This window comes from Macaca mulatta, chromosome 17, assembly GCF_049350105.2.
Source record: "Macaca mulatta isolate MMU2019108-1 chromosome 17, T2T-MMU8v2.0, whole genome shotgun sequence".
Classification (NCBI taxonomy): Eukaryota; Metazoa; Chordata; class Mammalia; order Primates; family Cercopithecidae; genus Macaca; species Macaca mulatta.
Genome location: NC_133422.1, coordinates 54,573,575 through 54,861,932, shown reverse-complemented (window position 1 = coordinate 54,861,932; position 288,358 = coordinate 54,573,575).

Genomic DNA, 288,358 nt, shown 5'->3' with positions numbered 1-288,358 from the left:
AGACAGTTCTTGTGGAATTGGCAAAGTGATATTTGGAAGCCCATAGAGGGCTATGGTGAAAAAGGAAATATCCTCAGATGAAAATTTGAAAGAAGCTTTCTGAGAAACTGCTTAGTGTTCTGTTAATTCATCTCACAGAGTTACATCTGTATTTCGTGGATCTCTTTGCTAACCTTATTTCTGTGGAATCTGAGAAGAGATATTTCGGATCCCTTTGAAGACTATAGGGCCACAGGAAATATCCTCCGATAACAAAGAGAAAGAAGCTTTCTGAGAAACTTCTTTGTGTTCTGTGAAGGTATCTCACAGAGTTACAGCTTTCCCCTCAAGAAGCCTTTCGCTAAGACAGTTCTTGTGGAATTGGCAAAGTGATATTTGGAAGCCCATAGAAGGCCCTGGTAAAAAAGGAAATATCCTCAGATGAAATCTGGCAAGAAGCTTTCTGAGAAACTGCTTAGTGTTCTGTCAATTCATGTCAGAGAGTTACATCTGTATTTCGTGGATCTCTTTGCTAGCCTTATTTCTGTGGAATTTGAGAACAGATATTTCGGATCCCTTTGAAGACTATAGGGCCAAATGAAATATCCTCTGATAAAAAAAAGAGAGAAGCTTTCTGAGAAACTACTTTGTGTTCTGTGAAATCATCTCACAGAGTTACAGCTTTCCCCTCAAGAAGCCTTTCGCTAAGACAGTTCTTGTGGAATTGGCAAAGTGATATTTGGAAGCCCATAGACTGCTATGTTGAAAAAGGAAATATCCTCAGATGAAATCTGGAAAGAAGCTTTCTGAGAAACTTCTCTGTGGTGTGTGACTTCCACACACAGAGTTACATCTGTATTTCGTGGATCTCTTTGCTAGCCTTATTTCTGTGGAATCTGAGAACAGATATTTCGGATCCCTTTGAAGACTATTGGGCCAAAGGAAATATCCTCCGATAACAAAGAGAAAGAAGCTTTCTGAGAAACTTCTTTTTGTTCTGTGAAATCATCTCACAGAGTTACAGCTTTCCCCTCAAGAAGCCTTTCGTTAAGACAGTTCTTGTGGAATTGGCAAAGTGATATTTGGAAGCCAATAGAGGGCTATGGTGAAAAAGGAAATATCCTAAGATGAAATCTGGAAAGAAGCTTTCTGAGAAACTGCTTAGTGTTCTGTTAATTCATCTCACACAGTTGCATCTGTATTTCGTGGATCTCTTTGCTAGCCTTATTTCTGTGGAATCTGAGAACAGATATTTCGGATCCTTTGAAGACTATAGTGCCAAAGGAAATATCCTCCGATAGCAAGGAGAAAGAAGCTTACTGAAAAACTTCTTTGTGTTCTGTGAAATCATCTCACAGAGTTACAGCTTTCCCCTCAAGAAGCCTTTCGCTAAGACAGTTCTTGTGGAATTGGCAAAGTGATATTTGGAAGCCCATAGATGGCCCTGGTGAAAAAGTAAATATCCTCAGATGAAATCTGGAAAGAAGCTTTATGAGAAACTGCTCTGTGATGTGTGACTTCCAGTCACAGAGTTACATCTGTATTTCGTGGATCTCTTTGCTAGCCTTATTTCTGTGGAATCTGAGAACAGATATTTCTGATTACTTTGACGACTATCGTGCCAAAGGAAATATCCTCCGATAACAAAGAGAAAGAAGCTTTCTGAGAAACTTCTTTGCCTTCTGTGAAATCATCTCACAGAGTTACAGCTTTCTCCTGAAGACGTCTTTCGCTAAGACAGTTCTTGTGGAATTGGCAAAGTGATATTTGGAAGCCCATAGAGGGCTATGGTGAAAAAGGAAATATCCTCAGATGAAATCTGGAAAGAAGCTTTCTGAGAAACTGCTCTGTGATGTGTGACTTCCACTCACAGAGTTACATCTGTATTTCGTGGATCTCTTTGCTAGCCTTATTTCTGTGGAATCTGAGAACAGATATTTCGGATCCCTTTGAAGACTATAGGGCCAAAGGAAATATCCTCCGAGAACAAAGAGAAAGAAGCTGTCTGAGAAACTTCTTTGTGTTCTGTGAAATCATCTCACAGAGTTACAGCTTTCCACTCAAGAAACCTTTCGCTAAGACAGTTCTTGTGGAATTCGCATAGTGATATTTGGAAGCCCATAGAGGGCTATGGTGAAAAAGGAAATATCCTCAGATGAAACCTGGAAAGAAGCTTTCTGAGAAACTGCTTAGTATTCTGTTAATTCATCTCACAGAGTTACATCTGTATTTCGTGGATCTCTTTGCTAGCCTTATTTCTGTCGCATCTGAGAACAGATATTTCGGATCCCTTTGAGACTATAGGGCCAAAGGAAATATCCTACGATAACAAAGAGAAAGAAGCTTTCTGAGAAACTTCTTTGGGTTCTGTGAAATCATCTCACAGAGTTACAGCTTTCCCCTCAAGAAGCCTTTCGCTAAGACAGTTCTTGTGGAATTGGCAAAGTGATATTTGGAAGCCCATAGAGGGCAATGGTGAAAAAGGAAATATCCTCAGATGAAATCTGGAAAGAAGCTTTCTGAGAAACTGCTTAGTGTTCTGTCAATTCATCTCAGAGAGTTACATCTGTATTTCGTGGATCTCTTTGCTAGCCTTATTTCTGTGGAATCTGAGAACAGATATTTCGGATCCCTTTGAAGACTATAGGGCCAAAGGAAATATCCTCCGATATCAAAGAGAAAGAAGCTTTCTGAGAAACTTCTTTGTGTTCTCTGTAATCATCTCACAGAGTTACAGCTTTCCCCTCAAGAAGCCTTTCGCTAAGACAGTTCTTGTGGAATTGGCAAAGTGATATTTGGAAGCCCTTAGAGGACTATGGTGAAAAAGGAAATATCCTCAGATGAAATCTGGAAAGAAGCTTTCTGAGAAACTGCTCTGTGAAGTGTGACTTCCACTCACAGAGTTACATCTGTATTTCGTGGATCTCTTTGCTAGCCTTATTTCTGTGGAATCTGAGAACAGATATTTCGGATCCCTTTGAAGACTATAGGGCCAAAGGAAATATCCTCCGAGAACAAAGAGAAAGAAGCTTTCTGAGAAACTTCTTTGTGTTCTGTGAAATCATCTCACAGAGTTACAGCTTTCCCCTCAAGAAGCCTTTCGCTAAGACAGTTCTTGTGTAATTGGCAAAGTGATATTTGGAAGCCCATTGAGGGCTATGGTGAAAAAGGAAATATCCTCAGATGAAATCTGGAAAGAAGCTTTCTGAGAAACTGCTTTGTGTTCTGTTAATTCATCTCACAGAGTTACATCTGTATTTCTTGGATCTCTTTGCTAGCCTTATTTCTGTGGAATCTGAGAACAGATATTTCGGATCCCTTTGAAGACTACAGGGCCAAAGGAAATATCCTCCGATAACAAAGAGAAAGAAGCTTTCTGAGAAACTTCTTTGTGTTCTGTGAAATCATCTCACAGAGTTTCAGCTTTCCACTCTAGAAGCCTTTCGCTAAGACAGTTCTTGTGGAATTGGCAAAGTGATATTTGGAAGCCCTTAGAGGACTATGGTGAAAAAGGAAATATCGTCAGATGAAATCTGGAAAGAAGCTTTCTGAGAAACTGCTCTGTGATGTGTGACTTCCACTCACAGAGTTACATCTGTATTTCGTGGATCTCTTTGCTAGCCTTATTTCTGTGGAATCTGAGAACAGATATTTCGGATCCCTTTGAAGACAATAGGGCCAAAGGAAATATCCTCCGAGAACAAAGAGAAAGAAGCTTTCTGAGAAACTTCTTTGTCTTCTGTGAAATCATCTCACAGAGTTACAGCTTTCCCCTCAAGAAGCCTTTCGCTAAGACAGTTCTTGTGGAATTGGCAAAGTGATATTTTGAAGCCCATTGAGGGCTATGGTGAAAAAGGAAATATCCTCAGATGAAATCTGGAAAGAAGCTTTCTGAGAAACTGCTTAGTGTTCTGTTAATTCATCTCACAGAGTTACATCTGTATTTTGTGGATCTCTTTGCTAGCCTTATTTCTGTGGAATCTGAGAACAGATATTTCGGATCCCTTTGAAGACTATAGGGCCAAAGGAAATATCCTCCGATAACAAAGAGAAAGAAGCTTTCTGAAAAACTTCTTTGTGTTCTGTGAAATCATCTCACAGAGTTTCGGCTTTCCCCTCAAGAAACCTTTCGCTAAGACAGTTATGTGAAATTGGCAAAGTGATATTTTGAAGCCCATAGAGTGCTATGGTGAAAAAGGAAATATCCTCAGATGAAATCTGGAAAGAAGCTTTCTGAGAAACTACTTAGTGTTCTGTTAATTCATCTCACATAGTTGCATCTGTATTTCGTGGATCTCTTTGCTTGCCTTATTTCTGTGGAATCTGAGAACAGATATTTCGGATCCCTTTGAAGACTATAGGGCCAAAGGAAATATCCTCCGATAACAAAGAGAAAGAAGCTTTCTGAGAAACTTCTTTGTGTTCTGTGAAATCATCTCACAGAGTTACAGCTATCCCCTCAAGAAGCCTTTCGCTAAGACAGTTCTTGTGGAATTGGCAAAGTGATATTTGGAAGCCCATAGAGGGCTATGGTGAAAAAGGAAATATCCTCAGATGAAATCTGGAAAGAAGCTTTCTGAGAAACTGCTCTGTGATGTGTGACTTCCACTCACAGAGTTACATCTGTATTTCGTGGATCTCTTTGCTAGCCTTATTTCTGTGGAATCTGAGAACAGATATTTCGGATCCCTTTGAAGGCTATCGTGCCAAAGGAAATATCCTCCGATAACAAAGAGAAAGAAGCTTTCTGAGAAACTTCTTTGTGTTCTGTGAAATCATTTCACAGAGTTACAGCTTTAAACTCAAGACGCCTTTCGCTAAGACAGTTCTTGTGGAATTGGCAAGTGATATTTGGAAGCCCATAGAGAGCTATGGTGCAAAAGGAAATATCCTCAAATGAAATCTGGAAAGAAGCTTTCTGAGAAACTGCTTAGTGTTCTGTTAATTCATCTCACAGAGTTACATCTGTATTTCGTGGATCTCTTTGCTAGCCTTATTTCTGTGGAATCTGAGAAAAGATATTTCGGATCCCTTTGAAGACTATAGGGCAAAAGGAAATATCCTCCGATAACATAGAAAAAGAAGCTTTCTGAGAAACTTCTTTGTGTTCTGTGAAAGCATCTCACAGAGTTACAGCTTTCCCCTCAAGAAGCCTTTCGCTAAGACAGTTCTTGTGGAATTGGCAAAGTGATATTTGGAATCCCATAGAGGGCTGTGCTGAAAAAGGAATTATCCTCTGATGAAATCTGGAAGAAGATTTCTGAGAAACTGCTCTGTGATGTGTGACTTCCACTCACAGATTTACATCTGTATTTCGTGGATCTCTTTGCTAGCCTTATTTCTGTGGAATCTGAGAACAGATATTTCGGATCCCTTTGAAGACTATAGGGCCAAAGGCAATATCCTCCGATAACAAAGAGAAAGAAGCTTTCTGAGAAACTTCTTTGTGTTCTGTGAAATCATCACACTGAGTTACAGCTTTCCCTTCAAGAAGCCTTTCGCTAAGACAGTTCTTGTTGAATTGTCAAAGTGAGATTTGGAAGCCCAACGAGTGCTATGGTGAAAAAGGAAATATCCTCAGATGAAATCTGGAAAGAAGCTTTCTGAGAAACTGCTCTGTGATGTCTGACTTCCACTCACAGAGTTACATCTGTATTTCGTGGATCTCTTTGCTAGCCTTATTTCTGTGGAATCTGAGAACAGATATTTCGGATCCCTTTGAAGACTATAGGGAAAAAGGAAATATCCTCCGAGAACAAAGAGAAAGAAGCTTTCTGAGAAACTTCTTTGTGTTCTGTGAAATCATCTCAAAGAGTTACAGCTTTCCCTTCAAGAAGCCTTTCGCTAAGACAGTTCTTGTGGAATTGGCAAAGTGATATTTGGAAGCCCAACGAGGGCTATGGTGAAAAAGGAAATATCCTCAGATGAAATCTGGAAAGAAGCTTTCTGAGAAACTGCTCTGTGATGTGCGACTTCCACTCACAGAGTTACATCTGTATTTCGTGGATCTCTTTGCTAGCCTTATTTCTGTGGAATCTGAGAATAGATATTTCGGATCCCTTTGAAGACTATAGGGCCAAAGTAAATAGCCTCCGATAACTAAGAGAAAGAAGCTTTCTGAGAAGCTTCTTCGTGTTTTGTGAAATCATCTCACAGAGTTACAGCTTTCCCCTCAGGAAGCCTTTCGCTAAGACAGTTCTTGTGGAATAGGAAAAGTGATATTTGGAAGCCCATAGAGGGCTGTGGTGAAAAAGGAAATATCCTCAGATGAAATCTGGAAATAAGCTTTCTGAGAAACTTCTCTATGATGTGTGACTTCCACTCACAGAGTTACATCTGTATTTCGTGTATCTCTTTGCTAGCCTTATTTCTGTGGAATCTGAGAACAGATATTTCGTATCCCTTTGAAGACTATAAGGCCAAAGGAAATATCCTCCGAGAACAAGGAGAAAAAAGCTTTCTGTGAAACTGCTTTGTGTTCTGTGAAATCATCTCACAGAGTTACAGCTTTCTCTTAAAGAAGCCATTCGCTAAGACAGTTCTTGTGGAATAGGCAAAGTGATATTTGGAAGCCCATAGAGGGCTATGGTGAAAAAGGAAATATCCTCTGATGAAAATTTGAAAGAAGCTTTCTGAGAAACTGCTTAGTGTTCTGTTAATTCATCTCACAGAGTTACATCTGTATTTCGTGGATCTCTTTGCTAACCTTATTTCTGTGGAATCTGAGAAGAGATATTTCGGATCCCTTTGAAGACTATAGGGCCACAGGAAATATCCTCCGATAACAAAGAGAAAGAAGCTTTCTGAGAAACTTCTTTGTGTTCTGTGAAGGTATCTCACAGAGTTACAGCTTTCCCCTCAAGAAGCCTTTCGCTAAGACAGTTCTTGTGGAATTGGCAAAGTGATATTTGGAAGCCCATAGAAGGCCCTGATAAGAAAGGAAATATCCTCAGATGAAATCTGGAAAGAAGCTTTCTGAGAAACTGCTTAGTGTTCTGTCAATTCATGTCAGAGAGTTACATCTGTATTTCGTGGATCTCTTTGCTAGCCTTATTTCTGTGGAATCTGAGAACAGATATTTGGGATCCCTTTGAAGACTATAGGGCCAAATGAAATATCCTCCGATAATAAAAAGAGAGAAGCTTTCTGAGAAACTACTTTGTGTTCTGTGAAATCATCTCACGGAGTTACAGCTTTCCCCTCAAGAAGCCTTTCGCTAAGACAGTTCTTGTGGAATTGGCAAAGTGATATTTGGAAGCCCATAGACTGCTATGTTGAAAAAGGAAATATCCTCAGATGAAATCTGGAAAGAAGCTTTCTGAGAAACTTCTCTGTGGTGTGTGACTTCCACACACAGAGTTACATCTGTATTTCGTGGATCTCTTTGCTAGCCTTATTTCTGTGGAATCTGAGAACAGATATTTCGGATCCCTTTGGAGACTATAGGGCCAAAGGAAATATCCTCCGATAAAAAAGAGAAAGAAGCTTTCTGAGAAACTTCTTTTTGTTCTGTGAAATCATCTCACAGAGTTACAGCTTTCCCCTCAAGAAGACTTTCGTTAAGACATTTCTTGTGGAATTGGCAAAGTGATATTTGGAAGCCAATAGAGGGCTATGGTGAAAAAGGAAATATCCTAAGATGAAATCTGGAAAGAAGCTTTCTGAGAAACTGCTTAGTGTTCTGTTAATTCATCTCACAGAGTTGCATCTTTATTTCGTGGATCTCTTTGCTAGCCTTATTTCTGTGGAATCTGAGAACAGATATTTCGGATCCTTTGAAGACTATAGTGCCAAAGGAAATATCCTCCGATAGCAAGGAGAAAGAAGCTTACTGAAAAACTTCTTTGTGTTCTGTGAAATCATCTCACAGAGTTACAGCTTTCCCCTCGAGAAGCCTTTCGCTAAGACAGTTCTTGTGGAATTGGCAAAGTGATATTTGGAAGCCCATAGAGGGCCCTGGTGAAAAAGGAAATATCCTCAGATGAAATCTGGAAAGAAGCTTTCTGAGAAACTGCTCTGTGATGTGTGACTTCCAGTCACAGAGTTACATCTATATTTCGTGGATCTCTTTGCTAGCCTTATTTCTGTGGAATCTGAGAACAGATATTTCTGATTACTTTGACGACTATCGTGCCAAAGGAAATATCCTCCGATAACAAAGAGAAAGAAGCTTTCTGAGAAACTTCTTTGCCTTCTGTGAAATCATCTCACAGAGTTACAGCTTTCTCCTGAAGACCTCTTTCGCTAAGACAGTTCTTGTGGAATTGGCAAAGTGATATTTGGAACCCTGGGAGGGCCCTGGTAAAAAAGGAAATATCCTCAGATGAAATCTGGAAAGAAGCTTTCTGAGAAACTGCTTAGTGTTCTGTCAATTCACCTCAGACAGTTACATCTGTATTTCGTGGATTTCTTTGCTAGCCTTATTTCTGTGGAATCTGAGAACAGATATTTCGGATCCCTTTGAAGACTATAGGGCCAGAGGAAATATCCACCGATAACAAAGAGAAAGAAGCTTTCTGAGAAACTTCTTTGTGTTCTCAGAAATCATCTCACAGAGTTACAGCTTTCCCCTCAAGAAGCCTTTCGTTAAGACAGTTCTTGTGGAATTGGCAAAGTGATATTTGGAACCCAGGGAGGGCCCTGGTAAAAAAGGAAATATCCTCAGATGAAATCTGGAAAGAAGCTTTCTGAGAAACTGCTTAGTGTTCTGTCAATTCACCTCAGACAGTTACATCTGTATTTCGTGGATTTCTTTGCTAGCCTTATTTCTGTGGAATCTGAGAACAGATATTTCGGATCCCTTTGAAGACTATAGGGCCAGAGGAAATATCCTCCGATAACAAAGAGAAAGAAGCTTTCTGAGAAACTTCTTTGTGTTCTGTGAAATCATCTCACAGAGTTACAGCTTTCCCCTCAAGAAGCCTTTCGCTAAGACAGTTCTTGTGGAATTGGGAAAGTGATATTTGGAAGCCCATAGAGGGCTATGGTGAAAAAGGAAATATCCTCAGATGAAATCTGGAAAGAAGCTTTCTGAGAAACTGCTTAGTGTTCTGTTAATTCATCTCACAGAGTTGCATCTTTATTTCGTGGATCTCTTTGCTAGCCTTATTTCTGTGGAATCTGAGAACAGATATTTCGGATCCTTTGAAGACTATTGGGCCAAAGGAAATATCCTCCGATAACAAAGAGAAAGAAGCTTCCTGATAAACTTCTTTGTGTTCTATGAAATCATCTCACAGAGTTACACCTTTCCCCTCAAGAAGCCTTTCGCTAAGACAGTTCTTGTGGAATTGGCAAAGTGATATTTGGAAGCCCATAGACTGCTATGTTGAAAAAGGAAATATCCTCAGATGAAATCTGGAAAGAAACTTTCTGAGAAACATCTCTGTGGTGTGTGACTTCCACACACAGAGTTATATCTGTATTTCGTGGATCTCTTTGCTAGCCTTATTTCTGTGGAAACTGAAAACAGATATTTCGGATCCATTTGAAGACTATAGGGCCAAAGGAAATATCCTCCGATAACAAAGAGAAAGAAGCTTTCTGAGAAACTTCTTTTTGTTCTCTGAAATCATCTCACAGAGTTACAGCTTTCCCCTCAAGAAGCCTTTCGTTAAGACAGTTCTTGTGGAATTGGCAAAGTGATATTTGGAAGCCCATAGAGGGCTATGGTGAAAAAGGAAATATCCTAAGATGAAATCTGGAAAGAAGCTTTCTGAGAAACTGCTTAGTGTTCTGTTAATTCATCTCACAGAGTTGCATATTTATTTCGTGGATCTCTTTGCTAGCCTTATTTCTGTGGAATCTGAGAACAGATATTTCGGATCCTTTGAAGACTATAGTGCCAAAGGAAATATCCTCCGATAGCAAAGAGAAAGAAGCTTACTGAAAAACTTCTTTGTGTTCTGTGAAATCATCTCACAGAGTTACAGCTTTCCCCTCAAGAAGCCTTTCGCTAAGACAGTTCTTGGGGAATTGGCAAAGTGATATTTCGAAACCCATAGAGGGCTATGGTGAAAAAGGAAATATGCTCAGATGAAATCTGGAAAGAAGCTTTCTGAGAAACTGCTCTGTGATGTGTGACTTCCAGTCACAGAGTTACATCTGTATTTCGTGGATCTCTTTGCTAGCCTTATTTCTGTGGAATCTGAGAACAGATATTTCTGATTACTTTGACGACTATCGTGCCAAAGGAAATATCCTCCGATAACAAAGAGAAAGAAGCTTTCTGAGAAACTTCTTTGCCTTCTGTGAAATCATCTCACAGAGTTACAGCTTTCTCCTGAAGACGTCTTTCGCTAAGACAGTTCTTGTGGAATTGGCAAAGTGATATTTGGAAGCCCATAGAGGGCTATGGTGAAAAAGGATATATCCTCAGATGAAAATTTGAAAGAAGCTTTCTGAGAAACTGCTTAGTGATCTGTTAATTCATCTCACAGAGTTACATCTGTATTTCGTGGATCTCTTTGCTAGCCTTATTTCTGTGGAATCTGAGAAGAGATATTTCGGATCCCTTTGAAGACTATAGGGCGAAAGGAAATATCCTCCGATAACAAAGAGAAAGAAGCTTTCTGAGAAACTTCTTTGTGTTCTGTGAAATCATCTCACAGAGTTACACCTTTCCCCTCAAGAAGCCTTTCGCTAAGATAGTTCTTGTGGAATTGGCAAAGTGATATTTGGAAGCCCATAGAGGGCTATGGTGAAAAAGGAAATATCCTCAGATGAAATCTGGACAGAAGCTTTCTGAGAAACTGCTTAGTGTTCTGTTAATTCATCTCACAGAGTTACATCTGTATTTCGTGGATCTCTTTGCTAACCTTATTTCTGTGGAATCTGAGAACAGATATTTCGGATCCCTTTGAAGACTATAGGGCCAAAGGAAATATCCTCCGATAACAAAGAGAAAGAATCTTTCTGAGAAACTTCTTTGTGTTCTGTGAAATCATCTCACAGAGTTACAGCTTTCCCCTCAAGAAGCCTTTCGTTAAGACAGTTCTTGTGGAATTGGCAAGGTGATATTTGGAAGCCCATAGACTGCTATGTTGAAAAAGGAAATGTCCTCAGATGAAATCTGGAAAGAAGCTTTCTGAGAAACTTCTCTGTGGTGTGTGACTTCCACTCACAGAGTTACATCTGTATTTCGTGGATCTCTTTGCTAGCCTTATTTCTGTGGAATCTGAGAACAGATATTTCGGATCCCTTTGGAGACAATACGGCCAAAGAAAATATCCTCAGATAACAAAGAGAAAGAAGCGTTCTGAGAAACTTCTTTGTGTTCTGTGAAATCATCTGACAGAGTTACAGCTTTCCCCTCAAGACGCCTTTCGCTAAGACAGTTCTTGTGGAATTGGCAAAGTGATGTTTGGAAGCCCATAGAGGGCTATGGTGAAAAAGGAAATATCCTCAGATGAAAACTGGAAAGAATCTTTCTGAGAAACTGCTTAGTGTTCTGTTAATTCGTCTCACAGAGTTACATCTGTATTTCGTGGATCTCTTTGCTAACCTTATTTCTGTGGAATCTGAGAACAGATATTTCGGATCCCTTTGAAGACTATAGGGCCAAAGGAAATATCCACCGATAACAAAGAGAAAGAAGCTTTCTGAGAAACTTCTTTGTGTTCTCTGAAATCATCTCACAGAGTTACAGCTTTCCCCTCAAGAAGCCTTTCGCTAAGACAGTTCTTGTGGAATTGGCAAAGTGATATTTGGAAGCACATAGAGGGCCCTGGTGAAAAAGGAAATATCCTCAGATGAAATCTGGAAAGAAGCTTTCTGAGAAACTGCTCTGTGATGTGTGACTTCCACTCACAGAGTTACATCTGTATTTGGTGGATCTCTTTGCTAGCCTTATTTCTGTGGAATCTGAGAACAGATATTTCGGATCCCTTTGAAGACTATAGGGCGAAAGGAAATATCCTCCGATAACAAAGAGAAAGAAGCTTTCTGAGAAACTTCTTTGTGTTCTGTGAAATCATCTCACAGAGTTACAGCTTTCCCCTCAAGAGGCCTTTCGCTAAGACAGTTCTTGTGGAATTGGCAAAGTGATATTTGGAAGCCCATAGAGGGCTATGGTGAAAAAGGAAATATGCTCAGATGAAATCTGGAAAGAAGCTTTCTGAGAAACTGCTCTGCGATGTGTGACTTCCAGTCACAGAGTTACATCTGTATTTCGTGCATCTCTTTGCTAGCCTTATTTCTGTGGAATCTGAGAACAGATATTTCGGATCCCTTTGAAGACTATAGGGCCAAAGGAAATATCCACCTATAACAAAGAGAAAGAAGCTTTCTGAGAAACTTCTTTGTGTTCTCAGAAATCATCTCACAGAGTTACAGCTTTCCCCTCAAGAAGCCTTTCGTTAAGACAGTTCTTGTGGAATTGGCAAAGTGACATTTGGAACCCAGGGAGGGCCCTGGTAAAAAAGGAAATATCCTCAGATGAAATCTGGAAAGAAGCTTTCTGAGAAACTGCTTAGTGTTCTGTCAATTCATCTCAGACAGTTACATCTGTATTTCGTGGATTTCTTTGCTAGCCTTATTTCTGTGGAATCTGAGAACAGATATTTCGGATCCCTTTGAAGACTATAGGGCCATAGGAAATATCCTCCGATAACAAAGAGAAAGAAGCTTTCTGAGAAACTTCTTTATGTTCTGTGAAATCATCTCACAGAGTTACAGCTTTCCCCTCAAGAAGCCTTTCGCTAAGACAGTTCTTGTGGAATTGGCAAAGTGATATTTGGAAGCCCATAGAGGGCTATGGTGAAAAAGGAAATATCCTCAGATGAAATCTGGAAAGAAGCTTTCTGAGAAACTGCTTAGTGTTCTGTTAATTCATCTCACAGAGTTGCATCTTTATTTCGTGGATCTCTTTGCTAGCCTTATTTCTGTGGAATCTGAGAACAGATATTTCGGATCCTTTGAAGACTATTGGGCCAAAGGAAACATCCTCCGATAACAAAGAGAAAGAAGCTTCCTGATAAACTTCTTTGTGTTCTATGAAATCGTCTCACAGAGTTACACCTTTCCCCTCAAGAAGCCTTTCGCTAAGACAGTTCTTGTGGAATTGGCAAAGTGATATTTGGAAGCCCACAGAGGGCTATGGTGAAAAAGGAAATATCCTCAGATGAAATCTGGAAAGAAGCTTTCTGAGAAACTGCTCTGTGATGTGTGACTTCCACTCACAGAGTTACATCTGTATTTCGTGGATCTCTTTGCTAGCCTTATTTCTGTGGAATCTGACAACAGATATTTCGGATCCCTTTGAAGACTATAGGGCCATAGGAAATATCCTCCGAGAACAAAGAGAAAGAAGCTTTCTGAGAAACTTCTTTGTCTTCTGTGAAATCATCTCACAGAGTTACAGCTTTCCCCTCAAGAAGACTTTCGCTAAGACAGTTCTTGTGGAATTGGCAAAGTGATATTTGGAAGCCCATAGAGGGCTATGGTGAAAAAGGAAATATCCTCAGATGAAATCTGGAAAGAAGCTTTCTGAGAAACTGCTTAGTGTTCTGTTAATTCATCTCACAGAGTTACATCTGTATTTCGTGGATCTCTTTGCTAGCCTTATTTCTGTGGAATCTGAGAACCGATATTTCGGATCCCTTTGAAGACTATAGGGCCAAAGGAAGTATCCTCCGATAACAAAGAGAAAGAAGCCTTCTGAGAAACTTCTTTGTGTTCTGTGAAATCATCTCACAGAGTTTCGGCTTTCCCCTCAAGAAACCTTTCGCTAAGACAGTTCTTGTGAAATTGGCAAAGTGATATTTGGAAGGCCATAGAGTGCTATGGTGAAAAAGGAAATATCCTCAGATGAAATCTGGAAAGAAGCTTTCTGAGAAACTGCTTAGTGTTCTGTTAATTCACCTCACAGAGTTGCATCTGTATTTCGTGGATCTCTTTGCTTGCCTTATTTCTGTGGAATCTGAGAACAGATATTTCGGATCCCTTTGAAGACTATAGGGCCAAAGGAAATATCCTCCGATAACAAAGAGAAAGAAGCTTTCTGAGAAACTTCTTTGTGTTCTGTGAAATCATCTCACAGAGTTACAGCTTTCCCCTCAAGAAGCCTTTCGCTAAGAGAGTTCTTGTGGAATTGGCAAAGTGATATTTGGAAGCCCATAGAGGGCTATGGTGAAAAAGGAAATATCCTCAGATGAAATCTGGAAACAAGCTTTCTGAGAAACTGCTCTGTGATGTGTGACTTCCACTCACAGAGTTACATCTGTATTTCGTGGATCTCTTTGCTAGCCTTATTTCTGTGGAATCTGAGAACAGATATTTCGGATCCCTTTGAAGACTATCGTGCCAAAGGAAATATCCTCCGATAACAAAGAGAAAGAAGCTTTCTGAGAAACTTCTTTGTGTTCTGTGAAATGATTTCACAGAGTTACTGCTTTCCACTCAAGAAGCCTTTCGCTAAGACAGTTCTTGTGGAATTGGCAAAGTGATATTTGGAAGCCCATAGAGGGCTATGGTGAAAAAGGAAATATCCTGAAATGAAATCTGGAAAGAAGCTTTCTGAGAAAATGCTCTGTGATGTCTGACTTCCACTCACAGAGTTACATCTGTATTTCGTGGATCTCTTTGCTAGCCTTATTTCTGTGGAATCTGAGAACAGATATTTCGGATTCCTTTGAAGACTATAGGGCCAAAGTAAATAGCCTCCCATAACTAAGAGAAAGAAGCTTTCTGAGAAGCTTCTTCGTGTTTTGTGAAATCATCTCACAGAGTTACAGCTTTCCCCTCAGGAAGCCTTTCGCTAAGACAGTTCTTGTGGAATAGGAAAAGTGATATTTGGAAGCCCATAGAGGGCTGTGGTGAAAAAGGAAATATCCTCAGATGAAATCTGGAAATAAGCTTTCTGAGAAACTTCTCTATGATGTGTGACTTCCACTCACAGAGTTACATCTGTATTTCGTGGATCTCTTTGCTTGCCTTATTTCTGTGGAATCTGAGAACAGATATTTCGTATCCCTTTGAAGACTATAAGGCCAAAGGAAATATCCTCCGAGAACAAAGAGAAAAAAGCTTTCTGAGAAACTGCTTTGTGTTCTGTGAAATCATCTCACAGAGTTACAGCTTTCTCTTAAAGAAGCCATTCGCTAAGACAGTTCTTGTGGAATTGGCAAAGTGATATTTGGAAGCCCATAGAGGGCTATGGTGAAAAAGGAAATATCCTCAGATGAAAACTTGAAAGAAGCTTTCTGAGAAACTGCTTAGTGTTCTGTTAATTCATCTCACAGAGTTACATCTGTATTTCGTGGATCTCTTTGCTAACCTTATGTCTGTGGAATCTGAGAAGAGATATTTCGGATCCCTTTGAAGACTATAGGGCCACAGGAAATATCCTCCGATAACAAAGAGAAAGAAGCTTTCTGAGAAATTTCTTTGTGTTCTGTGACGGTATCTCACAGAGTTTCAGCTTTCCCCTCAAGAAGCCTTTCGCTAAGACAGTTCTTGTGGAATTGGCAAAGTGATATTTGGAAGCCCATAGAGGGCTATGGTGAAAAAGGAATTATCCTCAGATGAAATCTGGAAAGAAGCTTTCTGAGAAACTGCTTAGTGTTCTGTTAATTCATCGCACAGAGTTACATCTGTATTTCGTGGATCTCTTTGCTAACCTTATTTCTGTGGAATCTGAGAACAGATATTTCGGATCCCTTTGAAGACTATAGGGCCAAAGGAAATATCCTCCGATAACAAAGAGAAAGAAGCTTTCTGAGAAACTTCTTTGTGGTCTGTGAAATCATCTCACAGAGTTACAGCTTTCCCTTCAAGAAGCCTTTCGCTAAGACAGTTCTTGTGGAATTGGCAAAGTGATATTTGGAAGCCCATAGAAGGCCCTGGTAAAAAAGGAAATATCCTCAGATGAAATCTGGAAAGAAGCTTTCTGAGAAACTGCTTAGTGTTCTGTCAATTCATGTCAGAGAGTTACATCTGTATTTCTTGGATCTCTTTGCTAGCCTTATTTCTGTGGAATCTGAGAACAGATATTTCGGATCCCTTTGAAGACTATAGGTCCAAATGAAATATCCTCCGATAAAAAAAAGAGAGAAGCTTTCTGAGAAACTTCTTTGTGTTCTGTGAAATCATCTCACAGAGTTACAGCTTTCCCCTCAAGAAGCCTTTCGCTAAGACAGTTCTTGTGGAATTGGCAAAGTGATATTTGGAAGCCCATAGACTGCTATGTTGAAAAAGGAAATATCCTCAGATGAAATCTGGAAAGAAGCTTTCTGAGAAACTTCTCTGTGGTGTGTGACTTCCACACACAGAGTTACATCTGTATTTCGTGGATCTCTTTGCTAGCCTTATTTCTGTGGAATCTGAAAACAGATATTTCGGATCCATTTGAAGACTATAGGGCCAAAGGAAATATCCTCCGATAACAAAGAGAAAGAAGCTTTCTGAGAAACTTCTTTTTGTTCTCTGAAATCATCTCACAGAGTTACAGCTTTCCCCTCAAGAAGCCTTTCGTTAAGACAGTTCTTGTGGAATTGGCAAAGTGATATTTGGAAGCCAATAGAGGGCTATGGTGAAAAAGGAAATATCCTAAGATGAAATCTGGAAAGAAGCTTTCTGAGAAACTGCTTAGTGTTCTGTTAATTCATCTCACAGAGTTGCATATTTATTTCGTGGATCTCTTTGCTAGCCTTATTTCTGTGGAATCTGAGAACAGATATTTCGGATCCTTTGAAGACTATAGTGCCAAAGGAAATATCCTCCGATAGCAAAGAGAAAGAAGCTTACTGAAAAACTTCTTTGTGTTCTGTGAAATCATCTCACAGAGTTACAGCTTTCCCCTCAAGAAGCCTTTCGCTAAGACAGTTCTTGGGGAATTGGCAAAGTGATATTTCGAAACCCATAGAGGGCTATGGTGAAAAAGGAAATATCCTCAGATGAAATCTGGAAAGAAGCTTTCTGAGAAACTGCTTAGTGTTCTGTTAATTCATCTCACAGAGTTACATCTGTATTTCGTGGATCTCTTTGCTTGCCTTATTTCTGTGGAATCTGAGAACAGATATTTCGGATCCCTTTGAAGACTATAGGGCCAAAGGAAATATCCATCGATAACAAAGAGAAAGAAGCTTTCTGAGAAACTTCTTTGTGTTCTGTGAAATCATCTCACAGAGTTACAGCTTTCCCCTCAAGAAGCCTTTCGCTAAGACAGTTCTTGTGGAATTGGCAAAGTGATATTTGGAAGCCCATAGAGGGCCCTGGTGAAAAAGGAAATATCCTCATATGAAATCTGGAAAGAAGATTTCTGAGAAACTGCTTAGTGTTCTCTCAATTCATCTCAGAGAGTTACATCTGTGTTTCGTGGATCTCTTTGCTTGCCTTATTTCTGTGGAATCTGAGAACAGATATTTCGGATACCTTTGAAGACTATAGGGCCAAATGAAATATCCTCCGATAACAAAGAGAAAGAATCTTTCTGAGAAACTTCTTTGTGTTCTGTGAAATCATCTCACAGAGTTACAGCTTTCCCCTCAAGAAGCCTTTCGTTAAGACAGTTCTTGTGGAATTGGCAAGGTTATATTTGGAAGCCCATAGACTGCTATGTTGAAAAAGGAAATGTCCTCAGCTGAAATCTGGAAAGAAGCTTTCTGAGAAACTTCTCTGTGGTGTGTGACTTCCACTCACAGAGTTACATCTGTATTTCGTGGATCTCTTTGCTAGCCTTATTTCTGTGGAATCTGAGAACAGATATTTCGGATCCCTTTGGAGACTATAGGGCCAAAGGAAATATCCTCCGATAACAAAGAGAAAGAAGCTTTCTGAGAAACTTCTTTGTGTTCTGTGAAATCATCTCACAGAGTTAGAGCTTTCCCCTCCAGAAGCCTTTCGCTAAGACAGTTCTTGTGGAATTGGCAAAGTGATATTTGGAAGCCCATAGAGGGCTATGGTGAAAAAGGAAATATCCTCAGATGAAAATTTGAAAGAAGATTTCTGAGAAACTGCTTAGTGTTCTGTTAATTCATCACACAGAGTTACATCTGTATTTCGTAGATCTCTTTGCTAACCTGATTTCTGTGGAATCTGAGAAGAGATAATTCGGATCCCTTTGAAGACTATAGGGCCAAAGGAAATATCCTCCGATAACAAAGAGAAAGAAGCGTTCTGAGAAACTTCTTTGTGTTCTGTGAAATCATCTGACAGAGTTACAGCTTTCCCCTCAAGAAGCCTTTCGCTAAGACAGTTCTTGTGGAAATGGCAAAGTGATGTTTGGAAGCCCATAGAGGGCTACGGTGAAAAAGTTAATATCCTCAGAAGAAATCTGGAAAGAAGCTTTCTGAGAAACTGCTTAGTGTTCTGTTAATTCATCTCACAGAGTTACATCTGTATTTCGTGGATCTCTTTGCTAGCCTTATTTCTGTGGAATCTGAGAACAGATATTTCGGATCTCTTTGAAGACTATAGGGCCAAAGGAAATATCCTCCGATAACAAAGAGAAAGAAGCTTTCTGAGAAACTTCTTTGCGTTCTGTGAAATCAACTGACAGAGTTACAGCTTTCCCCTCAAGAAGCCTTTCGCTAAGACAGTTCTTGTGGAATTGGCAAAGTGATATTTGGAAGCCAAGAGAGGGCTATGGTAAAAAAAGAAATATATTCAGATGAAATCTGGAAAGAAGCTTTCTGAGAAACTGCTCTGTGATGTGTGACTTCCACTCACAGAGTTACATCTGTATTTCGTGGATCTCTTTGCTAGCCTTATTTCTGTGGAATCTGAGAACAGATATTTCGGATCTTTTTGAAGACTATAGGGCCAAAGGAAATATCCTCCGATAACAAAGAGCAAGAAGCTTTGTGAGAAACTTCTTTGTGTTCTGTGAAATCATCTCACAGAGTTACAGCTTTCCTCTCAAGAAGACTTTCGCTAAGACAGTTCTTCTGGAATTTGCAAAGTGATATTTGGAAGCCCATAGAGGGCTACGGTGAAAAAGGAAATATCCTCAGATGAAACCTGGAAAGAAGTTTTCTGAGAAACTGCTTAGTGTACTGTTAATTCATTTCACAGAGTTACATCTGTATTTCCTGGATCTCTTTGCTTGCCTTATTTCTGTGGAATCTGAGAACAGATATTTCGGATCCCGTTGAAGAATATAGGGCCAAAGGAAATATCCTCCGATAACAAAGAGAAAGAAGCTTTCTGAGAAACTTCTTTGTGTTCTGTGAAATCATCTCACAGAGTTACAGCTTTCCCTTCAAGAGGCCTTTCAATAAGACTGTTCTTGTGGAATTGGCAAAGTGATATTTGGAAGCCCAGAGAGGGCTATGGTGAAAAAGGAAATATCTTCAGATGAAATCAGGAAAGAAGCTTTCTGAGAAACTGCTTAGTGTTCTGTAAATTCATCTCAGAGAGTTACATCTGTATTTCGTGAATCTCTTTGCTAGCCTTATTACTGTGGCATCTGAGAACAGATATATCGGATCCCTTTGAAGACTATAGGGCCAAAGGAAATATCCTCCGATAACAAAGAGAAAGAAGCTTTCTGAGAAACTTATTTGTGTTCTGTGAAATCATCTCACAGAGTTACAGCTTTCCGCTCAAGAAGCCTTTCGCTAAGGCGGTTCTTGTGGAATTGGCAAAGTGATATTTGGAAGCCCATAGAGGGCTAGGTTGAAAAAGGAAATACCCTCACATGAAATCTGGAAAGAAGCCTTCTGAGAAACTGCTCTGTGATGTGTGACTTCCACTCACAGAGTTACATATGCATTTCTTGGATCTCTTTGCTAGCCTTATTTTTGTGGAATCTGAGAAGAGATATTTCGGATCCCTTTGAAGTCTATTGGGCAAAAGGAAATATCCTCCGATAACAAAGAGAAAGAAGCTTTCTGAGAAACTTCTTTGTGTTCCGTGAAATCATCTCAGAGAGTTACAGCTTTCCCCTCAAGAAGCCTTTCGCTAAGACAGTTCTTCTGGAATTGGCAAAGTGATATTTGGAAGCCCAAAGAGGGCTATGGTGAAAAAGGAAATATCCTCAGATGAAATCTGGAAAGAAGCTTTCTGAGAAACTGCTTAGGGTTCTGTTCATTCATCTCACAGAGTTACATCTGTATTTCGTGGAGCTCTTTGCTAGCCTTATTTCTGTGGAATCTGAGAACAGATATTTCGGATCCCTTTGAAGACTACAGGGCCAAAGGAAATATCCTCCGATAACAAAGAGAAGGAAGCTTTCTGAGAAACTTCTTTGTGTTCTGTGAAGTCATCTCACAGAGTTACAGCTTCCCCCTCAAGAAGCCTTTCGCTAAGAAAGTTCTTCTGGAATTGGCAAAGTGATATTTGGAAGCCCATAGGGGGCTATGGTGAAAAAGGAAATATCCTCAGATGAAATCTGGAAAGAAGCTTTCTGAGAAACTACTCTGTGGTGTGTGACTTCCACTCACAGAGTTACATCTGTATTTCGTGGATCTCTATGCTAGCCGTATTTCTGTGGAATCGGAGAACAGATCTTTCGGATCCCTTGGAATATTATAGGGCCCAAGGAAATATCCTCCGAAAACAAAGAGAAAGAAGCTTTGTGAGAAACTTCTTTGTGTTCTGTTAAATAATCTCACAGAGTTACAGCTTCCCCTCAAGAAGCCTTTCGCTAAGACACTTCTTGTGGAATTGGCAAAGGGATATTTGGAAGCCCAAAGAGGGCTATGGTGAAAAAGGAAATATCCTCAGATGAAATCTGGAAAGAAGCTTTCTGAGAAACTTCTCTGTGGTGTTTGACTTCCACTCACAGAGTTACATCTGTATTTCGTGGATCTCTTTGCTAGCCTTATTTCTGTGGAATCTGAGAACAGATATTTCGCATCCCTTTGAAGACTATAGGGCCAAAGGAAATATCCTCCGATAAAAAAGAGAAAGAAGCTTTCTGAGAAACTTCTTTGTGTTCTGTGAAATCATCTCACAGAGTTACAGCTTTCCCCTCAAGAAGCCTTTCGCTAAGACAGTTCTTGTGGAATTGGCAAAGTGATTTTCGGAAGCCCATAGACGGCTAAGGTGTAAAAGGAAATATCCTTAGATGAAATCTGGAAAGAAGATTTCTGAGAAACTGCTCTGTGATATGTGACTTCCACTCACAGAGTTACTTCTGTATTTCGTGGATCTCTTTGCTAGCCTTATTTCTGTGGAATCTGAGAACAGATTTTTCGGACCCTTTTGAAGAATAAGGGTCAAAGGAAATATCCTCCGATAACAAAGAGAAAGAAGCTTTCTGAGAAACTTCTTTGTGTTCTGTGAAATCATCTCACAGAGTGACAGCTTTCCCCTCAAGAAGCCTTTCTCTAAGACAGTTCTAGTGGAAATGGCAAAGTGATATTTGGAAGCCCATACAGGGCTATGGTGAAAAAGGAAATATCCTCAGATGAAATCTGGAAAGCAGGTTTCTGAGAAAGTGCTTAGTGTTCTGTTAACTCATCTAACAGAGTTCCATCTGTACTTCGTGGATCTCTTTGCTAGTCTTATTTCTGTCGAATCTGAGAACAGATATTTCGGATCCCTTTGAAGACTATAGGGCCAAAGGAAATATCCTCCGATAACAAAGAGAAAGAAGCTTTCTGAGAAACTTGTTTGTGTTCTGTGAAATCATCTCACAGAGTTACAGCTTCCCCCTCAAGAAGGCTTTCGCTAAGAAAGTTCTTGTGGAATTGGCAAAGTGATATTTGGAAGCCCATAGAGGGCTACTGTGAAAAAGGAAATATCCTCAGAAAAAATCAGGAAAGAGGCTTTCTGAGAAACTGCTTAGTGTTCTGTTAATTCATCTCACAGAGTTACCCCTGTATTTCGTGGATCTCTTTGCTAGCCTTATTTCTGTGGAATCTGAGAACAGATATTTCGGATCTCTTTGAAGACTATAGGGCCAAAGGAAATATCCTCCGATAACAAAGAGAAAGAAGCTTTCTAAGAAACTTCTTTGTGTTCTGTGAAATCATCTCACAGAGTTACAGCTTTCCCTTCAAGAAGCCTTTCGCTAAGACGGTTCTTGTGGAATTGGCAAAGTGATATTTGGAAGCCCTTAGAGGGCTACGGTGAAAAAGGAAATATCCTCAGATGAAATCTGGAAAGAAGCTTTCTGAGAAACTGCTCTGTGATGTGTCACTTCCACTCACAGGGTTACACCTCTATTTCGTGGATCTCTTTGCTAGCCTTATTTCGGTGGAATCTGAGAACAGATATTTCGGATCCCTTTGAAGACAATAGGGCCAAAGGAAATATCCTCCGATAACAAAGAGAAAGAAGCTTTCTGAGAAATTTCTTTGTGTTCTGTGAAATCATCACACAAAGTTACAGCTTTCCCCTGAAGAAGCCTTTCGCTAAGACAGTTCTTGTTTAATTGGAAAGTGATATTTGGAAGCCCATAGAGTGCTATGGTGAAAAAGGAAATATCCTCAGATGAAATCTGGAAAGAAGCTTTCTGAGAAACTGCTTAGTGTTCTGTTAATTCATCTCAGAGAGTTACATCTGTATTTCGTGGATCTCTTTGCTAGCCATATTTCTGTGGAATCTGAGAACAGATATTTCGGATCCCTTTGAAGACTATAGGGCCCAAGGAAATATCCTCCGATAACAAAGAGAAAGAAGCTTTGTGAGAAACTTCTTTGTGCTCTGTGAAATCATCTCACAGAGTTACAGCTTTCCCCTCAAGAAGCCTTTCGCTAAGACAGTTCTTTTGGAATTGGCAAAGTGATATTTGAAAGCCCATAGAGGGCTATGGTGAAAAAGGAAATATCCTCAGATGAAATCTGGAAAGCAGCTTTTTGAGAAACTGCTTAGTGGTCTGTTAACTCATCTAACAGAGTTACATCTGTACTTCGTGCATCTCTTTGCTAGCCTTATTTCTGTGGAATCTGAGAACAGATATTTCGGATCCCTTTGAAGACTATACGGCCAAAGGAAATATCCTCCGATAACAAAGAGAAAGACGCTTTGTGAGAAACTTCTTTGTGTTCTGTGAAATCATCTCACAGAGTTACAGCTTTCCCCTCAAGAAGTCTTTCCCTAAGACAGTTCTTGTGGAATTGGCAAAGTGATATTTGGAAGCCCATAAAGGGCTATGGTGAAAAAGGAAATATCCTCAGACGAAATCTGGAAAGAAGCTTTCGTAGAAACTGCTTAGTGTTCTTTAAATTCATCTCTGAGTATTACATCTGTATTTCGTGGATCTCTTTGCTAGCCTTATTTCTGTGGAATCTGAGAACAGATATTTCGGATCCCTTTGAAGATTATAGGGCCAAAGTTAATATCCTCCGATAACAAAGAGAAAGAAGCTTTCTGAGAAACTTCTTTGTGTTCTGTGAAATCATCTCACAGAGTTACCGCTTTCCCCTGAAGAAGCCCTTCGCTAAGAGGGTTCTTGTGGAAATGGCAAAGTGATATTTGGAAGCCAACAGAGGGCTATGGTGAAAAAGGAAATATCCTCAGATGAAATCTGGAAAGAAGCTTTCTGAGAAACTGCTTAGTTTTCTGTAAATTCAACTCAGAGAGTTACATCTGTATTTCGTGGATCTCTTTGATATTCTTATTTCTGTGGAATCTGAGAACAGATATTTCCGATCCCTTTGAAGACTCTAGTGCCAAAGGAAATATCCTCCGATAACAAAGAGAAAGATGCTTTCTGAGAAACTTCTTTGTGTTCTGTGAAATCATCTCACAGAGTTACAGCTTTCCCTCAAGAAGCCTTTCGCTAATACAGTCCTTTTGGAATTGGCAAAGTGATATTTGGAAGCCCATAGAGGGCTATGGTGAAAAAGGAAATATCCTCAGATGAAATCTGGAAAGAAGCTTTCTGAGAAACTGCTTAGTGTTCTTTAAATTCATCTCAGAGAGTGACATCTGTATTTCGTGGATCTCTTTGCTAGCCTTATTTCGGTGGAATCTGAGAACAGATATTTCGGATCCCTTTGAAGACTATAGGGCCCAAGGAAAGATCCTTCGATAACAAAGAGAAAGAAGCTTTCTGAGAAACTTCTTTGTGTTCTGTGAAATCATCTCACAGAGTTACAGCTTTCCCCTCAAGAAGCCTTTCGCTAATACAGTCCTTTTGGAATTGGCAAAGTGATATTTGGAAGCCCATAGAGGGCTACGGTGAAAAAGGAAATATCCTCAGATGAAATCTGGAAAGAAGCTTTCTGAGAAACTGCTCTGTGATGTGTCACTTCCACTCACAGAGGTACACCTGTATTTCGTGGATCTCTTTGCTTGCCTTATTTCTTTGGAATCTGAGAACAGATATTTCGGATCCCTTTGAAGACTATAGGGCCAAAGGAAATATTCTGTGATAACAAAGAGAAAGAAGCTTTCTGAGAAACTTCTTTGTGTTCTGTGAAATCATCTCACAGAGTTACAGCTTTCCCCTCAAGAAGCCTTTCGCTGAGACAGTTCTGGTGGAATTGGCATAGTGATATTCAGAAGTCCATAGAGGGCTATGGTGAAAAAGGAAATATCCTCAGATGAAATCTGGAAAGAAGCTTTCTGAGAAACTGCTTAGTGTTCTCCTAACTCATCTCACAGAGTTACATCTGTATTTCGTGGATCTCTTTGCTAGCCTTATTTCTGTGGAATCTGAGAACAGATATTTCGGATCCCTTTGAAGACTATAGGGCCAAAGGAAATATCCTCCGATAACAAAGAGAAAGAAGCTTTCTGAGAAACTTCTTTGTGTTCTGTGAAATCATCTCACAGAGTTACCACTTCCCCCTCAAGAAGGCTTTCGCTAAGAAAGTTCTTGTGGAATTGGCAAAGTGATATTTGGAAGCCCATAGAGGGCTATTGTGAAAAAGGAAATATCCTCAGATGAAAACAGGAGAGAAGCTTCCTGAGAAACTGCTTAGTGTTCTGTTAATTCTTCTCACAGAGTTACATCTGTATTTCGTGGATCTCGTTGCTAGCCTTATTTCTGTGGAATCTGAGAACAGATATTTCGGATCCCTTTGAAGACTATAGGGCCAAAGGAAATATCCTCCGATAACAAAGAGAAAGAAGCTTTCTGAGAAACTTCTTTGTGTTCAGTGAAATCATCTCACAGAGTTACAGCTTTCCCCTCAAGACGCCTTTCGCTAAGGCACTTCTTGTGGAAATGGCAAAGTGATATTGGAAGCCCATAGAGGGCTATGGTGAAAAAGGAAATATCCTCAGATGAAATCTGGAAAGAAGCTTTCTGAGAAACTGCTCTGTGATGTGTCACTTCCAGTCACAGAGTTACATCTGTATTTCGTGGATCTCTTTGCTAGCCTTATTTCTGTGGAATCTGAGAAGAGATATTTCGGATCCCTTTGAAGACTATAGGGCCAAAGGAAATATCCTCCGATAACAAAGAGAAAGATGCTTTCTGAGAAACTTCTTTGTGTTCTGTGAAATCATCTCAAAGAGTTACAGCTTTGCCCACAAGAAACCTTTCGCTAAGACACGTCTTGTGGAATTGGCAAGGTGATATTTGGAAGCCTATAGAGGGCCATGGTGAGAAAGGAAATATCCTCAGATGAAATCTGGAAAGAAGCTTTCTGTGAAACTGTTCTGTGATGTGTCACTTCCACTGACAGAGTTACACCTCTATTTCGTGGATCTCTTTGCTAGCCTTATTTCTGTGGAATCTGAGAACAGATACTTCGCATCCCTTTGAAGACTATAGGGCCAAAGGAAATATCCTCTGATAACCAAGAGAAAGCAGCTTTCTGAGAAACTTCTTTGTGTTCTGTGAAATGATCTCACAGAGTTACAGCTTTCCCCTCAAGACGCCTTTCGCTAAGGCACTTCTTGTGGAAATGGCAAAGTGATATTGGAAGCCCATAGAGGGCTATGGTGAATAAGGAAATATCCTCAGATGAAATCTGGAAAGAAGCTTTCTGAGAAACTGCTCTGTGATGTGTCACTTCCACTCACAGAGTTACATCTGTATTTCGTGGATCTCTTTGCTAGCCTTATTTCTGTGGAATCTGAGAACAGATATTTCGGATCCCTTTGAAGACTATAGGGCCAAAGGAAATATCCTCCGATAACAAAGAGAAAGAAGCTTTCTGAGAAACTTCTTTGTGTTCTGTGAAATCATCTCACAGAGTTACAGCTTTGCCCACAAGAAACCTTTCGCTAAGACAGGTCTTGTGGAATTGGCAAAGTGATATTTGGAAGCCCATAGAGGGCTATGGTGAAGAAGGAAATATCCTCAGATGAAATCTGGAAAGAAGATTTCTGAGAAACTGCTCTGCGATGTGTGACTTCCACTCACAGAGTTACATCTGTATTTCGTGGATCTCTTTGCTAGCCTTATTTCTGTGGAATCAGAGAACAGATATTTCGGATCCCTTTGAAGACTATAGGGCCAAAGGAAATATCCTCCGATAACAAAGAGAAAGAAGCTTTCTGAGAAACTTCTTTGTGTTCTGTGAAATCATCTCACAGAATTACAGCTTTCCCCTCAAGAAGCCTTTGGCTAAGACAGTTCTTGTAGAATTGGCAAAGTGATACTTGGAAGCCCATAGAGGGCTAGGGTGAAAAAGGAAGTATCCTCAGATGAAATCTGGAAAGCAGCTTTCTGAGAAACTTCTCTGTGGTGTGTGACTTCCACTCACAGAGTTACATCTGTATTTCGTGGATCTCTTTGCTAGCCTTATTTCTGTGGAATCTTAGAACAGATATTTCGGATCCCTTTGAAGACTATAGGGCCAAAGGAAATATCCTCCGATAACCAAGAGAAAGCAGCTTTCTGAGAAACTTCTTTGTATTCTGTGATATCATCTCACAGAGTTACAGATTTCCCCTCCAGAAGCCTTTCGCTTAGACACCTCTTGTGGAATTGGCAAAGTGATATTTGGAAGCCCATAGATTGATATGGTGAAGAAGGAAATATCCTCAGATGAAATCTGGAAAGAAGCTTTCTGAGAAACTGCTTAGTGTTCTGTTAATTCATCTCACAGAGTTACATCGGTATTTCGTTGATCTCTTTGCTAGCCTTATTTCTGTGGAATCTGAGAACAGATATTTCGGATCCCCTTGAAGACTATAGGGCCAAAGGAAATATCCTCCGATAACAAAGAGAAAGAAGCTTTCTGAGAAACTTCTTTGTGTTTTGTGAAATCATCACACAAAGTTACAGCTTTCCCCTGAAGAAGCCTTTCGCTAAGACAGTTCTTGTTTAATCGGCAAAGTGATATTTGGAAGCCCATAGAGGGCTATGGTGAAAAAGGAAATATCCTCAGATGAAATCTGGAAAGAAGTTTTCTGAGAAACTGCTCTGTGATGTGTCATTTCCACTCACAGAGTTACACCTGTATTTCGTGGATCTCTTTGCTTGCCTTATTTCTTTGGAATCTGAGAACAGATATTTCGGATCCCTTTGAAGACTATAGGGCCAAAGGAAATATTCTGTGATAACAAAGAGAAAGAATCTTTCTGAGAAACTTCTTTGTGTTCTGTGAAATCATCTCACAGAGTTACAGCTTTCCCCTCAAGAAGCCTTTCGCTGAGACAGTACTTGTGGAAACGGCATAGTGATATTCAGAAGTCCATAGAGGGCTATGGTGAAAAAGGAAATATCCTCAGATGAAATCTGGAAGGAAGCTTTCGGAGAAACTGCTTAGTGTTCTCTTAACTCATCTCACAGAGTTACATCTGTTTTTCGTGGATCTCTTTGCTAGCCTTATTTCTGTGGAATCTGAGAACAGATATTTCGGATCCCTTTGAAGACTATATGGCCAAAGGAAATATCCTCCGATAACAAAGAGAAAGAAGCTTTCTTAGAAACTTCTTTGTGTTCTGTGAAATCATCTCACAGAGTTGCAAATTCCCCCTCAAGAAGGCTTTCGCTAAGAAAGTTCTTGTGGAATTGGCAAAGTGATATTTGGAAGCCCATAGAGGGCTATTGTGAAAAAGGAAATATCCTCAGATGAAATCAGGAAAGAAGCTTCCTGAGAAACTGCTTAGTGTTCTGCTAATTCTTCTCACAGAGTTACATCTGTATTTCGTGGATCTCTTTGCTAGCCTTATTTCTGTGGAATCTGAGAACAGATATTTCGGATCCCTTTGAAGACTCTAGGGCCAAAGGAAATATTCTCCGATAACAAAGAAAGAAGCTTTCTGAGAAACTTCTTTGTGTTCAGTGAAATCATCTCACAGAGTTACAGCTTTCCCCTCAAGACGCCTTTCGCTAAGGCACTTCTTGTGGAAATGCCAAAGTGATATTGGAAGCCCATAGAGGGCTATGGTGAAAAAGGAAATATCCTCAGATGATATCTGGAAAGAAGCTTTCTGAGAAACTGCTCTGTGATGTGTCACTTCCACTCACAGAGTTACATCTGTATTTCGTGGATCTCTTTGCTAGCCTTATTTCTGTGGAATCTGAGAACAGATATTTCGGATCCCTTTGAAGACTATAGGGCCAAAGGAAATATCCTCCGATAACAAAGAGAAAGAAGCTTTCTGAGAAACTTCTTTGTGTTCTGTGAAATCATCTCACAGAGTTACAGCTTTGCCCACAAGAAACCTTTCGCTAAGACAGGTCTTGTGGAATTGGCAAAGTGATATTTGGAAGCCCATAGAGGGCTATGGTGAAGAAGGAAATATCCTCAGATGAAATCTGGAAAGAAGATTTCTGAGAAACTGCTCTGTGATGTGTGACTTCCACTCACAGAGTAACATCTGTATTTCGTGGATCTCTTTGCTAGCCTTATTTCTGTGGAATCTGAGAACAGATATTTCGGATCCCTTTGAAGACTATAGGGCCAAAGGAAATATCCTAAGATAACAAAGAGAAAGAGGCTTCCTGAGAAACTTCTTTGTGTTCAGTGAAATCATCTCACAAAGTTACAGCTTTCCCCTCAAGAGGACTTTCGCTAAGACAGTTCTTGTGCAATTGACAAAGTGATACTTGGAAGCCCATAGAGGGCTATGGTGAAAAAGGAAGTATCCTCAGATGAAATCTGGAAAACAGCTTTCTGAGAAACTGCTTAGTGTTCTGTTAATTCAACTCACATAGTTACATCTGTATTTCGTGGATCTCTTTGCTAGCCTTATTTCTGTGGAATCTGAGAACAGATATTTCGGATCCCTTTGAAGACTAAAGGGCCAAAGGAAATATCTTCCGATAACAAAGAGAAAGAATCTTTCTGAGAAACATCTTCGTGTTCTGTGAAATCATCTTACAGAGTTACAGCTTTACCCTCAAGAGGCCGTTCGCTAAGACAGTTCTTGTGGAAATGGCAAAGTGATATTTGGAAGCCCATAGATGGCTACGGTGAAAAAGGAAATATCCAGAGATGAAATCTGGAAAGAAGCTTTCTGAGAAACTGCTCTGTGATGTGTCACTTCCACTCACAGAGTTACATCTGTATTTCGTGGATCTCTTTGCTAGCCTTATTTCTGTGGAATCTGAGAACAGATATTTCGGATCCCTTTGAAGACTATAGGGCCAAAGGAAATATCCTCCGATAACAAAGAGAAAGAAGCTTTCTGAGAAACTTCTTTGTGTTCTGTGAAATCATCTCACAGAGTTACAGCTTTGCACACAAGAAACCTTTCGCTAAGACAGGTCTTGTGGAATTGGCAAAGTGATATTTGGACTCCCATAGAGGGCTATGGTGAAGAAGGAAATATCCTCAGATGAAATCTGGAAAGAAGCTTTCTGAGAAACTGCTCTGTGATGTGTGACTTCCACTCACAGAGTAACATCTGTATTTCGTGGATCTCTTTGCTAGCCTTATTTCTGTGGAATCTGAGAACAGATATTTCGGATCCCTTTGAAGACTATAGGGCCAAAGGAAATATCCTAAGATAACAAAGAGAAAAAAGCTTCCTGAGAAACTTCTTTGTGTTCAGTGAAATCATCTCACAGAGTTACAGCTTTCCCCTCAAGAAGACTTTCGCTAAGACAGTTCTTGTGCAATTGACAAAGTGATACTTGGAAGCCCATAGAGGGCTATGGTGAAAAAGGAAGTATCCTCAGATGAAATCTGGAAAACAGCTTTCTGAGAAACTGCTTAGTGTTCTGTTAATTCAACTCACATAGTTACATCTGTATTTCGTGGATCTCTTTGCTAGCCTTATTTCTGTGGAATCTGAGAACAGATATTTCGGATCCCTTTGAAGACTATAGGGCCAAAGGAAATATCTTCCGATAACAAAGAGAAAGAATCTTTCTGAGAAACATCTTCGTGTTCTGTGAAATCATCTCACAGAGTTACAGCTTTACCCTCAAGAGGCCGTTCGCTAAGACAGTTCTTGTGGAAATGGCAAAGTGATATTTGGAAGCCCATAGTGGGCTATGGTGAAAAAGGAAATATCCTCAGATGAAATCTCGAAAGCAGCTTTCCGAGAATCTGTTTAGTGTCCTGTTAATTCATCTAACAGAGGTACATCTGTAATTCGTGGATCTCTTGCTAGCCTTATTTCTGTGGAATCTGAGAACAGATATTTCGGATCCCTTTGAAGACTATGGGGCCAAAAGAAATATACTCCGATAACAAAGAGAAAGAAGCTTTCTGAGAAACTTATTTGTGTTCTGTGAAATCATCTCAGAGTTACAGTTTTTCCCTCAAGAAGCCTTTCGCTAAGACAGTTCTTGTTTAATTGGCAAAGTGATATTTGGAAACCCATAGAGGGCTATGGTGAAAAATGAAATATCCTCAGATGAAATCTGGAAAGAAGCTTTCTGAGAAACTGCTCTGCGATGTGTGACTTCCACTCACAGAGTTACATCTGTATTTCGTGGATCTCTTTGCTAGCCTTATTTCTGTGGAATCAGAGAACAGATATTTCGGATCCCTTTGAAGACTATAGGGCCAAAGGAAATATCCTCCGATAACAAAGAGAAAGAAGCTTTCTGAGAAACTTCTTTGTGTTCTGTGAAATCATCTCACAGAATTACAGCTTTCCCCTCAAGAAGCCTTTGGCTAAGACAGTTCTTGTAGAATTGGCAAAGTGATACTTGGAAGCCCATAGAGGTCTAGGGTGAAAAAGGAAGTATCCTCAGATGAAATCTGGAAAGCAGCTTTCTGAGAAACTTCTCTGTGGTGTGTGACTTCCAGTCACAGAGTTACATCTGTATTTCGTGGATCTCTTTGCTAGCCTTATTTCTGTGGAATCTTAGAACAGATATTTCGGATCCCTTTGAAGACTATAGGGCCAAAGGAAATATCCTCCGATAACCAAGAGAAAGCAGCTTTCTGAGAAACTTCTTTGTGTTCTGTGAAATGATCTCACAGAGTTACAGCTTTCCCCTCAAGAAGCCTTTCGCTTAGACACCTCTTGTGGAATTGGCAAAGTGATATTTGGAAGCCCATAGATTGATATGGTGAAGAAGGAAATATCCTCAGATGAAATCTGGAAAGAAGCTTTCTGAGAAACTGCTTAGTGTTCTGTTAATTCATCTCACAGAGTTACATCGGTATTTCGTTGATCTCTTTGCTAGCCTTATTTCTGTGGAATCTGAGAACAGATATTTCGTATCCCCTTGAAGACTAGAGGGCCAAAGGAAATATCCTCCGATAACAAAGAGAAAGAAGCTTTCTGAGAAACTTCTTTGTGTTTTGTGAAATCATCACACAAAGTTACAGCTTTCCCCTGAAGAAGCCTTTCGCTAAGACAGTTCTTGTTTAATCGGCAAAGTGATATTTGGAAGCCCATAGAGGGCTATGGTGAAAAAGGAAATATCCTCAGATGAAATCTGGCAAGAAGCTTTCTGAGAAACTGCTCTGTGATGTGTCATTTCCACTCACAGAGTTACACCTGTATTTCGTGGATCTCTTTGCTTGCCTTATTTCTTTGGAATCTGAGAACAGATATTTCGGATCCCTTTGAAGACTATAGGGCCAAAGGAAATATTCTGTGATAACAAAGAGAAAGAATCTTTCTGAGAAACTTCTTTGTGTTCTGTGAAATCATCTCACAGAGTTACAGCTTTCCCCTCAAGAAGCCTTTCGCTGAGACAGTACTTGTGGAAACGGCATAGTGATATTCAGAAGTCCATAGAGGGCTATGGTGAAAAAGGAAATATCCTCAGATGAAATCTGGAAGGAAGCTTTCGGAGAAACTGCTTAGTGTTCTCTTAACTCATCTCACAGAGTTACATCTGTATTTCGTGGATCTCTTTGCTAGCCTTATTTCTGTGGAATCTGAGAACAGATATTTCGGATCCCTTTGAAGACTATAGGGCCAAAGGAAATATCCTCCGATAACAAAGAGAAAGAAGCTTTCTTAGAAACTTCTTTGTGTTCTGTGAAATCATCTCACAGAGTTACAAATTCCCCCTCAAGAAGGCTTTCGCTAAGAAATTTCTTGTGGAATTGGCAAAGTGATATTTGGAAGCCCATAGAGGGCTATTGTGAAAAAGGAAATATCCTCAGATGAAATCAGGAAAGAAGCTTCCTGAGAAACTGCTTAGTGTTCTGTTAATTCTTCTCACAGAGTTACATCTGCATTTCGTGGATCTCTTTGCTAGCCTTATTTCTGTGGAATCTGAGAACAGATATTTCGGATCCCTTTGAAGACTATAGGGCCAAAGGAAATATCCTCCGATAACAAAGAGAAAGAAGCTTTCTGAGAAACTTCTTTGTGTTCAGTGAAATCATCTCACAGAGTTACAGCTTTCCCCTCAAGACGCCTTTCGCTAAGGCACTTCTTGTGGAAATGCCAAAGTGATATTGGAAGCCCATAGAGGGCTATGGTGAAAAAGGAAATATCCTCAGATGAAATCTGGAAAGAAGCTTTCTGAGAAACTGCTCTGTGATGTGTCACTTCCACTCACAGAGTTACATCTGTATTTCGTGGATCTCTTTGCTAGCCTTATTTCTGTGGAATCTGAGAACAGATATTTCGGATCCCTTTGAAGACTATAGGGCCAAAGGAAATATCCTCCGATAACAAAGAGAAAGAAGCTTTCTCAGAAACTTCTTTGTGTTTTTTGAAATCATCACACAAAGTTACAGCTTTCCCCTGAAGAAGCCTTTCGCTAAGACATTTCTTGTTTAATCGGCAAAGTGATATTTGGAAGCCCATAGATGGCTATGGTGAAAAAGGAAATATCCTCAGATGAAATCTGGCAAGAAGCTTTCTGAGAAACTGCTTAGTGTTCTGTAAATTCATCTCAGAGAGCTACAACTGTATTTCGTGGATCTCTTTGCTATTCTTATTTCTGTGGAATCTGAGAACAGATATTTCCGATCCCTTTGAAGACTCTAGTGCCAAACGAAATATCCTCCGATAACAAAGAGAAAGATGCTTTCTGAGAAACTTCTTTGTGTTCTGTGAAATCATCTCACAGAGTTACAGCTTTCCCTCAAGAAGAATTTCTCTAAGACAGTTCCTGTGGAATTGGCAAAGTGATATTTGGAAGTCCATTGAGGGCTATGTTGAAAAAGGAAATATCCTCAGATGAAATCTGGAAAGAAGCTTTCTGAGAAACTACTCTGTGATGTGTGACTTCCACTCACAGAGTAACATCTGTATTTCGTGGATCTCTTTGCTAGCCTTATTTCTGTGGAATCTGAGAACAGATATTTCGGATCCCTTTGAAGACTATAGGGCCATAGGAATTATCCTCCGACAACAAGGAGAAAGAAGCTTCCTGAGAAACTTCTTTGTGTTCTGTGAAATCATCTCACAGAGTTACAGCTTTCCCCTCAAGAAGACTTTCGCTAAGACAGTTCTTGTGCAATTGGCAAAGTGATACTTGGAAGCCCATAGAGGTCTATGGTGAAAAAGGAAGTATCCTCAGATGAAATCTGGAAAACAGCTTTCTGAGAAACTGCTTAGTGTTCTGTTAATTCATCTCACATAGTTACATCTGTATTTCGTGGATCTATTTGCTAGCCTTATTTCTGTGGAATCTGAGAACAGATATTTCGGATCCCTTTGAAGACTATAGGGCCAAAGGAAATATCTTCCGATAACAAAGAGAAAGAAGCTTTCTGAGAAACTTCTTTGTGTTCTGTGAAATCATCTCACAGAGTTACAGCTTTCCCCTCAAGAAGCCTTTCGCTAAGACAGTTCTTGTGCAATTGCCAAAGTGATATTTGGAAGCCCATAGAGGGCTATGGTGAAAAAGGAAATATCCTCAGATGAAATCTGGAAAGAAGCTTTCTGAGAAACTGCTTAGTGTTCTGTAAATTCATCTCAGAGAGTTACATCTGTATTTCGTGGATCTCTTTGCTAGCCATATTTCTGTGGAATCTGAGAACAGATATTTCGGATCCCTTTGAAGACTATAGGACCCAAGGAAATATCCTCCGATAACAAAGAGAAAGAAGCTTTGTGAGAAACTTCTTTGTGTTCTGTGAAATCATCTCACACAGTTACAGCTTTCCCCTCAAGAAGCCTTTCGCTAAGACAGTTCTTTTGGAATTGGCAAAGTGATATTTCGACGCCCATAGAGGGCTATGGTGAAAAAGGAAATATCCTCAGATGAAATCTGGAAAGCAGCTTTCTGAGAAACTGCTTAGTGTTCTGTTAACTCATCTAACAGAGTTACATCTGTACTTCGTGGATCTCTTTGCTAGCCTTATTTCTGTGGAATCTGAGAACAGATATTTCGGATCCCTTTGAAGACTATAGGGCCAAAGGAAATAACCTCCGATAACCAAGAGAAAGCAGCTTTCTGAGAAACTTCTTTGTGTTCTATGAAATGATCTCACAGAGTTACAGCTTTCGCCTCAGGAAGCCTTTCGCTAAGACACCTCTTGTGGAATTGGCAAAGTGATATTTGGAAGCCCATAGAGGGATATGGTGAAGAAGGAAATATCCTCAGATGAAATCTGGAAAGAAGCTTTCTGAGAAACTGCTCTGTGATGTGTGACTTCCACTCACAGAGTAACATCTGTATTTCGTGGATCTCTTTGCTAGCCTTATTTCTGTGGAATCTGAGAACAGATATTTCGCATCCCTTTGAAGACTATAGGGCCAAAGGAAAAATCCTCCGGTAACAAAGAGAAAGAAGATTTCTGAGAAACTTCTTTCTGTTCTGTTAAATCATCTCACACAGTTACAGCTTTCCCCTCAAGAAGCCTTTCGCTAAGACAGTTCTTGTGGAATTGGCAAACTGATATTTGGAAGCCCTAGAGGGCTATGGTGAAAAAGGAACTATCCTCAGATGAAATCTAGAAAGAAGCTTTCTGAGAAACTTCTCTGTGGTGTGTGACTTCCACTCACAGAGTTACATCTGTATTTCGTGGATCTCTTTGCTAGCCTTATTTCTGAGGAATCTGACAACAGATATTTCGGATTCCTTTGAAGACTATAGGGCCAAAGGAAATATCCTCCGATAACAAAGAGAAAGAAGCTTTCTGAGAAACTTCTTTGTGTTCTGTGAAATCATCTCACAGAGTTATAGCTTTCCCTCAAGAAGCCTTTCCCTAAGACAGTTCTTGTGGAATTGCCAAAGTGATATTCGGAAGCCCATAGAGGGCTATGGTGAAAAAGGAAATATCCTCAGATGAAATCTGGAAAGAAGCTTTCTGAGAAACTGCTAAGTGTCCTGTAAATTCATCTCAGAGAGTTACATCTGTATTTCGTGGATCTCTTTGCTAGCCTTATGTCTGTGGTATCTGAGAACCGATATTTCGGATCCCTTTGAAGACTATGGGGCCAAAGGAAATATCCTCCGATAACAAAGAGAAAGAAGCTTTCTGAGAAACTTCTTTGTGTTCTGTGAAATCATCTGACAGAGTTACACCTTTCCCGTCCAGAAGCCTTTCGCTTAGACACCTCTTGTGGAATTGGCAAAGTGATAATTGGAAGCCCATAGAGGGATATGGTGAAGAAGGAAATATCCTCAGAGGAAATCTGGAAAGAAGCTTTCTGAGAAACTGCTTAGTGTTCTGTTAATTCATCTCACAGAGTTACATCTGTATTTCGTTGATCTCTTTGCTAGCCTTATTTCTGTGGAATCTGAGAACAGATATTTCGGATCCCCTTGAAGACTATAGGGCCAAAGGAAATATCCTCCGATAACAAAGAGAAAGAAGCTTTCTGAGAAAATTCTTTGTGTTTTGTGAAATCATCACACACAGTTACAGCTTTCCCCTGAAGAAGCCTTTCGCTATGACAGTTCTTCTTTAATAGGCAAAGTGATATTTGGAAGCACATAGAGGGCTATGGTGAAAAAGGAAATATCCTCAGATGAAACCTGGAAAGAAGCTTTCTGAGAAACTGCTTAGTTTTCTGTAAATTCATCTCAGAGAGTTACATCTGTATTTCGTGGATCTCTTTGATATTCTTATTTCTGTGGAATCTGAGAACAGATATTTCCGATCCCTTTGAAGACTCTAGTGCCAAAGGAAATATCCTCCGATAACAAAGAGAAAGATGCTTTCTGAGAAACTTCTTTGTGTTCTGTGAAATCATCTCACAGAGTTACAGCTTTCCCTCAAGAAGCCTTTCGCTAAGACAGTTCTTGTGGAATTGCCAAAGTGATATTTGGAAGCCCTTAGAGGGCTATTGTGAAAAAGGAAATATCCTCAGATGAAATCAGGAAAGAAGCTTCCTGAGAAACTGCTTAGTGTTCTGTTAATTCTTCTCACAGAGTTACATCTGTATTTCGTGGATCTCTTTGCTAGCCTTATTTCTGTGGAATCTGAGAACAGATATTTCGGATCCCTTTGAAGACTCTAGGGCCAAAGGAAATATCCTCCGATAACAAAGAGAAAGAAGCTTTCTGAGAAACTTCTTTGTGTTCAGTGAAATCATCTCACAGAGTTACAGCTTTCCCCTCAAGACGCCTTTCGCTAAGGCACTTCTTGTGGAAATGCCAAAGTGATATTGGAAGCCCATAGAGGGCTATGGTGAAAAAGGAAATATCCTCAGATGAAATCTGGAAAGAAGCTTTCTGAGAAACTGCTCTGTGATGTGTCACTTCCACTCACAGAGTTACATCTGTATTTCGTGGATCTCTTTGCTAGCCTTATTTCTGTGGAATCTGAGAACAGATATTTCGGATCCCTTTGAAGACTATAGGGCCAAAGGAAATATCCTCCGATAACAAAGAGAAAGAAGCTTTCTGAGAAACTTCTTTGTGTTCTGTGAAATCATCTCACAGAGTTACAGCTTTGCCCACAAGAAACCTTTCGCTAAGACACGTCTTCTGGAATTGGCAAGGTGATATTTGGAAGCCCATAGAGGGCCATGGTGAAAAAGGAAATATCCTCAGATGAAATCTGGAAAGAAGCTTTCTGAGAAACTGTTCTGTGATATGTCACTTCCACTGACAGAGTTACACCTCTATTTCGTGGATCTCTTTGCTAGCCTTATTTCTTTGGAATCTGAGAACAGATACTTCGCATCCCTTTGAAGACTATAGGGCCAAAGGAACTATCCTCCGATAACCAAGAGAAAGCAGCTTTCTGAGAAACTTCTTTGTGTTCTGTGAAATGATCTCACAGAGTTACAGCTTTCCCCTCAAGAAGCCTTTCGCTAAGACACCTCTTGTGGAATTGGCAAAGTGATATTTGGAAGCCCATAGAGGGATATGGTGAAGAAGGAAATATCCTCAGATGAAATCTGGAAAGAAGCTTTCTGAGAAACTGCATAGTGTTCTGTTAATTCATCATACAGAGTTACATCTGTATTTCGTGGATCTCTTTGCTAGCCTTATTTCTGTGGAATCTGAGAACAGATATTTCGGATCCCTTTGAAGACTATAGGGCCAAAGGAAATATCCTCCGATAACAAAGAGAAAGAAGCTTTCTCAGAAACTTCTTTGTGTTTTGTGAAATCATCACACAAAGTTACAGCTTTCCCCTGAAGAAGCCTTTCGCTAAGACATTTCTTGTTTAATCGGCAAAGTGATATTTGGAAGCCCATAGATGGCTACGGTGAAAAAGGAAATATCCTCAGATGAAATCTGGCAAGAAGCTTTCTGAGAAACTGCTTAGTGTTCTGTAAATTCATCTCAGAGAGTTACAACTGTATTTCGTGGATCTCTTTGCTATTCTTATTTCTGTGGAATCTGAGAACAGATATTTCCGATCCCTTTGAAGACTCTAGTGCCAAACGAAATATCCTCCGATAACAAAGAGAAAGATGCTTTCTGAGAAACTTCTTTGTGTTCTGTGAAATCATCTCACAGAGTTACAGCTTTCCCTCAAGAAGCCTTTCTCTAAGACAGTTCTTGTGGAATTGGCAAAGTGATATTTGGAAGTCCATTGAGGGCTATGGTGAAAAAGGAAATATACTCAGATGAAATCTGGAAAGAAGCTTTCTGAGAAACTGCTCTGTGATGTGTGACTTCCACTCACAGAGTAACATCTGTATTTCGTGGATCTCTTTGCTAGCCTTATTTCTGTGGAATCTGAGAACAGATATTTCGGATCCCTTTGAAGACTATAGGGCCATAGGAATTATCCTCCGACAACAAGGAGAAAGAAGCTTCCTGAGAAACTTCTTTGTGTTCAGTGAAATCATCTCACAGAGTTACAGCTTTCCCCTCAAGAAGACTTTCGCTAAGACAGTTCTTGTGCAATTGGCAAAGTGATACTTGGAAGCCCATAGAGGTCTATGGTGAAAAAGGAAGTATCCTCAGATGAAATCTGGAAAACAGCTTTCTGAGAAACTGCTTAGTCTTCTGTTAATTCATCTCACATAGTTACATCTGTATTTCGTGGATCTATTTGCTAGCCTTATTTCTGTGGAATCTGAGAACAGATATTTCGGATCCCTTTGAAGACTATAGGGCCAAAGGAAATATCTTCCGATAACAAAGAGAAAGAAGCTTTCTGAGAAACTTCTTTGTGTTCTGTGAAATGATCTCACAGAGTTACAGCTTTCCCCTCAAGAAGCCCTTCGCTAAGACAGTTCTTGTGCAATTGCCAAAGTGATATTTGGAAGCCCATAGAGGGCTATGGTGAAAAAGGAAATATCCTCAGATGAAATCTGGAAAGAAGCTTTCTGAGAAACTGCTTAGTGTTCTGTAAATTCATCTCAGAGAGTTACATCTGTATTTCGTGGATCTCTTTGCTAGCCATATTTCTGTGGAATCTGAGAACAGATATTTCGGATCCCTTTGAAGACTATAGGGCCCAAGGAAATATCCTCCGATAACAAAGAGAAAGAAGCTTTGTGAGAAACTTCTTTGTGTTCTGTGAAATCATCTCACACAGTTACAGCTTTCCCCTCAAGAAGCCTTTCGCTAAGACAGTTCTTTTGGAATTGGCAAAGTGATATTTGGAAGCCCATAGAGGGCTATGGTGAAAAAGGAAATATCCTCAGATGAAATCTGGAAAGCAGCTTTCTGAGAAACTGCTTAGTGTTCTGTTAACTCATCTAACAGAGTTACATCTGTACTTCGTGGATCTCTTTGCTAGCCTTATTTCTGTGGAATCTGAGAACAGATATTTCGGATCCCTTTGAAGACTATAGGGCCAAAGGAAATAACCTCCGATAACCAAGAGAAAGAAGCTTTCTGAGAAACTTCTTTGTGTTCTATGAAATGATCTCACAGAGTTACAGCTTTCCCCTCAAGAAGCCTTTCGCTAAGACACCTCTTGTGGAATTGGCAAAGTGATATTTGGAAGCCCATAGAGGGATATGGTGAAGAAGGAAATATCCTCAGATGAAATCTGGAAAGAAGCTTTCTGAGAAACTGCTCTGTGATGTGTGACTTCCACTCACAGAGTAACATCTGTATTTCGTGGATCTCTTTGCTAGCCTTATTTCTGTGGAATCTGAGAACAGATATTTCGCATCCCTTTGAAGACTATAGGGCCAAAGGAAAAATCCTCCGGTAACAAAGAGAAAGAAGATTTCTGAGAAACTTCTTTCTGTTCTGTTAAATCATCTCACACAGTTACAGCTTTCCCCTCAAGAAGCCTTTCGCTAAGACAGTTCTTGTGGAATTGGCAAACTGATATTTGGAAGCCCTAGAGGGCTATGGTGAAAAAGGAACTATCCTCAGATGAAATCTAGAAAGAAGCTTTCTGAGAAACTTCTCTGTGGTGTGTGACTTCCACTCACAGAGTTACATCTGTATTTCGTGGATCTCTTTGCTAGCCTTATTTCTGAGGAATCTGACAACAGATAATTCGGATTCCTTTGAAGACTATAGGGCCAAAGGAAATATCCTCCGATAACAAAGAGAAAGAAGCTTTCTGAGAAACTTCTTTGTGTTCTGTGAAATCATCTGACAGAGTTACACCTTTCCCGTCAAGAAGCCTTTCGCTTAGACACCTCTTGTGGAATTGGTAAAGTGATAATTGGAAGCCCATAGAGGGATATGGTGAAGAAGGAAATATCCTCAGAGGAAATCTGGAAAGAAGCTTTCTGAGAAACTGCTTAGTGTTCTGTTAATTCATCTCACAGAGTTACATCTGTATTTCGTTGATCTCTATGCTAGCCTTATTTCTGTGGAATCTGAGAACAGATATTTCCGATCCCCTTGAAGACTATAGGGCCAAAGGAAATATCCTCCGATAACAAAGAGAAAGAAGCTTTTTGAGAAAATTCTTTGTGTTTTGTGAAATCATCACACACAGTTACAGCTTTCCCCTGAAGAAGCCTTTCGCTATGACAGTTCTTCTTTAATAGGCAAAGTGATATTTGGAAGCACATAGAGGGCTATGGTGAAAAAGGAAATATCCTCAGATGAAATCTGGAAAGAAGCTTTCTGAGAAACTGCTTAGTTTTCTGTAAATTCATCTCAGAGAGTTACATCTGTATTTCGTGGATCTCTTTGATATTCTTATTTCTGTGGAATCTGAGAACAGATATTTCCGATCCCTTTGAAGACTCTAGTGCCAAAGGAAATATCCTCCGATAACAAAGAGAAAGATGCTTTCTGAGAAACTTCTTTGTGTTCTGTGAAATCATCTCACAGAGTTACAGCTTTCCCTCAAGAAGCCTTTCGCTAAGACAGTTCTTGTGGAATTGCCAAAGTGATATTTGGAAGCCCTTAGAGGGCTATTGTGAAAAAGGAAATATCCTCAGATGAAATCAGGGAAGAAGCTTCCTGAGAAACTGCTTAGTGTTCTGTTAATTCTTCTCACAGAGTTACATCTGTATTTCGTGGATCTCTTTGCTAGCCTTATTTCTGTGGAATCTGAGAACAGATATTTCGGATCCCTTTGAAGACTATAGGGCCAAAGGAAATATCCTCCGATAACAAAGAGAAAGAAGCTTTCTGAGAAACTTCTTTGTGTTCAGTGAAATCATCTCACAGAGTTACAGCTTTCCCCTCAAGACGCCTTTCGCTAAGGCACTTCTTGTGGAAATGGCAAAGTGATATTGGAAGCCCATAGAGGGCTATGGTGAAAAAGGAAATATCCTCAGATGAAATCTGGAAAGAAGCTTTCTGAGAAACTGCTCTGTGATGTGTCACTTCCACTCACAGAGTTACATCTGTATTTCGTGGATCTCTTTGCTAGCCTTATTTCTGTGGAATCTGAGAACAGATATTTCGGATCCCTTTGAAGACTATAGGGCCAAAGGAAATATCCTCCGATAACAAAGAGAAAGAAGCTTTCTGAGAAACTTCTTTGTGTTCTGTGAAATCATCTCAAAGAGTTACAGCTTTGCCCACAAGAAACCTTTCGCTAAGACACGTCTTCTGGAATTGGCAAGGTGATATTTGGAAGCCCATAGAGGGCCATGGTGAAAAAGGAAATATCCTCAGATGAAATCTGGAAAGAAGCTTTCTGAGAAACTGTTCTGTTATGTGTCACTTCCACTGACAGAGTTACACCTCTATTTCGTGGATCTCTTTGCTTGCCTTATTTCTGTGGAATCTGAGAACAGATACTTCGCATCCCTTTGAAGACTATAGGGCCAAAGGAAATATCCTCCGATAACCAAGAGAAAGCAGCTTTCTGAGAAACTTCTTCGTGTTCTGTGAAATGATCTCACAGAGTTACAGCTTTCCCCTCAAGAAGCCTTTCGCTAAGACACCTCTTGTGGAATTGGCAAAGTGATATTTGGAAGCCCATAGAGGGCTATGGTGAAGAAGGAAATATCCTCAGATGAAATCTGGAAAGAAGCTTTCTGAGAAACTGCTTAGTGTTCTGTTAATTCATCTCACAGAGTTACAGCTGTATTTCGTTGATCTCTTTGCTAGCCTTATTTCTGTGGAATCTGAGAACAGATATTTCGGATCCCTTTGAAGACTATAGGGCCAAAGGAAATATCCTCCGATAACAAAGAGAAAGAAGCTTTCTGAGAAACTTCTTTGTGTTCTGTGAAATCATCTCACAGAGTTACAGCTTTGCCCACAAGAAACCTTTCGCTAAGACAGGTCTTGTGGAATTGGCAAAGTGATATTTGGAAGCCCATAGAGGGCTATGGTGAAGAAGGAAATATCCTCAGATGAAATCTGGAAAGAAGCTTTCTGAGAAACTGCTCTGTGATGTGTGACTTCCACTCACAGAGTAACATCTGTATTTCGTGGATCTCTTTGCTAGCCTTATTTCTGTGGAATCTGAGAACAGATATTTCGGATCCCTTTGAAGACTATAGGGCCAAAGGAATTATCCTCCGATAACAAAGAGAAAGAAGCTTCCTGAGAAACTTCTTTGTGTTCAGTGAAATCATCTCACAGAGTTACAGCTTTCCCCTCAAGAAGACTTTCGCTAAGACAGTTCTTGTGCAATTGACAAAGTGATACTTGGAAGCCCATAGAGGGCTATGGTGAAAAAGGAAGTATCCTCAGATGAAATCTGGAAAACAGCTTTCTGAGAAACTGCTTAGTGTTCTGTTAATTCAACTCACATAGTTACATCTGTATTTCGTGGATCTCTTTGCTAGCCTTATTTCTGTGGAATCTGAGAACAGATATTTCGGATCCCTTTGAAGACTATAGGGCCAAAGGAAATATCTTCCGATAACAAAGAGAAAGAATCTTTCTGAGAAACTTCTTTGTGTTCTCTGAAATCATCTCACAGAGTTACAGCTTTACCCTCAAGAGGCCGTTCGCTAAGACAGTTCTTGTGGAAATGGCAAAGTGATATTTGGAAGCCCATAGTGGGCTATGTTGAAAAAGGAAATATCCTCAGATGAAATCTCGAAAGCAGCTTTCCGAGAATCTGTTTAGTGTCCTGTTAATTCATCTAACAGAGGTACATCTGTAATTCGTGGATCTCTTGCTAGCCTTATTTCTGTGGAATCTGAGAACAGATATTTCGGATGCCTTTGAAGACTATGGGGCCAAAGGAAATATCCTCCGATAACAAAGAGAAAGAAGCTTTCTGAGAAACTTATTTGTGTTCTGTGAAATCATCTCAGAGTTACAGTTTTTCCCTCAAGAAGCCTTTCACTAAGACAGTTCTTGTTTAATTGGCAAAGTGATATTTGGAAACCCATAGAGGGCTATGGAGAAAAAGGAAATATCCTCAGATGAAATGTGGAAAGAAGCTTTCTGAGAAAGTGCTCTTCGATGTGTGACTTCCACTCACAGAGTTACATCTGTATTTCGTGGATCTCTTTGCTAGCCTTATTTCTGTGGAATCTGAGAACAGATATTTCGGATCCCTTTGAAGACTATAGGGCCAAAGGAAATATCCTCCGATAACAAAGAGAAAGAAGCTTTCTGAGAAACTTCTTTGTGTTCTGTGAAATCATCTCACAGAATTTCAGCTTTCCCCTCAAGAAGCCTTTGGCTAAGACAGTTCTTGTAGAATTGGCAAAGTGATACTTGGAAGCCCATAGAGGGCTAGGGTGAAAAAGGAAGTATCCTCAGATGAAATCTGGAAAGCAGCTTTCTGAGAAACTTCTCTTTGGTGTGTGACTTCTAGTCACAGAGTTACAAATGTATTTCGTGGATCTCTTTGCTAGCCTTATTTCTGTGGAATCTTAGAACAGATATTTCGGATCCCTTTGAAGATTATAGGGCCAAAGGAAATATCCTCCGATAACCAAGAGAAAGCAGCTTTCTGAGAAACTTCCTTGTGTTCTGTGAAATGATCTCACAGAGTTACAGCTTTCCCCTCAAGAAGCCTTTCGCTTAGACACCTCTTGTGGAATTGGCAAAGTGATATTTGGAAGCCCATAGATTGATATGGTGAAGAAGGAAATATCCTCAGATGAAATCTGGAAAGAAGCTTTCTGAGAAACTGCTTAGTGTTCTGTTAATTCATCTCACAGAGTTACATCTGTATTTCGTTGATCTCTTTGCTAGCCTTATTTCTGTGGAATCTGAGAACAGATATTTCGGATCCCCTTGAAGACTATAGGGCCAAAGGAAATATCCTCCGATAACAAAGAGAAAGAAGCTTTCTTAGAAACTTCTTTGTGTTTTATGAAATCATCACACAAAGTTACAGCTTTCCCCTGAAGAAGCCTTTCGCTAAGACAGTTCTTGTTTAATCGGCAAAGTGATATTTGGAAGCCCATAGAGGGCTATGGCGAAAAAGGAAATATCCTCAGATGAAATCTGGAAAGAAGGTTTCTGAGAAACTGCTCTGTGATGTGTCATTTCCACTCACAGAGTTACACCTGTATTTCGTGGATCTCTTTGCTAGCCTTATTTCTTTGGATCTGAGAACAGATATTTCGGATCCCTTTGAAGACTATAGGGTCAAAGGAAATATTCTGTGATAACAAAGAGAAAGAATCTTTCTGAGAAACTGCTTTGTGTTCTGTGAAATCAACTCACAGAGTTACAGCTTTCCCCTCAAGAAGCCTTTCGCTGACACAGTACTTGTGGAAATGGCATAGTGATATTCAGAAGTCCATAGAGGGCTATGGTGAAAAAGGAAATATCCTCAGATGAAATCTGGAAGGAAGCTTTCCGAGAAACTGCTTAGTGTTCTCTTAACTCATCTCACAGAGTTACATCTGTATTTCCTGGATCTCTTTGCTAGCCTTATTTCTGTGGAATCTGAGAACAGATATTTCGGATCCCTTTGAAGACTATAGGGCCAAAGGAAATATCCTCCGATAACAAAGAGAAAGATGCTTTCTGAGAAACTTCTTTGTGTTCTGTGAAATCATCTCACAGAGTTACCACTTCCCCCTCAAGAAGGCTTTCGCTAAGAAAGTACTTGTGGAATTGGCAAAGTGATATTTGGAAGCCCATAGAGGGCTATTGTGAAAAAGGAAATATCCTCAGATGAAATCAGGAAAGAAGCTTCCTGAGAAACTGCTTAGTGTTCTGTTAATTCTTCTCACAGAGTTACATCTGTATTTCGTGGATCTCTTTGCTAGCCTTATTTCTGTGGAATCTGAGAACAGATATTTCGGATCCCTTTGAAGACTATAGGGCCAAAGGAAATATACTCCGATAACAAAGAGAAAGAAGCTTTCTGAGAAACTTCTTTGTGTTCAGTGAAATCATCTCACAGAGTTACAGCTTTCCCCTCAAGACGCCTTTCGCTAAGGCACTTCTTGTGGAAATGCCAAAGTGATATTGGAAGCCCATAGAGGGCTATGGTGAAAAAGGAAATATCCTCAGATGAAATCTGGAAAGAAGCTTTCTGAGAAACTGCTCTGTGATGTGTCACTTCCACTCACAGAGTTACATCTGTATTTCGTGGATCTCTTTGCTAGCCTTATTTCTGTGGAATCTGAGAACAGATATTTCGGATCCCTTTGAAGACTATAGGGCCAAAGGAAATATCCTCCGATAACAAAGAGAAAGAAGCTTTCTGAGAAACTTCTTTGTGTTCTGTGAAATCATCTCAAAGAGTTACAGCTTTGCCCACAAGAAACCTTTCGCTAAGACACGTCTTCTGGAATTGGCAAGGTGATATTTGGAAGCCCATAGAGGGCCATGGTGAAAAAGGAAATATCCTCAGATGAAATCTGGAAAGAAGCTTTCTGAGAAACTGTTCTGTGATGTGTCACTTCCACTGACAGAGTTACACCTCTATTTCGTGGATCTCTTTGCTAGCCTTATTTCTGTGGAATCTGAGAACAGATACTTCGCATCCCTTTGAAGACTATAGGGCCAAAGGAAATATCCTCCGATAACCAAGAGAAAGAATCTTTCTGAGAAACTTCTTTGTGTTCTGTGAAATCATCTCAGAGTTACAGTTTTTCCCTCAAGAAGCCTTTCGCTAAGACAGTTCTTGTTTAATTGGCAAAGTGATATTTGGAAACCCATAGAGGGCTATGGTGAAAAAGGAAATATCCTCAGATGAAATCTGGAAAGAAGCTTTCTGAGAAACTGCTCTGCGATGTGTGACTTCCACTCACAGAGTTACATCTGTATTTCGTTGATCTCTTTGCTAGCCTTATTTCTGTGGAATCTGAGAACAGATATTTCGGATCCCTTTGAAGACTATAGGGCCAAAGGAAATATCCTCCGATAACAAAGAGAAAGAAGCTTTCTGAGAAACTTCTTTGTGTTCTGTGAAATCATCTCACAGAATTACAGCTTTCCCCTCAAGAAGCCATTGGCTAAGACAGTTCTTGTAGAATTGGCAATGTGATACTTGGAAGCCCATAGAGGGCTAGGGTGAAAAAGGAAGTATCCTCAGATGAAATCTGGAAAGCAGCTTTCTGAGAAACTTCTCTGTGGTGTGTGACTTCCACTCACAGAGTTACATCTGTATTTCGTGGATCTCTTTGCTAGCCTTATTTCTGTGGAATCTTAGAACAGATATTTCGGATCCCTTTGAAGACTATAGGGCCAAAGGAAATATCCTCCGATAACCAAGAGAAAGCAGCTTTCTGAGAAACTTCCTTGTGTTCTGTGAAATGATCTCACAGAGTTACAGCTTTCCCCTCAAGAAGCCTTTCGCTTAGACACCTCTTGTGGAATTGGCAAAGTGATATTTGGAAGCCCATAGATTGATATGGTGAAGAAGGAAATATCCTCAGATGAAATCTGGAAAGAAGCTTTCTGAGAAACTGCTTAGTGTTCTGTTAATTCATCTCACAGAGTTACATCTGTATTTCGTGGATCTCTTTGCTATTCTTATTTCTGTGGAATCTGAGAACAGATATTTCCGATCCCTTTGAAGACTCTAGTGCCAAACGAAATATCCTCCGATAACAAAGAGAAAGATGCTTTCTGAGAAACTTCTTTGTGTTCTGTGAAATCATCTCACAGAGTTACAGCTTTCCCTCAAGAAGCCTTTCTCTAAGACAGTTTTTGTGGAATTGCCGAAGTGATATTTGGAAGCCCCTAGAGGGCTATGGTGAAAAAGGAAATATCTCAGATGAAATCTGGAAAGAAGCCTTCTGAGAAACTGCTTAGTGTTCTGTAAATTCATCTCAGAGAGTTACACCTGTATTTCGTGGATCTCTTTGCTAGCCTTTTTCTGTGGAATCTGAGAACAGATATTTCGGATCCCTTTGAAGGCTAAAGGCCCAAGGAAATATCCTCCGATAACAAAAAGAAAGAAGCTTTCTGAGAAACTTCTTTGTGTTCTGTGAAATCATCTCACAGAGTTACTGCTTTGCCCTCAAGAAACCTTTCGCTAAGACAGTTGTTGTGGAATTGGCAAAATGATATTTGGAAGCCCATAGAGAGCTATGGTGAAAAAGGAAATATCCTCAGATGAAATCTGGAAAGAAGCATTCTGAGAAACTGCTTAGGGTTCTGTTAATTCATCTCACAGAGTTACATCTGTATTTCGTGAATCTTTTTGCTTGCCTTATTTCTGTGGAATCTGAGAACAGATATTTCGGATCCCTTTGAAAACAATAGGGCCAAAGGAAATATCCTCCTATAACAAAGAGAAAGAATCTTTCTGAGAAACTTCTTTGTGTTCTGTGAAATCATCTCACAGAGTTACAGCTTTCCCCTCAAGAAGCCTTTCGCTAAGACAGTTTTTGTGGAATTGGCAAAGTGATATTTGGAAACCCTTAGAGGGCTATGGTGAAAAAGGAAATATCCTCAGATGAAATCTGGAAAGAAGCTCTGAGAAACTGCTTAGTGTCCTTTAAATTCATCTCAGAGTGTTACATCTGTATTTCGTGGATCTCTTTTCTAGCCTTATTTCTGTGGAATCTGAGAACACATATTTCAGATCCCTTTCAAGACTATAGGGCCAAAGGAAATATCCTCCGATAACAAAGAGAAGGAAGCTTTCTGAGAAACTTCTTTGTGTTCTGTGAAATCATCTCACAGAGTTACAGCTTTCCCCTCAAGGAGCCTTTCGCTAAGGCAGTTCTTGTGGAAATGGCAAAGTGATATTTTGAAACCCACAGAGGGCTATGGTGAAAAAGGAAATATCCTCAGATGAAATCTGAAAAGCAGCTTTCTGAGAAACTGCTTAGTGTTCTTTTAATTCATCTCACAGAGTTACATCAGTACTTCTTGGATCTCTTTGCTAGCCTTATTTCTGTGGAATCTGAGAGCAGCTATTTCGGATCCCTTTGAAGACTATAGGGACAAATGAAACATCCTCCGATAACAAAGAGAAAGAAGCTTTCTGAGAAACTTCTTTGTGTTCTGTGAAATCATCTCACAGAGTTACAGCTTTCCCCTCAAGAAGCCTTTCGCTAAGACTGTTCTTGTGGAATTGGCAAAGTGATATTTGGAAGCCCATAGATTGCTATGGTGAAAAAGGAAATATCCTCAGATGAAATCTGGAAAGAAGCTTTCTGAGAAACTTCTCTGTGGTGTGTGACTTCCACTCACAGAGTTACATCGGTATTTCGTGGATCTCTTTGCTAGCCTTATTTCTGTGGAATCTGAGAACAAATATTTCGGATCCCTTTGAAGACTATAGGGCCAAAGGAAATATCCTCCGATAACAAAGAGAAAGAAGCTTTCTGAGAAACTTCCTTGTGTTCTGTGAAATCATCTCACAGAGTTACAGTTTTCCCCTCAAGAAACCTTTCGCTAAGACAGTTCTTGTGGAAATGGCAAAGTGATATTTGGAAACCCATAGAGGGCTACGGTGAAAAAGGAAATATCCTCAGATGAAATCTGGAAAGAAGCTTTCTGAGAAACTGCTCTGTGATGTGTCTCTTCCACTCACAGTGTTTCACCTGTATTTCGTGGATCACTTTGCTAGCCTTATTTCTGTGGAATCTGAGAACAGATATTTCGGATCCCGTTGAAGACTCTAGGGCCAAAGGAAATATCCTCCGATAACAACGAGAAAGAAGCTTTCTGAGAAACTTCTTTGTGTTCTGTGAAATCATCTCACAGAGTTACAGCTTTCCCCTCAAGAAGCCTTTCGCTACGACACCTCTTGTGGAATTGGCAAAGTGATATTTGGAAGCCCATAGAGGGCTATGCTGAAGAAGGAAATATCCTCAGATGAAATCTGGAAAGAAGTTTTCTGAGAAACTGCTCTGTGATGTGTGACTTCCACTCACAGAGTTACATCTGTATTTCGTGGATCTCTTTTCTAGCCTTATTTCTGTGGAATCTGAGAACAGATATTTCAGATCTCTTTGAAGACTCTAGGGCCAAAGGAAATATCCTCCGATAACAAAGAGAAAGAAGCTTTCTGAGAAACTACTTTGTGTTCTGTGAAATCATCTCACAGAGTAACAGCTTTCCCCTGAAGAAGCCTTTCGCTACGACAGTTCTTCTTTAATTTTCAAAGTGATATTTGGAAGCCTATAGTTGGCTACGGTGAAAAAGGAAATATCCTCAGATTAAATCTGCAAAGAAGCTTTCTGAGAAACTGCTTAGTTTTCTGTAAATTCATCTCAGAGAGTTACATCTGTATTTCGTGGATCTCTTTGCTAGCCTTATTTCTGTGGAATCTGAGAACAGATATTTCGGATCCCTTTGAAGAATAAGTCCAAAGGAAATATCCTCCGATAACAAAGAGAAAGAAGCTTTCTGAGAAACTTCTTTGTGTTCTGTGAAATCATCTCACAGAGATACAGCTTTCCCCTCAAGAAGCCTTTCGCTAAGACAGTTCTTGTGGAATTGGCAAAGTGATATTTAGAAGCCCATAGAGGACTATGGTGAAAAAGGAAATATCCTCAGATGAAATGTGGAAGGAAGCTTTCTGAGAAACTGCTTAGTGTTCTGTTAATTCATCTCACAGAGTTACATCTGTATTTCGTGGATCTCTTTGCTAGCCTTATTTCTGTGGAATCTGAGATCAGATATTTCGGATCCCTTTGAAGACTATAGGGCCAAAGAAAATATACTCCGATAACAAAGAGAAAGAAGCTTTCTGAGAAACTTCTTTGCGTTCTGTGAAATCATCTGACAGAGTTACAGCTTTCCCCTCAAGAAGCCTTTCGCTAAGACAGTTCTTGTGGAATTGGCAAAGTGATATTTGGAAGCCCTTAGAGGGCTATGGTGAAAAAGGAAATATTCTCAGATGAAATCTGGAAAGAAGCTTTCTGAGAAACTTCTCTGTGGTGTGTGACTTCCACTCACAGAGTTACATCTGTATTTCGTGGATCTCTTTGCTAGCCTTATTTCTGTGGAATCTGAGAACAGATATTTCGGATCCCTTTGAAGACTATAGGGCCAAAGGAAATATCCTCCGATAACAAAGAGAAAGAAGCTTTGTGAGAAACTTATTTGTGTTCTGTGAAATCATCTCAGAGTTACAGTTTTTCACTCAAGAAGCCTTTCGCTAAGACAGTTCTTGTTTAATTGGAAAAGTGATATTTGGAAACCCATAGAGGGCTATGGTGAAAAAGGAAATATCCTCAGATGAAATCTGGAAAGAAGCTTTCTGAGAAACTGCTCTGCGATGTGTGACTTCCACTCACAGAGTTACATCTGTGTTTCGTGGATCTCTTTGCTAGCCTTATTTCTGTGGAATCTGAGAACAGATATTTCGGATCCCTTTGAAGACTATAGGGCCAAAGGAAATATCCTCCGATAACAAAGAGAAAGAAGCTTTGTGAGAAACTTCTTTGTGTTCTGTGAAATCATCTCACATAGTTACACCTTTCCCCTCAAGAAGCCTTTTGCTAAGACAGTTCTTGTGGAATTGGCAAAGTGATATTTGGAAGCCCATAGAGGGCTATGCTGAAGAAGGAAATATCCTCAGATGAAATCTGGAAAGAAACTTTCTGAGAAACTGCTTTGTGTTCTGTTAATTCATCTCACAGAGTTATATTTGTATTTCGTGGATCTCTTTGCTAGCCTTATTTCTGTGGAATCTGAGAACAGATATTTCGGATCCCTTTGAAGACTATAGGGCCAAAGGAAATATCCTCCGATAACAAAGAGAAAGAAGCTTTCTGGAAACTTCTTTGTGTTCTGTGAAATCATCTCACAGAGTTACAGCTTTCCCCTCAAGAAGCCTTTCGCTAAGACAGTTCTTGTGGAATTGGCAAAGTGATATTTGGAAGCCCACAGAGGGCTATGGTGAAAAAGGAAATATCCTCAATGAAATCTGGAAAGAAGCTTTCTGAGAAACTGCTCTGTGATGTGTGACTTCCACTCACAGAGTTACATCTGTATTTCGTGGATCTCTTTTCTAGCCTTATTTCTGTTGAATCTGAGAACAGATATTTCAGATCTCTTTGAAGACTATAGGGCCAAAGGAAATATCCTCCGATAACAAAGAGAAAGAAGCTTTCTGAGAAACTACTTTGTGTTCTGTGAAATCATCTCACAGAGTAACAGCTTTCCCCTGAAGAAGCCTTTCGCTACGACAGTTCTTCTTTAATTTTCAAAGTGATATTTGGAAGCCTATAGTTGGCTACGGTGAAAAAGGAAATATCCTCAGATTAAATCTGCAAAGAAGCTTTCTGAGAAACTGCTTAGTTTTCTGTAAATTCATCTCAGAGAGTTACATCTGTATTTCGTGGATCTCTTTGCTAGCCTTATTTCTGTGGAATCTGAGAACAGATATTTCGGATCCCTTTGAAGAATATAGGTCCAAAGGAAATATCCTCCGATAACAAAGAGAAAGAAGCTTTCTGAGAAACTTCTTTGTGTTCTGTGAAATCATCTCACAGAGATACAGCTTTCCCCTCAAGAAGCCTTTCGCTAAGACAGTTCTTGTGGAATTGGCAAAGTGATATTTGGAAGCCCATAGAGGGCTATGGTGAAAAAGGAAATATCCTCAGATGAAATCTGGAAAGAAGCTTTCTGAGAAACTGCTTAGGGTTCTGTTAATTCATCTCACAGAGTTACATCTGTATTTCGTGGATCGCTTTCCTAGCCTTATTTCTGTGGAGTCTGAGAACAGATATTTCAGATCCCTTTGAAGACTATAGGACCAAATGAAACACCCTCCGATAACAAAGAGAAAGAAGCTTTCTCAGAAACTTCTTTGTGTTCTGTTAAATCATCTCACAGAGTTACAGCTTTCCCCTCAAGAAGCCTCTCGCTAAGACTGTTCTTGTGGAATTGGCAAAGTGATATTTGGAAGCCCATAGAGGGCTATGGTGAAAAAGGAAATATCCTCAGATGAAATCGGGAAAAAGCTTTTGGAGAAATTTCTCTGTGGTGTGTGACTTCCACTCACAGAGTTACATCTGTATTTCGTGGATCTCTTTGCTAGCCTTATTTCTGTGGAATCTGAGAACAGATATTTCGGATCCCTTTGAAGACTATAGGGAAAAAGGAAATATCCTCCGATAACAAAGAGAAAGATGCTTTCTGAGAAACTTCTTTGTGTTCTGTGAAATCATCTCATAGAGATACAGCTTTCCCCTCAAGAAGCCTTTCGCAAAGACAGTTCTTGTGGAATTGGCAAAGTGAAATTTTTAAGCCCATAAAGGGCTATGGTGAAAAAGGAAATATCCTCAGATGAAATCAGGAAAGAAGCTTTCTGAGAAACTGCTTAGGGTTCTGTTAATTCATCTCACAGAGTTACATCTGTATTTCGTGGATCTATTTGCTAGCCTTATTTCTGTGGAATCGGAGAACAGATATTTCGGATCCCTTTGAAGACTATATGGCCAAAGGAAATATCCTCCGATAACAAAGAGAAAGAAGCTTTCTGAGAAACTTCTTTGTGTTCTGTGAAATCATCTCACAGAGTTACACCTTTCCCCTCAAGAAGCCTTTCGCTAAGACAGTTCTTGTGGAATTGGAAAAGTGATACTTGGAAGCCCATAGAGGACTATGGTGAAAAAGGAAATATCCTCAGATGAAATCTAGAAAGAAGCTTTCTGTGAAACTGCTTAGTGTTCTGTAAATTGATCTCAGAGAGTTACATCTGTATTTCGTGGATCTCTTTCCTAGCCTTATTTCTGTGGAATCTGAGAACAGATATTTCGGATCCCTTTGAAGTCTGTAGGGCCAAAGGAAATATCCTCCGATAACAAAGAGAAAGAAGCTTTCTGAGAAACTTCTTTGTGTCCTGTGAAATCATCTCACAGAGTTACAGCTTTATCCTCAAGAACACTTTCGCTAAGACAGTTCTTGTGGAATTGGCAAATTGATATTTGGAAGCCCATAGAGGGCTATGGTGAAAAAGGAAATACCCTCAGATGAAATCTGGAAAGAAGCTTTCTCAGAAACTGCTCTGCGATTTGTGACTTCCACTCACTGAGTTACATCTGTATTTCGTGGATCTCTTTGCTAGCCTTATTTCTGTGGAATCTGAGAACAGATATTTCGGATCCCTTTGAAGACTATAGGGCCAAAGGAAATATCCTCCGATAACAAAGAGAAAGAAGCTTTCTGAGAAACTTCTTTGTGTTCTGTGAAATCATCTCACAGAGTAACAGCTTTCCCCTGAAGAAGCCTTTCGCTACGACAGTTCTTCTTTAATTTTCAAAGTGATGTTTGGAAGCCTATAGTTGGCTACGGTGAAAAAGGAAATATCCTCAGATTAAATCTGGAAAGAAGCTTTCTGAGAAACTGCTTAGTTTTCTGTAAATTCATCTCAGAGAGTTACATCTGTATTTCGTGGATCTCTTTGCTAGCCTTATTTCTGTGGAATCTGAGAACAGATATTTCGGATCCCTTTGAAGAATATAGGTCCAAAGGAAATATCCTCCGATAACAAAGAGAAAGAAGCTTTCTGAGAAACTTCTTTGTGTTCTGTGAAATCATCTCACAGAGATACAGCTTTCCCCTCAAGAAGCCTTTTGCTAAGACAGTAATTGTGGAATTGGCAAAGTGATATTTGGAAGCCCATAGAGGGCTATGGTGAAAAAGGAAATATCCTCAGATGAAATCTGGAAAGAAGCTTTCTGAGAAACTGCTTAGGGTTCTGTTAATTCATCTCACAGAGTTACATCTGTGTTTCGTGGATCTCTTTCCTAGCCTTATTTCTGTGGAGTCTGAGAACAGATATTTCGGATCCCTTTGAAGACTATAGGGCCAAATGAAACACCCTCCGATAAAAAAGAGAAAGAAGCTTTCTCAGAAACTTCTTTGTGTTCTGTTAAATCATCTCACAGAGTTACAGGTTTCCCCTCAAGAAGCCTCTCGCTAAGACTGTTCTTGTGGAATTGGCAAAGTGATATTTGGAAGCCCATAGAGGGCTATGGTGAAAAAGGAAATATCCTCAGATGAAATCTGGAAAAAGCTTTTTGAGAAACTTCTCTGTGGTGTGTGACTTCCACTCACAGAGTTACATCTGTATTTCGTGGATCTCTTTGCTAGCCTTATTTCTGTGGAATCTGAGTACAGATATTTCGGATCCCTTTGAAGACTATAGGGCCACAGGAAATATCCTCCGATAACAAAGAGAAAGATGCTTTCTGAGAAACTTCTTTGTGTTCTGTGAAAGCATCTCACAGAGATACAGCTTTCCCCTCAAGAAGCCTTTCGCTAAGACAGTTCTTGTGGAATTGGCAAAGTGATATTTTTAAGCCCATAGAGGGCTATGGTGAAAAAGGAAATATCCTCAGATGAAATCAGGAAAGAAGCTTTCTGAGAAACTGCTTAGGGTTCTGTTAATTCATCTCACAGAGTTACATCTGTATTTCGTGGATCTATTTGCTAGCCTTATTTGTGTGGAATCGGAGAACAGATATTTCGGATCCCTTTGAAGACTATAGGGCCAAAGGAAATATCCTCCGATAACAATGAGAAAGAAGCTTTCTGAGAAACTTCTTTGTGTTCTGTGAAATCATCTCACAGAGTTACACCTTTCCCCTCAAGAAGCCTTTCGCTAAGACAGTTCTTGTGGAATTGGAAAAGTGATACTTGGAAGCCCATAGAGGGCTAGGGTGAAAAAGGAAATATCCTCAGATGAAATCTAGAAAGAAGCTTTCTGAGAAACTGCTTAGTGTTCTGTAAATTGATCTCAGAGAGTTACATCTGTATTTCGTGGATCTCTTTCGTAGCCTTATTTCTGTGGAATCTGAGAACAGATATTTCGGATCCCTTTGAAGACTGTAGGGCCAAAGGAAATATCCTCCGATAACAAAGAGAAAGAAGCTTTCTGAGAAACTTCTTTGTGTCCTGTGAAATCATCTCACAGAGTTACAGCTTTCCCCTCAAGAACACTTTCGCTAAGACAGTTCTTGTGGAATTGGCAAAGTGATATTTGGAAGCCCATAGAGGGCTATGGTGAAAAAGGAAATATCCTCAGATGAAACCTGGAAAGAAGCTTTCTGAGAAACTTCTCTGTGGTGTGTGACTTCCACTCACAGAGTTACATCTGTATTTCGTGGATCTCTTTGCTAGCCTTATTTCTGTAGAATCTGAGAACAGATATTTCGGATCCCTTTGAAGACTATAGGGCCAAAGGAAATATCCTCCGATAACAAAGAGAAAGAAGCTTTCTGAGAAACTTCTTTGTGTTCTGTGAAATCATCTCACAGAGTTTCAGCTATCCCCTCGAGAAGCCTTTCGCTAAGACAGTTCTTGTGGAATTGGCAAAGTGATATTTGGAGGCCATAGAGGGCTATGGTGAAAAAGGAAATATCCTCAGATGAAATCTGGAAAGAAACTTTCTGAGAAACTTCTCTGTGGTGTGTGACTTCCACTCAAAGAGTTACATCTGTATTTCGTGGATCTCTTTGCTAGCCTTATTTCTGTGGAATCTGAGAACAGATATTTCGGATCCCTTTGAAGACTATAGGGCCAAAGGAAATATCCTCCGATAACAAAGAGAAAGAAGCTTTCTGAGAAACTTCTTTGTGTTCTGTGAAATCATCTCACAGAGTTTCAGCTTTCGCCTCAAGAAGCCTTTCGCTAAGACAGTTCTTGTCGAATTGGCAAAGTGATATTTGGAAGCCCATAGAGTTATGGTGAAAAAGGAAATATCCTCAGATGAAATCTGGAAAGAAGCTTTCTGAGAAACTGTTTAGTGTTATGTTAATTCATCTCACAGAGTTACATCGGTATTTCGTAGATCTCTTTGCTAGCCTTATTTCGGTGAAATCTGAGAACAGATATTTCGGATCCCTTTGAACACTATAGGGCCAAAGGAAATATCCTCCGATAACAAAGAGAAAGAAGCTTTCTGAGAAACTTCTTTGTGTTCTGTGAAGTCATCTCGGAGAGTTACAGCTTTCCCCTCAAGAAGCCTATCTCTAAGACAGTTCTTGGGGAATTGGCAGAGTGATATTTGGAAGCCCTTAGAGAGCTATGGTGAAAAAGGAAATATCCTCAGATGAAATCTGGAAAGAAGGTTTCTGAGAAACTTCTCTGTGATGTGTGAATTCCACTCACAGAGTTACATCTGTATTTCGTGGATCTCTTTGCTAGCCTTATTTCTGTGGAATCTGAGAACAGATATTTCGGATCCCTTTGAAGACTATAGGGCCAAAGGAAATATCCTCCGATAACAAAGAGAAAGAAACTTTCTGAGAAACTTCTTTGTGTTCTGTGAAATCATCTCACAGATTTACAGCTTTCCCCTCAAGAAGCCTTTCGCTAAGACAGTTCTTGTGGAATTGGCAAAGTGATATTTGGAAGCCCTTAGAGGACTATGGTGAAAAAGGAAATATCCTCAGTTGAAATCTGGGAAGAAGCTTTCTGAGAAACTGCTTAGTGTTCTGTTAATTCATCTCACAGAGTTACATCTGAATTTCGTGGATCTCTTTGCTAGCCTTATTTCTGTGGAATCTGAGAACAGATATTTCGGATCCCTTTGAAGAGTATAGGGCCAAAGGAAATATCCTCCGTTAACAAAGAGAAAGAAGCTTTCTGAGAAACTTCTTTGTGTTCTGTGAAATCATATCACAGAGTTGCAGCTTCCCCCTCAAGAAGGCTTTCGCTAAGACGGTTCTTTTGGAATTGGCAAAGTGATATTTGGAAGCCCACAGAGGGCTATTGTGAAAAAGGAAATATCCTTAGATGAAATCTGGAAAGAAGCTTTCTGAGAAACTGCTTAGTGTTCTGTTAATTCATCTCACAGAGTTACATCTGTATTTCGTGGATCTCTTTGCTAGCCTTATTTCTGTGGAATCTGAGAACAGATATTTCGGATCCCTTTGAAGACTATAGGGCCAAAGGAAATATTCTCCGACAACATAGAGAAAGAAGCTTTCTGAGAAACTTCTTTGTGTTCTGTGAAATCATCTCACAGAGTTTCAGCTTTCGCCTCAAGAAGCCTTTCGCTAAGACAGTTCTTGTGGAATTGGCAAAGTCATATTTGGAAGCCCATAGAGGGCTACGGTGAAAAAGAAAATATCCTCAGATGAAATCTGGAAAGAATCTTTCTGAGAAACTGCTCTATGATGTGCGACTTCCACTCACAGTGTTATATCTCTATTTCGTAGATCTCTTTGCTAGCCTTATTTCTGTGGAATCTGAGAACAGATATTTCGGATCCCTTTGAAGACTATAGGGCCAAAGGAAATATCCTCCGATAACAAAGGGAAAGAAGCTTTCAGAGAAACTTCTTTGTGTTCTGTGAAATCATCTCACAGAGTTACAGCTTTCCCCTCAAGAAGCCTTTCGCTAAGACAGTTCTTGTGGAATTGGCAAAGAGATATTTGGAAGCCCATAGAGGGCTATGGTGAAAAAGGAAATATCCTCAGATGAAATCTGGAAAGAAGGTTTCTCAGAAACTTCTCTGTTGTGTGTGACTTCCACTCACAGAGTTACATTTGTATTTCTTGGATCTCCTTGCTAGCCTTATTTCTGTGGAATCTGAGAACAGATATTTCGGATCCCTTTGAAGACTATAGGGCCAAAGGAAATATCCTCCGATAACAAAGAGAAAGAAGCTTTCTGAGAAACTTCTTTGTGTTCTGTGAAATCATCTCACAGAGTTACAGCTTTCCCCTCAAGAAGCCTTTCGCTAAGACAGTTCTTGTGGAATTGACAAAGTGATATTTGGAAGCCCTTAGAGGGCTATGGTGAAAAAGGAAATATCCTCAGATGAAATCTGGAAGGAAGCCTTCTAAGAAACTGCTTAGTGTTCTGTTAATTCATCTCACAGTGTTACATCTGTATATCGTGGATCTCTTTACTAGCCTTATTTCTGTGGAATCTGAGAACACATATTTCAGATCATTTTGAAGAATATAGGGCCAAAGCAAATATCCTCCGATAACAAAGAGAAAGAAGCTTTCTGAGAAACTTCTTTGTGTTCTGTGAAATCATCTAACGGAGTTACAGCTTTCCCCTCAAGAAACCTTTCGCTAAGACAGTTCTTGTGGAATTGGCAAAGTGATATTTGGAAGCCCATAGAGGGCTACGGTGAAAAAGGAAATATCCTCAGATGAAATCTGGAAAGAAGCTTTCTGAGAAGCTTCTCTGTGGTGTGTGAGTTCCACTCACAGAGTTACATCTGTATTTCGTGGATGTCTTTGCTAGCCTTATTTCTGTGGAATCTGAGAACAGATATTTCGGATCCCTTTGAAGACTACTGGGCCAAAGGAAATATTAACCGATAACAAAGAGAAAGAAGCTTTCTGAGAAACTTCTTTTTGTTCTGTGAAATCATCTCACAGAGTTACAGCTTTGCCCTCAAGAAGCCTTTCGCTAAGACAGTTCTTGTGGAATTGGCAAGGTGATATTTGGAAGCCCATAGAGGGCTATGGTGAAAAAGGAAATATCCTCAGATGAAATCTGGAAAGAAGCTTTCTGAGAAACTTCTCTGTGGTGTGTGACTTCCACTCACAGAGTTACATCTGTATTTCGTGGATCTCTTTGCTAGCCTTATTTCTGTGGAATCTGAGAAGAGATATTTCGGATCCCTTTGAAGACTATAGTGCCAAAGGAAATATCCTCCGATAAGAAAGAGAAAGAAGCTTTCTGAGAAACTTCTTTGTTTTCTGAGAAAGCATCTTACACAGCTACAGCTTTCCCTTCAAGAAGCCTTTCACTAAGATAGTTCTTGTGGAATTGGCAAAGTGATATTTGGAAGCCCATAGAGGGCTATGGTGAAAAAGGAAATATCCTCAGATGAAATCTGGAAAGAAGCTTTCTGAGAAATTGCTTAGTGTTCTGTTAATTCATCTCACAGAGTTACATCTGTATTTCTTGGATCTCTTTGCTAGCCTTATTTCTGTGGAATCTCAGAAGAGATATTTCGGATCCCTTTGAAGACTATAGGGCCAAAGGAAATATCCTCCGATAACAAAGACAAAAGCTTTCTGAGAAACTTCTTTGTGTTCTGTGAAATCATCTCACAGAGTTTCAGCGTTCCACTCAAAAAGCCTTTCGCTAAGACAGTTCTTGTGGAATTGGCAAAGTGATATTTGGAAGCCATAGAGGGCTATGGTGAAAAAGGAAATATCCTCAGATGAAATCTGGAAAGAAGCTTTCTGAGAAACTTCTCTGTGGTGTGTGACTTCCACTCACAGAGTTACATCTCCATTTCTTGGATCTCTTTGCTAGCCTTAGTTCTGTGGAATCTGAGAACAGATATTTCGGATCCCTTTGAAGAATATAGGGCCCAAGGAAATATCTTCCGATAACAAAGAGAAAGAAGCTTTCTGAGAAACTTCTTTCTGTTCTGTGAAATCATCGCACAGAGTTTCAGCTTTCCCCTCAAGAAGCCTTTCGATAAGACAGTTCTTGTGGAATGGGCAAAGTGATATTTGGAAGCCCATAGAGGGCTATGGTGAAAAAGGAAATATCCTCAGATGAAATATGGAAAGAAGCCTTCTGAGAAACTGCTTAGTGTTCTGTTAATTCATCTCACAGAGTTACATCTGTATTTCGTGGATCTCTTTGCTAGCCTTATTTCTGAGGAATCTGAGAACAGATATTTAGGAACACTTTGAAGACTATAAGGCCATAGGAAATATCCTCCGATAACAAAGAGAAAGAAGCTTTCTGAGAACCTTCTTTGTGTTCTGTTAAAGCATCTCACAGAGTTACTGCTTTCCCTTCTAAAAGCCTTTCGCTAAGACAGTTCTTGCGGAATTGGCAAAGTGATAATTGGAAGCCCATAGAGGGCTATGGTGAAAAAGGAAATATCCTCAGATGAAATCTGGAAAGAAGGTTTCTGAGAAACTTCTCTGTTGTGTGTGACTTTCACTCACAGAGTTACATCTGTATTTCTTGGATCTCTTTGCTAGCCTTATTTCTGTGGAATCTGAGAACAGATATTTCGGATCCCTATGAAGACTATAGGGCCAAAGGAAATATACTCCGATAACAAAGAGAAAGAAGCTTTCTGAGACACTTCTTTGTGTTCTGTGAAATCATCTCACAGAGTTACAGCTTTCCCCTCAAGAAGCCTTTCGCTAAGACAGTTCTTGTGGAATTGGCAAAGTGATATTTGGAAGCCCATAGAGGACTATGGTGAAAAAGGAAATATCCTCAGATGAAATGTGGAAGGAAGCTTTCTGAGAAACTGCTTAGTGTTCTGTTAATTCATCTCACAGAGTTACATCTGTATTTCGTGGATCTCTTTGCTAGCCTTATTTCTGTGGAATCTGAGAACAGATATTTCGGATCCCATTGAAGACTATAGTTCCAAAGGAAATATTCTCCGATAACAAAGAGAAAGAAGCTTTCTGAGAAACTTCTTTGTGTTCTGTGAAATCATCTCACAGAGTTACAGCTTTCCCCTCAAGAAGTCTTTCACTAAGACAGTTCTTATGGAATTGGCAAAGTGATATTTGGAAGCCCTTAGAGGGCTATGGTGAAAAAGGAAATATCCTCAGATGAAATCTGGAAAGAAGCTTTTTGAGAAACTTCTCTGTGATGTGTGACTTCCACTCACAGAGTTACATCTGTATTTCGTGGATCTCTTTGCTAGCCTTATTTCTGTGGAATCTGAGAACAGATATTTCGGATCCCTTTGAAGACAATAGGGCCAAGGGAAATATCCTCCGATAACAAAGAGAAAGAAGCTTTCTGAGAAACTACTTTGTGTTCTGTGAAATCATCTCACAGAGTTACAGCTTTCCCCTCAAGAAGCCTTCCGCTAAGACACTTCTTGTGGAATTGGCCAAGTGATATTTGGAAGCCCATAGAGGGCTATGGTGAAAAAGGAAATATCCTCAGATGAAATCTGGAAAGAAGCTTTCTGAGAAACTTCTCTGTGGTGTGTGACTTCCAGTCACAGAGTTACATCTGTATTTCGTGGATCTCTTTGCTAGCCTTATTTCTGTGGAATCTGAGAACAGATATTTCGGATCCCTTTGAAGACTATAGGGCCAAAGGAAATCTCCTCCGATAACAAAGAGAAAGAAGGTTTCTGAGAAACTTCTTTATGTTCTGTGAAATCATCTCACAGAGTTACAGCTTTCCCCTCAAGAAGCCTTTCGCTAAGACAGTTGTTGTGGAATTGGCAACTTGATATTTGGAAGCCCATAGAGGGCTACGGTGAAAAATGAAATATCCTCAGATGAAATCTGGAAAGAAGCTTTCTGAGAAACTTCTCTGTGGTGTGTGACTTCCAATCCCAGAGTTACATCTGCATTTGGTGGATCTCTTTGCTAGCCTTATTTCTGTGGAATCTGAGAACAGATATTTCGGATCCCTTTGAAGACTATAGGGCCAAAGGAAATATCCTCCGATAACAAAGAGAAAGAAGCTTTCTTAGAACCTTCTTTGTGTTCTGTGAAAGCACCTCACAGAGTTACTGCTTTCCCTTCTAGAAGCCTTTCGCTAAGACAGTTCTTGCGGAATTGGCAAAGTGATAATTGGAAGCCCATAGAGGGCTATGGTGAAAAAGGAAATATCCTCAGATGAAATCTGGAAAGAAGGTTTCTGAGAAACTTCTCTGTTGTGTGTGACTTTCACTCACAGAGTTACATCTGTATTTCTTGGATCTCTTTGCTAGCCTTATTTCTGTGGAATCTGAGAAAAGATATTTCGGATCCCTTTGAAGACTATAGGGTCAAAGGAAATATACTCCGATAAGAAAGAGGAAGAAGCTTTCTGAGAAACTTCTTTGTGTTCTGTGAAATCATCTCACAGAGTTTCAGCTTTCCCCTCAAGAAGCCTTTCGCTAAGACAGTTCTTGTGGAATTGGCAAAGTGATATTTGGAAGCCCATAGAGGACTATCGTGAAAAAGGAAATATCCTCAGATGAAATGTGGAAGGAAGCTTTCTGAGAAACTGCTTAGTGTTCTGTTAATTCATCTCACAGAGTTACATCTGTATTTCGTGGATCTCTTTGCTAGCCTTATTTCTGTGGAATCTGAGAGCAGATATTTCGGATCCCTTTGAAGACAATAGGGCCAAGGGAAATATCCTCCGATAACAAAGAGAAAGAAGCTTTCTGAGAAACGACTTTGTGTTCTGTGAAATCATCTCACGGAGTTACAGCTTTCCCCTCAAGAAGCCTTTCGCTAAGACACTTCTTGTGGAATTGGCCAAGTGATATTAGGAAGCCCATAGAGGGCTATGGTGAAAAAGGAAATATCATCAGATGAAATCTGGAAAGAAGCTTTCTGAGAAACTTCTCTGTGGTGTGTGACTTCCAGTCACAGAGTTACATCTGTATTTCGTGGATCTCCTTGCTAGCCTTATTTCTGTGGAATCTGAGAACAGATATTTCGGATCCCTTTGAAGAATATAGGGCCAAAGGAAATATCCTCCGATAACAAAGAGAAAGACGATTTCTGAGAAACTTCTTTGTGTTTTGTGAAATCATCTCACAGAGTTTCAGCTTTCCCCTCAAGAAGCCTTTCGCTAAGACAGTTCTTGTGGAATTGGCAAAGTGATATTTGGAAGCCCATAGAGGGCTATGGTGAAAAAGGAAATATCCTCAGATGAAATCTGGAAAGAAGCTTTCTGAGAAACTGCTTAGTGTTCTTTTAATTCATCTCAGAGAGTTACATCTGCATTTCGTGGATCTCTTTGCTAGCCTTATTTCTGTGGAATCTGAGAACAGATATTTCGGATCCCTTTGAAGACTATAGGGCCAAAGGAAATATCCTCCGATAACAAAGAGAAAGATGCTTTCTGATAAACTTCTTGGTGTTCTGTGAAATCATCTCACGGAGTTACAGCTTTCCCCTCAAGAAGGCTTTCGCTAAGACAGTTCTTGTGGAATTGGCAAAGTGATATTTGGAAGCCCGTAGAGGGCTACGGTGAAAAAGGAAATATCCTCAGATGAAATCTGGAAAGAAGCCTTCTGAGAAACTGCTCTGTGATGGGTGACTTCCACTCACAGAGTTACATCTGTATTTCGTTAATCTCTTTGCTAGCCTTATTTCTGTGGAATCTGAGAACAGATATTTCGGATCCCTTTGAAGACTATAGGGCCAAAGGAAATCTCCTCCGATAACAAAGAGAAAGAAGGTTTCTGAGAAACTTCTTTGTGTTCTGTGAAATCATCTCATGGAGTTACAGCTTTCCCCTCAAGAAGCCTTTCGCTAAGACAGTTGTTGTGGAATTGGCAACTTGATATTTGGAAGCCCATAGAGGGCTACGGTGAAAAATGAAATATCCTCAGATGAAATCTGGAAAGAAGCTTTCTGAGAAACTTCTCTGTGGTGTGTGACTTCCACTCCCAGAGTTACATCTGCATTTGGTGGATCTCTTTGCTAGCCTTATTTCTGTGGAATCTGAGAACAGATATTTCAGATACCTTTGAAGACTATAGGGCCAAAGGAAATATCCTCCGATAACAAAGACAAAGAAGCTTTCTGAGAAACTTCCTTGTGTTCTGTGAAATCATCTCACAGAGTCACAGCTTTCCCCTCAAGAAACCTTTCGCTAAGACAGTTCTTGTGGAATTGGCAAAGTGATATTTGGAAGCCCATAGAGGGCTATGGTGAAAAAGGAAATATCCTCAGATGAAATCTGGAAAGAAGCTTCCTGAGAAACTGCTCTGTGATGTGTGACTTCCACTCACAGAGTTACATCTGTATTTCGTGGATCTCTTTGCTAGCCTTATTTCTGTGGAATCTGAGAACAGATATTTCGGATCCCTTTGAAGACTATAGGGCCAATGGAAATATCCTCCGATAACAATGAGAAAGAAGCTTTCTGAGAAACCTCCTTGTGTTCTGTGAAATCATCTCAGAGTTACAGCTTTCCCCTCAAGAAGCCTTTCGCTAAGACTGTTATTGTGGAATTGGCAAAGTGATATTTGGAAGCCCATAGAGGGCTATGGTGAAAAAGGAAATATCCTCAGATGAAATCTAGAAAGAAGCTTTCTGAGAAACTGCTCTGTGATGTGTGACTTCCACTCACAGAGATACATCTTTATTTCGTGGATGTCTTTGCTAGCCTTATGTCTGTGGAATCTGAGAACAAATATTTCGGATCCCTTTGAAGACTATAGGGCCAAAGGAAATATCCTCTGAGAACAAAGAGAAAGAAGCTTTCTGAGAAACTTCTTTGTGTTCTGTGAAATCATTTCACAGAGTTACAGCTTTCCCCTCAAGAAGCCTTTCGCTAAGACATTTCTTGGGGAATTGGCAAAGTGATATTTGGAAGCCCATAGAGAGCTATGGTGAAAAAGGAAATATCCTCAGATGAAATCTGGAAGGAAGCTTTCTGAGAAACTGCTCTGTGATGTGTGACTTCCACTCACAGAGTTACATCTGTATTTCATGGATCTCTTTGCTAGCCTTATATCTGTGGAATCAGAGAAGAGATATTTCGGATCCCTTTGAAGACTATAGGGCCAAAGGAAATATCCTCCGATAACAAAGAGAAAGAAGCTTTCTGAGAAACTTCTTTGTGTTCGGTGAAATCATCCCACAGAGTTACAGCTTTCCCCTCAGGAAGCCTTTCGCTACGACAGTTCTTGAGGAATTGGCAAAGTGATATTTGGAAGCTCATAGAGGGCTACGGTGAAAAAGGAAATATCCTCAGATGAAATCTGGAAAGAAGCTTTCTGAGAAACTGCTTAGTGCTCTGTTAATGCATCTCACAGAGTTACATCTGTATTTCGTGGATGTCTTTGCTAGCCTTATTTCGGTGGAATCTGAGAACAGATATTTCGGATCCCTTTGAAGACTATAGGGCCAAAGGAAATATCTTCGGATAACAAAGAGAAAGAAGCTTTCTGAGAAAATTCTTTGTGTTCTGTGAAATCATCTCACTGAGTTACCACTTTCCCCTCAAGAAGCCTTTCGCTAAGACGGTTGTAGTGGAATTGGCATAGTGATATTTGAAAGCCCATAGAGGGCTACGGTGAACAAGGAAATATCCTCAGATGAAATCTGGAAAGAAGCTTTCTGAGAAACTGCTCTGTGATGTGTGACTTCCACTCAAAGAGTTACATCTGTATTTCGTGGATCTCCTGGCTAGCCTTCTTTCTTTGGAATCTGAGAAGCGATATTGCGGATCTCTTTGAAGACTATAGGGCCAAAGGAAATATCCTCCGATAACAAAGAGAAAGAAGCTTTCTGAGAAACTTCTTTGTGTTCTGTGAAATCATCTCACAGAATTACAGCTTTCCCCTCAAGAAGGCTTTCACTAAGACAGTTCTGGTGGAATTGGAAAAGTGATATTTGGAAGCCCATAGAGGGCTATGGTGAAAAAGGAAATATCCTCAGATGAAATCTGGAAAGAAACTTTCTGAGAAACTGCTCTGTGATGTGTGACTTCCACTCACAGAGTTACATCTGTATTTCGTGGATCTCTTTGCTAGCCTTATTTCTGTGGAATCTGAGAACAGATATTTCGGATCCCTTTGAAGACTATAGGGCAAAAGTATATATCCTCCGATAACAATGAGAAAGAAGCTTTCTGAGAAACTTCTTTGTGTTCTGTGAAATCATCTCACAGAGTTACAGCTTTTCCCTCAAGAAGCCTTTCGCTAAGACAGTTCTTATGGAATTGGCAAAGTGATATTTGGAAGCCCATAGAGGGCAATGGTGAAAAAGGAAATATCCTCAGATGAAATCTGGAAAGAAGCTTTCTGAGAAACTACTTAGTGTTCTGTTAATGCATCTCACAGAGTTACATCTGTATTTCGTGGATCTCTTTGCTAGCCTTATTTCTGTGGAATCTGAGAACAGATATTTCGGATCCCTTTGAAGACTATAGGGCCCAAGGAAATATCCTCCGAAAACAAAGAGAAAGAAGCTTTCTGAGAAACTTCTTTGTGTTCTGTGAAATCATCTCACAGAGTTACAGCTTTTCCCTCAAGAAGCCTTTCGCTAAGACACTTCTTGTGGAATTGGCAAAGTGACATTTGGAAACCCATAGAGGGCTATGGTGAAAAAGGAAATATCCTCAGATGAAATCTGGAAAGAAGCTTTCTGAGAAACTGCTCTGTGATGTGTGACTTCCACTCACAGAGTTACATCTCTGTTTCGTGAATCTCTTTGCTAGCCTTATTTCTGTGGAATCTGAGAACAGATATTTCGGGTCCCTTTGAAGACTATAGGGCCAAAGGAAATATCCTCCGATAACAAAGAGAAAGAAGCTTTCTACGAAACTTCTTTGTGTTCTGTGAAATCATCTCACAGAGTTACAGCTTTCCCCTCAATAAGACTTTCGGTAAGACAGTTCTTCTGGAATTGGCAAAGTGATATTTGGAAGCCCTTAGAGGGCTATGGTGAAAAAGGAAATATCCTCAGATGAAATCTGGAAAGAAGCTTTCTGAGAAACTGCTCTGTGATGTGTGACTTCCACTCACAGAGTTACATCTCTGTTTCGTGAATCTCTTTGCTAGCCTTATTTCTGTGGAATCTGAGAACAGATATTTCGGATCCCTTTGAAGACTATAGGGCCAAAGGAAGTATCCTCCGATAACAAAGAGAAAGAAGCTTTCTGAGAAATTTCTTTGTGTTCTGTGAAATCAGCTCAAGGAGTTACAACTTCCCCCTCAAGAAGCGTTTCGCTAAGACAGTTGTTGTGGAATTGGCAAAGTGATATTTGGAAGCCCATAGAGGGCTAAGTGGAAAAAGGAAATATCCTCAGATGAAATCTGGAAAGAAGCTTTCTGAGAAACTGTTTAGTGTTCTGCTAATTCATCTCACAGAGTTACAGCTGTATATCGTGGATCTCTTTGCTAACCTTATATCTGTGGAATCTGAGAACAGATATTTCGGATCCCTTTGAAGACTATAGTGCCAAAAGAAATATCCTCCGATAACAAAGAGAAAGAAGCTTTCTGAGAAACTTCTTTGTGTTCTGTGAAATCATCTCACAGAGTTACAGCTTTCCCCTCAAGAAGCCTTTCACTAAGACAGTTGTTGTGGAATTGGTAAAGTGATATTTGGAAGCCCATATAGGGCCATGGTGAAAAAGGAAATATTCTCAGATGAAATCTGAAAAGAAGCTTTCTGAGAAACTGCTTAGTGTTCTGTTAACTCATTTCACAGAGTTACATCTGTATTTCGTGGATCTCTTTGCTAGCCCTATTTCTGTGCAATCTCAGAAGAGATATTTCGGATCCCTTTGAAGACTATAGGGCCAAAGGAAATACCTTCCGAAAACAAAGAGAAAGAAGCTTTCTGAGAAACTTCTTTGTGTTCTGTGAAATCATCTCACAGAGTTTCAGCTTTCCCCTCAAGAAGCCTTTCGCTAAGACCGTTCTTGTGGAATTGGCAAAGTGATATTTGGAAGCCCTTAGAGGGCCATGGTGAAAAAGGAAATATCCTCAGATGAAATCTGGAAAGAAGCTTTTTGAGAAACTTCTCTGTGATGTGTGACTTCCACTCACAGAGTTACATCTGTATTTCGTGGATCTCTTTGCTAGCCTTATTTCTGTGGAATCTGAGAACAGATATTTCGGATCCCTTTGAAGACAATAGGGCCAAGGGAAATATCCTCCGATAACAAAGAGAAAGAAGCTTTCTGAGAAACGACTTTGTGTTCTGTGAAATCATCTCACGGAGTTACAGCTTTCCCCTCAAGAAGCCTTTCGCTAAGACACTTCTTGTGGAATTGGCCAAGTGATATTAGGAATCCCATAGAGGGCTATGGTGAAAAAGGAAATATCATCAGATGAAATCTGGAAAGAAGCTTTCTGAGAAACTTCTCTGTGGTGTGTGACTTCCAGTCACAGAGTTACATCTGTATTTCGTGGATCTCTTTGCTAGCCTTATTTCTGTGGAATCTGAGAACAGATATTTCGGATCCCTTTGAAGAATATAGGGCCAAAGGAAATATCCTCCGATAACAAAGAGAAAGAAGCTTTCTGAGAAACTTCTTTGTGTTTTGTGAAATCATCTCACTGAGTTTCAGCTTTCTCCTCAAGAAGCCTTTCGCTAAGACAGTTCTTGTGGAATTGGCAAAGTGATATTTGGAAGCCCATAGAGGGCTATGGTGAAAAAGGAAATATCCTCAGATGAAATCTGGAAAGAAGCTTTTTGAGAAACTGCTTAGTGTTCTTTTAATTCATCTCAGAGAGTTACATCTGCATTTCGTGGATCTCTTTGCTAGCCTTATTTCTGTGGAATCTGAGAACAGATATTTCGGATCCCTTTGAACAATATAGGGCCAAAGGAAATATCCTCCGATAACAAAGAGAAAGATGCTTTCTGAGAAACTTCTTGGTGTTCTGTGAAATCATCTCACGGAGTTACAGCTTTCCCCTCAAGAAGGCTTTCGCTAAGACAGTTCTTGTGGAATTGGCAAAGTGATATTTGGAAGCCCGTAGAGGGCTACGGTGAAAAAGGAAATATCCTCAGATGAAATCTGGAAAGAAGCCTTCTGAGAAACTGCTCTGTGATGGGTGACTTCCACTCACAGAGTTACATCTGTATTTCGTTAATCTCTTTGCTAGCCTTATTTCTGTGGAATCTGAGAACAGATATTTCGGATCCCTTTGAAGACTATAGGGCCAAAGGAAATCTCCTCCGATAACAAAGAGAAAGAAGGTTTCTGAGAAACTTCTTTGTGTTCTGTGAAATCATCTCACGGAGTTACAGCTTTCCCCTCAAGAAGCCTTTCGCTAAGACAGTTGTTGTGGAAATGGCAACTTGATATTTGGAAGCCCATAGAGGGCTACGGTGAAAAATGAAATATCCTCAGATGAAATCTGGAAAGAAGCTTTCTGAGAAACTTCTCTGTGGTGTGTGACTTCCACTCCCAGAGTTACATCTGCATTTGGTGGATCTCTTTGCTAGCCTTATTTCTGTGGAATCTGAGAACAGATATTTCGGATCCCTTTGAAGACTATAGGGCCAAAGGAAATATCCTCCGATAACAAAGAGAAAGAAGCTTTCTTAGAAACTTCTTTGTGTTCTGTGAAATCATCTCACAGAGTTACAGCTTTCCCCTCAAGAAGCCTTTCGCTAAGACAGTTCTTGTGGAATTGGCAAAGTGATATTTGGAAGCCCATACAGGGCTATGGTGAAAAAGGAAATATATTCAGATGAAATCTGGAAAGAAGCTTTCTGAGAAACTGCTCTGTGAGGTGTGACTTTCATTCACAGAATTACATCTGTATTTCGTGGATCTCTTGCTAGCCTTATTTCTGTGGAATCTGAGAACAGATATTTCGAATCCCTTTGAAGACTAAAAGGCCAAAGGAAATATCCTCCGATAGCAAAATGATAGAAGCGTTCTGAGAAACTTCTCTGTGTTCTGTGAAATCATCTGACAGAGTTACAGCTGTCCCCTCAAGAAGCCTTTCGCTAAGACAGTTCTTGTGGAATTCGCATAGTGATATTTGGAAGCCCATTGAGAGGTATGGTGAAAAAGGAAATATCCTCAGATGAAATCTGGAAATAATCTTTGTGAGAAACTGCTTAGTGTTCTGTTAATTCATGTCACAGAGTTACATGTGTATTTCGTGGATCTCTTTGCTAGCCTTATTTCCGTGGAATCTGAGAACAGATATTTCGGATCCCTTTGAAGACTATAGGGCCAAAGGAAATATCCTCCGATAACAAAGAGAAAGAAGCTTTCTGAGAAACTTCTTTGTGTTCTGTGAAATCATCTCACAGAGTTACAGCTTTCCCCTCAGGAAGCCTTTCGCTAAGACAGTTGTTGTGGAATTGGCAAAGTGATATTTGGAAGCCCATAGAGGGCTATGGTGAAAAAGGAAATATCCTCAGATGAAATATGGAAAGAAGCTTTATGAGAAACTGCTCTGTGATGTGTGACCTCCACTCACAGAGTTACATCTGTATTTCGTGGATCTCTTTGCTAGCCTTATTTCTGTGGAATCTGAGAACAGATATTTCGGATCCCTTTGAAGAGTATAGTGCCAAAGGAAATATCCTCCGATAACAAAGAGAAAGAAGCTTTCTGACAAACTTCTTTGTGTTCTGTGAAATCATCTCACAGGGTTACAGCATTCCCGTCAAGAAGCCTTTCGCTAAGACAGTTGTTGTGGAATTGGCAAAGTGATATTTGGAAGCCCTTAGAGGGCTATGGTGAAAAAGAAAATATCCTCAGATGAAATCTGGAAAGAAGCTTTCTGAGAAACTGCTTATTGTTCTGTTAATTCATCTCACAGAGTTACATCTGTATTTCGTGGATCTCTTTGCTAGCCTTATTTCTGTGGAATCTGAGAAGAGATTTCAGATACCTTTGAAGACTATAGGGCCAAAGGAAATATCCTCCGATAACAAAGACAAAGAAGCTTTCTGAGAAACTTCCTTGTGTTCTGTGAAATCATCTCACAGAGTTACAGCTTTCCCCTCAAGAAACCTTTCGCTAAGACAGTTCTTGTGGAATTGGCAAAGTGATATTTGGAAGCCCATAGAGGGCTATGTTGAAAAAGGAAATATCCTCAGATGAAATCTGGAAAGAAGCTTTCTGAGAAACTGCTCTGTGATGTGTGACTTCCACTCACAGAGTTACATCTGTATTTCGTCGATCTCTTTGCTAGCCTTATTTCTGTGGAATCTGAGAACAGATATTTCGGATCCCTTTGAAGACTATAGGGCCAACGGAAATATCCTCCGATAACAATGAGAAAGAAGCTTTCTGAGAAACTTCCTTGTGTTCTGTGAAATCATCTCAGAGTCACAGCTTTCCCCTCAAGAAGCCTTTCGCTAAGACTGTTCTTGTGGAATTGGCAAAGTGATATTTGGAAGCCCATAGAGGGCTATGGTGAAAAAGGAAATATCCTCAGATGAAATCTAGAAAGAAGCTTTCTGAGAAACTGCTCTGTGATGTGTGACTTCCACTCACAGAGATACATCTGTATTTCGTGGATGTCTTTGCTAGCCTTATGTCTGTGGAATCTGAGAACAAATATTTCGGATCCCTTTGAAGACTATAGGGCCAAAGGAAATATCCTCTGAGAACAAAGAGAAAGAAGCTTTCTGAGAAACTTCTTTTTGTTCTGTGAAATCATTTCACAGAGTTACAACTTTCCCCTCAAGAAGCCTTTCGCTAAGACATTTCTTGGGGAATTGGCAAAGTGATATTTGGAAGCCCATAGAGGGCTATGGTGAAAAAGGAAATATCCTCAGATGAAATCTGGAAGGAAGCTTTCTGAGAAACTGCTCTGTGATGGGTGACTTCCACTCACAGAGTTACAGCTGTATTTCATGGATCTCTTTGCTAGCCTTATATCTGTGGAATCTGAGAAGAGATATTTCGGATCCCTTTGAAGATTATAGGGCCAAAGGAAATATCCTCCGATAACAAAGAGAAAGAAGCTTTCTGAGAAACTTCTTTGTGTTCGGTGAAATCATCCCACAGAGTTACAGCTTTCCCCTCAAGAAGCCTTTCGCTACGACAGTTTTTGAGGAATTGGCAAAGTGATATTTGGAAGCTCATAGAGGGCTACGGTGAAAAAGGAAATATCCTCAGATGAAATCTGGAATGAAGCTTTCTGAGAAACTGCTTAGTGCTCTGTTAATGCATCTCACAGAGTTACATCTGTATTTCGTGGATGTCTTTGCTAGCCTTATTTCGGTGGAATCTGAGAACAGATATTTCGGATCCCTTTGAAGACTATAGGTCCAAAGGAAATATCTTCGGATAACAAAGAGAAAGAAGCTTTCTGAGAAAATTCTTTGTGTTCTGTGAAATCATCTCACTGAGTTACCACTTTCCCCTCAAGAAGCCTTTCGCTAAGACGGTTGTAGTGGAATTGGCATAGTGATATTTGAAAGCCCATAGAGGGCTACGGTGAACAAGGAAATATCCTCAGATGAAATCTGGAAAGAAGCTTTCTGAGAAACTGCTCTGTGATGTGTGACTTCCACTCAAAGAGTTACATCTGTATTTCGTGGATCTCCTGGCTAGCCTTCTTTCTGTGGAATCTGAGAAGCGATATTGCGGATCTCTTTGAAGACTATAGGGCCAAAGGAAATATCCTCCGATAACAAAGAGAAAGAAGCTTTCTGAGAAACTTCTTTGTGTTCTGTGAAATCATCTCACAGAGTTACAGCTTTCCCCTCAAGAAGGCTTTCACTAAGACACTTCTGGTGGAATTGGAAAAGTGATATTTGGAAGCCCATAGAGGGCTATGGTGAAAAAGGAAATATCCTCAGATGAAATCTGGAAAGAAACTTTCTGAGAAACTGCTCTGTGATGTGTGACTTCCACTCACAGAGTTACATCTGTATTTCGTGGATCTCTTTGCTAGCCTTATTTCTGTGGAATCTGAGAACAGATATTTCGGATCCCTTTGAAGACTATAGGGCAAAAGTATATATCCTCCGATAACAATGAGAAAGAAGCTTTCTGAGAAACTTCTTTGTGTTCTGTGATATCATCTCACAGAGTTACAGCTTTTCCCTCAAGAAGCTTTTCGCTAAGATAGTTCTTGTGGAATTGGCAAAGTGATATTTGGAAGCCCATAGAGGGCAATGGTGAAAAAGGAAATATCCTCAGATGAAATCTGGAAAGAAGCTTTCTGAGAAACTACTTAGTGTTCTGTTAATGCATCTCACAGAGTTACATCTGTATTTCGTGGATCTCTTTGCTAGCCTTATTTCTGTGGAATCTGAGAACAGATATTTCGGATGCCTTTGAAGACTATAGGGCCCAAGGAAATATCCTCCGAAAACAAAGAGAAAGAAGCTTTCTGAGAAACTTCTTTGTGTTCTGTGAAATCATCTCACAGAGTTACAGCTTTTCCCTCAAGAAGGCTTTCGCTAAGACACTTCTTGTGGAATTGGCAAAGTGATATTTGGAAACCCATAGAGGGCTATGGTGAAAAAGGAAATATCCTCAGATGAAATCTGGAAAGAAGCTTTCTGAGAAACTGCTCTGTGATGTGTGACTTCCACTCACAGAGTTACATCTCTGTTTCGTGAATCTCTTTGCTAGCCTTATTTCTGTGGAATCTGAGAACAGATATTTCGGGTCCCTTTGAAGACTATAGGGCCAAAGGAAATATCCTCCGATAACAAAGAGAAAGAAGCTTTCTGAGAAACTTCTTTGTGTTCTGTGAAATCATCTCACAGAGTTACAGCTTTCCCCTCAATAAGACTTTCGGTAAGACAGTTCTTGTGGAATTGGCAAAGTGATATTTGGAAGCCCATAGAGGGCTATGGTGAAAAAGGAAATATCCTCAGATGAAATCTGGAAAGAAGCTTTCTGAGAAACTGCTCTGTGATGTGTGACTTCCACTCACAGAGTTACATCTCTGTTTCGTGAATCTCTTTGCCAGCCTTATTTCTGTGGAATCTTAGAACAGATATTTCGGATCCCTTTGAAGACTATAGGGCCAAAGGAAGTATCCTCCGATAACAAAGAGAAAGAAGCTTTCTGAGAAATTTCTTTGTGTTCTGTGAAATCAGCTCAAGGAGTTACAACTTCCCCCTCAAGAAGCGTTTCGCTAAGACAGTTGTTGTGGAATTGGCAAAGTGATATTTGGAAGCCCATAGAGGGCTAAGTTGAAAAAGGAAATATCCTCAGATGAAATCTGGAAAGAAGCTTTCTGAGAAACTGTTTAGTGTTCTGCTAATTCATCTCACAGAGTTACAGCTGTATTTCGTGGATCTCTTTGCTAACCTTATATCTGTGGAATCTGAGAACAGATATTTCGGATCCCTTTGAAGACTATAGGGCCAAAAGAAATATCCTCCGATAACAAAGAGAAAGAAGCTTTCTGAGAAACTTCTTTGTGTTCTGTGAAATCATCTCACAGAGTTACAGCTTTCCCCTCAAGAAGCCTTTCACTAAGACAGTTGTTGTGGAATTGGTAAAGTGATATTTGGAAGCCCATATAGGGCCATGGTGAAAAAGGAAATATTCTCAGATGAAATCTGAAAAGAAGCTTTCTGAGAAACTGCTTAGTGTTCTGTTAACTCATTTCACAGAGTTACATCTGTATTTCGTGGATCTCTTTGCTAGCCCTATTTCTGTGCAATCTCAGAAGAGATATTTCGGATCCCTTTGAAGACTATAGGGCCAAAGGAAATACCTTCCGAAAACAAAGAGAAAGAAGCTTTCTGAGAAACTTCTTTGTGTTCTGTGAAATCATCTCACAGAGTTTCAGCTTTCCCCTCAAGAAGCCTTTCGCTAAGACCGTTCTTGTGGAATTGGCAAAGTGATATTTGGAAGCCCTTAGAGGGCCATGGTGAAAAAGGAAATATCCTCAGATGAAATCTGGAAAGAAGCTTTTTGAGAAACTTCTCTGTGATGTGTGACTTCCACTCACAGAGTTACATCTGTATTTCGTGGATCTCTTTGCTAGCCTTATTTCTGTGGAATCTGAGAACAGATATTTCGGATCCCTTTGAAGACAATAGGGCCAAGGGAAATATCCTCCGATAACAAAGAGAAAGAAGCTTTCTGAGAAACGACTTTGTGTTCTGTGAAATCATCTCACGGAGTTACAGCTTTCCCCTCAAGAACACTTTCGCTAAGACACTTCTTGTGGAATTGGCCAAGTGATATTTGGAATCCCATAGAGGGCTATGGTGAAAAAGGAAATATCCTCAGATGAAATCTGGAAAGAAGCTTTCTGAGAAACTTCTCTGTGGTGTGTGACTTCCAGTCACAGAGTTACATCTGTATTTCGTGGATCACTTTGCTAGCCTTATTTCTGTGGAATCTGAGAACAGATATTTCGGATCCCTTTGAAGAATATAGGGCCAAAGGAAATATCCTCCGATAACAAAGAGAAAGAAGCTTTCTGAGAAACTTCTTTGTGTTTTGTGAAATCATCTCACTGAGTTTCAGCTTTCTCCTCAAGAAGCCTTTCGCTAAGACAGTTCTTGTGGAATTGGCAAAGTGATATTTGGAAGCCCATAGAGGGCTATGGTGAAAAAGGAAATATCCTCAGATGAAATCTGGAAAGAAGCTTTCTGAGAAACTGCTTAGTGTTCTTTTAATTCATCTCAGAGAGTTACATCTGCATTTCGTGGATCTCTTTGCTAGCCTTATTTCTGTGGAATCTTAGAACAGATATTTCGGATCCCTTTGAACAATATAGGGCCAAAGGAAATATCCTCCGATAACAAAGAGAAAGATGCTTTCTGAGAAACTTCTTGGTGTTCTGTGAAATCATCTCACGGAGTTACAGCTTTCCCCTCAAGAAGGCTTTCGCTAAGACAGTTCTTGTGGAATTGGCAAAGTGATATTTGGAAGCCCGTAGAGGGCTACGGTGAAAAAGGAAATATCCTCAGATGAAATCTGGAAAGAATCCTTCTGAGAAACTGCTCTGTGATGGGTGACTTCCACTCACAGAGTTACATCTGTATTTCGTTAATCTCTTTGCTAGCCTTATTTCTGTGGAATCTGAGAACAGATATTTCGGATCCCTTTGAAGACTATAGGGCCAAAGGAAATCTCCTCCGATAACAAAGAGAAAGAAGCTTTCTGAGAAACTTCTTTGTGTTCTGTGAAATCATCTCACAGAGTTACAGCTTTCCCCTCAAGAAGCCTTTCGCTAAGACAGTTCTTGTGGAATTGGCAAAGTGATATTTGGAAGCCCATACAGGGCTATGGTGAAAAAGGAAATATATTCAGATGAAATCTGGAAAGCAGCTTTCTGAGAAACTGCTCTGTGATGTGTGACTTTCATTCACAGAATTACATCTGTATTTCTTGGTTCTCTTGCTAGCCTTATTTCTGTGGAATCTGAGAACAGATATTTCGAATCCCTTTGAAGACTAAAAGGCCAAAGGAAATATCCTCCGATAGCAAAATGATAGAAGCGTTCTGAGAAACTTCTCTGTGTTCTGTGAAATCATCTGACAGAGTTACAGCTGTCCCCTCAAGAAGCCTTTCGCTAAGACAGTTCTTGTGGAATTGGCATAGTGATATTTGGAAGCCCATTGAGGGGTATGGTGAAAAAGGAAATATCCTCAGATGAAATCTGGAAATAATCTTTGTGAGAAACTGCTTAGTGTTCTGTTAATTCATGTCACAGAGTTACATGTGTATTTCGTGGATCTCTTTGCTAGCCTTATTTCCGTGGAATCTGAGAACAGATATTTCGGATCCCTTTGAAGACTATAGGGCCAAAGGAAATATCCTCCGATAACAAAGAGAAAGAAGCTTTCTGAGAATCTTCTTTGTGTTCTGTGAAATCATATCACAGAGTTACAGCTTTCCCCTCAGGAAGCCTTTCGCTAAGACAGTTCTTGTGGAATTGGCAAAGTGATATTTGGAAGCCCATAGAGGGCTATGGTGAAAAAGGAAATATCCTCAGATGAAATATGGAAAGAAGCTTTATGAGAAACTGCTCTGTGATGTGTGACCTCCACTCACAGAGTTACACCTGTATTTCGTGGATCTCTTTGCTAGCCTTATTTCTGTGGAATCTGAGAACAGATATTTCGGATCCCTTTGAAGAGTATAGGGCCAAAGGAAATATCCTCCGATAACAAAGAGAAAGAAGCTTTCTGACAAACTTCTTTGTGTTCTGTGAAATCATCTCACAGGGTTACAGCATTCCCGTCAAGAAGCCTTTCGCTAAGACAGTTGTTGTGGAATTGGCAAAGTGATATTTGGAAGCCCTTAGAGGGCTATGGTGAAAAAGGAAATATCCTCAGATGAAATCTGGAAAGAAGCTTTCTGAGAAACTGCTTATTGTTCTGTTAATTCATCTCACAGAGTTACATCTCTATTTCGTGGATCTCTTTGCTAGCCTTATTTCTGTGGAATCTGAGAAGAGATTTCAGATACCTTTGAAGACTATAGGGCCAAAGGAAATATCCTCCGATAACAAAGACAAAGAAGCTTTCTGAGAAACTTCCTTGTGTTCTGTGAAATCATCTCACAGAGTTACAGCTTTCCCCTCAAGAAACCTTTCGCTAAGACAGTTCTTGTGGAATTGGCAAAGTGATATTTGGAAGCCCATAGAGGGCTATGTTGAAAAAGGAAATATCCTCAGATGAAATCTGGAAAGAAGCTTTCTGAGAAACTGCTCTGTGATGTGTGACTTCCACTCACAGAGTTACATCTGTATTTCGTCGATCTCTTTGCTAGCCTTATTTCTGTGGAATCTGAGAACAGATATTTCGGATCCCTTTGAAGACTATAGGGCCAACGGAAATATCCTCCGATAACAATGAGAAAGAAGCTTTCTGAGAAACTTCCTTGTGTTCTGTGAAATCATCTCAGAGTCACAGCTTTCCCCTCAAGAAGCCTTTCGCTAAGACTGTTCTTGTGGAATTGGCAAAGTGATATTTGGAAGCCCATAGAGGGCTATGGTGAAAAAGGAAATATCCTCAGATGAAATCTAGAAAGAAGCTTTCTGAGAAACTTCTCTGTGATGTGTGACTTCCACTCACAGTGATACATCTGTATTTCGTGGATGTCTTTGCTAGCCTTATTTCTGTGGAATCTGAGAACAAATATTTCGGATCCCTTTGAATACTATATGGCCAAAGTAAATATCCTCTGAGAACAAAGAGAAAGAAGTTTTCTGAGAAACTTCTTTGTGTTCTGTGTAATCATTTCACAGAGTTACAGCTTTCCCCTCAAGAAGCCTTTCGCTAAGACATTTCTTGTGGAATTGGCAAAGTGATATTTGGAAGCCCATAGAGGGCTATGGTGAAAAAGGAAATATCCTCAGATGAAATCTGGAAGGAAGCTTTCTGAGAAACTGCTCTGTGATGTGTGACTTCCACTCACAGAGTTACATCTGTATTTCATGGATCTCTTTGCTAGCCTTATATCTGTGGAATCTGAGAAGAGATATTTCGGATCCCTTTGAAGACTATAGGGCCAAAGGAAATATCCTCCGATAACAAAGAGAAAGAAGCTTTCTGAGAAACTTCTTTGTGTTCGGTGAAATCATCCCACAGAGTTACAGCTTTCCCCTCAAAAAGCCTTTCGCTAAGACAGTTCTTGTGGAATTGGCAAAGTGATATTTGGAAGCTCATAGAGGGCTACGGTGAAAAAGGAAATATCCTCAGATGAAATCTGGAAAGAAGCTTTCTGAGAAACTGCTTAGTGCTCTGTTAATGCATCTCACAGAGTTACATCTGTATTTCGTGGATCTCTTTGCTAGCCTTATTTCGGTGGAATCTGAGAACAGATATTTCGGATCCCTTTGAAGACTATAGGGCCAAAGGAAATATCTTCGGATAACAAAGAGAAAGAAGCTTTCTGAGAAAATTCTTTGTGTTCTGTGAAATCATATCACTGAGTTACCACTTTCCCCTCAAGAAGCCTTTCGCTAAGACGGTTGTAGTGGAATTGGCATAGTGATATTTGAAAGCCCATAGAGGGCTACGGTGAACAAGGAAATATCCTCAGATGAAATCTGGAAAGATGCTTTCTGAGAAACTGCTCTGTGATGTGTGACTTCCACTCACAGGGTTACATCTGTATTTCGTGGATCTCCTGGCTAGCCTTCTTTCTGTGGAATCTGAGAAGCGATATTGCGGATCTCTTTGAAGACTATAGGGCCAAAGGAAATATCCTCCGATAACAAAGAGAAAGAAGCTTTCTGAGAAACTTCTTTGTGTTCTGTGAAATCATCTCACAGAGTTACAGCTTTCCCCTCAAGAAGGCTTTCACTAAGACATTTCTGGTGGAATTGGAAAAGTGATATTTTGAAGCCCATAGAGGGCTATGGTGAAATAGGAAATATCCTCAGATGAAATCTGGAAAGAAACTTTCTGAGAAACTGCTCTGTGATGTGTGACTTCCACTCACAGAGTTACATCTGTATTTCGTGGATCTCTTTGCTAGCCTTATTTCTGTGGAATCTGAGAACAGATATTTCGGATCCCTTTGAAGACTATAGGGCAAAAGTATATATCCTCCGATAACAATGAGAAAGAAGCTTTCTGAGAAACTTCTTTGTGTTCTGTGAAATCATCTCACAGAGTTACAGCTTTTCCCTCAAGAAGCCTTTCGCTAAGACAGTTCTTGTGGAATTGGCAAAGTGATATTTGGAAGCCCATAGAGGGCTATGGTGAAAAAGGAAATATCCTCAGATGAAATCAGGAAAGAAGCTTTCTGAGAAACTACTTAGTATTCTGTTAATGCATCTCACAGAGTTACATCTGTATTTCGTGGATCTCTTTGCTAGCCTTATTTCTGTGGAATCTGAGAACAGATATTTCGGATCCCTTTGAAGACTATAGGGCCCAAGGAAATATCCTCCGAAAACAAAGAGAAAGAAGCTTTCTGAGAAACTACTTTGTGTTCTGTGAAATCATCTCACAGAGTTACAGCTTTCCCCTCAAGAAGCCTTTCGCTAAGACACTTCTTGTGGAATTGGCAAAGTGATATTTGGAAACCCATAGAGGGCTATGGTGAAAAAGGAAATATCCTCAGATGAAATCTGGAAAGAAGCTTTCTGAGAAACTGCTCTGTGATGTGTGACTTCCACTCACAGAGTTACATCTCTGTTTCGTGAATCTCTTTGCTAGCCTTATTTCTGTGGAATCTGAGAACAGATATTTCGGGTCCCTTTGAAGACTATAGGGCCAAAGGAAATATCCTCCGATAACAAAGAGAAAGAAGCTTTCTGCGAAACTTCTTTGTGTTCTGTGAAATCATCTCACAGAGTTACAGCTTTCCCCTCAATAAGCGTTTCGCTAAGACAGTTGTTGTGGAATTGGCAAAGTGATATTTGGAAGCCCATAGAGGGCTAATTTGAAAAAGGAAATATCCTCAGATGAAATCTGGAAAGAAGCTTTCTGAGAAACTGTTTAGTGTTCTGCTAATTCATCTCACAGAGTTACAGCTGTATTTCGTGGATCTCTTTGCTAACCTTATATCTGTGGAATCTGAGAACAGATATTTCGGATCCCTTTGAAGACTATAGGGCCAAAAGAAATATCCTCCGATAACAAAGAGAAAGAAGCTTTCTGAGAAACTTCTTTGTGTTCTGTGAAATCATCTCACAGAGTTACAGCTTTCCCCTCAAGAAGCCTTTCACTAAGACAGTTGTTGTGGAATTGGTAAAGTGATATATGGAAGCCCATATAGGGCCATGGTGAAAAAGGAAATATTCTCAGATGAAATCTGAAAAGAAGCTTTCTGAGAAACTGCTTAGTGTTCTGTTAATTCATTTCACAGAGTTACATCTGTATTTCGTGGATCTCTTTGGTAGCCCTATTTCTGTGCAATCTCAGAAGAGAGATTTCGGATCCCTTTGAAGACTATAGGGCCAAAGGAAATACCTTACGAAAACAAAGAGAAAGAAGCTTTCTGAGAAACTTCTTTTTGTTCTGTGAAATCATCTCACAGAGTTTCAGCTTTCCCCTCAAGAAGCCTTTCGCTAAGACCGTTCTTGTGGAATTGGCAAAGTGATATTTGGAAGCCCATAGAGGGCTATGGTGAAAAAGGAAATATCCGCAGATGAAATCTGGAAAGAAGCTTTCTGAGAAACTGCTCTGTGATGTGTGACTTCCACTCACAGAGTTACATCTGTATTTCGTGGATCTCTTTGCTAGCCTTATTTCTGTGGAATCTGAGAACAGATCTTTCGGATCCATTTGAAGATTATAGGGCCCAAGGAAATATCCTCCGAAAACAAAGAGAAAGAAGCTTTCTGAGAAACTTCTTTGTGTTCTGTGAAATCATCTCACAGAGTTACAGCTTCCCCTCAAGAAGCCTTTCGCTAAGACACTTCTTGTGGAATTGGCAAAGTGATATTTGGAAGCCCATAGAGGGCTATGCTGAAAAAGGAAATATCCTCAGATGAAATCTGGAAAGAAGCTTTCTGAGAAACTGCTCTGTGATGGGTGACTTCCACTCACAGAGTTACGTCTGTATTTCGTGGATCTCTTTGCTAGCCTTATTTCTGTGGAATCTGAGAACAGATATTTCGGATCCCTTTGAAGACTATAGGGCCAAAGGAAATATCCTCCGATAACAAAGAGAAAGAAGCTTTCTGAGAAACTTCTTTGTGTTCTTTGAAATCATCTCACAGAGTTACCGCTTTCCCCTCAAGAAGGCTTTCACTAAGACAGTTCTGGTGGAATTGGCAAAGTGATATTTGGAAGCCCATAGAGGGCTATGGTGAAAAAGGAAATATCCTCAGATGATATCTGGAAAGAAGCTTTCTGAGAAACTTCTCTATGATGTTTGACTTCCACTCACAGAGTTACATCTGTATTTCGTGGATCTCTTTGCTAGCCCTATTTCTGTGGAATCTGAGAACAGATATTTCGGATCCATTTGAAGACTATATGGCAAAAGTATATATCCTCCGATAACAATGAGAAAGAAGCTTTCTGAGAAACTTCTTTGTGTTGTGTGAAATCATCTCACAGAGTTACAGCTTTTCCCTCAAGAAGCCTTTCGCTAAGACAGTTCTTGTGGAATTGCCAAAGTGATATTTGGAAGCCCTTAGAGGGCTATGTTGAAAAAGGAAATATCCTCAGATGAAATCTGGAAAGAAGCTTTCTGAGAAACTGCTTAGTGTTTTGTTAATGCATCTCACAGAGTTACATCTCTATTTCGTGGATCTCTTTGCTAGCCGTATTTCTGTGGAATCTGAGAACAGATATTTCGGATCCCTTTGAAGACTATAGGGCCAAAGGAAATATCCTCCGATAACAAAGAGAAAGAAGCTTTCTGAGAAACCTCTTTGTGTTCTGTGAAAGCATCTCACAGAGTTACAGCTTTCCCCTCAAGAAGCCTTTCGCTAAGACAGTTCTTGTGGAATTGTCAAAGTGATATTTGGAAGCCCTTAGAGGGCTATGGTGAAAAAGGAAATATCCTCTGATGAAATCTGGAAAGAAGCTTTCTGAGAAACTGCTTAGTGTTCGGTTAATTCATCTCACAGAGTTACATCTGTATTTCGTGGATCTCTTTGCTAGCCTTATTTCTGTGGAATCTGAGAACAGATATTTCGGATCCCTTTGAAGACTATAGGGCCAAAGGAAATATCCTCCGATAACAAAGAGAAAGAAGGTTTCTGAGAAACCACTTTGTGTTCTGTGAAATCATCTCACAGAGTTACAGCTTTCTCCTCAAGGAGCCTTTCTCTAAGACACTTCTTGTGGAATTGGCCAAGTGATATTTGGAAGCCCATAGAGGGCTATGGTGAAAAAGGAAATATCCTCAGATGACATCTGGAAAGAAGACTTCTCAGAAAGTGCTCTGTGATATGTGACTTCCACTCACAGAGTTACATCTGTATTTCGTGGATCTCTTTGCTATCCTTATTTCTGTGGAATCTGAGAACAGATATTTCGGATCCCTTTGAAGACTATAGGGCAAAGGAAATATCCTCCGATAACAAAGAGAAAGAAGCTTTCTGAGAAACTTCTTTGTGTCTGTGAAATCATCTCAAAGAGTTTCAGCTTTCCCCTCAAGAAGCCTTTGGCTAAGACAGTTATTGTGGAATTGGCAAAGTGATATTTGGAAGCCCATAGAGGGCTCTGCTGAAAAAGGAAATATCGTCACAAGAAATCTGGAAAGAAGCTCTCTGAGAAACTGCTCTGTGATGTGTGACTTCCACTAACAGAGTTACATCTGTATTTCGTGGATCTCTTTGCTGGCCTTATTTCTGTGGAATCTGAGAACAGATATTTCTTATCCCTTGGAAGACTATAGGGCCAAAGGAAATACCCTCCGATAACAAAGAGAAAGAAGCTTTCTGAGAAACTTCTTTTTGTTCTGTGAAATCATATCACAGAGTTACAGCTTTCCTCTCAAGAAGCCTTTCTCTGAGACAGTTCTTGTGGAATTGGCAAAGTGATATTTGGAAGCCCATAGAGGGCTATGGTGAAAAAGGAAATATCCTCAGATGAAATCTGGAAAGAAGCTTTGTGAGAAACTGCTTTGTGTTCTGTTAATTCATCTCACAGAGTTACATCTGTATTTCGTGGATCTCTTTGCTAGCCTTATTTCTGTGGAATCTGAGAACAGATATTTCGGATCCCTTTGAAGACTATAGGGCCAAAGGAAATATCCTCCGATAACAATGAGAAAGAAGCTTTCTGAGAAACTTCCTTGTGTTCTGTGAAATCATCTCAGAGTTACAGCTTTCCCCTCAAGAAGCCTTTCGCTAAGACAGTTCTTGTGGAATTGGCAAAGTGATATTTGGAAGCCCATAGAGGACCATGGTGAAAAAGGAAATATCCTCAGATGAAATCTGGAAAGAAGCTTTCTGAGAAACTGCTTAGTGTTCTGTTAATTCATCTGACAGAGTTACATCTGTATTTCGTGGATCTCTTTGCTAGCCTTATTTCTGTGGAATCTGAGAACAGATATTTCGGATCCCTTTGAAGACTATAGGGCCAAAGGAAATATCCTCCGATAACAAAGAGAAAGAAGCATTCTGAGAAACTTCTTTGTGTTCTGTGAAATCATGTCACAGAGTTACAGCTTTACCCTCAAGAAGCCTTTCGCTAAGACAGTTCTTGTGGAATCGGCAATGGGATATTTGGAAGCCCATAGAATGCTAAGGTGAAAAATTAAATATCCTCAGATGATATCTGGAAAGAAGCTTTGTGAGAAACTGCTCTGTGATGTGTGACTTCCACTCACTGAGTTACATCTGTATTTCGTGGATCTCTTTGCTAGCCTTATTTCTGTTGGATCTGAGAACTGATATTTCGGATCCATTTGAAGACTATAGGGCCAAAGGAAATATCCTCCGATAACAAAGAGAAAAAGCTTTCTGAGAAACTTCTTTGTGTTCTGTGAAATCATCTCACAGAGTTACAGCTTTCCCCTCAAGAAGCCTTTCGCTAAGACAGTTCTTGTGGAATTGGCAAAGTGATAATTGGAAGCCCATAGAGGGCTATGGTGAAAAAGGAATATCCTCAGATGAAATCTGGAAAGAAGCTTTCTGAGAAACTGCTCTGTGATGTGTGACTTCCACTCACAGAGTTACATCTGTATTTCGTGGATCTCTTTGCTAACCTTATTTCCGTGGAATCTGGGAGCAGATATTTCGGATCCCTTTGAAGACTACAGGGCCAAAATGAAATATCCTCCGATAACAAAGAGAAAGAAGCTTTCTGAGAAACTTCTTTGTGTTCTGTGAAATCATCTCACAGAGTTACAGCTTTCCCCTCAAGAAGCCTTTCGCTAAGACAGTTCTTGTGGAATTTGCCAAGTGATATTTGGAAGCCCAACGAGGGCTATGGAGAAAAAGGAAATATCCTCAGATGAAATCTGGAAGGAAGCTTTCTGAGAAACTGCTTAGTGTTCTGTTAATTCATCTCGCAGAGTTACATCTGTATTTCGTGGATCTCTTTGCTAGCCTTATTTCTGTGGAATCTGAGAACAGATATTTCGGATCCCTTTGAAGACTATAGGGCCAAAGGAAATATCCTCCGATACCAAAGAGAAATAAGCTTTATGAGAAATTTCTTTGTGTTCTGTGAAATCATCTCACAGAGTTACAGCTTTCCCCTTAAGAAGCCTATCGCTAAGACAGTACTTGTGGAATTGGCAAAGTGATATTTGGAAGCCCATAGAGGGCTATGGTGAAAAAGGAAATATCCTCAGATGAAATCTGGAAAGAAGCTTTCTGAGAAACTGCTTAGTGTTCTGTTAATTCATCTCACAGCAGTTACATCTGTATTTCGTGGACCTCTTTGCTAGCCTTATTTCTGTGGAATCTGAGAACCGATATTTCGGATCCCTTTGAAGACTATAGGGCCTAAGGAAATATCCTCCGATAACAAAGAGAAAGAAGCTTTCTGAGAAACTTCTTTGTGTTCTGTGAAATCATCTCACAGAGTTACAGCTTTCCCCTCAAGAAGACTTTCGCTAAGACAGTTCTTGTGGAATTCGCAAAGTGATATTTGGAAGGCCATAGATGGCTATGGTGATAAAGGAAATATCCTCAGATGAAATCTGGAAAGAAGCTTTCTGAGAAACTACTCTGTGATGTGTGACTTCCACTCATAGAGTTACATCTCTATTTCGTGGATCTCTTTGCTAGCCTTATTTCTGTGGAATCTGAGAAGAGATATTTCTGAACCTTTTGAAGTCTATAGGGCCAAAGGAAATATCCACCGATAAGAAAGAGAAAGAAGCTTTCTGAGAAACTTCTTTGTGTTCTGTGAAATCATCTCACAGAGTTACAGCTTTCCCCTGAAGAAGCCTTTCGCTACGACACCTCTTGTGGAATTGGCCAAGTGATATTTGGAAGCCCATAGAGGGCTATGGTGAAGAAGGAAATATCCTCAGATGAAATCTGGAAAGAAGCTTTCTGAGAAACTGCTTAGTGTTCTGTTAATTCATCTCACAGAGTTACATCAGTATTTCGTGGATCTCTTTGCTAGCCTTATTTCTGTGGAATCTGAAAACAGATAATTCGGATCCATTTGAAGACTATAGGGCCAAAGGAAATATTCTCCGATAACAAAGAGAAAGAAGCTTTCTGAGAAACTTCTTTGTGTTCTATGACATCATCTCACAGAGTTACAGCTTTCCCCTCAAGAAGCCTTTCGCTAAGACAGTTCTTGTGGAATTGGCAAAGTGATATTTGGAAGCCCATAGAGGGCTCTGGTGAAAAAGGAAATATCCTCAGATGAAATCTGGAAAGAAGCTTTCTGAGAAACTGCTCTGTGATGTGTGACTTCCACTCACAGAGTTACATCTGTATTTCGTGGATCTCTTTGCTAGCCTTATTTCCGTGGAATCTGAGAACAGATATTTCGGATCCCTTTGAAGACTACAGGGCCAAATGAAATATCCTCCGATAACAAAGAGAAAGAAGCTTTCTGAGAAACTTCTTTGTGTTCTGAAATCATCTCTCAGAGTTACAGCTTTCCCCTCAACAAGCCTTTCGCTAAGACAGTTCTTGTGGAATTGGCAAAGTGATATTTGGAAGCCCAACGAGGGCTATGGTGAAAAAGGAAATATCCTCAGATGAAATCTGGAAGGAAGCTTTCTGAGAAACTGCTTAGTGTTCTGTTAATTCATCTCGCAGAGTTACATCTGTATTTCGTGGATCTCTTTGCTAGCCTTATTTCTGTGGAATCTGAGAACAGATATTTCGGATCCCTTTGAAGACTATAGGGCCAAAGGAAATATCCTCTGATAACAAAGAGAAAGAAGCTTTATGAGAAATTTCTTTGTGTTTTGTGAAATCATATCACAGAGTTACAGCTTTCCCCTCAAGAAGCCTTTCGCTAAGACAGTTCTTGTGGAATTGGCAAAGTGATATTTGGAAGCCCCTAGAGGGCTATGGTGAAAAAGGAAATATCCTCAGATGAAATCTGGAAAGAAGCTTTCTGAGAAACTGCTTAGTGTTCTGTTAATTCATCTCGCAAAGTTACATCTGTATTTCGTGGATCTCTTTGCTAGCCTTATTTCTGTGGAATCTGAGAACAGATATTTCGGATCCCTTTGAAGACTACAGGGCCAAATGAAATATCCTCCGATAACAAAGAGAAAGAAGCTTTCTGACAAACTTCTTTGTGTTCTGTGAAATCATCTCACAGAGTTACAGCTTTCCCCTCAAGAAGCCTTTCGTAAGACAGTTCTTGTGGAATTGGCAAAGTGATATTTGGAAGCCCATAGATGGCTATGGTGATAAAGGAAATATCCTCAGATGAAATCTGGAAAGAAGCTTTCTGAGAAACTGCTTAGTGGTATTTCGTGGATCTCTTTGCTAGCCTTATTTCTGTGGAATCTGAGAACAGATATTTCGGATCCCTTTGAAGACTATAGGGCCTAAGGAAATATCCTCCGATAACAAAGAGAAAGAAGCTTTCTGAGAAACTTCTTTGTGTTCTGTGAAATCATCTCACAGAGTTACAGCTTTCCCCTCAAGAAGACTTTCGCTAAGACAGTTCTTGTGGAATTCGCAAAGTGATATTTGGAAGCCCATAGATGGCTATGGTGATAAAGGAAATATCCTCAGATGAAATCTGGAAAGAAGCTTTCTGAGAAACTACTCTGTGATGTGTGACGTCCACTCATAGAGTTACATCTCTATTTCGTGGATCTCTTTGCTAGCCTTATTTCTGTGGAATCTGAGAAGAGATATTTCGGATCCCTTTGAAGTCTATAGGGCCAAAGGAAATATCCACCGATAAGAAAGAGAAAGAAGCTTTCTGAGAAACTTCTTTGTGCTCTGTGAAATCATCTCACAGAGTTACAGCTTTCCCCTCAAGAAGCCTTTCGCTAAGACAGTTCTTGTGGAATTGGCATAGTGATATTTGGAAGCCCATAGAGGGCTATGGTGAAAAAGGAAATATCCTCAGATGAAATCTGGAAAGAAGCTTTCTGAGAAACTGCTTAGTGTTCTGTTAATTCATCTCACAGAGTTACATATGTATTTCGTGGATCTCTTTGCTAGCTTTATTTCTGTGGAATCTGAGAACAGATATTTCAGATCCCTTTGAAGACTATAGGGCCAAAGGAAATATCCTCCGATAACAAAGAGAAAGAAGCTTTCTGCGAAACTTCTTTGTGTTCTGTGAAATCATCTCACAGAGTAACAGCTTTCTCCTGAAGAAGCCTTTCGCTAAGACAGTTCTTCTTTAATTTTCAAAGTGATATTTGGAAGCCTATACTTGGCTACGGTGAAAAAGGAAATATCCTCAGATTAAATCTGGAAAGAAGATTTCTGAGAAACTGCTTAGTTTTCTGTAAATTCATCTCAGAGAGTTACATATGTATTTCCTGGATCTCTTTGCTAGCCTTATTTCTGTGGAGTCTGAGAACAGATATTTCGGATCCCTTTGAAGACTATAGGGCCAAAGGAAATATCCTCCGATAACAATGAGAAAGAAGCTTTCTGAGAAACTTCTTTGTGTTCTCCGAAATCATCTCACAGAGTTACACCTTTCCCCTCAAGAAGCCTTTCGCTAAGACAGTTCTTGTGGAATTGGCAAAGTGATATTTGGAAGCCCATAGAGGGCTATGGTGAAAAAGGAAATATCCTCAGATGAAATCTAGAAAGAATCTTTCTGAGAAAATCCTTAGTGTTCTGTAAATTGATCTCAGAGAGTTACATCTGTATTTCGTGTATCTCTTTTCTAGCCTTATTTCTGTGGAATCTGAGAACAGATATTTCGGATCCCTTTGAAGACTATAGGGCCAAAGGAAATATCCTCCGATAACAATGAGAAAGAAGCTTTCTGAGAAACTTCTTTGTGTTCTGTGAAATCATCTCACAGAGTTACACCTTTCCCCTCAAGAAGCCTTTCGCTAAGACAGTTCTTGTGGAATTGGAAAAGTGATACTTGGAAGCCCATAGAGGGCTATGGTGAAAAAGGAAATATCCTCAGATGAAATCTGGAAAGAAGCTTTCTGAGAAACTGCTTAGTGTTCTGTAAATTCATCTCAGAGAGTTACATCTGTATTTCGTGGATCTGTTTCCTAGCCTTATTTCTGTGGAATCTGAGAACAGATATTTCGGATCCCTTTGAAGACTGTAGGGCCAAAGGAAATATCCTCCGATAACAAAGAGAAAGAAGCTTTCTGAGAAACTTCTTTGTGTTCTGTGAAATCATCTCACAGAGTTACACCTTTCCCCTCAAGAACACTTTCGCTAAGACAGTTCTTGTGGAATTGGCAAAGTGATATTTGGAAGCACATAGAGGGCTATGGTGAAAAAGGAAATATCCTCAAATGAAATCTGGAAAGAAGCTTTCTCAGAAACTGCTCTGTGATTTGTGACTTCCACTCACTGAGTTACATCTGTATTTCGTGGATCTCTTTGCTAGCCTTATTTCTGTGGAATCTGAGAAGAGATATTTCGGATCCCTTTGAAGACTATAGGGCTAAAGGAAATATCCTCCGATAAGAAAGAGAAAGAAGCTTTCTAAGAAACTTCTTTGTGTTCTGAGAAAGCATCTTACACAGCTACAGCTTTCCTTTCAAGAAGCCTTTCGCTAAGACAGTTCATGTGGAATTGGCAAAGTGATATTTGGAAGAACATAGAGGGCTATGGTGAAAAAGGAAATATCCTCAGATGAAATCTGGAAAGAAGCTTTCTGAGAAACTCCTTAGTGTTCTGTTAATTCATCTCACAGAGTTACATCTGTGTTTCGTGGATCTCTTTGCTAGCCTTATTTCTGTGGAATCTCAGAACAGATATTTCGGATCCCTTTGAAGACTATAGGGCCAAAGGAAATCTCCTCCGAAAACAAAGAGAAAGAAGGTTTCTGAGAAACTTCTTTGTTTTCTGTGAAATCATCTCACAGAGTTACAGCTTTCCCCTCAAGATGCCTTTCGCTAAGACAGTTGTTGTGGAATTGGCAAAGTGATATTTGGAAGCCCTTAGTGGGCTATGGTGAAAAAGGAAATATCCTCAGATGAAATCTGGAAAGAAGCTTTTTGAGAAACTTCTCTGTGATGTGTGACTTCCACTCACAGAGTTACATCTGTATTTCGTGGATCTCTTTGCTGGCCTTATTTCTGTGGAATCTGAGAACAGATATTTCGGATCCCTTTGAAGACAATAGGGCCAAGGGAAATATCCTTGGATAACAAAGAGAAAGAATCTTTCCGAGAAACTTCTTTGTGTTCTGTGAAATCATCTCACGGAGTTTCAGCTTTCCCCTCAAGAAGCCTTTCGCTAAGACACTTCTTGTGGAATTGGCCAAGTGATATTTGGAAGCCCATAGAGGGCTATGGTGAAAAAGGAAATATCCTCAGAAGAAATCTGGAAAGAAGCTTTCTGAGAATTTCTCTGTGGTGTGTGACTTCCACTCACAGAGTTACATCTGTATTTCGTGGATCTCTTTCCTAGCCTTATTTCTGTGGAATCTAGAACAGATATTTCGGATCCCTTTGAAGAGTATAGGGCCAAAGGAAATACTCTAAGATAACAAAGAGACAGAAGCTTTCTGAGAAACTTCTTTGTGTTTTGTGAAATCATCTCACAGAGTTTCAGCTTTCCCCTCAAGAAGCCTTTCGCTAAGACAGTTCTTGTGGAATTAGCAAAGTGATATTTGGAAGCCCATAGAGGGCTATGGTGAAAAAGGAAATATCCTCAGATGAAATCTGGAAAGAAGCTTTCTGAGAAACTGCTTAGTGTTCTTTTAATTCATCTCAGAGAGTTACATCTGCATTTCGTGGATCTCTTTGCTAGCCTTATTTCTGTGGAATCTGAGAACAGATATTTCGGATCCCTTTGAAGACTATAGGGCCAAAGGAAATATCCTCCTATAACAAAGAGAAAGATGCTTTCTGAGAAACTTCTTGGTGTTCTGTGAAATCATCTCACGGAGTTACAGCTTTCCCCTCAAGAAGCCTTTCGCTAAGACAGTTCTTGTGGAATTGGCAAAGTGATATTTGGAAGCCCGTAGAGGGCTACGGTGAAAAAGGAAATATCCTCACATGAAATCTGGAAAGAAGCCTTCTGAGAAATTTCTCTGTGTTGTGTGACTTCCACTCACAGAGTTACATCTGTATTTCGTGGATCTCTTTGCTAGCCCTATTTCTGTGCAATCTGAGAACAGATATTTCGGATCCCTTTGAAGAATATAGGGCCAAAGGAATACCTTCCGAAAACAAAGAGAAAGAAGCTTTCTGAGAAACTTCTTTTTGTTCTGTGAAATCATCTCACAGAGTTTCAGCTTTCCACTCAAGAAGCCTTTCGCTAAGACCGTTATTGTGTAATTGGCAAAGTGATATTTGGAAGCCCATAGAGGGCTATGGTGAAAAAGGAAATATCCTCAGATGAAATCTGGAAAGAAGCTTTCTGAGAAACTGCTCTGTGATGTATCACTTCCACTCACAGAGTTACACCTCTATTTCGTGGATCTCTTTGTTAGCCTTATTTCTGTGGAATCTGAGAACAGATATTACGGATCACTTTGAAGACTATAGGGCCAAAGGAAATATCCTCCGATAACCAAGAGAAGGCAGCTTTCTGAGAAACTTCTTTGTGTTCTGTGAAATCATCTCACAGAGTTACAGCTTTCCCCTCAAGGAGCCTTTCGCTTAGACACCTCTTGTGGAATTGGCAAAGTGATATTTGGAAGCCCATAGAGGGCTATGGTGAAGAAGGAAATATCCTCAGATGAAATCTGGAAAGAAGCTTTCTGAGAAACTGCTTAGTGTTCTGTTAATTCATCTCAGAGAGTTACATCTGTATTTCGTGGATCTCTTTGCTAGCCTTATTTCTGTGGAATCTGAGAACAGATATTTCGGATCATTTTGAAGACTATAGGGCCAAAGGAAATATCCTCCGATAACAAAGAGAAAGAAGCTTTCTGAGAAACTTCTTTGTGTTCTGTGAAATAATCACACAAAGTTACAGCTTTCCCCTGAAGAAGCCTTTCGCTAAGACAGTTCTTGTTTAATTGGCAAAGTGATATTTGGAAGCCCATAGAGGGCTATGGTGAAAAAGGAAATATCCTCAGATGAAATCTGGAAAGAAGCTTTCTGAGAAACTGCTCTGTGATGTGTCACTTCCACTCACAGAGTTACACCTGTATTTCGTGGATCTCTTTGCTAGCCTTATTTCTTTGGAATCCGAGAACAGATATTTCGGATCCCTTTGAAGACTCTAGGGCCAAAGGAAATATCCTGTGATAACAAAGAGAAAGAAGCTTTCTGAGGAACTTCTTTGTGTTCTGTGAAACCATCTCACAGAGTTACAGCTTTCCCCTCAAGAAGCCTTTCGCTAAGACAGTTCTTGTGGAATTGGCAAAGTGATATTTGGAAGCCCATAGAGGGCTATGGTGAAAAAGGAAATATCCTCAGATGAAATCTGGAAAGAAGCTTTCTGAGAAACTGCTTAGTGTTCTGTAAATTCATCTCAGAGAGTTACACCTCTATTTCGTGGATCTCTTTGCTAGCCTTATTTCTGTGGAATCTGAGAACAGATATTTCGGATCCCTTTGAAGACTATAGGGCCAAAGGAAATATCCTCCGATAACCAAGAGAAAGCAGCTTTCTGAGAAACTTCTTTGTGTCCTGTGAAATGACCTCACAGAGTTACAGCTTTCCCCTCAAGAAGCCCTTCGCTTAGACACCTCTTGTGGAAATGGCAAAGTGATATTTGGAAGCCCAAAGGGGGCTATGGTGAAGAATGAAATATCCTCAGATGAAATCTGGAAAGAAGCTTTCTGAGAAACTGCTTAGCGTTCTGTTAATTCATCTCACAGAGTTACATCTGTATTTCGTGGATCTCTTTGCTAGCCTTATTTCTGTGGAATCTGAGAACAGATATTTCGGAACCCTTTGAAGACTCTAGTGCCAAAGGAAATATCCTCCGATAACAAAGAGAAAGATGCTTTCTGAGAAACTTCTTTGTGTTCTGTGAAATCATCTCACAGACTTACAGCTTTCCCCTCAAGAAGCCTTTCGCTAAGACAGTTCTTGTGGAATTGCCAAAGTGATATTTGGAAGCCCATAGAGGGCTATGGTGAAAAAGGAAATATCCTCAGATGAAATCTGGAAAGAAGCTTTCTGAGAAACTGCTTAGTGTTCTGTTAATTCATCTCACAGAGTTACATCTGTATTTCGTGGATCTCTTTGCTAGCCTTATTTCTGTGGAGTCTGAGATCAGATATTTCGGATCCCTTTGAAGACTATATGGCCAAAGGAAATATCCTCCGATAACAAAGAGAAAGAAGCTTTCTGAGAAACTTCTTTGTGTTCTGTGAAATCATCTCACAGAGTAACAGCTTTCCCCTCAAGAATCCTTTCGCTAAGACAGTTCCTGTGGAAATTCAAAGTTATATTTGGAAGCACTTAGAGGGCTATGGTGAAAAAGGAAATATCCTTAGATGAAATCTGGAAAGAAGCTTTCTGAGAAAATGCTCTGTGATGTGTGACTTCCACTCACAGAGTTACATCTCTATTTCGCGGATCACTTTGCAAGTCTTATTTCTGTGGAATCAGAGAACAGATATTTCGGATCCCTTTGACGACAATAGGGCCAAAAGAAATATCCTCCGATAAGAAAGAGAAAGAAGATTTCTAAGAAATTTTTTTGTGTTCTGTGAAATCATCTCAGAGTTACAGTTTTCCCCTCAAGAAGCCTTTCGCTAAGACACTTCTTGTGGAATTGGCAAAGTGATATTTGGAAGCCCATAGAAGGCTATGGTGAAAAAGGAAATATCCTCAGATGAAATCTGGAAAGAAGCTTTCTGAGAAACTGTTTAGTGTTCTTTAAATTCAACTCAGAGTGTTACATATGTATTTCGTGGATCTCTTTGCTAGCCTTATTTCTGTGGAATCTTACAACAGATATTTCGGATCCCTTTGAAGGATATAGGGCCAAAGGAAATATCCTCCGATAACAAAGAGAAAGAAGCATTCTGAGAAACTTCTTTGTGTTCTGTGAAATCATCTCACAGAGTTACAGCTTTCCCCTCAAGAAGTCTGTCGCTAAGACAGTTCTTGTGGAAATAGCAAAGTGATATTTGGAAGCCCACAGAGGGCTATGGTGAAAAAGGAAATATCCTCAGATGAAATCTGGAAAGAAGCTTTCTGAGAAACTGCTCTGTGATGTGTCACTTCCACTCACAGAGTTACATCTGTATTTCGTGGATCTCTATGCTAGCCTTATTTCTGTGGAATCTGAGAACAGATATTTCGGATCTCTTTGAAGACTATAGGGCCAAAGGAAATATCCTCCGATAACAAGGAGAAAGAAGCTTTCTGAGAAACTTCTTTGTGTTCTGTGAAATCATTTCACAGAGTTACAGCTTTCCCCTCAAGAAGCCTTTCGATAAGACAGTTCTTGTGGAATTGGCAAAGTGATATTTGGAAGCCCATAGAGGGCTATCGTTAAAAAGGAAATTTCCTCAGATGAAATCTGGAAAGAAGCTTTCTTAGAAACTTCTCTGTGGTGTGTGACTTCCACCAACAGAGTTACATCTGTATTTCGTGGATCTCTTTGCTAGCCTTATTTCTGTGGAATCTGAGAACAGATATTTCGGATCGCTTTGAAGACTATAGGGCCAAAGGAAATATCCTCCGATAACAAAGAGAAAGAATCTTTCTGAGACACTTCTTTGTGTTCTGTGAAATCATCTCACAGAGTTACAGCTTTCCCCTCAAGAAGCCTGTCGCTAAGACAGTTCTTGTGGAAATGGCAAAGTGATATTTGGAAGCCCATAGAGGGCTATTGTGAAAAAGGAAATATCCTCAGATGAAATCTGGAAAGAAGCTTTCTGAGAAACTGCTCTGTGATGTGTCACTTCCACTCACAGAGTTACACCTGTATTTCGTGTATCTCTTTGCTTGCCTTATTTCTGTGGAATCTGAGAACAGATATTTCGGATCCCTTTGAAGACTATAGGGTCAAAGGAAATATCCTCCGATAACAAAGAGAAAGAAGCTTTCTGAGAATCTTCTTTGTGTTCTGTGAAATCATCTCACAGAGTTACAGCTTTCCCCTCAAGAAGACTTTCGCTAAGACAGTTCTTGTGGAATTGGCAAAGTGATATTTGGACGCCCATAGAGGGCTATTTTGAAAAAGGAAATATACTCAGATGAAATCTGGAAAGAAGCTTTCTGAGAAACTGCTTAGTGTTCTTTAAATTCATCTCAGAGAGTTACATCTGTATTTCGTGGATCTCTTTGCTAGCCTTATTTCGGTGCAATCTGAGAACAGATATTTCGGATCCCTTTGACGACTATAGGGCCAAAGAAAATATCCTCCGATAAGAAAGAGAAAGAAGCTTTCTGAGAAACTTATTTGTGTTCTGTGAAATCATCTCAGAGTTACAGTTTCCCCTCAAGAAACCTTTCGCTAAGACAGTTCTTGTTTAATTGGCAAAGTGATATTTGGAAACCCATAGAGGGCTATGGTAAAAAAGGAAGTATCCTCAGATGAAATCTGGAAAGAAGCTTTCTGAGAAACTGCTCTGCGATGTGTGACTTCCACTCACAGAGTTACATCTGTATTTCTTGTATCTCTTTGCTAGGCTTATTTCTGTGGAATCTGAGAACAGATATTTCGGATCCCTTTGAAAACTATAGGGCCAAAGGAAATATCCTCCGATAACAAAGAGAAAGAAGCTTTCTGAGAAACTTCTTTGTGTTCTGTGAAATCATCTGACAGAGTTACAGCTTTCCCCTCAAGAAGCCTTTCGCTAAGACTGTTCTTGTGGACTTGGCAAAGTGATATTTGGAAGCCCAACGAGGGCTATGGTGAAAAAGGAAATATCCTCAGATGAAATCTGAAAAGAAACTTTCTGAGAAACTTCTCTGTGGTGCGTGACTTCCACTCACAGAGTTACATCTGTATTTCGTGGATCTCTTTGCTAGCCTTATTTCTGTGGAATCTGAGATCAGATATTTCGGATCCCTTTGAAGATTATATGGCCAAAGGAAATATCCTCCGATAACAAAGAGAAAGAAGCTTTCTGAGAAACTTCTTTGTGTTCTGTGAAATCATCTCACAGAGTAACAGCTTTCCCCTCAAGAATCCTTTCGCTAAGACAGTTCTTGTGGAAATTCAAAGTTATATTTGGAAGCCCTTAGAGGGCTATGGTGAAAAAGGAAATATCCTTAGATGAAATCTGGAAAGAAGCTTTCTGAGAAAATGCTCTGTGATGTGTGACTTCCACTCACAGAGTTACATCTCTATTTCGCGGATCTCTTTGCAAGTCTTATTTCTGTGGAATCCGAGAACAGATATTTCGGATCCCTTTGACGACTATAGGGCCAAAAGAAATATCCTCCGATAAGAAAGAGAAAGAAGCTTTCAAAGAAATTTTTTTGTGTTCTGTGAAATCAACTCAGAGTTACAGTTTTCCCCTCAAGAAGCCTTTCGCTAAGACACTTCTTGTGGAATTGGCAAAGTGATATTTGGAAGCCCATAGAAGGCTATGGTGAAAAAGGAAATATCCTCAGATGAAATCTGGAAAGAAGCTTTCTGAGAAACTGTTTAGTGTTCTTTAAATTCAACTCAGAGTGTTACATATGTATTTCGTGGATCTCTTTGCTAGCCTTATTTCTGTGGAATCTTACAACAGATATTTCGGATCCCTTTGAAGGATATAGGGCCAAAGGAAATATCCTCCGATAACAAAGAGAAAGAAGCTTTCTGAGAAACTTCTTTGTGTTCTGTGACATCATCTCACAGAGTTACAGCTTTCCCCTCAAGAAGCCTTTCGCTAAGACAGTTCTTGTGGAAAGGGCAAAGTGATATTTGGAAGAACATAGAGGGCTATGGTGAAAAAGGAAATATCCTCAGATGAAATCTGGAAAGAAGCTTTCTGAGAAACTGCTCTGTGATGTGTCACTTCCACTCACAGAGTTACACCTGTATTTCGTGCATCTCTTTGCTAGCGTTATTTCTGTGGAATCTGAGAACAGATATTTCGGATCCCTTTGAAGACTATAGGGCCAAAGGAAATATCCTCCGATAACAAAGAGAAAGAAGCTTTCTGAGAAACTTCCTTGTGTTCTGTGAAATCATCTCACAGAGTTACAGCTTTGCCCTCAAGAAAACTTTCGCTAAGACACCTCTTGTGGAATTGGCAAAGTGATATTTGGAAGCCCATAGAGGGCTATGTTGAAGAAGGAAATATCCTCAGATGATATCTGGAAAGAAGCTTTCTGAGAAACTGCTCTGTGATGTGTGACTTCCACTCACAGAGTTACATCTGTATTTCGTGGAACTCTTTGCTAGCCTTTTTTCTGTGGAATCTGGGAACAGATATTTCGGATCCCTTTGAAGACTATAGGGCCAAAGGAAATATCCTCCGATAACAAAGAGAAAGAATCTTTCTGAGAAACTTCTTTGTGTTCTGTGAAATCAACTCACAGAGTTACAACTTTCCCCTCAAGAAGCCTTTCGCTACGACAGTTCTTGTGGAATTGGCAAAGTGATATTTGGAAGCCCATAGAGGGCTATGGTGAAAAAGGAAATATCCTCAGATGAAATCTGGAAAGAAGATTTCTGAGAAACTGCTTAGTGTTCTGTAAATTAATCTCAGAGAGTTACATCTGTATTTCGTGGATCTCTTTGCTAGCCTTATTTCTGTGGAATCTGAGAACAGATATTTCGGATCCCTTTGAAGACTATAGGGCCAAAGGAAATATCCTCCGATAACAAAGAGAAAGAAGCTTTCTGAGAAACTTCTTTGTGTTCTGTGAAATCATCTCACAGAGTTACAACTTTCCCCTCAAGGAGCCTTTCGCTAAGACACTTCCTGTGGAATTGACAAAGTGATATTTGGAAGCCCATAGAGGGCTATGGTGAAAAAGGAAATATCCTCAGATGAAATTTGGAAAGAAGCTCTCTGAGAAACTGCTTAGTGTTCTGTTAATTCATCTCACATAGTTAAATCTGTATTTCGTGGATCGCTTTGCTAGCCTTATTTTTGTGGAATGTGAGAACAGATATTTCGGATCCCTTTGAAGAATATAGGGCCAAAGGAAATATCCTCCGATAACAAAGAGAAAGAAGCTTCCTGAGAAACATTTTGTGTTCTGTGAAATCATCTCACAGAGTTACAGCTTTCCCCTCAAGAAGCCTTTCGCTAAGACAGTTCTTGTCGAATTGGCAAAGTGATATTTGGAAGCCCATAGAGGGCTATGGTGAAAAAGGAAATATCCTCAGATGAAATCTGGAAAGAAGCTTTCTGAGAAACTGCTTAGTGTCATTTCGTGGATCTCTTTGCTACCCTTATTTCTGTGGAATCTGAGAACAGATATTTCGGATCCCTTTGAAGACTATAGGGCCAAAGGAAATATCCTCCGATAACAAAGAGAAAGAAGCTTTCTGAGAAACTTCTTTGTGTTCTGTGAAATCATCTCACAGAGTTACAGCTTTGCCCTCAAGAAAACTTTCGCTAAGACTCCTCTTGTGGAATTGGCAAAGTGATATTGGGAAGCCCATAGAGGGCTATGGTGAAAAAGGAAATATCCTCAGATGAAATATGGAAAGAAGCTTTCTGAGAAACTGCTCTGCGATGTGTGACTTCCACTCACAGAGTTACATCTGTATTTCGCGGATCTCTTTGCTAGCCTTATTTCTGTGCAATCTGAGAACAGATATTTCGGATCCCTATGAAGACTATAGGGCCAAAGGAAATATCCTCCGATAACAAAGAGAAAGAAGCTTTCTGAGAAACTTCTTTGTGTTCTGTGAAATCATCTCACAGAGTTACCGCTTTCCCCTCAAGAAGCCTTTCGCTAAGACAGTTCTTGTGGAATTGGCAAAGTGATATTTGGAAGCCCATAGAGGGCTATCGTTAAAAAGGAAATTTCCTCAGATGAAATCTGGAAAGAATCTTTCTGAGAAACTTCTCTGTGGTGTGTGACTTCCACCCACAGAGTTACATCTGTATTTCGTGTATCTCTTTGCTAGCTTTATTTCTGTGGAATCTGAGAACAGATATTTCGGATCACTTTGAAGCCCATAGGGCCAAAGGAAATATCCTCCGATAACAAAGAGAAAGAAGCTTTCTGAGAAACTTCTTTGTGTTCTGTGAAATCATCTCACAGAGTTACAGCTTTCCCCTCAAGAAGCCTTTCGCTAAGACAGTTCTTGTGGAATTGGCAAAGTGATATTTGGACGCCCATAGAGGGCTATTTTGAAAAAGGAAATATACTCAGATGTAATCTGGAAAGAAGCTTTCTGAGAAACTGCTTAGTGTTCTTTAAATTCATCTCAGAGAGTTACATCTGTATTTCGTGGATCTCTTTGCTAGCCTTATTTCTGTGGAATCTGAGAGTAGATATTTCGGATCCCTTTGAAGACATTAGAGCCAAAGGAAATATCCTCCGATAACAAAGAGAAAGAAGCTTTCTGAGAAACTTCTTTGTGTTCTGTGAAATCATCTCACCGAGTTACAGCTTTCCCCTCAAGAAGCCTGTCGCTAAGACAGTTCTTGTGGAAATGGCAAAGTGATATTTGGAAGCCCATAGAGGGCTATGGTGAAAAAGGAAATATCCTCAGATGAAATCTGGAAAGAAGTTTCTGAGAAACTGCTCTGTGATGTGTCACTTCGACTCACAGAGTTACACCTGTATTTCGTGCATCTCTTTGCTAGCCTTATTTCTGTGGAATCTGAGAACAGATATTTCGGATGCCTTTGAAGACTATAGGGCCAAAGGAAATATCCTCCGATAACAAAGAGAAAGAAGCTTTCTGAGAAACCTCTTTGTGTTCTGTGAAATCAACTCAGAGAGTTACAACTTTCCCCTCAAGAAGCCTTTCGCTACGACAGTTCTTGTGGAATTGGCAAAGTGATATTTGGAAGCCCATAGAGGGCTATGGTGAAAAAGGAAATATCCTCAGATGAAATCTGGAAAGAAGATTTCTGAGAAACTGCTTAGTGTTCTGTAAATTAATCTCATAGAGTTAAATCTGTATTTCGTGGATCTCTTTTCTAGCCTTATTTTTGTGGAATGTGAGAACAGATATTTCGGATCCCTTTGAAGACTATAGGGCCAAAGGAAATATCCTCCGATAACAAAGAGAAATAAGCTTCCTGAGAAACATTTTGTGTTCTGTGAAATCATCTCACAGAGTTACAGCTTTCCCCTCAAGAAGCCTTTCGCTAAGACAGTTCTTGTGGAATTGGCAAAGTGATATTTGGAAGCCCATAGAGGGCTATGGTGAAAAAGGAAATATCCTCAGATGAAATCTGGAAAGAAGCTTTCTGAGAAACTGCTTAGTGCTATTTCGTGGATCTCTTTGCTAGCCTTATTTCTGTGGAATCTGAGAACAGATATTTCGGATCCCTTTGAAGACTATAGGGCCAAAGGAAATATCCTCCGATAACAAAGAGAAAGAAGCTTTCTGAGAAACATCTTTGTGTTCTGTGAAATCATCTCAAAGAGATTCAGCTTTCCCCTCAAGAAGCCTTTCGCTAAGACCGTTCTTGTGGAATTGGAAAAGTGATATTTGGAAGCCCATAGAGGGCTCTGGTGAAAAAGGAAATATCGTCAGAAGAAATCTGGAAAGAAGCTCTCTGAGAAACTGCTCTGTGATGTGTGACTTCCACTCACAGAGTTACATCTGTATTTCGTGGATCTCTTTGCTGGCCTTATTTCTGTGGAATCTGAGAACAGATATTTCGGATGCCTTTGAAGACTATAGGGCCAAAGGAAATATCCTCCGATAACAAAGAGAAAGAAGCTTTCTAAGAAACTTCTTTGTGTTCTGTGAAATCATCTCACAGAGTTACAGCTTTGCCCTCAAGAAAACTTTCGCTAAGACACCTCTTGTGGAATTGGCAAAGTGATATTTGGAAGCCCATAGAGGGCTATGTTGAAGAAGGAAATATCCTCAGATGATATCTGGAAAGAAGCTTTCTAAGAAACTGCTCTGTGATGTGTGACTTAAACTCACAGAGTTACATCTGTATTTCGTGGAACTCTTTGCTAGCCTTATTTCTGTGGAATCTGGGAACAGATATTTCGGATCCCTTTGAAGACTATAGGGCCAAAGGAAATATCCTCCGATAACAAAGAGAAAGAATCTTTCTGAGAAACTTCTTTGTGTTCTGTGAAATCAACTCACAGAGTTACAACTTTCCCCTCAAGAAGCCTTTCGCTAAGACAGTTCTTGTGGAATTGGCAAAGTGATATTTGGAAGCCCATAGAGGGCTATGGTGAAAAAGGAAATATCCTCAGATGAAATCTGGAAAGAAGATTTCTGAGAAACTGCTTAGTGTTCTGTAAATTAATCTCAGAGAGTTACATCTGTATTACGTGGATCTCTTTGCTAGCCTTATTTCTGTGGAATCTGAGAACAGATATTTCGGATCCCTTTGAAGACTATAGGGCCAAAGGAAATATCCTCCGATAACAAAGAGAAAGAAGCTTTCTGAGAAACTTCTTTGTGTTCTGTGAAATCATCTCACAGAGTTACAGCTTTCCCCTCAAGGAGCCTTTCGCTAAGACACTTCCTGTGGAATTGACAAAGTGATATTTGGAAGCCCATAGAGGGCTATGGTGAAAAAGGAAATATCCTCAGATGAAATTTGGAAAGAAGCTCTCTGAGAAACTGCTTAATGTTCTGTTAATTCATCTCACAGAGTTAAATCTGTATATAGTGGATCGCTTTGCTAGCCTTATTTTTGTGGAATGTGAGAACAGATATTTCGGATCCCTTTGAAGAATATAGGGCCAAAGGAAATATCCTCCGATAAAAAAGAGAAAGAAGCTTCCTGAGAAACATTTTGTGTTCTGTGAAATCATCTCACAGAGTTACAGCTTTCCCCTCAAGAAGCCTTTGGCTAAGACAGTTCTTGTCGAATTGGCAAAGTGATATTTGGAAGCCCATAGAGGGCTATGGTGAAAAAGGAAATATCCTCAGATGAAATCTGGAAAGAAGTTTTCTGAGAAACTGCTTAGTGCTATTTCGTGGATCTCTTTGCTAGCCTTATTCCTGTGGAATCTGAGAACAGATATTTCGGATCCCTTTGAAGACTATAGGGCCAAAGGAAATATCCTCCGATAACAAAGAGAAAGAAGCTTTCTGAGAAACTTCTTTGTGTTCTGTGAAATCATCTCACAGAGTTACAGCTTTGCCCTCAAGAAAACTTTCGCTAAGACACCTCTTGTGGAATTGGCAAAGTGATATTGGGAAGCCCATAGAGGGCTATGGTGAAAAAGGAAATATCCTCAGATGAAATATGGAAAGAAGCTTTCTGAGAAACTGCTCTGGGATGTGTGACTTCCACTCACAGAGTTACATCTGTATTTCGCGGATCTCTTTGCTAGCCTTATTTCTGTGCAATCTGAGAACAGATATTTCGGATCCCTATGAAGACTATAGGGCCAAAGGAAATATCCTCCGATAACAAAGAGAAAGAAGCTTTCTGAGAAACTTCTTTGTGTTCTGTGAAATCATCTCAGAGAGTTACCGCTTTCCTCTCAAGAATCCTTTCGCTAAGACAGTTCTTGTGGAATTGGCAAAGTGATATTTGGAAGCCCATAGAGGGCTATCGTTAAAAAGGAAATTTCCCCAGATGAAATCTGGAAAGAATCTTTCTGAGAAACTTCTCTATGGTGTGTGACTTCCACCCACAGAGTTACATCTGTATTTCGTGGATCTCTTTGCTAGCCTTATTTCTGTGGAATCTGAGAACAGATATTTCGGATCACTTTGAAGCCCATAGGGCCAAAGGAAATATCCTCCGATAACAAAGAGAAAGAAGCTTTCTGAGAAACTTCTTTGTGTTCTGTGAAATCATCTCACAGAGTTACAGCTTTCCCCTCAAGAAGCCTTTCGCTGAAACAGTTCTTGTGGAATTGGCAAAGTGATATTTGGACGCCCATAGAGGGCTATTTTGAAAAAGGAAATATACTCAGATGAAATCTGGAAAGAAGCTTTCTGAGAAACTGCTTAGTGTTCTGTAAATTCATCTCAGAGAGTTACATCTGTATTTCGTGGATCTCTTTGCTAGCCTTATTTCTGTGGAATCTGAGAACAGATATTTCTGATCCCTTTGAAGACTATAGGGCCAAAGGAAATATCCTCCGATAACAAAGAGAAAGAAGCTTTCTGAGAAACTTCTTTGTATTCTGTGAAATCATCTCACAGAGTTACAGCTTTCCCATCAAGAAGCCTTTCGCTAAGACCGTTCTTGTGGAATTGGCAAAGTGATATTTGGAAGCCCTTAGAAGGCTATGGTGAAAAAGGAAATATCCTCAGATGAAATTTGGAAAGAAGCTTTCTGAGAAACTGTTTAGTGTTCTGTTAATTCATCTCACAGAGTTAAATCTGTATTTCGTGGATCTCTTTGCTAGCCTTATTTTTGTGGAATGTGAGAACAGATATTTCGGATCCCTTTGAAGACTATAGGGCCAAAGGAAATATCCTCCGATAACAAAGAGAAAGAAGCTTCCTGAGAAACATTTTGTGTTCTGTGAAATCATCTCACAGAGTTACAGCTTTCCCCTCAAGAAGCCTTTCGCTAAGACAGTTCTTGTCGAATTGGCAAAGTGATATTTGGAAGCCGATAGAGGGCTATGGTGAAAAAGGAAATATCCTCAGATGAAATCTGGAACGAAGCTTTCTGAGAAACTGCTCTGTGATGTGTCACCTCCACTCACAGAGTTACACCTGTATTTCGTGGATCTCTTTGCTAGCCTTATTTCTGTGGAATCTGAGAACAGATATTTCGGATCCCTTTGAAGACTATAGCGCCAAAGGAAATATCCTCCGATAACAAAGAGAAAGAAGCTTTCTGAGAAACTTCTTTGTGTTCTGTGAAATCATCTCACAGAGTTACAGCTTTCCCTTCAAGAAGCCTTTCGCTAAGACAGTTCTTGTGGAATTGGCAAAGTGATATTTGGAAGCCCATAGAGGGCTATGGTGAAAAAGGAAATATCCTCAGATGAAATCTGGAAAGAAGCTTTCTGAGAAACTTCTCTGTGGTGTGTGACTTCCACTCACAGAGTTACATCTGTATTTTGTGGATCTCTTTGCTAGCCTTATTTCTGTGGAATCTGAGAACAGATATTTCGGATCCCTTTGATGACTATAGGGCCAAGGGAAATATCCTCCGATAACAAAGAGAAAGAAGCTTTCTGAGAAACTTCTTTGTGTTCTGTGAAATCATCTCACAGAGTTACCGCTTCCCCCTCAGGAAGGCTTTCGCTAAGACAGTTCTTGTGGAATTTGCAAAGTGATATTTGGAAGCCCATAGAGGGCTATTGTGAAAAAGGAAATATCCTCAGATGAAATCAGGAAAGAAGCTTTCTGAGAAACTGCTTAGTGTTCTTTAAATTCATCTCAGAGTGTTACATCTGTATTTCGTGGATCACTTTACTAGCCTTATTTCTGTGGAGTCTGAGAACAGATATTTCGGATCCCCTTGAAGACTATAGGGCCAAAGGAAATATCCTCCGATAACAAAGAGAAAGAAGCTTTCTGAGACACTTCTTTGTGTTCTGTGAAATCATCTCACAGAGTTACAGCTTTCCCCTCAAGAAGCCTGCGCTAAGACAGTTCTTTGAGAAATGGCAAAGTGATATTTGGAAGCCCTTAGAGGGCTATGGTGAAAAAGGAAATATCCTCAGATGAAATCTGGAAAGAAGCTTTCTGAGAAACTGCTCTGTGATGTGTCACTTCCACTCACAGAGTTACACCTGTATTTCGTGGATCTCTGTGCTAGCCTTATTTCTGTGGAATCTGAGAACCGATATTTCGGATCCCTTTGAAGACTATAGGGCCAAAGAAAATATCCTCCGATAACAAATTGAAACAAGCTTTCTGAGAATCTTCTTTGTGTTCTGTGAAATCATCTCACAGAGTTTCAGCTTTGCCCTCAAGAAACCTTTCGTCAAGACACCTCTTGTGGAATTGGCAAAGTGATATTTGGAAGCCCATAGAGGGCTATGGTGAAGAAGGAAATATCCCCAGATGAAATCTGGAAAGAAGATTTCTGAGAAACTGCTCTTTGATGTGTGACTTCCACTCACAGAGTTACATCTGTATTTCGTGGATCTCTTTGCTAGCCTTATTTCTGTGGAATCTGAGAACAGATATTTCGGATCCCTTTGAAGACTATAGGGCCAAAGAAAATATACTCCGATAACAAAGAGAAAGAAGCTTTCTGAGAAACTTCTTTACGTTCTGTGAAATCATCTGACAAAGTTACAGCTTTCCCCTCAAGAAGCCTTTCACTAACACAGTTCTTGTGTAATTGGCAAAGTGATATTTGGAAGCCCATATAGGGCTATGGTGAAAAAGGAAATATCCTGAGATGAAATCTGGAAAGAAGCTTTCTGAGAAACTTCTCTGTGGTGTGTGACTTCCACTCACAGAGTTACATGTGTATTTCGTGGATCTCTTTGCTAGCCTTATTTCTGTGGAATCTGAGAACAGATATTTCGGATCCCTTTGAAGACTATAGGGCCAAAGGAAATATCCTCCGATAACAAATTGAAACAAGCTTTCTGAGAATCTTCTTTGTGTTCTGTGAAATCATCTCACAGAGTTTCAGCTTTGCCCTCAAGAAACCTTTCGTCAAGACACCTCTTGTGGAATTGGCAAAGTGATATTTGGAAGCCCATAGAGGGCTATGGTGAAAAAGGAAATGTCCTCAATGAAATCTGGAAAGAAGCTTTCTGAGAAACTGCTCTGTGATGCGTGACTTCCACACACAGAGTTACATCTGTATTTCGTGCATGTCTTTTCTAGGCTTATTTCTATGGAATCTGAGAACAGATATTTCAGATCCCTTTGAAGACTATAGGGCCAAAGGAAATATCCTCCGATAACAAAGAGAAAGAAGCTTTCTGAGAAACTTCTTTGTGTTCTGTGAAATCATCTCACAGAGTAACAGCTTTCCCCTGAAGAAGCCTTTCGCTAAGACAGTTCTTGTTTAATTTTCAAAGTGATATTTGGAAGCCTACAGTTGGCTATGGTGAAAAAGGAAATATCCTCAGATGAAATCTGGAAAGAAGCTTTCTGAGAAACTGCTTAGATTTCTGTAAATTCATCTCAGAGAGGTACATCTGTACTTCTTGGATCTCTTTGCTAGCCTTATTTCTGTGGAATCTGAGAACAGATATTTCGGATCCCTTTGAAGACTATAGGGCCAAAGGAAATATCCTCCGATAACAAAGAGAAAGAAGCTTTCTGAGAAACTTCTTTGTGTTCTGTGAAATCATCTCACAGAGTTACAGCTTTCCCCTCAAGAAGCCTTTCGCTAAGACACTTCTTGTGGAATTGGCAAAGTGATATTTGGAAGCCAATAGAGGGCTATGGTGAAAAAGGAAATATCCTCAGATGAAATCTGGAAAGAAGCTTTCTGAGAAACTGCTCCGTGATGTGTGACTTCCACTCACAGAGTTACATCTGTATTTCTTGGATTTCTTTGCTAGCCTTATTTCTGTGGAATTTGAAAACAGATATTTCGGATCTCTTTGAAGACTATAGGGCCAAAGGAAATATCCTCCGATAACAAAGACAAAGAAGCTTTCTAAGAAACTTCTTTGTGTTCTGTGAAATCATCTCACAGAGTTACGGCTTTCCACTCAAGAAGCCTTTCAATAAGACAGTTCTTGTGGAATTGGCAAAGTGATATTTGGAAGCCCATAGAGGGCTATGGTGAAAAAGGAAATATCCTCAGATGAAATCTGGAGAGAAGCTTTCTGAGAAACTGCTTAGTGTTCTGTTAATTCATCTCACATAGTTACATCTGCATTTCGTGGATCTCTTTGCTAGCCTTATTTCTGTGGAATCTGAGAACAGATATTTCGGATCCCTTTGAAGACTATAGGGCCAAAGGAAATATCCTCCGATAACAAAGAGAATGAAGCTTTCTGAGAAACCACTTTGTGTTGTGTGAAATCATCTCACAGAGTTACAGCTTTCCCCTCAAGGAGCCTTTCGCTAAGACACTTCTTGTGGAATTGGCAAAGTGATATTTGGAAGCACATAGAGGGCTATGGTGAAAAAGGAAATATCCTCAGATGAAATCTGGAAAGAAGATTTCTCAGAAAGTGCTCTGTGATATGTGACTTCCACTGACAGAGTTACATCTGTATTTCGTGGATCTCTGTGCTAGCCTTATTTCTGTGGAATCTGAGAACAGATATTTCGGATTCCTTTGAAGAGTATAGGGCCAAAGGAAATATCCTCCGATAACAAAGAGAAAGAGGCTTTCTGAGAAACATTTTGTGTTCTGTGAAATCATCTCACAGAGTTACAGCTTTCCCCTCAAGAAGCCTTTCGCTAAGACAGTTCTTGTGGAATTGGCAAAGTGATATTTGGAAGCCCATAGAGGGCTATGGTGAAAAAGGAAATATCCTCAGATGAAATCTGGAAAGAAGCTTTCTGAGAAACTGCTTAGTGGTATTTCGTTGATCTCTTTGCTACCCTTATTTCTGTGGAATCTGAGAACAGATATTTCGGATCCCTTTGAAGACTATAGGGCCAAAGGAAACATCCTCCGATAACGAAGAGAAAGAAGCTTTCTGAGAAACGTCTTTGTGTCTGTGAAATCATCTCAAAGAGTTTTAGATTTCCCCTCAAGAAGCCTTTCGCTAAGACAGTTCTTGTGGAATTGGCAAAGTGGTATTTGGAAGCCCATAGAGGGCTCTCCTGAAAAAGGAAATATCGTAACAAGAAATCTGGAAAGAAGCTCTCTGAGAAACTGCTCTGTGATGTGTGACTTCCACTCACAGAGTTACATCTGTATTTCCTGGATCTCTTTGCTAGCCTTATTTCTGTGGAATCTGAGAACAGATATATCGGATCCCTTTGAAGAGTGTAGGGACAAAGGAAATATCCTCCGATAACAAAGAGAAAGAAGCTTTCTGAGAAACTTCTTTGTGTTCTGTGAAATCATCTCACAGAGTTACAGCTTTCCCCTCAAGAAGCCTTTCGCTAAGACAATTATTGTGGAATGGCAACGAAATATTTTGAAGCCCATAGAGGGCTATCGTGAAAAAGGAAATATCCTCAGATGAAATCTGGAAAGAACCTTCTGAGAAACTGCTCTGTGATGTGTGACTTCCACTCACAGAGTTACATCTGTATTTCGTGGATCTCTTTGCTAGCCTTATTTCTGTGGAATCTGAGAACAGATGTTTCGGATCTTTTGAAGACTATAGGGCCAAAGGAAATATCCTCCGACAACAAAGAGAAAGAAGCTTTCTGCGAAATATCTTTGTGTTCTGTGAAATCAACTCACAGAGTTACAGCTTTCACCTCAAGAAGCCTTTCGCTAAGACAGTTCTTGTGGAATTGGCAAGTGATATTTGGAAGCCCATAGAGGGCTATGGTGAAAAAGGAAATATCCTCAGATGAAATCTGGAAAGAAGCTTTCTGAGAAACTGCTCGGTGATGTGTTAATTCATCTCACAGAGTTATATCTGTATATCGTGGATCTCTTTGCTAGCCTTATTTCTGTGGAATCTGAGAATCAGATATTTCGGATCCTTTTGAAGACTATGGGGCCAAAGGAATTATCCTCCGATAACAATGAGAAAGAAGCTTTCTGAGAAACTTCCTTGTGTTCTGTGAAATCATCTCAAAGAGTTACGGCTTTCCCCTCAAGAAGCCTTTCGCTAAGACAGTTCTTGTGGAATTGGCAAAGTGATAGTTGGAAGCCCATAGGGGGCTACGGTGAAAAAAGAAATATCCTCAGATGAAATCTGGAAAGAAGCTTTGTGAGAACCTGCTCTGTGATGTGTGACTTCCACTCACAGTGTTACATCTGTATTTCGTGGATCTCTTTGCTAGCCTTATTTCTGTGGAATCTGAGAACAGATATTTCGGATCCCTTTGAAGACTATAGGGCCAAAGGAAATATCCTCCGATAACAAAGAGAAAGAAGGTTTCTGAGAAACTTCTTTGTGTTCTGTGAAATCATCTCACAGAGTTACAGCTTTCCCTTCAAGAAGCCTTTCGCTAAGACAGTTCTTGGGGAATTGGCAAAGTGATATTTGGAAGCCCATAGAGGGCTATGGTGAAAAAGGAAATATCCTCAGATGAAATCTGGAAAGAAGCCCTCTGAGAAACTGCTCAGTGTTCTGTTAATTCATCTCACAGAGTAACATCTGTATTTCGTGGATCTCTTTGCTAGCCTTATTTCTTTGGAATCTGAGAACAGATATTTCGATCCCTTTGAAGACTATAGGGTCAAAGGAAATATCCTCCGATAACAAAGAGAAAGAAGCTTTCTGAGAAACTTCTTTGTGTTCTGTGAAAGCATCTCACAGAGTTACAGCTTTCCCCTCAAGAAGCCTTTCGCTAAGACAGTTCTTGTGGAATTGGCAAAGTGATATTTGGAAGCCCCTAGAGGGCTATGGTGAAAAAGGAAATATCCTCAGATGAAATCTGGAAAGAAGCTTTCTGAGAAACTGCTCTGTGATGTGTGACTTCCACTCACAGAGTTACATGTGCATTTCGTGGGTCCCTTTGCTTGCCTTATTTCTGTGGAATGAGAACGGATATTTCGGATCCCTTTGAAGACTATACGGCCAAAGGAAATACAATCCGATAACAAAGAGAAAGAAGCTTTCTGAGAAAGTTCTTTGTGTTCCGTGAAATCATCTCACAGAGTTACAGCTTTCCCCTCAAGAAGCCTTTCGCTAAGACAGTTATTGTGGAATTGGCAAAGTGATATTTGGAAGCCCTTAGAGGGCTACGGTGAAAAAGGAAATATTCTCAGATGAAATCTGGAAAGAAGCTTTCTGAGAAACTGCTTAGTGTTCTGTTAATTCATCTCACAGATTTACATCTGTATTTCGTGGATCTCTTTGCTAGCCTTATTTCTGTGGAATCTGAGTACAGATATTTCGGATCCCTTTGAAGACTATAGGGCCAAAGGAAATATCCTCCGATAACAAAGAGAAAGAAGCTTTCTGAGAAACTTCTTTGTGTTCTGTGAAATCATCTCACAGAGTTACAGCTTTCCCCTCAAGAAGCCTTTCGCTAAGACACTTCTTGTGGAATTGGCAAAGTGATATTTGGAAGCCAATAGAGGGCTATGGTGAAAAAGGAAATATCCTCAGATGAAATCTGGAAAGAAGCTTTCTGAGAAACTGCTCCGTGATGTGTGACTTCCACTCACAGAGTTACATCTGTATTTCTTGGATTTCTTTGCTAGCCTTATTTCTGTGGAATTTGAAAACAGATATTTCGGATCTCTTTGAAGACTATAGGGCCAAAGGAAATATCCTCCGATAACAAAGACAAAGAAGCTTTCTAAGAAACTTCTTTGTGTTCTGTGAAATCATCTCACAGAGTTACGGCTTTCCACTCAAGAAGCCTTTCAATAAGACAGTTCTTGTGGAATTGGCAAAGTGATATTTGGAAGCCCATAGAGGGCTATGGTGAAAAAGGAAATATCCTCAGATGAAATCTGGAAAGAAGCTTTCTGAGAAACTGCTCTGTGATGTGTGACTTCCTCTCACAGAGTTACATGTGCATTTCGTGGATCCCTTTGCTAGCCTTATTTCTGTGGAATGAGAACGGATATTTCGGATCCCTTTGAAGACTATATGGCCAAAGGAAATACAATCCGATAACAAAGAGAAAGAAGCTTTCTGAGAAACTTCTTTGTGTTCCGTGAAATCATCTCACAGAGTTACAGCTTTCCCCTCAAGAAGCCTTTCGCTAAGACAGTTATTGTGGAATTGGCAAAGTGATATTTGGAAGCCCTTAGAGGGCTACGGTGAAAAAGGAAATATCCTCAGATGAAATCTGGAAAGAAGCTTTCTGAGAAACTGCTTAGTGTTCTGTTAATTCATCTCACAGATTTACAACTGTATTTCGTGGATCTCTTTGCTAGCCTTATTTCTGTGGAATCTGAGTACAGATATTTCGGATCCCTTTGAAGACTATAGGGCCAAAGGAAATATCCTCCGATAACAAAGAGAAAGAAGCTTTCTGAGAAACTTCTTTGTGTTCTGTGAAATCATCTCACAGAGTTACAGGTTTCCCCTCAAGAAGCCTTTCGCTAAGACACTTCTTGTGGAATTGGCAAAGTGATATTTGGAAGCCAATAGAGGGCTATGGTGAAAAAGGAAATATCCTCAGATGAAATCTGGAAAGAAGCTTTCTGAGAAACTGCTCCGTGATGTGTGACTTCCACTCACAGAGTTACATCTGTATTTCTTGGATCTCTTTGCTAGCCTTATTTCTGTGGAATTTGAAAACAGATATTTCGGATCTCTTTGAAGACTATAGGGCCAAAGGAAATATCCTCCGATAACAAAGACAAAGAAGCTTTCTAAGAAACTTCTTTGTGTTCTGTGAAATCATCTCACAGAGTTACGGCTTTCCACTCAAGAAGCCTTTCAATAAGACAGTTCTTGTGGAATTGGCAAAGTGATATTTGGAAGCCCATAGAGGGCTATGGTGAAAAGGAAATATCCTCAGATGAAATCTGGAAAGAAGATTTCAGAGAAACTGCTCTCTGATGTGTGACTTCCACTCACAGAATTACGTCTGTATTTCGTGGATCACTCACTTTGCTAGCCTTATTTCTGTGGAATCTGAGAACAAATATTTCGGATCCCTTTGAAGACTATAGGGCTAAAGGAAATATCCTCCGATAACAAAGAGGAAGAAGCTTTCTGAGAATCTTCTTTGTGTTCTCTGAAATCATATCAGAGTTACAGCTTTCCCCTCAAGAAGCCTTTCGCTAAGCCAGTTCTTGTGGAATTAGCAAAGTGATATTTTGAACCCCTAGAGGGCTATGGTGAAAAAGGAAATATCCTCAGATGAAATCTCGAAAGAAGTTTTCTGAGAAACTGATTTGTTCTGTTAATTCATTTCACAGAGTTACATCTGTATTTCGTGGATCTCTTTGCAAGCCTTTTTTTTGTGTAATCTGAGAATAGATATTTCGGATCCCTTTGAAGACTATAGGGCCAAAGGAAATATCCTCCAATAACAAAGAGAAAGAAGGTTTCTGAGAAACTTCCTTGTGTTCTGTGAAATCATCTCACGGAGTTACAGCTTTCCCCTCAATAAGCTTTTCGCTAAGACAGTTCTTGTGGAATTGGCAAAGTGATATTTGGAAGCCCATAGAGGTCTGTGGTGAAAAAGGAAATATCCTCAGATGAAAGCTGGAAAGAAGCTTTCTGAGAAACTGCTCTGTGATGTGTGACTTCCACTCACAGAGTTACATCTGTATTTCGTGGATCTCTATGCTAGCCTTATTTCTGTGGAATCAGAGAACAGATATTTCGGATCCCTTTGAAGACTATAGGGCCAAAGGAAATATTCTCCGATAACAAAGAGAAAGAAGCTTTCTGAGAAACTTCTTTGTGTTCCGTGAAATCATCTCACAGAGTTACAGCTTTCCCCTCAAGAAGCCTTTCGCTAAGACAGTTCTTTTGGAATTGGCATAGTGATAACTGCAAGCCCATAGAGGGCTATGGTGAAAAAGGAAATATCCTCAGATGAAATCTGGAAAGAAGCTTTCTGAGAAACTGCTTAGTGTTCTGTTAATTCATCTCACAGAGTTGTATCTGTATTTCCTGGATTTCTTTGCTAGCCTTATTTCTGTGGAATCTGAGAACAGATATTTCGGATCCCTTTGAAGACTGTAGGGCCAAACGAAATATTCTCCGATAACAAAGAGAAAGAAGCTTTCTGAGAAACTTCTTTGTGTTCTGTGAAATCATCTCACAGAGTTACAGCTTTCCCCTCAAGAAGCCTTTCGCTAAGACAGTTCTTGTGGAATTGGGAAGGTGATATTTGGAAGCCCATAGAGGGCTATGGTGAAAAAGGAAACATCCTCAGATAAAATATGGAAAGAAGATTTTTGAGAAACTGCTCTGTGATGTGTGACTTCCACTCACAGAATTACATCTGTATTTCGTGGATCTCTTTGCTAGCCTTATTTCTGTGGAATCTGAGAACAGATATTTCGGATGACTTTGAAGACTATAGGGCCAAAGGAAATATCCTCCGATAACAAAGAGAAAGAAGCTTTCTGAGAAACTTCTTTGTGTTCTGTGAAATCATCTCACAGAGTTACAGCTTTCCCCTCAAAGCCTTTCTCTAAGACAGTTATTGTGGAATTGGCAAAGTGATATTTGGAAGCCCTTAGAGGGCTATGGTGAAAAAGGAAATATCCTCAGATGAAATCTGGAAAGAAGCTTTCTGAGAAACTGCTTAGAGTTCTGTTAATTCATCTCACAGAGTTACATCTGTATTTCGTGGATCTCTTTGCTAGCCTTATTTCTGTGGAATCTGAGAACAGATATTTCGGATCCCTTTGAAGACTATAGGGCCAAAGGAATTATCCTCCGATAACAAAGAGAAAGAAGCTTTCTGATAAACTTCTTTGTGTTCTGTGAAAGCAACTCACAGAGTTACAGCTTTCCCCTCAAGAAGCCTTTGGCTAAGACAGTTCTTTTGGAATTGGCATGGTGATAATTGGAAGCCCATAGAGGGCTATGGTGAAAAAGGAAATATCCTCAGATGAAATCTTGAAAGAAGCTTTCTGAGGAACTGCTTAGTGTTCTGTAAATTCATCTCAGAGAGTTACATCTGTATTTCGTGGATCTCTTTGCTAGCCTTATTTCTGTGGAATCTAAGAACTGATATTTCGAATCCCTTTGAAGACTATAGGGCCAAAGGAAATATCCTCCGATAACAAAGAGAAAGAAGCTTTCTGAGAAACTGCTTAGTGTTCTGTTAATTCATCTCACAGGGTTACATCTGTATTTCGTGGATCTCTTTGCTAGCCTTATTTCTGTGGTATCTGAGAACAGATATATCGGATCCCTTTGAAGACTATAGGGCCAAAGGAAATATCCTCCGATAACAAAGAGAAAGAAGCTTTCTGAGAAACCTCTTTGTGTTCTGTGAAAGCATCTCAAAGAGTTACAGCTTTCCCCTCAAGAAGCCTTTCCCTAAGACATTTCTTGTGGAATAGGCAAAGTGATATTTGGATGCCCATAGAGAGCTATGTTGAAAAGGAAATATCCTCAGATGAAATCTGGAAAGTAGCTTTCTGAGAAACTGCTCTGCGATGTGTGACTTCCACTCACAGAGTTACATCTGTATTTCGTGGATCTCCTTGCTAGCCTTATTTCTGTGGAATCTGAGAACAGATATTTCGGATCCGTTTGAAGACTATAGGGCCAAAGGAAATATCCTACGATAACAAAGAGAAAGAAGCTTTCTGAGAAACTTCTTTATGTTCTGTGAAATCATCTCACAGAGTTACAGCTTTCCCCTCAAGAAGCCTTTTGCTGAGACAGTTCTTGTGGAATTGGCAAAGTGATATTTGGAAGCCCATAGAGGGCTATGGTGAAAAAGGAAATATCCTCAGATAAAATCTGGAAAGAAGATTTCTGAGAAACTGCGCTCTGATGTGTGAGTTCCACTCACAGAATTACATCTGTATTTCGTGGATCTCTTTGCTAGACTTATTTCTGTGGAATCTGAGAACAAATATTTCGGATCACTTTGAATACTATAGGGCCAAAGGAAATATCCTCCGATAACAAAGAGAAAGAAGCTTTCTGAGAAACTTCTTTGTGTTCTGTGAAAGCATCTCACAGAGTTACAGCTTTCCCCTCATGAAGCCTTTCCCTAAGACAGTTCTTGTGGAATTGGCAAAGTGATATTTGGAAGCCCCTAGAGGGCTATGGTGAAAAGGAAATATCCTCAGATGAAATCTGGAAAGTAGCTTTCTGAGAAACTGCTCTGCGATGTGTGACTTCCACTCACAGAGTTACATCTGTATTTCGTGGATCTCTTTGCTAGCCTTATTTCTGTGTAATCTAAGAGCTGATATTTCGGATCCCTTTGAAGACTATAGGGCCAAAGTATATATCCTCCGATAAAAAGAGAAAGAAGCTTTCTGAGAAACTTCTTTGTGTTCTGTGAAATAATCTCACGGAGTTACAGCTTTCGTCTCAAGAAGCCTTTCGCCAAGACAGTTCTTGTGGAATTGGCAAAGTGATATTTGGAAACCCATTGAGGGCTATGGTGAAAAAGGAAATATCCTCAGATAAAATCTGGAAAGAAGATTTGTGAGAAACTGCTCTGTGATGTGTGACTTCCACTCACAGAATTACATCTGTATTTCGTGGATCTCTTTGCTAGCCTTATTTCTCTGGAATCTGAGAACAAATATTTCGGATCCCTTTGAAGACTGTAGGGCCAAAGGAAATATCCTCCGATAACAAAGAGAAAGAAGCTTTCTGAGAAACTTCTTTGTGTTCTGTGAAATCATCTCACAGAGTTACAGCTTTCCCCTCAAAATCCTTTCGCTAAGACAGTTATTGTGGAATTGGCAAAGTGATATTTGGAAGCCCTTAGAGGGCTATGGTGAAAAAGGAAATATCCTCAGATGAAATCTGGAAAGAAGCTTTCTGAGAAACTGCTTAGTGTTCTGTTAATTCATCTCACAGAGTTACATCTGTATTTCGTGGATCTCTTTGGTAGCCTTATTTCTGTGGAATCTGAGAACAGATATTTCGGATCCCATTGAAGACTATAGGGCCAAAGGAAATATCCTCCGATAACAAAGAGAAAGAAGCTTTCTGAGAAACTTCTTTGTGTTCTGTGAAAGCATCTCACAGAGTTACAGCTTTCCACTCAAGAAGCCTTTGGCTAAGACACTTCTTTGGGAATTGGCATAGTGATAATTGGAAGCCCATAGAGGGATATGTTGAAAAAGGAAATATCCTCAGATGAAATCTGGAAAGAAGCGTTCTGAGAAACTGCTAAGTGTTCTGTTAATTCATTTCACAGAGTTACATCTGTATTTCGTGGATCTCTTTGCTAGCCTTATTTCTGTGGAATCTGAGAACAGATATTTTGGATCCCTTTGAAGACTATAGGGCCAAAGGAAATATCCTCTAATAACAAAGAGAAAGAAGCTTTCTGAGAAACTTCATGGTGTTCTGTGAAAACATCTCACTGAGTTACAGCTTTCCTCTCAAGAAGCCTTTCGCTAAGACAGTTCTTCTGGAATTGGCAAAGTGATATTTGGAAGCCCATAGAGGGCTATGGTGAAAAAGGAAATTTCCTCAGATGAAATCTGGAAAGAAGCTTTCTGAGAAACTGCTCTGTGATGTGTGACTTCCAGTCACAGAATTACATCTGTATTTCGTGGATCTCTTTGCTAGCCTTATTTCTGTGGAATCTGAGAACGGAAATTTCGGATCCCTTTGAAGACTATAGGGCCAAAGGAAATATCCTCCGATAACAAAGAGAAAGAAGCTTTCTGAGGAACTTCTTTGTGTTCTGTGAAATCATCTCACAGAGTTACAGCTTTCCCCTCAAGAAGCCTTTCGCTAAGACAGTTCTTGTGGAATTGGGAAAGTGATATTTGGAACCCCACAGAGGTCTATGGTGAAAAAGGAAATATCCTCAGATAAAATCTGGAAAGAAGATTTCTGAGAAACTTCTCGGTGATGTGTGACTTCCACTCACAGAATTACATCTGTATTTTTGGTTCTCTTTGCTAGCCTTATTTCTGTGGAATCTGAGAACAAATATTTCGGTTCAGTTTGAAGACTATAGGGCCAAAGGAAATATCCTCCGATAACAAAGAGAAAGAAGCTTTCTGAGAAACTACTTTGTGTTCTGCGAAATCATCTCACAGAGTTACAGCTTTCCCCTCAAGAAGCCTTTCGTAAGACAGTTCTTGCGGAATTCGCAAAGTGATATTTGGAAGCCCATAGAGGGCTATGGTGAAAAAGGATATATCCTCAGATGAAATCTGGAAAGAAGCTTTCTGAGAAACTGCTTAGTGTTCTGTAAATTCATCTCAGAGAGTTACATCTATATTTCGTCGATCTCTTTGCTAGCCTTATTTCGGTGGAATCTGATAACAGATATTTCGGATCCCTTTGAAGACTATAGGGCCAAAGGAAATATCCTCCGATAACAAAGAGAAAGAAGCTTTCTGAGAAACTTCTTTGTGTTCTGTGAAATCATCTCACAGAGTTACAGCTTTCCTCTCAAGAAGCCTTTCGCTAAGACAGTTCTTGTGGAATTGGCAAAGTGATATTTGGAAGCCCATAGAGGGCTATGGTGTTAAAGGAAATATCCTCAGATGAAATCTGGAAAGAAGCTTTCTGAGAAACTGCTTAGTGTTCTGTTAATTCATCTCAGAGAGTTACATCTGTATTTGGTGGATCTCTTTGCTAGCCTTATTTCTGTGGAATCTGAGAACAGATATTTCGGATCCCTTTGAAGACTATAGGGCCAAAGGAAATATCCTCCGATAACAAAGAGAAAGAAGCTTTCAGAGACACTTCTTTGTGGTCTGTGAAATCATCTCACAGAGTTACAGCTTTCCCCTCAAGAAGCCTTTCGCTAAGACAGTTCTTGTGGAACTGGCAAGGTGATATTTGGAAGCCCTTAGAGGGCTATGGTGAAAAAGGAAATATCCTCAGATGAAAACTGGAAATAAGCTTTCTGAGAAACTGCTTAGTGATCTGTTAATTCATCTCACAGAGTTACATCTGTATTTCGTGGATCTCTTTGCTAGCCTTATTTCTCTGGAATCTGAGAACAGATATTTCGGATCCCTTTGAAGACTATAGGGCCAAAGGAAATATCCTCCGATAACAAAGAGAAAGAAGGTATCTGAGAAACTTCTTTGTGTTCTGTGAAATCATCTCACAGAGTTACAGCTTTCGTCTCAAGAAGCCTTTCGCTAAGAGAGTTCTTGTGGAATTGGCAAAGTGATATTTGGAAGCCCCTAGAGGGCTATGGTGAAAAAGGAAATATCCTCAGATGAAATCTGGAAAGAAGCTTTCTGAGAAACTGCTCTGTGATGTGTGACTTCCACCAACAGAGTTACATCTGTATTTCGAGGATCTCTTTGCTAGCCTTATTTCTGTGGAATCTAAGAACAGATATTTCGTATCCCTTTGAAGACTATAGGGCCAAAGGAAATATCCTCCGATAACAAAGAGAAAGAAGCTTTCTGAGAAACTTCTTTGTGTTCTGTGAAATCATCTCACAGAGTTACAGCTTTCCCCTCAAGAAGCCTTTCGGTAAGACAGTTCTTGTGGAATTGGCAAGGTGATATTTGGAAGCCCATTGAGGGCTATGGTGAAAAAGGAAATATCCTCAGATGAAATCTGGAAAGAAGATTTCTGAGAAACTGCTCTGTGATGTGTGACTTCCACTCACAGAGTTACATCTGTATATCATGGATCTCTTCGCTAGCCTTATTTCTGTGGAATCTGAGAACAGATATTTCGGATCCCTTTGAAGACGATAGGGCCAAAGGAAATATCCTACGATAACAAAGAGAAAGAAGCTTTCTGAGAAACTTCTTTGTGTTCTGTGAAATCATCACACAGAGTTACAGCGTTCCCCTCAAGAAGCCTTTCGCTAAGACAGTTCTTGTGGAATTGGCAAAGTGATATTTGGAAGCCCGTAGAGGGCTATGGTGAAAAAGGAAATATCCTTAGATGAAATCTGGAAAGAAGCTTTCTGAGAAACTGCTTAGTGTTCTGTTAATTCATCTCACAGAGTTACATCTGTATTTCGTGGATCTCTTTGCTAGCCTTATTTCTGTGGAATCTGAGAACAGATATATCGGATCCCTTTGAAGACTATAGGGCCAAATGAAATATCCTCCGATAACAAAGAGAAAGAAGCTTTCTGAGAAACTTCTTTGTGTTCTGTGAAATCATCTCACAGAGTGACAGCTTTCCCCTCAAGAAGCCTTTCCCTAAGACAGTTCTTGAGGAATTGGCAAAGTGATATTTGGAAGCCCATAGCCGGCTATGGTGAAAAAGGAAATATCCTCAGATGAAATCTGGAAAGAAGCTTTCTGAGAAACTGCTCTGTGATATGTGACTTCCACTCACACTGTTACATCTGTATTTCGTGGATCTCTTTGCTAGCCTTATTTCTGTGGAATCTGAGAACAGATATTTCGGATCCCTTTGAATACTATAGGACCAAAGGAAATATCCTCCGATAACAAAGAGAAAGAGGCTTTCTGAGAAACTTCTTTGTGTTCTGTGAAATCATCACACAGAATTACAGCTTTCCCCTCAAGAAGACTTTCGCTAAGACAGTTCTTGTGGAATTGGCAAAGAGATATTTGGAAGCCCGTAGAAGGCCATGGTGAAAAAGGAAGTATTCCTCAGATGAAATCTGAAAGAAGCTTTCTGAGAAACTGCTTAGTGTTCTGTTAATTCATCTCACACAGTTTCATCTGTATTTCGTGGATCTCTTTGCTAGCCTTATTTCTGTGCAATCTGAGAACAGATATTTCGGATCCCTTTGAAGACTATAGGGCCAAAGGAAATATCCTCCGATAACAAAGAGAAAGAAGCTTTCTGAGAAACTTCTTTGTGTTCCGTGAAATCATCTCAGAGTTACAGATTTCCCGTCAAGAAGCCTTTCGCTAAGACAGTTCTTGTGGAATTGGCAAAGTGATATTTGGAAGCCCATAGAGGGCTATGGTGAAAAAGGAAATATCCTCAGATGAAATCTGGAAATAAGCTTTCTGAGAAACTGCTCTGTGGTGTGTGACTTCCACTCACAGAGTTACATCTGTATTTCGTGGATCTCTTTGCTAGCCTTATTTATGTGGAATCTGAGAACAGATATTTCGGATCCCTTTGAATACTATAGGGCCAAAGGAAATATCCTCCGATAACAAAGAGAAAGAAGCTTTCTGAGAAACTTCTTTGTGTTCTGTGAAATCATCTCACAGAGTTACAGCTTTCCCTTCAAGAAGCCTTTCGCTAAGAGAGTTCTTGTGGAATTGGCAAAGTGATATTTGGAAGCCCTTAGAGGGCTATGGTGAAAAAGGAAATATCCTCAGATGAAATCTGGAAAGAAGCTTTCTGAGAAACTGCTTAGTGTTTTGTAAATTCATCTCATAGAGTTACATCTGTATTTCGTAGATCTCTTTGCTAGCCTTATTTCTGTGGAATCTGAGAACAGATATTTCGGATCCCTTTGAAGACTATAGGGCCAAAGGAAATATCCTCCGATAACAAAGAGAAAGAGGCTTTCTGAGAAACTTCTTTGTGTTCTGTGAAATCATCACACAGAGTTACAGCGTTCCCCTCAAGAAGCCTTTCGCTAAGACAGTTCTTGTGGAATTGGCAAAGTGATATTTGGAAACCCGTAGAGGGCTATGGTTAAAAAGGAAATATTCTCAGATGAAATCTGGAAAGAAGCTTTCTGAGAAAACTGCTCAGTGTTCTGTTAATTTATCTCACACAGTTACATCTGTATCTCGTGGATCTCTTTGCTAGCCTCATTTCTGTGGAATCTGAGAACAGATATTTCGGATCCCTTTGAAGACTATAGGGCCAAAGGAAATATCCTCCGATAACAAAGAGAAAGAAGCTTTCTGAGAAACTTCTTTGTGTTCTGTGACATCATCTGACAGAGTTACAGCTTTCCCCTCAAGAAGCCTTTCGATAACAGAGTTCTTGTGGAATTGGCAAGGTGATATTTGGAACCCCTAGAGGGCTATGGTGAAAAAGGAAATATCCTCAGATGAAATCTGGAAAGAATATTTCTGAGAAACTGCTTAGTGTTTTGTTAATTCATCTCACAGAGTTACATCTATATTTCGTGGATCTCTTTGCTAGCCTTATTTCTGTGGAATCTGAGAACAGATATTTCGGATCCCTTTGAAGACTATAGGGCCAAAGGAAATATCCTCCGATAACAAAGAGTAAGAAGCTTTCTGAGAAACTTCTTTGTGTTCTGTGAAATCATCTCACAGAGTTACAGCGTTCCCCTCAAGAAGCCTTTCGCTAAGACAGTTCTTGTGGAATTGGCAAAGTGATATTTGGAAGCCCATAGAGGGCTATGGTGAAAAAGGAAATATCCTCAGATGAAATCTGGAAAGAAGCTTTCTGAGAAACTGCTTAGTGTTCTGTTAATTCATCTCAGAGTTACATCTCTCTTTCGTGTATCTCTTTGCTAGCCTTATTTCTGTGGAATCTGAGAAGAGATATTTCGGATCCCTTTGAAGACTATAGGGCCAAATGAAATATCCTCCGATAAAAAAGAGAAAGAAGCTTTCTGAGAAACTTCTTTGTGTTCTGTGAAATCATCTCACAGAGTTACAGCTTTCCCCTCAAGAAGCCTTTCGCTAAGAGAGTTCTTGTGGTATTGGCAAAGTGATATTTGGAAGCCCATAGAGGGCTATGGTGAAAAAGGAAATATCCTCAGATGAAATCTGGAAAGAAGCTTTCTGAGAAACTGCTCTGTGATGTGTGACTTCCACTCACAGAGTTACATCTGTATTTAGTGGATCTCTTTACTAGCCTTATTTCTGTGGAATCTGAGAACAGATATTTCGGATCCCTTTGAAGACTATAGGGCCAAAGGAAATATCCTCCGATAACAAAGAGAAAGAGGCTTTCTGAGAAACTTCTTTGTGTTCTGTGAAATCATCACACAGAATTACAGCTTTCCCCTCAAGAAGCCTTTCGCTAAGACAGTTCTTGTGGAATTGGCAAAGAGATATTTGGAAGCCCGTAGAAGGCCAAGGTGAAAAAGGAAGTATCCTCAGATGAAATCTGAAAGAAGCTTTCTGAGAAACTGCTTAGTGTTCTGTTAATTCATCTCACACAGTTTCATCTGTATTTCGTGGATCTCTTTGCTAGCCTTATTTCTGTGCAATCTGAGAACAGATATTTCGGATCCCTTTGAAGACTATAGGGCCAAATGAAATATCCTCCGATAACAAAGAGAAAGAAGCTTTCTGAGAAACTTCTTTGTGTTCCGTGAAATCATCTCAGAGTTAGAGATTTCCCCTCAAGAAGCCTGTCGCTAAGACAGTTCTTGTGGAATTGGCAAAGTGATATTTGGAAGCCCATAGAGGGCTATGGTGAAAAAGGAAATATCCTCAGATGAAATCTGGAAAGAAGCTTTCTGAGAAACTGCTCTGTGGTGTGTGACTTCCACTCACAGAGTTACATCTGTATTTCGTGGATCTCTTTGCTAGCCTTATTTATGTGGAATCTGAGAACAGATATTTCGGATCCCTTTGAAGACTATAGGGCCAAAGGAAATATCCTCCGATAAGAAAGAGAAAGAAGCTTTCTGAGAAACTTCTTTGTGTTCTGTGAAATCATCTCACAGAGTTACATCTTTCCCCTCAAGAAGCCTTTCGCTAAGAGAGTTCTTGTGGAATTGGCAAAGTGATATTTGGAAGCCCATAGAGGGCTATGGTGAAAAAGGAAATATCCTCAGATGAAATCTGGAAAGAAGGTTTCTGAGAAACTGCTTAGTGTTCTGTTAATTCATCTCACAGAGTTACATCTGTATTTCGTGGATCTCTTTGCTAGCCTTATTTCTGTGGAATCTGAGAACAGATATTTCGGATCCCTTTGAAGACTATAGGGCCAAAGGAAATATCCTCCGATAACAAAGAGTAAGAAGCTTTCTGAGAAACTTCTTTGTGTTCTGTGAAATCATCTCACAGAGTTACAGCGTTCCCCTCAAGAAGCCTTTCGCTAAGACAGTTCTTGTGGAATTGGAAAAGTGATATTTGGAAGCCCATAGCCGGCTATGGTGAAAAAGGAAATATCCTCAGATGAAATCTGGAAAGAAGCTTTCTGAGAAACTGCTTAGTGTTCTGTTAATTCATCTCACAGAGTTACAACTCTCTTTCGTGTATCTCTTTGCTAGCCTTATTTCTGTGAAATCTGAGAAGAGATACTTCGGATCCCTTTGAAGACTATAGGGCCAAATGAAATATCCTCCGATAACAAAGAGAAAGAAGATTTCTGAGAAACTTATTTGTGTTCTGTGAAATCACCTCACAGAGTTACAGCTTTCCCCTCAAGAAGCCTTTCGCTAAGAGAGTTCTTGTGGTATTGGCAAAGTGATATTTGGAAGCCCCTAGAGGGCTATGGTGAAAAAGGAAATATCCTCAGATGAAATCTGGAAAGAAGCTTTCTGAGAAACTGCTCTGTGATGTGTGAATTCCCCTCACAGAGTTACAAACAGTTATTTCGGATCCCTTTGAAGACTATAGGGCCAAAGGAAATATCCTCCGATAACAAGGAGAAAGAAGCTTTCTGAGAAACTTCTTGGTGTTCTGTGAAAACATTTCACAGAGTTACAGCTTTCCCCTCAAGAAGCCTTTCGCTAAGACACTTCTTGTGGAATTGGCAAAGTGATATTTGGAAGCCCATAGAGGGCTATGGTGAAAAAGGAAATATCCTCAAATGAAATCTGGAAAGAAACTTTCTGTGAAACTTCTCTGTGATGTTTGACTTCCACTCACAGAGTTACATGTGTATTTCGTGGATCTCTTTGCTAGCCTTATTTCTGTGGAATCTGAGAACAGATATTTCGGATCACTTTGAAGACTATTGGGCCAAAGGAAATATCCTCCAATAACAAAGAGAAAGAAGCTTTCTGAGAAACTTCTAAGTGTTCTGTGAAATCATCTCATAGAGTTACAGCTTTCCCCTCAAGAAGCCTTTCGCTAAGACAGTTCTTGTGGAATTGGCAAAGTGATACTGGGAGGCCCATAGAGGGCTATGTTGAAAAAGGAAATATCCTCAGATGAAATCTGGAAAGAAGCTTTCTGAGAAACTGCTCTCTGATGTGTGACTTCCACTCACAGAGTTACATCAGTATTTCGTGAATCTCTTTGGTACCTTATTTCTGTGGAATCTGAGAACACATATTTCGGATCCCTTTGAAGACTATAGGGCCCAAGGAAATATCCTCCGATAACAAAGAGAAAGAATCTTTCTGAGAAACTTCTTTGTGTTCTGTGAAATCATCTCACAGAGTTACAGCTTTCAACTCAAGAAGACTTTCGCTAAGACAGTCCTTTTGGAATTGGCATAGTGATATTTGGAAGCCCATAGAGGGCTATGGTGAAAAAGGAAATATCCTCAGATGAAATCTGGAAAGAAGCTTTCTGAAAAACTGCTTAGTGTTCTGTTAATTCATCCCACAGAATTACATCTGTATTTCGTGGATCTCTTTGCTAGCCTTATTTCTGTGGAATCTGAGAACAGATATTTTGGATCCCTTTGAAGACTATTGGGCCAAAGGAAATATCCTCCAATAACAAAGAGAAAGAAGCTTTCTGAGAAACTTGTAAGTGTTCTGTGAAATCATCTCATAGAGTTACAGCTTTCCCCTCAAGAAGCCTTTCGCTAAGACAGTTCTTGTATAATTGGCAAAGTGATAGTGGGAGGCCCATAGAGGGCTATGTTGAAAAAGGAAATATCCTCAGATGAAATCTGGAAAGAAGCTTTCTGAGAAACTGCTCTGTGATGTGTGACTTCCACTCACAGAGTTACATCAGTATTTCGTGAATCTCTTTGGTACCTTATTTCTGTGGAATCTGAGAACAGATATTTCGGATCCCTTTGAAGACTATAGGGCCCAAGGAAATATCCTCCGATAACAAAGAGAAAGAATCTTTCTGAGAAACTTCTTTGTGTTCTGTGAAATCATCTCACAGAGTTACAGCATTCAACTCAAGAAGACTTTCGCTAAGACAGTTCTTTTGGAATTGGCATAGTGATATTTGGAAGCCCATAGAGGGCTATGGTGAAAAAGGAAATATCCTCAGATGAAATCTGGAAAGAAGCTTTCTGAAAAACTGCTTAGTGTTCTGTTAATTCATCTCACAGAATTACATCTGTATTTCGTGGATCTCTTTGCTAGCCTTATTTCTGTGGAATCTGAGAACAGATATTTTGGTTCCCTTTGAAGACTATAGGGCCAAAGGAAATATCCTCCCATAACAAAGGGAAAGAAGCTTTCTGAGAAAGTTCTTTGTGTTCTGTGAAATCATGTCACAGAGTTACAGCTTTCCCCTTAAGAAGCCTTTCGCTAAGACAGTTCTTGTGGAATTGGCAAAGTGATATTTGGAAGCCCATATAGGGCTATGGTGAAAAAGGAATATATCGTCACATGAAAATTGGTAAGAAGCTTTCTGGGAAACTGCCCTGTGATGTGTGACTTCCACTCACAGAGTTACATCTGTATTTCGTGGATCTCTTTGCTAGCCTTATTTCTGTGGAATCTGAGAACAGATATTTCGGATCCCTTTGAAGACTATAGGGGCAAAGGAAATATCCTTCGATAACACAGAGAAAGAAGCTTTCTGAGAAACTTCTTTGTGTTCCGTGAAATCGTCTCAGAGTTACAGCTTTCCCCTCAAGAAGCCTTTCGCTAAGACCGTTCTTGTGGAATTGGCAAAGTGATATTTGGAAGCCGATAGAGGGCTATGGTGAAAAACGAAATATCCTCAGATGAAATCTGGAAAGAAGCTTTCTGAGAAACTGCTCTGTGATGTGTGACTTCCACTCACAGAGTTACATCTGTATTTCGTGTATCTCTTTGCTAGCCTTATTTCTGTGGAATCTGAGAACAGATATTTCGGATCCCTTTGAAGACTATAGGGCCAAAGGAAATATCCTCCGATAAAAAAGAGAAAGAAGCTTTTTGAGAAACTTCTTTGTGTTCTGTGAAATCATCTCACAGAGTTACACCTTTCCCCTCAAGAAGCCTTTCGCTTAGACAGTTCTTGTGGAATTGGCCAGGTGATATTTGGAAGCCTGTAGAGGGCTATGGTGAAAAAGGAAATATCCTCAGATGAAATCTGGAAAGAAGCTTTCTGAGAAACTGCTTAGTGTTCTGTAAATTTATCTCACACAGTTACATCTGTATTTCGTGGATCTTTTGCTAGCCTTATTTCTGTGGAATCTGAGAACAGATATTTCGGATCCCTTTGAAGACTATCGGGCCCAAGGAAATATCCTCCGATAACAAAGAGAAAGAATCTTTCTGAGAAACTTCTTGGTGTTCTGTGAAATCATCTCACAGAGTTACAGCTTGCCCCTCAAGAAGCCTTTCGCTAAGACAGTTCTTGTGGAATCGGCAAAGTGATATTTGGAAGCCCATAGACGGCTATGGTGAAAAAGGAAATATCCTCAGATGAAATCTGGAAAGAAGCTTTCTGAGAAACTGCTCTGTGATGTGTGACTTCCACTCACAGAGTTACATCTGTATTTCGTGGATCTCTTTGCTAGCCTTATTTCTGTGGAATCTGAGAACAGATATTTCGGATCCCTTTGAAGACTATAGGCCAAAGGAAATATCCTCCGATTACAAAGAGAAAGAAGATTTCTGAGAAACTTCTTTGTGTTCTGTGAAATCATCTCACAGAGTTAAAGCTTTCCCCTAAAGAAGCCTTTCGCGGCCGGGCGCCGTCTCTCAAGTCTGTAATCCCAGCACTTTGTGAGGCCGAGGCGGGTGGATCACGAGGTCAGGAGATCGAGACTATCCTGGCTAACATGGTGAAACCCCGTCTCTACTAAAAATACAAAAAAAAAAAAACTAGCCGCGCGTGGTGGCGGGCGCCTGTAGTCTCAGCTACTTGGGAGGCTGAGGTGGGAGAATGGCATGAACCCGTGAGGCGGAGCTTACAGTGAGCCGAGATGAAGCCACTGCACTCCAGCCTGGGAGACACAGCGAGACTCCGTCTCAAAAAAAAAAAAAAAAAAAAAAAAAAAAAAGAAGCCTTTCGCTAAGACAGTTCCTGTGGAATTGGCAAAGTGATATTTGGAAGCCCATAGAGGGCTATGGTGAAAAAGGAAATATCCTCAGATGAAATCTGGAAAGAAGCTTTCTGAGAAACTGCTCTGTGATGTGTGAATTCCCCTCACAGAGTTACAAACAGTTATTTCGGATCCCTTTGAAGACAATAGGGCCAAAGGAAATATCCTCTGATAACAAGGAGAAAGAAGCTTTCTGAGAAACTTCTTGGTGTTCTGTGAAAACATTTCACAGAGTTACAGCTTTCCCCTCAAGAAGCCTTTCGCTAAGACAGTTCTTGTGGAATTGGAAAAGTGATATTTGGAAGCCCATAGAGGGCTATGGTGAAAAAGGAAATATCCTCAGATTAAATCTGGAAAGAAACTTTCTGTGAAACTTCTCTGTGATGTGTGACTTCCACTCACAGAGTTACATGTGTATTTCGTGGATCTCTTTGCTAGCCTTATTTCTGTGGAATCTGAGGACAGATATTTCGGATCCCTTTGAAGATTATAGGGCCTAAGGAAATATCCTCCGATAACAAACAGAAAGAAGCTTTCTGAGAAACTTCTTTGTGTTCTGTGAAATCATCTCACAGAGTTACAGCTTTCCCCTCAAGAAGCCTTTCGCTAAGACAGTTCTTGTGGAATTGGCAAAGTGATATTCGGAAGCCCAAAGAGGGCTGTGGTGAAAAAGGAAATATCCTCAGATGAAATCTGGAAAGAAGCTTTCTGCGAAACTGCTCTGTGATGTGTGACTTCCACTCACAGAGTTACATCTGTATTTCGTGGATCTCTTTGCTAGCCTTATTTCTGTGGAATCTGAGAACAGATATTTCGGATCCCTTTGAAGACTATAGACCAAAGGAAACATCCTCCGATAACAAAGAGAAAGAAGATTTCTGAGAAACTTCTTTGTATTCTGTGAAATCATCTCACAGAGTTAAAGCTTTCCCCTCAAGAAGCCTTTCGCTAAGACAGTTCCTGTGGAATTGGCAAAGTGATATTTGCAAGCCCATAGAGGGCTATGGTGAAAAAGGAAATATCCTCAGATGAAATCTGGAAAGAAGCTTTCTGAGAAACTGCTCTGTGATGTGTGAATTCCACTCACAGAGTTACATCTGTATTTCGTGGATCTCTTTGCTAGCCTTTTTTCTGTGGAATCTGAGAACAGATATTTCGGATCCCTTTGAAGACAGTAGGGCCAAAGGAAATATCCTCCGATAACAAAGAGAAAGAAGATTTCTGAGAAAATTCTTTGTAATCTGTGAAATCATCTCACAGAGTTACAGCTTTCCCCTCAAGAAGCCTTTCGCTAAGACAGTTCTTGTGGAATTGGCAAAGTGATATTTGGAAGCCCATAGAGGGCTATGTTGAAAAAGGAAATATCCTCAGATGAAATCTGGAAAGAAGCTTTCTGAGAAACTGCTTAGTGTTCTGTTAATTCATCTCTCAGAGTTACATCTGTATTTCGTGGATCTCTTTGCTAGTCTTATTTCTTTGGAATCTGAGAACAGATATTTCGGATCCCTTTGAAGACTATAGGGCCAACGGAAATATCCTCCGATAACAAAGAGAAAGAAGCTTTCTGAGAAACTTCTAAGTGTTCTGTGAAATCATCTCACAGAGTTAGAGTTTTCCCCTCAAGAAGCCTTTCGCTAAGACAGTTCTTGTGGAATTGGCAAAGTGATATTTGGAAGCCCATAGGGGGCTATGGTGAAAAAGGAAATACCTCAGATGAAATCTGGAAAGAAGCTTTCTGAAAAACTGCTCTGTGATGTGTGACTTCCACTCACAGAGTTACATCTGTATTTCGTGTATCTCTTTGCTAGCCTTATTTCTGTGGAATCTGAGGACAGATATTTCGGATCCCTTTGAAGATTATAGGGCCTAAGGAAATATCCTCCGATAACAAAGAGAAAGAAGCTTTCTGAGAAACTTCTTTGTGTTCTGTGAAAACATCTCACAGAGTTACAGCTTTCCCCTCAAGAAGCCTTTCGCTAAGACAGTTCTTGTGGAATTGGCAAAGTGATATTTGGAAGCTCATAGAGGGCTATGGTTAAAAAGGAAATATCCTCAGATGAAATCTGGAAAGAAGCTGTCTGAGAAACTGCTTAGTGTTCTGTTAATTCATCTCAGAGAGTTATATCTGTATTTCGTGGATCTATTTACTAGCCTTATTTCTGTGGAATCTGATAACTGATATTTAGGATCCCTTTGAAGACTATAGGGCCAAAGGAAATATCCTCCGATAACAAAGAGAAAGAAGCTTTCTGAGAAACATCTTTGTGTTCTGTGAAATCATCTCACAGAGTTAAAGCTTTCACCTCAAGAAGCCGTTCGCTAAGACAGTTCTTGTGGAATTGGCAAAGTAATATTTGGAAGACCATAGAGGGCTATGGTGAAAAAGGAAATATCCTCAGATGAAATCTGAAAAAAAGCTTTCTGAGAAACAGCTTAGTGTTCTGTTAATTCATCTCACAGAGTTACATCTGTATTTCGTGGATCTCTTTGCTAGCCTTATTTCTGTGGAATCTGAGAAGAGATATTTCGCATAAGTTTGAAGACTATAGGGCCAAAGGAAATATCCTCCGATAACAAAGAGAAAGAAGCTGTCTGGGAAACTTCTTCGTATTCTGTGAAATCATCTCACAGAGTTACAGCTTTCCCCTCAAGAAGCCTTTCGCTAAGACAGTTCTTGTGGAATTGGCAAACTGATATTTGGAAGCCCATAGAGGGCTATGGTGAAAAAGGAAATATCCTCAGATGAAATATGTAAAGAAGCTTTCTGAGAAACTACTTAGTGTTCTATTAATTCATCTCACACAGTTACATCTGTATTTCGTGGATCTCTTTGCTAGCCTTATTTCTGTGGAATCTGAGAACAGTTATTTCGGATCCCTTTGAAGACTATAAGGCCAAAGGAAATATCCTCCGATAACAAAGAGAAAGAAGCTTTCTGAGAAACTTCTTGGTGTTCTGTGAAATCATCTCACAGAGTTACAGCTTTAGCCTCAAGAAGCCTTTCGCTAAGACAGTTCTTGTGGAATTGGCAAAGTGATATTTGGAAGCCCATAGAGGGCTCTGGTGAAAAAGGAAATACCCTCAGATGAAATCTAGAAAGAAGCTTTCTGAGAAACTGCTCTGTGATGTGTGACTTCCACTCACAGAGTTACATCTGTATTTCGTTGATCTCTTTGCTAGCCTTATTTCTGTGGAATCTGAGAACAGATATTTCGGATCCCTTTGAAGACTATAGGGCCCAAGGAAATATCCTCCGATAACAAAGAGAAAGAAGATTACTGAGAAACTTCATTGTGTTCTGTGAAATCATCTCACAGAGTTACAGCTTTCAACTCAAGAAGACTTTCGCTAAGACAGTTCTTTTGGAATTGGCAAAGTGATATTAGGAAGCCCATAGAGGGCTATGTTGAAAAAGAAATATCCTCACATGAAAACTGGAAAGAAGCTTTCTGAGAAACTGCTCTGTGATGTGTGACTTCCACTCACAGAGTTACATCTGTATTTCGTGGATCTCTTTGCTAGCCTTATTTCTGTGGAATCTGAGAACAGATATTTCGGATCCCTTTGAAGACTATAGGGCCAAAGGAAATATCCTCCGATAACAAAGAGAAAGAAGCTTTCTGAGAAACTCTTTGTGTTCTGTGAAATCATCTCACAGAGTTACAGCTTTCCCCTCAAGAAGCCTTTCGCTAAGACAGTTCTTGGGGAATTGGCAAAGTGATAGTGGGAGGCCCATAGAGGGCTATGTTGAAAAGGAAATATCCTCAGATGAATTCTGGAAAGAAGCTTTCTGAGAAACTGCTCTGTGATGTGTGACTTCAACTCACAGAGTTACATCAGTATTTCGGGAATCTCTTTGGTAGCCTTATTTCTGTGGAATCTGAGAACAGATATTTCGGATCCCTTTGAAGACTATAGGGCCCAAGGAATATCCTCCGATAACAAAGAGAAAGAAGCTTTCTGAGAAACTTCTTTGTGTTCTGTGAAATCATCTCACAGAGTTACAGCTTTCCCCTCAAGAAGACTTTCGCTAAGACAGTTCTTTTGGAATTGGCATAGTGATATTTGGAAGCCCATAGAGGGCTATGGTGAAAAAGGAAATATCCTCAGATGAAATCTGGAAAGAAGCTTTCTGAAAAACTGCTTAGTGTTCTGTTAATTCATCTCACAGAGTTACATCTGTATTTCGTGGATCTCTTTGCTAGCCTTATTTCTGTGGAATCTGAGAACAGATATTTTGGATCCCTTTGAAGACTATAGGGCCAAAGGAAATATCCTCCCATAACAAAGGGAAAGAAATTTTCTGAGAAAGTTCTTTGTGTTCTGTGAAATCATGTCACAGAGTTACAGCTTTCCCCTCAAGAAGCCTTTCGCTAAGACAGTTCTTGTGGAATTGGCAAAGTGATATTTGGAAGCCCATATAGGGCTATGGTGAAAAAGGAATATATCGTCACATGAAATCTGGTAAGAAGCTTTCTGAGAAACTGCTCTGTGATGTGTGACTTCCACTCACAGAGTTACATCTGTATTTCGTGGATCTGTTTGCTAGCCTTATTTCTGTGGAATCTGAGAACAGATATTTCGGATCCCTTTGAAGACTATAGGGGCAAAGGAAATATCCTTCGATAACAAAGAGAAAGAAGCTTTCTGAGAAACTTCTTTGTGTTCCGTGAAATCGTCTCAGAGTTACAGCTTTCCCCTCAAGAAGCCTTTCGCTAAGACAGTTCTTGTGGAATTGGCAAAGTGATATTTGGAAGCCGATAGAGGGCTATGGTGAAAAAGGAAATATCCTCAGATTAAATCTGGAAAGAAGCTTTCTGAGAAACTGCTCTGTGATGTGTGACTTCCACTCACAGAGTTACATCTGTATTTCGTGGATCTCTTTGCTAGCCTTATTTCTGTGGAATCTGAGAACAGATATTTCGGATCCCTTTGAAGACTATAGGGCTAAAGGAAATATCCTCCGATAAAAAAGAGAAAGAAGCTTTCTGAGAAACTTCTTTGTGTTCTGTGAAATCATCTCACAGAGTTACACCTTTCCCCTCAAGAAGCTTTTCGCTAAGACAGTTCTTCTGGAATTGGCCAGGTGATATTTGGAAGCCTGTAGAGGGCTATGGTGAAAAAGGAAATATCCTCAGATGAAATCTGGAAAGAAGCTTTCTGAGAAACTGCTTAGTGTTCTGTAAATTTATCTCACACTGTTACATCTGTATTTCGTGGATCTTTTGCTAGCCTTATTTCTGTGGAATCTGAGAACAGATATTTCGGATCACTTTGAAGACTATTGGGCCAAAGGAAATATCCTCCAATTACCAAGAGAAAGAAGCTTTCTGAGAAACTTCTTTGTGTTCTGTGAAATCATCTCACAGAGTAAAGCTTTCCGCTCAAGAAACCTTTCGCTAAGACAGTTCTTGTGGAATTGGCAAATTGATATTTGGAAGCCCATAGAGGACTATGGTGAAAAAGGAAATATCCTCAGATGAAATCTGGAAAGAAGCTTTCTGAGAAACTGCTTAGTGTTCTGTTAATTCATCTCACAGAGTTACATCTGTATTTCGTGGATCTCTTTGCTAGTCTTATTTCTTTGGAATCTGAGAACAGATATTTCGGATCCCTTTGAAGACTATAGGGCCAAAGGAAATATCCTCCGATAACAAAGAGAAGGAAGCTTTCTGAGACACTTCTAAGTGTTCTGTGAAATCATCTCACAGAGTTACAGCTTTCCCCTCAAGAAGCCTTTCGCTAAGACAGTTCTTGTGGAATTGGCAAAGTGATATTTGGAAGGCCATAGGGGGCTAGGTTGAAAAAGGAAATACCTCAGATGAAATCTGGAAAGAAGCTTTCTGAAAAACAGCTCTGTGATGTGTGACTTCCACTCACAGAGTTACATCTGTATTTCGTGTATCTCTTTGCTAGCCTTATTTCTGTGGAATCTGAGGACAGATATTTCGGATCCCTTTGAAGATTATAGGGCCTAAGGAAATATCCTCCGATAACAAAGAGAAAGAAGCTTTCTGAGAAACTTCTTTGTGTTCTGTGAAATCATCTCACAGAGTACAGCTTTCCGCTCAAGAAACCTTTCGCTAAGACAGTTCCTGTGGAATTGGCAAAGTGATATTAGGAAGCCCATAGAGGGCTATGGTGAAAAAGGAAATATCCTCAGATGAAATCTGGAAAGAAGCTTTCTGAGAAACTGCTCTGTGATGTGTGAATTCCACTCACAGAGTTACATCTGTATTTCGTGGATCTCTTTGCTAGCCTTTTTTCTGTGGAATCTGAGAACAGTTATTTCGGATCCCTTTGAAGACAATAGGGCCAAAGGAAATATCCTCCGATAACAAGGAGAAAGAAGCTTTCTGAGAAACTTCTTGGTGTTTTGTGAAAACATCTCACAGAGTTACAGCTTTCCCCTCCAGAAGCCTTTCGCTAAGACAGTTCTTGTGGAATTGGCAAAGTGATATTTGGAAGCCCATAGAGGGCTATGGTGAAAAAGGAAATATCCTCAGATGAAATCTGGAAAGAAGCTTTCTGAGAAACTGCTTAGTGTTCTGTTAATTCATCTCACAGAGTTACATCTGTATTTCGTGGATCTCTTTGCTAGCCTTATTTCTGTGGAATCTGAGAACAGATATTTCGGATCACTTTGAAGACTATCGGGCCAAAGTAAATATCCTCCGAAAACAAAGAGAAAGAAGCTTTCTGAGAAAATTCTTTGTGTTCTGTGAAATCATCTCACAGAGTTACAGCTTTCCCCTCAAGAAACCTTTCGCTAAGACAGTTCTTGTGGAACTGGCAAAGTGATATTTGGAAGCCCTGAGAGGGCTATGCTGAAAAAGGAATTATCCTCAGATGAAATCTGGAAAGAAGCTTTCTGAGAAACTGCTTAGTGTTCTGTTAATTCATCTCACAGAGTTACATTTGTATTTCGGGGATCTCTTTGCTAGCCTTATTTCTGTGGAATCTGAGAACAGATATTTCGGATCACTTTGAAGACTATCGGGCCAAAGTAAATATACTCCGAAAACAAAGAGAAAGAAGCTTTCTGAGAAAATTCTTTGTGTTCTGTGAAATCATCTCACAGAGTTACAGCTTTCCCCTCAAGAAACCTTTCGCTAAGACAGTTCTTGTGGAACTGGCAAAGTGATATTTGGAAGCCCTGAGAGGGCTATGCTGAAAAAGGAAATATCCTCAGATGAAATCTGGAAAGAAGCTTTCTGAGAAACTGCTTAGTGTTCTGTTAATTCATCTCACAGAGTTACATCTGTATTTCGGGGATCTCTTTGCTAGCCTTATTTCTGTGGAATCTGAGAACAGATATTTCGGATCCCTTTGAAGACTATAGGGCCAATGGAAATATCCTCCGATAACAAAGAGAAAGAAGCTTTCTGGGAAACTTCTTTGTGTTCTGTGAAATCATCTCACAGAGTTAGAGCTTTCCCCTCAAGAAGCCTTTCGCTAAGAGAGTTCTTGTGGAATTGGCAAAGTGATATTTGGAAGCCCATAGAGGGCTATGGTGAAAAAGGAAATATCCTCAGATGAAATCTGGAAAGAAGCTTTCTGTGAAACTACTCTGTGATGTGTGACTTCCACTCACAGAGTTACATCTGTATTTCGTTGATCTCTTTGCTAGCCTTATTTCTGTGGAATCTGAGAACAGATATTTCGGATCCCTTTGAAGACTATAGGCCAAAGGAAATATCCTCCGATAACAAAGAGAAAGAAGATTTCTGAGAAACTTCTTTGTGTTCTGTGAAATCATCTCACAGTGTTAAGGCTTTCCCTCAAGAAGCCTTTCTCTAAGACAGTTCCTGTGGAATTGGCAAAGTGATATTTGGAAGCCCATAGAGGGCTATGGTGAAAAAGGAAATACCCTCAGATGAAATCTGGAAAGAAGCTTTCTGAGAAACTGCTCTGTGATGTGTGACTTCCATTCACAGAGTTACATCTGTATTTCGTGGATCTCTTTGCTAGCCTTATTTCTGTGGAATCTGTGAACAGATATTTCGGATCCCTTTGAAGACTATAGGGCAAAGGAAATATCCTCCGATAACAAAGAGAAAGAAGCTTTCTGAGAAACTTCTTTGTGTTCTGTGAAATCATCTCACAGAGTTACAGCTTTCCCCTCAAGAAACCTTTCGCTAAGACAGTTCTTGTGGAATTGGCAAAATGATATTTGGAAGCCCATAGAGGGCTATGGTGAAAAAGGAAATATCCTCAGATGAAATCTGGAAAGAAGATTTCTGAGAAACCGCTCTGTGATGTGTGACTTCCACTCACAGAGTTACATCTGTATATCGTGGATCTCTTTGCTAGCCTTATTTCTGTGGAATCTGAGAACAGATATTTCGGATCCCTTTGAAGACTATAAGGCCAAAGGAAATATCCTCCGATAACAAAGAGAAAGAAGCTTTCTGAGGAACTTCTTGGTGTTCTGTGAAATCATCTCACAGAGTTACTGCTTTCCCCTCAAGAAGCCTTTCGCTAAGACAGTTCTTGTGGAATTGGCAAAGTGATATTTGGAAGCCCATAGAGGGCTATGGTGAAAAAGGAAATATCCTCAGATGAAATATGGAAAGAAGCTTTCTGAGAAACTACTTAGTGTTCTATTAATTCATCTCACACAGTTATATCTGTATTTCGTGGATCTCTTTGCTAGCCTTATTTCTGTGGAGTCTGAGAACAGTTATTTCGGATCCCTTTGAAGACTATAAGGCCAAAGGAAATATCCTGCGATAACAAAGAGAAAGAAGCTTTCTGAGAAACTTCTTGGTGTTCTGTGAAATCATCTCACAGAGTTACAGCTTTAGCCTCAAGAAGCCTTTCGCTAAGACAGTTCTTGTGGAATTTGCAAAGTGATATTTGGAAGCCCATAGAGGGCTCTGGTGAAAAAGGAAATACCCTCAGATGAAATCTAAAAAGAAGCTTTCTGAGAAACTGCTCTGTGATGTGTGACTTCCACTCACAGACTTACATCTGTATTTCGTTGATCTCTTTGCTAGCCTTATTTCTGTGGAATCTGAGAACAGATATTTCGGATCCCTTTGAAGACTATAGGGCCCAAGGAAATATCCTCCGATAACAAAGAGAAAGAATCTTTCTGAGAAACTTCTTTGTGTTCTGTGAAATCATCTCACAGAGTTACTGCTTTCAACTCAAGAAGACTTTCGCTAAGACAGTTCTTTTGGAATTGGCAAAGTGATATTTGGAAGCCCATAGAGGGCTATGTTGAAATAGAAATATCCTCACATGAAAACTGGAAAGAAGCTTTTTGAGAAACTGCTCTGTGTTGTGTGAGTTCCACTCCCAGAGTTACATCTGTATTTCGTGGATCTCTTTGCTAGCCTTATTTCTGTGGAATCTGAGAACAGATATTTCGGATCCCTTTGAAGACTATAGGCCAAAGGAAATATCCTCCGATAACAAAGAGAAAGAAGATTTCTGAGAAACTTCTTTGTGTTCTGTGAAATCATCTCACAGAGTTAAGGCTTTCCCCCCAAGAAGCCTTTCTCTAAGACAGTTCCTGTGGAATTGGCAAAGTGATATTTGGAAGCCCATCGAGGGCTATGGTGAAAAAGGAAATACCCTCAGATGAAATCTGGAAAGAAGCTTTCTGAGAAACTGCTCTGTGATGTGTGACTTACATTCACAGAGTTACATCTGTATTTCGTGGATCTCTTTGCTAGCCTTATTTCTGTGGAATCTGTGAACAGATATTTCGGATCCCTTTGAAGACTATAGGGCAAAGGAAATATCCTCCGATAACAAAGAGAAAGAAGCTTTCTGAGAAACTTCTTTGTGTTCTCTGAAATCATCTCACAGAGTTACAGCTTTCCCCACAAGAAAACTTTCGCTAAGATAGTTCTTGTGGAATTGGCAAAGTGATATTTGGAAGCCCATAGAGGGCTATGGTGAAAAAGGAAATATCCTCAGATGAAATGTGGAAAGAAGATTTCTGAGAAAGTGCTCTGTGATGTGTGACTTCCACTCACAGAGTTACATCTGTATATCGTGGATCTCTTTGCTAGCCTTATTTCTGTGGAATCTGAGAACAGATATTTCGGATCCCTTTGAAGACTATAGGGCCAAAGGAAATATCCTCCGATAACAAAGAGAAAGAAGCTTTCTGAGGAACTTCTTGGTGTTCTGTGAAATCATCTCACAGAGTTACTGCTTTCCCCTCAAGAAGCCTTTCGCTAAGACAGTTCTTGTGGAATTGGCAAAGTGATATTTGGAAGCCCATAGAGGGCTATGGTGAAAAAGGAAATATCCTCAGATGAAATATGGAAAGAAGCTTTCTGAGAAACTACTTAGTGTTCTATTAATTCATCTCACACAGTTACATCTGTATTTCGTGGATCTCTTTGCTAGCCTTATTTCTGTGGAGTCTGAGAACAGTTATTTCGGATCCCTTTGAAGACTATAAGGCCAAAGGAAATATCCTCCGATAACAAAGAGAAAGAAGCTTTCTGAGAAACTTCTTGGTGTTCTGTGAAATCATCTCACAGAGTTACAGCTTTAGCCTCAAGAAGCCTTTCGCTAAGACAGTTCTTGTGGAATTTGCAAAGTGATATTTGGAAGCCCATAGAGGGCTCTGGTGAAAAAGGAAATACCCTCAGATGAAATCTAAAAAGAAGCTTTCTGAGAAACTGCTCTGTGATGTGTGACTTCCACTCACAGAGTTACATCTGTATTTCGTTGATCTCTTTGCTAGCCTTATTTCTGTGGAATCTGAGAACAGATATTTCGGATCCCTTTGAAGACTATAGGGCCCAAGGAAATATCCTCCGATAACAAAGAGAAAGAATCTTTCTGAGAAACTTCTTTGTGTTCTGTGAAATCATCTCACAGAGTTACAGCTTTCAACTCAAGAAGACTTTCGCTAAGACAGTTCTTTTGGAATTGGCAAAGTGATATTTGGAAGCCCATAGAGGGCTATGTTGAAAAAGAAATATCCTCACATGAAAACTGGAAAGAAGCTTTCTGAGAAACTGCTCTGTGATGTGTGACTTCCACTCACAGAGTTACATGTGTATTTCGTGCATCTCTTTGCTAGCCTTATTTCTGTGGAATCTGAGAACAGATATTTCGGATCCCTTTGAAGACTATAGGGCCCAAGGAAATATCCTCCGATAACAAAGAGAAAGAAGCTTTCTGAGAAACTTCTTTGTGTTCTGTGAAATCATCTCACAGAGTTACAGCTTTCCCCTCAAGAAGCCTTTCGCTAAGACAGTTCTTTTGGAATTGGCATAGTGATATTTGGAAGCCCATAGAGGGCTATGGTGAAAAAGGAAATATCCTCAGAAGAAATCTGGAAAGAAGCTTTCTGAAAAACTGCTTAGTGTTCTGTTAATTCATCTCACGGAGTTACATCTGTATTTCGTGGATCTCTTTGCTAGCCTTATTTCTGTGGAATCTGAGAACAGATATTTTGGATCCCTTTGAAGACTATAGGGCCAAAGGAAATATCCTCCCATAACAAAGGGAAAGAAGCTTTCTGAGAAAGTTCTTTGTGTTCTGTGAAATCATGTCACAGAGTTACAGCTTTCCCCTCAAGAAGCCTTTCGCTAAGACAGTTCTTGTGGAATTGGCAAAGTGATATTTGGAAGACCATATAGGACTATAGTGAAAAAGGAATATATCGTCACATGAAATCTGGTAATAAGCTTTCTGAGAAACTGCTCTGTGATGTGTGACTTCCACTCACAGAGTTACATCTGTATTTCGTGGATCTCTTTGCTAGCCTTCTTTCTGTGGAATCTGAGAACAGATATTTCGGATCCCTTTGAAGACTATAGGGGCAAAGGAAATATCCTTCGATAACAAAGAGAAAGAAGCTTTCTGAGAAACTTCTTTGTGTTCCGTGAAATCGTCTCAGAGTTACAGCTTTCCCTCAAGAAGCCTTTCGCTAAGACAGTTCTTGTGGAATTGGCAAAGTGATATTTGGAAGCCGATAGAGGGCTATGGTGAAAAAGGAAATATCCTCAGATGAAATCTGGAAAGAAGGTTTCTGAGAAACTGCTCTGTGATGTGTGACTTCCACTCACAGAGTTACATCTGTATTTCGTGGATCTCTTTGCTAGCCTTATTTCTGTGGAATCTGAGAACAGATATTTCGGATCCCTTTGAAGACTATAGGGCTAAAGGAAATATCCTCCGATAAAAAAGAGAAAGAAGCTTTCTGAGAAACTTCTTTGTGTTCTGTGAAATCATCTCACAGAGTTACACCTTTCCCCTCAAGAAGCCTTTCGCTAAGACAGTTCTTGTGGAATTGGCCAGGTGATATTTGGAAGCCTGTAGAGGGCTATGGTGAAAAAGGAAATATCCTCAGATGAAATCTGGAAAGAAGCTTTCTGAGAAACTGCTTAGTGTTCTGTAAATTTATCTCACACTGTTACATCTGTATTTCGTGGATCTTTTGCTAGCCTTATTTCTGTGGAATCTGAGAACAGATATTTCGGATCACTTTGAAGACTATTGGGCCAAAGGAAATATCCTCCAATTACCAAGAGAAAGAAGCTTTCTGAGAAACTTCTTTGTGTTCTGTGAAATCATCTCACAGAGTAAAGCTTTCCGCTCAAGAAACCTTTCGCTAAGACAGTTCTTGTGGAATTGGCAAACTGATATTTGGAAGCCCATAGAGGGCTATGGTGAAAAAGGAAATATCCTCAGATGAAATATGGAAAGAAGCTTTCTGAGAAACTACTTAGTGTTCTATTAATTCATCTCACACAGTTCCATCTGTATTTCGTGGATCTCTTTGCTAGCCTTATTTCTGTGGAATCTGAGAACAGTTATTTCGGATCCCTTTGAAGACTATTGGGCCAAAGGAAATATCCTCCGATAACAAAGAGAAAGAAGCTTTCTGAGACACTTCTAAGTGTTCTGTGAAATCATCTCACAGAGTTACAGCTTTCCCCTCAAGAAGCCTTTCGCTAAGACAGTTCTTGTGGAATTGGCAAAGTGATATTTGGAAGGCCATAGGGGGCTATGGTGAAAAAGGAAATACCTCAGATGAAATCTGGAAAGAAGCTTTCTGAAAAACTGCTCTGTGATGTGTGACTTCCACTCACAGAGTTACATCTGTATTTCGTGTATCTCTTTGCTAGCCTTATTTCTGTGGAATCTGAGGACAGATATTTCGGATCCCTTTGAAGATTATAGGGCCTAAGGAAATATCCTCCGATAACAAAGAGAAAGAAGCTTTCTGAGAAACTTCTTTGTGTTCTGTGAAATCATCTCACAGAGTACAGCTTTCCGCTCAAGAAACCTTTCGCTAAGACAGTTCCTGTGGAATTGGCAAAGTGATATTAGGAAGCCCATAGAGGGCTATGGTGAAAAAGGAAATATCCTCAGATGAAATCTGGAAAGAAGCTTTCTGAGAAACTGCTCTGTGATGTGTGAATTCCACTCACAGAGTTACATCTGTATTTCGTGGATCTCTTTGCTAGCCTTTTTTCTGTGGAATCTGAGAACAGTTATTTCGGATCCCTTTGAAGACAATAGGGCCAAAGGAAATATCCTCCGATAACAAGGAGAAAGAAGCTTTCTGAGAAACTTCTTGGTGTTCTGTGAAAACATTTCACAGAGTTACAGCTTTCCCCTCAAGAAGCCTTTCGCTAAGACAGTTCTTGTGGAATTGGCAAAGTGATATTTGGAAGCCCATAGAGGGCTATGGTGAAAAAGGAAATATCCTCAAATGAAATCTGGAAAGAAACTTTCTGTGAAACTTCTCTGTGATGTGTGACTTCCACTCACAGAGTTACATGTGTATTTCGTGGATCTCTTTGCTAGCCTTATTTCTGTGGAATCTGAGAACAGATATTTCGGATCACTTTGAAGACTATTGGGCCAAAGGAAATATCCTCCAATAACAAAGAGAAAGAAGCTTTCTGAGAAACTTCTTTGTGTTCTGTGAAATCATCTCACAGAATACAGCTTTCCGCTCAAGAAACCTTTCGCTAAGACAGTTCTTGTGGAATTGGCAAAGTGATATTTGGAAGCCCATAGAGGGCTATGGTGAAAAAGGAAATATCCTCAGATGAAATATGGAAAGAAGCTTTCTGAGAAACTACTTAGTGTTCTGTTAATTCATCTCACACAGTTACATCTGTATTTAGTGGATCTCTTTGCTAGCCTTATTTCTGTGGAATCTGAGAACAGATATTTCGTATCCCTTTGAAGACTATAGGCCAAAGGAAATATCCAACGATAACAAAGAGAAGGAAGATTTCTGAGAAACTTCTTTGTGTTCTGTGAAATCATCTCACAGAGTTAAAGCTTTCCCCTCAAGAAGCCTTTCGCTAAGACAGTTCCTGTGGAATTGGCAAAGTGATATTTGGAAGCCCATAGAGGTCTATGGTGAAAAAGGAAATATCCTCAGATGAAATCTGGAAAGAAGCTTTCTGACAAACTGCTCTGTGATGTGTGAATTCCACTCACAGTGTTGCATCTGTATTTCGTGGTTCTCTTTGCTAGCCTTATTTCTGTGGAATCTGAGAACAGATATTTCGGATCCCTTTGAAGACTATAGGGCCAAAGGAAATATCCTCCGATAACAAAGAGAAAGAAGCTTTCTGAGAAACTTCTTGGTGTTCTGTGAAGTCATCTCACAGAGTTACAGCTTTCCCCTCAAGAAGCCTTTCGCTAAGACAGTTTTTGTGGAATTGGCAAAGTGACATTTGGAAGCCCATAGAGGGCTATGGTGAAAAAGGAAATACCCTCAGTTGAAATCTGGAAAGAAGCTTTCTGAGAAACTGCTCTGTGATGTGTGACTTCCACTCACAGAGTAACATCCGTATTTCGTGGATATCTTTGCTAGCCTTATTTCTGTGGAATCTGAGACAGATATTTCGGATCCCTCTGAAGACTATAGGGCCGAAGGAAATATCCTCCGATAACAAAGAGAAAGAAGCTTTCTGAGAAACCTCTTGGTGTTCTGTGAAATCAACTCACAGAGTTACAGCTTTCCCCTCAAGAAGCCTTTCGCTAAGACAGTTTCTGTGGAATTGGCAAAGTGATATTTGGAAGCCGATAGAGGGCTATGGTGAAAAAGGAAATACCCTCAGATGAAATCTGGAAAGAAGCTTTCTGAGAAACTGCTCTGTGATGTGTGACGTCGACTCACAGAGTTACATCTGTATTTCGTGGATCTCTTTGCTAGCCTTATTTCGGTGGAATCTGAGAACAGATATTTCGGATCCCTTTGAAGACTATAGGGCAAAGGAAATATCCTCCGATAACAAAGAGAAAGAAGATTTCTGAGAAACTTCTTTGTGTTCTGTGAAATCATCTCACAGAGTTACAGCTTTCCCCTCAAGAAACCTTTCGCTAAGACAGTTCTTGTGGAACTGGCAAAGTGATATTTGGAAGCCTTGAGAGGGCTATGCTGAAAAAGGAAATATCCTCAGATGAAATCTGGAAAGAAGCTTTCTGAGAAACTGCTTAGTGTTCTGTTAATTCATCTCACAGATTTACATCTGTATTTCGTGGATCTCTTTGCTAGCCTTATTTCTGTGGAATCTGAGAACAGATATTTCGGATCACTTTGAAGACTATCGGGCCAAAGTAAATATCCTCCGAAAACAAAGAGAAAGAAGTTTTCTGAGAAAATTCTTTGTGTTCTGTGAAATCATCTCACAGAGTTACAGCTTTCCCCTCAAGAAACCTTTCGCTAAGACAGTTCTTGTGGAACTGGCAAAGTGATATTTGGAAGCCCTGAGAGGGCTATGCTGAAAAAGGAAATATCCTCAGATGAAATCTGGAAAGAAGCTTTCTGAGAAACTGCTTAGTGTTCTGTTAATTCATCTCACAGAGTTACATCTGTATTTCGGGGATCTCTTTGCTAGCCTTATTTCTGTGGAATCTGAGAACAGATATTTCGGATCCTTTTGAAGACTATAGGGCCAATGGAAATATCCTCCGATAACAAAGAGAAAGAAGCTTTCTGGGAAACTTCTTTGTGTTCTGTGAAATCATCTCACAGAGTTAGAGCTTTCCCCTCAAGAAGCCTTTCGCTAAGAGAGTTCTTGTGGAATTTTCAAAGTGATATTTGGAAGCCCATAGAGGGCTACGGTGAAAAAGGAAATATCCTCAGATGAAATCTGGAAAGAAGCTTTCTGTGAAACTACTCTGTGATGTGTGACTTCGACTCACAGAGTTACATCTGTATTTCGTTGATCTCTTTGCTAGCCTTATTTCTGTGGAATCTGAGAACAGATATTTCGGATCCCTTTGAAGACTATAGGCCAAAGGAAATATCCTCCGATAACAAAGAGAAAGAAGATTTCTGAGAAACTTCTTTGTGTTCTGTGAAATCATCTCACAGAGTTAAGGCTTTCCCCTCAAGAAGCCTTTCTCTAAGACAGTTCCTGTGGAATTGGCAAAGTGATATTTGGAAGCCCATAGAGGGCTATGGTGAAAAAGGAAATACCCTCAGATGAAATCTGGAAAGAAGCTTTCTGAGAAACTACTCTGTGATGTGTGACTTCCATTCACAGAGTTACATCTGTATTTCGTGGATCTCTTTGCTAGCCTTATTTCTGTGGAATCTGTGAACAGATATTTCGGATCCCTTTGAAGACTATAGGGCAAAGGAAATATCCTCCGATAACAAAGAGAAAGAAGCTTTCTGAGAAACTTCTTTGTGTTCTGTGAAATCATCTCACAGAGTTACAGCTTTCCCCTCAAGAAACCTTTCGCTAAGACAGTTCTTGTGGAATTGGCAAAATGATATTTGGAAGCCCATAGAGGGCTATGGTGAAAAAGGAAATATCCTCAGATGAAATCTGGAAAGAAGATTTCTGAGAAACTGCTCTGTGATGTGTGACTTCCACTCACAGAGTTACATCTGTATATCGTGGATCTCTTTGCTAGCCTTATTTCTGTGGAATCTGAGAACAGATATTTCGGATCCCTTTGAAGACTATAGGGCCAAAGGAAATATCCTCAGATAACAAAGAGAAAGAAGCTTTCTGAGGAACTTCTTGGTGTTATGTGAAATCATCTCACAGAGTTACAGCTTTCCCTTCAAGAAGCCTTTCGCTAAGACAGTTTTTGCGGAATTGGAAAAGTGATATTTGGAAACCCATAGAGGGCTGCGGTGAAAAAGGAAATATCCTCAGATGAAATCTGGAAAAAAGCTTTCTGAGAAACTGCTCTTTGATGTGTCACTTCCACTCACAGAGTTACATCTGTATTTCGTGGATCTCTTTACTCGCCTTATTTCTGTTGAATCTGAGAACAGGTATTTCGGATCCCTTTGAAGACTATAGGGCCAAAGGAAATATCCTCCGATAACAAAGAGAAAAAAGCTTTCTGAGAAACTCCTTTGTCTTCTGTGAAATCATCTCAGAGAGTAACAGCTTTCCCCTCAAGAAGCCTTTCGCTAAGGCACCTCTTGAGGAATTGGCAAAGTGATATTTGGAAGCCCATAGAGGGCTATGGTGAAAAAGGAAATATCCTCAGATGAAATCTGGAAAGAAGCTTTCTGAGAAACTGCTTAGTGTTCTGTTAATTCATCTCACAGACTTACATCTGTATTTCGTGGATCTCTTTGCTAGCCTTATTTCTGTGGAATCTGAGAACAGATATTTCGGATCACTTTGAAGACTATAGGACAAAGGAAATATCCTCCGATAACAAAGAGAAAGAAGCTTTCTGAGAAACTTCTTTGTGTTCTCTGAAATCATCTCACAGAGTTACAGCTTTCCCCACAAGAAACCTTTCGCTAAGATAGTTCTTGTGGAATTGGCAAAGTGATATTTGGAAGCCCATAGAGGGCTATGGTGAAAAAGGAAATATCCTCAGATGAAATGTGGAAAGAAGATTTCTGAGAAAGTGCTCTGTGATGTGTGACTTCCACTCACAGAGTTACATCTGTATATCGTGGATCTCTTTGCTAGCCTTATTTCTGTGGAATCTGAGAACAGATATTTCGGATCACTTTGAAGACAATTGGGCCAAAGTAAATATCCTCCGATAACAAAGAGAAAGAAGCTTTCTGAGAAACTTCTTTGTGTTCTGTGAAATCATCTCACAGAGTTACAGCTTTCCCTTCAAGAAACCTTTCGCTAAGACAGTTCTTGTGGAATTGGCAAAGTGATATTTGGAAGCCCTGAGAGGGCTATGCTGAAAAAGGAAATATCCTCAGATGAAATCTGGAAAGAAGCTTTCTGAGAAACTGCTTAGTGTTCTGTTAATTCATCTCACAGAGTTACATCTGTATTTCGGGGATCTGTTTGATAGCCTTATTTCTGTGGAATCTGAGAACAGATATTTCGGATCCCTTTGAAGACTATAGGGCCAAAGGAAATATCCTCCGATAACAAAGAGAAAGAAGCTTTCTGAGAAACATCTTTGTGTTCTGTGAAATCATCTCACAGAGTTACAGCTTTCCCCTCAAGAAACCTTTCGCTAAGACAGTTCTTGTGGAATTGGCAAAGTGATATTTGGAATCCCATACAGGGCTATAGTGAAAAAGGAAATATCCTCAGATGAAATCTGGAAAGAAGATTTCTGAGAAACTGCTCTGTGATGTGTGACTTCCACTCACAGAGTTACATCTGTATTTCGTTGATCTCTTTGCTGGCATTATTTCTGTGGAATCTGAGAAGAGATATTTCGGATCCCTTTGAAGACTATAGGGCCAAATGAAATATCCTCCGATAACAAAGAGAAAGAAGCTTTCTGAGAAACTTCTTGGTGTTCTGTGAAATCATCTCACAGAGTTACTGCTTTCCCCTCAAGAAGCCTTTCGCTAAGACAGTTCTTGTGTAATTGGCAAAGTGATATTTGGAAGCCCATAGAGGGCTATGGTGAAAAAGGAAATATCCTCAGATGAAATCTGGAAAGAAACTTTCTGAGAAACTGCTCTGTGATGTGTGACTTCCACTCACAGAGTTACATGTGTATTTCGTGGATCTCTTTGCTAGCCTTATTTCTGTGGAATCTGAGAACAGATATTTCGGATCACTTTGAAGACAATTGGGCCAAAGTAAATATCCTCCGATAACAAAGAGAAAGAAGCTTTCTGAGAAACTTCTTTGTGTTCTGTGAAATCATCTCACAGAGTTACAGCTTTCCCCTGAAGAAACCTTTCGCTAAGACAGTTCTTGTGGAATTCGCAAAGTGATATTTGGAAGCCCTGAGAGGGCTATGCTGAAAAAGGAAATATCCTCAGATGAAATCTGGAAAGAAGCTTTCTGAGAAACTGCTTAGTGTTCTGTTAATTCATCTCACAGAGTTACATCTGTATTTCGGGGATCTGTTTGCTAGGCTTCTTTCTGTGGAATCTGAGAACAGATATTTCGGATCCCTTTGAAGACTATAGGGCCAAAGGAAATATCCTCCGATAACAAAGAGAAAGAAGCTTTCTGAGAAACTTCTTTGTGTTCTGTGAAATCATCTCACAGAGTTACAGCTTTCCCCTCAAGAAACCTTTCGCTAAGACAGTTCTTGTGGAATTGGCAAAGTGATATTTGGAATCCCATACAGGGCTATGGTGAAAAAGGAAATATCCTCAGATGAAATCTGGAAAGAAGATTTCTGAGAAACTGCTCTGTGATGTGTGACTTCCACTCACAGAGTTATATCTGTATTTCGTTGATCTCTTTGCTAGCCTTATTTCTGTGGAATCTGAGAACAGATATTTCGGATCCCTTTGAAGACTATAGGCCAAAGGAAATATCCTCCGATAACAAAGAGAAAGAAGCTTTCTGAGGAACTTCTTGGTGTTCTGTGAAATCATCTCACAGAGTTACAGCTTTCCCCTCAAGAAGTCTTTCGCTAAGACAGTTTTTGCGGAATTGGCAAAGTGATATTTGGAAGCCCATATAGGGCTATGGTGAAAAAGGAAATATCCTCAGATGAAATCTGGAAAGAAGCTTTCTGAGAAACTGCTTAGTGTTCTGTTAATTCATCTCACAGAGTTACATCTGTATTTCGTGGATCTCTTTGCTAGCCTTATTTCTGTGGAATCTGAGAACAGATATTTCGGATCCCTTTGAAGACTATAGGGCAAAGGAAATATCCTCCGATAACAAAGAGAAAGAAGCTTTCTGAGAAACTTCTTTGTGTTCTGTGAAATCATCTCACAGAGTTACAGCTTTCCCCTCAAGAAACCTTTCGCTAAGAGAGTTCTTGTGGAATTGGCAAAGTGATATTTCGAAGCCCATAGAGGGCTATGGTGAAAAAGGAAATATCCTCAGATGAAATCTGGAAAGAAGATTTCTGAGAAACTGCTCTGTGATGTGTGACTTCCACTCACAGAGTTACATCTGTATATCGTGGATCTCTTTGCTAGCCTTATTTCTGTGGAATCTGAGAACAGATATTTCGGATCCCTTTGAAGACTATAGGGCCAAAGGAAATATCCTCCGATAACAAAGAGAAAGAAGCTTTCTGAGAAACTTCTTGGTGTTCTGTGAAATCATCTCACAGAGTTACTGCTTTCCCCTCAAGAAGCCTTTCGCTAAGACAGTTCTTGTGGAATTGGCAAAGTGATATTTGGAAGCCCATAGAGGGCTATGGTGAAAAAGGAAATATCCTCAGATGAAATCTGGAAAGAAACTTTCTGTGAAACTGCTCTGTGATGTGTGACTTCCACTCACAGAGTTACATCTGTATTTCGTGGATCTCTTTGCTAGCCTTATTTCTGTGGAATCTGAGAACAGATATTTCGGATCACTTTGAAGACAATTGGGCCAAAGTAAATATCCTCCGATAACAAAGAGAAAGAAGCTTTCTGAGAAACTTCTTTGTGTTCTGTGAAATCATCTCACAGAGTTACAGCTTTCCCCTCAAAAAACCTTTCGCTAAGACAGTTCTTGTGGAATTGGCAAAGTGATATTTGGAAGCCCTGAGAGGGCTAAGCTGAAAAAGGAAATATCCTCAGATGAAATCTGGAAAGAAGCTTTCTGAGAAACTGCTTAGTGTTCTGTTAATTCATCTCACAGAGTTACATCTGTATTTCGGGGATCTGTTTGCTAGCCTTATTTCTGTGGAATCTGAGAACAGATATTACGGATCCCTTTGAAGACTATAGGGCCAAAGGAAATATCCTCCGATAACAAAGAGAAAGAAGCTTTCTGAGAAACTTCTTAGTGTTCTGTGAAATCATCTCACAGAGTTATAGCTTTCCCCTCAAGAAACCTTTCGCTAAGACAGTTCTTGTGGAATTGGCAAAGTGATATTTATAATCCCATACAGGGCTAGGCTGAAAAAGGAAATATCCTCAGATGAAATCTGGAAAGAAGATTTCTGAGAAACTGCTCTGTGATGTGTGACTTCCACTCACAGAGTTACATCTGTATTTTGTTGATCTCTTTGCTAGCCTTATTTCTGTGGAATCTGAGAACAGATAATTCGGATCCCTTTGAAGACTATAGGCCAAAGGAAATATCCTCCGATAACAAAGAGAATGAAGATTTCTGAGAAACTTCTTTGTGTTCTGTGAAATCATCTCACAGAGTTAAAGCTTTCCCCTGAAGAAGCCTTTCGCTAAGACAGTTCCTGTGGAATTGGCAAAGTGATATTTGGAAGCCCATAGAGGGCTATGGTGAAAAAGGAAATATCCTCAGATGGAATCTGGAAAGAAGCTTTCTGAGAAACTGCTCTGTAATGTGTGAATTCCACTCACAGAGTTACATGTGTATTTCGTTTATCTCTTTGCTAGCTTTATTTCTGTGGAATCTGAGAACAGATATTTCGGATCACTTTGAAGACTATTGGGCCAAAGTAAATATCCTCCGAAAACAAAGAGAAAGAAGCTTTCTGAGAAAATTCTTTGTGTTCTGTGAAATCATCTCACAGAGTTACAGCTTTCCCCTCAAGAAACCTTTCGCTAAGACAGTTCTTGTGGAACTGGCAAAGTGATATTTGGAAGCCCTGAGAGGGCTATGCTGAAAAAGAAAATATCCTCAGATGAAATCTGGAAAGAAGCTTTCTGAGAAACTGCTTAGTGTTCTGTTAATTCATCTCACAGAGTTACATCTGTATTTCGGGGATCTCTTTGCTAGCCTTATTTCTGTGGAATCTGAGAACAGATATTTCGGATCCCTTTGAAGACTATAGGGCCAACCGAAATCTCCTCCGATAACAAAGAGAAAGAAGCTTTCTGAGAAACTTCTTTGTGTTCTGTGAAATCATCTCACAGAGTTACAGCTTTCCCCTCAAGAAGCCTTTCGCTAAGAGAGTTCTTGTGGAATTGGCAAAGTGATATTTGGAAGCCCATAGAGGGCTATGGTGAAAAAGGAAATACCCTCAGATGAAATCGGGAAAGAAGCTTTCTGAGAAACTGCTCTGTGATGTGTGACTTCCATTCACAGAGTTACATCTGTATTTCGTGGATCTCTTTGCTAGCCTTATTTCTGTGGAATCTGAGAACAGATATTTCGGATCCCTTTGAAGACTATAGGGCAAAGGAAATATCCTCCGATAACAAAGAGAAAGAAGCTTTCTGAGAAACTTCTTTGTGTTCGGTGAAATCACCTCACAGAGTTACAGCTTTCCCCTCAAGAAACCTTTCGCTAAGACAGTTCTTGTGGAATTGGCAAAGTGATATTTGGAAGCCCATAGAGGGCTATGGTGAAAAAGGAAATATCCTCAGATGAAATCTGGAAAGAAGATTTCTGAGAAACTGCTCTGTGATGTGTGACTTCCACTCACAGAGTTACATCTGTATATCGTGGATCTCTTTGCTAGCCTTATTTCTGTGGAATCTGAGAACAGATATTTCGGATCCCTTTGAAGACTATAGGGCCAAAGGAAATATCCTCCGATAACAAAGAGAAAGAAGCTTTCTGAGGAACTTCTTGGTGTTCTGTGAAATCATCTCACAGAGTTACTGCTTTCCCCTCAAGAAGCCTTTCGCTAAGAAAGTTCTTGTGGAATTGGCAAAGTGATATTTGGAAGCCCATAGAGGGCTATGGTGAAAAAGGAAATACCCTCAGATGAAATCTGGAAAGAAGCTTTCTGAGAAACTGCTCTGTGATGTGTGACTTCCACTCACAGAGTTACATCTGTATTTCGTGTATCTCTTTGCTAGCCTTATTTCTGTGGAATCTGAGAACAGATATTTCGGATCCCTTTGAAGACTATAGGGCCAAAGGAAATATCCTCCGATAACAAAGAGAAAGAAGCTTTCTGAGAAACTTCTTGGTGTTCTGTGAAATCATCTCACAGAGTTACTGCTTTCCCCTCAAGAAGCCTTTCGCTAAGACAGTTCTTGTGGAATTGGCAAAGTGATATTTGGAAGCCCATAGAGGGCTATGGTGAAAAATGAAATATCCTCAGATGAAATCTGGAAAGAAACTTTCTGTTAAACTGCTCTGTGATGTGTGACTTCCACTCACAGAGTTACATCTGTATTTCGTGGATCTCTTTGCTAGCCTTATTTCTGTGGAATCTGAGAACAGATATTTCGAATCACTTTGAAGACAATTGGGCCAAAGTAAATATCCTCCGATAACAAAGAGAAAGAAGCTTTCTGAGAAACTTCTTTGTGTTCTGTGAAATCATCTCACAGAGTTACAGCTTTCCCCTCAAGAAACCTTTCGCTAAGACAGTTCTTGTGGAATTGGCAAAGTGATATTTGGAAGCCCTGAGAGGGCTAAGCTGAAAAAGGAAATATCCTCAGATGAAATCTGGAAAGAAGCTTTCTGAGAAACTGCTTAGTGTTCTGTTAATTCATCTCACAGAGTTACATCTGTATTTCGGGGATCTGTTTGCTAGCCTTATTTCTGTGGAATCTGAGAACAGATATTACGGATCCCTTTGAAGACTATAGGGCCAAAGGAAATATCCTCCGATAACAAAGAGAAAGAAGCTTTCTGAGAAACTTCTTAGTGTTCTGTGAAATCATCTCACAGAGTTACAGCTTTCCCCTCAAGAAACCTTTCGCTAAGACAGTTCTTGTGGAATTGGCAAAGTGATATTTATAATCCCATACAGGGCTATGCTGAAAAAGGAAATATCCTCAGATGAAATCTGGAAAGAAGATTTCTGAGAAACTGCTCTGTGATGTGTGACTTCCACTCACAGAGTTACATCTGTATTTTGTTGATCTCTTTGCTAGCCTTATTTCTGTGGAATCTGAGAACAGATAATTCGGATCCCTTTGAAGACTATAGGCCAAAGGAAATATCCTCCGATAACAAAGAGAATGAAGATTTCTGAGAAACTTCTTTGTGTTCTGTGAAATCATCTCACAGAGTTAAAGCTTTCCCCTGAAGAAGCCTTTCGCTAAGACAGTCCCTGTGGAATTGGCAAAGTGATATTTGGAAGCCCATAGAGGGCTATGGTGAAAAAGGAAATATCCTCAGATGGAATCTGGAAAGAAGCTTTCTGAGAAACTGCTCTGTAATGTGTGAATTCCACTCACACAGTTACATCTGTATTTCGTGGATCTCTTTGCTAGCCTTATTTCTGTGGAATCTGAGAACAGATATTTCGGATCCCTTTGAAGACTATAGGGCCAAAGGAAATATCCTCCGATAACAAAGAGAAAGAAGCTTTCTGAGAAACTTCTTTGTGTTCTGTGAAATCATCTCACAGAGTTACAGCTTTCCCCTCAAGAAGCCTTTCGCTAAGACAGTTCTTGTGGAATTGGCAAAGTGATATTTGGAAGCCCATAGAGGGCTATGGTGAAAAAGGAAATATCCTCAGATGAAATCTGGAAAGAAATTTTCTGTGAAACTGCTCTGTGATGTGTGACTTCCACTCACGGAGTTACATGTGTATTTCGTTTATCTCTTTGCTAGCTTTATTTCTCTGGAATCTGAGAACAGATATTTCGGATCACTTTGAAGACTATTGGGCCAAAGTAAATATCCTCCGAAAACAAAGAGAAAGAAGCTTTCTGAGAAAATTCTTTGTGTTCTGTGAAATCATCTCACAGAGTTACAGCTTTCCCCTCAAGAAACCTTTCGCTAAGACAGTTCTTGTGGAACTGGCAAAGTGATATTTGGAAGCCCTGAGAGGGCTATGCTGAAAAAGAAAATATCCTCAGATGAAATCTGGAAAGAAGCTTTCTGAGAAACTGCTTAGTGTTCTGTTAATTCATCTCACAGAGTTACATCTGTATTTCGGGGATCTCTTTGCTAGCCTTATTTCTGTGGAATCTGAGAACAGATATTTCGGATCCCTTTGAAGACTATAGGGCCAACCGAAATCTCCTCCGATAACAAAGAGAAAGAAGCTTTCTGAGAAACTTCTTTGTGTTCTGTGAAATCATCTCACAGAGTTACAGCTTTCCCCTCAAGAAACCTTTCGCTAAGACAGTTCTTGTGGAATTGGCAAAGTGATATTTGGAAGCCCATAGAGGGCTATGGTGAAAAAGGAAATATCCTCAGATGAAATCTGGAAAGAAGATTTCTGAGAAACTGCTCTGTGATGTGTGACTAACACTCACAGAGTTACATTTGTATATCGTGGATCTCTTTGCTAGCCTTATTTCTGTGGAATCTGAGAACAGATATTTCGGATCCCTTTGAAGACTATAGGGCCAAAGGAAATATCCTCCGAAAACAAAGAGAAAGAAGCTTTCTGAGGAACTTCTTGGTGTTCTGTGAAATCATCTCACAGAGTTACTGCTTTCCCCTCAAGAAGCCTTTCGCTAAGACAGTTCTTGTGGAATTGGCAAAGTGATATTTGGAAACCCATAGAGGGCTATGGTGAAAAAGGAAATACCCTCAGATGAAATCTGGAAAGAAGCTTTCTTTGAAACTGCTCTGTGATGTGTGACTTCCACTCACAGAGTTACATCTGTATTTCGTGGATCTCTTTGCTAGCCTTATTTCTGTAGAATCAGAGAACAGATATTTCGGATCCCTTTGAAGACTATAGGGCCAAATGAAATATCCTCCGATAACAAAGAGAAAGAAGCTTTCTGAGAAACTTCTTTGTGTTCTGTGAAATCATCTCACAGAGTTACAGCTTTCCCCTCAAGAAACCTTTCGCTAAGACAGTTCTTGTGGAATTGGCAAAGTGATATTTGGAAGCCCATAGAGGGCTATGGTGAAAAAGGAAATATCCTCAGATGAAATCTGGAAAGAAGATTTCTGAGAAACTGCTCTGTGATGTGTGACTAACACTCACAGAGTTACATTTGTATATCGTGGATCTCTTTGCTAGCCTTATTTCTGTGGAATCTGAGAACAGATATTTCGGATCCCTTTGAAGACTATAGGGCCAAAGGAAATATCCTCCGAAAACAAAGAGAAAGAAGCTTTCTGAGGAACTTCTTGGTGTTCTGTGAAATCATCTCACAGAGTTACTGCTTTCCCCTCAAGAAGCCTTTCGCTAAGACAGTTCTTGTGGAATTGGCAAAGTGATATTTGGAAACCCATAGAGGGCTATGGTGAAAAAGGAAATACCCTCAGATGAAATCTGGAAAGAAGCTTTCTTTGAAACTGCTCTGTGATGTGTGACTTCCACTCACAGAGTTACATCTGTATTTCGTGGATCTCTTTGCTAGCCTTATTTCTGTAGAATCAGAGAACAGATATTTCGGATCCCTTTGAAGACTATAGGGCCAAATGAAATATCCTCCGATAACAAAGAGAAAGAAGCTTTCTGAGAAACTTCTTGGTGTTCTGTGAAATCATCTCACAGAGTTACTGCTTTCCCCTCAAGAAGCCTTTCGCTAAGACAGTTCTTGTGGAATTGGCAAAGTGATATTTGGAAGCCCATAGAGGGCTATGGTGAAAAAGGAAATATCCTCAGATGAAATCTGGAAAGAAACTTTCTGTGAAACTGCTCTGTGATGTGTGACTTCCACTCACAGAGTTACATGTGTATTTCGTGGATCTCTTTGCTAGCCTTATTTCTGTGGAATCTGAGAACAGATATTTCGGATCACTTTGAAGACAATTGGGCCAAAGTAAATATCCTCCGATAACAAAGAGAAAGAAGCTTTCTGAGAAACTTCTTTGTGTTCTGTGAAATCATCTCACAGAGTTACAGCTTTCCCCTCAAGAAACCTTTCGCTAAGACAGTTCTTGTGGAATTGGCAAAGTGATATTTAGAAGCCCTGAGAGGGCTATGCTGAAAAAGGAAATATCCTCAGATGAATCTGGAAAGAAGCTTTCTGAGAAACTGCTTAGTGTTCTGTTAATTCATCTCACAGAGTTACATCTGTATTTCGGGGATCTGTTTGATAGCCTTATTTCTGTGGAATCTGAGAACAGATATTTCGGATCCCTTTGAAGACTATAGGGCCAACGGAAATATCCTCCAATAACAAAGAGAAAGAAGCTTTTTGAGAAACTTCTTTGTGTTCTGTGAAATCATCTCACAGAGTTACAGCTTTCCCCTCAAGAAGCCTTTCGCTAAGAGAGGTCTTGTGGAATTGGCAAAGTGATATTTGGAAGCCCATAGAGGGCTATGTTGAAAAAGGAAATATCCTCAGATGAAATCTGGAAAGAAGCTTTCTGTGAAACTGCTCTGTGATGTGTGACTTCCACTCACAGAGTTACATCTGTATTTCGTTGATCTCTTTCCTAGCCTTATTTCTGAGGAATCTGAGAACAGATATTTCGGATCCCTTTGAAGACTATAGGCCAAAGGAAATATCCTCTGATAACAAAGAGAAAGAAGATTTCTGAGAAACTTCTTTGTGTTCTGTGAAATCATCTCACAGAGTTAAAGCTTTCCCCTCAAGAAGCCATTCTCTAAGACAGTTCCTGTGGAATTGGCAAAGTGATATTTGGAAGCCCATAGAGGGCTATGGTGAAAAAGGAAATACCCTCAGATGAAATCTGGAAAGAAGCTTTCTGAGAAACTGCTCTGTGACGTGTGACTTCCACTCACAGAGTTACATCTGTATTTCGTGGATCTCTTTGCTAGCCTTATTTCTGTGGATTCTGAGAACAGATATTTCGGATCCCTTTGAAGACTATAGGGCAAAGGAAATATCCTCCGAAAACAAAGAGAAAGAAGCTTTCCGAGAAACTTCTTTGTGTTCTGTGAAATCATCTCACAGAGTTACAGCTTTCCCCTCAAGAAACCTTTCGCTAAGACAGTTGTTGTGGAATTGGCAAAGTGATATTTGGAAGCCCATAGAGGGCTATGGTGAAAAAGGAAATATCCTCAGATGAAATCTGGAAAGAAGATTTCTGAGAAACTGCTCTGTGATGTGTGACTTCCAGTCACAGAGTTACATCTGTATATCGTGGATCTCTTTGCTAGCCTTATTTCTGTGGAATCTGAGAACAGATATTTCGGATCCCTTTGAAGACAATTGGGCCAAAGTAAATATCCTCCGATAACAAAGAGAAAGAAGCTTTTTGAGAAACTTCTTTGTGTTCTGTGAAATCGTCTCACAGAGTTACAGCTTTCCCCTCAAGAAACCTTTCGCTAAGACAGTTCTTGTGGAATTGGCAAAGTGATATTTGGAAGCCCTGAGAGGGCTATGCTGAAAAAGAAATATCCTCAGATGAAATCTGGAAAGAAGCTTTCTGAGAAACTGCTTAGTGTTCTGTTAATTCATCTCACAGAGTTACATCTGTATTTCGGGGATCTCTTTGCTAGCCTTATTTCTGTGGAATCTGAGAACAGATATTTCGGATCCCTTTGAAGACTATAGGGCCAACGGAAATATCCTCCGATAACAAAGAGAAAGAAGCTTTCTGAGAAACTTCTTTGTATTCTGTGAAATCATCTCACAGAGTTACAGCTTTCCCCTCAGGAAGCCTTTCGCTAAGAGAGTTCTTGTGGAATTGGCAAAGTGATATTTGGAAGCCCATAGAGGGCTATGTTGAAAAAGGAAATATCCTCAGATGAAATCTGGAAAGAAGCTTTCTGTGAAACTGCTCTGTGATGTGTGACTTCCACTCACAGGGTTACATCTGTATTTCGTGGATCTCTTTGCTAGCCTTATTTCTGTGGAATCTGAGAACAGATATTTCGGATCCCTTTGAAGACTATAGGCCAAAGGAAATATCCTCCGATAACAAAGAGAAAGAAGATTTCTGAGAAACTTCTTTGCGTTCTGTGAAATCATCTCACAGAGTTAAAGCTTTCCCCTCAAGAAGCCTTTCGCTAAGACAGTTCCTGTGGAATTGGCAAAGTGATATTTGGAAGCCCATAGAGGGCTATGGTGAAAAAGGAAATATCCTCAGATGAAATCTGGAAAGAAGCTTTCTGAGAAACTGCTCTGTGATGTGTGAATTCCACTCACAGAGTTACATCTATATTTCGTGGATCTCTTTGCTAGCCTTATTTCTGTGGAATGTGAGAACAGATATTTCGGATCCCTTTGAAGACTATAGGGCCAAAGAAAGAGCCTCCGATAACAAAGAGAAAGAAGCTTTCTGAGAAACTTCTTTGTGTTCTGTGAAATCATCTCACAGAGTTACAGCTTTCCCCTCAAGAAACCTTTCGCTAAGACAGTTCTTGTGGAATTGGCAAAGTGATATTTGGAATCCCATACAGGGCTACGATGAAAAAGGAAATATCCTCAGATGAAATCTGGAAAGAAGATTTCTGAGAAACTGCTCTGTGTTGTGTGACTTCCACTCACAGAGTTACATCTGTATATCGTGGATCTCTTTGCTAGCCTTATTTCTGTGGAATCTGAGAACAGATATTTCGGATCCCTTTGAAGACTATATGGCCAAAGGAAATATCCTCCGATAACAAAGAGAAAGAAGCTTTCGGAGAAACTTCTTTGTGTTCTGTGAAATCATCTCACAGAGTTACAGCTTTCCCCTCAGGAAGCCTTTCGCTAAGAGAGTTCTTGTGGAATTGGCAAAGTGATATTTGGAAGCCCATAGAGGGCTATGTTGAAAAAGGAAATATCCTCAGATGAAATCTGGAAAGAAGCTTTCTGTGAAACTGCTCTGTGATGTGTGACTTCCACTCAAAGGGTTACATCTGTATTTCGTGGATCTCTTTGCTAGCCTTATTTCTGTGGAATCTGAGAACAGATATTTCGGATCCCTTTGAAGACTATAGGCCAAAGGAAATATCCTCCGATAACAAAGAGAAAGAAGATTTCTGAGAAACTTCTTTGCGTTCTGTGAAATCATCTCACAGAGTTAAAGCTTTCCCCTCAAGAAGCCTTTCGCTAAGACAGTTCCTGTGGAATTGGCAAAGTGATATTTGGAAGCCCATAGAGGGCTAGGGTGAAAAAGGAAATATCCTCAGATGAAATCTGGAAAGAAGCTTTCAGAGAAACTGCTCTGTGATGTGTGAATTCCACTCAGAGAGTTACATCTGTATTTCGTGGATCTCTTTGCTAGCCTTATTTCTGTGGAATGTGAGAACAGATATTTCGGATCCCTTTGAAGACTATAGGGCCAAAGAAATAGCCTCCGATAACAAAGAGAAAGAAGCTTTCTGAGAAACTTCTTTGTGTTCTGTGAAAACATCTCACAGAGTTACAGCTTTCCCCTCAAGAAACCTTTCGCTAAGACAGTTCTTGTGGAATTGGCAAAGTGATATTTGGAAGCCCATAGAGGGCTATGGTGAAAAAGGAAATATCCTCAGATGAAATCTGGAAAGAAATTTTCTGTGAAACTGCTCTGTAATGTGTGAATTCCACTCACAGAGTTACATGTGTATTTCGTGGATCTCTTTGCTAGCTTTATTTCTGTGGAATCTGAGAACAGATATTTCGGATCACTTTGAAGACTATTGGGCCAAAGTAAATATCCTCCGAAAACAAAGAGAAAGAAGCTTTCTGAGAAAATTCTTTGTTTTCTGTGAAATCATCTCACAGAGTTACAGCTTTCCCCTCAAGAAACCTTTCGCTAAGACAGTTCTTGTGGAACTGGCAAAGTGATATTTGGAAGCCCTGAGAGGGCTATGCTGAAAAAGAAAATATCCTCAGATGAAATCTGGAAAGAAGCTTTCTGAGAAACTGCTTAGTGTTCTGTTAATTCATCTCACAGAGTTACATCTGTATTTCGGGGATCTCTTTGCTAGCCTTATTTCTGTGGAATCTGAGAACAGATATTTCGGATCCCTTTGAAGACTATAGGGCCAACCGAAATATCCTCCGATAACAAAGAGAAAGAAGCTTTCTGCGAAACATCTTTGTGTTCTGTGAAATCATCTCACAGAGTTACAGCTTTACCCTCAAGAAGCCTTTCGCTAAGAGAGTTCTTGTGGAATTGGCAAAGTGATATTTGGAAGCCCATAGAGGGCTATGGTGAAAAAGGAAATACCCTGAGATGAAATCGGGAAAGAAGCTTTCTGAGAAACTGCTCTGTGATGTGTGACTTCCATTCACAGAGTTACATCTGTATTTCGTGGATCTCTTTGCTAGCCTTATTTCTGTGGAATCTGAGAACAGATATTTCGGATCCCTTTGAAGACTATAGGGCAAAGGAAATATCCTCCGATAACAAAGAGAAAGAAGCTTTCTGAGAAACTTCTTTGTGTTCTGTGAAATCATCTCACAGAGTTACAGCTTTCCCCTCAAGAAACCTTTCGCTAAGACAGTTCTTGTGGAATTGGCAAAGTGATATTTCGAAGCCCATAGAGGGCTATGGTGAAAAAGGAAATATCCTCAGATGAAATCTGGAAAGAAGATTTCTGAGAAACTGCTCTCTGATGTGTGACTTCCACTCACAGAGTTACATTTGTATATCGTGGATCTCTTTGCCAACCTCATTTCTGTGGAATCTGAGAACAGATATTTCGGATCCCTTTGAAGACTATAGGGCCAAAGGAAATATCCTCGGATAACAAAGAGAAAGAAATTTTTTGAGGAACTTCTTGGTGTTCTGTGAAAGCATCTCACAGAGTTACTGCTTTCCCCTCAAGAAGCCTTTCGCTAAGACAGTTCTTGTGGAATTGGCAAAGTGATAATTGGAAGCCCATAGAGGGCTATGGTGAAAAAGGAAATACCCTCAGATGAAATCTGGAAAGAAGCTTTCTGTGAAACTGCTCTGTGATGTGTCACTTCCACTCACAGAGTTACATCTGTATTTCGTGGATCTCTTTGCTAGCCTTATTTCTGTAGAATCAGAGAACAGATATTTCGGATCCCTTTGAAGACTATAGGGCCAAATGAAATATCCTCCGATAACAAAGAGAAAGAAGCTTTCTGAGAAACTTCTTGGTGTTCTGTGAAATCATCTCACAGAGTTACTGCTTTCCCCTCAGAAAGCTTTTCGCTAAGACAGTTCTTGTGGAATTGGCAAAGTGATATTTGGAAGCCCATAGAAGGCTATGGTGAAAAAGGTAATATCCTCAGATGAAATCTGGAAAGAAACTTTCTGTGAAACTGCTCTGTGATGTGTGACTTCCACTCACAGAGTTACATGTGTATTTCGTGGATCTCTTTGCTAGCCTTATTTCTGTGGAATCTGAGAACAGATATTTCGGATCACTTTGAAGACAATTGGGCCAAGGTAAATATCCTCCGATAACAAAGAGAAAGAAGCTTTCTGAGAAACTTCTTTGTGTTCTGTGAAATCATCTCACAGAGTTACAGCTTTCCCCTCAAGAAACCTTTCGCTAAGACAGTTCTTGTGGAATTGGCAAAGTGATATTTGGAAGCCCTGAGAGGGCTATGCTGAAAAAGGAAATATCCTCAGATGAATCTGGAAAGAAGCTTTCTGAGAAACTGCTTAGTGTTCTGTTAATTCATCTCACAGAGTTACATCTGTATTTCGGGGATCTGTTTGATAGCCTTATTTCTGTGGAATCTGAGAACAGATATTTCGGATCCCTTTGAAGACTATAGGGCCAACGGAAATATCCTCCAATAACAAGAGAAAGAAACTTTCTGAGAAACTTCTTTGTGTTCTGTGAAATCATCTCACAGAGTTACAGCTTTCCCCTCAAGGAGCCTTTCGCTAAGAGAGGTCTTGTGGAATTGGCAAAGTGATATTTGGAAGCCCATAGAGGGCTTTGTTGAAAAAGGAAATATCCTCAGATGAAATCTGGAAAGAAGCTTTCTGTGAAACTGCTCTGTGATGTGTGACTTCCACTCACAGAGTTACATCTGTATTTCGTGGATCTCTTTGCCAACCTTATTTCTGTGGAATCTGAGAACAGATATTTCGGATCCCTTTGAAGACTATAGGGCAAAGGAAATATCCTCCGAAAACAAAGAGAAAGAAGCTTTCCGAGAAACTTCTTTGTGTTCTGTGAAATCATCTCACAGAGTTACAGCTTTCCCCTCAAGAAACCTTTCGCTAAGACAGTTGTTGTGGAATTGGCAAAGTGATATTTGGAAGCCCATAGAGGGCTATGGTGAAAAAGGAAATATCCTCAGATGAAATCTGGAAAGAAGATTTCTGAGAAACTGCTCTGTGATGTGTGACTTCCAGTCACAGAGTTACATCTGTATATCGTGGATCTCTTTGCTAGCCTTATTTCGGTGGAATCTGAGAACAGATATTTCGGATCCCTTTGAAGACAATTGGGCCAATGTAAATATCCTCCGATAACAAAGAGAAAGAAGCTTTCTGAGAAACTTCTTTGTGTTCTGTGAAATCATCTCACAGAGTTACAGCTTTCCCCTCAAGAAACCTTTCGCTAAGACAGTTCTTGTGGAATTGGCAAAGTGATATTTGGAAGCCCTGAGAGGGCTATGCTGAAAAAGAAATATCCTCAGATGAAATCTGGAAAGAAGCTTTCTGAGAAACTGCTTAGTGTTCTGTTAATTCATCTCACAGAGTTACATCTGTATTTCGGGGATCTCTTTGCTAGCCTTATTTCTGTGGAATCTGAGAACAGATATTTCGGATCCCTTTGAAGACTCTAGGGCCAACGGAAATATCCTCCGATAACAAAGAGAAAGAAGCTTTCGGAGAAACTTCTTTGTGTTCTGTGAAATCACCTCACAGAGTTACAGCTTTCCCCTCAGGAAGCCTTTCGCTAAGAGAGTTCTTGTGGAATTGGCAAAGTGATATTTGGAAGCCCATAGAGGGCTATGTTGAAAAAGGAAATATCCTCAGATGAAATCTGGAAAGAAGCTTTCTTGAAACTGCTCTGTGATGTGTGACTTCCACTCACAGGGTTACATCTGTATTTCGTGGATCTCTTTGCTAGCCTTATTTCTGTGGATTCTGAGAACAGATATTTCGGATCCCTTTGAAGACTATGGGCCAAAGGAAATATCCTCCGATAACAAAGAGAAAGAAGATTTCTGAGAAACTTCTTTGCGTTCTGTGAAATCATCTCACAGAGTTAAAGCTTTCCCCTCAAGAAGCCTTTCGCTAAGACAGTTCCTGTGGAATTGGCAAAGTGATATTTGGAAGCCCATAGAGGGCTATGGTGAAAAAGGAAATATCCTCAGATGAAATCTGGAAAGAAGCTTTCTGATAAACTGCTCTGTGATGTGTGAATTCCACTCACAGAGTTACATCTGTATTTCGTGGATCTCTTTGCTAGCCTTATTTCTGTGGAATGTGAGAACAGATATTTCGGATACCTTTGAAGACTATAGGGCCAAAGAAATAGCCTCCGATAACAAAGAGAAAGAAGCTTTCTGAGAAACTTCTTTGTGTTCTGTGAAATCATCTCACAGAGTTACAGCTTTCCCCTCAAGAAACCTTTCGCTAAGACAGTTCTTGTGGAATTGGCAAAGTGATATTTGGAATCCCATACAGGGCTATGGTGAAAAAGGAAATATCCTCAGATGAAATCTGGAAAGAAGATTTCTGAGAAACTGCTCTGTGATGTGTGACTTCCACTCACAGAGTTACATCTGTATTTCGTGGATCTCTTTGCTAGCCTTATTTCTGTGGAATCTGAGAACAGATATTTCGGATCCCTTTGAAGACTATAGGGCCAAAGGAAATATCCTCCGATAACAAACAGAAAGAAGCTTTCTGAGAAACTTCTTTGTGTTCTGTGAAATAATCTCACAGAGGTACAGCTTTCCCCTCAAGAAGCCTTTCGCTAAGACAGTTCTTGTGGAATTGGCAAAGTGATATTTGGAGGCCCATAGAGGGCTACGGTGAAAAACGAAATATCCTCAGATGAAATCAGCAAAGAATCTTTCTGAGAAACTGCTCTGTGATGTGTGACTTCCACTCACAGAGTTACATCTGTATTTCGTGGATCTCTTTGCTAGCCTTATTTCTGCGGAATCTGAGAACAGATATTTCGGATCCCTATGAAGACTATAGGGCCAAAGGAAATATCCTCCGATAACAAAGAGAAAGAAGCTTTCTGAGAAACTTCTTTGTGTTCTGTGAAATCATCTCACAGAGTTACAGCTTTCCCCTCAAGAAGACTTTCGCTAAGACAGTTCTTGTGGAATTGGCAAAGAGATATTTGGAAGCCCATAGAGGGCTATGGTGAAAAAGGAAATATCCTCAGATGAAATCTGGAAAGAAGCTTTCTGAGAAACTGCTTAGTGTTCTGTTAATTCATCTCACAGAGTTACATCTGTATTTCGTGGATCTCTTTGCCAGCCTTATTTCTGTGGAATCTGAGAACAGATATTTCGGATCCCTTTGAAGACTATAGGGCCAAAGGAAATATACTCCGATAACAATGAGAAAGAAGCTTTCTGAGAAATTCCTTGTGTTGTGTGAAATCATCTCAGAGTTACAGCTTTCCCCTCAAGAAGCCTTTCGCTAAGACAGTTCTTGTGGAATTTGCAAAGTGATATTTGGAAGCCCATAGAGGGCTATTGTGAAAAAGGAAATATCCTCAGATGAAATCTGGAAAGAAGCTTTCTGAGAAACTGCTCTGTGATGTGTGACTTCCACTCACAGAGTTACATCTGTATTTCGTGGATCTCTTTGCTAGCCTTATTTCTGTGGAATCTGAGAACAGATATTTCGGATCCCTTTGAAGACTATAGGGCCAAATGAAATATCCTCCGATAACAAAGAGAAAGAAGCTTTCTGAGAAACTTCTTGGTGTTCTGTGAAATCATCTCACAGAGATACTGCTTTCCCCTCAGGAAGCCTTTCGCTAAGACAGTTCTTGTGGAATTGGCAAAGTGATATTTGGAAGCCCATAGAGGGCTATGGTGAAAAAGGAAATATCCTCAGATGAAATCTGGAAAGAAACTTTCTGTGAAACTGCTCTGTGATGTGTGACTTCCACTCACAGAGTTACATGTGTATTTCGTGGATCTCTTTGCTAGCCTTATTTCTGTGGAATCTGAGAACAGATATTTCGGATCACTTTGAAGACTATTGGGCCAAAGTAAATATCCTCCGATAACAAAGAGAAAGAAGCTCTCTGAGAAACGTTTTTGTGCTCTGTGAAATCATCTCACAGAGTTACAGCTTTCCCCTCAAGAAACCTTTCGCTAAGACAGTTCTTGTGGAATTGGCAAAGTGATATTTGGAAGCCCTGAGAGGGCTATGCTGAAAAAGGAAATATCCTCAGATGAAATCTGGAAAGAAGCTTTCTGAGAAACTACTTAGTGTTCTGTTAATTCATCTCACAGAGTTACATCTGTATTTCGGGGATCTCTTTGCTAGCCTTATTTCTGTGGAATCTGAGAACAGATATTTCGGATCCCTTTGAAGACTATAGGGCCAAAGGAAATATCCTCCGATAACAAAGAGAAAGAAGCTTTCTGAGAAACTTCTTTGTGTTCTGTGAAATCATCTCACAGAGTTACAGCTTTCCCCTCAAGAAGCCTTTCGCTAAGAGAGTTCTTCTGGAATTGGCAAAGTGATATTTGGAAGCCCATAGAGGGCTATGTTGAAAAAGGAAATATCCTCAGATGAAATCTGGAAAAAAGCTTTCTGTGAAACTGCTCTGTGATGTGTGACTTAAACTCACAGAGTTACATCTGTATTTCGTTGATCTCTTTGCTAGCCTTATTTTTGTGGAATCTGAGAACAGATATTTCGGATCCCTTTGAAGAGTATAGGCCAAAGGAAATATCCTCCGATAACAAAGAGAAAGAAGATTTCTGAGAAACTTCATTGTGTTCTGTGAAATCATCTCACAGAGTTATAGCTTTCCCCTCAAGAAGCCTTTCGCTAAGACAGTTCCTGTGGAATTGGCAAATTGATATTTGGAAGCCCATAGAGGGCTACGGTGAAAAAGGAAATATCCTCAGATGAAATCTGGAAAGAAGCTTTCTGAGAAACTGCTCTGTGATGTGTGAATTCCACTCACAGAGTTACATCTGTATTTCGTGGATCTCTTTGCTAGCCTTATTTCTGTGGAATCTGAGAACAGATATTTCGGATCCCTTTGAAGACTATAGGGCCAAAGGAAATATCCTCCGATAACAAAGAGAAAGAAGCTTTCTGAGAAACTTCTTTGTGTTCTGTGAAATCATCTCACAGAGCTACAGCTGTCCCCTCAAAAAACCTTTCGCTAAGACAGTTCTTGTGGAATTGGCAAAGTGATATTTGGAAGCCCATAGAGGGCTATGGTGATAAAGGAAATACCCTCAGATGAAATCTGGAAAGAAGCTTTCTGAGAAACTGCTCTGTGATGTGTGACTTCCACTCACAGAGATACATCTGTATTTCGTGGATCTCTTTGCTAGCCTTATTTCTGTGGAATCTGAGAACAGATATTTCGGATCCCTTTGAAGACTATAGGGCCAAAGGACATATCATCCGATAACAAAGAGAAAGAAGCTTTCTGAGAAACTTCTTTGTGTTCTGTGATATCATCTCACAGAGTTTCAGCTTTCCCCTCAAGAAGCCTTTCGCTAAGACAGTTCTTGTGGAATTGGCAAAGTGATATTTGGAAGCCCATAGAGAGCTCTGGTGAGAAAGGAAATATCGTCACATTAAATGTGGAAAGAAGCTTTCAGAGAAACTGCTCTGTGATGTGTGACTTCCACTCACAGAGTTACATCTGTATTTCGTGGATCTCTTTGCTAGCCTTATTTCTGTGGAATCTGAGAACAGATATTTCGGATCCCTTTGAAGACTATAGGGCCAAAGGAAATATCCTCCGATAACAAACAGAAAGAAGCTTTCTGAGAAACTTCTTTGTGTTCTGTGAAATAATCTCACAGAGGTACAGCTTTCCCCTCAAGGAGCCTTTCGCTAAGACAGTTCTTGTGGAATTGGCAAAGTGATATTTGGAGGCCCATAGAGGGCTATGGTGAAAAAGAAATATCCTCAGATGAAATCTGGAAAGAAGCTTTCTGAGAAACTTCTTAGTGTTCTGTTAATTCGTCTCACAGAGTTACATCTGTATTTCGTGGATCTCTATGCTAGCCTTATTTCAGTGGAATCTGAGAACAGATATTTCGGATCCCTTTGAAGACTATAGGGCCAAAGGAAATATCCTCCGATAACAAAGAGAAAGAAGCTTTCTGAGAAACTCCTTTGTGTTCTGTGAAATCATCTCACAGAGTTACAGCTTTCCCCTCAAGAAGCCTTTCGCTAAGACAGTTCTTGTTGAATTGGCAAAGTGATATTTGGAAGCCCATAGAGGGCTATGGTGAAAAAGAAAATATCCTCAGATGAAATCTGCAAAGAATCTTTCTGAGAAACTGCTCTGTGATGTGTGACTTCCACTCACAGAGTTACATCTGTATTTCTTGGATCTCTTTGCTAGCCTTATTTCTGTGGAATCTGAGAACAGATATTTCGGATGCCTTTGAAGACTATAGGGCCAAAGGAAATATCCTCCGATAACAAAGAGAAAGAAGCTTTCTGAGAAACTTCTTTGTGTTCTGTGAAATCATCTCACAGAGTTACAGCTTTCCCCTCAAGAAGACTTTCGCTAAGACAGTTCTTGTGGAATTGGCAAAGAGATATTTGGAAGCCCATAGAGGGCTACGGTGAAAAAGGAAATATCCTCAGATGAAATCTGGAAAGAAGCTTTCTGAGAAACTGCTTAGTGTTCTGTTAATTCATCTCACAGAGTTACATCTGTATTTCGTGGATCTCTTTGCCAGCCTTATTTCTGTGGAATCTGAGAACAGATATTTCGGATCCCTTTGAAGACTATAGGGCCAAAGGAAATATCCTCCGATAACAATGAGAAAGAAGCCCTCTGAGAAATTCCTTGTGTTCTGTGAAATCATCTCAGAGTTACAGCTTTCCCCTCAAGAAGCCTTTCGCTAAGACAGTTCTTGTGGAATTTGCAAAGTGATATTTGGAAGCCCATAGAGGGCTATTGTGAAAAAGGAAATATCCTCAGATGAAATCTGGAAAGAAGCTTTCTGAGAAACTGCTCTGTGATGTGTGACTTCCACTCACAGAGTTACATCTGTATTTCGTGGATCTCTTTGCTTGCCTTATTTCTGTGGAATCTGAGAACAGATATTTCGGATCCCTTTGAAGACTATAGGGCCAAATGAAATATCCTCCGATAACAAAGAGAAAGAAGCTTTCTGAGAAACTTCTTTGTGTTCTGTGAAATCATCTCACAGAGATACTGCTTTCCCCTCAAGAAGCCTTTCGCTAAGACAGTTCTTGTGGAATTGGCAAAGTGATATTTGGAAGCCCATAGAGGGCTATGGTGAAAAAGGAAATATCCTCAGATGAAATCTGGAAAGAAACTTTCTGTGAAACTGCTCTGTGATGTGTGACTTCCACTCACAGAGTTACATGTGTATTTCGTGGATCTCTTTGCTAGCCTTATTTCTGTGGAATCTGAGAACAGATATTTCGGATCACTTTGAAGACTATTGGGCCAAAGTAAATATCCTCCGATAACAAAGAGAAAGAAGCTTTCTGAGAAACGTTTTTGTGCTCTGTGAAATCATCTCACAGAGTTACAACTTTCCCCTCAAGAAACCTTTCGCTAAGACAGTTCTTGTGGAATTGGCAAAGTGATATTTGGAAGCCCTGAGAGGGCTATGCTGAAAAAGGAAATATCCTCAGATGAAATCTGGAAATAAGCTTTCTGAGAAACTGCTTAGTGTTCTGTTAATTCATCTCACAGAGTTACATCTGTATTTCGTGGATCTCTTTGCTAGCCTTATTTCGGTGGAATCTGAGAACAGATATTTCGGATTCCTTTGAAGACTATAGTGCCAAAGGAAATATGCTCCGATAACAAAGAGAAAGAAGCTTTCTGAGAAACTTCTTTGTGTTCTGTGAAATTATCTCACAGAGTTACAGCTTTCCCCTCAAGGAGCCTTTCGCTAAGACACTTCTTGTGGAATTGACAAAGTGATATTTGGAAGCCCATAGAGGACTATGGTGAAAAAGGAAATATCCAGAGATGAAATCCGGAAAGAAGGTTTCTGAGAAACTGCTCTGAGATGTGTCACTTCCACTCACAGAGTTACATCTGTATTTCGTGGATCTCTTTTCTAGCCTTATTTCTGTGGAATCTGAGAACAGATATTTCGGATCCCTTTGAAGACTATAGGGCCAAAGGAAATATCCTCTGATAACAAAGAGAAAGAAGCTTTCTGAGAAACTTCTTTGTGTTCTGTGAAATCATCTCACAGAGTTACAGCTTTCCCCTCAAGAAGCCTTTCACTAAGACAGTTCTTGTGGAATTGGCAAAGAGATATTTGGAAGACCATAGAGGGCTATGTTGAAAAAGGGAATATCCTCAGATGAAATCTGGAAAGAAGCTTTCTGAGAAATTGCTTAGTGTTCTGTTAATTCGTCTCACAGTGTTACATCTGTATTTCGTAGATCTCTTTGCTAGCCTTATTTCTGTGGAATCTGAGAACAGATATTTCGGATCCCTTTGAAGACTATAGGGCCAAGGAAATATCCTCCGATAACAAAGAGAAAGAATCTTTCTGAGAAACATTTTGTGTTCTGTGAAATCATCTCACAGAGATACAGCTTTCTCCTCAAGAAGTCTTTCGCTAAGACAGTTCTTGTGGAATTGGCAAAGTGATATTTGGAAGCCCATAAAGGGCTATGGTGAAAAAGGAAATATCCTCAGATGAAATCTGGAAAGAAGCTTTCTGAGAAACTGCTTAGTGGTATTTCGTGGATCTCTTTGCTAGCCTTATTTCTGTGGAATCTGAGAACAGATATTTCGTATCCCTTTGAAGACTATAGGGCCAAAGGACATATCCTCCGAAAACAAAGAGAAAGAAGCTCTCTGAGAAACTTCTTTGTGTTCTGTGAAATCATCTCAAAGAGTTTCAGCTTTCCCCTCAAGAAACCTTTCGCTAAGACAGTTCTTGTGGAATTGGCAAAGTAATATTTGGAAGCCCTGAGAGGGCTATGCTGAAAAAGGAAATATCCTCAGATGAAGTATGGAAAGAAGCTTTCTGAGAAACTACTTAGTGTTCTGTTAATTCATCTCACAGAGTTACATCTGTATTTCGGAGATCTCTTTGCTAGCCTTATTTCTGTGGAATCTGAGAACAGATATTTCGCATCCCTTTGAAGAGTATAGGCCAAAGGAAATATCCTCCGATAACAAAGAGAAAGAAGATTTCTGAGAAACTTCATTGTGTTCTGTGAAATCATCTCACAGACTTAAAGCTTTCCCCTCAAGAAACCTTTCGCTAAGACAGTTCCTGTGGAATTGGCAAAGTGATATTTGGAAGCCCATAGAGGGCTATGGTGAAAAAGGAAATATCCTCAGATGAAATCTGGAAAGAAGCTTTCTGAGAAACTGCTCTGTGATGTGTGAATTCCACTCACAGAGTTACATCTGTATTTCGTGGATCTCTTTGCTAGCCTTATTTCTGTGGAATCTGAGAACAGATATTTCGGATCCCTTTGAACACTATAGGGCCAAAGGAAATATCCTCCGATAACAAAGAGAAAGAAGCTTTCTGAGGAACTTCTTTGTGTTCTGTGAAATCATCTCACAGAGCTACAGCTGTCTCCTCAAAAAACCTTTCGCTAAGACAGTTCTTGTGGAATTGGCAAAGTGATATTTGGAAGCCCATAGAGGGCTATGGTGATAAAGGAAATACCCTCAGATGAAATCTGGAAAGAAGCTTTCTGAGAAACTGCTCTGTGATGTGTGACTTCCACTCACAGAGTTACATCTGTATTTGGTGGATCTCTTTGCTAGCCTTATTTCTGTGGAATCTGAGAACAGATATTTCGGATCCCTTTGAAGACTATGGGGCCAAAGGAAATATCCTCCGATAACAAAGAGAAAGAAGCTTTCTGAGAAACTTCTTTGTGTTCTGTGAAATCATCTCACAGAGTTACAGCTTTCACCTCATGAAGACTTTCGCTAAGACAGTTCTTGTGGAATTGGCAAAGAGATATTTGGAAGCCCTTAGAGGGCTATGGTGAAAAAGGAAATATCCTCAGATGAAATCTGGAAAGAAGCTTTCTGAGAAACTGCTTAGTGTTCTGTTAATTCATCTCACAGAGTTACATCTGTATTTCGTGGATCTCTTTGCTAGCCTTATTTCTGTGGAATCTGAGAACAGATATTTCGATTTCCTTTGAAGACTATAGTGCCAAAGGAAATATCCTCCGATAACAAAGAGAAAGAAGCTTTCTGAGAAACTTCTTTGTGTTCTGTGAAATCATCTCACAGAGTTACAGCTTTCCCCTCAGGAAACCTTTCGCTAAGAGAGTTCTTGTGGAATTGGCAAAGTGATATTTGGAAGCCCATAGAGGACTATGGTGAAAAAGGAAATATCCTCAGATGAAATCTGGAAAGAAGATTTCTGAGAAACTGCTCTGTGATGTGTGACTTCCACTCACAGAGTTACATCTGTATATCGTGGATCTCTTTGCTAGCCTTATTTCTGTGGAATCTGAGAACAGATATTTCGGATCCCTTTGAAGACTATAGGGCCAAAGGAAATATCCTCCAATAACAAAGAGAAAGAAGCTTTCTGAGGAACTTCTTGGAGTTCTGTGAAATCATCTCACAGAGTTACTGCTTTCCCCTCAAGAAGCCTTTCGCTAAGACAGTTCTTGTGGAATTGGCAAAGTGATATTTGGAAGCCCATAGCGGGCTATGGTTAAAAAGGAAATACCCTCAGATGAAATCTGGAAAGAAGCTTTCTGAGAAACTGCTCTGTGATGTGTGACTTCCACTCACAGAGTTACATCTGTATTTCGTGGATCTCTTTGCTAGCCTTATTTCTGTGGAATCTGAGAACAGATATTTCGGATCCCTTTGAAGACTATAGGGCCAAAGGAAATATCCTCCGATAACAAAGAGAAAGAAGCTTTCTGACAAACTTCTTGGTGTTCTGTGAAATCATCTCACAGAGTTACTGCTTTCCCCTCAAGAAGCCTTTCGCTAAGACAGTTCTTGTGGAATTGGCAAAGTGATATTTGGAAGCCCATAGAGGGCTATGGTGAAAAAGGAAATATCCTCAGATGAAATCTGGAAAGAAACTTTCTGTGAAACTGCTCTGTGATGTGTGACTTCCACTCACAGAGTTACATCTGTATTTCGTGGATCTCTTTGCTAGCCTTATTTCTGTGGAATCTGAGAACAGATATTTCGGATCACTTTGAAGACAATTGGGCCGAAGTAAATATCCTCCGATAACAAAGAGAAAGAAGCTTTCTGAGAAACTTCTTTGTGTTCTGTGAAATCATCTCACAGAGTTACAGCTTTCCCCTCAAGAAACCTTTCGCTAAGACAGTTCTTGTGGAATTGGCAAAGTGATATTTGGAAGCCCTGAGAGGGCTAAGCTGAAAAAGGAAATATCCTCAGATGAAATCTGGAAAGAAGCTTTCTGAGAAACTGCTTAGTGTTCTGTTAATTCATCTCACAGAGTTACATCTGTATTTCGGGGATCTGTTTGCTAGCCTTATTTCTGTGGAATCTGAGAACAGATATTACGGATCCCTTTGAAGACTATAGGGCCAAAGGAAATATCCTCCGATAACAAAGAGAAAGAAGCTTTCTGAGAAACTTCTTTGTGTTCTGTGAAATCATCTCACAGAGTTACAGCTTTCCCCTCCAGAAACCTTTCGCTAAGAGAGTTCTTGTGGAATTGGCAAAGTGATATTTATAATCCCATACAGGGCTATGCTGAAAAAGGAAATATCCTCAGATGAAATCTGGAAAGAAGATTTCTGAGAAACTGCTCTGTGATGTGTGACTTCCACTCCCAGAGTTACATCTGTATTTCGTTGATCTCTTTGCTAGCCTTATTTCTGTGGAATCTGAGAACAGATATTTCGGATCCCTTTGAAGACTATAGGGCCAAAGGAAATATCCTCTGATAACAAAGAGAAAGAAGCTTTCTGAGAAACTTCTTTGTGTTCTGTGAAATCATCTCACAGAGTTACAGCTTTCCCCTCAAGAAGCCTTTCACTAAGACAGTTCTTGTGGAATTGACAAAGAGATATTTGGAAGACCATAGAGGGCTATGTTGAAAAAGGGAATATCCTCAGATGAAATCTGGAAAGAAGCTTTCTGAGAAATTGCTTAGTGTTCTGTTAATTCGTCTCACAGTGTTACATCTGTATTTCGTAGATCTCTTTGCTAGCCTTATTTCTGTGGAATCTGAGAACAGATATTTCGGATCCCTTTGAAGACTATAGGGCCAAGGAAATATCCTCCGATAACAAAGAGAAAGAATCTTTCTGAGAAACATTTTGTGTTCTGTGAAATCATCTCACAGAGATACAGCTTTCCCCTCAAGAAGTCTTTCGCTAAGACAGTTCTTGTGGAATTGGCAAAGTGATATTTGGAAGCCCATAAAGGGCTATGGTGAAAAAGGAAATATCCTCAGATGAAATCTGGAAAGAAGCTTTCTGAGAAACTGCTTAGTGGTATTTCGTGGATCTCTTTGCTAGCCTTATTTCTGTGGAATCTGAGAACAGATATTTCGTATCCCTTTGAAGACTATAGGGCCAAAGGACATATCCTCCGAAAACAAAGAGAAAGAAGCTCTCTGAGAAACTTCTTTGTGTTCTGTGAAATCATCTCAAAAAGTTTCAGCTTTCCCCTCAAGAAACCTTTCGCTAAGACAGTTCTTGTGGAATTGGGAAAGTAATATTTGGAAGCCCTGAGAGGGCTATGGTGAAAAAGGAAATATCCTCAGATGAAGTATGGAAAGAAGCTTTCTGAGAAACTACTTAGTGTTCTGTTAATTCATCTCACAGAGTTACATCTGTATTTCGGAGATCTCTTTGCTAGCCTTATTTCTGTGGAATCTGAGAACAGATATTTCGCATCCCTTTGAAGAGTATAGGCCAAAGGAAATATCCTCCGATAACAAAGAGAAAGAAGATTTCTGAGAAACTTCATTGTGTTCTGTGAAATCATCTCACAGACTTAAAGCTTTCCCCTCAAGAAACCTTTCGCTAAGACAGTTCCTGTGGAATTGGCAAAGTGATATTTGGAAGCCCATAGAGGGCTATGGTGAAAAAGGAAATATCCTCAGATGAAATCTGGAAAGAAGCTTTCTGAGAAACTGCTCTGTGATGTGTGAATTCCACTCACAGAGTTACATCTGTATTTCGTGGATCTCTTTGCTAGCCTTATTTCTGTGGAATCTGAGAACAGATATTTCGGATCGCTTTGAACACTATAGGGCCAAAGGAAATATCCTCCGATAACAAAGAGAAAGAAGCTTTCTGAGGAACTTCTTTGTGTTCTGTGAAATCATCTCACAGAGCTACAGCTGTCTCCTCAAAAAACCTTTCGCTAAGACAGTTCTTGTGGAATTGGCAAAGTGATATTTGGAAGCCCATAGAGGGCTATGGTGATAAAGGAAATACCCTCAGATGAAATCTGGAAAGAAGCTTTCTGAGAAACTGCTCTGTGATGTGTGACTTCCACTCACAGAGTTACATCTGTATTTGGTGGATCTCTTTGCTAGCCTTATTTCTGTGGAATCTGAGAACAGATATTTCGGATCCCTTTGAAGACTATGGGGCCAAAGGAAATATCCTCCGATAACAAAGAGAAAGAAGCTTTCTGAGAAACTTCTTTGTGTTCTGTGAAATCATCTCACAGAGTTACAGCTTTCACCTCATGAAGACTTTCGCTAAGACAGTTCTTGTGGAATTGGCAAAGAGATATTTGGAAGCCCTTAGAGGGCTATGGTGAAAAAGGAAATATCCTCAGATGAAATCTGGAAAGAAGATTTCTGAGAAACTGCTCTGTGATGTGTGACTTCCACTCACAGAGTTACATCTGTATATCGTGGATCTCTTTGCTAGCCTTATTTCTGTGGAATCTGAGAACAGATATTTCGGATCCCTTTGAAGAATATAGGGCCAAAGGAAATATCCTCCGATAACAAAGAGAAAGAAGCTTTCTGACAAACTTCTTGGTGTTCTGTGAAATCATCTCACAGAGTTACTGCTTTCCCCTCAAGAAGCCTTTCGCTAAGACAGTTCTTGTGGAATTGGCAAAGTGATATTTGGAAGCCCATAGAGGGCTATGGTGAAAAAGGAAATATCCTCAGATGAAATCTGGAAAGAAACTTTCTGTGAAACTGCTCTGTGATGTGTGACTTCCACTCACAGAGTTACATCTGTATTTCGTGGATCTCTTTGCTAGCCTTATTTCTGTGGAATCTGAGAACAGATATTTCGGATCACTTTGAAGACAATTGGGCCAAAGTAAATATCCTCCGATAACAAAGAGAAAGAAGCTTTCTGAGAAACTTCTTTGTGTTCTGTGAAATCATCTCACAGAGTTACAGCTTTCCCCTCAAGAAACCTTTCGCTAAGACAGTTCTTGTGGAATTGGCAAAGTGATATTTGGAAGCCCTGAGAGGGCTAAGCTGAAAAAGGAAATATCCTCAGATGAAATCTGGAAAGAAGCTTTCTGAGAAACTGCTTAGTGTTCTGTTAATTCATCTCACAGAGTTACATCTGTATTTCGGGGATCTGTTTGCTAGCCTTATTTCTGTGGAATCTGAGAACAGATATTACGGATCCCTTTGAAGACTATAGGGCCAAAGGAAATATCCTCCGATAACAAAGAGAAAGAAGCTTTCTGAGAAACTTCTTTGTGTTCTGTGAAGTCATCTCACAGAGTTACAGCTTTCCCCTCCAGAAACCTTTCGCTAAGAGAGTTCTTGTGGAATTGGCAAAGTGATATTTATAATCCCATACAGGGCTATGCTGAAAAAGGAAATATCCTCAGATGAAATCTGGAAAGAAGATTTCTGAGAAACTGCTCTGTGATGTGTGACTTCCACTCCCAGAGTTACATCTGTATTTCGTTGATCTCTTTGCTAGCCTTATTTCTGTGGAATCTGAGAACAGATATTTCGGATCCCTTTGAAGACTATAGGCCAAAGGAAATATCCTCCGATTACAAAGAGAAAGAAGATTTCTGAGAAACTTCTTCGTGTTCTGTGAAATCATCTCACAGAGTTAAAGCTTTCCCCTGAAGAAGCCTTTCGCTAAGACAGTTCCTGTGGAACTGGCAAAGTGATATTTGGAAGCCCATAGAGGGCTATGGTGAAAAAGGAAATACCCTCAGATGAAATCTGGAAAGAAGCTTTCTGAGAAACTGCTCTGTAATGTGTGAATTCCACTCACAGAGTTACATCTGTATTTCGTGGATCTCTTTGCTAGCCTTATTTCTGTGGAATCTGAGAACAGATATTTCGATTTCCTTTGAAGACTATAGTGCCAAAGGAAATATCCTCCGATAACAAAGAGAAAGAAACTTTCTGAGAAACTTCTTTGTATTCTGTGAAATCATCTCACAGAGTTACAGCTTTCCCCTCAAGGAGCCTTTCGCTAAGACACTTCTTGTGGAATTGACAAAGCGATATTTGGAAGCCCATAGAGGGCTATGGTGCAAAAGGAAATATCCAGAGATGAAATGCGGAAAGAACTTTCTGAGAAACTGCTCTGTGATGTGTCACTTCCACTCACAGAGTTACATCTGTATTTCGTGGATCTCTTTTCTAGCCTTATTTCTGTGGAATCTGAGAACAGATATTTCGGATCCCTTTGAAGACTATAGGGCCAAAGGAAATATCCTCTGATAACAAAGAGAAAGAAGCTTTCTGAGAAACTTCTTTGTGTTCTGTGAAATCATCTCACAGAGTTACAGCTTTCCCCTCAAGAAGCCTTTCGCTAAGACAGTTCTTGTGGAATTGGCAAAGAGATATTTGGAAGACCATAGAGGGCTACGGTGAAAAAGGGAATATCCTCAGATGAAATCTGGAAAGAAGCTTTCTGAGAAATTGCTTAGTGTTCTGTTAATTCGTCTCACAGAGTTACATGTGTATTTCGTAGATCTCTTTGCTAGCCTTATTTCTGTGGAATCTGAGAACAGATATTTCGGATCCCTTTGAGGACTATAGGGCCAAGGAAATATCCTCCGATAACAAAGAGAAAGAATCTTTCTGAGAAACATTTTGTGTTCTGTGAAATCATCTCACAGAGATACAGCTTTCCCCTCAAGAAGCCTTTCGCTAAGACAGTTCTTGTGGAATTGGCAAAGTGATATTTGGAAGCCCATAAAGGGCTATGGTGAAAAATCAAATATCCTAAGATTAAATCTGGAAAGAAGCTTTCTGAGAAACTGCTTAGTGGTATTTCGTGGATCTCTTTGCTAGCCTTATTTCTGTGGAATCTGAGAACAGATATTTCGGATCCCTTTGAAGACTATAGGGCCAAAGGACATATCCTCCGAAAACAAAGAGAAAGAAGCTTTCTGAGAAACTTCTTTGTGTTCTGTGAAATCATCTCAAAGAGTTTCAGCTTTCCCCTCAAGAAGCCTTTCGCTAAGACAGTTCTTGTGGAATTGGCAAAGTGATATTTGGAAGCCCATAGAGGGCTCTGGTGAAAAAGGAAATATCGTCACATGAAATCTGGAAAGAAGCACTCTGAGAAACTGCTCTGTGATGTGTGACTTCCACTCACAGAGTTACATCTGTATTTCGTGGATCTCTTTGCTGGCCTTATTTCTGTGGAATCTTAGAACAGATATTTTGGATCCCTTTGAAGACTATAGGGACAAAGGAAATATCCTCCGATAACAAAGAGAAAGAGGCTTTCTGAGAAACTCCTCTGTGTTCTGTGAAATCATCTCACAGAGGCACAGCTTTCCTCTCAAGAAGCCTTTCGCTAAGACAGTTCTTGTGGAATTGGCAAAGTGATATTTGGAGGCCCATAGAGGGCTATGGTGAAAAAGAAATATCCTCAGATGAAATCTGGAAAGAAGCTTTCTGAGAAATTTCTTAGTGTTCTGTTAATTCGTCTCACAGAGTTTCATCTGTATTTCGTGGATCTCTATGCTAGCCTCTTTCAGTGGAATCTGAGAACAGATATTTCGGATCCCTTTGAAGACTTTAGGGCCAAAGGAAATATCCTCCAATAACAAAGGGAAAGAAGCTTTGTGAGAAACTCCTTTGTGTTCTGTGAAATCATCTCACAGAGTTACAGCTTTCCCCTCAAGAAGCCTTTCGCTAAGACAGTTCTTGTGGAATTGGCAAAGTGATATTTGGAAGCCCATATAGGGCTATGGTGAAAAAGGAAATATCCTCAGATGAAATCTGGAAAGAATCTTTCTGAGAAACTGCTCTGTGATGTGTGACTTCCACTCACAGAGTTACATCTCTATTTCGTGGATCTCTTTGCTAGCCTTATTTCTGCGGAGTCTGAGAACAGATATTTCGGATCCCTTTGAAGACTATAGAGCCAAAGGAAATATCCTCCGATAACAAAGGGAAAGAAGATTTCTGAGAAACTTCTTTGTGTTCTGTGAAATCGTGTTACAGAGTTACAGCTTTCCCCTCAAGAAGATTTTCGCTAAGACAGTTCTTGTGGAATTGGCAAAGAGATATTTGGAAGCCCATAGAGGACTATGGTGAAAAAGGAAATATCCTCAGATGAAATCTGGAAAGAAGCTTTCTGAGAAACTGCTTAGTGTTCCGTTAATTCATCTCACAGAGTTACATCTGTATTTCGTGGATCTCTTTGCCAGCCTTATTTCTGTGTAATCTGAGAACAGATATTTCGGATCCCTTTGAAGACTATAGGGCCAAAGGAAATATCCTCCGATAACAAAGAGAAAGAAGCTTTCTGAGAAACTCCTTTGTGTTCTGTGAAATCACCTCACAGAGTTACAGCTTTCCCCTCAAGAAGCCTTTCGCTAAGACAGTTCTTGTGGAATTGGCAAAGTGATATTTGGAAGCCCATAGAGGGCTATGGTGAAAATGGAAATATCCTCAGATGAAAACTGGAAAGAAGCTTTCTGAGAAACTGCTCTGTGATGTGTGACTTCCACTCACAGAGTTACATCTGTATTTCGTGGATGTCTTTGCTAGCCTTATTTCTGTGGAATCTGAGAACAGATATTTCGGATCCCTTTGAAGACTATAGGGCCAAAGGAAATATCCTCCGATAACAAAGAGAAAGAAGCTTTCTGAGAAACTTTTTTGTGTTCTGTGAAATCGTCTCACAGAGTTACAGCTTTCCCCTCAAGAAACCTTTCGCTAAGACAGTTCTTGTGGAATTGGCAAAGTGATATTTGGAAGTCCTGAGAGGGCTATGCTGAAAAAGGAAATATCCTCAGATGAAATCTGGAAAGAAGCTTTCTGAGAAACTGCTTAGTGTTCTGTTAATTCATCTCACAGAGTTACATCTGTATTTCGGGGATCTCTTTGCTAGCCTTATTTCTGTGGCATCTGAGAACAGATATTTCGTATCCCTTTGAAGACTATAGGGCCAACGGAAATATCCTCCGATAAAAAGAGAAAGAAGCTTTTTGAGAAACTTCTTTGTGTTCTGTGAAATCATCTCACAGAGTTACAGCTTTCCCCTCAAGAAGCATTTCGCTAAGAGAGTTCTTGTGGAATTGGCAAAGTGATATTTGGAATCCAATAGAGGGCTATGTTGAAAAGGAAATATCCTCAGATGAAATCTGGAAAGAAGCTTTCTGTGAAACTGCTCTGTGATGTGTGACTTCCACTCACAGAGTTACATCTGTATTTAGTTGATATCTTTGCTAGCCTTATTTCTGTGGAATCTGAGAACAGATATTTCGGATCCCTTTGAAGACTATAGGCCAAAGGAAATATCCTCCGATAACAAAGAGAAAGAAGATTTCTGAGAAACTTCTTGGTGTTCTGTGAAATCATCTCACATTTACTGCTTTCCCCTCAAGAAGCCTTTCGCTAAGACAGTTCTTGTGGAATTGGCAAAGTGATATTTGGAAGCCCATAGAGAGCTATGGTGAAAAAGGAAATATCTTCAGATGAAATCTGGAAAGAAGCTTTCTGAGAAACTGCTCTGTGATGTGTGACTTCCACCCACAGAGTTACATTTGTATTTCGTGGATCTCTTTGCAAGCCTTATTTCTGTGGAATCTGAGAAGAGATATTTCGGATCCCTTTGAAGACTATAGGGCCAACGGAAATATCCTCAGATAACAAAGAGAAAAAAGCTTTCTCAGAAACCTCTTTGTGTTCTGTGAAATCATCTCACAGAGTTACAGCTTTCCCCTCAAGAAACCTTTTCTTAAGACAGTTCTTGTGGAATTGGCACAGTGATATTTGGAAGCCCAGAGAGGTCTATGGTGAAATAGGAAATATCCTCAGATGAAATCTGGAAAGAAGCTTTCTGAGAAACTGCTCTGTGATGTGTGACATCCACTCACAGAGTTACCCCTGTATTTCGTGGATCTCTTTGCTAGCCTTTTTTCTGTGGATTCTGAGAACAGGTATTTCGGATCCCTTTGAAGACTATAGGGCCAAAGGAAATATCCTCCGATAACAAAGAGAAAGAAGCTTTCTGAGAAACTTCTTTGTGTTCTGTGAAATCATCTCACAGAGTTACAGCTTTACCCTCAAGAAGCCTTTCGCTACGACACCTCTTGTGGAATTGGCAAAGTGACTTTTGGAAGCCCATAGAGGGCTATGGTGAAAAAGCAAATATCCTCAGATGAAATCTGGAAAGAAGCTTTCTGAGAAACTGCTTAGTGTTCTGTTAATTCATCTCACAGAGTTACATCTGTATTTCGTGGATCTCTTTGCTAGCCTTATTTCTGTGCAATCTGAGAGCAGATATTTCGGATCCCTTTGAAGACTATAGGGCCAAAGGAAATATCCTCCGATAACAAAGAGAAAGAAGCTTTCTGAGAAACTTCTTTGTGTTCTGTGAAATCTTCTCACAGAGTTACAGCTTTCCCCTCAAAAAGCCTTTCGCTAAGACAGTTCTTGTGGAATTGGCAAAGTGATATTTGGAAGCCCATAGAGGGCTATGGTGAAAAAGGAAATATCCTCATATGAAATCTGGAAAGAAGCTTTATGAGAGACTGCTTAATGTTCGGTTAATTCATCTCACAGAGTTACATCTGTATTTCGGGGATCTCCTTGCTAGCCTTATTTCTGTGGAATCTGAGAACAGATATTTCGGATCCCTTTGAAGACTATAGGGCCAAAGGAAATATCCTCCGATAACAAAGAGAAAGAAACTTTCTGAGAAACTTCTTTGTGTTCTGTGAAATCATCTCACAGAGTTACAGCTTTCCTCTCAAGAAGGCTTTCGCTAAGACAGTTCTTGTGGAATTGGCAAAGTGATATTTGGAAGCCCATTGAGGGCTATGGTGAAAAAGGAAATATCCTCATATGAAATCTGGAAAGAAACTTTCTGTGAAACTGCTCTGTGATGTGTGACTTCCACTCACAGAGTTACATGTGTATTTCGTGCATCTCTTTGCTAGCCTTATTTCTGTGGAATCTGAGAACAGATATTTCGGATCCCTTTGAAGACTATAGGGCCAAAGTAAATATCCTCGGATAACAAAGAGAAAGAAGCTTTCTGAGAAACGTTTTTGTGTTCTGTGAAATCATCTCACAGAGTTACAACTTTCCCCTCAAGAAACCTTTCGCTAAGACAGTTCTTGTGGAATTGGCAAAGTGATATTTGGAAGCCCTGAGAGGGCTATGCTGAAAAAGGAAATATCCTCAGATGAAATCTGGAAAGAAGCTTTCTGAGAAACTGCTTAGTGTTCTGTTAATTCATCTCACAGAGTTACATCTGTATTTCGTGGATCTCTTTGCTAGCCTTATTTCGGTGGAATCTGAGAACAGATATTTCGGATCCCTTTGAAGACTATAGGGCCAAAGGAAATATCCTCCGATAACAAAGAGAAAGAAGCTTTCTGAGAAACTTCTTTGTGTTCTGTGAAATCTTCTCAAAGAGTTACAGCTATCCCCTCAAGAAGCCTTTCGCTAAGACAGTTCTTGTGGATTTGGCAAAGTGATATTTGGAAGCCCTTAGAGGGCTATGGTGAAAAAGGAAATACCATCATATGAATACCGGAAAGAAGCTTTATGAGAGACTGCTTAATGTTCGGTTAATTCATCTCACAGAGTTACATCTGTATTTCGTGGATCTCTTTGCTAGCCTTATTTCTGTGGAATCTGAGAACAGATATTTCGGATCCCTTTGAAGACTATAGGGCCAAAGGACATATCCTCCGAAAACAAAGAGATAGAAGCTTTCTGAGAAACTTCTTTGTGTTCTGTGAAATCATCTCACAGAGTTACAGCTTTCCCCTCAAGAAACCTTTCGCTAAGACAGTTCTTGTGGAATTGGCAAAGTGATATTTGGAAGCCCTGAGAGGGCTAAGCTGAAAAAGGAAATATCCTCAGATGAAATCTGGAAAGAAGCTTTCTGAGAAACTGCTTAGTGTTCTGTTAATTCATCTCACAGAGTTACATCTGTATTTCGGGGATCTGTTTGCTAGCCTTATTTCTGTGGAATCTGAGAACAGATATTACGGATCCCTTTGAAGACTATAGGGCCAAAGGAAATATCCTCCGATAACAAAGAGAAAGAAGCTTTCTGAGAAACTTCTTTGTGTTCTGTGAAATCATCTCACAGAGTTACAGCTTTCCCCTCCAGAAACCTTTCGCTAAGAGAGTTCTTGTGGAATTGGCAAAGTGATATTTATAATCCCATACAGGGCTATGCTGAAAAAGGAAATATCCTCAGATGAAATCTGGAAAGAAGATTTCTGAGAAACTGCTCTGTGATGTGTGACTTCCACTCCCAGAGTTACATCTGTATTTCGTTGATCTCTTTGCTAGCCTTATTTCTGTGGAATCTGAGAACAGATATTTCGGATCCCTTTGAAGACTATAGGCCAAAGGAAATATCCTCCGATAACAAAGAGAAAGAAGATTTCTGAGAAACTTCTTCGTGTTCTGTGAAATCATCTCACAGAGTTAAAGCTTTCCCCTGAAGAAGCCTTTCGCTAAGACAGTTCCTGTGGAACTGGCAAAGTGATATTTGGAAGCCCATAGAGGGCTATGGTGAAAAAGGAAATACCCTCATATGAAATCTGGAAAGAAGCTTTCTGAGAAACTACTCTGTAATGTGTGAATTCCACTCACAGAGTTACATCTGTATTTCGTGGATCTCTTTGCTAGCCTTATTTCTGTGGAATCTGAGAACAGATATTTCGATTTCCTTTGAAGACTATAGTGCCAAAGGAAATATCCTCCGATAACAAAGAGAAAGAAACTTTCTGAGAAACTTCTTTGTGTTCTGTGAAATCATCTCACAGAGTTACAGCTTTCCCCTCAAGGAGCCTTTCGCTAAGACACTTCTTGTGGAATTGACAAAGCGATATTTGGAAGCCCATAGAGGGCTATGGTGCAAAAGGAAATATCCAGAGATGAAATGCGGAAAGAACTTTCTGAGAAACTGCTCTGTGATGTGTCACTTCCACTCACAGAGTTACATCTGTATTTCGTGGATCTCTTTTCTAGCCTTATTTCTGTGGAATCTGAGAACAGATATTTCGGATCCCTTTGAAGACTATAGGGCCAAAGGAAATATCCTCTGATAACAAAGAGAAAGAAGCTTTCTGAGAAACTTCTTTGTGTTCTGTGAAATCATCTCACAGAGTTACAGCTTTCCCCTCAAGAAGCCTTTCGCTAAGACAGTTCTTGTGGAATTGGCAAAGAGATATTTGGAAGACCATAGAGGGCTACGGTGAAAAAGGGAATATCCTCAGATGAAATCTGGAAAGAAGCTTTCTGAGAAATTGCTTAGTGTTCTGTTAATTCGTCTCACAGAGTTACATGTGTATTTCGTAGATCTCTTTGCTAGCCTTATTTCTGTGGAATCTGAGAACAGATATTTCGGATCCCTTTGAGGACTATAGGGCCAAGGAAATATCCTCCGATAACAAAGAGTAAGAATCTTTCTGAGAAACATTTTGTGTTCTGTGAAATCATCTCACAGAGATACAGCTTTCCCCTCAAGAAGCCTTTCGCTAAGACAGTTCTTGTGGAATTGGCAAAGTGATATTTGGAAGCCCATAAAGGGCTATGGTGAAAAATCAAATATCCTAAGATTAAATCTGGAAAGAAGCTTTCTGAGAAACTGCTTAGTGGTATTTCGTGGATCTCTTTGCTAGCCTTATTTCTGTGGAATCTGAGAACAGATATTTCGGATCCCTTTGAAGACTATAGGGCCAAAGGACATATCCTCCGAAAACAAAGAGAAAGAAGCTTTCTGAGAAACTTCTTTGTGTTCTGTGAAATCATCTCAAAGAGTTTCAGCTTTCCCCTCAAGAAGCCTTTCGCTAAGACAGTTCTTGTGGAATTGGCAAAGTGATATTTGGAAGCCCATAGAGGGCTCTGGTGAAAAAGGAAATATCGTCACATGAAATCTGGAAAGAAGCACTCTGAGAAACTGCTCTGTGATGTGTGACTTCCACTCACAGAGTTACATCTGTATTTCGTGGATCTCTTTGCTGGCCTTATTTCTGTGGAATCTTAGAACAGATATTTTGGATCCCTTTGAAGACTATAGGGACAAAGGAAATATCCTCCGTTAACAAAGAGAAAGAAGCTTTCTGAGAAACTCCTCTGTGTTCTGTGAAATCATCTCACAGAGGCACAGCTTTCCTCTCAAGAAGCCTTTCGCTAAGACAGTTCTTGTGGAATTGGCAAAGTGATATTTGGAGGCCCATAGAGGGCTATGGTGAAAAAGAAATATCCTCAGATGAAATCTGGAAAGAAGCTTTCTGAGAAATTTCTTAGTGTTCTGTTAATTCGTCTCACAGAGTTTCATCTGTATTTCGTGGATCTCTATGCTAGCCTCTTTCAGTGGAATCTGAGAACAGATATTTCGGATCCCTTTGAAGACTATAGGGCCAAAGGAAATATCCTCCAATAACAAAGGGAAAGAAGCTTTGTGAGAAACTCCTTTGTGTTCTGTGAAATCATCTCACAGAGTTACAGCTTTCCCCTCAAGAAGCCTTTCGCTAAGACAGTTCTTGTGGAATTTGCAAAGTGATATTTGGAAGCCCATATAGGGCTATGGTGAAAAAGGAAATATCCTCAGATGAAATCTGGAAAGAATCTTTCTGAGAAACTGCTCTGTGATGTGTGACTTCCACTCACAGAGTTACATCTCTATTTCGTGGATCTCTTTGCTAGCCTTATTTCTGCGGAGTCTGAGAACAGATATTTCGGATCCCTTTGAAGACTATAGAGCCAAAGGAAATATCCTCCGATAACAAAGGGAAACAAGATTTCTGAGAAACTTCTTTGTGTTCTGTGAAATCGTGTTACAGAGTTACAGCTTTCCCCTCAAGAAGATTTTCGCTAAGACAGTTCTTGTGGAATTGGCAAAGAGATATTTGGAAGCCCATAGAGGACTATGGTGAAAAAGGAAATATCCTCAGATGAAATCTGGAAAGAAGCTTTCTGAGAAACTGCTTAGTGTTCTGTTAATTCATCTCACAGAGTTACATCTGTATTTCGTGGATCTCTTTGCCAGCCTTATTTCTGTGTAATCTGAGAACAGATATTTCGGATCCCTTTGAAGACTATAGGGCCAACGGAAATATCCTCCGATAAAAAGAGAAAGAAGCTTTTTGAGAAACTTCTTTGTGTTCTGTGAAATCATCTCACAGAGTTACAGCTTTCCCCTCAAGAAGCCTTTCGCTAAGACAGTTCTTGTGGAATTGGCAAAGTGATATTTGGAAGCCCATAGAGGGCTATGTTGAAAAGGAAATATCCTCAGATGAAATCTGGAAAGAAGCTTTCTGTGAAACTGCTCTGTGATGTGTGACTTCCACTCACAGAGTTACATCTGTATTTAGTTGATATCTTTGCTAGCCTTATTTCTGTGGAATCTGAGAACAGATATTTCGGATCCCTTTGAAGACTATAGGCCAAAGGAAATATCCTCCGATAACAAAGAGAAAGAAGATTTCTGAGAAACTTCTTGGTGTTCTGTGAAATCATCTCACATTTACTGCTTTCCCCTCAAGAAGCCTTTCGCTAAGACAGTTCTTGTGGAATTGGCAAAGTGATATTTGGAAGCCCATAGAGGGCTATGGTGAAAAAGGAAATATCTTCAGATGAAATCTGGAAAGAAGCTTTCTGAGAAACTGCTCTGTGATGTGTGACTTCCACTCACAGAGTTACATTTGTATTTCGTGGATCTCTTTGCAAGCCTTATTTCTGTGGAATCTGAGAAGAGATATTTCGGATCCCTTTGAAGACTATAGGGCCAACGGAAATATCCTCAGATAACAAAGAGAAAAAAGCTTTCTCAGAAACTTCTTTGTGTTCTGTGAAATCATCTCACAGAGTTACAGCTTTCCCCTCAAGAAACCTTTTCTTAAGACAGTTCTTGTGGAATTGGCACAGTGATATTTGGAAGCCCAGAGAGGTCTATGGTGAAAAAGGAAATATCCTCAGATGAAATCTGGAAAGAAGCTTTCTGAGAAACTGCTCTGTGATGTGTGACATCCACTCACAGAGTTACCCCTGTATTTCGTGGATCTCTTTGCTAGCCTTTTTTCTGTGGATTCTGAGAACAGGTATTTCGGATCCCTTTGAAGACTATAGGGCCAAAGGAAATATCCTCCGATAACAAAGAGAAAGAAGCTTTCTGAGAAACTTCTTTGTGTTCTGTGAAATCATCTCACAGAGTTACAGCTTTACCCTCAAGAAGCCTTTCGCTACGACACCTCTTGTGGAATTGGCAAAGTGACATTTGGAAGCCCATAGAGGGCTATGGTGAAAAAGCAAATATCCTCAGATGAAATCTGGAAAGAAGCTTTCTGAGAAACTGCTTAGTGTTCTGTTAATTCATCTCACAGAGTTACATCTGTATTTCGTGGATCTCTTTGCTAGCCTTATTTCTGTGGAATCTGAGAACAGATATTTCGGATCACTTTGAAGACTATTGGGCCAAAGTAAATATCCTCGGATAACAAAGAGAAAGAAGCTTTCTGAGAAACGTTTTTGTGCTCTGTGAAATCATCTCACAGAGTTACAACTTTCCCCTCAAGAAACCTTTCGCTAAGACAGTTCTTGTGGAATTGGCAAAGTGATATTTGGAAGCCCTGAGAGGGCTATGCTGAAAAAGGAAATATCCTCAGATGAAATCTGGAAAGAAGCTTTCTGAGAAACTGCTTAGTGTTCTGTTAATTCATCTCACAGAGTTACATCTGTATTTCGTGGATCTCTTTGCTAGCCTTATTTCGGTGGAATCTGAGAACAGATATTTCGGATCCCTTTGAAGACTATAGGGCCAAAGGAAATATCCTCCGATAACAAAGAGAAAGAAGCTTTCTGAGAAACTTCTTTGTGTTCTGTGAAATCTTCTCAAAGAGTTACAGCTATCCCCTCAAGAAGCCTTTCGCTAAGACAGTTCTTGTGGATTTGGCAAAGTGATATTTGGAAGCCCTTAGAGGGCTATGGTGAAAAAGGAAATACCATCATATGAATACCGGAAAGAAGCTTTATGAGAGACTGCTTAATGTTCGGTTAATTCATCTCACAGAGTTACATCTGTATTTCGTGGATCTCTTTGCTAGCCTTATTTCTGTGGAATCTGAGAACAGATATTTCGGATCCCTTTGAAGACTATAGGGCCAAAGGACATATCCTCCGAAAACAAAGAGATAGAAGCTTTCTGAGAAACTTCTTTGTGTTCTGTGAAATCATCTCACAGAGTTACAGCTTTCCCCTCAAGAAACCTTTCGCTAAGACAGTTCTTGTGGAATTGGCAAAGTGATATTTGGAAGCCCTGAGAGGGCTAAGCTGAAAAAGGAAATATCCTCAGATGAAATCAGGAAAGAAGCTTTCTGAGAAACTGCTTAGTGTTCTGTTAATTCATCTCACAGAGTTACATCTGTATTTCGGGGATCTGTTTGCTAGCCTTATTTCTGTGGAATCTGAGAACAGATATTACGGATCCCTTTGAAGACTATAGGGCCAAAGGAAATATCCTCCGATAACAAAGAGAAAGAAGCTTTCTGAGAAACTTCTTTGTGTTCTGTGAAATCATCTCACAGAGTTACAGCTTTCCCCTCCAGAAACCTTTCGCTAAGAGAGTTCTTGTGGAATTGGCAAAGTGATATTTATAATCCCATACAGGGCTATGCTGAAAAAGGAAATATCCTCAGATGAAATCTGGAAAGAAGATTTCTGAGAAACTGCTCTGTGATGTGTGACTTCCACTCCCAGAGTTACATCTGTATTTCGTTGATCTCTTTGCTAGCCTTATTTCTGTGGAATCTGAGAACAGATATTTCGGATCCCTTTGAAGACTATAGGCCAAAGGAAATATCCTCCGATAACAAAGAGAAAGAAGATTTCTGAGAAACTTCTTCGTGTTCTGTGAAATCATCTCACAGAGTTAAAGCTTTCCCCTGAAGAAGCCTTTCGCTAAGACAGTTCCTGTGGAACTGGCAAAGTGATATTTGGAAGCCCATAGAGGGCTATGGTGAAAAAGGAAATACCCTCATATGAAATCTGGAAAGAAGCTTTCTGAGAAACTACTCTGTAATGTGTGAATTCCACTCACAGAGTTACATCTGTATTTCGTGGATCTCTTTGCTAGCCTTATTTCTGTGGAATCTGAGAACAGATATTTCGATTTCCTTTGAAGACTATAGTGCCAAAGGAAATATCCTCCGATAACAAAGAGAAAGAAACTTTCTGAGAAACTTCTTTGTGTTCTGTGAAATCATCTCACAGAGTTACAGCTTTCCCCTCAAGGAGCCTTTCGCTAAGACACTTCTTGTGGAATTGACAAAGCGATATTTGGAAGCCCATAGAGGGCTATGGTGCAAAAGGAAATATCCAGAGATGAAATGCGGAAAGAACTTTCTGAGAAACTGCTCTGTGATGTGTCACTTCCACTCACAGAGTTACATCTGTATTTCGTGGATCTCTTTTCTAGCCTTATTTCTGTGGAATCTGAGAACAGATATTTCGGATCCCTTTGAAGACTATAGGGCCAAAGGAAATATCCTCTGATAACAAAGAGAAAGAAGCTTTCTGAGAAACTTCTTTGTGTTCTGTGAAATCATCTCACAGAGTTACAGCTTTCCCCTCAAGAAGCCTTTCGCTAAGACAGTTCTTGTGGAATTGGCAAAGAGATATTTGGAAGACCATAGAGGGCTACGGTGAAAAAGGGAATATCCTCAGATGAAATCTGGAAAGAAGCTTTCTGAGAAATTGCTTAGTGTTCTGTTAATTCGTCTCACAGAGTTACATGTGTATTTCGTAGATCTCTTTGCTAGCCTTATTTCTGTGGAATCTGAGAACAGATATTTCGGATCCCTTTGAGGACTATAGGGCCAAGGAAATATCCTCCGATAACAAAGAGTAAGAATCTTTCTGAGAAACATTTTGTGTTCTGTGAAATCATCTCACAGAGATACAGCTTTCCCCTCAAGAAGCCTTTCGCTAAGACAGTTCTTGTGGAATTGGCAAAGTGATATTTGGAAGCCCATAAAGGGCTATGGTGAAAAATCAAATATCCTAAGATTAAATCTGGAAAGAAGCTTTCTGAGAAACTGCTTAGTGGTATTTCGTGGATCTCTTTGCTAGCCTTATTTCTGTGGAATCTGAGAACAGATATTTCGGATCCCTTTGAAGACTATAGGGCCAAAGGACATATCCTCCGAAAACAAAGAGAAAGAAGCTTTCTGAGAAACTTCTTTGTGTTCTGTGAAATCATCTCAAAGAGTTTCAGCTTTCCCCTCAAGAAGCCTTTCGCTAAGACAGTTCTTGTGGAATTGGCAAAGTGATATTTGGAAGCCCATAGAGGGCTCTGGTGAAAAAGGAAATATCGTCACATGAAATCTGGAAAGAAGCACTCTGAGAAACTGCTCTGTGATGTGTGACTTCCACTCACAGAGTTACATCTGTATTTCGTGGATCTCTTTGCTGGCCTTATTTCTGTGGAATCTTAGAACAGATATTTTGGATCCCTTTGAAGACTATAGGGACAAAGGAAATATCCTCCGTTAACAAAGAGAAAGAAGCTTTCTGAGAAACTCCTCTGTGTTCTGTGAAATCATCTCACAGAGGCACAGCTTTCCTCTCAAGAAGCCTTTCGCTAAGACAGTTCTTGTGGAATTGGCAAAGTGATATTTGGAGGCCCATAGAGGGCTATGGTGAAAAAGAAATATCCTCAGATGAAATCTGGAAAGAAGCTTTCTGAGAAATTTCTTAGTGTTCTGTTAATTCGTCTCACAGAGTTTCATCTGTATTTCGTGGATCTCTATGCTAGCCTCTTTCAGTGGAATCTGAGAACAGATATTTCGGATCCCTTTGAAGACTATAGGGCCAAAGGAAATATCCTCCAATAACAAAGGGAAAGAAGCTTTGTGAGAAACTCCTTTGTGTTCTGTGAAATCATCTCACAGAGTTACAGCTTTCCCCTCAAGAAGCCTTTCGCTAAGACAGTTCTTGTGGAATTTGCAAAGTGATATTTGGAAGCCCATATAGGGCTATGGTGAAAAAGGAAATATCCTCAGATGAAATCTGGAAAGAATCTTTCTGAGAAACTGCTCTGTGATGTGTGACTTCCACTCACAGAGTTACATCTCTATTTCGTGGATCTCTTTGCTAGCCTTATTTCTGCGGAGTCTGAGAACAGATATTTCGGATCCCTTTGAAGACTATAGAGCCAAAGGAAATATCCTCCGATAACAAAGGGAAAGAAGATTTCTGAGAAACTTCTTTGTGTTCTGTGAAATCGTGTTACAGAGTTACAGCTTTCCCCTCAAGAAGATTTTCGCTAAGACAGTTCTTGTGGAATTGGCAAAGAGATATTTGGAAGCCCATAGAGGACTATGGTGAAAAAGGAAATATCCTCAGATGAAATCTGGAAAGAAGCTTTCTGAGAAACTGCTTAGTGTTCTGTTAATTCATCTCACAGAGTTACATCTGTATTTCGTGGATCTCTTTGCCAGCCTTATTTCTGTGTAATCTGAGAACAGATATTTCGGATCCCTTTGAAGACTATAGGGCCAACGGAAATATCCTCCGATAAAAAGAGAAAGAAGCTTTTTGAGAAACTTCTTTGTGTTCTGTGAAATCATCTCACAGAGTTACAGCTTTCCCCTCAAGAAGCCTTTCGCTAAGACAGTTCTTGTGGAATTGGCAAAGTGATATTTGGAAGCCCATAGAGGGCTATGTTGAAAAGGAAATATCCTCAGATGAAATCTGGAAAGAAGCTTTCTGTGAAACTGCTCTGTGATGTGTGACTTCCACTCACAGAGTTACATCTGTATTTAGTTGATATCTTTGCTAGCCTTATTTCTGTGGAATCTGAGAACAGATATTTCGGATCCCTTTGAAGACTATAGGCCAAAGGAAATATCCTCCGATAACAAAGAGAAAGAAGATTTCTGAGAAACTTCTTGGTGTTCTGTGAAATCATCTCACATTTACTGCTTTCCCCTCAAGAAGCCTTTCGCTAAGACAGTTCTTGTGGAATTGGCAAAGTGATATTTGGAAGCCCATAGAGGGCTATGGTGAAAAAGGAAATATCTTCAGATGAAATCTGGAAAGAAGCTTTCTGAGAAACTGCTCTGTGATGTGTGACTTCCACTCACAGAGTTACATTTGTATTTCGTGGATCTCTTTGCAAGCCTTATTTCTGTGGAATCTGAGAAGAGATATTTCGGATCCCTTTGAAGACTATAGGGCCAACGGAAATATCCTCAGATAACAAAGAGAAAAAAGCTTTCTCAGAAACTTCTTTGTGTTCTGTGAAATCATCTCACAGAGTTACAGCTTTCCCCTCAAGAAACCTTTTCTTAAGACAGTTCTTGTGGAATTGGCACAGTGATATTTGGAAGCCCAGAGAGGTCTATGGTGAAAAAGGAAATATCCTCAGATGAAATCTGGAAAGAAGCTTTCTGAGAAACTGCTCTGTGATGTGTGACATCCACTCACAGAGTTACCCCTGTATTTCGTGGATCTCTTTGCTAGCCTTTTTTCTGTGGATTCTGAGAACAGGTATTTCGGATCCCTTTGAAGACTATAGGGCCAAAGGAAATATCCTCCGATAACAAAGAGAAAGAAGCTTTCTGAGAAACTTCTTAGTGTTCTGTGAAATCATCTCACAGAGTTACAGCTTTACCCTCAAGAAGCCTTTCGCTACGACACCTCTTGTGGAATTGGCAAAGTGACATTTGGAAGCCCATAGAGGGCTATGGTGAAAAAGCAAATATCCTCAGATGAAATCTGGAAAGAAGCTTTCTGAGAAACTGCTTAGTGTTCTGTTAATTCATCTCACAGAGTTACATCTGTATTTCGTGGATCTCTTTGCTAGCCTTATTTCTGTGCAATCTGAGAGCAGATATTTCGGATCCCTTTGAAGACTATAGGGCCAAAGGAAATATCCTCCGATAACAAAGAGAAAGAAGCTTTCTGAGAAACTTCTTTGTGTTCTGTGAAATCTTCTCACAGAGTTACAGCTTTCCCCTCAAAAAGCCTTTCGCTAAGACAGTTCTTGTGGAATTGGCAAAGTGATATTTGGAAGCCCATAGAGGGCTATGGTGAAAAAGGAAATATCCTCATATGAAATCTGGAAAGAAGCTTTATGAGAGACTGCTTAATGTTCGGTTAATTCATCTCACAGAGTTACATCTGTATTTCGGGGATCTCCTTGCTAGCCTTATTTCTGTGGAATCTGAGAACAGATATTTCGGATCCCTTTGAAGACTATAGGGCCAAAGGAAATATCCTCCGATAACAAAGAGAAAGAAACTTTCTGAGAAACTTCTTTGTGTTCTGTGAAATCATCTCACAGAGTTACAGCTTTCCTCTCAAGAAGCCTTTCGCTAAGACAGTTCTTGTGGAATTGGCAAAGTGATATTTGGAAGCCCATTGAGGGCTATGGTGAAAAAGGAAATATCCTCATATGAAATCTGGAAAGAAACTTTCTGTGAAACTGCTCTGTGATGTGTGACTTCCACTCACAGAGTTACATGTGTATTTCGTGGATCTCTTTGCTAGCCTTATTTCTGTGGAATCTGAGAACAGATATTTCGGATCACTTTGAAGACTATTGGGCCAAAGTAAATATCCTCGGATAACAAAGAGAAAGAAGCTTTCTGAGAAACGTTTTTGTGCTCTGTGAAATCATCTCACAGAGTTACAACTTTCCCCTCAAGAAACCTTTCGCTAAGACAGTTCTTGTGGAATTGGCAAAGTGATATTTGGAAGCCCTGAGAGGGCTATGCTGAAAAAGGAAATATCCTCAGATGAAATCTGGAAAGAAGCTTTCTGAGAAACTGCTTAGTGTTCTGTTAATTCATCTCACAGAGTTACATCTGTATTTCGTGGATCTCTTTGCTAGCCTTATTTCGGTGGAATCTGAGAACAGATATTTCGGATTCCTTTGAAGACTATAGTGCCAAAGGAAATATCCTCCGATAAAAAAGAGAAAGAAGCTTTCTGAGAAACTTCTTTGTGTTCTGTGAAATTATCTCACAGAGTTACAGCTTTCCCCTCAAGGAGCCTTTCGCTAAGACACTTCTTGTGGAATTGACAAAGTGATATTTGGAAGCCCATAGAGGACTATGGTGAAAAAGGAAATATCCAGAGACGAAATCCGAAAAGAAGGTTTCTGAGAAACTGCTCTGAGATGTGTCACTTCCACTCACAGAGTTACATCTGTATTTCGTGGATCTCTTTTCTAGCCTTATTTCTGTGGAATCTGAGAACAGATATTTCGGATCCCTTTGAAGACTATAGGGCCAAAGGAAATATCCTCCGATAACAAAGAGAAAGAAGCTTTCTGAGAAACTTCTTTGTGTTCTGTGAAATCTTCTCAAAGAGTTACAGCTATCCCCTCAAGAAGCCTTTCGCTAAGACAGTTCTTGTGGAATTGGCAAAGTGATATTTGGAAGCCCATAGAGGGCTATGGTGAAAAAGGAAATACCATCATATGAATACTGGAAAGAAGCTTTATGAGAGACTGCTTAATGTTCGGTTAATTCATCTCACAGAGTTACATCTGTATTTCGTGGATCTCTTTGCTAGCCTTATTTCTGTGGAATCTGAGAACAGATATTTCGGATCCCTTTGAAGACTATAGGGCCAAAGGACATATCCTCCGAAAACAAAGAGATAGAAGCTTTCTGAGAAACTTCTTTGTGTTCTGTGAAATCATCTCAAAGAATTTCAGCTTTCCCCTCAAGAAGCCTTTCGCTAAGACAGTTCTTGTGGAATTGGCAAAGTGATATTTGGAAGCCCATAGAGGGCTCTGGTGAAAAAGGAAATATCGTCACATGAAATCTGGAAAGAAGCTCTCTGAGAAACTGCTCTGTGATGTGTGACTTCCACTCACAGAGTTACATGTGTATTTCGTGGATCTCTTTGCTGGCCTTATTTCTGTGGAATCTCAGAACAGATATTTCGGATCCCTTTGAAGACTATAGGGCCAAAGGAAATATCCTCCGATAACAAAGAGAAAGAAGCTTTCTGAGAAACTCCTTTGTGTTCTGTGAAATCATCTCACAGAGGTACAGCTTTCCCCTCAAGAAGCCTTTCGCTAAGACAGTTCTTGTGGAATTGGCAAAGTGATATTTGGAGGCCCATAGAGGGCTATGGTGAAAAAGAAGTATCCTCAGATGAAATCTGGAAAGAAGCTTTCTGAGAAACTTCTTAGTGTTCTGTTAATTCGTCTCACAGAGTTACATCTGTATTTCGTGGATCTCTATGCTAGCCTTCTTTCAGTGGAATCTGAGAACAGATATTTCGGATCCCTTTGAAGACTATAGGGCCAAAGGAAATGTCCTCCAATAACAAAGGGAAAGAAGCTTTGTGAGAAACTCCTTTGTGTTCTGTGAAATCATCTCACAGAGTTACAGCTTTCCCCTCAAGAAGCCTTTCGCTAAGACAGTTCTTGTGGAATTGGCAAAGTGATATTTGGAAGCCCATTGAGGGCTATGGTGAAAAAGGAAATATCCTCAGATGAAATCTGGAAAGAAGCTTTCTGAGAAACTGCTTAGTGTTCTGTTAATTCATCTCACAGAGTTACATCTGTATTTCGTGGATCTCTTTTCTAGCCTTATTTCTGTGGAATCTGAGAACAGATATTTCGGATCCCTTTGAAGACTATAGGGCCAAAGGAAATATCCTCTGATAACAAAGAGAAAGAAGCTTTCTGAGAAACTTCTTTGTGTTCTGTGAAATCATCTCACAGAGTTACAGCTTTCCCCTCAAGAAGCCTTTCGCTAAGACAGTTCTTGTGGAATTGGCAAAGAGATATTTGGAAGACCATAGAGGGCTACGGTGAAAAAGGGAATATCCTCAGATGAAATCTGGAAAGAAGCTTTCTGAGAAATTGCTTAGTGTTCTGTTAATTCGTCTCACAGAGTTACATGTGTATTTCGTAGATCTCTTTGCTAGCCTTATTTCTGTGGAATCTGAGAACAGATATTTCGGATCCCTTTGAGGACTATAGGGCCAAGGAAATATCCTCCGATAACAAAGAGTAAGAATCTTTCTGAGAAACATTTTGTGTTCTGTGAAATCATCTCACAGAGATACAGCTTTCCCCTCAAGAAGCCTTTCGCTAAGACAGTTCTTGTGGAATTGGCAAAGTGATATTTGGAAGCCCATAAAGGGCTATGGTGAAAAATCAAATATCCTAAGATTAAATCTGGAAAGAAGCTTTCTGAGAAACTGCTTAGTGGTATTTCGTGGATCTCTTTGCTAGCCTTATTTCTGTGGAATCTGAGAACAGATATTTCGGATCCCTTTGAAGACTATAGGGCCAAAGGACATATCCTCCAAAAACAAAGAGAAAGAAGCTTTCTGAGAAACTTCTTTGTGTTCTGTGAAATCATCTCAAAGAGTTTCAGCTTTCCCCTCAAGAAGCCTTTCGCTAAGACAGTTCTTGTGGAATTGGCAAAGTGATATTTGGAAGCCCATAGAGGGCTCTGGTGAAAAAGGAAATATCGTCACATGAAATCTGGAAAGAAGCACTCTGAGAAACTGCTCTGTGATGTGTGACTTCCACTCACAGAGTTACATCTGTATTTCGTGGATCTCTTTGCTGGCCTTATTTCTGTGGAATCTTAGAACAGATATTTTGGATCCCTTTGAAGACTATAGGGACAAAGGAAATATCGTCCGTTAACAAAGAGAAAGAAGCTTTCTGAGAAACTCCTCTGTGTTCTGTGAAATCATCTCACAGAGGCACAGCTTTCCTCTCAAGAAGCCTTTCGCTAAGACAGTTCTTGTGGAATTGGCAAAGTGATATTTGGAGGCCCATAGAGGGCTATGGTGAAAAAGAAATATCCTCAGATGAAATCTGGAAAGAAGCTTTCTGAGAAATTTCTTAGTGTTCTGTTAATTCGTCTCACAGAGTTTCATCTGTACTTCGTGGATCTCTATGCTAGCCTCTTTCAGTGGAATCTGAGAACAGATATTTCGGATCCCTTTGAAGACTATAGGGCCAAAGGAAATATCCTCCAATAACAAAGGGAAAGAAGCTTTGTGAGAAACTCCTTTGTGTTCTGTGAAATCATCTCACAGAGTTACAGCTTTCCCCTCAAGAAGCCTTTCGCTAAGACAGTTCTTGTGGAATTGGCAAAGTGATATTTGGAAGCCCATATAGGGCTATGGTGAAAAAGGAAATATCCTCAGATGAAATCTGGAAAGAATCTTTCTGAGAAACTGCTCTGTGATGTGTGACTTCCACTCACAGTGTTACATCTCTATTTCGTGGATCTCTTTGCTAGCCTTATTTCTGCGGAGTCTGAGAACAGATATTTCGGATCCCTTTGAAGACTATAGAGCCAAAGGAAATATCCTCCGATAACAAAGGGAAAGAAGATTTCTGAGAAACTTCTTTGTGTTCTGTGAAATCGTGTTACAGAGTTACAGCTTTCCCCTCAAGAAGATTTTCGCTAAGACAGTTCTTGTGGAATTGGCAAAGAGATATTTGGAAGCCCATAGAGGACTATGGTGAAAAAGGAAATATCCTCAGATGAAATCTGGAAAGAAGCTTTCTGAGAAACTGCTTAGTGTTCTGTTAATTCATCTCACAGAGTTACATCTGTATTTCGTGGATCTCTTTGCCAGCCTTATTTCTGTGTAATCTGAGAACAGATATTTCGGATCCCTTTGAAGACTATAGGGCCAAAGGAAATATCCTCCGATAACAAAGAGAAAGAAGCTTTCTGAGAAACTCCTTTGTGTTCTGTGAAATCACCTCACAGAGTTACAGCTTTCCCCTCAAGAAGCCTTTCGCTAAGACAGTTCTTGTGGAATTGGCAAAGTGATATTTGGAAGCCCATAGAGGGCTATGGTGAAAATGGAAATATCCTCAGATGAAAACTGGAAAGAAGCTTTCTGAGAAACTGCTCTGTGATGTGTGACTTCCACTCACAGAGTTACATCTGTATTTCGTGGATGTCTTTGCTAGCCTTATTTCTGTGGAATCTGAGAACAGATATTTCGGATCCCTTTGAAGACTATAGGGCCAAAGGAAATATCCTCCGATAACAAAGAGAAAGAAGCTTTCTGAGAAACTTTTTTGTGTTCTGTGAAATCGTCTCACAGAGTTACAGCTTTCCCCTCAAGAAACCTTTCGCTAAGACAGTTCTTGTGGAATTGGCAAAGTGATATTTGGAAGTCCTGAGAGGGCTATGCTGAAAAAGGAAATATCCTCAGATGAAATCTGGAAAGAAGCTTTCTGAGAATCTGCTTAGTGTTCTGTTAATTCATCTCACAGAGTTACATCTGTATTTCGGGGATCTCTTTGCTAGCCTTATTTCTGTGGCATCTGAGAACAGATATTTCGTATCCCTTTGAATACTATAGGGCCAACGGAAATATCCTCCGATAAAAAGAGAAAGAAGCTTTTTGAGAAACTTCTTTGTGTTCTGTGAAATCATCTCACAGAGTTACAGCTTTCCCCTCAAGAAGCCTTTCGCTAAGAGAGTTCTTGTGGAATTGGCAAAGTGATATTTGGAATCCAATAGAGGGCTATGTTGAAAAGGAAATATCCTCAGATGAAATCTGGAAAGAAGCTTTCTGTGAAACTGCTCTGTGATGTGTGACTTCCACTCACAGAGTTACATCTGTATTTAGTTGATATCTTTGCTAGCCTTATTTCTGTGGAATCTGAGAACAGATATTTCGGATCCCTTTGAAGACTATAGGCCAAAGGAAATATCCTCCGATAACAAAGAGAAAGAAGATTTCTGAGAAACTTCTTGGTGTTCTGTGAAATCATCTCACATTTACTGCTTTCCCCTCAAGAAGCCTTTCGCTAAGACAGTTCTTGTGGAATTGGCAAAGTGATATTTGGAAGCCCATAGAGGGCTATGGTGAAAAAGGAAATATCTTCAGATGAAATCTGGAAAGAAGCTTTCTGAGAAACTGCTCTGTGATGTGTGACTTCCACTCACAGAGTTACATTTGTATTTCGTGGATCTCTTTGCAAGCCTTATTTCTGTGGAATCTGAGAAGAGATATTTCGGATCCCTTTGAAGACTATAGGGCCAACGGAAATATCCTCAGATAACAAAGAGAAAAAAGCTTTCTCAGAAACTTCTTTGTGTTCTGTGAAATCATCTCACAGAGTTACAGCTTTCCCCTCAAGAAACCTTTTCTTAAGACAGTTCTTGTGGAATTGGCAAAGTGATATTTGGAAGCCCTGAGAGGGCTATGCTGAAAAAGGAAATATCCTCAGATGAAATCTGGAAAGAAGCTTTCTGAGAAACTGCTTAGTGTTCTGTTAATTCATCTCACAGAGTTACATCTGTATTTCGTGGATCTCTTTGCTAGCCTTATTTCGGTGGAATCTGAGAACAGATATTTCGGATTCCTTTGAAGACTATAGTGCCAAAGGAAATATCCTCCGATAACAAAGAGAAAGAAGCTTTCTGAGAAACTTCTTTGTGTTCTGTGAAATTATCTCACAGAGTTACAGCTTTCCCCTCAAGGAGCCTTTCGCTAAGACACTTCTTGTGGAATTGACAAAGTGATATTTGGAAGCCCGTAGAGGACTATGGTGAAAAAGGAAATATCCAGAGACGAAATCCGAAAAGAAGGTTTCTGAGAAACTGCTCTGAGATGTGTCACTTCCACTCACAGAGTTACATCTGTATTTCGTGGATCTCTTTTCTAGCCTTATTTCTGTGGAATCTGAGAACAGATATTTCGGATCCCTTTGAAGACTATAGGGCCAAAGGAAATATCCTCCGATAACAAAGAGAAAGAAGCTTTCTGAGAAACTTCTTTGTGTTCTGTGAAATCTTCTCAAAGAGTTACAGCTATCCCCTCAAGAAGCCTTTCGCTAAGACAGTTCTTGTGGAATTGGCAAAGTGATATTTGGAAGCCCATAGAGGGCTATGGTGAAAAAGGAAATACCATCATATGAATACTGGAAAGAAGCTTTATGAGAGACTGCTTAATGTTCGGTTAATTCATCTCACAGAGTTACATCTGTATTTCGTGGATCTCTTTGCTAGCCTTATTTCTGTGGAATCTGAGAACAGATATTTCGGATCCCTTTGAAGACTATAGGGCCAAAGGACATATCCTCCGAAAACAAAGAGATAGAAGCTTTCTGAGAAACTTCTTTGTGTTCTGTGAAATCATCTCAAAGAATTTCAGCTTTCCCCTCAAGAAGCCTTTCGCTAAGACAGTTCTTGTGGAATTGGCAAAGTGATATTTGGAAGCCCATAGAGGGCTCTGGTGAAAAAGGAAATATCGTCACATGAAATCTGGAAAGAAGCTCTCTGAGAAACTGCTCTGTGATGTGTGACTTCCACTCACAGAGTTACATGTGTATTTCGTGGATCTCTTTGCTGGCCTTATTTCTGTGGAATCTCAGAACAGATATTTCGGATCCCTTTGAAGACTATAGGGCCAAAGGAAATATCCTCCGATAACAAAGAGAAAGAAGCTTTCTGAGAAACTCCTTTGTGTTCTGTGAAATCATCTCACAGAGGTACAGCTTTCCCCTCAAGAAGCCTTTCGCTAAGACAGTTCTTGTGGAATTGGCAAAGTGATATTTGGAGGCCCATAGAGGGCTATTTTTGAAAAAGAAGTATCCTCAGATGAAATCTGGAAAGAAGCTTTCTGAGAAACTTCTTAGTGTTCTGTTAATTCGTCTCACAGAGTTACATCTGTATTTCGTGGATCTCTATGCTAGCCTTCTTTCAGTGGAATCTGAGAACAGATATTTCGGATCCCTTTGAAGACTATAGGGCCAAAGGAAATGTCCTCCAATAACAAAGGGAAAGAAGCTTTGTGAGAAACTCCTTTGTGTTCTGTGAAATCATCTCACAGAGTTACAGCTTTCCCCTCAAGAAGCCTTTCGCTAAGACAGTTCTTGTGGAATTGGCAAAGTGATATTTGGAAGCCCATATAGGGCTATGGTGAAAAAGGAAATATCCTCAGATGAAATCTGGAAAGAAGCTTTCTGAGAAACTGCTTAGTGTTCTGTTAATTCATCTCACAGAGTTACATCTGTATTTCGTGGATCTCTTTGCTAGCCTTATTTCTGTGGAATCTGAGAACAGATATTTCGGATTCCTTTGAAGACTATAGTGCCAAAGGAAAAATCCTCCGATAACAAAGAGAAAGAAGCTTTCTGAGAAACTTCTTTGTGTTCTGTGAAATCATCTCACAGAGTTACAGCTTTCCCCTCAAGGAGCCTTTCGCTAAGACACTTCTTGTGGAATTGACAAAGTGATATTTGGAAGCCCATAGAGGGCTATGGTGAAAAAGGAAATATCCAGAGATGAAATCCGGAAAGAAGCTTTCTGAGAAACTGCTCTGTGATGTGTGACTTCCACTCACAGAGTTACATCTCTATTTCGTGGATCTCTTTGCCAGCCTTATTTCTGTGGAATCTGAGAACAGATATTTCGGATCCCTTTGAAGACTATAGGGCCAAAGGAAATATCCTCCGATAACAAAGAGAAAGAAGCTTTCTGAGAAACTCCTTTGTGTTCTGTGAAATCACCTCACAGAGTTACAGCTTTCCCCTCAAGAAGCCTTTCGCTAAGACAGTTCTTGTGGAATTTGCAAAGTGATATTTGGAAGCCCATAGAGGGCTATTGTGAAAAAGGAAATATCCTCAGATGAAATCTGGAAAGAAGCTTTCTGAGAAACTGCTCTGTGATGTGTGACTTCCACTCACAGAGTTACATCTGTATTTCGTGGATCTCTTTGCTAGCCTTATTTCTGTGGAATCTGAGAACAGATATTTCGGATCCCTTTGAAGACTATAGGGCCAAATGAAATATCCTCCGATAACAAAGAGAAAGAAGCTTTCTGAGAAACTTCTTTGTGTTCTGTGAAATCATCTCACAGAGTTACAGCTTTCCACTCAAGAAGCCTTTCGCTAAGACAGTTCTTGTGCAATTGGCAAAGTGATATTTGGAAGCCCATAGAGGGCTATGGTGAAAAAGGAAATATCCTCATATAAAATCTGGAAAGAAGCTTTATGAGAGACTGCGTAATGTTCGGTTAATTCATCTCACAGAGTTACATCTGTATTTCGTGGATCTCTTTGCTAGCCTTATTTCTGTGGAATCTGAGAACAGATATTTCGGATCCCTTTGAAGACAATAGGCCAAAGGAAATATCCTCCGATAACAAAGAGAAAGAAGATTTCTGAGAAAGTTCTTTGTGTTCTGTGAAATCATCTCTCAGAGTTAAAGCTTTCCCCTCAAGAAGCCTTTCGCTAAGACAGTTCTTGTGGAATTGGCAAAGTGATATTTGGAAGCCCATAGAGTTCTATGGTGAAAAAGGAAATACCCTCAGATGAAATCTGGAAAGAAGCTTTCTGAGAAACTGCTTAGTGTTCTGTTCATTCATCTCACAGAGTTACATCTGTATTTCGTGGATCTCTTTGCTAGCCTTATTTCTGTGGAATCTGAGAACAGATATTTCGGATCCCTTTGAAGACTATAGGGGCAAAGGAAATATCCTCCAATAACAAAGAGAAAGAAGCTTTCTGAGAAACTTCTTTGTGTTCTGTGAAATCATCTCAGAGTTACAGCTTTCCCCTCAAGAAGCCTTTTGCTAAGACAGTTCTTGTGGAATTGGCACAGTGATATTTGGAAGCCCATTGAGGGCTATGGTGAAAAAGGAAATATCCTCAGATGAAATCTGGAAAGAAGCTTTCTGAGAAACTGCTCTGTGATGTGTGACTTCGACTCACAGAGTTACATCTGTATTTCGTGGATCTCTTTGCTAGCCTTATTTCAGTGGAATCTGAGAACAGATATTTCGGATCCCTTTGAAGACTATAGGGCCAAATGAAATATCCTCCGATAACAAAGAGAAAGAAGCTTTCTGAGAAACTTCTTTGTGTTCTGTGAAATGATCTCAGAGTTACAGCTTTCCCCTCAAGAAGCCTTTTGCTAAGACAGTTCTTGTGGAATTGGCACAGTGATATTTGGAAGCCCATTGAGGTCTATGCTGAAAAAGGAAATATCCTCAGATGAAATCTGGAAAGAAGCTTTCTGAGAAACTGCTTAGTGTTCTGTTAATTCATCTCACAGAGTTACATCTGTATTTCCGGGATCTCTTTGCTAGCCTTATTTCTGTGGCATCTGAGAACAGATATTTCGGATCCCTTTGAAGACTATAGGGCCAAAGGAAATATCCTCCGATACCAAAGAGAAAGAAGCTTTCTGAGAAACTTCTTTGTGTTCTGTGAAATCATCTCACAGAGCTACATGTTTCCCCTCAAGAAACCTTTCGCTAAGACAGTTGTCGTGGAATGGGCAAAGTGATATTTGGAAGCCCATAGAGGGCTATCTTGAAAAAGGAAATATCCTCAGATGAAATCTGGAAAGAAGCTTTCTGAGAAACTGCTCTGTGATGTGTGACTTCCACTCACAGAGTTACATTTGTATTTCGTGGATCTCTTTGCTAGCCTTATTTCTGTGGAATCTAAGAACAGATATTTCGGATCCCTTTGAAGACTATAGGGCCAACGGAAATATCCTCAGATAACAAAGAGAAAAAAGCTTTCTGAGAAACTTCTTTGTGTTCTGTGAAATCATCTCACAGAGTTACAGCTTTCCCCTCAAGAAACCTTTCGCTAAGACAGTTCTTGTGGAATTGGCAAAGTGATATTTGTAAGCCCATAGAGGGCTCTGGTGAGAAAGGAAATATCGTCACGTTAAATCTCGAAAGAAGCTCTCTGAGAAACTGCTCTGTGATGTGTGACTTCCACTCACAGAGTTACATCTGTATTTCGTGGATCTCTATGCTAGCCTTATTTCAGTGGAATCTGAGAACAGATATTTCGGATTCCTTTGAAGACTATAGGGCCAAAGGAAATATCCTCCGATACCAAAGAGAAAGAAGCTTTCTGAGAAACTTCCTTGTGTTCTGTGAAATCATCTCAGAGTTACAGCTTTCCCTTCAAGAAGCCTTTCGCTAAGAGAGTTCTTGTGGAATTGGCAAAGTGATATTTGGAAGCCCATAGAGATCTATTGTGAAAAAGGAAATATCCTCAGATGAAATCTGGAAAGAAGCTTTCTGAGAAACTGCTTAGTGTTCTCTTCATTCATCTCACAGAGTTACATCTGTATTTCGTGGATCTCTTTTCTAGCCTTATTTCTGTGGAATCTGAGAACAGATATTTCGGATCCCTTTGAAGACTATAGGGCCAAAGGAAATATCCTCCGATAACAATGCGAAAGAAGCTTTCTGAGAAATTCCTTGTGTTCTGTGAAATCATCTCACAGAGTTACAGCTTTCCCCTCAAGAAGCCTTTCGCTAAGACAGTTCTTGTGGAATTTGCAAAGTGATATTTGGAAGCCCATAGAGGGCTATTGTGAAAAAGGAAATATCCTCAGATGAAATCTGGAAAGAAGCTTTCTGAGAAACTGCTTAGTGTTCTGTTAATTCAACTCACAGAGTTACATCTGTATTTCGTGGATCTCTTTGCTAGCCTTATTTCTGTGGAATCTGAGAACAGATATTTCGGATCCCTTTGAAGACTATAGGGGCAAAGGAAATATCCTCCGATAACAAAGAGAAAGAAGCTTTCTGAGAAACTTCTTTGTGTTCTGTGAAATCATCTCAGAGTTACAGCTTTCCCCTCAAGAAGCCTTTTGCTAAGACAGTTCTTGTGGAATTGGCACAGTGATATTTGGAAGCCCATTGAGGGCTATGGTGAAAAAGGAAATATCCTCAGATGAAATCTGGAAAGAAGCTTTCTGAGAAACTGCTCTGTGATGTGTGACTTCGACTCACAGAGTTACATCTGTATTTCGTGGATGTCTTTGCTAGCCTTATTTCTGTGGAATCTGAGAACAGATATTTCGGATCCCTTTGAAGACTATAGGGCCAAATGAAATATCCTCCGATAACAAAGAGAAAGAAGCTTTCTGAGAAACTTCTTGGTGTTCTGTGAAATCATCTCACAGAGTTACTGCTTTCCCCTCAAGAAGCCTTTCGCTAAGACAGTTCTTGTGGAATTGGCAAAGTGATATTTGGAAGCCCATAGAGGGCTATGGTGAAAAAGGAAATATCCTCAGATGAAATCTGGAAAGAAACTTTCTGTGAAACTGCTCTGTGATGTGTGACTTCCACTCACAGAGTTACATGTGTATTTCGTGGATCTCTTTGCTAGCCTTATTTCTGTGGAATCTGAGAACAGATATTTCGGATCACTTTGAAGACTATTGGGCCAAAGTAAATATCCTCCCCTAACAGAGAGAAAGATGCTTTCTGAGAAACTTTTTTGTGTTCTGTGAAATCATCTCACAGAGGTACAGCTTTCCCCTCAGGAAACCTTTCGCTAAGACAGTTCTTGTGGAATTGGCAAAGTGATATTTGTAAGCCCATAGAGGGCTCTGGTGAGAAAGGAAATATCGTCACGTTAAATCTCGAAAGAAGCTCTTTGAGAAACTGCTCTGTGATGTGTGACTTCCACTCACAGAGTTACATCTGTATTTCGTGGATCACTATGCTAGCCTTATTTCAGTGGAATCTGAGAACAGATATTTCGGATTCCTTTGAAGACTATAGGGCCAAAGGAAATATCCTCCGATAACAAAGAGAAAGAAGCTTTCTGAGAAACTTCCTTGTGTTCTGTGAAATCATCTCAGAGTTACAGCTTTCCCCTCAAGAAGCCTATCGCTAAGAGAGTTCTTGTGGAATTGGCAAAGTGATATTTGTAAGCCCATAGAGGGCTCTGGTGAGAAAGGAAATATCGTCACGTTAAATCTCGAAAGAAGCTCTCTGAGAAACTGCTCTGTGTTGTGTGACTTCCACTCACAGAGTTACATCTCTGTTTCGTGGATCTCTATGCTAGCCTTATTTCAGTGGAATCTGAGAACAGATATTTCGGATTCCTTTGAAGACTATAGGGCCAAAGGAAATATCCTCCGATACCAAAGAGAAAGAAGCTTTCTGAGAAACTTCCTTGTGTTCTGTGAAATCATCTCAGAGTTACAGCTTTCCCTTCAAGAAGCCTTTCGCTAAGAGAGTTCTTTTGGAATTGGCAAAGTGATATTTGGAAGCCCATAGAGATCTATTGTGAAAAAGGAAATATCCTCAGATGAAATCTGGAAAGAAGCTTTCTGAGAAACTGCTTAGTGTTCTCTTCATTCATCTCACAGAGTTACATCTGTATTTCGTGGATCTCTTTGCTAGCCTTATTTCTGTGGAATCTGAGAACAGATATTTCGGATCCCTTTGAAGACTATAGGGCCAAAGGAAATATCCTCCGATAACAATGCGAAAGAAGCTTTCTGAGAAATTCCTTGTGTTCTGTGAAATCATCTCACAGAGTTACAGCTTTCCCCTCAAGAAGCCTTTCGCTAAGACAGTTCTTGTGGAATTTGCAAAGTGATATTTGGAAGCCCATAGAGGGCTATTGTGAAAAAGGAAATATCCTCAGATGAAATCTGGAAAGAAGCTTTCTGAGAAATTGCTCTGTGATGTGTGACTTCCACTCACAGAGTTACACCTGTATTTCGTGGATCTCTTTGCTAGCCTTATTTCTGTGGAATCTGAGAACAGATATTTCGGATCCCTTTGAAGACTATAGGGTCAAAGGAAATATCCTCCGATAACAATGAGAAAGAAGCTTTCTGAGAAACTGCCTTCTGTTCTGTGAAATCATCTCAGAGTTACAGCTTTCCCCTCAAGAAGCCTTTCGCTAAGACAGTTCTTGTGGAATTGACAAAGTGATATTTGTAAGCCCATAGAGGGTTATTGTGAAAAAGGAAATATCCTCAGATGAAATCAGGAAAGAAGCTTTCTGAGAGACTGCTTAGTGTTCTGTTAATTCATCTCACAGAGTTACATCTGTATTTCGTGGATCTCTTTGCTAGCCTTATTTCTGTGGAATCTGAGAACAGATATTTCGGATCCCTTTGAAGACTATAGGGGCAAAGGAAATATCCTCCGATAACAAAGAGAAAGAAGCTTTCTGAGAAACTTCTTTGTGTTCTGTGAAATCGTCTCACAGAGTTACAGCTTTCCCCTCAAGAAACCTTTCGCTAAGACAGTTCTTGTGGAATTGGCAAAGTGATATTTGTAAGCCCATAGAGGGCTCTGGTGAGAAAGGAAATATCGTCACGTTAAATCTCGAAAGAAGCTCTCTGAGAAACTGCTCTGTGATGTGTGACTTCCACTCACAGAGTTACATCTGTATTTCGTGGATCTCTATGCTAGCCTTATTTCAGTGGAATCTGAGAACAGATATTTCGGATTCCTTTGAAGACTATAGGGCCAAAGGAAATATCCTCCGATACCAAAGAGAAAGAAGCTTTCTGAGAAACTTCCTTGTGTTCTGTGAAATCATCTCAGAGTTACAGCTTTCCCCTCAAGAAGCCTTTCGCTAAGAGAGTTCTTGTGGAATTGGCAAAGTGATATTTGGAAGCCCATAGAGATCTATTGTGAAAAAGGAAATATCCTCAGATGAAATCTGGAAAGAAGCTTTCTGAGAAACTGCTTAGTTTTCTCTTCATTCATCTCACAGAGTTACATCTGTATTTCGTGGATCTCTTTGCTAGCCTTATTTTTGTGGAATCTGAGAACAGATATTTCGGATTCCTTTGAAGACTATAGGGCCAAAGGAAATATCCTCCGATAACAATGCGAAAGAAGCTTTCTGAGAAATTCCTTGTGTTCTGTGAAATCATCTCAGAGTTACAGCTTTCCCCTCAAGAAGCCTTTCGCTAAGACAGTTCTTGTGGAATTTGCAAAGTGATATTTGGAAGCCCATAGAGGGCTATGGTGAAAAAGGAAATATCCTCAGATGAAATCTGGTAGGAAGCTTTCTGAGAAACTGCTCTGTGATGTGTCACTTCCACTCACAGAGTTATACCTGTATTTCGTGGATCTCTTTGCTAGCCTTATTTCTGTGGAATCTGAGAACAGATATTTCGGATCCCTTTGAAGACTATAGGGCCAAAGGAAATATCCTCCGATAACAAAGAGAAAGAAGCTTTCTGAGAAACTTCTTTGCGTTCTGTGAAATCATCTGACAGAGTTACAGCTTTCCCCTCAAGAAGCCTTTCGCTAAGACAGTTCTTGTGGAATTGGCAAAGTGATATTTGGAAGCCCATAGAGGGCTATGGTGAAAAAGGAAATATCCTCAGATGAAATCTGGAAAGAAGCTTTCTGAGAAACTTCTCTGTGGTGCGTGACTTCCACTCAAAGAGTTACATCTCTATTTCGTGGATCTCTTTGCTAGCCTTATTTCTGTGGAATCTGATAACAGATATTTCGGATCCCTTTCAAGACTATATCGCCAAAGGAAATATCCTCCGATAACAAAGAGAAAGAAGCTTTCTGAGACACTTCTTTGTGTTCTGTGAAATCATCTCACAGAGTAACAGCTTTCCCCTCAAGAAGCCTTTCGCTAAGACAGTTCTTGTGGAATTGGCAAAGTGATATTTGGAAGCCCATAGAGGGCTATCGTGAAGAAGGAAATATCCTCATATGAAATCTGGAAAGAAGCTTTATGAGAGACTGCTTAATGTTCGGTTAATTCATCTCACAGAGTTACATCTGTATTTCGTGGATCTCTTTGCTAGCCTTATTTCTGTGGAATCTGAGAACAGATATTTCGGATCCCTTTGAAGTCTATAGGGCCAAAGGAATTATCCTCTGATAACAAAGAGAAAGAAACTTTCTGAGAAACTTCTTTGTGGTCTGTGAAATCATCTCACAGAGTTACAGCTTTCCCCTCAAGAAGCCTTTCGCTAAGACAGTTCCTGTGGAATTGGCAAAGTGATATTTGGAAGCCCATAGAGGGCTACGGTGAAAAAGGAAATATCCTCAGATGAAATCTGGAGAGAAGCTTTTTGAGAAACTGCTTAGTGTTCTGTTCATTCATCTCACAGAGTTACATCTGTATTTCGTGGATCTCTTTGCTAGCCTTATTTCTGTGGAATCTGAGAACAGATATTTCGGATCCTTTGAAGACTATAGGGGCAAAGGAAATATCCTCCGATAACAAAGAGAAAGAAGCTTTCTGAGAAACTTCTTTGTGTTCTGTGAAATCATCTCAGAGTTACAGCTTTCCCCTCAAGAAGCCTTTTGCTAAGACAGTTATTGTGGAATTGGCACAGTGATATTTGGAAGCCCATTGAGGGCTATGGTGAAAAAGGAAATATCCTCAGATGAAATCTGGAAAGAATCTTTCTGAGAAACTGCTCTGTGATGTGTGACTTCCACTCACAGAGTTACATCCGTATTTCGTGGATCTCTTTGGTAGTCTTATTTCTGTGGAATCTGAGAACAGATATTTCGGATCAATTTGAAGACTATTGGGCCAAAGTAAATATCCTCCGATAACAAAGAGAAAGAAGCTTTCTGAGAAACTTTTTTGTGTTCTGTGAAATCATCTCACAGAGTTACAGCTTTCCCCTCAAGAAACCTTTCGCTAAGACAGTTCTTGTGGAATTGGCAAAGTGATCTTTGGAAGTCCTGAGAGGGCTATGCTGAAAAAGGAAATATCCTCAGATGAAATCTGGAAAGAAGCTTTCTGAGAAACTGCTTAGTGTTCTCTTCATTCATCTCACAGAGTTACATCTGTATTTCGGGGATCTCTTTGCTAGCCTTATTTCTGTGGAATCTGAGAACAGATATTTCGGATCCCTTTGAAGACTATAGGGCCAAAGGAAATATCCTCCGATAACAATGCGAAAGAAGCTTTCTGAGAAATTCCTTGTGTTCTGTGAAATCATCTCACAGAGTTACAGCTTTCCCCTCAAGAAGCCTTTCGCTAAGACAGTTCTTGTGGAATTTGCAAAGTGATATTTGGAAGCCCATAGAGGGCTATTGTGAAAAAGGAAATATCCTCAGATGAAATCTGGAAAGAAGCTTTCTGAGAAACTGCTTAGTGTTCTGTTAATTCAACTCACAGAGTTACATCTGTATTTCGTGGATCTCTTTGCTAGCCTTATTTCTGTGGAATCTGAGAACAGATATTTCGGATCCCTTTGAAGACTATAGGGGCAAAGGAAATATCCTCCGATAACAAAGAGAAAGAAGCTTTCTGAGAAACTTCTTTGTGTTCTGTGAAATCATCTCAGAGTTACAGCTTTCCCCTCAAGAAGCCTTTTGCTAAGACAGTTCTTGTGGAATTGGCACAGTGATATTTGGAAGCCCATTGAGGGCTATGGTGAAAAAGGAAATATCCTCAGATGAAATCTGGAAAGAAGCTTTCTGAGAAACTGCTCTGTGATGTGTGACTTCGACTCACAGAGTTACATCTGTATTTCGTGGATGTCTTTGCTAGCCTTATTTCTGTGGAATCTGAGAACAGATATTTCGGATCCCTTTGAAGACTATAGGGCCAAATGAAATATCCTCCGATAACAAAGAGAAAGAAGCTTTCTGAGAAACTTCTTGGTGTTCTGTGAAATCATCTCACAGAGTTACTGCTTTCCCCTCAAGAAGCCTTTCGCTAAGACAGTTCTTGTGGAATTGGCAAAGTGATATTTGGAAGCCCATAGAGGGCTATGGTGAAAAAGGAAATATCCTCAGATGAAATCTGGAAAGAAACTTTCTGTGAAACTGCTCTGTGATGTGTGACTTCCACTCACAGAGTTACATGTGTATTTCGTGGATCTCTTTGCTAGCCTTATTTCTGTGGAATCTGAGAACAGATATTTCGGATCACTTTGAAGACTATTGGGCCAAAGTAAATATCCTCCCCTAACAGAGAGAAAGATGCTTTCTGAGAAACTTTTTTGTGTTCTGTGAAATCATCTCACAGAGGTACAGCTTTCCCCTCAGGAAACCTTTCGCTAAGACAGTTCTTGTGGAATTGGCAAAGTGATATTTGTAAGCCCATAGAGGGCTCTGGTGAGAAAGGAAATATCGTCACGTTAAATCTCGAAAGAAGCTCTTTGAGAAACTGCTCTGTGATGTGTGACTTCCACTCACAGAGTTACATCTGTATTTCGTGGATCACTATGCTAGCCTTATTTCAGTGGAATCTGAGAACAGATATTTCGGATTCCTTTGAAGACTATAGGGCCAAAGGAAATATCCTCCGATACCAAAGAGAAAGAAGCTTTCTGAGAAACTTCCTTGTGTTCTGTGAAATCATCTCAGAGTTACAGCTTTCCCCTCAAGAAGCCTATCGCTAAGAGAGTTCTTGTGGAATTGGCAAAGTGATATTTGTAAGCCCATAGAGGGCTCTGGTGAGAAAGGAAATATCGTCACGTTAAATCTCGAAAGAAGCTCTCTGAGAAACTGCTCTGTGTTGTGTGACTTCCACTCACAGAGTTACATCTCTGTTTCGTGGATCTCTATGCTAGCCTTATTTCAGTGGAATCTGAGAACAGATATTTCGGATTCCTTTGAAGACTATAGGTCCAAAGGAAATATCCTCCGATACCAAAGAGAAAGAAGCTTTCTGAGAAACTTCCTTGTGTTCTGTGAAATCATCTCAGAGTTACAGCTTTCCCTTCAAGAAGCCTTTCGCTAAGAGAGTTCTTTTGGAATTGGCAAAGTGATATTTGGAAGCCCATAGAGATCTATTGTGAAAAAGGAAATATCCTCAGATGAAATCTGGAAAGAAGCTTTCTGAGAAACTGCTTAGTTCTCTTCATTCATCTCACAGAGTTACATCTGTATTTCGTGGATCTCTTTGCTAGCCTTATTTCTGTGGAATCTGAGAACAGATATTTCGGATCCCTTTGAAGACTATAGGGCCAAAGGAAATATCCTCCGATAACAATGCGAAAGAAGCTTTCTGAGAAATTCCTTGTGTTCTGTGAAATCATCTCACAGAGTTACAGCTTTCCCCTCAAGAAGCCTTTCGCTAAGACAGTTCTTGTGGAATTTGCAAAGTGATATTTGGAAGCCCATAGAGGGCTATTGTGAAAAAGGAAATATCCTCAGATGAAATCTGGAAAGAAGCTTTCTGAGAAATTGCTCTGTGATGTGTGACTTCCACTCACAGAGTTACACCTGTATTTCGTGGATCTCTTTGCTAGCCTTATTTCTGTGGAATCTGAGAACAGATATTTCGGATCCCTTTGAAGACTATAGGGTCAAAGGAAATATCCTCCGATAACAATGAGAAAGAAGCTTTCTGAGAAACTGCCTTCTGTTCTGTGAAATCATCTCAGAGTTACAGCTTTCCCCTCAAGAAGCCTTTCGCTAAGACAGTTCTTGTGGAATTGACAAAGTGATATTTGTAAGCCCATAGAGGGTTATTGTGAAAAAGGAAATATCCTCAGATGAAATCAGGAAAGAAGCTTTCTGAGAGACTGCATAGTGTTCTGTTAATTCATCTCACAGAGTTACATCTGTATTTCGTGGATCTCTTTGCTAGCCTTATTTCTGTGGAATCTGAGAACAGATATTTGGGATCCCTTTGAAGACTATAGGGGCAAAGGAAATATCCTCCGATAACAAAGAGAAAGAAGCTTTCTGAGAAACTTCTTTGTGTTCTGTGAAATCGTCTCACAGAGTTACAGCTTTCCCCTCAAGAATCCTTTCGCTAAGACAGTTCTTGTGGAATTGGCAAAGTGATATTTGTAAGCCCATAGAGGGCTCTGGTGAGAAAGGAAATATCGTCACGTTAAATCTCGAAAGAAGCTCTCTGAGAAACTGCTCTGTGATGTGTGACTTCCACTCACAGAGTTACATCTGTATTTCGTGGATCTCTATGCTAGCCTTATTTCAGTGGAATCTGAGAACAGATATTTCGGATTCCTTTGAAGACTATAGGGCCAAAGGAAATATCCTCCGATACCAAAGAGAAAGAAGCTTTCTGAGAAACTTCCTTGTGTTCTGTGAAATCATCTCAGAGTTACAGCTTTCCCCTCAAGAAGCCTTTCGCTAAGAGAGTTCTTGTGGAATTGGCAAAGTGATATTTGGAAGCCCATAGAGATCTATTGTGAAAAAGGAAATATCCTCAGATGAAATCTGGAAAGAAGCTTTCTGAGAAACTGCTTAGTTTTCTCTTCATTCATCTCACAGAGTTACATCTGTATTTCGTGGATCTCTTTGCTAGCCTTATTTTTGTGGAATCTGAGAACAGATATTTCGGATTCCTTTGAAGACTATAGGGCCAAAGGAAATATCCTCCGATAACAATGCGAAAGAAGCTTTCTGAGAAATTCCTTGTGTTCTGTGAAATCATCTCAGAGTTACAGCTTTCCCCTCAAGAAGACTTTCGCTAAGACAGTTCTTGTGGAATTTGCAAAGTGATATTTGGAAGCCCATAGAGGGCTATGGTGAAAAAGGAAATATCCTCAGATGAAATCTGGTAGGAAGCTTTCTGAGAAACTGCTCTGTGATGTGTCACTTCCACTCACAGAGTTATACCTGTATTTCGTGGATCTCTTTGCTAGCCTTATTTCTGTGGAATCTGAGAACAGATATTTCGGATCCCTTTGAAGACTATAGGGCCAAAGGAAATATCCTCCGATAACAAAGAGAAAGAAGCTTTCTGAGAAACTTCTTTGCGTTCTGTGAAATCATCTGACAGAGTTACAGCTTTCCCCTCAAGAAGCCTTTCGCTAAGACAGTTCTTGTGGAATTGGCAAAGTGATATTTGGAAGCCCATAGAGGGCTATGGTGAAAAAGGAAATATCCTCAGATGAAATCTGGAAAGAAGCTTTCTGAGAAACTTCTCTGTGGTGCGTGACTTCCACTCAAAGAGTTACATCTCTATTTCGTGGATCTCTTTGCTAGCCTTATTTCTGTGGAATCTGATAACAGATATTTCGGATCCCTTTCAAGACTATATCGCCAAAGGAAATATCCTCCGATTACAAAGAGAAAGAAGCTTTCTGAGACACTTCTTTGTGTTCTGTGAAATCATCTCACAGAGTAACAGCTTTCCCCTCAAGAAGCCTTTCGCTAAGACAGTTCTTGTGGAATTGGCAAAGTGATATTTGGAAGCCCATAGAGGGCTATCGTGAAGAAGGAAATATCCTCATATGAAATCTGGAAAGAAGCTTTATTAGAGACTGCTTAATGTTCGGTTAATTCATCTCACAGAGTTACATCTGTATTTCGTGGATCTCTTTGCTAGCCTTATTTCTGTGGAATCTGAGAACAGATATTTCGGATCCCTTTGAAGTCTATAGGGCCAAAGGAATTATCCTCTGATAACAAAGAGAAAGAAACTTTCTGAGAAACTTCTTTGTGGTCTGTGAAATCATCTCACAGAGTTACAACTTTCCCCTCAAGAAGCCTTTCGCTAAGACAGTTCTTGTGGAATTGGCAAAGTGATATTTGGAAGCCCATAGAGGGCTACGGTGAAAAAGGAAATATCCTCAGATGAAATCTGGAGAGAAGCTTTTTGAGAAACTGCTTAGTGTTCTGTTCATTCATCTCACAGAGTTACATCTGTATTTCGTGGATCTCTTTGCTAGCCTTATTTCTGTGGAATCTGAGAACAGATATTTCGGATCCTTTGAAGACTATAGGGGCAAAGGAAATATCCTCCGATAACAAAGAGAAAGAAGCTTTCTGAGAAACTTCTTTGTGTTCTGTGAAATCATCTCAGAGTTACAGCTTTCCCCTCAAGAAGCCTTTGCTAAGACAGTTATTGTGGAATTGGCACAGTGATATTTGGAAGCCCATTGAGGGCTATGGTGAAAAAGGAAATATCCTCAGATGAAATCTGGAAAGAATCTTTCTGAGAAACTGCTCTGTGATGTGTGACTTCCACTCACAGAGTTACATCCGTATTTCGTGGATCTCTTTGGTAGTCTTATTTCTGTGGAATCTGAGAACAGATATTTCGGATCAATTTGAAGACTATTGGGCCAAAGTAAATATCCTCCGATAACAAAGAGAAAGAAGCTTTCTGAGAAACTTTTTTGTGTTCTGTGAAATCATCTCACAGAGTTACAGCTTTCCCCTCAAGAAACCTTTCGCTAAGACAGTTCTTGTGGAATTGGCAAAGTGATCTTTGGAAGTCCTGAGAGGGCTATGCTGAAAAAGGAAATATCCTCAGATGAAATCTGGAAAGAAGCTTTCTGAGAAACTGCTTAGTGTTCTCTTCATTCATCTCACAGAGTTACATCTGTATTTCGGGGATCTCTTTGCTAGCCTTATTTCTGTGGCATCTGAGAACAGATATTTCGGATCCCTTTGAAGACTATGGGCCAAAGGAAATATCCTCCGATACCAAAGAGAAAGAAGCTTTCTGAGAAACTTCTTTGTGTTCTGTGAAATCATCTCACAGAGTTACAGCTTTCCCCTCAAGGAGCCTTTCGCTAAGACACTTCTTGTGGAATTGACAAAGTGATATTTGAAAGCCCATAGAGGGCTATGGTGAAAAAGGAAATATCCAGAGATGAAATCCGGAAAGAAGCTTTCTGAGAAACTGCTGTGTGATGTGTCACTTCCACTCACAGAGTTACATCTGTATTTCGTGGATCTCTTTTCTAGCCTTATTTCTGTGGAATCTGAGAACAGATATTTCGGATCCCTTTGAAGACTATAGGGCCAAAGGAAATATCCTCTGATAACAAAGAGAAAGAAGCTTTCTGAGAAACTTCTTTGTGTTCTGTGAAATCATCTCACAGAGTTACAGCTTTCCCCTCAAGAAGCCTTTCGCTAAGACAGTTCTTGTGGAATTGGCAAAGAGATATTTGGAAGACCATAGAGGGTACGGTGAAAAAGGGAATATCCTCAGATGAAATCTGGAGAGAAGCTTTCTGAGAAAATGCTTAGTGTTCTGTTAATTCGTCTCACAGAGCTACATGTGTATTTCGTAGATCTCTTTGCTAGCCTTATTTCTGTGGAATCTGAGAACAGATATTTCGGATCCCTTTGAAGACTATAGGGCCAAGGAAATATCCTCCGATAACAAAGAGAAAGAATCTTTCTGAGAAACATTTTGTATTCTGTGAAATCATCTCACAGAGATACAGCTTTCCCCTCAAGAAGCCTTTCGCTAAGACAGTTTTGTGGAATTGGCAAAGTGATATTTGGAAGCCCATAAAGGGCTATGGTGAAAAAGGAAATATCCTCAGATTAAATCTGGAAAGAAGCTTTCTGAGAAACTGCTTAGTGGTATTTCGTGGATCTCTTTGCTAGCCTTATTTCTGTGGAATCTGAGATCAGATATTTCGGATCCCTTTGAAGACTATAGGGCCAAAGGACATATCCTCCGAAAACAAAGAGAAAGAAGCTTTCTGAGAAACTTCTTTGTGTTCTGTGAAATCATCTCAAAGAGTTTCAGCTTTCCCCTCAAGAAGCCTTTCGCTAAGACAGTTCTTGTGGAATTGGCAAAGTGATATTTGGAAGCCCATAGAGGGCTCTGGTGAAAAAGGAAATATCGTCAGATGAAATCTGGAAAGAAGTTCTCTGAGAAACTGCTCTGTGATGTGTGACTTCCACTCACAGAGTTACATCTGTATTTCGTGGATCTCTTTGCTGGCCTGATTTCTGTGGAATCTTAGAACAGATATTTCAGATCCCTTTGAAGACTATAGGGACAAAGGAAATATCCTCCGATAATAAAGAGAAAGAAGCTTTCTGAGAAACTTCTTTCTGTTCTGTGAAATCATCTCACAGAGTTACAGCTTTCCCCTCAAGAAGCCTTTCGCTAAGACAGTTCTTGTGGAATTGGCAAAGAGATATTTGGAAGACCATAGAGGGCTACGGTGAAAAAGGGAATATCCTCAGATGAAATCTGGAAAGAAGCTTTCTGAGAAATTGCTTAGTGTTCTGTTAATTCGTCTCACAGAGTTACATGTGTATTTCGTAGATCTCTTTGCTAGCCTTATTTCTGTGGAATCTGAGAACAGATATTTCGGATCCCTTTGAAGACTATAGGGCCAAGGAAATATCCTCCGATAACAAAGAGAAAGAATCTTTCTGAGAAACATTTTGTGTTCTGTGAAATCATCTCACAGAGATACAGCTTTCCCCTAAAGAAGCCTTTCGCTAAGACAGTTCATGTGGAATTGGCAAAGTGATATTTGGAGGCCCATAAAGGGCTATGGTGAAAAAGGAAATATCCTCAGATTAAATCTGGAAAGAAGCTTTCTGAGAAACTGCTTAGTGGTATTTCGTTGATCTCTTTGCTAGCCTTATTTCTGTGGAATCTGAGAACAGATATTTCGGATCCCTTTGAAGACTATAGGGCCAAAGGACATATCCTCCGAAAACAAAGAGATAGATGCTTTCTGAGAAACTTCTTTGTGTTCTGTGAAATCATCTCAAAGAGTTTCAGCTTTCCCCTCAAGAAGCCTTTCGCTAAGACAGTTCTTGTGGAATTGGCAAAGTGATATTTGGAAGCCCATAGAGGGCTCTGGTGAAAAAGGAAATATCGTCACATGAAATCTGGAAAGAAGCTCTCTGAGAAACTGCTCTGTGATGTGTGACTTCCACTCACAGAGTTACATCTGTATTTCGTGGATCTCTTTGCTGGCCTTATTTCTGTGGAATCTCAGAACAGATATTTCGGATCCCTTTGAAGACTATAGGGCCAAAGGAAATATCCTCCGAGAACAAAGAGAAAGAAGCTTTCTGAGAAACTCCTTTGTGTTCTGTGAAATCATCTCACAGAGGTACAGCTTTCCCCTCAAGAAGCCTTTCGCTAAGACAGTTCTTGTGGAATTGACAAAGTGATATTTGGAAGCCCATAGAGGGCTATGGTGAAAAAGAAATATCCTCAGATGAAATCTGGAAAGAAGCTTTCTGAGAAACTTCTTAGTGTTCTGTTAATTCGTCTCACAGAGTTACATCTGTATTTCGTGGATCTCTATGCTAGCCTTCTTTCAGTGGAATCTGAGAAGAGATATTTCGGATCCCTTTGAAGACTATAGGGCCAAAGGAAATATCCTCCGATAACAAAGGGAAAGAAGCTTTGTGAGAAACTCCTTTGTGTTCTGTGAAATCATCTCACAGAGTTACAGCTTTCCCCTCAAGAAGCCTTTCGCTAAGACAGTTCTTGTGGAAATGGCAAAGTGATATTTGGAAGCCCATAGAGGGCTATGGTGAAAAAGGAAATATACACAGATGAAATCTGGAAAGAAGCTTTCTGAGAAACTGCTCTGTGATGTGTCACTTCCACACACAGAGTTACATCTGTATTTCGTGGATCTCTTTGCTAGCCTTATTTCTGTGGAATCTGAGAACAGATATTTCGGATCCCTTTGAGGACTGTAGGGCCAAAGGAAATATCCTCCGATAACAAAGACAAAGAAGCTTTCAGAGAAACTTCTTTGTGTTCTGTGAAATCATCTCACAGAGTTACAGCTTTCCCCTCAAGAAGCCTTTCGCTAAGACAGTTTTTGTGGAATTGGCAAAGTGATATTTGGAAGCCCATAGAGGGCTATGGTGAAAAAGGAAATATCCTCAGATGAAATCTGGAAAGAAGCTTTCTGAGAAACTGCTCTGTGATGTGTGACTTCCACTCACAGAGTTACATCTGTATTTCGTGGATCTCTTTGCTTGCCTTATTTCTGTGGAATCTGAGAACAGATATTTCGGATCCCTTTGAAGACTATAGGGCCAAAGGAAATATCCTCCGAGAACAAAGAGAAAGAAGCTTTCTGAGAAACTTCTTTGTGTTCTGTGAAATCATCTCACAGAGTTACACCTTTCCCCTCAAGAAGCCTTTCGCTAAGACAGTTCTTGTGGAATTCGCATAGTGATATTTGGAAGCCCATAGAAGGCTATGGTGAAAAAGGAAATATCCTCAGATGAAACCTGGAAAGAAGCTTTCTGAGAAACTGCTTAGTATTCTGTTAATTCATCTCACAGAGTTACATCTGTATTTCGTGCATCTCTTTGCTAGCCTTATTTCTGTCGCATCTGAGAACAGATATTTCGGATCCTTTTGAGACTATAGGGCCAAAGGAAATATCCTACGATAACAAAGAGAAAGAAGCTTTCTGAGAAACTTCTTTGGGTTCTGTGAAATCATCTCACAGAGTTTCAGCTTTCCCATGAAGAAGCCTTTCGCTAAGACAGTTCTTGTGGAATTGGCAAAAGTGATATATGGAAGGCCATAGAGGGCAATGGTGAAAAAGGAAATATCCTCAGATGAAATCTGGAAAGAAGCTTTCTGAGAAACTGCTTAGTGTTCTGTCAATTCATCTCAGAGAGTTACATCTGTATTTCGTGGATCTCTTTGCTAGCCTTATTTCTGTGGAATCTGAGAACAGATATTTCGGATCCCTTTGAAGACTATAGGGCCAAAGGAAATATCCTCCGATAACAAAGAGAAAGAAGCTTTCTGAGAAACTTCTTTGTGTTCTGTGAAATCATCTCACAGAATTACAGCTTTCCCCTCAAGAAGCCTTTCGCTAAGACAGTTCTTGTGGAATTGGCAAAGTGATATTTGGAAGCCCTGAGAGGGCTATGGTGAAAAAGGAAATATCCTCAGATGAAATCTGGAAAGAAGCTTTCTGAGAAACTTCTCTGTGATGTGTGACATCCACTCACAGAATTACATCTGTATTTCTTGTATCTCTTTGCTAGCCTTTTTTCTGTGGAATCTGAGAACAGATATTTCGGATCCCTTTGACGACTATAGGGCCAAAGGAAATATCCTCCGATAACTAAGAGAAAGAAACTTTCCGAGAAACTTCTTTGTGTTTTGTGAAATCTTCTCACAGAGTTACAGCTTTCCACTCAAGAAGCCTTTCGCTAAGACAGTTCTTGTGGAATAGGCAAAGTGATATTTGGAAGCCCATAGAGGGCTATGGTGAAGAAGGAAATATCCTCAGATGAAACCTGGAAAGAAGCTTTCTGAGAAACTGCTTAGTATTCTGTTAATTCATCTCACAGAGTTACATCTGTATTTCGTGGATCTCTTTGCTAGCCTTATTTCTGTACAATCTGAGAACAGATATTTCGGATCCCTTTGAGACTATAGGGCCAAAGGAAGTATCCTACGATAACAAAGAGAAAGAAGCTTTCTGAAAAACTTCTTTGGGTTCTGTGAAATCATCTCACAGAGTTACAGCTTTCCCCTGAAGAAGCCTTTCGCTAAGACAGTTCTTGTGGAAATGGCAAAGTGATATTTGGAAGGCCATAGAGGGCAATGGTGAAAAAGGAAATATCCTCAGATGAAATCTGGAAAGAATCTTTCTGAGAAACTGCTTAGTGTTCTGTCAATTCATCTCAGAGAGTTACATCTGTATTTCGTGGATCTCTTTGCTAGCCTTATTTCTGTGGAATCTGAGAACAGATATTTCGGATCCCTTTGAAGACTATAGGGCCAAAGGAAATATCCTCCGATAACAAAGAGAAAGAAGCTTTCTGAGAAACTTCTTTGTGTTCTGTGAAATCATCTCACAGAGTTACAGATTTCCCCTCAAGAAGCCTTTCGCTAAGACAGTTCTTGTGGAATTGGCAAAGTGATATTTGGAAGCCCATTGAGGGCTATGGTGAAAAAGGAAATATCCTCAGATGAAATCTGGAAAGAAGCTTTCTGAGAAACTGCTTAGTGTTCTGCTAATTCATCTCACAGAGTTACATCTGTATTTCGTGGATCTCTTTGCTAGCCTTATTTCTGTGGAATCTGAGAACAGATATTTCGGATCCCTTTGAAGACTACAGGGCCAAAGGAAATATCCTCCGATAACAAAGAGAAAGAAGCTTTCTGAGAAACTTCTTTGTGTTCTGTGAAATCATCTCACAGAGTTTCAGCTTTCCCCTGAAGAAGCCTTTCGCTAAGACAGTTCTTGTGGAATTGGCAAAGTGATATTTGGAAGCCCTTAGAGGACTATGGTGAAAAAGGAAATATCCTCAGATGAAATCTGGAAAGAAGCTTTCTGAGAAACTGCTCTGTGATGTGTGACTTCCACTCACAGAGTTACATCTGTATTTCGTGGATCTCTTTGCTAGCCTTATTTCTGTGGAATCTGAGAACAGATATTTCGGATTCCTTTGAAGACTATAGGGCCAAAGGAAATATCCTCCGAGAACAAAGAGAAAGAAGCTTTCTGAGAAACTTCTTTGTGTTCTGTGAAATCATCTCACAGAGTTACAGCTTTCCACTCAAGAAACCTTTCGCTAAGACAGTTCTTGTGGAATTCGGATAGTGATATTTGGAAGCCCATAGAGGGCTATGGTGAAAAAGGAAATATCCTCAGATGAAACCTGGAAAGAAGCTTTCTGAGAAACAGCTTAGTATTCTGTTAATTCATCTCACAGAGTTACATCTGTATTTCGTGGATCTCTTTGCTAGCCTTATTTCTGTCGCATCTGAGAACAGATATTTCGGATCCCTTTGAGACTATAGGGCCAAAGGAAATATCCTACGATAACAAAGAGAAAGAAGCTTTCTGAGAAACTTCTTTGGGTTCTGTGAAATCATCTCACAGAGTTACAGCTTTCCCCTGAAGAAGACTTTCGCTAAGACAGTTCTTGTGGAATTGGCAAAGTGATATTTGGAAGGCCATAGAGGGCAATGGTGAAAAAGGAAATATCCTCAGATGAAATCTGGAAAGAAGCTTTCTGAGAAACTGCTTAGTGTTCTGTTAATTCATCTCACAGAGTTACATCTGTATTTCGTGGATCTCTTTGCTAGCCTTATTTCTGTGGAATCTGAGAACAGATATTTCGGATCCCTTTGAAGACTATAGGGCCAAAGGAAATATCCACCGATAACAAAGAGAAAGAAGCTTTCTGAGAAACTTCTTTGTGTTCTCTGAAATCATCTCACAGAGTTACAGCTTTCCCCTCAAGAAGCCTTTCGCTAAGACAGTTCTTGTGGAATTGGCAAAGTGATATTTGGAAGCCCATTGAGGGCTATGGTGAAAAAAGAAATATCCTCAGATGAAATCTGGAAAGAAGCTTTCTGAGAAACTGCTCTGTGATGTGTGACTTCCACTCACAGAGTTACATCTGTATTTCGTGGATCTCTTTGCTAGCCTTATTTCTGTGGAATCTGAGAACAGATATTTCGGATCCCTTTGAGACTATAGGGCCAAAGGAAATATCCTACGATAACAAAGAGAAAGAAGCTTTCTGAGAAACTTCTTTGGGTTCTGTGAAATCATCTCACAGAGTTTCAGCTTTCCCATGAAGAAGCCTTTCGCTAAGACAGTTCTTGTGGAATTGGCAAAAGTGATATATGGAAGGCCATAGAGGGCAATGGTGAAAAAGGAAATATCCTCAGATGAAATCTGGAAAGAAGCTTTCTGAGAAACTGCTTAGTGTTCTGTCAATTCATCTCAGAGAGTTACATCTGTATTTCGTGGATCTCTTTGCTAGCCTTATTTCTGTGGAATCTGAGAACAGATATTTCGGATCCCTTTGAAGACTATAGGGCCAAAGGAAATATCCTCCGATAACAAAGAGAAAGAAGCTTTCTGAGAAACTTCTTTGTGTTCTGTGAAATCATCTCACAGAATTACAGCTTTCCCCTCCAGAAGCCTTTCGCTAAGACAGTTCTTGTGGAATAGGCAAAGTGATATTTGGAAGCCCATAGAGGGTTATGGTGAAGAAGGAAATATCCTCAGATGAAACCTGGAAAGAAGCTTTCTGAGAAACTGCTTAGTATTCTGTTAATTCATCTCACAGAGTTACATCTGTATTTCGTGGATCTCTTTGCTAGCCTTATTTCTGTGCAATCTGAGAACAGATATTTCGGATCCCTTTGAGACTATAGGGCCAAAGGAAGTATCCTACGATAACAAAGAGAAAGAAGCTTTCTGAAAAACTTCTTTGGGTTCTGTGAAATCATCTCACAGAGTTACAGCTTTCCCCTGAAGAAGCCTTTCGCTAAGACAGTTCTTGTGGAATTGGCAAAGTGATATTTGGAAGGCCATAGAGGGCAATGGTGAAAAAGGAAATATCCTCAGATGAAATCTGGAAAGAAGCTTTCTGAGAAACTGCTTAGTGTTCTGTCAATTCATCTCAGAGAGTTACATCTGTATTTCGTGGATCTCTTTGCTAGCCTTATTTCTGTGGAATCTGAGAACAGATATTTCGGATCCCTTTGAAGACTATAGGGCCAAAGGAAATATCCTCCGATAACAAAGAGAAAGAAGCTTTCTGAGAAACTTCTTTGTGTTCTGTGAAATCATCTCACAGCGTTACAGCTTTCCCCTCAAGAAGCCTTTCGCTAAGACAGTTCTTGTGGAATTGGCAAAGTGATATTTGGAAGCCCATAGAGGGCTATGGTGAAAAAGGAAATATCCTCAGATGAAATCTGGAAAGAAGCTTTCTGAGAAACTGCTTAGTGTTCTGTTAATTCATCTCACAGAGTTACATCTGTATTTCGTGGATCTCTTTGCTAGCCTTATTTCTGTGGAATCTGAGAACAGATATTTCGGATCCCTTTGAAGACTACAGGGCCAAAGGAAATATCCTCCGATAACAAAGAGAAAGAAGCTTTCTGAGAAACTTGTGTTCTGTGAAATCATCTCACAGAGTTTCAGCTTTCCCCTGAAGAAGCCTTTCGCTAAGACAGTTCTTGTGGAATTGGCAAAGTGATATTTGGAAGCCCTTAGAGGACTATGGTGAAAAAGGAAATATCCTCAGATGAAATCTGGAAAGAAGCTTTCTGAGAAACTGCTCTGTGAAGTGTGACTTCCACTCACAGAGTTACATCTGTATTTCGTGGATCTCTTTGCTAGCCTTATTTCTGTGGAATCTGAGAACAGATATTTCGGATCCCTTTGAAGACTATAGGGCCAAAGGAAATATCCTCCGAGAACAAAGAGAAAGAAGCTTTCTGAGAAACTTCTTTGTGTTCTGTGAAATCATCTCACAGAGTTACAGCTTTCCCCTCAAGAAGCCTTTCGCTAAGACAGTTCTTGTGGAATTGGCAAAGTGATATTTGGAAGCCCATTGAGGGCTATGGTGAAAAAGGAAATATCCTCAGATGAAATCTGGAAAGAAGCTTTCTGAGAAACTGCTTAGTGTTCTGTTAATTCATCTCACAGAGTTACATCTGTATTTCGTGGATCTCTTTGCTAGCCTTATTTCTGTGGAATCTGAGAACAGATATTTCGGATCCCTCTGAAGACTACAGGGCCAAAGGAAATATCCTCCGATAACAAAGAGAAAGAAGCTTTCTGAGAAACTTCTTCGTGTTCTGTGAAATCATCTCACAGAGTTACAGCTTTCCCCTCAAGAAGCCTTTCGCTAAGACAGTTCTTGTGGAATTGGCAAAGTGATATTTGGAAGCCCATTGAGGGCTATGGTGAAAAAGGAAATATCCTCAGATGAAATCTGGAAAGAAGCTTTCTGAGAAACTGCTTTGTGTTCTGTTAATTCATCTCACAGAGTTACATCTGTATTTCGTGGATCTCTTTGCTAGCCTTATTTCTGTGGAATCTGAGAACAGATATTTCGGATCCCTTTGAAGACTACAGGGCCAAAGGAAATATCCTCCGATAACAAAGAGAAAGAAGCTTTCTGAGAAACTTCTTTGTGTTCTGTGAAATCATCTCACAGAGTTTCAGCTTTCCCCTCAAGAAGCCTTTCGCTAAGACAGTTCTTGTGGAATTGGCAAAGTGATATTTGGAAGCCCTTAGAGGACTATGGTGAAAAAGGAAATATCCTCAGATGAAATCTGGAAAGAAGCTTTCTGAGAAACTGCTCTGTGATGTGTGACTTCCACTCACAGAGTTACATCTGTATTTCGTGGATCTCTTTGCTAGCCTTATTTCTGTGGAATCTGAGAACAGATATTTCGGATCCCTTTGAAGACAATAGGGCCAAAGGAAATATCCTCCGAGAACAAAGAGAAAGAAGCTTTCTGAGAAACTTCTTTGTCTTCTGTGAAATCATCTCACAGAGTTACAGCTTTCCCCTCAAGAAGCCTTTCGCTAAGACAGTTCTTGTGGAATTGGCAAAGTGATATTTGGAAGCCCATTGAGGGCTATGGTGAAAAAGGAAATATCCTCAGATGAAATCTGGAAAGAAGCTTTCTGAGAAACTGCTTAGTGTTCTGTTAATTCATCTCACAGAGTTACATCTGTATTTTGTGGATCTCTTTGCTAGCCTTATTTCTGTGGAATCTGAGAACAGATATTTCGGATCCCTTTGAAGACTATAGGGCCAAAGGAAATATCCTCCGATAACAAAGAGAAAGAAGCTTTCTGAGAAACTTCTTTGTGTTCTGTGAAATCATCTCACAGAGTTTCGGCTTTCCCCTCAAGAAACCTTTCGCTAAGACAGTTATGTGAAATTGGCAAAGTGATATTTGGAAGCCCATAGAGTGCTATAGTGAAAAAGGAAATATCCTCAGATGAAATCTGGAAAGAAGCTTTCTGAGAAACTACTTAGTGTTCTGTTAATTCATCTCACAGAGTTGCATCTGTATTTCGTGGATCTCTTTGCTTGCCTTATTTCTGTGGAATCTGAGAACAGATATTTCGGATCCCTTTGAAGACTATAGGGCCAAAGGAAATATCCTCCGATAACAAAGAGAAAGAAGCTTTCTGAGTAACTTCATTGTGTTCTGTGAAATCATCTCACAGAGTTACAGCTATCCCCTCAAGAAGCCTTTCGCTAAGACAGTTCTTGTGGAATTGGCAAAGTGATATTTGGAAGCCCATAGAGGGCTATGGTGAAAAAGGAAATATCCTCAGATGAAATCTGGAAAGAAGCTTTCTGAGAAACTGCTCTGTGATGTGTGACTTCCACTCACAGAGTTACATCTGTATTTCGTGGATCTCTTTGCTAGCGTTATTTCTGTGGAATCTGAGAACAGATATTTCGGATCCCTTTGAAGGCTATCGTGCCAAAGGAAATATCCTCCGATAACAAAGAGAAAGAAGCTTTCTGAGAAACTTCTTTGTGTTCTGTGAAATCATTTCACAGAGTTACAGCTTTAAACTCAAGAAGCCTTTCGCTAAGACACTTCTTGTGGAATTGGCAAAGTGATATTTGGAAGCCCATAGAAAGCTATGGTGAAAAAGGAAATATCCTCAAATGAAATCTGGAAAGAAGCTTTCTGAGAAACTGCTTAGTGTTCTGTTAATTCATCTCACAGAGTTACATCTGTATTTCGTGGATCTCTTTACTAGCCTTATTTCTGTGGAATCTGAGAAAAGATATTTCGGATCCCTTTGAAGACTATAGGGCAAAAGGAAATATCCTCCGATAATATAGAAAAAGAAGCTTTCTGAGAAACTTCTTTGTGTTCTGTGAAAGCATCTCACAGAGTTACAGCTTTCCCCTCAAGAAGCCTTTCGCTAAGACAGTTCTTGTGGAATTGGCAAAGTGATATTTGGAAGCCCATAGAGGGCTGTGCTGAAAAAGGAATTATCCTCTGATGAAATCTGGAAAGAAGCTTTCTGAGAAACTGCTCTGTGATGTGTGACTTCCACTCACAGATTTACATCTGTATTTCGTGGATCTCTTTGCTAGCCTTATTTCTGTGGAATCTGAGAACAGATTTTGCAGATCCCTTTGAAGACTATAGGGCCAAAGGCAATATCCTCCGATAACAAAGAGAAAGAAGCTTTCTGAGAAACTTCTTTGTGTTCTGTGAAATCATCACACTGAGTTACAGCTTTCCCTTCAAGAAGCCTTTCGCTGAGACAGTTCTTGTTGAATTGTCAAAGTGAGATTTGGAAGCCCAACGAGTGCTATGGTGAAAAAGGAAATATCCTCAGATGAAATCTGGAAAGAAGCTTTCTGAGAAACTGCTCTGTGATGTCTGACTTCCACTCACAGAGTTACATCTGTATTTCGTGGATCTCTTTGCTAGCCTTATTTCTGTGGAATCTGAGAACAGATATTTCGGATCCCTTTGAAGACTATAGGGAAAAAGGAAATATCCTCCGATAACAAAGAGAAAGAAGCTTTCTGAGAAACTTCTTTGTGTTCTGTGAAATCATCTCAAAGAGTTTCAGCTTTCCCTTCAAGAAGCCTTTCGCTAAGACAGTTCTTGTGGAATTGGCAAAGTGATATTTGGAAACCCAAAGAGGGCTATGGTGAAAAAGGAAATATCCTCAGATGAAATCTGGAAAGAAGCTTTCTGAGAAACTGCTCTGTGATGTCTGACTTCCACTCACAGAGTTACATCTGTATTTCGTGGATCTCTTTGCTAGCCTTATTTCTGTGGAATCTGAGAACAGATATTTCGGATCCCTTTGAATTCTATAGGGCCAAAGTAAATAGCCTCCGATAGCTAAGAGAAAGAAGCTTTCTGAGAAGCTTCTTCGTGTTTTGTGAAATCATCTCACAGAGTTACAGCTTTCCCCTCAGGAAGCCTTTCGCTAAGACAGTTCTTGTGGAATAGGAAAAGTGATATTTGGAAGCCCAAAGAGGGCTGTGGTGAAAAAGGAAATATCCTCAGATGAAATCTGGAAATAAGCTTTCTGAGAAACTTCTCTATGATGTGTGACTTCCACTCACAGAGTTACATCTGTATTTCGTGGATCTCTTTGCTAGCCTTATTTCTGTGGAATCTGAGAACAGATATTTCGTATCCCTTTGAAGACTATAAGGCCAAAGGAAATATCCTCCGAGAACAAAGAGAAAAAAGCTTTCTGTGAAACTGCTTTGTGTTCTGTGAAATCATCTCACAGAGTTACAGCTTTCTCTTAAAGAAGCCATTCGCTAAGACAGTTCTTGTGGAATTGGCAAAGTGATATTTGGAAGCCCATAGAGGGCTATGGTGAAAAAGGAAATATCCTCAGATGAAAATTTGAAAGAAGCTTTCTGAGAAACTGCTTAGTGTTCTGTTAATTCATCTCACAGAGTTACATCTGTATTTCGTGGATCTCTTTGCTAACCTTATTTCTGTGGAATCTGAGAAGAGATATTTCGGATCCCTTTGAAGACTATAGGGCCACAGGAAATATCCTCCGATAACAAAGAGAAAGAAGCTTTCTGAGAAACTTCTTTGTGTTCTGTGAAGGTATCTCACAGAGTTACAGCTTTCCCCTCAAGAAGCCTTTCGCTAAGACGGTTCTTGTGGAATTGGCAAAGTGATATTTGGAAGCCCATAGAAGGCCCTGGTAAAAAAGGAAATATCCTCAGATGAAATCTGGAAAGAAGCTTTCTGAGAAACTGCTTAGTGTTCTGTCAATTCATGTCAGAGAGTTACATCTGCATTTCGTGGATCTCTTTGCTAGCCTTATTTCTGTGGAATCTGAGAACAGATATTTCGGATCCCTTTGAAGACTATAGGGCCAAATGAAATATCCTCCGATAAAAAAAAGAGAGAAGCTTTCTGAGAAACTACTTTGTGTTCTGTGAAATCATCTCACAGAGTTACAGCTTTCCCCTCAAGAAGCCTTTCGCTAAGACAGTTCTTGTGGAATTGGCAAAGTGATATTTGGAAGCCCATAGACTGCTATGTTGAAAAAGGAAATATCCTCAGATGAAATCTGGAAAGAAGCTTTCTGAGAAACTTCTCTGTGGTGTGTGACTTCCACACACAGAGTTACATCTGTATTTCGTGGATCTCTTTGCTAGCCTTATTTCTGTGGAATCTGAGAACAGATATTTCGGATCCCTTTGAAGACTATAGGGCCAAAGGAAATATCCTCCGATAACAAAGAGAAAGAAGCTTTCTGAGAAACTTCTTTTTGTTCTGTGAAATCATCTCACAGAGTTACAGCTTTCCCCTCAAGAAGCCTTTCGTTAAGACAGTTCTTGTGGAATTGGCAAAGTGATATTTGGAAGCCAATAGAGGGCTATGGTGAAAAAGGAAATATCCTAAGATGAAATCTGGAAAGAAGCTTTCTGAGAAACTGCTTAGTGTTCTGTTAATTCATCTCACAGAGTTGCATCTTTATTTCGTGGATCTCTTTGGTAGCCTTATTTCTGTGGAATCTGAGAACAGATATTTCGGAACCTTTGAAGACTATAGTGCCAAAGGAAATATCCTCCGATAGCAAGGAGAAAGAAGCTTACTGAAAATCTTCTTTGTGTTCTGTGAAATCATCTCACAGAGTTACAGCTTTCCCCTCAAGAAGCCTTTCGCTAAGACAGTTCTTGTGGAATTGGCAAAGTGATATTTGGAAGCCCATAGAGGGCCCTGGTGAAAAAGGAAATATCCTCAGATGAAATCTGGAAAGAAGCTTTCTGAGAAACTGCTCTGTGATGTGTGACTTCCAGTCACAGAGTTACATCTATATTTCGTGGATCTCTTTGCTAGCCTTATTTCTGTGGAATCTGAGAACAGATATTTCTGATTACATTGACGACTATCGTGCCAAAGGAAATATCCTCCGATAACAAAGAGAAAGAAGCTTTCTGAGAAACTTCTTTGCCTTCTGTGAAATCATCTCACAGAGTTACAGCTTTCTCCTGAAGACGTCTTTCGCTAAGACAGTTCTTGTGGAATTGGCAAAGTGATATTTGGAAGCCCATAGAGGGCTATGGTGAAAAAGGAAATATCCTCAGATGAAATCTGGAAAGAAGCTTTCTGAGAAACTGCTCTGTGATGTGTGACTTCCACTCACAGAGTTACATCTGTATTTCGTGGATCTCTTTGCTAGCCTTATTTCTGGGGAATCTGAGAACAGATATTTCGGATCCCTTTGAAGACTATAGGGCCAAAGGAAATATCCTCCGAGAACAAAGAGAAAGAAGCTTTCTGAGAAACTTCTTTGTGTTCTGTGAAATCATCTCACAGAGTTACAGCTTTCCACTCAAGAAACCTTTCGCTAAGACAGTTCTTGTGGAATTCGCATAGTGATATTTGGAAGCCCATAGAGGGCTATGGTGAAAAAGGAAATATCCTCAGATGAAACCTGGAAAGAAGCTTTCTGAGAAACTGCTTAGTATTCTGTTAATTCATCTCACAGAGTTACATCTGTATTTCGTGCATCTCTTTGCTAGCCTTATTTCTGTCGCATCTGAGAACAGATATTTCGGATCCCTTTGAGACTATAGGGCCAAAGGAAATATCCTACGATAACAAAGAGAAAGAAGCTTTCTGAGAAACTTCTTTGGGTTCTGTGAAATCATCTCACAGAGTTACAGCTTTCCCCGCAAGAAGCCTTTCGCTAAGACAGTTCTTGTGGAATTGGCAAAGTGATATTTGGAAGCCCATAGAGGGCAATGGTGAAAAAGGAAATATCCTCAGATGAAATCTGGAAAGAAGCTTTCTGAGAAACTGCTTAGTGTTCTGTCAATTCATCTCAGAGAGTTACATCTGTATTTCGTGGATCTCTTTGCTAGCCTTATTTCTGTGGAATCTGAGAACAGATATTTCGGATCCCTTTGAAGACTACAGGGCCAAAGGAAATATCCTCCGATAACAAAGAGAAAGAAGCTTTCTGAGAAACTTGTGTTCTGTGAAATCATCTCACAGAGTTTCAGCTTTCCCCTGAAGAAGCCTTTCGCTAAGACAGTTCTTGTGGAATTGGCAAAGTGATATTTGGAAGCCCTTAGAGGACTATGGTGAAAAAGGAAATATCCTCAGATGAAATCTGGAAAGAAGCTTTCTGAGAAACTGCTCTGTGAAGTGTGACTTCCACTCACAGAGTTACATCTGTATTTCGTGGATCTCTTTGCTAGCCTTATTTCTGTGGAATCTGAGAACAGATATTTCGTATCCCTTTCAAGACTATAGGGCCAAAGGAAATATCCTCCGATAACAAAGAGAAAGAAGCTTTCTGAGAAACTTCTTTGTGTTCTGTGAAATCATCTCACAGAGTTACAGCTTTCCACTCAAGAAACCTTTCGCTAAGACAGTTCTTGTGGAATTCGCATAGTGATATTTGGAAGCCCATAGAGGGCTATGGTGAAAAAGGAAATATCCTCAGATGAAACCTGGAAAGAAGCTTTCTGAGAAACTGCTTAGTATTCTGTTAATTCATCTCACAGAGTTACATCTGTATTTCGTGGATCTCTTTGCTAGCCTTGTTTCTGTCGCATCTGAGAACAGATATTTCGGATCCCTTTGAGACTATAGGGCCAAAGGAAATATCCTACGATAAGAAAGAGGAAGAAGCTTTCTGAGAAACTTCTTTGGGTTCTGTGAAATCATCTCACAGAGTTACAGCTTTCCCCTCAAGAAGCCTTTCGCTAAGACAGTTCTTGTGGAATTGGCAAAGTGATATTTGGAAGGCCATAGAGGGCAATGGTGAAAAAGGAAATATCCTCAGATGAAATCTGGAAAGAAGCTTTCTGAGAAACTGCTTAGTGTTCTGTCAATTCATCTCAGAGAGTTACATCTGTATTTCGTGGATCTCTTTGCTAGCCTTATTTCTGTGGAATCTGAGAACAGATATTTCGGATCCCTTTGAAGACTATAGGGCCAAAGGAAATATCCACCGATAACAAAGAGAAAGAAGCTTTCTGAGAAACTTCTTTGTGTTCTCTGAAATCATCTCACAGAGTTACAGCTTTCCCCTCAAGAAGCCTTTCGCTAAGACAGTTCTTGTGGAATTGGCAAAGTGATATTTGGAAGCCCATTGAGGGCTATGGTGAAAAAGGAAATATCCTCAGATGAAATCTGGAAAGAAGCTTTCTGAGAAACTGCTTAGTGTTCTGTTAATTCATCTCACAGAGTTACATCTGTATTTCGTGGATCTCTTTGCTAGCCTTATTTCTGTGGAATCTGAGAACAGATATTTCAGATCCCTTTGAAGACTATAGGGCCAAAGGAAATATTCTCCGATAACAAAGAGAAAGAAGCTTTCTGAGAAACTTCTTTGTGTTCTGTGAAATCACCTCACAGAGTTTCAGCTTTCCCCTCAAGAAGCCTTTCGCTAAGACAGTTCTTGTGGAATTGGAAAGTGATATTTGGAAGCCCTTAGAGGACTATGGTGAAAAAGGAAATATCCTCAGATGAAATCTGGAAAGAAGCTTTCTGAGAAACTGCTCTGTGATGTGTGACTTCCACTCACAGGGTTACATCTGTATTTCGTGGATCTCTTTGCTAGCCTTATTTCTGTGGAATCTGAGAACAGATATTTCGGATTCCTTTGAAGACTATAGGGCCAAAGGAAATATCCTCCGAGAACAAAGAGAAAGAAGCTTTCTGAGAAACTTCTTTGTGTTCTGTGAAATCATCTCACAGAGTTACAGCTTTCCACTCAAGAAACCTTTCGCTAAGACAGTTCTTGTGGAATTCGCATAGTGATATTTGGAAGCCCATAGAGGGCTATGGTGAAAAAGGAAATATCCTCAGATGAAACCTGGAAAGAAGCTTTCTGAGAAACTGCTTAGTATTCTGTTAATTCATCTCACAGTGTTACATCTGTATTTCGTGGATCTCTTTGCTAGCCTTATTTCTGTCGCATCTGAGAACAGATATTTCGGATCCCTTTGAGACTATAGGGCCAAAGGAAATATCCTACGATAACAAAGAGAAAGAAGCTTTCTGAGAAACTTCTTTGGGTTCTGTGAAATTATCTCACAGAGTTACAGCTTTCCCCTCAAGAAGCCTTTCGCTAAGACAGTTCTTGTGGAATTGGCAAAGTGATATTTGGAAGGCCATAGAGGGCAATGGTGAAAAAGGAAATATCCTCAGATGAAATCTGGAAAGAAGCTTTCTGAGAAACTGCTTAGTGTTCTGTCAATTCATCTCAGAGAGTTACATCTGTATTTCGTGGATCTCTTTGCTAGCCTTATTTCTGTGGAATCTGAGAACAGATATTTCGGATCCCTTTGAAGACTATAGGGCCAAAGGAAATATCCACTGATAACAAAGAGAAAGAAGCTTTCTGAGAAACTTCTTTGTGTTCTCTGAAATCATCTCACAGAGTTACAGCTTTCCCCTCAAGAAGCCTTTCACTAAGACAGTTCTTGTGGAATTGGCAAAGTGATATTTGGAAGCCCATTGAGGGCTATGGTGAAAAAGGAAATATCCTCAGATGAAATCTGGAAAGAAGCTTTCTGAGAAACTGCTTAGTGTTCTGTTAATTCATCTCACAGAGTTACATGTGTATTTCGTGGATCTCTTTGCTAGCCTTATTTCTGTGGAATCTGAGAACAGATATTTCGGATCCCTTTGAAGACTACAGGGCCAAAGGAAATATTCTCCGATAACAAAGAGAAAGAAGCTTTCTGAGAAACTTCTTTGTGTTCTGTGAAATCACCTCACAGAGTTTCAGCTTTCCCCTCAAGAAGCCTTTCGCTAAGACAGTTCTTGTGGAATTGGCAAAGTGATATTTGGAAGCCCTTAGAGGACTATGGTGAAAAAGGAAATATCCTCAGATGAAATCTGGAAAGAAGCTTTCTGAGAAACTGCTCTGTGATGTGTGACTTCCACTCACAGAGTTACATCTGTATTTCGTGGATCTCTTTGCTAGCCTTATTTCTGTGGAATCTGAGAACAGATATTTCGGATCCCTTTGAAGACTATAGGGCCAAAGGAAATATCCTCCGAGAACAAAGAGAAAGAAGCTTTCTGAGAAACTTCTTTGTGTTCTGTGAAATCATCTCACAGAGTTACACCTTTCCCCTCAAGAAGCCTTTCGCTAAGACAGTTCTTGTGGAATTGGCAAAGTGATATTTGGAAGGCCATAGAGGGCAATGGTGAAAAAGGAAATATCCTCAGATGAAATCTGGAAAGAAGCTTTCTGAGAAACTGCTTAGTGTTCTGTCAATTCTTCTCAGAGAGTTACATCTGTATTTCGTGGATCTCTTTGCTAGCCTTATTTCTGTGGAATCTGAGAACAGATATTTCGGATCCCTTTGAAGACTATAGGGCCAAAGGAAATATCCACCGATAACAAAGAGAAAGAAGCTTTCTGAGAAACTTCTTTGTGTTCTCTGAAATCATCTCACAGAGTTACAGCTTTCCCCTCAAGAAGCCTTTCGCTAAGACAGTTCTTGTGGAATTGGCAAAGTGATATTTGGAAGCCCATTGAGGGCTATGGTGAAAAAGGAAATATCCTCAGATGAAATCTGGAAAGAAGCTTTCTGAGAAACTGCTTAGTGTTCTGTTAATTCATCTCACAGAGTTACATCTGTATTTCGTGGATCTCTTTGCTAGCCTTATTTCTGTGGAATCTGAGAACAGATATTTCGGATCCCTTTGAAGACTATAGGGCCAAAGGAAATATTCTCCGATAACAAAGAGAAAGAAGCTTTCTGAGAAACTTCTTTGTGTTCTGTGAAATCACCTCACAGAGTTTCAGATTTCCCCTCAAGAAACCTTTCGCTAAGACAGTTCTTGTGGAATTGGCAAAGTGATATTTGGAAGCCCTTAGAGGACTATGGTGAAAAAGGAAATATCCTCAGATGAAATCTGGAAAGAAGCTTTCTGAGAAACTGCTCTGTGATGTGTGACTTCCACTCACAGAGTTACATCTGTATTTCGTGGATCTCTTTTGCTAGCCTTATTTCTGTGGAATCTGAGAACAGATATTTCGGATCCCTTTGAAGACTATAGGGCCAAAGGAAATATCCTCCGAGAACAAAGAGAAAGAAGCTTTCTGAGAAACTTCTTTGTGTTCTGTGAAATCATCTCACAGAGTTACACCTTTCCCCTCAAGAAGCCTTTCGCTAAGACAGTTCTTGTGGAATTCGCATAGTGATATTTGGAAGCCCATAGAAGGCTATGGTGAAAAAGGAAATATCCTCAGATGAAACCTGGAAAGAAGCTTTCTGAGAAACTGCTTAGTATTCTGTTAATTCATCTCACAGAGTTACATCTGTATTTCGTGGATCTCTTTGCTAGCCTTATTTCTGTCGCATCTGAGAACAGATATTTCGGATCCTTTTGAGACTATAGGGCCTAAGGAAATATCCTACGATAACAAAGAGAAAGAAGCTTTCTGAGAAACTTCTTTGGGTTCTGTGAAATCATCTCACAGAGTTTCAGCTTTCCCATGAAGAAGCCTTTCGCTAAGACAGTTCTTGTGGAATTGGCAAAAGTGATATATGGAAGGCCATAGAGGGCAATGGTGAAAAAGGAAATATCCTCAGATGAAATCTGGAAAGAAGCTTTCTGAGAAACTTCTCTGTGATGTGTGACTTCCACTCACAGAATTACATCTGTATTTCTTGTATCTCTTTGCTAGCCTTATTTCTGTGGAATCTGAGAACAGATATTTCGGATCCCTTTGACGACTATAGGGCCAAAGGAAATATCCTCCGATAACTAAGAGAAAGAAACTTTCCGAGAAACTTCTTTGTGTTTTGTGAAATCTTCTCACAGAGTTACAGCTTTCCACTCAAGAAGCCTTTCGCTAAGACAGTTCTTGTGGAATAGGCAAAGTGATATTTGGAAGCCCATAGAGGGCTATGGTGAAGAAGGAAATATCCTCAGATGAAATCTGGAAAGAAGCTTTCTGAGAAACTGCTTAGTATTCTGTTAATTCATCTCACAGAGTTACATCTGTATTTCGTGGATCTCTTTGCTAGCCTTATTTCTGTGCAATCTGAGAACAGATATTTCGGATCCCTTTGAGACTATAGGGTCAAAGGAAGTATCCTACGATAACAAAGAGAAAGAAGCTTTCTGAAAAACTTCTTTGGGTTCTGTGAAATCATCTCACAGAGTTACAGCTTTCCCCTGAAGAAGCCTTTCGCTAAGACAGTTCTTGTGGAATTGGCAAAGTGATATTTGGAAGCCCATAGAGGGCAATGGTGAAAAAGGAAATATCCTCAGATGAAATCTGGAAAGAAGCTTTCTGAGAAACTGCTTAGTGTTCTGTCAATTCATCTCAGAGAGTTACATCTGTATTTCGTGGATCTCTTTGCTAGCCTTATTTCTGTGGAATCTGAGAACAGATATTTCGGATCCCTTTGAAGACTATAGGGCCAAAGGAAATATCCTCCGATAACAAAGAGAAAGAAGCTTTCTGAGAAACTTCTTTGTGTTCTGTGAAATCATCTCACAGAGTTACAGCTTTCCCCTCAAGAAGCCTTTCGCTAAGACAGTTCTTGTGGAATTGGCAAAGTGATATTTGGAAGCCCATAGAGGGCTATGGTGAAAAAGGAAATATCCTCAGATGAAATCTGGAAAGAAGATTTCTGAGAAACTGCTTAGTGTTCTGTTAATTCATCTCACAGGGTTACATCTGTATTTCGTGGATCTCTTTGCTAGCCTTATTTCTGTGGAATCTGAGAACAGATATTTCGGATCCCTTTGAAGACTATAGGGCCAAAGGAAATATCCACCGATAACAAAGAGAAAGAAGCTTTCTGAGAAACTTCTTTGTGTTCTCTGAAATCATCTCACAGAGTTACAGCTTTCCCCTCAAGAAGCCTTTCGCTAAGACAGTTCTTGTGGAATTGGCAAAGTGATATTTGGAAGCCCATTGAGGGCTATGGTGAAAAAGGAAATATCCTCAGATGAAATCTGGAAAGAAGCTTTCTGAGAAACTGCTTAGTGTTCTGTTAATTCATCTCACAGAGTTACATCTGTATTTCGTGGATCTCTTTGCTAGCCTTATTTCTGTGGAATCTGAGAACAGATATTTCGGATCCCTTTGAAGACTATAGGGCCAAAGGAAATATTCTCCGATAACAAAGAGAAAGAAGCTTTCTGAGAAACTTCTTTGTGTTCTGTGAAATCACCTCACAGAGTTTCAGATTTCCCCTCAAGAAACCTTTCGCTAAGACAGTTCTTGTGGAATTGGCAAAGTGATTTTGGAAGCCCTTAGAGGACTATGGTGAAAAAGGAAATATCCTCAGATGAAATCTGGAAAGAAGCTTTCTGAGAAACTGCTCTGTGATGTGTGACTTCCACTCACAGAGTTACATCTGTATTTCGTGGATCTCTTTTGCTAGCCTTATTTCTGTGGAATCTGAGAACAGATATTTCGGATCCCTTTGAAGACTATAGGGCCAAAGGAAATATCCTCCGAGAACAAAGAGAAAGAAGCTTTCTGAGAAACTTCTTTGTGTTCTGTGAAATCATCTCACAGAGTTACACCTTTCCCCTCAAGAAGCCTTTCGCTAAGACAGTTCTTGTGGAATTCGCATAGTGATATTTGGAAGCCCATAGAAGGCTATGGTGAAAAAGGAAATATCCTCAGATGAAACCTGGAAAGAAGCTTTCTGAGAAACTGCTTAGTATTCTGTTAATTCATCTCACAGAGTTACATCTGTATTTCGTGGATCTCTTTGCTAGCCTTATTTCTGTCGCATCTGAGAACAGATATTTCGGATCCTTTTGAGACTATAGGGCCTAAGGAAATATCCTACGATAACAAAGAGAAAGAAGCTTTCTGAGAAACTTCTTTGGGTTCTGTGAAATCATCTCACAGAGTTTCAGCTTTCCCATGAAGAAGCCTTTCGCTAAGACAGTTCTTGTGGAATTGGCAAAAGTGATATATGGAAGGCCATAGAGGGCAATGGTGAAAAAGGAAATATCCTCAGATGAAATCTGGAAAGAAGCTTTCTGAGAAACTTCTCTGTGATGTGTGACTTCCACTCACAGAATTACATCTGTATTTCTTGTATCTCTTTGCTAGCCTTATTTCTGTGGAATCTGAGAACAGATATTTCGGATCCCTTTGACGACTATAGGGCCAAAGGAAATATCCTCCGATAACTAAGAGAAAGAAACTTTCCGAGAAACTTCTTTGTGTTTTGTGAAATCTTCTCACAGAGTTACAGCTTTCCACTCAAGAAGCCTTTCGCTAAGACAGTTCTTGTGGAATAGGCAAAGTGATATTTGGAAGCCCATAGAGGGCTATGGTGAAGAAGGAAATATCCTCAGATGAAATCTGGAAAGAAGCTTTCTGAGAAACTGCTTAGTATTCTGTTAATTCATCTCACAGAGTTACATCTGTATTTCGTGGATCTCTTTGCTAGCCTTATTTCTGTGCAATCTGAGAACAGATATTTCGGATCCCTTTGAGACTATAGGGTCAAAGGAAGTATCCTACGATAACAAAGAGAAAGAAGCTTTCTGAAAAACTTCTTTGGGTTCTGTGAAATCATCTCACAGAGTTACAGCTTTCCCCTGAAGAAGCCTTTCGCTAAGACAGTTCTTGTGGAATTGGCAAAGTGATATTTGGAAGGCCATAGAGGGCAATGGTGAAAAAGGAAATATCCTCAGATGAAATCTGGAAAGAAGCTTTCTGAGAAACTGCTTAGTGTTCTGTCAATTCATCTCAGAGAGTTACATCTGTATTTCGTGGATCTCTTTGCTAGCCTTATTTCTGTGGAATCTGAGAACAGATATTTCGGATCCCTTTGAAGACTATAGGGCCAAAGGAAATATCCTCCGATAACAAAGAGAAAGAAGCTTTCTGAGAAACTTCTTTGTGTTCTGTGAAATCATCTCACAGAGTTACAGCTTTCCCCTCAAGAAGCCTTTCGCTAAGACAGTTCTTGTGGAATTGGCAAAGTGATATTTGGAAGCCCATAGAGGGCTATGGTGAAAAAGGAAATATCCTCAGATGAAATCTGGAAAGAAGATTTCTGAGAAACTGCTTAGTGTTCTGTTAATTCATCTCACAGGGTTACATCTGTATTTCGTGGATCTCTTTGCTAGCCTTATTTCTGTGGAATCTGAGAACAGATATTTCGGATCCCTTTGAAGACTACAGGGCCAAAGGAAATATCCTCCGATAACAAAGAGAAAGAAGCTTTCTGAGAAACTTCTTTGTGTTCTGTGAAATCATCTCACAGATTTTCAGCTTTCCCCTGAAGAAGCCTTTCGCTAAGACAGTTCTTGTGGAATTGGCAAAGTGATATTTGGAAGCCCTAAGAGGACTATGGTGAAAAAGGAAATATCCTCAGATGAAATCTGGAAAGAAGCTTTCTGAGAAACTGCTCTGTGATGTGTGACTTCCAGTCACAGAGTTACATCTGTATTTCGTGGATCTCTTTGCTAGCCTTATTTCTGTGGAATCTGAGAACAGATATTTCGGATTCCTTTGAAGACTATAGGGCCAAAGGAAATATCCTCCGAGAACAAAGAGAAAGAAGCTTTCTGAGAAACTTCTTTGGGTTCTGTGAAATCATCTCACAGAGTTACAGCTTTCCCCTGAAGAAGCCTTTCGCTAAGACAGTTCTTGTGGAATTGGCAAAGTGATATTTGGAAGGCCATAGAGGACTATGGTGAAAAAGGAAATATCCTCAGATGAAATCTGGAAAGAAGCTTTCTGAGAAACTGCTTAGTGTTCTGTCAATTCATCTCAGAGAGTTACATCTGTATTTCGTGGATCTCTTTGCTAGCCTTATTTCTGTGGAATCTGAGAACAGATATTTCGGATCCCTTTGAAGACTATAGTGCCAAAGGAAATATCCACCGATAACAAAGAGAAAGAAGCTTTCTGAGAAACTTCTTTGTGTTCTCTGAAATCATCTCACAGAGTTACAGCTTTCCCCTCAAGAAGCCTTTCGCTAAGACAGTTCTTGTGGAATTGGCAAAGTGATATTTGGAAGCCCATTGAGGGCTATGGTGAAAAAGGAAATATCCTCAGATGAAATCTGGAAAGAAGCTTTCTGAGAAACTGCTTAGTGTTCTGTTAATTCATCTCACAGAGTTACATCTGTATTTCGTGGATCTCTTTGCTAGCCTTATTTCTGTGGAATCTGAGAACAGATATTTCGGATCCCTTTGAAGACTACAGGGCCAAAGGAAATATTCTCCGATAACAAAGAGAAAGAAGCTTTCTGAGAAACTTCTTTGTGTTCTCTGAAATCATCTCACAGAGTTTCAGCTTTCCCCTCAAGAAGCCTTTCGCTAAGACAGTTCTTGTGGAATTGGCAAAGTGATATTTGGAAGCCCTTAGAGGACTATGGTGAAAAAGGAAATATCCTCAGATGAAATCTGCAAAGAAGCTTTCTGAGAAACTGCTCTGTGACGTGTGACTTCCACTCACAGAGTTACATCTGTATTTCGTGGATCTCTTTGCTATCCTTATTTCTGTGGAATCTGAGAACAGATATTTCGGATCCCTTTGAAGACTATAGGGCCAAAGGAAATATCCTCCGAGAACTAAGAGAAAGAAACTTTCCGAGAAACTTCTTTGTGTTTTGTGAAATCTTCTCACAGAGTTACAGCTTTCCACTCAAGAAGACTTTCGCTAAGACAGTTCTTGTGGAATAGGCAAAGTGATATTTGGAAGCCCATAGAGGCCTTTGGTGAAGAAGGAAATATCCTGAGATGAAATCTGGAAAGAAGCTTTCTGAGAAACTGCTTAGTGTTCTGTTAATTCATCTCACAGAGTTACATCTGTATTTCGTGGATCTCTTTACTGGCCTTATTTCTGTGGAATCTGAGAACAGATATTTCGGATCCCTTTGAAGACTATAGGGCCAATGGAAATATCCTCCGATAACAAAGAGAAAGAAGCTTTCTGAGAAACTTCTTTGTGTTCTGTGAAATCATCTCACAGAGTTACAGCTTTCCACTCAAGAAGCCTTTCGCTAAGACAGTTCTTGTGGAATTCGCATAGTGATATTTGGAAGCCCATAGAGGGCTATGGTGAAAAAGGAAATATCCTCAGATGAAACCTGGAAAGAAGCTTTCTGAGAAACTGCTTAGTATTCTGTTAATTCATCTCACAGAGTTACATCTGTATTTCGTGGGTCTCTTTGCTAGCCTTATTTCAGTGCAATCTGAGAACAGATATTTCGGATCCCTTTGAGACTATAGGGCCAAAGGAAATATCCTACGATAACAAAGAGAAAGAAGCTTTGTGAGAAACTTCTTTGGGTTCTGTGAAATCATCTCACAGAGTTACAGCTTTCCCCTGAAGAAGCCTTTCGCTAAGACAGTTCTTGTGGAATTGGCAAAGTGATATTTGGAAGCCCATAGAGGGCTATGGTGAAAAAGGAAATATCCTCAGATGAAATCTGGAAAGAAGCTTTCTGAGAAACTGCTTAGTGTTCTGTCAATTCATCTCAGAGAGTTACATCTGTATTTCGTGGATCTCTTTGCTAGCCTTATTTCTGTGGAATCTGAGAACAGATATTTCGGATCCCTTTGAAGACTATAGGGCCAAAGGAAATATCCTCCGATAACAAAGAGAAAGAAGCTTTCTGAGAAACTTCTTTGTGTTCTGTGAAATCATCTCACAGAGTTACACCTTTCCCCTCAAGAAGCCTTTCGCTAAGACAGTTCTTGTGGAATTCGCATAGTGATATTTGGAAGCCCATAGAAGGCTATGGTGAAAAAGGAAATATCCTCAGATGAAACCTGGAAAGAAGCTTTCTGAGAAACTGCTTAGTATTCTGTTAATTCATCTCACAGAGTTACATCTGTATTTCGTGGATCTCTTTGCTAGCCTTATTTCTGTCGCATCTGAGAACAGATATTTCGGATCCTTTTGAGACTATAGGGCCTAAGGAAATATCCTACGATAACAAAGAGAAAGAAGCTTTCTGAGAAACTTCTTTGGGTTCTGTGAAATCATCTCACAGAGTTTCAGCTTTCCCATGAAGAAGCCTTTCGCTAAGACAGTTCTTGTGGAATTGGCAAAAGTGATATATGGAAGGCCATAGAGGGCAATGGTGAAAAAGGAAATATCCTCAGATGAAATCTGGAAAGAAGCTTTCTGAGAAACTTCTCTGTGATGTGTGACTTCCACTCACAGAATTACATCTGTATTTCTTGTATCTCTTTGCTAGCCTTATTTCTGTGGAATCTGAGAACAGATATTTCGGATCCCTTTGACGACTATAGGGCCAAAGGAAATATCCTCCGATAACTAAGAGAAAGAAACTTTCCGAGAAACTTCTTTGTGTTTTGTGAAATCTTCTCACAGAGTTACAGCTTTCCACTCAAGAAGCCTTTCGCTAAGACAGTTCTTGTGGAATAGGCAAAGTGATATTTGGAAGCCCATAGAGGGCTATGGTGAAGAAGGAAATATCCTCAGATGAAATCTGGAAAGAAGCTTTCTGAGAAACTGCTTAGTATTCTGTTAATTCATCTCACAGAGTTACATCTGTATTTCGTGGATCTCTTTGCTAGCCTTATTTCTGTGCAATCTGAGAACAGATATTTCGGATCCCTTTGAGACTATAGGGTCAAAGGAAGTATCCTACGATAACAAAGAGAAAGAAGCTTTCTGAAAAACTTCTTTGGGTTCTGTGAAATCATCTCACAGAGTTACAGCTTTCCCCTGAAGAAGCCTTTCGCTAAGACAGTTCTTGTGGAATTGGCAAAGTGATATTTGGAAGGCCATAGAGGGCAATGGTGAAAAAGGAAATATCCTCAGATGAAATCTGGAAAGAAGCTTTCTGAGAAACTGCTTAGTGTTCTGTCAATTCATCTCAGAGAGTTACATCTGTATTTCGTGGATCTCTTTGCTAGCCTTATTTCTGTGGAATCTGAGAACAGATATTTCGGATCCCTTTGAAGACTATAGGGCCAAAGGAAATATCCTCCGATAACAAAGAGAAAGAAGCTTTCTGAGAAACTTCTTTGTGTTCTGTGAAATCATCTCACAGAGTTACAGCTTTCCCCTCAAGAAGCCTTTCGCTAAGACAGTTCTTGTGGAATTGGCAAAGTGATATTTGGAAGCCCATAGAGGGCTATGGTGAAAAAGGAAATATCCTCAGATGAAATCTGGAAAGAAGATTTCTGAGAAACTGCTTAGTGTTCTGTTAATTCATCTCACAGGGTTACATCTGTATTTCGTGGATCTCTTTGCTAGCCTTATTTCTGTGGAATCTGAGAACAGATATTTCGGATCCCTTTGAAGACTACAGGGCCAAAGGAAATATCCTCCGATAACAAAGAGAAAGAAGCTTTCTGAGAAACTTCTTTGTGTTCTGTGAAATCATCTCACAGATTTTCAGCTTTCCCCTGAAGAAGCCTTTCGCTAAGACAGTTCTTGTGGAATTGGCAAAGTGATATTTGGAAGCCCTAAGAGGACTATGGTGAAAAAGGAAATATCCTCAGATGAAATCTGGAAAGAAGCTTTCTGAGAAACTGCTCTGTGATGTGTGACTTCCAGTCACAGAGTTACATCTGTATTTCGTGGATCTCTTTGCTAGCCTTATTTCTGTGGAATCTGAGAACAGATATTTCGGATTCCTTTGAAGACTATAGGGCCAAAGGAAATATCCTCCGAGAACAAAGAGAAAGAAGCTTTCTGAGAAACTTCTTTGGGTTCTGTGAAATCATCTCACAGAGTTACAGCTTTCCCCTGAAGAAGCCTTTCGCTAAGACAGTTCTTGTGGAATTGGCAAAGTGATATTTGGAAGGCCATAGAGGACTATGGTGAAAAAGGAAATATCCTCAGATGAAATCTGGAAAGAAGCTTTCTGAGAAACTGCTTAGTGTTCTGTCAATTCATCTCAGAGAGTTACATCTGTATTTCGTGGATCTCTTTGCTAGCCTTATTTCTGTGGAATCTGAGAACAGATATTTCGGATCCCTTTGAAGACTATAGTGCCAAAGGAAATATCCACCGATAACAAAGAGAAAGAAGCTTTCTGAGAAACTTCTTTGTGTTCTCTGAAATCATCTCACAGAGTTACAGCTTTCCCCTCAAGAAGCCTTTCGCTAAGACAGTTCTTGTGGAATTGGCAAAGTGATATTTGGAAGCCCATTGAGGGCTATGGTGAAAAAGGAAATATCCTCAGATGAAATCTGGAAAGAAGCTTTCTGAGAAACTGCTTAGTGTTCTGTTAATTCATCTCACAGAGTTACATCTGTATTTCGTGGATCTCTTTGCTAGCCTTATTTCTGTGGAATCTGAGAACAGATATTTCGGATCCCTTTGAAGACTACAGGGCCAAAGGAAATATTCTCCGATAACAAAGAGAAAGAAGCTTTCTGAGAAACTTCTTTGTGTTCTCTGAAATCATCTCACAGAGTTTCAGCTTTCCCCTCAAGAAGCCTTTCGCTAAGACAGTTCTTGTGGAATTGGCAAAGTGATATTTGGAAGCCCTTAGAGGACTATGGTGAAAAAGGAAATATCCTCAGATGAAATCTGCAAAGAAGCTTTCTGAGAAACTGCTCTGTGACGTGTGACTTCCACTCACAGAGTTACATCTGTATTTCGTGGATCTCTTTGCTATCCTTATTTCTGTGGAATCTGAGAACAGATATTTCGGATCCCTTTGAAGACTATAGGGCCAAAGGAAATATCCTCCGAGAACTAAGAGAAAGAAACTTTCCGAGAAACTTCTTTGTGTTTTGTGAAATCTTCTCACAGAGTTACAGCTTTCCACTCAAGAAGACTTTCGCTAAGACAGTTCTTGTGGAATAGGCAAAGTGATATTTGGAAGCCCATAGAGGCCTTTGGTGAAGAAGGAAATATCCTGAGATGAAATCTGGAAAGAAGCTTTCTGAGAAACTGCTTAGTGTTCTGTTAATTCATCTCACAGAGTTACATCTGTATTTCGTGGATCTCTTTACTGGCCTTATTTCTGTGGAATCTGAGAACAGATATTTCGGATCCCTTTGAAGACTATAGGGCCAATGGAAATATCCTCCGATAACAAAGAGAAAGAAGCTTTCTGAGAAACTTCTTTGTGTTCTGTGAAATCATCTCACAGAGTTACAGCTTTCCACTCAAGAAGCCTTTCGCTAAGACAGTTCTTGTGGAATTCGCATAGTGATATTTGGAAGCCCATAGAGGGCTATGGTGAAAAAGGAAATATCCTCAGATGAAACCTGGAAAGAAGCTTTCTGAGAAACTGCTTAGTATTCTGTTAATTCATCTCACAGAGTTACATCTGTATTTCGTGGGTCTCTTTGCTAGCCTTATTTCAGTGCAATCTGAGAACAGATATTTCGGATCCCTTTGAGACTATAGGGCCAAAGGAAATATCCTACGATAACAAAGAGAAAGAAGCTTTGTGAGAAACTTCTTTGGGTTCTGTGAAATCATCTCACAGAGTTACAGCTTTCCCCTGAAGAAGCCTTTCGCTAAGACAGTTCTTGTGGAATTGGCAAAGTGATATTTGGAAGCCCATAGAGGGCTATGGTGAAAAAGGAAATATCCTCAGATGAAATCTGGAAAGAAGCTTTCTGAGAAACTGCTTAGTGTTCTGTCAATTCATCTCAGAGAGTTACATCTGTATTTCGTGGATCTCTTTGCTAGCCTTATTTCTGTGGAATCTGAGAACAGATATTTCGGATCCCTTTGAAGACTATAGGGCCAAAGGAAATATCCTCCGATAACAAAGAGAAAGAAGCTTTTTGAGAAACTTCTTTGTGTTCTGTGAAATCATCTCACAGAGTTACAGCTTTCCCCTCAAGAAGCCTTTCGCTAAGACAGTTCTTGTGGAATTGGCAAAGTGATATTTGGAAGCCCATTGAGGGCTATGGTGAAAAAGGAAATATCCTCAGATGAAATCTGGAAAGAAGCTTTCTGAGAAACTGCTTAGTGTTCTGTTAATTCATCTCACAGAGTTACATCTGTATTTCGTGGATCTCTTTGCTAGCCTTATTTCTGTGGAATCTGAGAACAGATATTTCGGATCCCTTTGAAGACTACAGGGCCAAAGGATATATCCTCCGATAACAAAGAGAAAGAAGCTTTCTGAGAAACTTCTTTGTGTTCTGTGAAATCATCTCACAGAGTTTCAGCTTTCCCCTGAAGAAGCCCTTCGCTAAGACAGTTCTTGTGGAATTGGCAAAGTGATATTTGGAAGCCCTTAGAGGACTATGGTGAAAAAGGAAATATCCTCAGATGAAATCTGGAAAGAAACTTTCTGAGAAACTGCTCTGTGATGTGTGACTTCCACTCACAGAGTTACATCTGTATTTCGTGGATCTCTTTGCTAGCCTTATTTCTGTGGAATCTGAGAACAGATATTTCGGATCCCTTTGAAGACTACAGGGCCAAAGGATATATCCTCCGATAACAAAGAGAAAGAAGCTTTCTGAGAAACTTCTTTGTGTTCTGTGAAATCATCTCACAGAGTTTCAGCTTTCCCCTGAAGAAGCCTTTCGCTAAGACAGTTCTTGTGGAATTGTCAAAGTGATATTTGGAAGCCCTTAGAGGACTATGGTGAAAAAGGAAATATCCTCAGATGAAATCTGGAAAGAAGCTTTCTGAGAAACTGCTCTGTGATGTGTGACTTCCACTCACAGAGTTACATCTGTATTTCGTGGATCTCTTTGCTAGCCTTATTTCTGTGGAATCTGAGAACAGATATTTCGGATCCCTTTGAAGACTATGGGGCCAAAGGAAATATCCTCCGAGAACAAAGAGAAAGAAGCTTTCTGAGAAACTTCTTTGTGTTCTGTGAAATCATCTCACAGAGTTACAGCTTTCCACTCAAGAAGCCTTTCGCTAAGACAGTTCTTGTGGAATTCGCATAGTGATATTTGGAAGCCCATAGAGGGCTATGGTGAAAAAGGAAATATCCTCAGATGAAACCTGGAAAGAAGCTTTCTGAGAAACTGCTTAGTATTCTGTTAATTCATCTCACAGAGTTACATCTGTATTTCGTGGATCTCTTTGCTAGCCTTATTTTGTCGCATCTGAGAACAGATATTTCGGATCCCTTTGAGACTATAGGGCCAAAGGAAATATCCTACGATAACAAAGAGAAAGAAGCTTTCTGAGAAACTTCTTTGGGTTCTGTGAAATCATCTCACAGAGTTACAGCTTTCCCCTCAAGAAGCCTTTCGCTAAGACAGTTCTTGTGGAATTGGCAAAGTGATATTTAGAAGCCCATAGAGGGCAATGGTGAAAAAGGAAATATCCTCAGATGAAATCTGGAAAGAAGCTTTCTGAGAAACTGCTTAGTGTTCTGTCAATTCATCTCAGAGAGTTACATCTGTATTTCGTGGATCTCTTTGCTAGCCTTATTTCTGTGGAATCTGAGAACAGATATTTCGGATCCCTTTGAAGACTATAGGGCCAAAGGAAATATCCTCCGATAACAAAGAGAAAGAAGCTTTCTGAGAAACTTCTTTGTGTTCTGTGAAATCATCTCACAGAGTTACAGCTTTCCCCTCAAGAAGCCTTACGCTAAGACAGTTCTTGTGGAATTGGCAAAGTGATATTTGGAAGCCCATTGAGGGCTATGGTGAAAAAGGAAATATCCTCAGATGAAATCTGGAAAGAAGCTTTCTGAGAAACTGCTTAGTGTTCTGTTAATTCATCTCACAGAGTTACATCTGTATTTCGTGGATCTCTTTGCTAGCCTTATTTCTGTGGAATCTGAGAACAGATATTTCGGATCCCTTTGAAGACTACAGGGCCAAAGGAAATATCCTCCGATAACAAAGAGAAAGAAGCTTTCTGAGAAACTTGTGTTCTGTGAAATCATCTCACAGAGTTTCAGCTTTCCCCTGAAGAAGCCTTTCGCTAAGACAGTTCTTGTGGAATTGGCAAAGTGATATTTGGAAGCCCTTAGAGGACTATGGTGAAAAAGGAAATATCCTCAGATGTAATCTGGAAAGAAGCTTTCTGAGAAACTGCTCTGTGAAGTGTGACTTCCACTCACAGAGTTACATCTGTATTTCGTGGATCTCTTTGCTAGCCTTATTTCTGTGGAATCTGAGAACAGATATTTCGGATCCCTTTGAAGACTATAGGGCCAAAGGAAATATCCTCCGATAACAAAGAGAAAGAAGCTTTCTGAGAAACTTCTTTGTGTTCTGTGAAATCATCTCACAGAGTTACAGCTTTCCCCTCAAGAAGCCTTTCGCTAAGACAGTTCTTGTGGAATTGGCAAAGTGATATTTGGAAGCCCATAGAGGGCTATGGTGAAAAAGGAAATATCCTCAGATGAAATCTGGAAAGAAGATTTCTGAGAAACTGCTTAGTGTTCTGTTAATTCATCTCACAGGGTTACATCTGTATTTCGTGGATCTCTTTGCTAGCCTTATTTCTGTGGAATCTGAGAACAGATATTTCGGATCCCTTTGAAGACTATAGGGCCAAAGGAAATATCCACCGATAACAAAGAGAAAGAAGCTTTCTGAGAAACTTCTTTGTGTTCTCTGAAATCATCTCACAGAGTTACAGCTTTCCCCTCAAGAAGCCTTTCGCTAAGACAGTTCTTGTGGAATTGGCAAAGTGATATTTGGAAGCCCATTGAGGGCTATGGTGAAAAAGGAAATATCCTCAGATGAAATCTGGAAAGAAGCTTTCTGAGAAACTGCTTAGTGTTCTGTTAATTCATCTCACAGAGTTACATCTGTATTTCGTGGATCTCTTTGCTAGCCTTATTTCTGTGGAATCTGAGAACAGATATTTCGGATCCCTTTGAAGACTATAGGGCCAAAGGAAATATTCTCCGATAACAAAGAGAAAGAAGCTTTCTGAGAAACTTCTTTGTGTTCTGTGAAATCACCTCACAGAGTTTCAGATTTCCCCTCAAGAAACCTTTCGCTAAGACAGTTCTTGTGGAATTGGCAAAGTGATATTTGGAAGCCCTTAGAGGACTATGGTGAAAAAGGAAATATCCTCAGATGAAATCTGGAAAGAAGCTTTCTGAGAAACTGCTCTGTGATGTGTGACTTCCACTCACAGAGTTACATCTGTATTTCGTGGATCTCTTTTGCTAGCCTTATTTCTGTGGAATCTGAGAACAGATATTTCGGATCCCTTTGAAGACTATAGGGCCAAAGGAAATATCCTCCGAGAACAAAGAGAAAGAAGCTTTCTGAGAAACTTCTTTGTGTTCTGTGAAATCATCTCACAGAGTTACACCTTTCCCCTCAAGAAGCCTTTCGCTAAGACAGTTCTTGTGGAATTCGCATAGTGATATTTGGAAGCCCATAGAAGGCTATGGTGAAAAAGGAAATATCCTCAGATGAAACCTGGAAAGAAGCTTTCTGAGAAACTGCTTAGTATTCTGTTAATTCATCTCACAGAGTTACATCTGTATTTCGTGGATCTCTTTGCTAGCCTTATTTCTGTCGCATCTGAGAACAGATATTTCGGATCCTTTTGAGACTATAGGGCCTAAGGAAATATCCTACGATAACAAAGAGAAAGAAGCTTTCTGAGAAACTTCTTTGGGTTCTGTGAAATCATCTCACAGAGTTTCAGCTTTCCCATGAAGAAGCCTTTCGCTAAGACAGTTCTTGTGGAATTGGCAAAAGTGATATATGGAAGGCCATAGAGGGCAATGGTGAAAAAGGAAATATCCTCAGATGAAATCTGGAAAGAAGCTTTCTGAGAAACTTCTCTGTGATGTGTGACTTCCACTCACAGAATTACATCTGTATTTCTTGTATCTCTTTGCTAGCCTTATTTCTGTGGAATCTGAGAACAGATATTTCGGATCCCTTTGACGACTATAGGGCCAAAGGAAATATCCTCCGATAACTAAGAGAAAGAAACTTTCCGAGAAACTTCTTTGTGTTTTGTGAAATCTTCTCACAGAGTTACAGCTTTCCACTCAAGAAGCCTTTCGCTAAGACAGTTCTTGTGGAATAGGCAAAGTGATATTTGGAAGCCCATAGAGGGCTATGGTGAAGAAGGAAATATCCTCAGATGAAATCTGGAAAGAAGCTTTCTGAGAAACTGCTTAGTATTCTGTTAATTCATCTCACAGAGTTACATCTGTATTTCGTGGATCTCTTTGCTAGCCTTATTTCTGTGCAATCTGAGAACAGATATTTCGGATCCCTTTGAGACTATAGGGTCAAAGGAAGTATCCTACGATAACAAAGAGAAAGAAGCTTTCTGAAAAACTTCTTTGGGTTCTGTGAAATCATCTCACAGAGTTACAGCTTTCCCCTGAAGAAGCCTTTCGCTAAGACAGTTCTTGTGGAATTGGCAAAGTGATATTTGGAAGGCCATAGAGGGCAATGGTGAAAAAGGAAATATCCTCAGATGAAATCTGGAAAGAAGCTTTCTGAGAAACTGCTTAGTGTTCTGTCAATTCATCTCAGAGAGTTACATCTGTATTTCGTGGATCTCTTTGCTAGCCTTATTTCTGTGGAATCTGAGAACAGATATTTCGGATCCCTTTGAAGACTATAGGGCCAAAGGAAATATCCTCCGATAACAAAGAGAAAGAAGCTTTCTGAGAAACTTCTTTGTGTTCTGTGAAATCATCTCACAGAGTTACAGCTTTCCCCTCAAGAAGCCTTTCGCTAAGACAGTTCTTGTGGAATTGGCAAAGTGATATTTGGAAGCCCATAGAGGGCTATGGTGAAAAAGGAAATATCCTCAGATGAAATCTGGAAAGAAGATTTCTGAGAAACTGCTTAGTGTTCTGTTAATTCATCTCACAGGGTTACATCTGTATTTCGTGGATCTCTTTGCTAGCCTTATTTCTGTGGAATCTGAGAACAGATATTTCGGATCCCTTTGAAGACTACAGGGCCAAAGGAAATATCCTCCGATAACAAAGAGAAAGAAGCTTTCTGAGAAACTTCTTTGTGTTCTGTGAAATCATCTCACAGATTTTCAGCTTTCCCCTGAAGAAGCCTTTCGCTAAGACAGTTCTTGTGGAATTGGCAAAGTGATATTTGGAAGCCCTAAGAGGACTATGGTGAAAAAGGAAATATCCTCAGATGAAATCTGGAAAGAAGCTTTCTGAGAAACTGCTCTGTGATGTGTGACTTCCAGTCACAGAGTTACATCTGTATTTCGTGGATCTCTTTGCTAGCCTTATTTCTGTGGAATCTGAGAACAGATATTTCGGATTCCTTTGAAGACTATAGGGCCAAAGGAAATATCCTCCGAGAACAAAGAGAAAGAAGCTTTCTGAGAAACTTCTTTGGGTTCTGTGAAATCATCTCACAGAGTTACAGCTTTCCCCTGAAGAAGCCTTTCGCTAAGACAGTTCTTGTGGAATTGGCAAAGTGATATTTGGAAGGCCATAGAGGACTATGGTGAAAAAGGAAATATCCTCAGATGAAATCTGGAAAGAAGCTTTCTGAGAAACTGCTTAGTGTTCTGTCAATTCATCTCAGAGAGTTACATCTGTATTTCGTGGATCTCTTTGCTAGCCTTATTTCTGTGGAATCTGAGAACAGATATTTCGGATCCCTTTGAAGACTATAGTGCCAAAGGAAATATCCACCGATAACAAAGAGAAAGAAGCTTTCTGAGAAACTTCTTTGTGTTCTCTGAAATCATCTCACAGAGTTACAGCTTTCCCCTCAAGAAGCCTTTCGCTAAGACAGTTCTTGTGGAATTGGCAAAGTGATATTTGGAAGCCCATTGAGGGCTATGGTGAAAAAGGAAATATCCTCAGATGAAATCTGGAAAGAAGCTTTCTGAGAAACTGCTTAGTGTTCTGTTAATTCATCTCACAGAGTTACATCTGTATTTCGTGGATCTCTTTGCTAGCCTTATTTCTGTGGAATCTGAGAACAGATATTTCGGATCCCTTTGAAGACTACAGGGCCAAAGGAAATATTCTCCGATAACAAAGAGAAAGAAGCTTTCTGAGAAACTTCTTTGTGTTCTCTGAAATCATCTCACAGAGTTTCAGCTTTCCCCTCAAGAAGCCTTTCGCTAAGACAGTTCTTGTGGAATTGGCAAAGTGATATTTGGAAGCCCTTAGAGGACTATGGTGAAAAAGGAAATATCCTCAGATGAAATCTGCAAAGAAGCTTTCTGAGAAACTGCTCTGTGACGTGTGACTTCCACTCACAGAGTTACATCTGTATTTCGTGGATCTCTTTGCTATCCTTATTTCTGTGGAATCTGAGAACAGATATTTCGGATCCCTTTGAAGACTATAGGGCCAAAGGAAATATCCTCCGAGAACTAAGAGAAAGAAACTTTCCGAGAAACTTCTTTGTGTTTTGTGAAATCTTCTCACAGAGTTACAGCTTTCCACTCAAGAAGACTTTCGCTAAGACAGTTCTTGTGGAATAGGCAAAGTGATATTTGGAAGCCCATAGAGGCCTTTGGTGAAGAAGGAAATATCCTGAGATGAAATCTGGAAAGAAGCTTTCTGAGAAACTGCTTAGTGTTCTGTTAATTCATCTCACAGAGTTACATCTGTATTTCGTGGATCTCTTTACTGGCCTTATTTCTGTGGAATCTGAGAACAGATATTTCGGATCCCTTTGAAGACTATAGGGCCAATGGAAATATCCTCCGATAACAAAGAGAAAGAAGCTTTCTGAGAAACTTCTTTGTGTTCTGTGAAATCATCTCACAGAGTTACAGCTTTCCACTCAAGAAGCCTTTCGCTAAGACAGTTCTTGTGGAATTCGCATAGTGATATTTGGAAGCCCATAGAGGGCTATGGTGAAAAAGGAAATATCCTCAGATGAAACCTGGAAAGAAGCTTTCTGAGAAACTGCTTAGTATTCTGTTAATTCATCTCACAGAGTTACATCTGTATTTCGTGGGTCTCTTTGCTAGCCTTATTTCAGTGCAATCTGAGAACAGATATTTCGGATCCCTTTGAGACTATAGGGCCAAAGGAAATATCCTACGATAACAAAGAGAAAGAAGCTTTGTGAGAAACTTCTTTGGGTTCTGTGAAATCATCTCACAGAGTTACAGCTTTCCCCTGAAGAAGCCTTTCGCTAAGACAGTTCTTGTGGAATTGGCAAAGTGATATTTGGAAGCCCATAGAGGGCTATGGTGAAAAAGGAAATATCCTCAGATGAAATCTGGAAAGAAGCTTTCTGAGAAACTGCTTAGTGTTCTGTCAATTCATCTCAGAGAGTTACATCTGTATTTCGTGGATCTCTTTGCTAGCCTTATTTCTGTGGAATCTGAGAACAGATATTTCGGATCCCTTTGAAGACTATAGGGCCAAAGGAAATATCCTCCGATAACAAAGAGAAAGAAGCTTTTTGAGAAACTTCTTTGTGTTCTGTGAAATCATCTCACAGAGTTACAGCTTTCCCCTCAAGAAGCCTTTCGCTAAGACAGTTCTTGTGGAATTGGCAAAGTGATATTTGGAAGCCCATTGAGGGCTATGGTGAAAAAGGAAATATCCTCAGATGAAATCTGGAAAGAAGCTTTCTGAGAAACTGCTTAGTGTTCTGTTAATTCATCTCACAGAGTTACATCTGTATTTCGTGGATCTCTTTGCTAGCCTTATTTCTGTGGAATCTGAGAACAGATATTTCGGATCCCTTTGAAGACTACAGGGCCAAAGGATATATCCTCCGATAACAAAGAGAAAGAAGCTTTCTGAGAAACTTCTTTGTGTTCTGTGAAATCATCTCACAGAGTTTCAGCTTTCCCCTGAAGAAGCCCTTCGCTAAGACAGTTCTTGTGGAATTGGCAAAGTGATATTTGGAAGCCCTTAGAGGACTATGGTGAAAAAGGAAATATCCTCAGATGAAATCTGGAAAGAAACTTTCTGAGAAACTGCTCTGTGATGTGTGACTTCCACTCACAGAGTTACATCTGTATTTCGTGGATCTCTTTGCTAGCCTTATTTCTGTGGAATCTGAGAACAGATATTTCGGATCCCTTTGAAGACTACAGGGCCAAAGGATATATCCTCCGATAACAAAGAGAAAGAAGCTTTCTGAGAAACTTCTTTGTGTTCTGTGAAATCATCTCACAGAGTTTCAGCTTTCCCCTGAAGAAGCCTTTCGCTAAGACAGTTCTTGTGGAATTGTCAAAGTGATATTTGGAAGCCCTTAGAGGACTATGGTGAAAAAGGAAATATCCTCAGATGAAATCTGGAAAGAAGCTTTCTGAGAAACTGCTCTGTGATGTGTGACTTCCACTCACAGAGTTACATCTGTATTTCGTGGATCTCTTTGCTAGCCTTATTTCTGTGGAATCTGAGAACAGATATTTCGGATCCCTTTGAAGACTATGGGGCCAAAGGAAATATCCTCCGAGAACAAAGAGAAAGAAGCTTTCTGAGAAACTTCTTTGTGTTCTGTGAAATCATCTCACAGAGTTACAGCTTTCCACTCAAGAAGCCTTTCGCTAAGACAGTTCTTGTGGAATTCGCATAGTGATATTTGGAAGCCCATAGAGGGCTATGGTGAAAAAGGAAATATCCTCAGATGAAACCTGGAAAGAAGCTTTCTGAGAAACTGCTTAGTATTCTGTTAATTCATCTCACAGAGTTACATCTGTATTTCGTGGATCTCTTTGCTAGCCTTATTTTGTCGCATCTGAGAACAGATATTTCGGATCCCTTTGAGACTATAGGGCCAAAGGAAATATCCTACGATAACAAAGAGAAAGAAGCTTTCTGAGAAACTTCTTTGGGTTCTGTGAAATCATCTCACAGAGTTACAGCTTTCCCCTCAAGAAGCCTTTCGCTAAGACAGTTCTTGTGGAATTGGCAAAGTGATATTTAGAAGCCCATAGAGGGCAATGGTGAAAAAGGAAATATCCTCAGATGAAATCTGGAAAGAAGCTTTCTGAGAAACTGCTTAGTGTTCTGTCAATTCATCTCAGAGAGTTACATCTGTATTTCGTGGATCTCTTTGCTAGCCTTATTTCTGTGGAATCTGAGAACAGATATTTCGGATCCCTTTGAAGACTATAGGGCCAAAGGAAATATCCTCCGATAACAAAGAGAAAGAAGCTTTCTGAGAAACTTCTTTGTGTTCTGTGAAATCATCTCACAGAGTTACAGCTTTCCCCTCAAGAAGCCTTACGCTAAGACAGTTCTTGTGGAATTGGCAAAGTGATATTTGGAAGCCCATTGAGGGCTATGGTGAAAAAGGAAATATCCTCAGATGAAATCTGGAAAGAAGCTTTCTGAGAAACTGCTTAGTGTTCTGTTAATTCATCTCACAGAGTTACATCTGTATTTCGTGGATCTCTTTGCTAGCCTTATTTCTGTGGAATCTGAGAACAGATATTTCGGATCCCTTTGAAGACTACAGGGCCAAAGGAAATATCCTCCGATAACAAAGAGAAAGAAGCTTTCTGAGAAACTTGTGTTCTGTGAAATCATCTCACAGAGTTTCAGCTTTCCCCTGAAGAAGCCTTTCGCTAAGACAGTTCTTGTGGAATTGGCAAAGTGATATTTGGAAGCCCTTAGAGGACTATGGTGAAAAAGGAAATATCCTCAGATGTAATCTGGAAAGAAGCTTTCTGAGAAACTGCTCTGTGAAGTGTGACTTCCACTCACAGAGTTACATCTGTATTTCGTGGATCTCTTTGCTAGCCTTATTTCTGTGGAATCTGAGAACAGATATTTCGGATCCCTTTGAAGACTATAGGGCCAAAGGAAATATCCTCCGAGAACAAAGAGAAAGAAGCTTTCTGAGAAACTTCTTTGTGTTCTGTGAAATCATCTCACAGAGTTACAGCTTTCCCCTCAAGAAGCCTTTCGCTAAGACAGTTCTTGTGGAATTGGAAAGTGATATTTGGAAGCCCTTAGAGGACTATGGTGAAAAAGGAAATATCCTCGGATGAAATCTGGAAAGAAGCTTTCTGAGAAACTGCTCTGTGATGTGTGACTTCCACTCACAGAGTTACATCTGTATTTCGTGGATCTCTTTGCTAGCCTTATTTCTGTGGAATCTGAGAACAGATATTTCGGATCCCTTTGAAGACTATAGGGCCAAAGGAAATATCCTCCGAGAACAAAGAGAAAGAAGCTTTCTGAGAAACTTCTTTGTGTTCTGTGAAATCATCTCACAGAGTTACACCTTTCCCCTCAAGAAGCCTTTCGCTAAGACAGTTCTTGTGGAATTCGCATAGTGATATTTGGAAGCCCATAGAAGGCTATGGTGAAAAAGGAAATATCCTCAGATGAAACCTGGAAAGAAGCTTTCTGAGAAACTGCTTAGTATTCTGTTAATTCATCTCACAGAATTACATCTGTATTTCGTGGATCTCTTTGCTAGCCTTATTTCTGTCGCATCTGAGAACAGATATTTCGGATCCTTTTGAGACTATAGGGCCAAAGGAAATATCCTACGATAACAAAGAGAAAGAAGCTTTCTGAGAAACTTCTTTGGGTTCTGTGAAATCATCTCACAGAGTTTCAGCTTTCCCATGAAGAAGCCTTTCGCTAAGACAGTTCTTGTGGAATTGGCAAAAGTGATATATGGAAGGCCATAGAGGGCAATGGTGAAAAAGGAAATATCCTCAGATGAAATCTGGAAAGAAGCTTTCTGAGAAACTGCTTAGTGTTCTGTCAATTCATCTCAGAGAGTTACATCTGTATTTCGTGGATCTCTTTGCTAGCCTTATTTCTGTGGAATCTGAGAACAGATATTTCGGATCCCTTTGAAGACTATAGGGCCAAAGGAAATATCCTCCGATAACAAAGAGAAAGAAGCTTTCTGAGAAACTTCTTTGTGTTCTGTGAAATCATCTCACAGAATTACAGCTTTCCCCTCAAGAAGCCTTTCGCTAAGACAGTTCTGTGGAATTGGCAAAGTGATATTTGGAAGCCCTGAGAGGGCTATGGTGAAAAAGGAAATATCCTCAGATGAAATCTGGAAAGAAGCTTTCTGAGAAACTTCTCTGTGATGTGTGACTTCCACTCACAGAATTACATCTGTATTTCTTGTATCTCTTTGCTAGCCTTATTTCTGTGGAATCTGAGAACAGATATTTCGGATCCCTTTGACGACTATAGGGCCAAAGGAAATATCCTCCGATAACTAAGAGAAAGAAACTTTCCGAGAAACTTCTTTGTGTTTTGTGAAATCTTCTCACAGAGTTACAGCTTTCCACTCAAGAAGCCTTTCGCTAAGACAGTTCTTGTGGAATAGGCAAAGTGATATTTGGAAGCCCATAGAGGGCTATGGTGAAGAAGGAAATATCCTCAGATGAAACCTGGAAAGAAGCTTTCTGAGAAACTGCTTAGTATTCTGTTAATTCATCTCACAGAGTTACATCTGTATTTCGTGGATCTCTTTGCTAGCCTTATTTCTGTGCAATCTGAGAACAGATATTTCGGATCCCTTTGAGACTATAGGGCCAAAGGAAGTATCCTACGATAACAAAGAGAAAGAAGCTTTCCGAAAAACTTCTTTGGGTTCTGTGAAATCATCTCACAGAGTTACAGCTTTCCCCTGAAGAAGCCTTTCGCTAAGACAGTTCTTGTGGAATTGGCAAAGTGATATTTGGAAGGCCATAGAGGGCAATGGTGAAAAAGGAAATATCCTCAGATGAAATCTGGAAAGAAGCTTTCTGAGAAACTGCTTAGTGTTCTGTCAATTCATCTCAGAGAGTTACATCTGTATTTCGTGGATCTCTTTGCTAGCCTTATTTCTGTGGAATCTGAGAACAAATATTTCGGATCCCTTTGAAGACTATAGGGCCAAAGGAAATATCCTCCGATAACAAAGAGAAAGAAGCTTTCTGAGAAACTTCTTTGTGTTCTGTGAAATCAACTCACAGAGTTACAGCTTTCCCCTCAAGAAGCCTTTCGCTAAGACAGTTCTTGTGGAATTGGCAAAGTGATATTTGGAAGCCCATTGAGGGCTATGGTGAAAAAGGAAATATCCTCAGATGAAATCTGGAAAGAAGCTTTCTGAGAAACTGCTTAGTGTTCTGTTAATTCATCTCACAGAGTTACATCTGTATTTCGTGGATCTCTTTGCTAGCCTTATTTCTGTGGAATCTGAGAACAGATATTTCGGATCCCTTTGAACACTATAGGGCCAAAGGAAATATCCTCCGAGAACAAAGAGAAAGAAGCTTTCTGAGAAACTTCTTTGTGTTCTGTGAAATCATCTCACAGAATTACAGCTTTCCCCTCAAGAAGCCTTTCGCTAAGACAGTTCTTGTGGAATTGGCAAAGTGATATTTGGAAGCCCTGAGAGGGCTATGGTGAAAAAGGAAATATCCTCAGATGAAATCTGGAAAGAAGCTTTCTGAGAAACTTCTCTGTGATGTGTGACTTCCACTCACAGAATTACATCTGTATTTCTTGTATCTCTTTGCTAGCCTTATTTCTGTCGCATCAGAGAACAGATATTTCGGATCCCTTTGACGACTATAGGGCCAAAGGAAATATCCTCCGATAACTAAGAGAAAGAAACTTTCCGAGAAACTTCTTTGTGTTTTGTGAAATCTTCTCACAGAGTTACAGCTTTCCACTCAAGAAGACTTTCGCTAAGACAGTTCTTGTGGAATAGGCAAAGTGATATTTGGAAGCCCATAGAGGGCTATGGTGAAGAAGGAAATATCCTCAGATGAAACCTGGAAAGAAGCTTTCTGAGAAACTGCTTAGTATTCTGTTAATTCATCTCACAGAGTTACATCTGTATTTCGTGGATCTCTTTGCTAGCCTTATTTCTGTGCAATCTGAGAACAGATATTTCGGATCCCTTTGAGACTATAGGGCCAAAGGAAGTATCCTACGATAACAAAGAGAAAGAAGCTTTCCGAAAAACTTCTTTGGGTTCTGTGAAATCATCTCACAGAGTTACAGCTTTCCCCTGAAGAAGCCTTTCGCTAAGACAGTTCTTGTGGAATTGGCAAAGTGATATTTGGAAGGCCATAGAGGGCAATGGTGAAAAAGGAAATATCCTCAGATGAAATCTGGAAAGAAGCTTTCTGAGAAACTGCTTAGTGTTCTGTCAATTCATCTCAGAGAGTTACATCTGTATTTCGTGGATCTCTTTGCTAGCCTTATTTCTGTGGAATCTGAGAACAGATATTTCAGATCCCTTTGAAGACTATAGAGCCAAAGGAAATATCCTCCGATAACAAAGAGAAAGAAGCTTTCTGAGAAACTTCTTTGTGTTCTGTGAAATCATCTCACAGAGTTACAGCTTTCCCCACAAGAAGCCTTTCGCTAAGACAGTTCTTGTGGAATTGGCAAAGTGATATTTGGAAGCCCATTGAGGGCTATGGTGAAAAAGGAAATATCCTCAGATGAAATCTGGAAAGAAGCTTTCTGAGAAACTGCTTAGTGTTCTGTTAATTCATCTCACAGAGTTACATCTGTATTTCGTGGATCTCTTTGCTAGCCTTATTTCTGTGGAATCTGAGAACAGATATTTCGGATCCCTTTGAAGACTACAGGGCCAAAGGAAATATCCTCCGATAACAAAGAGAAAGAAGCTTTCTGAGAAACTTCTTTGTGTTCTGTGAAATCATCTCACAGAGTTTCAGCTTTCCCCTGAAGAAGCCTTTCGCTAAGACAGTTCTTGTGGAATTGGCAAAGTGATATTTGGAAGCCCTTAGAGGACTATGGTGAAAAAGGAAATATCCTCAGATGAAATCTGGAAAGAAGCTTTCTGAGAAACTGCTCTGTGATGTGTGACTTCCACTCACAGAGTTACATCTGTATTTCGTGGATCTCTTTGCTAGCCTTATTTCTGTGGAATCTGAGAACAGATATTTCGGATTCCTTTGAAGACTATAGGGCCAAATGAAATATCCTCCGAGAACAAAGAGAAAGAAGCTTTCTGAGAAACTTCTTTGTGTTCTGTGAAATCATCTCACAGAGTTACAGCTTTCCACTCAAGAAACCTTTCGTTAAGACAGTTCTTGTGGAATTCGGATAGTGATATTTGGAAGCCCATAGAGGGCTATGGTGAAAAAGGAAATATCCTCAGATGAAACCTGGAAAGAAGCTTTCTGAGAAACTGCTTAGTATTCTGTTAATTCATCTCACAGAGTTACATCTGTATTTCGTGGATCTCTTTGCTAGCCTTATTTCTGTCGCATCTGAGAACAGATATTTCGGATCCCTTTGAGACTATAGGGCCAAAGGAAATATCCTACGATAACAAAGAGAAAGAAGCTTTCTGAGAAACTTCTTTGGGTTCTGTGAAATCATCTCACAGAGTTACAGCTTTCCCCTGAAGAAGCCTTTCGCTAAGACAGTTCTTGTGGAATTGGCAAAGTGATATTTGGAAGGCCATAGAGGGCAATGGTGAAAAAGGAAATATCCTCAGATGAAATCTGGAAAGAAGCTTTCTGAGAAACTGCTTAGTGTTCTGTCAATTCATCTCAGAGAGTTACATCTGTATTTCGTGGATCTCTTTGCTAGCCTTATTTCTGTGGAATCTTAGAACAGATATTTCGGATCCCTTTGAAGACTATAGGGCCAAAGGAAATATCCACCGATAACAAAGAGAAAGAAGCTTTCTGAGAAACTTCTTTGTGTTCTGTGAAATCATCTCACAGAGTTACAGCTTTCCCCTCAAGAAGCCTTTCGCTAAGACAGTTCTTGTGGAATTGGCAAAGTGATATTTGGAAGCCCATTGAGGGCTTTGGTGAAAAAGGAAATATCCTCAGATGAAATCTGGAAAGAAGCTTTCTGAGAAACTGCTTAGTGTTCTGTTAATTCATCTCACAGAGTTACATCTGTATTTCGTGGATCTCTTTGCTAGCCTTATTTCTGTGGAATCTGAGAACAGATATTTCGGATCCCTTTGAAGACTACAGGGCCAAAGGATATATCCTCCGATAACAAAGAGAAAGAAGCTTTCTGAGAAACTTCTTTGTGTTCTGTGAAATCATCTCACAGAGTTTCAGCTTTCCCCTGAAGAAGCCTTTCGCTAAGACAGTTCTTGTGGAATTGGCAAAGTGATATTTGGAAGCCCTTAGAGGACTATGGTGAAAAAGGAAATATCCTCAGATGAAATCTGGAAAGAAGCTTTCTGAGAAACTGCTTAGTGTTCTGTTAATTCATCTCACAGAGTTACATCTGTATTTCGTGGATCTCTTTGCTAGCCTTATTTCTGTGGAATCTGAGAACAGATATTTCGGATCCCTTTGAAGACTACAGGGCCAAAGGATATATCCTCCGATAACAAAGAGAAAGAAGCTTTCTGAGAAACTTCTTTGTGTTCTGTGAAATCATCTCACAGAGTTTCAGCTTTCCCCTCAAGAAGCCTTTCGCTAAGACAGTTCTTGTGGAATTGGCAAAGTGATATTTGGAAGCCCTTAGAGGACTATGGTGAAAAAGGAAATATCCTCAGATGAAATCTGGAAAGAAGCTTTCTGAGAAACTGCTCTGTGATGTGTGACTTCCACTCACAGAGTTACATCTGTATTTCGTGGATCTCTTTGCTAGCCTTATTTCTGTGGAATCTGAGAACAGATATTTCGGATCCCTTTGAAGACTACAGGGCCAAAGGAAATATCCTCCGATAACAAAGAGAAAGAAGCTTTCTGAGAAACTTCTTTGTGTTCTGTGAAATCATCTCACAGAGTTACAGCTTTCCCCTCAAGAAGCCTTTCGCTAAGACAGTTCTTGTGGAATTGGCAAAGTGATATTTGGAAGCCCATTGAGGGCTATGGTGAAAAAGGAAATATCCTCAGATGAAATCTGGAAAGAAGCTTTCTGAGAAACTGCTTTGTGTTCTGTTAATTCATCTCACAGAGTTACATCTGTATTTCGTGGATCTCTTTGCTAGCCTTATTTCTGTGGAATCTGAGAACAGATATTTCGGATCCCTTTGAAGACTACAGGGCCAAAGGAAATATCCTCCGATAACAAAGAGAAAGAAGCTTTCTGAGAAACTTCTTTGTGTTCTGTGAAATCATCTCACAGAGTTTCAGCTTTCCCCTGAAGAAGCCTTTCGCTAAGACAGTTCTTGTGGAATTGGCAAAGTGATATTTGGAAGCCCTTAGAGGACTATGGTGAAAAAGGAAATATCCTCAGATGAAATCTGGAAAGAAGCTTTCTGAGAAACTGCTTAGTGTTCTGTTAATTCATCTCACAGAGTTACATCTGTATTTCGTGGATCTCTTTGCTAGCCTTATTTCTGTGGAATCTGAGAACAGATATTTCGGATCCCTTTGAAGACTACAGGGCCAAAGGATATATCCTCCGATAACAAAGAGAAAGAAGCTTTCTGAGAAACTTCTTTGTGTTCTGTGAAATCATCTCACAGAGTTTCAGCTTTCCCCTCAAGAAGCCTTTCGCTAAGACAGTTCTTGTGGAATTGGCAAAGTGATATTTGGAAGCCCTTAGAGGACTATGGTGAAAAAGGAAATATCCTCAGATGAAATCTGGAAAGAAGCTTTCTGAGAAACTGCTCTGTGATGTGTGACTTCCACTCACAGAGTTACATCTGTATTTCGTGGATCTCTTTGCTAGCCTTATTTCTGTGGAATCTGAGAACAGATATTTCGGATCCCTTTGAAGACTATGGGGCCAAAGGAAATATCCTCCGAGAACAAAGAGAAAGAAGCTTTCTGAGAAACTTCTTTGTGTTCTGTGAAATCATCTCACGGAGTTACAGCTTTCCACTCAAGAAGCCTTTCGCTAAGACAGTTCTTGTGGAATTCGCATAGTGATATTTGGAAGCCCATAGAGGGCTATGGTGAAAAAGGAAATATCCTCAGATGAAATCTGGAAAGAAGCTTTCTGAGAAACTGCTTAGTATTCTGTTAATTCATCTCACAGAGTTACATCTGTATTTCGTGGATCTCTTTGCTAGCCTTATTTCTGTCGCATCTGAGAACAGATATTTCGGATCCCTTTGAGACTATAGGGCCAAAGGAAATATCCTACGATAACAAAGAGAAAGAAGCTTTCTGAGAAACTTCTTTGGGTTCTGTGAAATCATCTCACAGAGTTACAGCTTTCCCCTCAAGAAGCCTTTCGCTAAGACAGTTCTTGTGGAATTGGCAAAGTGATATTTGGAAGCCCATAGAGGGCAATGGTGAAAAAGGAAATATCCTCAGATGAAATCTGGAAAGAAGCTTTCTGAGAAACTGCTTAGTGTTCTGTCAATTCATCTCAGAGAGTTACATCTGTATTTCGTGGATCTCTTTGCTAGCCTTATTTCTGTGGAATCTGAGAACAGATATTTCGGATCCCTTTGAAGACTATAGGGCCAAAGGAAATATCCTCCGATAACAAAGAGAAAGAAGCTTTCTGAGAAACTTCTTTGTGTTCTGTGAAATCATCTCACAGAGTTACAGCTTTCCCCTCAAGAAGCCTTTCGCTAAGACAGTTCTTGTGGAATTGGCAAAGTGATATTTGGAAGCCCATTGAGGGCTATGGTGAAAAAGGAAATATCCTCAGATGAAATCTGGAAAGAAGCTTTCTGAGAAACTGCTTAGTGTTCTGTTAATTCATCTCACAGAGTTACATCTGTATTTCGTGGATCTCTTTGCTAGCCTTATTTCTGTGGAATCTGAGAACAGATATTTCGGATCCCTTTGAAGACTACAGGGCCAAAGGAAATATCCTCCGATAACAAAGAGAAAGAAGCTTTCTGAGAAACTTCTTTGTGTTCTGTGAAATCATCTCACAGAGTTACAGCTTTCCCCTCAAGAAGCCTTTCGCTAAGACAGTTCTTGTGGAATTGGCAAAGTGATATTTGGAAGCCCATTGAGGGCTATGGTGAAAAAGGAAATATCCTCAGATGAAATCTGGAAAGAAGCTTTCTGAGAAACTGCTTTGTGTTCTGTTAATTCATCTCACAGAGTTACATCTGTATTTCGTGGATCTCTTTGCTAGCCTTATTTCTGTGGAATCTGAGAACAGATATTTCGGATCCCTTTGAAGACTACAGGGCCAAAGGAAATATCCTCCGATAACAAAGAGAAAGAAGCTTTCTGAGAAACTTCTTTGTGTTCTGTGAAATCATCTCACAGAGTTACAGCTTTCCCCTCAAGAAGCCTTTCGCTAAGACAGTTCTTGTGGAATTGGCAAAGTGATATTTGGAAGCCCATTGAGGGCTATGGTGAAAAAGGAAATATCCTCAGATGAAATCTGGAAAGAAGCTTTCTGAGAAAGTGCTTTGTGTTCTGTTAATTCATCTCACAGAGTTACATCTGTATTTCGTGGATCTCTTTGCTAGCCTTATTTCTGTGGAATCTGAGAACAGATATTTCGGATCCCTTTGAAGACTACAGGGCCAAAGGAAATATCCTCCGATAACAAAGAGAAAGAAGCTTTCTGAGAAACTTCTTTGTGTTCTGTGAAATCATCTCACAGAGTTTCAGCTTTCCCCTCAAGAAGCCTTTCGCTAAGACAGTTCTTGTGGAATTGGCAAAGTGATATTTGGAAGCCCTTAGAGGACTATGGTGAAAAAGGAAATATCCTCAGATGAAATCTGGAAAGAAGCTTTCTGAGAATCTGCTCTGTGATGTGTGACTTCCACTCACAGAGTTACATCTGTATTTCGTGGATCTCTTTGCTAGCCTTATTTCTGTGGAATCTGAGAACAGATATTTCGGATCCCTTTGAAGACAATAGGGCCAAAGGAAATATCCTCCGAGAACAAAGAGAAAGAAGCTTTCTGAGAAACTTCTTTGTCTTCTGTGAAATCATCTCACAGAGTTACAGCTTTCCCCTCAAGAAGCCTTTCGCTAAGACAGTTCTTGTGGAATTGGCAAAGTGATATTTGGAAGCCCATTGAGGGCTATGGTGAAAAAGGAAATATCCTCAGATGAAATCTGGAAAGAAGCTTTCTGAGAAACTGCTTAGTGTTCTGTTAATTCATCTCACAGAGTTACATCTGTATTTTGTGGATCTCTTTGCTAGCCTTATTTCTGTGGAATCTGAGAACAGATATTTCGGATCCCTTTGAATTCTATGGAGCCAAAGTAAATAGCCTCCGATAACTAAGAGAAAGAAGTTTTCTGAGAAGCTTCTTCGTGTTTTGTGAAATCATCTCACAGAGTTACAGCTTTCCCCTCAGGAAGCCTTTCGCTAAGACAGTTCTTGTGGAATAGGAAAAGTGATATTTGGAAGCCCATAGAGGGCTGTGGTGAAAAAGGAAATATCCTCAGATGAAATCTGGAAATAAGCTTTCTGAGAAACTTCTCTATGATGTGTGACTTCCACTCACAGAGTTACATCTGTATTTCGTGGATCTCTTTGCTAGCCTTATTTCTGTGGAATCTGAGAACAGATATTTCGTATCCCTTTGAAGACTATAAGGCCAAAGGAAATATCCTCCGAGAACAAAGAGAAAAAAGCTTTCTGTGAAACTGCTTTGTGTTCTGTGAAATCATCTCACAGAGTTACAGCTTTCTCTTAAAGAAGCCATTCGCTAAGACAGTTCTTGTGGAATTGGCAAAGTGATATTTGGAAGCCCATAGAGGGCTATGGTGAAAAAGGAAATATCCTCAGATGAAAATTTGAAAGAAGCTTTCTGAGAAACTGCTTAGTGTTCTGTTAATTCATCTCACAGAGTTACATCTGTATTTCGTGGATCTCTTTGCTAACCTTATTTCTGTGGAATCTGAGAAGAGATATTTCGGATCCCTTTGAAGACTATAGGGCCACAGGAAATATCCTCCGATAGCAGGGAGAAAGAAGCTTACTGAAAAACTTCTTTGTTTTCTGTGAAATCATCTCACAGAGTTACAGCTTTCCCCTCAAGAAGCCTTTCGCTAAGACAGTTCTTGTGGAATTGGCAAAGTGATATTTGGAAGCCCATAGAGGGCCCTGGTGAAAAAGGAAATATCCTCAGATGAAATCTGGAAAGAAGCTTTCTGAGAAACTGCTCTGTGATGTGTGACTTCCAGTCACAGAGTTACATCTATATTTCGTGGATCTCTTTGCTAGCCTTATTTCTGTGGAATCTGAGAACAGATATTTCTGATTACTTTGACGACTATCGTGCCAAAGGAAATATCCTCCGATAAAAAAGAGAAAGAAGCTTTCTGAGAAACTTCTTGGTGTTCTGTGAAATCATCTCACAGAGTTACAGCTTTCTCCTGAAGACGTCTTTCGCTAAGACAGTTCTTGTGGAATTGGCAAAGTGATATTTGGAAGCCCATAGAGGGCTATGGTGGAAAAGGAAATATCCTCAGATGAAATCTGGAAAGAAGCTTTCTGAGAAACTGCTCTGTGATGTGTGACTTCCACTCACAGAGTTACATCTGTATTTCGTGGATCTCTTTGCTAGCCTTATTTCTGTGGAATCTGAGAACAGATATTTCGGATCCCTTTGAAGACTATAGGGCCAAAGGAAATATCCTCCGAGAACAAAGAGAAAGAAGCTTTCTGAGAAACTTCTTTGTGTTCTGTGAAATCATCTCACAGAGTTACAGCTTTCCACTCAAGAAACCTTTCGCTAAGACAGTTCTTGTGGAATTCGCATAGTGATATTTGGAAGCCCATAGAGGGCTATGGTGAAAAAGGAAATATCCTCAGATGAAACCTGGAAAGAAGCTTTCTGAGAAACTGCTTAGTATTCTGTTAATTCATCTCACAGAGTTACATCTGTATTTCGTGGATCTCTTTGCTAGCCTTATTTCTGTCGCATCTGAGAACAGATATTTCGGATCCCTTTGAGACTATAGGGCCAAAGGAAATATCCTACGATAACAAAGAGAAAGAAGCTTTCTGAGAAACTTCTTTGGGTTCTGTGAAATCATCTCACAGAGTTACAGCTTTCCCCTCAAGAAGACTTTCGCTAAGACAGTTCTTGTGGAATTGGAAAAGTGATATTTGGAAGCCCATAGAGGGCAATGGTGAAAAAGGAAATATCCTCAGATGAAATCTGGAAAGAAGCTTTCTGAGAAACTGCTTAGTGTTCTGTCAATTCATCTCAGAGAGTTACATCTGTATTTCGTGGATCTCTTTGCTAGCCTTATTTCTGTGGAATCTGAGAACAGATATTTCGGATCCCTTTGAAGACTATAGGGCCAAAGGAAATATCCTCCGATAACAAAGAGAAAGAAGCTTTCTGAGAAACTTCTTTGTATTCTCTGAAATCATCTCACAGAGTTACAGCTTTCCCCTCAAGAAGCCTTTCGCTAAGACAGTTCTTGTGGAATTGGCAAAGTGATATTTGGAAGCCCATTGAGGGCTATGGTGAAAAAGGAAATATCCTCAGATAAAATCTGGAAAGAAGCTTTCTGAGAAACTGCTTAGTGTTCTGTTAATTCATCTCACAGAGTTACATCTGTATTTCGTGGATCTCTTTGCTAGCCTTATTTCTGTGGAATCTGAGAACAGATATTTCGGATCCCTTTGAAGACTACAGGGCCAAAGGAAATATCCTCCGATAACAAAGAGAAAGAAGCTTTCTGAGAAACTTGTGTTCTGTGAAATCATCTCACAGAGTTTCAGCTTTCCCCTGAAGAAGCCTTTCGCTAAGACAGTTCTTGTGGAATTGGCAAAGTGATATTTGGAAGCCCTTAGAGGACTATGGTGAAAAAGGAAATATCCTCAGATGAAATCTGGAAAGAAGCTTTCTGAGAAACTGCTCTGTGAAGTGTGACTTCCACTCACAGAGTTACATCTGTATTTCGTGGATCTCTTTGCTAGCCTTATTTCTGTGGAATCTGAGAACAGATATTTCGGATCCCTTTGAAGACTACAGGGCCAAAGGAAATATCCTCCGATAACAAAGAGAAAGAAGCTTTCTGAGAAACTTCTTTGTGTTCTGTGAAATCATCTCACAGAGTTACAGCTTTCCCCTCAAGAAGCCTTTCGCTAAGACAGTTCTTGTTGGATTGGCAAAGTGATATTTGGAAGCCCATTGAGGGCTATGGTGAAAAAGGAAATATCCTCAGATGAAATCTGGAAAGAAGCTTTCTGAGAAACTGCTTTGTGTTCTGTTAATTCATCTCACAGAGTTACATCTGTATTTCGTGGATCTCTTTGCTAGCCTTATTTCTGTGGAATCTGAGAACAGATATTTCGGATCCCTTTGAAGACTACAGGGCCAAAGGAAATATCCTCCGATAACAAAGAGAAAGAAGCTTTCTGAGAAACTTCTTTGTGTTCTGTGAAATCATCTCACAGAGTTTCAGCTTTCCCCTCAAGAAGCCTTTCGCTAAGACAGTTCTTGTGGAATTGGCAAAGTGATATTTGGAAGCCCTTAGAGGACTATGGTGAAAAAGGAAATATCCTCAGATGAAATCTGGAAAGAAGCTTTCTGAGAAACTGCTCTGTGATGTGTGACTTCCACTCGCAGAGTTACATCTGTATTTCGTGGATCTCTTTGCTAGCCTTATTTCTGTGGAATCTGAGAACAGATATTTCGGATCCCTTTGAAGACAATAGGGCCAAAGGAAATATCCTCCGAGAACAAAGAGAAAGAAGCTTTCTGAGAAACTTCTTTGTCTTCTGTGAAATCATCTCACAGAGTTACAGCTTTCCCCTCAAGAAGCCTTTCGCTAAGACAGTTCTTGTGGAATTGGCAAAGTAATATTTGGAAGCCCATTGAGGGCTATGGTGAAAAAGGAAATATCCTCAATGAAATCTGGAAAGAAGCTTTCTGAGAAACTGCTTAGTGTTCTGTTAATTCATCTCACAGAATTACATCTGTATTTTGTGGATCTCTTTGCTAGCCTTATTTCTGTGGAATCTGAGAACAGATATTTCGGATCCCTTTGAAGACTATAGGGCCAAAGGAAATATCCTCCGATAACAAAGAGAAAGAAGCTTTCTGAGAAACTTCTTTGTGTTCTGTGAAATCATCTCACAGAGTTTCGGCTTTCCCCTCAAGAAACCTTTCGCTAAGACAGTTCTTGTGAAACTGGCAAAGTGATATTTGGAAGCCCATAGAGTGCTATAGTGAAAAAGGAAATATCCTCAGATGAAATCTGGAAAGAAGCTTTCTGAGAAACTACTTAGTGTTCTGTTAATTCATCTCACAGAGTTGCATCTGTATTTCGTGGATCTCTTTGCTTGCCTTATTTCTGTGGAATCTGAGAACAGATATTTCGGATCCCTTTGAAGACTATAGGGCCAAAGGAAATATCCTCCGATAACAAAGAGAAAGAAGCTTTCTGAGAAACTTCTTTGTGTTCTGTGAAATCATCTCACAGAGTTACAGCTATCCCCTCAAGAAGCCTTTCGCTAAGACAGTTCTTGTGGAATTGGCAAAGTGATATTTGGAAGCCCATAGAGGGCTATGGTGAAAAAGGAAATATCCTCAGATGAAATCTGGAAAGAAGCTTTCTGAGAAACTGCTCTGTGATGTGTGACTTCCACTCACAGAGTTACATCTGTATTTCGTGGATCTCTTTGCTAGCGTTATTTCTGTGGAATCTGAGAACAGATATTTCGGATCCCTTTGAAGGCTATCGTGCCAAAGGAAATATCCTCCGATAACAAAGAGAAAGAAGCTTTCTGAGAAACTTCTTTGTGTTCTGTGAAATCATTTCACAGAGTTACAGCTTTAAACTCAAGAAGCCTTTCGCTAAGACAGTTCTTGTGGAATTGGCAAAGTGATATTTGGAAGCCCATAGAGAGCTATGGTGAAAATGGAAATATCCTCAAATGAAATCTGGAAAGAAGCTTTCTGAGAAACTGCTTAGGGTTCTGTTAATTCATCTCACAGAGTTACATCTGTATTTCGTGGATCTCTTTGCTAGCCTTATTTCTGTGGAATCTGAGAAAAGATATTTCGGATCCCTTTGAAGACTATAGGGCAAAAGGAAATATCCTCCGATAACATAGAAAAAGAAGCTTTCTGAGAAACTTCTTTGTGTTCTGTGAAAGCATCTCACAGAGTTACAGCTTTCCCCTCAAGAAGCCTTTCGCTAAGACAGTTCTTGTGGAATTGGCAAAGTGATATTTGGAAGCCCATAGAGGGCTGTGCTGAAAAAGGAATTATACTCTGATGAAATCTGGAAAGAAGCTTTCTGAGAAACTGCTCGGTGATGTCTGACTTCCACTCACAGAGTTACATCTGTATTTCGTGGATCTCTTTGCTAGCCTTATTTCTGTGGAATCTGAGAACAGATATTTCGGATCCCTTTGAATTCTATAGGGCCAAAGTAAATAGCCTCCGATAACTAAGAGAAAGAAGCTTTCTGAGAAGCTTCTTCGTGTTTTGTGAAATCATCTCACAGAGTTACAGCTTTCCCCTCAGGAAGCCTTTCGCTAAGACAGTTCTTGTGGAATAGGAAAAGTGATATTTGGAAGCCCATAGAGGGCTGTGGTGAAAAAGGAAATATCCTCAGATGAAATCTGGAAATAAGCTTTCTGAGAAACTTCTCTATGATGTGTGACTTCCACTCACAGAGTTACATCTGTATTTCGTGGATCTCTTTGCTAGCCTTATTTCTGTGGAATCTGAGAACAGATATTTCGTATCCCTTAGAAGACTATAAGGCCAAAGGAAATATCCTCCGAGAACAAAGAGAAAAAAGCTTTCTGTGAAACTGCTTTGTGTTCTGTGAAATCATCTCACAGAGTTACAGCTTTCTCTTAAAGAAGCCATTCGCTAAGACAGTTCTTGTGGAATTGGCAAAGTGATATTTGGAAGCCCATAGAGGGCTATGGTGAAAAAGGAAATATCCTCAGATGAAAATTTGAAAGAAGCTTTCTGAGAAACTGCTTAGTGTTCTGTTAATTCATCTCACAGAGTTACATCTGTATTTCGTGGATCTCTTTGCTAACCTTATTTCTGTGGAATCTGAGAAGAGATATTTCGGATCCCTTTGAAGACTACAGGGCCACAGGAAATATCCTCCGATAACAAAGAGAAAGAAGCTTTCTGAGAAACTTCTTTGTGTTCTGTGAAGGTATCTCACAGAGTTACAGCTTTCCCCTCAAGAAGCCTTTCGCTAAGACAGTTCTTGTGGAATTGGCAAAGTGATATTTGGAAGCCCTTAGAGGACTATGGTGAAAAAGGAAATATCCTCAGATGAAATCTGGAAAGAAGCTTTCTGAGAAACTGCTTAGTGTTCTGTTAATTCATCTCACAGAGTTACATCTGTATTTCGTGGATCTCTTTGCTAGCCTTATTTCTGTGGAATCTGAGAACAGATATTTCGGATCCCTTTGAAGACTACAGGGCCAAAGGAAATATCCTCCGATAACAAAGAGAAAGAAGCTTTCTGAGAAACTTGTGTTCTGTGAAATCATCTCACAGAGTTTCAGCTTTCCCCTGAAGAAGCCTTTCGCTAAGACAGTTCTTGTGGAATTGGCAAAGTGATATTTGGAAGCCCTTAGAGGACTATGGTGAAAAAGGAAATATCCTCAGATGAAATCTGGAAAGAAGCTTTCTGAGAAACTGCTCTGTGAAGTGTGACTTCCACTCACAGAGTTACATCTGTATTTCGTGGATCTCTTTGCTAGCCTTATTTCTGTGGAATCTGAGAACAGATATTTCGGATCCCTTTGAAGACAATAGGGCCAAGGGAAATATCCTCCGATAACAAAGAGAAAGAAGCTTTCTGAGAAAAGACTTTGTGTTCTGTGAAATCATCTCACGGAGTTACAGCTTTCCCCTCAAGAAGCCTTTCGCTAAGACACTTCTTGTGGAATTGGCCAAGTGATATTAGGAATCCCATAGAGGGCTATGGTTAAAAAGGAAATATCATCAGATGAAATCTGGAAAGAAGCTTTCTGAGAAACTGCTCTGTGATGTGTGACTTTCATTCACAGAATTACATCTGTATTTCGTGCATCTCTTGCTAGCCTTATTTCTGTGGAATCTGAGAACAGATATTTCGGATCCCTTTGAAGACTATAGGGCCAAAGGAAATATCCTCCGAGAACAAAGAGAAAGAAGCTTTCTGAGAAACTTCTTTGTGTTCTGTGAAATCATCTCACAGAGTTACAGCTTTCCCCTCAAGAAGCCTTTCGCTAAGACAGTTCTTGTGGAATTGGCAAAGTGATATTTGGAAGCCCATTGAGGGCTATGGTGAAAAAGGAAATATGCTCAGATGAAATCTGGAAAGAAGCTTTCTGAGAAACTGCTTAGCGTTCTGTTAATTCATCTCACAGAGTTACATCTGTATTTCGTGGATCTCTTTGCTAGCCTTATTTCTGTGGAATCGGAGAACAGATATTTCGGATCCCTTTGAAGACTACAGGGCCAAAGGAAATATCCTCCGATAACAAAGAGAAAGAAGCTTTCTGAGAAACTTCTTTGTGTTCTGTGAAATCATCTCACAGAGTTTCAGCTTTCCCCTGAAGAAGCCTTTCGCTAAGACAGTTCTTGTGGAATTGGCAAAGTGATATTTGGAAGCCCTTAGAGGACTATGGTGAAAAAGGAAATATCCTCAGATGAAATCTGGAAAGAAGCTTTCTGAGAAACTGCTCTGTGATGTGTGACTTCCACTCACAGGGTTACATCTGTATTTCGTGGATCTCTTTGCTAGCCTTATTTCTGTGGAATCTGAGAACAGATATTTCGGATTCCTTTGAAGACTATAGGGCCAAAGGAAATATCCTCCGAGAACAAAGAGAAAGAAGCTTTCTGAGAAACTTCTTTGTGTTCTGTGAAATCATCTCACAGAGTTACAGCTTTCCACTCAAGAAACCTTTCGCTAAGACAGTTCTTGTGGAATTCGCATAGTGATATTTGGAAGCCCATAGAGGGCTATGGTGAAAAAGGAAATATCCTCAGATGAAACCTGGAAAGAAGCTTTCTGAGAAACTGCTTAGGATTCTGTTAATTCATCTCACAGAGTTACATCTGTATTTCGTGGATCTCTTTGCTAGCCTTATTTCTGTCGCATCTGAGAACAGATATTTCGGATCCCTTTGAGACTATAGGGCCAAAGGAAATATCCTACGATAACAAAGAGGAAGAAGCTTTCTGAGAAACTTCTTTGGGTTCTGTGAAATTATCTCACAGAGTTACAGCTTTCCCCTCAAGAAGCCTTTCGCTAAGACAGTTCTTGTGGAATTGGCAAAGTGATATTTGGAAGGCCATAGAGGGCAATGGTGAAAAAGGAAATATCCTCAGATGAAATCTGGAAAGAAGCTTTCTGAGAAACTGCTTAGTGTTCTGTCAATTCATCTCAGAGAGTTACATCTGTATTTCGTGGATCTCTTTGCTAGCCTTATTTCTGTGGAATCTGAGAACAGATATTTCGGATCCCTTTGAAGACTATAGGGCCAAAGGAAATATCCACCGATAACAAAGAGAAAGAAGCTTTCTGAGAAACTTCTTTGTGTTCTCTGAAATCATCTCACAGAGTTACAGCTTTCCCCTCAAGAAGCCTTTCGCTAAGACAGTTCTTGTGGAATTGGCAAAGTGATATTTGGAAGCCCATTGAGGGCTATGGTGAAAAAGGAAATATCCTCAGATGAAATCTGGAAAGAAGCTTTCTGAGAAACTGCTTAGTGTTCTGTTAATTCATCTCACAGAGTTACATCTGTATTTCGTGGATCTCTTTGCTAGCCTTATTTCTGTGGAATCTGAGAACAGATATTTCGGATCCCTTTGAAGACTACAGGGCCAAAGGAAATATTCTCCGATAACAAAGAGAAAGAAGCTTTCTGAGAAACTTCTTTGTGTTCTGTGAAATCACCTCACAGAGTTTCAGCTTTCCCCTCAAGAAGCCTTTCGCTAAGACAGTTCTTGTGGAATTGGCAAAGTGATATTTGGAAGCCCTTAGAGGACTATGGTGAAAAAGGAAATATCCTCAGATGAAATCTGGAAAGAAGCTTTCTGAGAAACTGCTCTGTGATGTGTGACTTCCACTCACAGAGTTACATCTGTATTTCGTGGATCTCTTTGCTAGCCTTATTTCTGTGGAATCTGAGAACAGATATTTCGGATCCCTTTGAAGACTATAGGGCCAAAGGAAATATCCTCCGAGAACAAAGAGAAAGAAGCTTTCTGAGAAACTTCTTTGTGTTCTGTGAAATCATCTCACAGAGTTACACCTTTCCCCTCAAGAAGCCTTTCGCTAAGACAGTTCTTGTGGAATTGGCAAAGTGATATTTGGAAGGCCATAGAGGGCAATGGTGAAAAAGGAAATATCCTCAGATGAAATCTGGAAAGAAGCTTTCTGAGAAACTGCTTAGTGTTCTGTCAATGCATCTCAGAGAGTTACATCTGTATTTCGTGGATCTCTTTGCTAGCCTTATTTCTGTGGAATCTGAGAACAGATATTTCGGATCCCTTTGAAGACTATAGGGCCAAAGGAAATATCCACCGATAACAAAGAGAAAGAAGCTTTCTGAGAAACTTCTTTGTGTTCTCTGAAATCATCTCACAGAGTTACAGCTTTCCCCTCAAGAAGCCTTTCGCTAAGACAGTTCTTGTGGAATTGGCAAAGTGATATTTGGAAGCCCATTGAGGGCTATGGTGAAAAAGGAAATATCCTCAGATGAAATCTGGAAAGAAGCTTTCTGAGAAACTGCTTAGTGTTCTGTTAATTCATCTCACAGAGTTACATCTGTATTTCGTGGATCTCTTTGCTAGCCTTATTTCTGTGGAATCTGAGAACAGATATTTCGGATCCCTTTGAAGACTACAGGGCAAAAGGAAATATTCTCCGATAACAAAGAGAAAGAAGCTTTCTGAGAAACTTCTTTGTGTTCTGTGAAATCACCTCACAGAGTTTCAGCTTTCCCCTCAAGAAGCCTTTCGCTAAGACAGTTCTTGTGGAATTCGCAAAGTGATATTTGGAAGCCCTTAGAGGACTATGGTGAAAAAGGAAATATCCTCAGATGAAATCTGGAAAGAAGCTTTCTGAGAAACTGCTCTGTGATGTGTGACTTCCACTCACAGAGTTACATCTGTATTTCGTGGATCTCTTTTGCTAGCCTTATTTCTGTGGAATCTGAGAACAGATATTTCGGATCCCTTTGAAGACTATAGGGCCAAAGGAAATATCCTCCGAGAACAAAGAGAAAGAAGCTTTCTGAGAAACTTCTTTGTGTTCTGTGAAATCATCTCACAGAGTTACACCTTTCCCCTCAAGAAGCCTTTCGCTAAGACAGTTCTTGTGGAATTCGCATAGTGATATTTGGAAGCCCATAGAAGGCTATGGTGAAAAAGGAAATATCCTCAGATGAAACCTGGAAAGAAGCTTTCTGAGAAACTGCTTAGTATTCTGTTAATTCATCTCACAGAGTTACATCTGTATTTCGTGGATCTCTTTGCTAGCCTTATTTCTGTCGCATCTGAGAACAGATATTTCGGATCCTTTTGAGACTATAGGGCCTAAGGAAATATCCTACGATAACAAAGAGAAAGAAGCTTTCTGAGAAACTTCTTTGGGTTCTGTGAAATCATCTCACAGAGTTTCAGCTTTCCCATGAAGAAGCCTTTCGCTAAGACAGTTCTTGTGGAATTGGCAAAAGTGATATATGGAAGGCCATAGAGGGCAATGGTGAAAAAGGAAATATCCTCAGATGAAATCTGGAAAGAAGCTTTCTGAGAAACTGCTTAGTGTTCTGTCAATTCATCTCAGAGAGTTACATCTGTATTTCGTGGATCTCTTTGCTAGCCTTATTTCTGTGGAATCTGAGAACAGATATTTCGGATCCCTTTGAAGACTATAGGGCCAAAGGAAATATCCTCCGATAACAAAGAGAAAGAAGCTTTCTGAGAAACTTCTTTGTGTTCTGTGAAATCATCTCACAGAATTACAGCTTTCCCCTCAAGAAGCCTTTCGCTAAGACAGTTCTTGTGGAATTGGCAAGGTGATATTTGGAAGCCCTGAGAGGGCTATGGTGAAAAAGGAAATATCCTCAGATGAAATCTGGAAAGGAGCTTTCTGAGAAACTTCTCTGTGATGTGTGACTTCATCTCACAGAATTACATCTGTATTTCTTGTATCTCTTTGCTAGCCTTATTTCTGTGGAATCTGAGAACAGATATTTCGGATCCCTTTGACGACTATAGGGCCAAAGGAAATATCCTCCGATAACTAAGAGAAAGAAACTTTCCGAGAAACTTCTTTGTGTTTTGTGAAATCTTCTCACAGAGTTACAGCTTTCCACTCAAGAAGCCTTTCGCTAAGACAGTTCTTGTGGAATAGGCAAAGTGATATTTGGAAGCCCATAGAGGGCTATGGTGAAGAAGGAAATATCCTCAGATGAAATCTGGAAAGAAGCTTTCTGAGAAACTGCTTAGTATTCTGTTAATTCATCTCACAGAGTTACATCTGTATTTCGTGGATCTCTTTGCTAGCCTTATTTCTGTGCAATCTGAGAACAGATATTTCGGATCCCTTTGAGACTATAGGGTCAAAGGAAGTATCCTACGATAACAAAGAGAAAGAAGCTTTCTGAAAAACTTCTTTGGGTTCTGTGAAATCATCTCACAGAGTTACAGCTTTCCCCTGAAGAAGCCTTTCGCTAAGACAGTTCTTGTGGAATTGGCAAAGTGATATTTGGAAGGCCATAGAGGGCAATGGTGAAAAAGGAAATATCCTCAGATGTAATCTGGAAAGAAGCTTTCTGAGAAACTGCTTAGTGTTCTGTCAATTCATCTCAGAGAGTTACATCTGTATTTCGTGGATCTCTTTGCTAGCCTTATTTCTGTGGAATCTGAGAACAGATATTTCGGATCCCTTTGAAGACTATAGGGCCAAAGGAAATATCCTCCGATAACAAAGAGAAAGAAGCTTTCTGAGAAACTTCTTTGTGTTCTGTGAAATCATCTCACAGAGTTACAGCTTTCCCCTCAAGAAGCCTTTCGCTAAGACAGTTCTTGTGGAATTGGCAAAGTGATATTTGGAAGCCCATTGAGGGCTATGGTGAAAAAGGAAATATCCTCAGATGAAATCTGGAAAGAAGCTTTCTGAGAAACTGCTTAGTGTTCTGTTAATTCATCTCACAGGGTTACATCTGTATTTCGTGGATCTCTTTGCTAGCCTTATTTCTGTGGAATCTGAGAACAGATATTTCGGATCCCTTTGAAGACTACAGGGCCAAAGGAAATATCCTCCGATAACAAAGAGAAAGAAGCTTTCTGAGAAACTTCTTTTTGTTCTGTGAAATCATCTCACAGATTTTCAGCTTTCCCCTGAAGAAGCCTTTCGCTAAGACAGTTCTTGTGGAATTGGCAAAGTGATATTTGGAAGCCCTAAGAGGACTATGGTGAAAAAGGAAATATCCTCAGATGAAATCTGGAAAGAAGCTTTCTGAGAAACTGCTCTGTGATGTGTGACTTCCACTCACAGAGTTACATCTGTATTTCGTGGATCTCTTTGCTAGCCTTATTTCTGTGGAATCTGAGAAGAGATATTTCGGATTCCTTTGAAGACTATAGGGCCAAGGGAAATATCCTCCGAGAACAAAGAGAAAGAAGCTTTCTGAGAAACTTCTTTGGGTTCTGTGAAATCATCTCACAGAGTTACAGCTTCCCCCTGAAGAAGCCTTTCGCTAAGACAGTTCTTGTGGAATTGGCAAAGTGATATTTGGAAGGCCATAGAGGGCAATGGTGAAAAAGGAAATATCCTCAGATGAAATCTGGAAAGAAGCTTTCTGAGAAACTGCTTAGTGTTCTGTCAATTCATCTCAGAGAGTTACATCTGTATTTCGTGGATCTCTTTGCTAGCCTTATTTCTGTGGAATCTGAGAACAGATATTTCGGATCCCTTTGAAGACTATAGGGCCAAAGGAAATATCCACCGATAACAAAGAGAAAGAAGCTTTCTGAGAAACTTCTTTGTGTTCTCTGAAATCATCTCACAGAGTTACAGCTTTCCCCTCAAGAAGCCTTTCGCTAAGACAGTTCTTGTGGAATTGGCAAAGTGATATTTGGAAGCCCATTGAGGGCTATGGTGAAAAAGGAAATATCCTCAGATGAAATCTGGAAAGAAGCTTTCTGAGAAACTGCTTAGTGTTCTGTTAATTCATCTCACAGAGTTACATCTGTATTTCGTGGATCTCTTTGCTAGCCTTATTTCTGTGGAATCTGAGAACAGATATTTCGGATCCCTTTGAAGACTACAGGGCCAAAGGAAATATTCTCCGATAACAAAGAGAAAGAAGCTTTCTGAGAAACTTCTTTGTGTTCTCTGAAATCATCTCACAGAGTTTCAGCTTTCCCCTCAAGAAGCCTTTCGCTAAGACAGTTCTTGTGGAATTGGCAAAGTGATATTTGGAAGCCCTTAGAGGACTATGGTGAAAAAGGAAATATCCTCAGATGAAATCTGCAAAGAAGCTTTCTGAGAAACTGCTCTGTGACGTGTGACTTCCACTCACAGAGTTACATCTGTATTTCGTGGATCTCTTTGCTATCCTTATTTCTGTGGAATCTGAGAACAGATATTTCGGATCCCTTTGAAGACTATAGGGCCAAAGGAAATATCCTCCGAGAACTAAGAGAAAGAAACTTTCCGAGAAACTTCTTTGTGTTTTGTGAAATCTTCTCACAGAGTTACAGCTTTCCACTTAAGAAGACTTTCGCTAAGACAGTTCTTGTGGAATAGGCAAAGTGATATTTGGAAGCCCATAGAGGGCTTTGGTGAAGAAGGAAATATCCTGAGATGAAATCTGGAAAGAAGCTTTCTGAGAAACTGCTTAGTGTTCTGTTAATTCATCTCACAGAGTTACATCTGTATTTCGTGGATCTCTTTACTGGCCTTATTTCTGTGGAATCTGAGAACAGATATTTCGGATCCCTTTGAAGACTATAGGGCCAATGGAAATATCCTCCGATAACAAAGAGAAAGAAGCTTTCTGAGAAACTTCTTTGTGTTCTGTGAAATCATCTCACAGAGTTACAGCTTTCCACTCAAGAAGCCTTTCGCTAAGACAGTTCTTGTGGAATTCGCATAGTGATATTTGGAAGCCCATAGAGGGCTATGGTGAAAAAGGAAATATCCTCAGATGAAACCTGGAAAGAAGCTTTCTGAGAAACTGCTTAGTATTCTGTTAATTCATCTCACAGAGTTACATCTGTATTTCGTGGGTCTCTTTGCTAGCCTTATTTCAGTGCAATCTGAGAACAGATATTTCGGATCCCTTTGAGACTATAGGGCCAAAGGAAATATCCTACGATAACAAAGAGAAAGAAGCTTTCTGAGAAACTTCTTTGGGTTCTGTGAAATCATCTCACAGAGTTACAGCTTTCCCCTGAAGAAGCCTTTCGCTAAGACAGTTCTTGTGGAATTGGCAAAGTGATATTTGGAAGCCCATAGAGGGCTATGGTGAAAAAGGAAATATCCTCAGATGAAATCTGGAAAGAAGCTTTCTGAGAAACTGCTTAGTGTTCTGTCAATTCATCTCAGAGAGTTACATCTGTATTTCGTGGATCTCTTTGCTAGCCTTATTTCTGTGGAATCTGAGAACAGATATTTCGGATCCCTTTGAAGACTATAGGGCCAAAGGAAATATCCTCCGATAACAAAGAGAAAGAAGCTTTTTGAGAAACTTCTTTGTGTTCTGTGAAATCATCTCACAGAGTTACAGCTTTCCCCTCAAGAAGCCTTTCGCTAAGACAGTTCTTCTGGAATTGGCAAAGTGATATTTGGAAGCCCATTGAGGGCTATGGTGAAAAAGGAAATATCCTCAGATGAAATCTGGAAAGAAGCTTTCTGAGAAACTGCTTAGTGTTCTGTTAATTCATCTCACAGAGTTACATCTGTATTTCGTGGATCTCTTTGCTAGCCTTATTTCTGTGGAATCTGAGAACAGATATTTCGGATCCCTTTGAAGACTACAGGGCCAAAGGATATATCCTCCGATAACAAAGAGAAAGAAGCTTTCTGAGAAACTTCTTTGTGTTCTGTGAAATCATCTCACAGAGTTTCAGCTTTCCCCTGAAGAAGCCCTTCGCTAAGACAGTTCTTGTGGAATTGGCAAAGTGATATTTGGAAGCCCTTAGAGGACTATGGTGAAAAAGGAAATATCCTCAGATGAAATCTGGAAAGAAACTTTCTGAGAAACTGCTCTGTGATGTGTGACTTCCACTCACAGAGTTACATCTGTATTTCGTGGATCTCTTTGCTAGCCTTATTTCTGTGGAATCTGAGAACAGATATTTCGGATCCCTTTGAAGACTACAGGGCCAAAGGATATATCCTCCGATAACAAAGAGAAAGAAGCTTTCTGAGAAACTTCTTTGTGTTCTGTGAAATCATCTCACAGAGTTTCAGCTTTCCCCTGAAGAAGCCTTTCGCTAAGACAGTTCTTGTGGAATTGTCAAAGTGATATTTGGAAGCCCTTAGAGGACTATGGTGAAAAAGGAAATATCCTCAGATGAAATCTGGAAAGAAGCTTTCTGAGAAACTGCTCTGTGATGTGTGACTTCCACTCACAGAGTTACATCTGTATTTCGTGGATCTCTTTGCTAGCCTTATTTCTGTGGAATCTGAGAACAGATATTTCGGATCCCTTTGAAGACTATGGGGCCAAAGGAAATATCCTCCGAGAACAAAGAGAAAGAAGCTTTCTGAGAAACTTCTTTGTGTTCTGTGAAATCATCTCACAGAGTTACAGCTTTCCACTCAAGAAGCCTTTCGCTAAGACAGTTCTTGTGGAATTCGCATAGTGATATTTGGAAGCCCATAGAGGGCTATGGTGAAAAAGGAAATATCCTCAGATGAAACCTGGAAAGAAGCTTTCTGAGAAACTGCTTAGTGTTCTGTTAATTCATCTCACAGAGTTACATCTGTATTTCGTGGATCTCTTTGCTAGCCTTATTTTGTCGCATCTGAGAACAGATATTTCGGATCCCTTTGAGACTATAGGGCCAAAGGACATATCCTCCGAAAACAAAGAGAAAGAAGCTTTCCCCTCAAGAAGCCTTTCGCTAAGACAGTTCTTGTGGAATTGGCAAAGTGATATTTGGAAGCCCATTGAGGGCTATGGTGAAAAAAGAAATATCCTCAGATGAAATCTGGAAAGAAGCTTTCTGAGAAACTGCTTAGTGTTCTGTTAATTCATCTCACAGAGTTACATCTGTATTTCGTGGATCTCTTTGCTAGCCTTATTTCTGTGGAATCTGAGAACAGATATTTCGGATCCCTTTGAAGACTACAGGGCCAAAGGAAATATCCTCCGATAACAAAGAGAAAGAAGCTTTCTGAGAAACTTCTTTGTGTTCTGTGAAATCATCTCACAGAGTTTCAGCTTTCCCCTCAAGAAGCCTTTCGCTAAGACAGTTCTTGTGGAATTGGCAAAGTGATATTTGGAAGCCCATTGAGGGCTATGGTGAAAAAGGAAATATCCTCAGATGAAATCTGGAAAGAAGCTTTCTGAGAAACTGCTTTGTGTTCTGTTAATTCATCTCACAGAGTTACATCTGTATTTCGTGGATCTCTTTGCTAGCCTTATTTCTGTGGAATCTGAGAACAGATATTTCGGATCCCTTTGAAGACTACAGGGCCAAAGGAAATATCCTCCGATAACAAAGAGAAAGAAGCTTTCTGAGAAACTTCTTTGTGTTCTGTGAAATCATCTCACAGAGTTTCAGCTTTCCCCTCAAGAAGCCTTTCGCTAAGACAGTTCTTGTGGAATTGGCAAAGTGATATTTGGAAGCCCTTAGAGGACTATGGTGAAAAAGGAAATATCCTCAGATGAAATCTGGAAAGAAGCTTTCTGAGAAACTGCTCTGTGATGTGTGACTTCCACTCACAGAGTTACATCTGTATTTCGTGGATCTCTTTGCTAGCCTTATTTCTGTGGAATCTGAGAACAGATATTTCGGATCCCTTTGAAGACAATAGGGCCAAAGGAAATATCCTCCGAGAACAAAGAGAAAGAAGCTTTCTGAGAAACTTCTTTGTCTTCTGTGAAATCATCTCACAGAGTTACAGCTTTCCCCTCAAGAAGCCTTTCGCTAAGACAGTTCTTGTGGAATTGGCAAAGTGATATTTGGAAGCCCATTGAGGGCTATGGTGAAAAAGGAAATATCCTCAATGAAATCTGGAAAGAAGCTTTCTGAGAAACTGCTTAGTGTTCTGTTAATTCATCTCACAGAGTTACATCTGTATTTTGTGGATCTCTTTGCTAGCCTTATTTCTGTGGAATCTGAGAACAGATATTTCGGATCCCTTTGAAGACTATAGGGCCAAAGGAAATATCCTCCGATAACAAAGAGAAAGAAGCTTTCTGAGAAACTTCTTTGTGTTCTGTGAAATCATCTCACAGAGTTTCGGCTTTCCCCTCAAGAAACCTTTCGCTAAGACAGTTCTTGTGAAACTGGCAAAGTGATATTTGGAAGCCCATAGAGTGCTATAGTGAAAAAGGAAATATCCTCAGATGAAATCTGGAAAGAAGCTTTCTGAGAAACTGCTCTGTGATGTGTGACTTCCACTCACAGAGTTACATCTGTATTTCGTGTATCTCTTTGCTAGCCTTATTTCTGTGGAATCTGAGAACAGATATTTCGTATCCCTTTGAAGACTATAAGGCCAAAGGAAATATCCTCCGAGAACAAGGAGAAAAAAGCTTTCTGTGAAACTGCTTTGTGTTCTGTGAAATCATCTCACAGAGTTACAGCTTTCTCTTAAAGAAGCCATTCGCTAAGACAGTTCTTGTGGAATTGGCAAAGTGATATTTGGAAGCCCATAGAGGGCTATGGTGAAAAAGGAAATATCCTCAGATGAAAATTTGAAAGAAGCTTTCTGAGAAACTGCTTAGTGTTCTGTTAATTCATCTCACAGAGTTACATCTGTATTTCGTGGATCTCTTTGCTAACCTTATTTCTGTGGAATCTGAGAAGAGATATTTCGTATCCCTTTGAAGACTATAGGGCCACAGGAAATATCCTCCGATAACAAAGAGAAAGAAGCTTTCTGAGAAACTTCTTTGTGTTCTGTGAAGGTATCTCACAGAGTTACAGCTTTCCCCTCAAGAAGCCTTTCGCTAAGACAGTTCTTGTGGAATTGGCAAAGTGATATTTGGAAGCCCATAGAAGGCCCTGGTAAAAAAGGAAATATCCTCAGATGAAATCTGGAAAGAAGCTTTCTGAGAAACTGCTTTGTGTTCTGTCAATTCATGTCAGAGAGTTACATCTGTATTTCGTGGATCTCTTTGCTAGCCTTATTTCTGTGGAATCTGAGAACAGATATTTCGGATCCCTTTGAAGACTATAGGGCCAAATGAAATATCCTCCGATAAAAAAAAGAGAGAAGCTTTCTGAGAAACTACTTTGTGTTCTGTGAAATCATCTCACAGAGTTACAGCTTTCCCCTCAAGAAGCCTTTCGCTAAGACAGTTCTTGTGGAATTGGCCAAGTGATATTTGGTAGCCCATAGACTGCTATGTTGAAAAAGGAAATATCCTCAGATGAAATCTGGAAAGAAGCTTTCTGAGAAACTTCTCTGTGGTGTGTGACTTCCACACACAGAGTTACATCTGTATTTCGTGGATCTCTTTGCTAGCCTTATTTCTGTGGAATCTGAGAACAGATATTTCGGACCCCTTTGAAGACTATAGGGCCAAAGGAAATATCCTCCGATAACAAAGAGAAAGAAGCTTTCTGAGAAACTTCTTTGTGTTCTGTGAAATCATCTCACAGAGTTACAGCTTTCCCCTCAAGAAGCCTTTCGTTAAGACAGTTCTTGTGGAATTGGCAAAGTGATATTTGGAAGCCAATAGAGGGCTATGGTGAAAAAGGAAATATCCTAAGATGAAATCTGGAAAGAAGCTTTCTGAGAAACTGCTTAGTGTTCTGTTAATTCATCTCACAGAGTTGCATCTTTATTTCGTGGATCTCTTTGCTAGCCTTATTTCTGTGGAATCTGAGAACAGATATTTCGGATCCTTTGAAGACTATAGTGCCAAAGGAAATATCCTCCGATAGCAAGGAGAAAGAAGCTTACTGAAAAACTTCTTTGTGTTCTGTGAAATCATCTCACAGAGTTACAGCTTTCCCCTCAAGAAGCCTTTCGCTAAGACAGTTCTTGTGGAATTGGCAAAGTGATATTTGGAAGCCCATAGAGGGCCCTGGTGAAAAAGTAAATATCCTCAGATGAAATCTGGAAAGAAGCTTTCTGAGAAACTGCTCTGTGATGTGTGACTTCCAGTCACAGAGTTACATCTGTATTTCGTGGATCTCTTTGCTAGCCTTATTTCTGTGGAATCTGAGAACAGATATTTCTGATTACTTTGACGACTATCGTGCCAAAGGAAATATCCTCCGATAACTAAGAGAAAGAAGCTTTCTGAGAAACTTCTTTGCCTTCTGTGAAATCATCTCACAGAGTTACAGCTTTCTCCTGAAGACGTCTTTCGCTAAGACAGTTCTTGTGGAATTGGCAAAGTGATATTTGGAAGCCCATAGAGGGCTATGGTGAAAAAGGAAATATCCTCAGATGAAATCTGGAAAGAAGCTTTCTGAGAAACTGCTCTGTGATGTGTGACTTCCATTCACAGAGTTACATCTGTATTTCGTGGATCTCTTTGCTAGCCTTATTTCTGTGGAATCTGAGAACAGATATTTCGGATCCCTTTGAAGACTATAGGGCCAAAGGAAATATCCTCCGAGAACAAAGAGAAAGAAGCTGTCTGAGAAACTTCTTTGTGTTCTGTGAAATCATCTCACAGAGTTACAGCTTTCCACTCAAGAAACCTTTCGTTAAGACAGTTCTTGTGGAATTGGCAAAGTGATATTTGGAACCCAGGGAGGGCCCTGGTAAAAAAGGAAATATCCTCAGATGAAATCTGGAAAGAAGCTTTCTGAGAAACTGCTTAGTGTTCTGTCAATTCACCTCAGACAGTTACATCTGTATTTCGTGGATTTCTTTGCTAGCCTTATTTCTGTGGAATCTGAGAACAGATATTTCGGATCCCTTTGAAGACTATAGGGCCAGAGGAAATATCCTCCGATAACAAAGAGAAAGAAGCTTTCTGAGAAACTTCTTTGTGTTCTGTGAAATCATCTCACAGAGTTACAGCTTTCCCCTCAAGAAGCCTTTCGCTAAGACAGTTCTTGTGGAATTGGCAAAGTGATATTTGGAAGCCCATAGAGGGCTATGGTGAAAAAGGAAATATCCTCAGATGAAATCTGGAAAGAAGCTTTCTGAGAAACTGCTTAGTGTTCTGTCAATTCATCTCACAGAGTTGCATCTTTATTTCGTGGATCTCTTTGCTAGCCTTATTTCTGTGGAATCTGATAACAGATATTTCGGATCCTTTGAAGACTATTGGGCCAAAGGAAATATCCTCCGATAACAAAGAGAAAGAAGCTTCCTGATAAACTTCTTTGTGTTCTATGAAATCATCTCACAGAGTTACACCTTTCCCCTCAAGAAGCCTTTCGCTAAGACAGTTCTTGTGGAATTGGTAAAGTGATATTTGGAAGCCCACAGAGGGCTATGGTGAAAAAGGAAATATCCTCAGATGAAATCTGGAAAGAAGCTTTCTGAGAAACTGCTCTGTGATGTGTGACTTCCACTCACAGAGTTACATCTGTATTTCGTGGATCTCTTTGCTAGCCTTATTTCTGTGGAATCTGAGAACAGATATTTCGGATCCCTTTGAAGACTATAGGGCCAAAGGAAATATCCTCCGAGAACAAAGAGAAAGAAGCTTTCTGAGAAACTTCTTTGTGTTCTGTGAAATCATCTCACAGAGTTACAGCTTTCCACTCAAGAAGCCTTTCGCTAAGACAGTTCTTGTGGAATTCGCATAGTGATATTTGGAAGCCCATAGAGGGCTATGGTGAAAAAGGAAATATCCTCAGATGAAACCTGGAAAGAAGCTTTCTGAGAAACTGCTTAGTGTTCTGTTAATTCATCTCACAGAGTTGCATATTTATTTCGTGGATCTCTTTGCTAGCCTTATTTCTGTGGAATCTGAGAACAGATATTTCGGATCCTTTGAAGACTATAGTGCCAAAGGAAATATCCTCCGATAGCAAAGAGAAAGAAGCTTACTGAAAAACTTCTTTGTGTTCTGTGAAATCATCTCACAGAGTTACAGCTTTCCCCTCAAGAAGCCTTTCGCTAAGACAGTTCTTGGGGAATTGGCAAAGTGATATTTCGAAACCCATAGAGGGCTATGGTGAAAAAGGAAATATGCTCAGATGAAATCTGGAAAGAAGCTTTCTGAGAAACTGCTCTGTGATGTGTGACTTCCAGTCACAGAGTTACATCTGTATTTCGTGGATCTCTTTGCTAGCCTTATTTCTGTGGAATCTGAGAACAGATATTTCTGAATACTTTGACGACTATCGTGCCAAAGGAAATATCCTCCGATAACAAAGAGAAAGAAGCTTTCTGAGAAACTTCTTTGCCTTCTGTGAAATCATCTCACAGAGTTACAGCTTTCTCCTGAAGACGTCTTTCGCTAAGACAGTTCTTGTGGAATTGGCAAAGTGATATTTGGAAGCCCATAGAGGGCTATGGTGAAAAAGGAAATATCCTCAGATGAAAATTTGAAAGAAGCTTTCTGAGAAACTGCTTAGTGATCTGTTAATTCATCTCACAGAGTTACATCTGTATTTCGTGGATCTCTTTGCTAACCTTATTTCTGTGGAATCTGAGAAGAGATATTTCGGATCCCTTTGAAGACTATAGGGCGAAAGGAAATATCCTCCGATAACAAAGAGAAAGAAGCTTTCTGAGAAACTTCTTTGTGTTCTGTGAAATCATCTCACAGAGTTACACCTTTCCCCTCAAGAAGCCTTTCGCTAAGACAGTTCTTGTGGAATTGGCAAAGTGATATTTGGAAGCCCATAGAGGGCTATGGTGAAAAAGGAAATATCCTCAGATGAAATCTGGAAAGAAGCTTTCTGAGAAACTGCTTAGTGTTCTGTTAATTCATCTCACAGAGTTACATCTGTATTTCGTGGATCTCTTTGCTAACCTTATTTCTGTGGAATCTGAGAACAGATATTTCGGATCCCTTTGAAGACTATAGGGCCAAAGGAAATATCCTCCGATAACAAAGAGAAAGAATCTTTCTGAGAAACTTCTTTGTGTTCTGTGAAATCATCTCACAGAGTTACAGCTTTCCCCTCAAGAAGCCTTTCGTTAAGGCAGTTCTTGTGGAATTGGCAAGGTGATATTTGGAAGCCCATAGACTGCTATGTTGAAAAAGGAAATGTCCTCAGATGAAATCTGGAAAGAAGCTTTCTGAGAAACTTCTCTGTGGTGTGTGACTTCCACTCACAGAGTTACATCTGTATTTCGTGGATCTCTTTGCTAGCCTTATTTCTGTGGAATCTGAGAACAGATATTTCGGATATCTTTGGAGACAATAGGGCCAAAGAAAATATCCTCAGATAACAAAGAGAAAGAAGCTTTCTGAGAAACTTCTTTGTGTTCTGTGAAATCATCTCACAGAGTTAGAGCTTTCCCCTCCAGAAGCCTTTCGCTAAGACAGTTCTTGTGGAATTGGCAAAGTGATATCTGGAAGCCCATAGAGGGCTATGGTGAAAAAGGAAATATCCTCAGATGAAAATTTGAAAGAAGCTTTCTGAGAAACTGCTTAGTGATCTGTTAATTCATCTCACAGAGTTACATCTGTATTTCGTGGATCTCTTTGCTAACCTGATTTCTGTGGAATCTGAGAAGAGATAATTCGGATCCCTTTGAAGACTATAGGGCCAAAGGAAATATCCTCCGATAACAAAGAGAAAGAAGCGTTCTGAGAAACTTCTTTGTGTTCTGTGAAATCATCTGACAGAGTTACAGCTTTCCCCTCAAGACGCCTTTCGCTAAGACAGTTCTTGTGGAATTGGCAAAGTGATGTTTGGAAGCCCATAGAGGGCTATGGTGAAAAAGGAAATATCCTCAGATGAAAACTGGAAAGAATCTTTCTGAGAAACTGCTTAGTGTTCTGTTAATTCGTCTCACAGAGTTACATCTGTATTTCGTGGATCTCTTTGCTAACCTTATTTCTGTGGAATCTGAGAACAGATATTTCGGATCCCTTTGAAGACTATAGGGCCAAAGGAAATATCCACCGATAACAAAGAGAAAGAAGCTTTCTGAGAAACTTCTTTGTGTTCTCTGAAATCATCTCACAGAGTTACAGCTTTCCCCTCAAGAAGCCTTTCGCTAAGACAGTTCTTGTGGAATTGGCAAAGTGATATTTGGAAGCCCATAGAGGGCCCTGGTGTAAAAGGAAATATCCTCAGATGAAATCTGGAAAGAAGCTTTCTGAGAAACTGCTCTGTGATGTGTGACTTCCACTCACAGAGTTACATCTGTATTTCGTGGATCTCTTTGCTAGCCTTATTTCTGTGGAATCTGACAACAGATATTTCGGATCCCTTTGAAGACTATAGGGCCATAGGAAATATCCTCCGAGAACAAAGAGAAAGAAGCTTTCTGAGAAACTTCTTTGTCTTCTGTGAAATCATCTCACAGAGTTACAGCTTTCCCCTCAAGAAGACTTTCGCTAAGACAGTTCTTGTGGAATTGGCAAAGTGATATTTGGAAGCCCATAGAGGGCTATGGTGAAAAAGGAAATATCCTCAGATGAAATCTGGAAAGAAGCTTTCTGAGAAACTGCTTAGTGTTCTGTTAATTCATCTCACAGAGTTACATCTGTATTTCGTGGATCTCTTTGCTAGCCTTATTTCTGTGGAATCTGAGAACCGATATTTCGGATCCCTTTGAAGACTATAGGGCCAAAGTAAGTATCCTCCGATAACAAAGAGAAAGAAGCCTTCTGAGAAACTTCTTTGTGTTCTGTGAAATCATCTCACAGAGTTTCGGCTTTCCCCTCAAGAAACCTTTCGCTAAGACAGTTCTTTTGAAATTGGCAAAGTGATATTTGGAAGGCCATAGAGTGCTATGGTGAAAAAGGAAATATCCTCAGATGAAATCTGGAAAGAAGCTTTCTGAGAAACTGCTTAGTGTTCTGTTAATTCATCTCACAGAGTTGCATCTGTATTTCGTGGATCTCTTTGCTTGCCTTATTTCTGTGGAATCTGAGAACAGATATTTCGGATCCCTTTGAAGACTATAGGGCCAAAGGAAATATCCTCCGATAACAAAGAGAAAGAAGCTTTCTGAGAAACTTCTTTGTGTTCTGTGAAATCATCTCACAGAGTTACAGCTTTCCCCTCAAGAAGCCTTTCGCTAAGAGAGTTCTTGTGGAATTGGCAAAGTGATATTTGGAAGCCCATAGAGGGCTATGGTGAAAAAGGAAATATCCTCAGATGAAATCTGGAAAGAAGCTTTCTGAGAAACTGCTCTGTGATGTGTGACTTCCACTCACAGAGTTACATCTGTATTTCGTGGATCTCTTTGCTAGCCTTATTTCTGTGGAATCTGAGAACAGATATTTCGGATCCCTTTGAAGACTATCGTGCCAAAGGAAATATCCTCCGATAACAAAGAGAAAGAAGCTTTCTGAGAAACTTCTTTGTGTTCTGTGAAATCATCTCACAGAGTTACAGCTTTCCACTCAAGAAGCCTTTCGCTAAGACAGTTCTTGTGGAATTGGCAAAGTGATATTTGGAAGCCCATAGAGGGCTATGGTGAAAAAGGAAATATCCTCAAATGAAATCTGGAAAGAAGCTTTCTGAGAAACTGCTCTGTGATGTCTGACTTCCACTCACAGAGTTACATCTGTATTTCGTGGATCTCTTTGCTAGCCTTATTTCTGTGGAATCTGAGAACAGATATTTCGGATCCCTTTGAAGACTATAGGGCCAAAGTAAATAGCCTCCGATAACTAAGAGAAAGAAACTTTCTGAGAAGCTTCTTCGTGTTTTGTGAAATCATCTCACAGAGTTACAGCTTTCCCCTCAGGAAGCCTTTCGCTAAGACAGTTCTTGTGGAATAGGAAAAGTGATATTTGGAAGCCCATAGAGGGCTGTGGTGAAAAAGGAAATATCCTCAGATGAAATCTGGAAATAAGCTTTCTGAGAAACTTCTCTATGATGTGTGACTTCCACTCACAGAGTTACATCTGTATTTCGTGGATCTCTTTGCTTGCCTTATTTCTGTGGAATCTGAGAACAGATATTTCGTATCCCTTTGAAGACTATAAGGCCAAAGGAAATATCCTCCGAGAACAAAGAGAAAAAAGCTTTCTGAGAAACTGCTTTGTGTTCTGTGAAATCATCTCACAGAGTTACAGCTTTCTCTTAAAGAAGCCATTCGCTAAGACAGTTCTTGTGGAATTGGCAAAGTGATATTTGGAAGCCCATAGAGGGCTATGGTGAAAAAGGAAATATCCTCAGATGAAAACTTGAAAGAAGCTTTCTGAGAAACTGCTTAGTGTTCTGTTAATTCATCTCACAGAGTTACATCTGTATTTCGTGGATCTCTTTGCTAACCTTATGTCTGTGGAATCTGAGAAGAGATATTTCGGATCCCTTTGAAGACTATAGGGCCACAGGAAATATCCTCCGATAACAAAGAGAAAGAAGCTTTCTGAGAAATTTCTTTGTGTTCTGTGACGGTATCTCACAGAGTTACAGCTTTCCCCTCAAGAAGCCTTTCGCTAAGACAGTTCTTGTGGAATTGGCAAAGTGATATTTGGAAGCCCATAGAGGGCTATGGTGAAAAAGGAATTATCCTCAGATGAAATCTGGAAAGAAGCTTTCTGAGAAACTGCTTAGTGTTCTGTTAATTCATCTCACAGAGTTACATCTGTATTTCGTGGATCTCTTTGCTAACCTTATTTCTGTGGAATCTGAGAACAGATATTTCGGATCCCTTTGAAGACTATAGGGCCAAAGGAAATATCCTCCGATAACAAAGAGAAAGAAGCTTTCTGAGAAACTTCTTTGTGTTCTGTGAAATCATCTCACAGAGTTACAGCTTTCCCCTCAAGAAGCCTTTCGCTAAGACAGTTGTTGTGGAATTGGCAAAGTGATATTTGGAAGCCCATAGAAGGCCCTGGTAAAAAAGGAAATATCCTCAGATGAAATCTGGAAAGAAGCTTTCTGAGAAACTGCTTAGTGTTCTGTCAATTCATGTCAGAGAGTTACATCTGTATTTCTTGGATCTCTTTGCTAGCCTTATTTCTGTGGAATCTGAGAACAGATATTTCGGATCCCTTTGAAGACTATAGGGCCAAATGAAATATCCTCCGATAAAAAAAAGAGAGAAGCTTTCTGAGAAACTTCTTTGTGTTCTGTGAAATCATCTCACAGAGTTACAGCTTTCCCCTCAAGAAGCCTTTCGCTAAGACAGTTCTTGTGGAATTGGCAAAGTGATATTTGGAAGCCCATAGACTGCTATGTTGAAAAAGGAAATATCCTCAGATGAAATCTGGAAAGAAGCTTTCTGAGAAACTTCTCTGTGGTGTGTGACTTCCACACACAGAGTTACATCAGTATTTCGTGGATCTCTTTGCTAGCCTTATTTCTGTGGAATCTGAAAACAGATATTTCGGATCCATTTGAAGACTATAGGGCCAAAGGAAATATCCTCCGATAACAAAGAGAAAGAAGCTTTCTGAGAAACTTCTTTTTGTTCTCTGAAATCATCTCACAGAGTTACAGCTTTCCCCTCAAGAAGCCTTTCGTTAAGACAGTTCTTGTGGAATTGGCAAAGTGATATTTGGAAGCCAATAGAGGGCTATGGTGAAAAAGGAAATATCCTAAGATGAAATCTGGAAAGAAGCTTTCTGAGAAACTGCTTAGTGTTCTTTTAATTCATCTCACAGAGTTGCATATTTATTTCGTGGATCTCTTTGCTAGCCTTATTTCTGTGGAATCTGAGAACAGATATTTCGGATCCTTTGAAGACTATAGTGCCAAAGGAAATATCCTCCGATAGCAAAGAGAAAGAAGCTTACTGAAAAACTTCTTTGTGTTCTGTGAAATCATCTCACAGAGTTACAGCTTTCCCCTCAAGAAGCCTTTCGCTAAGACAGTTCTTGGGGAATTGGCAAAGTGATATTTCGAAACCCATAGAGGGCTATGGTGAAAAAGGAAATATCCTCAGATGAAATCTGGAAAGAAGCTTTCTGAGAAACTGCTTAGTGTTCTGTTAATTCATCTCACAGAGTTACATCTGTATTTCGTGGATCTCTTTGCTTGCCTTATTTCTGTGGAATCTGAGAACAGATATTTCGGATCCCTTTGAAGACTATAGGGCCAAAGGAAATATCCATCGATAACAAAGAGAAAGAAGCTTTCTGAGAAACTTCTTTGTGTTCTGTGAAATCATCTCACAGAGTTACAGCTTTCCCCTCAAGAAGCCTTTCGCTAAGACAGTTCTTGTGGAATTGGCAAAGTGATATTTGGAAGCCCATAGAGGGCCCTGGTGAAAAAGGAAATATCCTCATATGAAATCTGGAAAGAAGATTTCTGAGAAACTGCTTAGTGTTCTGTCAATTCATCTCAGAGAGTTACATCTGTGTTTCGTGGATCTCTTTGCTTGCCTTATTTCTGTGGAATCTGAGAACAGATATTTCGGATACCTTTGAAGACTATAGGGCCAAATGAAATATCCTCCGATAACAAAGAGAAAGAATCTTTCTGAGAAACTTCTTTGTGTTCTGTGAAATCATCTCACAGAGTTACAGCTTTCCCCTCAAGAAGCCTTTCGTTAAGACAGTTCTTGTGGAATTGGCAAGGTTATATTTGGAAGCCCATAGACTGCTATGTTGAAAAAGGAAATGTCCTCAGATGAAATCTGGAAAGAAGCTTTCTGAGAAACTTCTCTGTGGTGTGTGACTTCCACTCACAGAGTTACATCTGTATTTCGTGGATCTCTTTGCTAGCCTTATTTCTGTGGAATCTGAGAACAGATATTTCGGATCCCTTTGGAGACTATAGGGCCAAAGGAAATATCCTCCGATAACAAAGAGAAAGAAGCTTTCTGAGAAACTTCTTTGTGTTCTGTGAAATCTTC